Source organism: Metopolophium dirhodum, chromosome 8, assembly GCF_019925205.1.
Source record: "Metopolophium dirhodum isolate CAU chromosome 8, ASM1992520v1, whole genome shotgun sequence".
NCBI lineage: Eukaryota > Metazoa > Arthropoda > Insecta > Hemiptera > Aphididae > Metopolophium > Metopolophium dirhodum.
The window spans coordinates 6,325,948-6,592,584 of NC_083567.1; the positions used below are offsets into that span (position 1 = coordinate 6,325,948).

General features: G+C 30.0%; 12 protein-coding genes across 23 annotated transcripts; 6 read left to right on the plus strand and 6 right to left on the minus strand.

Moving 5' to 3' along the window:
- The first annotated feature begins 5,767 nt into the window (after positions 1-5,767).
- On the plus strand, positions 5,768-29,862 carry LOC132950317 (dual specificity protein phosphatase Mpk3). Its single transcript, XM_061021721.1, has 4 exons — positions 5,768-6,745; positions 19,219-19,601; positions 21,010-21,145; positions 28,239-29,862. The coding sequence occupies exons 1-4, from the start codon at positions 6,349-6,351 to the stop codon at positions 28,586-28,588; spliced, it is 1,266 nt and encodes a 421-aa protein (XP_060877704.1). The 5' UTR covers positions 5,768-6,348; the 3' UTR covers positions 28,589-29,862.
- Positions 29,863-33,457: 3,595 nt separating this feature from the next.
- LOC132950916 (mediator of RNA polymerase II transcription subunit 28) lies at positions 33,458-34,748 on the minus strand. The gene has a single exon (XM_061022536.1). It carries the CDS (start codon positions 34,461-34,463, stop codon positions 33,837-33,839), a length of 627 nt encoding a protein of 208 aa, XP_060878519.1. The 5' UTR covers positions 34,464-34,748; the 3' UTR covers positions 33,458-33,836.
- Positions 34,719-168,438, plus strand: LOC132950915 (uncharacterized). Of its 2 annotated transcripts, XM_061022533.1 has the most exons (3): positions 34,719-35,098; positions 60,234-60,415; positions 167,473-168,438. In XM_061022533.1, exon 3 carries the CDS (start codon positions 167,498-167,500, stop codon positions 168,167-168,169), a length of 672 nt encoding a protein of 223 aa, XP_060878516.1. In that variant the 5' UTR covers positions 34,719-35,098; positions 60,234-60,415; positions 167,473-167,497; the 3' UTR covers positions 168,170-168,438. The 2 variants fall into 2 exon arrangements, with proteins under 2 accessions (XP_060878516.1, XP_060878518.1); XM_061022535.1 differs by lacking the exons at positions 34,719-35,098; positions 60,234-60,415 and adding an exon at positions 101,476-101,803.
- LOC132950918 (TP53-regulated inhibitor of apoptosis 1-B-like) lies at positions 36,897-40,493 on the plus strand. Of its 2 annotated transcripts, none has more exons than XM_061022540.1 (3): positions 36,897-37,055; positions 37,525-37,675; positions 40,277-40,493. In XM_061022540.1, the coding sequence occupies exons 2-3, from the start codon at positions 37,541-37,543 to the stop codon at positions 40,367-40,369; spliced, it is 228 nt and encodes a 75-aa protein (XP_060878523.1). In that variant the 5' UTR covers positions 36,897-37,055; positions 37,525-37,540; the 3' UTR covers positions 40,370-40,493. The 2 variants fall into 2 exon arrangements, with proteins under 2 accessions (XP_060878523.1, XP_060878522.1); XM_061022539.1 differs by lacking the exon at positions 36,897-37,055 and adding an exon at positions 37,246-37,457.
- Positions 39,989-45,726, minus strand: LOC132950914 (protein-lysine N-methyltransferase EEF2KMT). 2 transcript variants are annotated; one of them, XM_061022532.1, is made up of 6 exons: positions 45,496-45,726; positions 45,313-45,426; positions 41,236-41,439; positions 40,863-41,166; positions 40,663-40,800; positions 39,989-40,593 (listed from the first exon to the last, which is right to left on the minus strand). In XM_061022532.1, the coding sequence occupies exons 1-6, from the start codon at positions 45,580-45,582 to the stop codon at positions 40,463-40,465; spliced, it is 978 nt and encodes a 325-aa protein (XP_060878515.1). In that variant the 5' UTR covers positions 45,583-45,726; the 3' UTR covers positions 39,989-40,462. The 2 variants fall into 2 exon arrangements, with proteins under 2 accessions (XP_060878515.1, XP_060878514.1); XM_061022531.1 differs by having other exon boundaries at positions 45,490-45,724.
- Positions 41,047-43,714, plus strand: LOC132950917 (uncharacterized). Of its 2 annotated transcripts, none has more exons than XM_061022538.1 (4): positions 41,047-41,177; positions 42,684-42,845; positions 42,960-43,094; positions 43,180-43,714. In XM_061022538.1, the coding sequence occupies exons 2-4, from the start codon at positions 42,702-42,704 to the stop codon at positions 43,249-43,251; spliced, it is 351 nt and encodes a 116-aa protein (XP_060878521.1). In that variant the 5' UTR covers positions 41,047-41,177; positions 42,684-42,701; the 3' UTR covers positions 43,252-43,714. The 2 variants fall into 2 exon arrangements, with proteins under 2 accessions (XP_060878521.1, XP_060878520.1); XM_061022537.1 differs by lacking the exon at positions 41,047-41,177 and adding an exon at positions 41,464-42,552 and having other exon boundaries at positions 43,180-43,709.
- LOC132950912 (regulator of G-protein signaling 11) lies at positions 49,454-101,051 on the minus strand. Of its 2 annotated transcripts, XM_061022529.1 has the most exons (16): positions 100,391-101,051; positions 81,694-81,850; positions 80,814-80,910; positions 67,266-67,316; positions 62,296-62,402; positions 62,078-62,194; positions 61,754-61,825; positions 61,489-61,671; positions 60,820-60,995; positions 60,621-60,694; positions 60,208-60,337; positions 59,210-59,431; positions 58,559-58,816; positions 56,906-56,947; positions 53,305-54,090; positions 49,454-52,296 (listed from the first exon to the last, which is right to left on the minus strand). In XM_061022529.1, the coding sequence occupies exons 2-16, from the start codon at positions 81,736-81,738 to the stop codon at positions 52,236-52,238; spliced, it is 2,421 nt and encodes an 806-aa protein (XP_060878512.1). In that variant the 5' UTR covers positions 81,739-81,850; positions 100,391-101,051; the 3' UTR covers positions 49,454-52,235. The 2 variants fall into 2 exon arrangements, with proteins under 2 accessions (XP_060878512.1, XP_060878513.1); XM_061022530.1 differs by lacking the exon at positions 56,906-56,947.
- Positions 168,439-177,275: 8,837 nt separating the features above from the next.
- Positions 177,276-180,511, plus strand: LOC132950766 (protein rogdi). Of its 2 annotated transcripts, none has more exons than XM_061022321.1 (7): positions 177,276-177,715; positions 177,823-177,894; positions 177,957-178,085; positions 178,709-178,869; positions 178,951-179,071; positions 179,149-179,355; positions 179,420-180,511. In XM_061022321.1, exons 1-7 carry the CDS (start codon positions 177,680-177,682, stop codon positions 179,492-179,494), a joined length of 801 nt encoding a protein of 266 aa, XP_060878304.1. In that variant the 5' UTR covers positions 177,276-177,679; the 3' UTR covers positions 179,495-180,511. The 2 variants fall into 2 exon arrangements, with proteins under 2 accessions (XP_060878304.1, XP_060878303.1); XM_061022320.1 differs by having other exon boundaries at positions 177,277-177,715; positions 179,146-179,355.
- Positions 180,512-181,186: 675 nt separating this feature from the next.
- LOC132950765 (probable tRNA (uracil-O(2)-)-methyltransferase) lies at positions 181,187-183,360 on the minus strand. Its single transcript, XM_061022319.1, has 4 exons — positions 182,852-183,360; positions 182,473-182,786; positions 182,176-182,400; positions 181,187-182,068 (listed from the first exon to the last, which is right to left on the minus strand). Exons 1-4 carry the CDS (start codon positions 183,201-183,203, stop codon positions 181,289-181,291), a joined length of 1,671 nt encoding a protein of 556 aa, XP_060878302.1. The 5' UTR covers positions 183,204-183,360; the 3' UTR covers positions 181,187-181,288.
- Positions 183,361-187,032: 3,672 nt separating this feature from the next.
- On the minus strand, positions 187,033-199,093 carry LOC132950794 (uncharacterized). The gene is made up of 3 exons (XM_061022359.1): positions 198,400-199,093; positions 190,775-190,940; positions 187,033-188,486 (listed from the first exon to the last, which is right to left on the minus strand). The coding sequence occupies exons 1-3, from the start codon at positions 198,782-198,784 to the stop codon at positions 187,940-187,942; spliced, it is 1,098 nt and encodes a 365-aa protein (XP_060878342.1). The 5' UTR covers positions 198,785-199,093; the 3' UTR covers positions 187,033-187,939.
- Positions 199,094-218,638: 19,545 nt separating this feature from the next.
- Positions 218,639-265,511, plus strand: LOC132950462 (uncharacterized). 5 transcript variants are annotated; one of them, XM_061021942.1, is made up of 7 exons: positions 218,639-218,766; positions 245,192-245,246; positions 249,075-249,160; positions 250,453-250,553; positions 250,637-250,854; positions 260,321-261,484; positions 265,244-265,511. In XM_061021942.1, exons 4-7 carry the CDS (start codon positions 250,507-250,509, stop codon positions 265,249-265,251), a joined length of 1,437 nt encoding a protein of 478 aa, XP_060877925.1. In that variant the 5' UTR covers positions 218,639-218,766; positions 245,192-245,246; positions 249,075-249,160; positions 250,453-250,506; the 3' UTR covers positions 265,252-265,511. The 5 variants fall into 5 exon arrangements, with proteins under 5 accessions (XP_060877925.1, XP_060877927.1, XP_060877926.1 ...); XM_061021943.1 differs by lacking the exon at positions 218,639-218,766 and adding an exon at positions 234,299-234,323; XM_061021941.1 differs by lacking the exon at positions 218,639-218,766 and adding an exon at positions 238,662-239,218.
- LOC132950464 (uncharacterized) lies at positions 254,523-260,647 on the minus strand. Of its 2 annotated transcripts, XM_061021947.1 has the most exons (6): positions 260,522-260,647; positions 259,313-259,643; positions 256,889-257,379; positions 256,639-256,822; positions 255,913-256,095; positions 254,523-254,644 (listed from the first exon to the last, which is right to left on the minus strand). In XM_061021947.1, the coding sequence occupies exons 3-5, from the start codon at positions 257,174-257,176 to the stop codon at positions 256,031-256,033; spliced, it is 537 nt and encodes a 178-aa protein (XP_060877930.1). In that variant the 5' UTR covers positions 257,177-257,379; positions 259,313-259,643; positions 260,522-260,647; the 3' UTR covers positions 254,523-254,644; positions 255,913-256,030. The 2 variants fall into 2 exon arrangements, with proteins under 2 accessions (XP_060877930.1, XP_060877929.1); XM_061021946.1 differs by lacking the exons at positions 259,313-259,643; positions 260,522-260,647 and having other exon boundaries at positions 256,889-258,370.
- Positions 265,512-266,637: the final 1,126 nt, after the last annotated feature.

Below are 266,637 nucleotides of genomic sequence, written 5' to 3' on the forward strand. Positions count from 1 at the left end.
ATGCTAGAATATTAAATTAAAATTTACAATTATTATTATAGTTGATTGTAAAAATGTATAACAAATACAACAACGAACATTGTTTTAAAAATATAAAGATATTTTCAACTAAAATATTGTTTTACAAAATACAAGTGATGAAAAGTCTATTCTCAATTGACCAAATTTTTCTGAGTTTTTATAAATGTTTTGAAATAGTTGGTATATTTAATTAATTAGGTAGGTACATTAATATACATAAACAATTTGATAGTTTTAATTAGTTCTGAAAATCAAACATTTACATTCATACTTTTCGCTCTATCTTTTCTATTGTTGAGATTTTATTTTCCTTAATTTCTTCTGTTTTTCAATCATTGTTAATATTGACTGAGGTCCTAGACCCTAGTTCCTAGGCATTATGATATTCAAGAAAGGTCATAGATATGGCTAGGTTAAATAAAAATATCCAATTTCTTACTTTAAAAATAAATATTATGTAAGAATTCATTATATAGTAACTCTGAGTTATCACTTACCTACAATATGTCCATTTCATTGTAACGAATTATGATTATCATGGACGATGGACATCATAAGAGTATAAGCTGGGTTTCACTGTTACATCACTTTCTCAAAAATTATTGGATAAACCTAAGCTATATTCATTAGTCACCATATCATGTATAGCTGAAACTGAATAAAAAATTATGAATAAGGAATAATATTATACTTTAAACCATTGATATGGATTGAAAAATAAATTAGGTAGACTTAACTTCGGAAGTTCTCGTTAACGTTTATTTAAATTATTTATTTTAACAAGATCAAGTTATTCCTCAATCCACTACATTTAGAAAACTAATTGTTTAGGTTGAACACTTCAACTGAATCATAATTGATTTTTTTTTTTAATTATAAGTATATACAGTTAGTATACATATTGTCCAACTTTCCAAGCCTAATTTTGAAATTCGCAGGACAATCATTTCACTTAAAAATCAAAAATACATAAAGTATATTATGGAAATGCCCAGAAACAAGTTTAACCAGCCTCCCCTTCCCACAGTAAAAAATTGAACATTTTTTAAATAGTTTTTTGCAAGCCAAGTTTCAAAATTCACACGACAATTCTTCCCCGCAAAATCAAAAATACATCAAATACCTACATTGAAATGACCAGCAAACCTAGGTCTCGCAAGCTTGTAGTAAAAATTATTGTTTTTTTTTATATAAATTAAATAAATTTTGAAATGAAAATATTTAACTTTATACTACGTAGGTATTACGTAACATATAATTCGTTCCTGCAGTTTATTCATGATTCCTGCTACCAAACACCTATCTTAAATGTTTATATACAGGTATATAATATATAGGTACATTATATAAATGTACTCACCTTTTTTTAAAAAAATTATTTGAACATGAAATTATTTTTATTTTTTGTCTGATTCCTAGTTTTGTGATCAATATAAGTGATTCATATTCAAATTTGAAATTATTATAGATATATATTTTAATTTAGATTGATAATTGTCTATTTGAAACAATAATAAGTAAATACGTATTAATGTAATATTTTTTTGTGTTATTATAAATGTAATATAAAAGAAAAGGAGGGCAAGTGGGCGTCGCTCTGATATACAGTAGGTTACAAGTGGGTCACTGTAATGGATGATGTTAAATTTGAATTCAATGATATAATATCATTATATAAGAAAAACGATTCTGACGGTCAGTCGGCCTATGATATTACTAAGTATATATTTGATGATATTATTGTGAATAAAGTAATTTATATATAACCTATTTACGCGGAGCCTTGTTTTCAATTTTCAATCCTCAGCTATAAAAGTTGAACATTTTATACATTTTTAACTACAAAATAATAATTAAATTATAAATTTGATAAATTTTGTAAAAATTGGAACTTTAAATGCTTATAAAAAAAAAAATTGTGCCTATGTATTTTTAATATTTTTCAACTGCTATTAGAACGATATATCAGGAACCTTATATTAAATTTTCACGCTTTTTTACCCAACTAACTAACTACCTCTAATAATAAGTAATGCTTCCCAACAAGTTTTGTACCCCTATCAAAAAGATAAAGTTCACCGGAAAGTCACGCTATTTATAGCCATGAGATATTTGTTAATTTTTTTTAACTAGGTATTAAATTTGATTATTTATACAATAGTATGCAGTATGCTAGGCTTACACAACGTCTCCGCTCAGAATCGTTTTTCATATACAACTATACAAGATTTATCATTGAATTCAAATATAACACATCCATTACAAGCTACAACCATACATATGATTGACAACTACTGTACCTATACAGCAGAGCGGTACCCACTTGTTCACGTGTTTTTAATTGAACATTTAAACCTATGTATTACAATTTACAATACAGCATATGAACTAATTTACCAATAATCTTATTCATAATTATTCGCGAAAACCGTATTTTTGGTGGAATAAGCAATCATCCAAACAGAAGTGGGGGTTTCAGTGGATTATATAAATTGAATAGTACCAAATAGAATAATAACATAAGGGAGTTATAAGTATATATCGTATATATGCATACAGTATTACGAATTAAGAGTATTACAACATATCATATATAGACCATAACAATGTTGAAGAATCGTGGTAAAATAACAAATATCAATTTTGTTACATAATTTCAGCATACGATTTTTTTTTGACTGACTAGAACAACCTTAACTGTCGAATTTCCACTTATAAATAATAATGTGCTCACCGGAACTATCGAATCCTTGTCTTGGAGCTGCCACCGCCACGCTTCATTATACCATTCGGTTTCACCGTCACCTCCAAAGTTCCTTCTATCACCTTATCCGACGAGCACCTCGATCTGCAGCCAAGCTTTTTATAGTCCGAACCAGCAGTCCGAGTGCCTACCTCCAGAACGAACACGTGCCGGTTTCACGGATGTGGGCTGTGTTTCCGTGATGGTGGTCCTTCGGCAACGGCCGATTTTCAGACTCGTCCTCTCGCTGATCCTGATCCTGTGGATGCTGCTGCTGCATGTCATAATTATCGCCGTCGAGGACCACATCCTCTTGCTCCGCCTACAGTACTGTCGCCTGAACCGCAGTCAGCCGTACAATGCGTACATGTAGTGCAACTGCGCCGTAATCACTGCCCAATGAGGAGAATCTGCAGGCCCGGAATGGACGTTTCCAGCTGATTTTGCACCAACGTTTCTGCTCATAGATGTGTCCGAATTGTCCAGTTTCCTACAGTGATTGTGGGCCAAAAGCTGTTGCAAACAAGTCTGTCAATCGTCTGCTTGAGAGCAGCTGTCGTTCCACAACTCACCGTTTTCCCTATCCACTTGGAATTATTCAATTGTTTATTATTTTCGTATTATAAAACCTAAAAAATGTATATGTTTTAGATTGATTAAGACAAATATATGGATTAATATAGATTATACATATACATTTTTTTTTGTTCATCACTTATAATATAATAATATGTACATATAACTAATATAACATATTAGTACATATTTGTACAAAATACAAATCCAATAAACGAAGCGAGTAGGTATGTGAAATTTTTTTTTTGTTTTTATAATATTGTTCAATATATACACTTATAACTGCACAGATTTATTTTATAGGACCACGATTTTTGTAACAAAATGAATGTGTCACTGGGAATAACTCGCTGATTTTTTAACTATATAGATTATAGATCTATAGTTTCGTTACAAAGATCATGCCACCAATTCACCACGGGTCTATACAATTGACTTGTTCATAGCAGTTCGTGGTGGATATATTGTCATATTGAATAATATTAAATTAAGAAATTTGTGAGAATCGCGAGTAAACTTAAATGTTTTTTTGATTTCTTTCCCATTTGGATAGGGTCCTCAATATATAAAAATATCCAAGTGCCCCGGTTAGGTCTAAGACCACTATAATGCAGGCAATCAATAGTGAATATGTATAAAATAAATTATAATTTAAATAGGTAATAGGTATACGTCATGTTTATACTTTATTATAATAATATGTATATACTATACAGACATACAGACCATACAGTTACAGTATAGGTACTGTATACAAGATCATTATTGTTAGAATACTCGTTTGGAACCATAAGTATGTTTTTATATGAACGATAATAATCAGTACAACAGAAGGTAGAGGTACACCTATGGAAAAAATTACCATTTTTTACGTTCGTCAGTTATACGTTTTTGTTTATTTAAATAGCGATAACGAAGAAAATTCTATATGCAAAAAAAAGTAAACTCCAGAGTTCTGAGAAGTAACAATAATTGATGTAGAGTGTAGACATTATAATATTCTGAGAAATCTACTGGCCCCACTTCTGAAGTACTGTCTAGTGTCTACAGAGTACCTAGAGAGTCGACCAAAGCGTCGACTTGTTTTAAACATAATTTTTTATCAATAACAGAAATTATTAATAACATATTCATCTCCATTTGGAATACATTATATGTAGGTACATTGTACATAAATTAATAAGTTTTAAAATGAATTAATAAAAAAAACACCATTAATAACAAATAAACGTCAACTATTAGACTAATTCTCAAATAGATACACATTTATTACTTTCGATTTTTAATCAAGGAACTGTGGTAGTTGTAATTAAAAAAAATCTGAAAACATCGAGAGTTTTTGGTAAATAATAAAACAATAAAAATGTAACTCGGTTAGTTTAATGAGATAAATGCAATATCATATTCAAGCAGTATAATGATTTGAATCCAGAAAAACATCAAGTGTATTGACGTGTTGAACCCTGAAATAGTATATTGTGTGGCAAGGGCGGGAAGTTTAAAAAAAATTGTAGGTTTATTATTATTATAATAAGCAATACCAACATTAATATTAAATATTGGTCAGTGCCCAGTGGTCTGTACGACTGTACCGTCTGTACCTAATTACTATTCCATACGACCGTACGCGTAAATAAAAAAAATGATCCACGGGACGGATTAGAGAGCCTATAGATCCGGAGTCACCAATTAATATTTTTGGAGTGCCACATTGGGAATTTTGAAAATTTTTGGGGGCCATGAAAATGCAAAGCAAATATTTTTAACATATTACTTATTATATTGCAACAGTAACATAGTGATAGTGGCTTAGTGGAAATAAAATAATAATTACCCGATTAAATTAATTTAAATTAAATTAAATACAAATATATAATAATTATAATATAAATAGAAAATTGGGTTAAAATTATTGAAAAAAATAACGAGTCTTGCACTTAATATTTTATATGCAGGTTCTGAATTTTTGATTTACGAAGTTCACAAACTACTGGACATTTTTCGGCAAATGATTTATGTATAGTCTCATAATAACGTTTAATATTGAAAACTTTAAAAACAGCTACTGTCGGGTGACAAATCAAACAAATACATAATATGTACTATATATAATATTATGTACTTATTATTGTCAATTTTGCTTTTTTCATTATCTGCGGGCCGGATAAAATTTGTCCGAGGGCCGTATCCGGCCCGCGGGCCGCCATTTGGTGACCGCTGCTATAGATGATTATTATGGAGGCTCTCTAGGACGGATGGTTTTGTTTGAATTCAGACGCGACACCGCTATCTGTGGGCAGATGACCAATGCGCTGCCGAGCCGACAGGTAGCGCTGGCGTCGAGATCGGTTACGTGCGGTTGCCCGATAGGTGGCGACGGACGCGTCGGTGTTTTGGTCGAGGAGCGCCGCGGGTTTCTCGGTAATTGGTATTTGTCGTGCGCTCCGCGTTCATATTCCGTTCTCACCGTGTCCATGTTTTTGTCATCGCATTGACGCATTCACTACATTTCAGCGATCAACAGTTCCACTACGACTGTGTGCGCAGGGCGAACGCATCGGCCGCCGTGCTCCTTGTGATCATCTCTCCGCCGCCGATTTATCAGCGTTCTTTTACCATAAAATGTTGTTGTTGTAGTGTGTCGTGTGTGAATACTAAACAGTGTGATTTTGTCGTTATCATTATCACGTCGTTTTTTCTATTTAAATTTTATTCATAAAATTAATTTCAGTCTTTGTAATTTATCATAGTGTAACCTTATCCGTTTAAAAAAGTACATTTCTTTTTATTGATAACTTCTCTAAAACGATGATCCACGAGTTTACTTAACTGCGGTCGTTGAGAACTACTGCAGTGACACTTGTCTAGTACGCGTTAATGCGGCATAATATTTAAAAATATTAACAAATAAAAACGTTCGTCGATTCGCCGCGTGTCTTGTGTGTCCGGGGCATCCATGTGCGTCTAGAAATTTTGTTTTTCGCAGTGGGCACCCATCAGCTTTTGAAATGCCTGCTGAAGATGATTCGTCAGTGTTGTCCAACATCTGCGTGGGCCGTGAATGGCTGGCCACCGAACTGTCGTCCAGTAACAAGTGTCAGTTGCTCATACTGGACTGTCGTAGTTCGATGGACTTCTCAGAGTGTCACATCCGCGATGCGGTCAACTTCAGCATACCTACTATCATGCTGAGGCGGTTGGCCGCCGGTAAGATCGACTTGGCGTCCACAGTCAAGTGCACTGATCTCAGAGAGCAAATTGTCAATGCATACAAGGAAAGAGCGTTTGTACTGTACGGTGACGAGCGTTTGGATGATCGCAAGACTACTTCGCCCGTATCGGACACGATGATTGTGTTGGCCAAGCGGTTGCTGAAGGATGGATGCAAGGTTCATTGTTTGAACGGTAAGAGTTTCTTAAGATTATATTCAAGCTATATAGGTACTATGCATTTTTTTATTGTTATATAACTTGGTAATAATATAGAGAGGTACCTTGATTATTATGAAATGTTTCTGTACTTCAACCTAATAATGAATATTATGATTTTAAATATTTTATAATTTTCATAATGATAACATTTGAGTTAGGTAGGTATTTCGAGTGATAGTAATTAAGTAGGTAGTTTATGCATTAGCAATTGTATATTTATGATAATTCTTATCTGACTTGCCCTGTCAGTTGGGCAACCGATTAATAGACTTCTAAATTTAAAAAAAAAATTCTATGAGTATAATGAATTTAAAAAATATCATTCAAACTTGTTGAATATTAATCGGTACCTAGTCGTTAATGGTAAAAATGTTGTTTTTTTTGTAAACTGCAATTTAATTCCATTTTGTACTACAATAAGTGTTTTATTACTTGCTTAATAGGTACATAATTTTTCAATCCCAAGCTATTCAAATACATACATTTATATTTATTTTATTGGTCAAAACTAGTTAATGTATTTAAATTTTTAATGTATATCTTGTTACTTACTAGGTACCCATTTTATCACATTTAACCTTTTGTTGTATTAGTAATGAGTATTAATTGTCTCAACTAATTTGAATTTAATGAATCTACCAATAATAATTATTGGTATTTGGTATTGCGGTATTGGTATGAAATCAAACTATAAACTACCTAGGTACCTATATAGTATTTAAATTAATTATCTATAATATTGTATTGTTATTAATATATTAGATTGCAATTAGTTATGTTAATGATATGTGTAATTTAGTAGGTTTGTAGGTCTCTAGAATAATTTAATTAATTATTTACCTTTTATTTATTAATGAATAGTAGGTATGTTCAATAACTTATGATATTAATGTTAGTTCATGAACAATAGATCATACATTTATTATTCCTTTCGAGTTCTTTAATAAAATAATAAAATTATCATGACTTTGTGTAGTTTTTGGATTAATATTTTCTTATTAAAGTAATTTAAACATTTTGAATAGGTACCTATCATTAATCTTAACAAAATTTTGACATTTTGAGTTGTACCTACCTGTAGTTAAATAATATTAAGAAACCATGTGGTTTTTTTTACAAAAGATAATAAAGTTTTTTGGTTAAATTACTTTTATAATTTGATCTCATTATCATTCCTATGTATATTTACTCTTATTCATTATTATTTACTTACTAGTTACTACCTAAATTAAAATGTAGTTAGTTATTTTAATACCTCCTTGTTGTGTTTGATACACGCTGGTACTATTCATTAGAGTATTCATTATTCACAAGATACAATTATTAACCAGTAGCAGAAATGAAGTTCTAAAAAACTTTTTAATATTATCTTTGTATTTAAAACCAGCTCATTTTTAAATTTTATTTAATTAATAAATTAATTGATTAGGTATTGAAACTGAAAATCATTAAATTATTTTTATTTTTAAAATCAATACTTTATATTGTTAAGTTATAACAGATTAAACATAGTTGATAAAATATTTTTTTTTTGGTTTAATAATCACTATAATGTGGTTGTATAATCTCCATTATTTGTCTATTATACACGTAATATTTTATGTAGGTACCTATATATTGTATATAATCATTAATCAGGGTCTTCCAAACAGAATATTATAAAAATGGAAGGGATGGCATAAAAACATAATTAATAAAATTGAAATAGTAAAACTTGTTATTTAATTTACATGATAATTAGTAACTATTTGGTATTGATAAATATATTAAATTATAATACTTGTTGCATTTACTAGTTTCTAGATTAACGGTTTCAATAAAAAATTAATAAATTTAATAAAACATTATTTTGTTCTTATCCTTACTTAATGTGTTAAAGTTAATATCATCTTAATTTTGGTTTCCAATATGCTTGTTCTACCTATGTATCCAATAATAATTTATTTGATGTCTGATTTCATTAAACTCTTTACTTTTTAGTTTTAAATTTATTTAACAATTTGTGAAAAGTTATGATATTGTTGTTTATGTACTTTTAAATCTTGTACACTATTATTTGTACTACCAACCCATTACTGCTAGTATGTAAATAATCACTAATTACTAATTGGATATATTAATTCAACTTTAACTTGTATGCATAATTTATTTCTATTTATATCCAAACCAATTAATAACAATAAAATGTAGGTATTGAGCTTTCACTTTTCACTGGGAGTTTTCTTACTACTGCAATAATTGTAATTGAAAAATACTATTTATAGAAAGGGTAAATATTATTTCACAATGTTTACCTTACAATAGTGCGAGTGCTTATAGTCAAGTCAATATTTTTATGGTAACTTTTAATGCAATTTTGGTAACACATTTCTAGCACACTCATTTCCCGTGCTTGTACGAATTAGGTGTAATATTTTATATTATGTGTATCCCAATAGTATGTATAAATGCATTATGAATAAAATCGGTATCTAAGCCAAGGCGCACAACATAATATTCGTGGACGGTGTACGTAGGTTTAATCTGCGTTTAGTAACTAGTAAGTAATGATCGCAATGCGATGGTCAGTCTTTTTTCGGAGAATCTGTATTATCCTCCCCTGTCGCCGTCATACTAGCGATCAGAGTTAAGGAAGTCGGCTAATAACGTAGGAATGTCCATTTCGTCGTTTGTGCGTTACAACCGAATCCGATTTATTACAAACCGGTATTGACCGAAAACTGTGTTTGTTAACAATATTCAGCGGAGCTCTCCTCCGACTGTAGGTGTGAACGCTTCTTACGTGCGTACATGGTCGGGTCGGCCATAAAGCTACGGTTACACACACGCAACGCACGCATAGGCGTCGGACCGTGAAAAAAGACACACATTTTGTGTGTGTGGCTGTATAATAGTGTATACTAGAAGATCATAATGAAAACAATTTTTTTTCGGTACACTCCTCATACACACACGCACACTTATTATATTATATTATAATAATGCGACCGGTGTTCATTCATATTTTAATGAACGTCTTATTATTATTATTATTATTATTATTATTCATTCAATGGTTGCATCAGTTTTGTCGATCTCGCCTGTTGCTGGAAACCTTCACGGTCAACTACCACTCGGTCGGTACCCATCCTCGTTGTAGGTGTTGTGACCTAATCAAGGTCGTTTGCGCGACCGGTTAGATGGTGTGCAGTGAGTTCCGCAGGGTGCCGCCGGGAGGTATACCTACCTCCGGGAAATCATTTTCTTTTCTAATCCGATCGATTTGTTGACTCGTCTCCGGTTTATAATCTCCAAAGATAACGAAAATTTCGAATATCCGTCAGTGTCTATGTTGTTAACTGATGTCATCATCAAAAATGCCAAGTATAAATGTCCTACGACGGATCTTCTAGAGGCGAAGCAAATAAATAATGTACGTACCTTAACTCCTGAGATGTTTTGACATATTGTGTCCACGTTAAAACAGAATTTAATCGGCTGATAACTTGTTACTCTTTTTTTCATTAGAAAGTTTATGAATTCTGAGCGTTATGCATTTTAAAAAGTGCCAGTAACTTTCGACTTTTTGTCTGCCCGTCAAAACATTAATGGAAAGTACTTCTATTATATATTATATTTCGTTCGACTTTTTCATAAAACTCGTTCTGTTACTTGTATCCCCCTTCTCAAACGTGAATTGTATCATTCTGTTGTGTCATTTATTATTTTATCTTGAACTTGTACTTGTCTATATTATTATATCACACTTTGGTCTTTCTTTATCGTAGCGTTTTCGGTAATTATTGTGTTAGTATGTATATCTTGTTAGTCCTATATTGCACGCGTTGATTTTGTTAATTTAAATTTTACGATAACTGATTGCTAATTACTAATTAGCGTTTATGACTATACGTTGTAGAAATATTCACCAATTCGAGTTTTGATATAATCAACATAATAATTGTTATTCATTTTCAATTTAAAAGTACCACTTTTTGTTCTTATCTGTTGCAAAAACTACCGTGATTTATTTTTCGTATAATAAATTATATAAGTTTTGGTATAATCTAATATACCTAATAAAATAATTATGTGTTTTTTTTAAATAATGACAGTCGTTTTTTAATTATCTCGGTTTATTCTCATAAAACACTGTAGGTACATATATATGTGGTTATAGTTGTTATTAGTGTAAAGTGTTAACTTTAGCTTAGAAGAGTAAATTCATTATTAAATGTTGTATGCTGCTTCTATGACAACTGCTGAAAATGTAACATTAATTTTTAGTTAAAATTCAATGAAATAAACCTTAATTTTTTGGTTTAAACATTAACAAATAAATGCAATATCTACGTGCAAAATTTAAAAAAAATTATTTAACAAAACAAATTACTTTGTTAACAATAAAATAATATTGATATTCATTAAACATTATGTACTGCACACCATTGCTTTTGTAAATTGACAACTGCAGGTTATTAATATTTGAAATAAGATAATATTATCTATGAGGAAAAAAATTACTTGTATTACTTAAACTTGCTTAACTTGTCTATGAAATATGCTTAAAAATATATGTGAAATAACTTGTTTTATGTATTATTTGTGTCTAATCGAATTGCGTTTCTCAATCGTCCACATTTCTCACTCCCGTCGCACTCACTCAAATATATAAATGCATACAAATCCTTAGTTAAAATAAATATTAAGTTTATCTCTTTTGACGAGATTGAACAATAGTTCAACATATAAATGCCGTTATATGATATGCCGCAAAATTTCGTGGGTGGAAATGAAGGTAGGATCTTGTTTAATGCGATATGCAAAACCAGACAGCATACGCCCGTCTGGTTGGTGTATTTGTATAATACACCTATAGTGACAATTCTGAAATAGCAAACGTATTCCAAACAATATTTACTTTTGTGGAAAAATAATTTTGTATATTATGCATAATATAGAACTATCACCACTGATTGTCGATAACTATCAGCTGCACTTGAATGTTTTTCTTTTCAAATAGGAATTAATGTCAATCCGTATTAATACTAAGCCGTATTCTCTAAGATTCTTCTTTATTCCTCAAAGTAGGATGTTGAAGTCCGATTCTCTAATAAGTGGGGATATAGAGGTAACTTTTAAAATATTTACTATTTTAAAACCTATAGGTACTGTATCCATAATATTAATTTATAGCGTGGCGGTATAAATTGAAAGAATATTATATTATGATTCTTTTTTCTCCACCTGCCTATAAATATTCGTATTTCGATAAAAGGCATAACTTTATAAGTGAACTGCACTGTTGTGATTTTCTATGCTAGTTAGTATAAGGGTTGCCATAAAAACGTTTTATACTGTTACCGAAAATCGTTCGTGGCGTGTATACATTTCGTTGTCCTATCGAAACGACTGCGGCGACAGATGATCATTACACCGAGAGTCGGATAAAACGCGATCAACAGGAAGTCTTATTATTATTATTTTAAGTATTTTCTCATCGTGCACAATTGGCATAGTCACGATGATGTCGGACCGAGAGTACCGGAAACGGCGCGGCGGCGGCTGAGTTGCCTCATCGGGGGCTTGTCCCGCTCCCGTCTCGTTGGCGTGTTTTTATCATTCATCCGTCCTGTTTGCGTGCGTGTGCGTGTGCGTGTGCGTGTGCGTGTGCGTGTGGTGCCGCCGCCGCTCTCAATGGAAACGTCTTGCCCGCCGCCCCCTCATATGGCCGTGTAAGGTTTCCGGCGCGCGCTTAATGAAAACATTATTTTATACATATATATATATCATATACCGGGTAAAACGATTCGCGTGGGACTACGGCGGGCCGGTATACAGTTTATTTTTTCTTATGATTTTTTTCCGTTCCGTTTCTGTATATAACATTCTACTATACCTACTTACAGTCGTCGTAAAACAACATATTATGGAAAAAACGTACCTACGCGCGCACGTGTTTCGATTTTGCAAAACGATAATATCGTAAAATAAAAAAATCATTGCCGCCAATATTACCTGTATATTATTTACGTAATTCGCGATTGTGGCGCCGTGTGTGGGGGCCACGTAGACCTTATATAATATATATATATATATTGGCGAGCTAATCGTCTAGGTGTATTTCTGAGTTTAGATGGTTGGCTAAGCGGATCGGAATCGTTTATAGTAGAAGGTGGATGCAGTTTTGATTATGGGGTCTATCTGTAGATATTGGAGTGTAATATAATATTTATAAACTTAAAATAGGTAATGTTAGTCAATTGATCGTTTTAGAGTTTATTCGATTTTTGATAGCTGCTATAATCATTTATTATTATTATTATTATTTACTCCACCCGGTCTCAGCGCTAAGATATTGTATCGATTATCCTATCGAATTTATTAACCGGTCGGGCCTATATTATAATTATATAGTCCGGATTCCCGGACCCAGATCAGAGGCGGCGCTTCGCCAAATCGGGCTTGTTAAGCAACACGAAAAAGAGTACGCCAAATATAGATCATATTATATTTTATATTATAATATACGTCTTAATGTCTATTTATATGTACGCGGTGACATTAAGTAGGCGGTAGTGATGGCGGCGGCGGCGACAGTGACTGGTTTCTCGGGAGGCTGTGTGACAAGCGTTTATTAATTACTGTTAATCAACTATTTTTTGTCGTTCGCGTTCTGTGGTGTATATTTCGCCGTTCAATTCCAAATTGTGTTCAAATGCTTATTTTAACATATACGTTTATTTTTTGATATATAGTATGTTTCAAAAGTCCCGGTTACCCAAAATAGCTCTGTGACAAACAAAAATATTTTAATGAGGTTTTCTCATAAGTCAACCATAAAAATAAAATTCAATTCAATTTAATTTTACTTCTCTTGTTACAATTTCAAGTAAGTAAGTAACCTAACCTCATTTGGCTATTTTATAGTATAATATACATTCTACGATATGAATGTGTCATGTGTGTGTATGTAGTAAAAATAACATGGCAGTTTTCGTTAGAAATTCGGTATTGCTGACATTGTAATACAAATATTATCATTAATTTTATTGTCCAAAGTACATATTCACCCGACTATTCGTCTGGATTTTAATGTACATTGTTTTGGTTTGCTTGTGATTAAAAAACTTATATCCAAATATAATAATTTACTTTATCAACAAAAAATAAAACCTGGCAACATTGCAGCCGGTTGTAATACTACCTAAATCTTGCTGACGATTTTCGTTAATAAACCTGCAGTTTTCTATGCAATGAATAAATAAGTTCTCCTGGTGGGTCATTTACAATGTGTAAAAATGTTATACAACGAGTCTACCTATAGAGTATAGACCATAATATACATTAAATACCCATTATCGGAACGAACGTGTATAACGTATACGTTTTTGTATCGGAGAATGTATACACATTTGACATTGCCGCCGGACATAACTCAAACGATTTGGACTATGTTTTTTTTCATGAATTGCATTTACGTCATTCACAAGACGTGCGCGCCAGACTTTGGTTAATCAATGATAAACCGGAATCGTCAATCGATCGTAGCAGTTATGTAGCTGTATAATTTTAGTCGTTTCCCACGCAAACGAGTCAGAGAAACGGAAACTGCTCAGGATAGACACGATGTTTTTATTTTATACCCCCACGCACATAAGGGTACAAGTTACGGTTTACCCGTTTTTCACGTTTTAAATTTAATATCGTTATTTTGAATGATATATACAACCATACAGGGTTCATTTAAGTGAGTTATTTTTTCCAACGGGCGAAAAGATCCAATTGAATAGCCGGAAAGAGCGCATGTTTTGTTTCACAACCAAACTGCCGGTATCCGGCCCGTGCGCATGCGTATGTGTATATCCTGCCGTGTGTTTTTAAACTAAACCGGATGTACGTTTCCGGCATTTAGGATCCGTTGCGCGCTTCCTTTTCAGCGGGAGGCCTTGGCGTGCAAAAACCAGTACCCCGGACACGCCTAGTCCGAAAATAAGTCGCCGGTTTCCGTTTCTACTACTGCTGGGAATTTGAAAAACATACAACCTATTTTAAAAACATACGACTCTGGTGCGGATTTCTCGCACTCTGTGTTCTATGAAGGATTTCCGGTGGCGCGTCTATAAACACCCATTTTATATTTAGACACTTTGAATTATTTACCATTTGCAGCGTTCAAAATATGTATATGACAATATGTTAGGAATGTTTTCTTTTAATTTGTGTTGCTGTCATGTGGCCTACTAGGTACTAAGCAATTGGCACTATGCAAATCATTTACTTGTTTATGTTATTGTTGAGACACCCCACTATACCAGCGAACATCGCTTTACTTGTTTGTTTAATATATAATATATCAGATTTAAATGTATGTCTTTGATTAGAATTTTCTAATGTACAACAAAACATTTATTTAGAATGCAATTAACTTTGATTATTCTGTTTAATTACTTAGATGTATTATTGTGTAATAATCATAACTGTTCTACTTAAAGCAGTAATATTACATTTAATACGTCAAAAAATGACCTATGGTTTATCTTATTATATAGTTTAAACTTTAAACTCCGCGTCACGAACCACCAGGCTAGATAATATGCCTTTTATTTTATAAAAATGTTTAAATTATTGAGTATTTATACGAATCCAATCAGTATGTTTGTGGTTGATGACTACATTTTTAGTGTTGTAATAATATTGTTAGAGTATTATTAGCATTTTTTTTAAGTAAAATACATTTTTGTGTAATATTAAACGAATAATATAACTAATAAAATAACCACCTAATAATACCGTCCAAGTATTTATATAATTCTGGAAGTAGATATTATTTTATTTTATATAAATCTATAAGAATAATGTTTTTGGATTAGATGCTGTTGGTTTCGTATTAATTTTACATTTTATTCAAGATAATATTATTCTTAATTATATTTGACCACTTGTGTTGGGCAACTGGCATTCAATAATAGTAGTTAAATATTTTAAATGAGATTATTTCGAACAACAACAAGAGTAATGAACCTGCAGGTTTTTGAGGTGAACGAATATTGAAACATTTTCATAAATAATAATTAATGGTATCACATTATAGCCGGCGAATAGAAATCAGTGCTATAGCGGCGTCAATCGGCGTTGACCGCAGTCAATATAGAATCTGTTAATAATATCATCAATTAAAGTGTATAGTAAAGAACACTTCGTTTTGATCATTTGTGGGCTAACAACAAACCCTGCCAGGACGTGATGTATTTCCCGAGCAGTGTGCAGTGCGTCTGTGTTCATAGTAAGTTAATAATACGTTCGGAGTTGACCTATATATTTGTATGGGCCTCGGCCGGGGGATCGATATAATCGGGCCTGTGAAAACGCGTGGGTCGTTGCTGGTACGGTGGCGGTGGGGTTATTTTATAAAAAAAAGGTCTTTATGTAATGTAGAACGTGTTACGTGATCACGCGCCTTGCCACAGTCAGGTTTTCATATTCATTGAAGCGCACCTCGTGCTAACCCGTGCCCCGTGGTAACCCGACGGCTGAAAATACCACGTGCGGTGCGTCGACCAGCACTGCCCGATTCCTTCCCTGTCCCGTGTGCGTTATTGTTTACTGTTATTTTTTTTTTTTTATAAAGAAAATATTTTTCTATTGAGATTATTTTTATCAACCACAACGATGGTGCCACTGTGGGCGATTTTGAAGTTTGAAAAAATACAATTAAAACCGGTTGACGCCAGCCGTTTATCGAACATTTTGTCCGAGTAGGCGTTCCCGGGGGTTGTTAGTTGTGTTACTGTACGTGGGTCGCCATTGCGTTTCATCTTGACCCATTTTTATGTATGATTACGCGTGCAAAACCTCGACGAGCACCGGACACGTTTGTTTGTTTTACGCGAGAATTATTTTATTTTTGTTCGTGGTTTTTCGTATTATTACTATAACCCGCTCAAGGGGAGAAGAGTGTTCTTGAGTATATCAAGTTGAATAACGCGTACACGACGATAATAATAACTATATAAAAAAAAAATAGATGGGTTTGTTATTTTTTTCCCGTCTGGGGATTAACGCGACCGGACTCGACAAACACTCGGTATATAATATAATATTATATGTCCTGAGAATAAGAGTGTAGGGCGTTGGTGGTGACAGGGTACGCCGTCGTGCGTTCGTTAATAAATCATCCGGTTTTATTGGCAGCCGGTTTCCGGTGGGCCAATTTTGATTTCCGGTCGGGTATCCGCCTGAGCTGTGCGTACTATACGTCTATATTATATATTGTATACTTGAGCCGGTCGGTGCTGGCCGATCGATGCGTCGTTGTTGCAGCCGCCGCCCGGTCCAGATGACGACGACGGGGACCCTTTGTGAGAAGCGCCAATGTTATTTACCACGAGGCGATCAGGCGCGGTGAAGGCGGCGCCCACTCATCGCGAACCCACACACACACACACTGTTACAGGGAATGTTTTCTTTACTTTGACAAAATGAAAAAAAACGAGCGCACGCGTGGGTGGTGGAAAATTTGATATGAAACTTACACACGATTAAAATAATTTTCGTAAACCCTATTGGACATTTTTTTAATTTTCTTTGAGATAAAATATATTATATAATATATTTGCGAGTTTGTATACTACATAATATAATATCATTGGTCGTGGTTTTTTTTCGTTCGAAAATTGTTGACGAATCCCTTTCATTTTATTTTCATCAATAATATAGATAAAACCGTTTTCGTCGTAGGTACTCCCCCGTTCATCTACGATTATTAATGAAATTGCTAAATATTTAGGTAGAACGCGTAATTATAACGGTTATAGCTGGTACATAGTTATTTTGATGTATATACTCTTTTTTTTGTTGTAATTACTAGGTATTTTAAACTTCACATGTCTTGTAATATCAATAATAATCGAAATTTAACTCTATATACATTTAAATAGCATATCGTCACTTTCATTATGTTTTTGAATTTAAAGTTAGAATATTGTCGGCCTGATTTGTGTTACGAACGGATTTCTATGAATAGGCCTGAAGCGTCAGGATGTTGTTACCATATGTTAGTGTATGTTGAAAGACACACCTCGGCCCTCAGGGTTAGGGTATATTATAAATTACCACTTATATACTTATTAACAATGAACTAAACATCTAAATAAATATCATCCATATGTTACGACTTACATGTTGTATAGTATGTATTATAATGCAAGCAAAATAGTTGACGACGTTAAGAATTCAACCATTATGTATTTATGTACAATATACATATATATTAGTCACGTATATAAATAATGATGATTTGTATCAAACACTTCAATGAATCCATAAACAACGAGTTTTGGACACAGCTTGTTACCAGAGGATTTTATGTGAAGTAATAAATTAAAACATTGAAGCCTTGCCATGTGAATAATGCACTGATGCACTGAAATCATTGAAAAGGCATGACGAAATTCTAAAATAGGTTTTTCATGAAAACTAACCATTTTATAGCAAAGGTATGTTAAATGTTCGATTATGGTGTATTCGGATATAACAAACCAGCAGAAAAATAATAACTACATATTTATTATTAAGATTATAGGTATGTCAATTTGTATAAATTTAATTTTAACATGGAAACTATTTTTGGCATTATATTACGAAAATCCTTAAATCATTATAAAAACTATTCCTACACTCGTTTAATTAGTATATCTATTAATTAGTTTTTTTTAATTGTATATAAGTAATGCACTTTGGGTCAGTTGACGAACTGTACCAAATTAAACGTCGATATCTACCCCCTTCCCTTAAACAAACACTTTCCAATTAATTCATCAGTCAAGGCTCATCACCTATTATACTTAATAAATGATTATCTTTTAATGGTCATTATTCATTAACCCATAACTTTATTTCCACACGACCACCACACTCCTTAGCACCACAATATAGAATTTCAATCGATGCTCAAAAACCCTCCGCTCAAAAAGACGAAAATGTATCGCGTTAAAATATCATGAACCGTGGTGATAGACATTAGTAATGAATACAATGTTAAGGGTTTGACTTTCGGAACCTACTCATAAAAAATTTATTTATAGCAGTAGTCAGTAAGTATTAAGTAATAACTACTGTTAGTTATTACTTAGTAGACGTGGTAATAGAAAACTCGTTAGCTCCGGAAACGGAACGGTAGTTTCGGACTTGGGTTAATCGTATATAGACGTACACGTGTGAAAATAATTTCTTAAGATATATACGTATGCACTCACTAAGCAGGGTAAGCAAACTCGAAAAAATAATTCTTATATTTATTTATAATATATTTAGCCGTAGACGTTGATTATATTTCAAATAGTTGCGCGCTTTCCGCTCCTCTAATCCTATGTGCAGATACTTGATTTGTCACCAGATCTGCTGTTTCCTTATAAAATTATTGTAATCAATCATGCAATAACGATGGTGTTAATATTTTTTTTCAGAGAGTTTCCACGCGTTCCAACAATCGTGTCCAGAATGGTGTGAATCGTTTTTGGAACGTTGCGCCCGTGCCAACGACGACATGACCGGTTACATTGGTGACACGGACACCCTGATGGGATTGCGGTCGCTGCACATCACCCCATCACTTGTGCCTCACACCCGGAACTCACGCCGCCAGCACCAGTTACTGTCCGTCCTCAGCACATCACCCGAGAGCTCCGGTGGTTCGGACATCGACAGCCTGTCTGATGTGGACAGCTCCAGTTCGATACTTGGCTACGACGAGGACCGTGATTTTCCCGTGGAGATCCTACCCGACCTGTTCCTCGGTAACGCGACCAATTCGGAAGACTTGGAATGGCTCAAGAAACACCGGATAGAGGTAATTTCATAATATGTCCCATAGACCTAAACAATTTTTTGCAAGCTTGTTCAGTAAGGCAGCATTTTAGCCCGTTAATCTTTTTAAAGTGTGGTTACTTGCAGCGTTTGGACGGGCCTGTAGTCGACGTCTATATGTCGAGCTCTTCCACTGTTTAACTCTGTAGGGAGGCCGTAAAAAATTATGATTAAATATAGGTAACCTAACCTAAATATAACTACCTATATAATATTATATTTTATTACCTATTTTATATCATATTATAGAATATATACCTATATATTATTAAAAAATTCGTATTTATACTTTAATAATACATATTTTAATATTGCTACAAGTCAAATCAAATTAAATAACAGGTATAAAAGCAACTATATGGTTGACATTTAGAATTTGGTTGGAATTTTATGGAAAAAAACATTAATTAGTACGAAAATACTTGTTTTAATATAATATTTGCCCATAAATAATAATATTAATTATATAGGTAGGAGTTATCATAAACCATATACATAATATAATTAATATTATATTCTAGGAAATGTAATAAATTATAATAGAATAATAACAATAATAATATGTGTATTTTATAACATATTATGTTTTTGCATACCTAGGTATTGTTGTCTAGTGTACATGTAGTACTTCATATGATTTCATACTTATGTAATTAGCTGTATGTTTGGTGAAATAATAAATGGTTTCTAAACGGCTCTAAAAATAATTTTTAACTGATAGTAAACTCATACAAAAAGCTAGAAAATAAACCAGCAAATTAGATAAAAATGTAAAAAATTCTAAACGGGCTGTCTAATTGCAAAGGGCCGAAGTGCCGAATTATAAAATAGTATAACAAACTATATAACTAATTATAACTAACTAGCGCTTAAGGCGACGTTACAGTGACATTTGTCGTCTCCGTCTTAAAGCGCGTAACATAGCAACTTTTACGCTCAGCAGAACACATTTATCTCCGTTACTTTAAAAAGCGAATTGAGTTCTTATAAAATTTAACTGCAAGATTATTATCTAGACATTAACTTAGACTTTTTATTATATTTTAATTTTAAAGCGAGTTATGTGTATTTTATAATTGTAAACTGTTTGTACATCTTAAAATACTCATAACTCGCTTTAAAATTAAAATATAATAAAAATCCTATGTCTTTCTCTAGATAATAATCTTACCTTTAAATTGTGTAAGAGGTAAATTTGCTTTACTTTTTAAATTAACGGAGATAAAAGTGTTCTGCTGAGCGTAAAATTCGCTATGTTACGCACTTGTAAGACGAAGACAACAAATGTCACTGTAATGTCCCCACGTCCCCTTAACCTTAAATCTTAATATAATATTAATATTGTATATTCCACAATTAATAATTGGTTTGCTCGTTTGATTTTTTTTTAGTATATTTTGAACGTTACATCGGACTTGCCTAACACTTTCGAGGAACAAGGACATATCAAGTACATGCAGATACCCATTTCCGATCATATGGGACAAAACCTTGCCAGCTTTTTCCCTCAAGCAATAGAATTTATCGGTGAGTTTATACGGTAAATTTTTCTATCACTTCAATTTACGATTGGGTCCCAACTCCCAAGTTTATTCCCTACCTTGGGCGTGTCATCTGTGGTGACGGGTTACATATTACAGGTTACGTATTACGTATTTTTATGATAGATGTATTATCGTGCCGCAGGTGTTTGTCAGTGTTTCGCCGAAATATTAAACGCAATAAACGTCGCTACTGTGGGCGAGGAAGTAGTGGGTTTTCGCACATGTCCATGATTTTATCCCGTCGCACTATTCTGCCGGTCAGTTTCGAAATTGAATTGCAAAAAAAATGTACAATATGTATGTTGGCGGCGGTAGTAATGAGTGTTGAGAAAACTCAACTTTGCGTAGCGTTTTCTTGTTGTTTACTTGTTTCCTACTAATCGTACGTGTTAATGGTTCTCAAGACAGGTTCTAATTTTATCTGGCGTACGACTCTATTCATTTTATATCAGCTATTCACTGTTTATTGTAAATTGAACATTTCCTTTTTAAATTTAGATCTCTAAGTGGTGTGACATATTTATATTGCAATTTCCATGTCACTGTATACCTTAAATGACGATGAAGTGATGCATGATGTATTGTTTATTCTTTTCTACCGTGTGAGTTTGAAATATCACCGATTGCGCATGCACGTTAAATATCAAAACTTTGGATGTTGACATTTCCAAGGCACACATCGTATAGAAATATTTTTTTATGTAATTCAATAAACATAATAAAAGATTCAGTGAGATCGGTATGTGATTATAGTTTTAATACTTTATTTCCTATAGGTACGGTGATTAATTATATATATTATACTATACTCAAATCGTATACAACAAATCCGTAATATGTCTATGAACATAGAATTTTTTCTCAAATGCTTAATATTCTCGAGTGACGTGTTTGTATTTATTAGTTATTGTCATTTTTTGAAATATCATTTTTGGTCATATAGGTTATACGGTCTTAAGTCATAACAGTTTATGACATGATTAGTAGCCGCGAGTACATAATATTATATTTGAAATATTTTCTTAAATAGATTATGGTGGATCGATATTGGCGAACGGACTGTGGACAAGAAACACGTGTTCCAGGAGTTCTTGGCGACCGTGCATTTTTTTAACGCCTTAAATAACCCCGAAAAGAATTTTAATTAAATGTCCGTCCGCCGCTGTACGATGCGTTAAAATTACGTTTATTTTTTCCCCGTCGTACACCTATAATTAAACGCGTATTTGAAGTATATATTAAAAAAAAAACGTCTAGCGTGTGATTTCTTGGCAGTGTGATATTATTTTCATGAAATTTCTAACTCTGTACACATATTTAGTGGTGGTGTCGTATTGTAGAAAACATATATACTCTATATTACTCGTGGTGCGTGAGTATATTCTTGTGCGCACGCGCTGGTTGATTCCGTGAATGAAGACGCCCACGCAGTCTGCCGACGTATATTATGTCGGAATGAAAATGCTCCCACGCGCGCCGGATCCACGTTATAACACGCGCACGGAATCGAAACACGGAGTGAAACTGTTTGGTGGTGGAGTGGGGGTGAGGAGGTTGGCGTCCCCATCAACAAGTTACGGAATATCGGGAGCCGGGAGGGGTAGCCGTGTAGGAGTAGGAGTAGTAGGAGAGTAATGTTTTTAAATGGTGAGGGGGTAGAGAGACATTTTATCAATGAACTGAACCTTTGAATGAGAGTGGGCCGTCGCATTGGTCGTTGCGCGCGTGCGCTCTCGCACCATGTCACGATCAATATCCGGGTCAAAGCAGTGTATATGATGGTATTGTCTGTAAGGGAGGGCCGCCGACAGTGCACTGCCACTACACCCCCGGCAATGATGATAACACACAGTACGCACCACCCTCTCGGTCCAGAGACGAAATATCTCGCCGTACCCTCGACCCTTGCGCGAGAATATCGGTCACTATTCGTTGACCCGGCTAAGTTTCGCAACTTATCAGATCGTTCGTTGCCGGGAATGACGAAGGTTAGCTAAAGAATATTGGTTATTTAAGATTCGATTTTGTGTACACCATTTCAACTACAGTATTACATTAATGTAAGAATGTTAGATCGATACAGTTTGGGGTAATGGGGCTAAACGAATGTAATAAAAATACAAAAAGTAGAGCCTCCGCTCCTATACAGGAACATCATAATATGACGTGATCAAGTTTCGCAGAGGGCTTTTCCATCAACCCACACCTTCATAATCGATCCGACACAGATCTATACTTGCTGTTTGATACGAAATAATTTACTATATCGTTGCGATGTTATCGAATTTATTAATTCCGAATTAAATTAGAAATGGTTTATAATAAATTGCAAAAATAGTAAATTTAACTCTGCAGTCGAATTTTTGGCGTCGTTTGCAACGATTTTAATCCACGCCGTACGTGTACACAACGCGACTACCGACTAGTTTCTGTCGTTTCTGACTCACTGGATTAGTTCCGGCCGCGGCGTGACATATCCGATGACTATAATACGCACCGGTCACCGGGGAAGGAATGCGATTATTTCCGTAGTTGACTACACTATTAATTTGGGAAAGATGCAATTTTTAAAGTTTTTGATGTTTACGTATTTTTGTTGTTCTCAAAAAATAACTAACGGGTTATTATTTTTATGATTTAATATATTGTGTGGGTGTGGTTGTTGACGAATCATAACACGATAATATCCAATATATTATTATATAATCGTATGTGGTGGGTCGTGGGTAGGCAATTAACGGCGCGAGCAGTGGCTGTTTATTTGCGTCACTGGATGCGAGTAAGTAAAAACTTCCAATTTAAATCAAATTTCGAAATATATAATATGACGACGAAGACGATGGTGATGAATTGATGAGACAAAATCATACATAAATAGAATATAAATACAATGGGAAGCAGTCTGTTTCAGCAACGTTGAGTTGGACGGATTTTAAATGAAAAAAAAACAGTAGCGTAACAGTATATTTTGTCCACAACTTTCTCAGTGTTGTGGCGCTTTGATCGAGCTAATTCTCACCGTTTCTCTAACCGTTGGCCTTCTCATCGAATAAATATTTTCGACAAACTAAACAGACACCACTTACACTGCTCTCTCCTGTCGTCGTCGGACGTCGGCGCGCTCAGAACTTTAAATGGTTCCTCGGATTTATCTTAAAAAATATAACTGTATTATTATTAAACTTTTAACGATGTGAGTCCCCTACTTAATCTATAATTTGAGCGCAATGGTGAATGAAATATGCATGTGTGTTGCCGAGCCTCGAGGCGGTTGGGATTAATTTTTAAGGGCCATTGAGGCAGTATACATTGTATACATTTTCCGGTATAAATCGTCGTTGTGTGTTTTTTATTCATATTATTATTTATACGATATACACCTAATAATATTGTATACATTATACAATATACTATATGTCTATAAACATACATCTTACATACGATACGGGTTTGATTTTTTAATGATATTACTTATTTCGTAATATTTTTCCTCGGTTACAAACAATAATATTAATAATAATAATGATATACGACGGAAATGGATTTAAAAATTTACACAATAGCACTGCAGTCGGTCGTGTCCATACACAATGGCCGCAACGTACGTAATATATAATATTATTATTATTATTATTATTATTATTATACCTCGTAGCGGATTCCCGCCTTCCTGTGCGCGTAACGTCCTGTTGATATTTCCGTTTTAATTTTCCCGTGAGCCGTCCGCATACGCTTAAATGCCTAAGCACTAAATAGTTAATACCGTGTGCAACTTGTTCTAATAGTGTTTGTACGCTCTCAAGATTGAGTACGTTGATGACGGAAGTGGTGGTTGTTGTTTTCGATTTCGTTTAGGCACGGTTGTTAATTTTTTACCTAGCTTATTTACTCATAAGTTATAACTAGGATAATTTTTAAATATTAATCCCAATTCACGTGTCTTATGCTGTTATTCATATAATAGGTTCTAACTTGTAGTAACTCACGTAGAACAACTTGAAAAATACAATAACGAAATAACGAATATAAATTTGAATGCATAACATAATAATATATTATATTAGTTATAATTAATTATGTTTAATGAAAAATCGGGCAAATCCTCATCTGAAAAGTTATAAACAGTGTAACACCTTTTACAATTCCGTTCAAACCCAATTATATGTTAATACAGTTTATAGAAGTATACTTAAAATTTGAATAAATACATAATATTGGTATAAGCGTTGTCGGTGAGTTCGCCGGATGTGTATTTATATATATATTTTATTATGTCCATTGTCCGTAAATGTGGGCAATTCTTCGAATAAAGATAACAAAGATTGCGCAATGCTTCTAAGATTTAGATTTGCCTATTGTTTTTTTAACCGAAGCTAAAACGCGCCGCCGCCGCATATGTGTTGATTTTCTCACGGTGCTTTTTAGTCGTGCCATTTAATAACATTTCCTCCACTGTGCACAAGGCTACTTAAGTACTTAGTGATTCTTAAACATTTAACGTATAATGATAACATTCCTAGCTAAATTATTTGAAACCTCAACGTGTGAACACTGGATACGTACTGGGTACCTAAGCACCAGTGTTGGGTAGTAACGTAACGCAAATTACAAATTACTGTAACAAAGCTACTTTTGCAGTAACGCTGTAGTAAATCCATTATATTTTATTTAAATCAACGCAATTTCAAAAGTAATTTCTATGAAGTAACGTGTTATTTTCCACGTTATTATAATAAGTAGAGTTATGAATGTAGAATGTCTGAATGTATGATAAAAACTTGGGGCTAGGATATTTGAGAAAAATTAATACAATTTATTTAGGATTCCGAAAGTTGTTATAATAAATAATAATTAACAATATTATTAAAGTTCCCATGAACATTATACATTTTGTTCATGTATAACATTAAGTCATTAAGAGGAGATTTAGGTTCCGTAAGAATCCCGATTTTTGAAATTTTAATTTCTAAGTCCAAAAAATAACTGTGTGCCTACTACTTATTATTTGTTATAGACTGATTTTGTAATTAATTTTTTTTAAAAGTAACGTTCTTTGTAACGCTCGACCTTTTGAATGTAAAAGTAAAGTAACGCGAATTTAATTTAAATAAAAATATTTAATGTAACGAGTAACATAGTTTTAATTACTTATTAAAAATAATTTACCCAACACTTCTAGGTACGTTTTTAATGGCTGAATTACAAATATTTTTTTTACAAAAAGAGAAGACAAGAAATTAAATTGAACGGTTTTTATTATTATTTCGATGACAATATTTTAGTTTTAGGAATTTACAAACATTTTAAGTTTAAAATTATGATTAATTATTATTTTATTATAAAAGAAATGTATTAAAATATGAATTTGTGTTTGTACATTGTAATAAATTTGAACACCTGTATCATAATACACAAATCGGCATTTAGTGCCAACTGCCAAGCCAGCCACGAGCCACCAATTAAATACATTTTTATCACGAATCAAAATATTGTAAAAATCGTTGTACTTGTACAGGTTAATCTTTATCAACTATTAAGTATAAGTTGTATAGCACTCACATGTAACAGTTCGTTTTGTAATCGGGTCATTGAAGTTTCGAATAATATTCATGTGAAGCCATTTGGGTTTAATATGTTATTATTTAACTAAATAATGTCTAATAACATTGCCATCAATTATTAGACGAAAGTTTTGCTCTATATTCTATTGGATTCAACATCCCATGGCACTGCACTTGACCTGTAGGCTGTAGGGCTCTTGGTATTTGTAATTACAGGTGTATCAAAAATATCGCCAGGAGTAATGTTCGCTTATTCCCCGGCTTTTACCTATTGATCATTAGTATTAATAGGTTACACTATAGTACTATTATACACAATGAATTGTATAATCGTATATTGTGCACACGACCCGCGTAATTGGCTCGTAGTTTGTTATCGTCGTCGAAAACAAACAGGTGCCACATCCGTTGATGTGGGTTTTCATTAATAGCGACAGAATCAATTTTAATATTAATAACTAATAAGTATAAATAAATAATAATAATTAATAATAATATAAACACACACCATTACAACAGTCGTTGATGTATTTGGTGCATGTTTGTACTAAACCGGGTCGACCGAAATACCGATATCCACGAATTCAACTGCAAAGTATAATATTATTATACTATGCACACATGCCATATGGGTTGATATTATGATATAATAATAATTACTACCATTTCCATGACGCGGGGGCGCTATTATACTTGCGTGGGTGAAAGGGCTTATGTACGAAAATAACCACGTGCAATAAAGCCGACGAAATCCATGGTAACAACTAACAGGTACGCTTACGTATGCCTTTAAATAAACCTTTTACCGGCGTCTGCGTGCTCGCGTGTATTTATTTCAGGAGTCACGTGGTTAGTTGTGTTTTAGTGTTGAATGTTGATCGTGACTGACCGTTGTCGCGTTCTTAGGTGAGCCGTGGGCGGTTGTTTGCATTTACAAATTGCAAAACAGCGGCGGCCCAGAATATGACCTCTATTATTATTATTATTATTATCATTATCATTATCATACTTAAAAATTGTGTTGTATTAAATTCATTTTTGAACAAATATCCGTATAGTTCATGCAACTTACAATATTGATTAGAATGTATGTGTATAGTAACTTGTCTAAGGTATGTGATTTTTTGTCAACTTTTACGTCAATATAAAAATCTAGTTTTATATCTCAAAATAAATAATTTTCGAAAACGCGATTTTCGCACAATTATTGCACATTCAGAATTTTAACTTAAACATCAAAAAATATTTCGATGTTTTCCCTTTTAAGTTGTTGTTACTTGTGAGTCTACGAACAGAGATTTTAAGTTTTCTTAGAAAATTAAGGTGATGAGCTTTCGATTTTGTTTTTATATTGTTCTCCCTTGTCTCCCCCCCCCCCCCCCCCTTGGAGTTCAGACCTCACTCGATCGCGATTTCAGTCGTATCTCTGGAATAAATAATAATAACCGATAATTTGTTTGTACTATAATATATGTAAACATTATACATAATAATATGTTGGGTTGTTCGTTGCAGATAAGAGTCGGGCGCAGAAAAAAGGCGTCCTGGTGCACTGTCTGGCGGGCATATCGCGTTCGGTGACGGTGATGCTGGCGTACCTGATGGCCCATCGGCAATTGACGCTGAACGAGGCGTACAACATGGTGCTGAAACGCAAGGCAAACATCGACCCGAACTTCCACTTCATGCAGCAGCTACACTCGTTCGAGAAGCAGCTGCTGGACGCCCGGACTCAGTCCAAGCAGCAGTCGGCCAACTCGACGGGCTCGTCGACGTCCAGCTACCTGAGCCCGCTGTCAACGGCCGTCCAGAGTCCGGACAGCGGCATCGAATTCGACCGATGGACGCCCGGTACCGGCGGATGAGAAACGTTTGAGGGCGACGACCAACACCGACGATCGCCCCAGACCAAGTATCGCTTCTGACCGAACGCCGCCGCCACTTCATGTATTATTCTACAATTACTACTATACTACTACTACTACTACTACTACTACCACTACTACTACTACTATTACTACTATTACTAAGCAGTCGTCACAGCCTTCGTTTCCTAAACATTTTTTTTTTCTTTTACAATGCCCAATTAGACGTACATTAATTTTTTTTAAATGAAAACTTCAAAAGAATGTTATTAAATTCAATTCTGTGTCAAGTGTCAACGTATTTTAGCTTAACGCGCGCAACATACTTCGATTATATACGACTGCTCCCTCCCCCATTTTTGTCAATAGTGCTCATCATACTTATTATTATTTTTTTTTTTTTTAAATTTAAATTGCACAATTCTTTAATTTATTATTTTATCCGTATTGTTAAAGACTAATATTATAATATAATTTTTATAAGTTATTATACCTTCGATTATTTTCTCGATATTTATTGCGTACAATGTTCCAAGCCAGTGTAACTACGCGTTAAAAAAAAAAAATAGTAATAATAAGGATTTTTATCATTGCGTTTCATTGATGAGGTGCTGAAACATTATTTTTTGTATAATATTCATTCAAGTATTACATTTACCACCTGAAATGTGGAACATGTTGTCTATTTTAAAATAATTGTCATTGTTATATATTTTATACTTAATTTATTTATGTTGTACTGTAAATGTTTATATTTCTAGACTGATTTATGGTCCGATGCCATTTAATTTATTCGTTCGGCGATTTTAAATTAGCTGTATTATTGATGACGTTCATGTTAATATTATATGATTGATTGTGTGAAAGTCAATTTTTTCTCATTATCTTCGTTAGCCTTAGATCATAAATTTAAAACATGTGTTTGTATGTCATTAAGTGTTGTAACTATTAATTTATTTTTAAATTCAAATTACAGCGTTTATACATTACTTTATTATATTATATTATATTATTATAATACATTAAAAAGATTTTTAATGTCTATTCCATATTTTAATAAATTATAATATTAACATGGGTTACCACTTAATGAAATGATGGCCAATTGTATAAAATTTTAAAATGTAAGCAAATGATTGTATTTTGTATTAGGCCCTATATTTTGTAATTATAGTGCCATAACCAACCTCAGACGATTGAGGTAAACAATATAAATGTGTGTTAATGTAAACGATTATGATATATGATAATAATAAATATATTTAAAAGTATAATTATTGGTAAAATTATAAAGAATAGATAATATGCTCTCAGTATATAAATAAGCTTTAAACAAACATATCTCCTACTATTTACTGAGGAAATTATTCAGTCGACCAACAATACAGTCAATTTAGGAGGACGTCGTACTTGCATGTGCTGTCTCCGTCTGACACTCATACGGCATATCAAATTTTCGTTCACTAGTTTCAACAGTGTGCTGTTAGTTTTGATATTAGTGTGCATTTTTACCTATTATCAAACTTTTAGGTAAGAATATTATCTGTGTTTTCTTGTTGGTTTCTACGATATTTTAATTTTTAAGTGAGTTTTGAGTATGTAACATATTAATATATTCAAATACTCATAATTCACTTAAAAATTAATATATTGTAAAAGAGCCAATGGGAGCTCACCAATAATGAATGTTCTTATTTCAACATTTGATAATAGGTCAATTCAGTCAATATAAAAACTTAGAGCACACTATTGGAACGGGTAAACGAAAAATATTTTTTTTTTTTTGGTAATTAAATTATTTCTAAGAAACTTTATTGCTTAGTCAAGTCACATTACTTTTGAGTTAAAAAAGTAACTTTGTTAAAATTAAATTTTTATAAAAATATCAAAGGAGTTTAATAATTAAGCTGTCGATACAAAGTTATGACAATCAACAGACAACAATATGGAATTATATAAAATGTTTATTTAATAAGCAAAAAAAGAATTAACTCACTATTATGTATTTTTTAAATTTATTTAAAATAATGCATTTTCCAAATTATTACTTATTAAAAATAAAATCTTGTTGTCAGAAAATCGCACTAACATAATACATTTGCATGTATTATCAATTGTTTCTTAAAATATATTTAAAAAAATAAACTAACATTTAATTAAGTATTTTTATTACAAAAAAGTAACTTTTTACTAACTAATTAGAATAACAAGTAATTAAATTATCATTAAATTACTTCTATAAAGTAATTGTGTCACAGTACCTTATATCTAACTTCCCAACAATCCCAACAGTGGACCAGGTGACAACATCAATCCGAAGCAACAATGTCCTTGACAATTTACTGGTTGCTTAATGATCATCATCATAAGTCATAACAAAATGTTGCTTCCTATTATAAATGGATACAATAGTATACAAATATAATACTTAGAAATAAAAAATAATGTTATACTGACTATAGAGGTGTTTTTATGTTAAAGAGGAGCTTGGCTGCTTTAGAGGCTTAACCCCCCAGAATTTTGATTTATCTAAAATATTCTAAATTAAAAAAAATATAATAATAAAAAATAATATGCTCCAATATCTGTTGTTATTTGATAAAACAGCAAAAAGACATGTTTCAGTGATCAATGCAGAATGCTTATACAAATTATTTGTGCTATTATCTTTATTTAAAAACAAATATTTCACTAGATTCTCTTTTCTAGCCCAGATAACAAGAAATATTATTATCTATATAAATTAGATAAAGATTTTTGTGAATAGATACAAATTAATATAAACATTTAAATTTTTGTAAAGAATACAGGTAAATAGGTAATACGATAGATACTTTTAAGTACAATTAAAATAGTAAAAAAACATTAAACAACTACTTATAGATTTTAGTACAAGTGTGTTAATTATTTTTGTATTTATATGAAAATAACTTGGCTAGTAAGCTTTTCATTTTCGAAGAGGTCAATGAGCTTGAAAATATAATGGGATTCGATACTGTTATTTTCTGTCTTTGTGAACACACGCCGCGACATAGGATTTTAGACGTTTCTTTGCCAAACTACCAATTGTTGATCTAACGAAGCGATAAGAATTCTAAAAACAGATTTGAATTTTTCGTCAAGTGCACTATACTTGAAATTGACTTTCCCACATATTTGATATTTTGATTTTAATTTCTCCAAAAATAGAAATACCACAATTTTTTGAAATAACGTTCTTAGAAATTTGGGAGATAATATCAAGAATGTAGTAAAGTCGATTTCAAGTAGACTTGATGACAAATTCAAATCTGTTTTCAAAATTCTTTTCGCATCATTAGATCAATTGGTATGTTTGGCAAAGAACTACACGTCTAAAATCCTATGTCGCGCGTGTGTTGGACAAAGAGAGAAAATCACCAGCCCCCCCCCCCCCCCCCCCTTAATACAATTAGTTTCTTTATGTTTTTTTTTAAGGAAAAAAAAGTTAAGAATTGTGTCCACAGACCTATAAACTAAAGTTAGAGTTAAAGGTCTATGGTTATGTATTTATGTCTCTAACGAGTCTAACGACTAACATTCATATATTTTTATGAAGGCTGAACGTTCAATTTTTGACAACATCGCAAAATTCAATTTTAAAGGACATCTGCACAATTCTAAAAACAAGTTTGGTTAAAGTATGTCATTATCTAAGAAATATGGTGTGGGTCTTACACTTTAACACTAATTATTCTATGAGATACAGACGTTTGAAAATAATAAAATAAATATGAGTGTGACGTACTGACATCATAGAGTCGTAAAATTGTAGACAAGATTGTACAACGATTTCAATCATTAAAGATAATATTTTTTTTTTATGTAACTAGTGTTTTTTTTGTGTTTATGACATTGGTGTGATTATAATATTTTGATATACTTTTTAGTTTTTTTCATAGTAGGTAAAACAATTATAGTAAATTTCGTAAAATTTGGTTTATACGACAATACGACGTGAGTCGCAAACTCAATAATTTAACTTAATTATAATTTATAATATTTATAGAATAACTAATTAGTAATTTCTGAGGTTCTGTAAATGAATGATCTACTCTTCGCGTGATTCATGTTTGTACCTATATACTTTATTATGTTATCCTATTATTACTTATTGTTTTTATTGTAAACAGATTGAATATATTTAAATTTAAAAAAAGAATAACAAGATGTATTAAATTTTAAATTACACCATCACCTTAAGAGGATGTCAGCGCACTATTTGTTTTCTCTCTCTGGCCCATGCGCAACATGTACAAAACGCATTAACGCAGAATCATTTTTCTGTTTTTAAGTAATCTTTGAGTAAAATCACCTAGGTATTACAAAAAAGATAGAGAATAATATTTTTGATGGAATGACATACCGATTTTATATTTTATTGTTATTTGACTTTGTATTCGACTTTAAAAATAAACAAAAAATGTTGAAAATTTAAAAAAAAATTTCATGGCTATAAATAGCTCAAAAAGAGCCAAAATAGTTTGAAAATGATAATCATTTATGAAATTTAATCAATAGATTCATTAAAATAGAAGACATACTATAGAATTTCGAGAAAAAAAAACTATTATCAATATAAAATATTAATATAGGCCGACTGCTTAGTCTGGCTCATAACCATTATTCACAATAAACCTCTTTGTATTTTTGATGTTTTAGTATAACAATTGAATTAAAATTGAACAGTTCTATTACATTGATTTACTTCTCCGGTTTCTTTCAATTGAATTGCATAAACCTTTCGTTTAGGTTATTGGTTTAAGTGATGAGTTATATACTTATATTACTGAATTGCCTAACCATACTATGAACTATAATCAATGGCCTAAAAAAAAACAATACATTACATTATTTTATTATTTTTTTATTAGCTTCCAAAATTTAAATTATTATAGCTTAACAATTACAACTACATTACATAATATTATATAATTTCTTACATTTACAGATTATTGTGAAGCAAATATATACAGCTTTAAGAATGAAAAATAAAACAAAATTTACAAGTTATATCAAACATATTATCAAAACATAAATACACAGTTTATAAACAACTTGTAGAGTTACAACATATTTACAGTAGTGTACAAGTGACTTTCACAAAATAATTGGTAGGATTATTTGTAGCAATTCGTTTGGCTTAAAAGCAGCAATTTTGTGCCTTTGCCTGTGGTCAAGGGGGACTAAGATGGGCCCTACCGCGTCCTCTTCCTCGTCCCCGACCTCGTCACCTCCTCCCATCGCCCATTCCTATATTGCTGGTGGTCTTTTCCAAATATGCTAATGGTCCTTGTAGCAATGCACCAGGCATCGGTCCACCTGCCACTGGACCGGGTCTTTGCTGTTGTTGCTGCTGCTGTAAGAACATGGCCTGTTGTGGCGAAACCATACCTCCAGGTACTTGAGGCGATAGTTGTTGTTGGGGCGGTCCGATTGGTAGGGGCGATGGCATTGGTGCTGGCATAGGACTCTGGCCCATAGTGCTCTGGGCGGGCGATTTGGCAACCTGTTGTAAATCGGCCAACAGATTTTGCCAGATAGAGATTTTATCATAATGCCGCCGGATGAGGTCATCCTTGCGCGCCAACTCCAAACGCAACTCGGATATATCTTCTTTAACGATTAGTTCAGGCTTCAGGGCCGATAAGAGAAACCGTTTCTGCAGGAAAAACGCCTCCAGTTGTCTAGCGATGTCGATGAATCTCATGGTACACTGGTCTATGTCTACACGCACTTCTTCTTTGTCAACCGGCGAGAACGTCTCTTCTTCTTTTGATATTATTTCGATAAGTGACATGAACGCTTCGTCGAATTCGTCCACCAAATTTCCATTGCCGCTGGTCGGAGTGGCCATGGTGTTAATTGATGGCTGTTCGCCCTACAAACCGTAAACGATTGTTCGATGCTTCAACAAGAGATGCGGTACTTGCTTCGAATAAATTTGAGACGAGTACTCTTGGAGATATAAAACCAACCTAAGTAATTATTCAGTTGACGAATACAATTAAAATGTTGGCTCGTTGTTTGTTGACATTTATTTTGTTATATTTTAATATATAAATGATAGTTGATTGTTGATAATAAAAAAATAATAAATAATTTATTGTATAAAATATTTAAATATGTACGATTTGTCAATTTGATATTTTTTAGGTTAACTTTATCAGTTGTAACAACCATGGAAATGAGAAATTTATTAACCGATGGGCGGTGATGATTATTTAATTTTAGCATAGAGTATTACTCTATGAATTTTAGTCACGATTAAAGATAATGGTATCTATAGCCGTGGTTACTGGTTATCAATTAAATGAATATCAGCCAATCTGTTTAAAATTTAAAATTCAATAATTAAATAATTTTTACTTTATTAAATATTTTAATAATTAATATGAGTTTCTTAATCAAACCTAAATTATCCTAGAGACTGAAGAAATCTCTCATTGAGTTTCAAAAAAGAAAGTTTGTCGATACATTCAACCCAATCGGGTGAGTTAGTTAGTTGTTTACTTATTTTTACTTCACTTACCTACACAAACAAGTTAGGTAACTTATGCTCTGTTTAATACTATTATATAACAAATAACAACGATTATCAACTTATAACTTAAGACTTGCATAAATTGTAGATAGGCATTGACATATTATTCTAAAATATATGAACCTCACATAATATTTTAAATAGTAAATAAACAATTATTATAGGTGTTGTACATTTTCCACTGATACATTTTTTTAATGCAAATATTTTCCAATTTGAAAACTGAAAATGAAAATTTATGTTTTTTTATGTTTGATTTTTTGCTAAAGTTAACACAATGTTTTGGAATATCTATCAATTTTTATTATATTTTATTTAGAAAATCTTTAAGTTTGAGTATTTTTACTTAATTTATTTTAAACATTATTAAGTGCTACTTATTTATTAATATAATACCTAGTACATTTTATTTTCTCAATTAGATATTATTATGTACTTATTTTGTTAAATTGTACCTAATACAGTGCTATATTTGGTATGGGTTTTTGTAAGATATTGTGATTATTGTAATGCTTGTTATAAACATTACTTAATATTATTTATCATTTTTATAGTATTTTTTGTTTCAAATTGACAATGATCAAAAATATACATCTATAATTTATTATATTTATGGAAATATTTGAAAATATAATGTAAAACAAAAAAAATAATTTCATATACTATTACATTTTTAAAAAATAATAAGGTGGAAAAGTGACTACAAAAAAAACTACACTAAAAATAGTGGGAGGGGGGGGCAGGATATTGTTTGTGAGGTTATAATATACATAGGTATACAGTATAAACTTGATGATTAATCAATTCAAAATCAACTAGACTTTGAATACTACTTTTATATAAAATTATGTCCATGGTAAAATAAATACTGACAAAGTAATACTTTCCTATTTATATATATTTCTTATATATTCCTTTACATAGGTATTCTTAACTCATTCTAAAATCCAAAGGCTTGTTGAAAAATTACAAATTTGGTTTGGATTGTTAATTTTAATGTATCATAATTGCTTACTCCTCATTAAGTAGGTAACGGCCCAATATGAGGTCTACAAACATGGGCGCCCCGCAGGGGGGGTGTCAAGGGAGCCATTTCCTCCCCCCCCTGGGAAGTTTTAATTGCATGTACTTTAATATCAATGTCGCTATAACTAATATTAGATTATAAATAATTTTTATCTTGCCCCAAGTGGGATTTTATCCTGCGGGCGCACTTCTCTACAAATTTTAGTTGACTTGCCGATAAGATTGTATTGATCTACGGGTTTCTTTTATCACGTTTGTCATGATGGACATTTTAATAAATTGTATACTATTTTTGTTCACTAGATACTACTTACAATCATTAATACTTGCCTTCACTGATCTCAGTAAACTTTTGTTTTTATTCGAAGTTGTGTGCACTCGTTTTGTGAATTTTTGTGTTTTATTAAATTTTAAAATTACATTGACTATTGATCATCTATATAGGCATATTATTAGAGACAAAGAGATATGTGTTCAATATTTAAAAAAACGATGGTTAATACTTGCCAATAATTCCATGACGTGCATAAAGGTGAAGGACGGTATTTTATGTAATGGTCAACTTGTGAAATGTTTAAGAAGTAGTAAAAAACAAAACTCTGATAGCCCTATGAGAAATATATCAATATTTGACTATTGACAACACTAAAATGTGGAATAAAAAATGTATGAAATTAATTTTCAGGTTAGTTAAATTAATTTGTATTTTACAACTATGGTGTAGGTCGTGTATTGGTTAGATCAAAAATCAGTGTGTAGGTTGTGTATTGGACCAACAATGAGAGTGAAGATCGCGTATTAGACCATTACCATTAAGTATTTATTAATAAATAATACAACACAATACAATAAATTGGTATTAAAAATTATATTTTGATGGTAAGTTAGGTTAACCTACTAATATGTTATATTAATTGCATATAAAAAACAGGTGTTTTCTTTGATTATAATAAAATATCCAATATACAATTCCTAATAGCTAATGTATTTTTAACGTTTTATATAATAATATGATGATTGATGATAAACTGTTGTACCCAGTCATATATTTACGTTTTCCTTAATGACAATTAAAGACAATTATTGGTCAATTTTAAGTGTAGTGTACAATTGTTATGTTATAAAATATAAATTATTTTAGCGTGTGTGTGGCATTTATTTAAAACGTTTTAATTTAAAGTGATTGTTTTTCTAACAGTGGATTATATTTTTATTTTAAAGCATGTTACCTTTTAATGAATTCTTTATGTTTCAATCCGGACACTCACCAAGATAATTTATGTGATAAAACATTTTATCAGCACATAGTTAGCTAAAGGTAATTTATTTTATTTCACTTATATTATAGGAATGACTCAAATTCTATGGATGAATGCAAATCTTTTAAAAAACAATATGACACGTGTTTTAATGCTTGGTTCAGGGATAAATTTCTTAAAGGAAGTAACGATGACTCTGTGTGTTCAGAGCTTTTGAAGAACTACACAGGCTGTGTCAAGGTAAATTACAATTAATTGTGTTCTATATTATTTATTTTTTGTTTTTTTATTTAATGTTCAAAATAATATATTAAACATTTTTGGCATTAACGACCTGGTTATCAACTGCACAATTTTCAACCTAATTACATTTATATTTAAATAACACATATCATATATTCTTAAAGTTTCAATTTACATACTTAAAAAATCTATGAAATATGTCCTCATAAGTATACTGATGTGCAGCAAAAATGTAATTATTTGCTCAAAAATAAATTATTAAAAATATTGTATAATACATTTGTTCAAGAAAAAAATTGAAATATGCATTTGTAAAACAAAATATGCTTTGGAAAATGGTAATTATAATTTAATGGTTATCATTTTCTTAGTTATGTGGAACAAAACAAAATCAATTATTAATTATTCTTGTATATAACAGGCCATGAAAAATACGATCGATATATGTACCTAATTGACGATAATAGCATTAAAGGCGTTGGATGCGGCGATATGCTTTCTTTGTCTAACACACATGGAACATAGGAATAACGACCTAAGTGACTGACAAAATTTAAGGTACTACTAGTTGTTCAATTTAAAAAATGGAAAGATGTTTGAATTAATATACAAGTTAACTTAGCATTGTTCAAAGCATATTTTTTTAATATATTTAATATTAAAAATTGACAAATTTATAAAATTTATTTTCATCAAAATATTGCTACAATTGTAAAAGTACTTTGACCGATGCAAAGTAAACTAGTATACTAATTCAAACATCTTTTCATTTTTTTAAATTGAACAACTAGAAGTACCTTCATTTTTGTCAGTCGCTTAGGTTGTTATTCCTATGTTCAAGGTGTATTAGACAAAGACAGAAAATCACCGCATCCAACGATCTTAAACAAAATCAATTTTTTTGTCAACTATGTAAACATTTTTTTTTTTTATTAATTGATTATTTGGAAATGTTGAAAATAAATTCAATGATATGACCTAAAAATATACAGTTTATCAATCATCAAAATACGCAGGGTTAAAATAATACATTTTTAATCTCCAGTAAGTGAAACAGATTTATATCAAAAATAATATCATAAATCACTATCTTTCGGGGTTACCAAAAAAATATGAAAAACCCTACGGCATACAACATCCTAACCTTAGTTAAGGATCTATTATCTCTTGATTTTTCATCGATCAAAATTTTTTTTCTACGGATGTCAATAAAACTTTATTTGTTGGGTAAAAAAACTTGAAAATGTAATACAAGGCTCCTAATAACAATATACAATTATATTTGAAAAATATTAAAAATCCTTAGTCACAGTTTTTATTTTTATCATTTAAAGTTCAAATCTTGACAAAAAATCACAAAAATTAGCAAATTATTTTGAGTTGAGAATTCATAAAAAATGTTCTTTTTAAATCTAAGATTATAATTAAAAAACTAATGACTCTAGATACTTGAAAATGTTGTATTTTTTATAAGCATTTAAAGTTCAAATTTTGACAAAATTTATCAAATTTAAAATGTAATAATTATTTTGTAGCTAAACATTTATAAAATGTTCTACTTTTATAGTTAAGGATTTAAAATTTAAAATAAGGTTCCATGTAAATATAAAAATTACTTTATTCACAAAAATATCATAAAATATACTTAGTAATATCATAGGCTGACTGACCGTTTTCGCTCAGAATCGTTTTTCTTATACAATGTTATTATATCATTGAATTCAAATTTAACACCATCCATTACAGTGACCCACTTATAACCTACTGTACAGCAGAGTGACATCCACTTACCGACCTTTTTTAAAATAAAATTGTTGTTTTTAAAAAAATATATTTAAAGATTTTATTGCTTGGTCAAAAAGTTTGAAAATGTTACACAAAGTTCTCAATGGTTGTTATTTTAGCTATTTAGAAAAAATAAAGAATATAACACAATATGCTCAGTTTTTTTTATAAGCATTTGAAGTTCAACTTTTCAAGAAACTAAATACTTAAACAAACAATAACGGTTTTAGTTTTTTTTTTTTGTAATTCAAAACTTATTCGTAGAGACTTGAAACCTTTTTCTTATACTATTATATTTTGTATACACAATGAGATTTTCAAAACATTTATATTATTTAAGTTTTTACTATTTGCCTAATTATACCACAAATCTATTCACACCGTTCAACTTTATTACTTCACTACATGGAATATTGATTTATTATTTCAGAAAGTGATGAAAGACAAAGACATTGATATTGGAGAATTCAGACCATTTAGTCCAAATATTAGTTCTAATTATGAACCATCTAAAAACAAATGAAATGTTGTATTATGCATTTATTCTATAAACATACTTAAAATACACATTTATAAAAAATATATCCCAAAACCAAATCAATTTGTAAGTGAAACAGATTTTTAACACGTTTAGCTATATTTTGGGGGCTTCAAACAAATATGCAAAATGCTACCACATCCTAACCCTAGTTGTATACTGTAGAACACTATAGTCTACAGTTATATTCTTTCTCAATATTTCATCGAAATGATTTCTTGAGTAGAGTATTTGTATATATTTCTTTAACACACAATATTTTTTTATAATTTCAGAATGCAATGAAAGAAAAGGACATTGTTATTGGAGAATTCAGACGATATCATCCAAAAGTTAGTCCTAACTATGAACCATTTAAAAATAAATAAAATGTTTTTTTTGAGTTCAGTATGTGTGGTGAAGAAGAGTTCAAAGAAATATTTATTTATAATATAATCATTGTACCAATGGTTTATAATTAACTATAATATATTATATTTAGACATGACTGCATTTTGTTTTACACGTATTATATATATTGGGCAATTTTGTTGTAACACAATTGAGTAATTGTCAGGTAAGACACTTTGTGCAAAATGTAGGTCGTACTTTTCTGAAAAAATAAAATGTTAAATTATTTTAACTTATTTAAAAAACAAGTAAATATCAATATAATTCTTACTTAGAGTTGCAAGGAATTTTGTATAAGTCTCAGAATTTCTCAATGTACAAAACAGTATTATTTCGGTTGTAATATTGATTGTAAAATATTTCAATGTACTACATAATGGTTCAAACATGGTATCATCAAATATCACATCTGAAAAATAATTGATCATAAATCATCACATATACCTACATGATTGAGTATAATCAAATTACCAGCTGCTAGAACTAAATCAGGTTTTTTCTTTTCAAACATTTTCAAATCCTCTATATCATTCCAGGATAGTTGAATAATATCATATTTACAATTGAATTTATGATGTGTTTCATTAATTTGTATATTGTGTTTTAAGGTGTTTAAAACGGCTGAGTGACAGTCTGTAAACCAATATTCGCTGGGACTACAATTTAAACATGCGCTTATTCCACTCAATCCAGTTCCACAACCCAACTCGATGATGAATTTATCTTTGAGTATATCTTGATTTTTCAAACACCAACAGCTTAGTGCTATACCTGCCTGAAAGAAATGTAATGGCTGTTTAAGTAATACAACAATACATTAGTTAAATAATGTTTAAAATTTGACCTGCCACGTGCAGAGTCCTGTAGTTCCTTGCGAAACAATACTGGTACTCTCTTGGATGGTTATGACAGACTCTGTTAACTCGTTACTAATATTATTATCTAGTATATAGTGTTTGTAAAAAGGTCCTTCATTAGATTCGTTTTGGATGAGTTCAACATACTTTAAATATAAGTCATCACACAATTCATTTCCATTATTTTCCATCTGAAAAGTAATTTATTTTAATTAAGTACCTATTAAAATTGTTATTTAATCAATAATTCACCATTTAAAAAAGAACCTAAAAAAATGTATGAAATCATAATTTATCAATACATTAGTGATCAAAATAAGCAGTATCATGAATATTCAAAAGATTTGTTTTCATAGAAGGATTTGAAGATTTAGGAAGAACAAGTAAAACTGCTAATATTGCATTAGAATTTATGACAGGGGTCTTTATACTTCATGATAGATTTTAATTGCTTATATTTTAGCTCATTCTGCTGTCAAAAAAAATATTTTAAAAAACGCTTATCATTGATGTTTAACGACAATTAATTGACGTTGGTTCGTATGTGATCAAAGAACTAGGTAATAACCAAAGTGCTCTAAATTCATTGATTATTTTAGAAGATAAATCATTTATACATGTGCATGAACAAAAAATGTTTGCCTTATTTAACAAACCCCAAAAAACAAGAAATAATTTCATTGAAAGTAATTTTCAAAAAAGATAAAATAATATCTTTTAATAATATTGTACAAAGATAATATGATATAGACAAAAAACATTAAAAGCAAGGCATAATTGAAAATTAAAAATGCACACATAATATGACCAAATTCTTTTTAAAAATGCGTATTAAGTTAGTTGCTCTAATATTTAGCCATGTCGCCTACCGCAACGAAAAAGGTCGTATCTCGATTTTTGTCATTTTTCAGTTACGACTATATTCGTATAGGAAATAATTTTCTTCATCTCCCACGAAAACTGTCGTATCTCTAGCTATCCAAGGAGTTTAGATAATGTCTTAATTTAATTTTTATTGATATTTGTATTTCCCGCGAAAACAAACGTATGTTTAGATACGACTCTTTGATTACAACTATTTCCCGCGAAAACAGACGTACGTTCAGATACGACGCTTTGATAACAAGTTCAGTAATCAATAATCAATTTAATATTATAATGTGAATAATGAATTATTTTTATAACTCCTTTCTATTATACATTGTATTATAATGGAAGGAGTTATTTTAATTTCGTCATTATAATTTTATTCTCTATTTCTTAATAATAATATGGAAAACAAATTGTCTACGGAAATGAATGGTGTAAGTAAAAATTTTAATTCTACAATACCAGTGTAAACTGTATAATTTAATACAATTAAAACAATCCAAATTATGATTCGAAAGTAGACTACAATTTTATTGTATTATTTACTAAGTATTTTTTTGAACAGGAAAATAATAATAATATTATGGATTCAATTGATTTTTCCTCCGATTCTGATAGTTTATTAGACACATATTATTATGGCTGTTTAAGTAGTGACGAGAGTAGTGATGATGTCAGTCAACTAATTCCTACTAATAACAATGTACCAGTAACAATCATCAATCAGGTAATATATTTTAATCACTATTAATGCTAAATTAATGTTTTATTTAATAAAGTATAGGTAATAATAGGAGTACCTACTTATGTTTAAAATTGAATTTATATTTTTTAACTACAGGATTTGTGGTGTATTGATGACAGTGGTAGTGAACACTACGATAGTGATAAAGACCCAGAGTACATACCACAGTTGGACAATTTTAATTTAGTTGATGAAGCTCTTGTTTATAATGGGCCTGTTACTGATAATTATGTAAATTACTTAAAGTCACATTAGTATATTATTATGAAATTATACATACATTTTATTTTCTAAGTTTTGTTTTGTTTTATGGTAGGACCTTGATGTGAATAATGTTGTGAATAATAATAATATAATAACTAAAAAAAAAACGTGTAATGATACCTAAAGAAAAAGTTCAGAGAAAACGTCAAAGAAAAGTATCTGATTGGAAGGATGTTAGAGCAAAGTGTGAATTAAATATAGGTATTGAACATATCAATCGATCTGGTAAAAAGAAAAACGCAGTAGAAATGGGTCCTCCATGTAAATGCAAGCTAAGATGTTTTGATAAAGTAAGTGAAGATTTACGTAAGAAAATATTCATAGAATACTGGAGCTTAGGGGATCATACTCGTCAGTGGGACTTTATAGCCAGGTATGTAACAACAGATGAAAAAAAAGTAACAACACAATCAACTAGGTCGCGTAGAACATATTATAATTATAATCAATTTAAAGTTGTTTTATTTTATTTAATATTGTAATTTTCTTTATTATAATATTTAAAAATTATAATATTGTTATTGGTTTTATAATGAGTAATTATAACTACTACTAGTATTTTAACAGTTTTAACAAGTTTGTTATGTTTTTTTTATTTAAATATTTCTATAATTATAATAATATTTATTATTTTTTTAAAAGTTTAATAAAAAATGTTTGTTCAAAGTTATAACTTTTGATGGTTAAAATTATTTATCATCTATTTTAAATTGTATTATTATTATTAAAATGTATTAATAAGTTGGTTTATTTTATTTTAAGATAGTATTATTATTTCAATTTAGTCATTTTGTACTGTTTTTAATTTTATAATGAATAATATTGAATATAATAATATTTTGGTGCTAATCCAATAATCACTATTACCAAATGTCTTAGGTTTTTACTTTATTATTTTGCAAAATGCATAAAAGTTGTTTTATTTTATTTAATATTGTAATTTTCTTTATTATAATATTTAAAAATTATAATATTGTTATTGGTTTTATAATGAGTAATTATAACTACTACTAGTATTTTAACAGTTTTAACAAGTTTGTTATGTTTTTTTTATTTAAATATTTCTATAATTATAATAATATTTATTATTTTTTCAAAAGTTTAATAAAAAATGTTTGTTCAAAGTTATAACTTTTGATTGCTAAATTTATTTATTATCTATTTTAAATTGTATTATGCATTTATAATGCACTTATTATCATTATGCATTTCCACAATATGAGAGTTACTCAGGTATTCCTCTTGTGGGGGGGGGGGGGTTGTAAAATAGGTGTATGGTTAAACTTTAACATCAAAAGCATTTTTAATTTTCATTGGTTGGCAATGACCTTTCAGATTTTTTTTTTGGGGGGGTGCCCCCCCCCACCAACCCACACCACACCCACCTCTGCCCATCTTTGCACTACGACCACTAATTGACGACTTTGCAAGTCCACACAAAACAATTTTGTAGGTACTTAGTGATATAATGATATTATTATTGGCAATGAACTTCCCACGAAAAAAGTCGTAAGTATAGATACGACCTAAAAACATATTTTTTTAAGGTCGTATCTCAAAAAAAAAGCTGAAGGTTTAATTTTTTTTCAAATTCAAGAACATAATAATTTAGAGTATCTTAAATGATGAAAATAGTGATCTTCAGATCTAAATAAAAATAAAAAACAGAATAACAAATTAAAATCCCAATTAATTTTGCTCCCCCTGAAAAGTTGATAAAATCGAGATACGACCTTTTTCGTTGCGGTAGGCGATGTATAGATCTTACGTCTTTGACTATTCAAAATATAATTTTTCGAAAGAATTGAGAGAAACTGCTTCTAATTCAGCTGATTTTGCCAAATTTATAGACATACTTTGTGATTGTCAGTAGAACATTATATAGCAAAAATTCATATGATAATTGAGCATTAACAAAATAAGCCAAAGATTATATAATAAAAGCTTCAATTATTTAAAAAATGGGAAAGTAACTTGACCACCAAATTGTAATGAATTTATTCAAACTATAAATTGAGCAGTTTTTTTCTTTTAAGAGAACAATAATATAATTTTAATTATTTAAACCAAGATGTTATTGAAAATTTATTTTCAACATTTTATCAGAAATGACTGATGAGGTAAGAGGTTATGAAAATAAGAATTATGGTAGTTATAATTACTCATATTATTTACTATTCCATACTTGAACAATAATTGCTTTCAAAAATCTAGTGATGTACAGAGTTTTCAGTGGATATTTCTGCAACATTGGATGTGACAGGATCATTAATATAAAATCAACTTCTTTTGATAAATTCTGTAACAAAAAAAATTAAATCAGAAAATCTAACAATGAGTTAATTGAATTAAACATTTTTACTTTTACTTTGAAGTTGATTGCTGCGAGTTGAGTTGCACACATAAATTGTCTAACCATGACATTATTCAAACAGTCAACCATCGTAATCTCCATTGTGGATAACCGGCTGATGGGTGTTTAAATTGTTTATTTGGTTGAAAGAAAGTCAACTAGTTAAACACTAAGATTTTTTTTATCTCAAAAACGTCTATAAAGCTTAGTTTGAATCACGATATAGTATAATCACTAATGGACATAATGAACTGGAAACGACATGCCCGACATGGTGCCACTTAGCTGATAAGATACTGTTCTTGAAGTTTTTAGCGCTACAGGTGGTTTTATTTGGCTTCACAATATTTGTATCTATAGTCCGTGTTTTATACAGAGGGCGCTGTAAACTCTAGGAACTCATTGCGACCCCCCCGCACTTTGCCTCTTGAACATATATTCGTGACCGTGATAAGCTGCTCGTTTCCATAATATTATATACCTATTAAATTAAATAATATTTAGTATATATTATATCTATGAGTTTAGTATAGGTATATCTGTAGATCAAATACTTTTTTTTTTCATCAGAAAACAAGAATATATACAATCTGTAATACATTTAGGTATAGTTTATACAATAGATTTACAGGCTTACAGCCTTACAGCCTTCAGGTGAATATTCAATGTCTAACTTCAGACTCTCATAAAAAAATATTCTGGATTTACGCTCAACTTTTAATAAATATTGTCAACAAATTCTTCATTTCTGGTAGGCTGTGGTAAACTAAACTGTTTTAAACGGCTTGCTCCTAACACCATCACAGCATCATCGATATATTTTAAGTATCTTTTGTACATTTTATCCATAACCCTTGAACTCTGCCTTGAAATGTCCTTTCTACTTCAGTGGTAATAGTGGTTCCTAATAGGTCCACGGAGGTTATGCTTGATAGAATGCCGCACAGTGTTCAAGAAAGAATTGTTGGCAGGACAACATTTTTTATTTATAAAATTAGTTTACTTTTCGGATATTTAGTTCAATTTAAAATTCAGTTTTTACCTAGTGCATTCATAAAGTCCTGAAATCAAATTTTTGAATTCCGATAATACGTAATATTATTTTTTTTATATTAAAAAATTTTTTTTTTTGAGATCATAAAAAACTGCTTATTATTTATTTTAATGATGTAATTAAAATATTATTTTTTTTACATATTATATAAATCAAAATCACTAGAACTGACAGGTTCTCCATCAGATGTAGCTGCTTCGTCTTCCTCTTTCTCTGTATCTGTGTCACATAAAATCATTAAAATCAGCGATTTGACGTCATCTGACAGCTCACTTATTTGTTTTTTTGATAGCGTGTTCTTATTGAGGACAAGTATGGGTCAGAAGCTACCAAAAGCATATGGATTATATCTTCATTTATACTAGTACGTGAATTTTTTCGTGTATGGTGTTCTCTGAACTTTTTATATTCTTTATTATTTGCTAAAATATTCGCAGAATTTTTTTTTGCCACTAATCGAATATTTTTTATATTGTTCTACACTCATTTTATTATGTTGTCCATTAAAATAGCTAAACTTTCTTCGGCAGTATATTTTTCTACTTTTTTTTCAGTTTCATATACGCTCATTTAACTTTGCGTATAGTTTTTGGTATTGATGTAATAGTTTTTAAAATTATTTTTGATGCAGTTCTTTTTCCGGACTTTTATATTGTCTTATGAGTAGCAAATACCATTTCTGGAGTTGTGCTCCCGATTGCTAAATATTTAATTTTTCGTTTTTTAGAACGTTCGGAACATTCAGAAAATAGTTTTTTGGACGACCCCTCCAGAACTAATTGATGGTTGTAGTATATTTTCAATTTTTCCAAATATATTAAAACTTAACTCTAGCCAGTCATTGTTTTTTATTTGAAATCTCGGAAGACTCCTACCTGCACCAGTCCACTTTTTATGAAGAGTGGTAACAAAACCTTTTATCCTATTTTTTAATGATATTTCAAACTTGTCAGTCATTGTAGCTTGTTTATTACCAATTATTTCACAGACATACGAAAAATTGCTTCACAACACTCGATCGAATTTGAAATATTCATTGATTTGCTTCTCAACATTTCAAAAATGTTTCGATTTTTGAGTAATATAGTATTATCTAAAACATTTTAAAATATATAATAATACAATAAATATATTATTATGCTTGAATTAAAGTTAATTTTTTTATTATTTGGTTTTATTGTGAAATATAATTTTTGACGAATTTGAAAAATGTAATTTTTTTTAAAATTTAATAGGTGCTATGTATTGTGCAGCAACTTTCTGCAACCAAATTATATAATATCATTTAGAAAACAAGTTAAGCTAATAGAAAACACTGAGTTCAAACCTCTACTATCCACTACTTATTTTTCCACATCCTTAAAAATTTAAAAAAAAATGTTTTTTACATATTTAATTATTTCTATATATAATACTTTAATTGTACATGCAAAACTTAATAAAAAAATTAATAAAAATATATTCATACCTTCCACTAGTGTATCCATGATATTGAAGATAAATAAACAAACTATAACTTCATTCAACGAACGACGCTAACCATATAATAACAATAAACGCTCAAACAATTTGATTTGTTATTGAAAATGTTATCTCAGACTATTAGTACAATCAGTACACTATTATAACTGTACGCAATAGCGTATCGATTTAAAAACCTATATCATATAATCAGTCACTGATAGTTAACAAATTAAATTCAGTTTTATGCTCAATTATTGACTATGAAAATTCTAATTTTGTTTCCCTAAATCAACTTTCTGGAACACTGTGAGCCGCCGGCATATTGTACTATGACGCCGACTAGGGTTATGAGTTTATGACTATACTAACTTATGAGTATGAAATATTTCACATGACATTTTCACTTTGAAATATTTCAAACTTGAAACTTTCACTCTTCTTGAAATATTTCAATAAAATATTAAAATATATATTTTTAAAATTTTTTTTTAAACTGGATTTTTTGATATGTTTAACAAAATCATCACTAGATAGTCATACTGATTTCATACCCGATTAGTGACTATCAATATTTAATTCCAGATCATGATATAAAGAAGATGTTATTATATATATATAATAGATAATTATTACGTAATTTGTATAAAATACTGTGCAAGATATATTTCTATAGTATTTTTCATTAACACTTAACTAAGTAGAGGTGTTTATTGTACTTTCTACTACAGTTTTAAATTAAAATTTATTTATTATTTCATTAAAAAATAAATTTTATACAATTTCAGAGCCTACTAACGCTTATTAGTGCAGATAATACTGCACACGGGTAAAGAATTATTTCTTCGTTTTCATGAAAAACAAAATTGAACCGTATTCATTTATACCTATACATTCACAGACAGCGTGGAACTTACATAAACATATACAAAAATGGGGTCTCTGGTCCAATTTAAGTTTTAGTATAAGGGTTCGTACAGTGATGGTGTAAGTGTAATGTTTACTGAGGCCCCTGGGCCAAATTAAGTTTTTGGCCTAACTTAAGGTCTCTAACTTTAAAGGCGAGGCCCCTTATTACTACCCTGGATCCTCCAGCACCGCCACTGGGTCCATGACCATACTGGCTTAATGCTAATTGGGAACCAGTAACCACTGTTAACTGTTAAAGTGTATATGATGTGTACATGCACTATGGTCTATAATTTCTTATACAAATCAATTGGATTTTTTTTTATCAATTTATGGTTGGTTTACATATTTATGGTAAGACACTTTTGCAGTTTTCTTTTTATCGCGTTCACATTTAACACCATTTTATATTTTTGCAAAAGCATCTTTTATTGAATTAATGAACATTAGGTAGGTACGTATTGAATAAAATGACAATTATAGTAATATTAAGATTTAAATATAGAAAAAATGATGAAGAATATTTATGAAATAATAATAAAACAAAAGTTTCACAATAAGTATTTTTTTAATTTATTTAATAAGTTGATAGGTACAATATTTTATTATACCTACAAACTATGATCACTATCGTAACTAAATCTAAGACATTAATAAATATGTAAACTAAAATAAAATATATTTCCTCCTAAATAGTAAATAGGCTAGGTATTTAAAACTTCGTACAGAATGACGTTGTATACTTGACGATTATATCAAGATATGCAACCTAAGTAACATATCTAGGTATGTAGTTTGTGCATATTACGATTTGTTTAAGTTTTAAATTTACATTTATTGAACAACCACAATTTTGTGTCTACAAATCCATTTAAAATGGTATGCGCATTACAAAAATTTTGTATTTTATAATATAATATCTTTTATTTGGTATAAATACGTTATTTATATCTATGAACTATTACATGAATCTTAAAAATTCCATAAACAATTTATCACAATTTTAACTTAAATTATAGTTTATAATAAAATATTTGCACTTACATTTACTAAATAAAAACCGTTTAACTAGAAAACAAAATATCAAATAAATAAATAAATAATTTTTTTTTACAGATAATTATATTCACAAATTCATAACATTTTAACACTGGTACTTATTAAATGTATAATTCATTTTTTTTAAATAAATAAACTAAAAATACATGTCATAGTGTGAATCCGTAGTAGAATAAGTTCGTATAAGAAATGTTGTATTTTATATGACGAAAAAAGGCTTAAGTCTGAAAAACTTGATTTGGAAATAATTTGTGTTTTGACAAACTCAAACTCAAATGCTATGCTTAAATACTTACTATAGTATATCGTTTATTCTAATAACTTAACTATAAATACATATTGTATCTATATCCAAAATATTCGTATAATTAACACATTAATATATAGGATATACTAATATATATTATTAATATATTAAATAAGTAAATAATTATGATATTAAAATAACATACGCTTAAGTATTAAAGTATTAATTATATCAATCTAAAAACCTAATTATTAAGTATATTTGATATATAATACATATATCGATATTAGATAGATTATAATAAAATGTGTTTAATTAATCACTTTGGATAATATAAGCCAAAACGTAGTGTAAGAGTATGTTATAATATAATATTGTGTGAGTTTTGCGATCAGTGTAAATAATCTAGTATACCTATAATAATATAATAATTCCCCATGATTTTTTTTCACGTAAAACGTGGCAAAACATTAAATAACACGAAGATTATAATATAATAATATAATATGAAAAGCATTGCTATAATATCAAATTTAAATTGTATTTGTGTTTGAGTTTGTCAAATAACTGATTATATAAAACTAAATAGAGTTGAAATGAGTATGGGCTCAATTTACTCAACCTCAACTGTACTCAGTTTTTGATTTTATTATAGCTAGACTACTTTTAAGAACCTAAGGTTTAAGTTCGTAGGCTATTTTATTTAAATAAGTGTTTGTTCTAATACAAACTACAAATCATTGATGAATAGGTTTTTTTTTGGTCCACAATATTGTATTATATTATGGTTCTTATAATTGGTTCCGTACAATAGCATGTAGAATGTAAAATGTAAATATTATCTAAAACGGCTGTAATCGTAATAGGAACTAAACATAATTTGCTACTTTTTCATTATTTCTATTGGCAACCGCATGGATTATATAAATATCATCATTATTTTCGTTAAGAATTAACAGTTTTGGCTCTCGTTTTTATACTGTTTAATTTTAGTTATTTATGAATTAAAAATGTATTTCTTACAAACAAGTACCAGATAAAAATGTTTGAAAATAATATAATGGAATTTGATGACATTATTATATTACGTTAATTGAATACACTAATAAAGTAAACTGTCGTTGTGTCAAATCTCAAGGGGAACAGAACAAAGTTCGAAATATCTAGTTTTATTGTAATGGTAATTTCAAGTGGATTTCAATTTAGTTCGAAATAACGGAAATTCAAGATATCGATGATCGACATAATAAGAATCTATTTTAGTATAAAATCGAATTAAATTGATTAGAATAAAATATAAATTGTGATATTGCTGTACACGTAATCGTTTATAGTAGTAAATCAATAAAATTGTTTATTCGAAAAAAGTATACTAAAAAAAATTATTAGATATTACAATACGATGTACAATTCGTAACTAATTTTTAATTATTATTGGCTTAATTATAAAATACATAGGTACGTTTTAGCTGTTAGATATACATTATACATATATAAGGTACCTACACTTGTATGTATATTTATTATTTATATATAAACACCGAATAAATTACTATATTGGTTGTGTGTTGTACTCGCGTCGTGTCGTGTGTTGTACCTACAGCATTTTAACGAAATGCTTATTGCATTATTTATAGGTACTTTTACGATCGCGTAATATGTATTAAATATTATAATAATTATTACATTTAAAAATTACGATTATCGTTGGAATATAATATATATATATATGTATATATTATAAACTAAACAAACATTGAACGTACAGACCGAGTCTGAAAAATTCGACTGGGTATTTTTTTTATTGAGTTTTACATAATACTTTATCACGCGTAAGTAAATATAAAAAAAAATAACATTCGTTTGGCGATGAATAAATATTATTATTTATATATTAAGATAGAACGCTATATTATATATATTTTATACTATATATATATAATATATACGAGAAGTAGTAAAATGTAGGCGTATATTTACACAACGTATAATAGAATTTGGAATGTGTGGTTTGGCGAAAAACGTTCACAGAAAACCGTAGGTCTCGTATACCTTTAAAAATCGGCCGCCTTTATCTTGGTTGTGTCTGAAAAAAAACGAAACAATCGTAGTGTGTAAAAAACTGTATTAAACAATATATATCATTTTGTGTACATTATAGATTATAAATAATGTGTAGTATTGTGTACTAGTATAATAGTATCGCATGTAAATTGGGAACGGGCTAATATTTATGTAGAGCGAAAAATCGCATGGCTCCCCCGGCGCGTTTGGGACACCGGACAGTATAATATACTATAACCTAATCTATGTATTATAAATTATAATATATTATTATTTTAATCGTTTTTGTAGACAAAAGTAATGAAAATTGTCTAAGTACCTACCCTAATCAGTAGCATATACAGGGTGTAAAAGGAAGACCTGATATAAAAAAAAAATATGTATGGTATGTGACAAAAATTGTGAAAATTATGTAGTTAATAAATAATTATCATGAAATATGTAGTCATGTCAGGAAATTCCCAAAAATAATATTTCGATCTAAATTAATTTACTCAAAAAAATATTAATATTTGAAAAAATTCTAAAAAATAAACTACGCTTGACTTAGATAAATGTTTTTTCCATCAAAATTGTTCTTATAATCAGATCTAAAAATTGGCTATATTGAATTTTTCCTGAAAAATATAAATTCAATTTCAAATTTTTTTTTTTCTGTATCAAAAAATAAAAATAATATTTTTATATTATACGCGTAGCGCAAGTGACTATAAATTATATACATACAATTTTTTTTAAATATTAAATAGGACAAAAGCTATTTCATCTGTCAGGTATTTTTGTTATAATACACTTATACCCTGTATTTTATAAATATTTAAAAAGTATTCGGAGATTTTTATTTGAAAAAACAATTTTGATCACCGTACTAAACTTCATAACACATGGTATTTTCGAAAAAATTATTTAAAGTGTGAATGCATTAAATGGTTTCGAGTGATCCAACGAGGACTTGGAAGTTATTGCAGGCGCCACCTGCAAGGGACAACACCAAGAAAAACTAAGGAGATGCTCGCCGCGGCCAACTCACTCGTCTTCCCACGGACACACGTCGTTTCCGTCACTGATGGACGCAGCCGCAGTCGCTGTCGCCGTGGCCGCCTCCGCTCCACTGCAGCAAGCTACAGTTTCCGGTGGGTGACCGCCTCCGCAACCAGGTCCGGTAACGGCGGTGGAGGTGACGCCCTCGGCTACCGTGGACGTGGCGGCCGCCGTTTCGTCTACAGCGTCCGCGGCGGTCCGGTCGCACCCGTTGTCCCTGTCCACCGAGCTGACGTTAATGACGGGCGTCACGCTTTGTTTCCTCGCCAACGACAGTGATTTCAGCAGCTTTTTTCTATTCGACTTGTCGTCCAGTGAAGACGCGGCCCCGGCCGGTTCGTGTGGTGACGTTGACGGCTGCTTTTCGGGCGACCTGCTCTCGGGTGACGGTCCGAGGTCAAAGTCCTCGGCCGACGACACCGACGGCCGGTCGATCGTCTGTTGCGGCGTGCACGCGGCCGACGACCCGCGGCGCCTGTCCATGCTGCTGCCGCCGCCCAGACCGCAGCTCCGCCGCAGACGGCTGGCCACCGAATCGGATTGGCTCTCGTCCGCGCTCGCCGCCGAATCGTACGCCGCACCGCCCGAGTTTTTGCGCGACGACGACGTGGACAGCCGGCGCTCGCGTTCTTCGGCTATGGACGCCGGCAGCGGCCGCTTGTTCTTGTCGCCGCCGCTGCCACCGTCGGCCACGTCCCACGGACACACGTCGTCCGCCATCGTCGCGGGTAGCTGCGGTTCGCCGCATTCCTCCACGCAACCGCTAAGGTTATCTCTGCGGAAAACAAAAACGATATACCGATCACAAACATATTCGCGTAAACAACTCATCATCGTTGTTGTCCTCCACCCCTTCGTCCTCCTTTCCACTGACTTATACTCGTTTTATCTCTGTTTACACTTTCACGGTTTATATACTTACTATTCATAGTAGCATATCATACGAATATACGATTTAATGCTCTTTTGACGAATTTACACATATTATAATATGTCACGCACAGTGCCCGAGTAAGACGAAATGATGTTGTTCGACACTTAGGTATATTTTTAAGCACACCAACAACATTTATTTTCAAACACATCGAAGATATGTTTGCTTCTTATCATACGGAAGAATTTAGTAATATGCAACTACTACTTAATGCCTGTACGGTGTACCTACGTTAATCCACGCATGCGCACGCACACACAAATTGTTTATAATATTATGTTATAGTTACATACACATATTATGTATATTATTATTGTATTTATATGTATGTATATATAATTCTGAAGTCGTCACTGCGATTCGATCGGTGAGTTCGGAATCAGCATAATATAAAAATAAACAACTAAAAAAAAACAAGTAATAAACTAACGGGCATATAATGTATTTATAGGCATATCGTATAATGACGGTTTAATAATGTATCGTTGGCATATTATATTATTTCATGATGAAATAATTGAAATTTCATACGGGCTATATAGTATAATATAATAATAATATAGTTTTGTATAGGTAGTTTATTATTACACAGGGTGTCTCGCCACGTTTGTCCCAGTCGGAAACCTTTTTTTAAATATAATATACCTACAGTTATGGATGATATATCTATATATGTTACTGTATTATAGGTAGTATATATTATTATATGTGCGTTCACAGTAATTTTTGATGTGTCTGCTAAGTGCTAACTCGAAATAAAAAAAAAATTAAATATTTATATTTTAAACATCAGAGGTAATACTATACAGTAGCTGATTTATGTAAATATTTTAAAAATCTAATTACTAATTAAACGTTCAAATAGTTGGGTGTAGTATGTTCTAAGTCGGAGTCGGGAGGTGAGCAGATTATAGTATTTAGCGTACATAATATTATAATATAGTTGGTAAGCGGGTGTGTAAGAGGACAAACACGGTGAGACAACCATTAGGTTATTACACAGAGGTCACTATTATAGAGGTGCATGTGCGCAAACAATCAGATAAAATATACAATTATCCGCAATATCAATATTCAATACAATATAATACAAACCGCTACGGGTAATACATACTCTAATCTACTGTTTCATCATAATTAATATCGTAATAAGGACTATCTTATATACGTAAACGACGTGGTCATACAATACGTATATACCGACATTAAGGTATAGAATACCACTACTCGTGCATAAGTCAAGAAGAGGAATGAGGACATTTGTTCATTATAATAATAATATATTATAATACAGTGATGTAGGTGAACGTATATAGGAGTATACAGTATACATCAGTACAGTGGCGTGTATATGGGGATAATCGAGAGGCGGCCACATCTGCAGAGTTTTTTGGGGTGGTGTGTGGATGGCTAATATATAGGTGGTAACTTTTTGTTGTCAATATTTAACTATGAATGCAGGAAAAATGCTCGATAAGATATTTTTATTTTGATATTGATAAGTGGTAACACCGTAAGTCAACAAGTATACGTAAGTACTATGGCGAGGTAATCGCGCATAAATTTTTATTTTAATATTTCATAATAGTACCTATACATTTACATGATGACTATTTAACAAAATATTAAATAGGTATCGGTATAAATTTGGTGTTGGTACCCAATGCATATTTTTGATTTGAAAGTGAATATATGTATATCATGACATAATATTATACTTGTGTACCTATAGTTGTGTATTTAATCAGTTTTTAGAGCTACATGTATTTCACCCTTGATATTATGTCCCTATTAATAAATAAAGACCATTAAAATCAAATTATATTTTTAACCCTAAAATTAAAATGTTGTATATTTTCAATTACAAAAGAATTTTAAATGTTCGTAATTTTGACGAATGTATTTAAAATCTGAACTTCAAACAAAAATTGTTGCTGTACGGCCGTTTGATATTTTTGACTGCTGTAAGAGCTGATATGAATCCACATATGAAGAACCTTTTATTAAATTTTCAAGATTTTTTACCATTTTGTTTTTGTCTGTTAATAGCTTAAAAGAGCCAAAATATTTTGAAAATGTTATCATGTGTATGAAATAATGGTAGTATAAATATTTGGTGACAATTTCATTTATCTATTAGATTATTATATTCGCTGTATTGCAACAAAAAGAAAAATCATTTTAATATCTTATTTATACGGTTTAAAAATTCTTCCCCCCCCCCCCCCCCCCCCAATCATTGAAACCGCATACTCAACCCAAATTTTTAAGCGAAAGATAAAGAAAAATATTGGAAAAAAATGCTCTGACAATATTTGAGTTCACCACGCCACTGATCAATATATGTATAATATATACACGCTTGATATAATATATATATATATATATTAATTATATAAGCAAAGAATAGAATAGTCAATAAAACTGCAAACATAACGTATTGCACGCCATAATATAAAACAAATAGGTAGATAATAATTAATAATATATGTATTTATTGTACATATATATATATATATATATATAGTATATAAGGATATATTTCACACGAACTAAACGTTTAAAAAAAAAAATAATATTAATAATAATAACAATAAAAAAAAAAAAAAAACGGTCGACAAAGAAACTTTGTACAGACGTAGTTGTTTTAACTTACTGGTTGGAACTTGGAGAGGAAGGTGTGCAAGGTAAATCTCCCCTGTAAAACATTATTGTCTGAACTATTCAAGTGTATCATTACATATAAATATATAATATATACATAAGATATTATGCATAAATTGGTATTGTGAAATTTTTCACTTGTATAATATAAGTAGATGTAATGATGTATATGCTTAAGAATATGACGTGTGTATGTATATATACGCTATACCTATAGAAAGTGTTTATAATTGTGTTCTTTGTGCCCGTGTGACTGTGCAAAGTATAATACATAATATACGTAAAGTATAATAATATATGTGCTATTTTACAAGAAAAAATTGCTCGGTTGCAACGTAGGTACTCGGGGAAAAGCTAAATAAATATTTGTACATTTTTATGTATACAAGTGAACTTTGTGTTGTCTTATCTTTTACAATGCATATTACTACATGTATATTTAACAGAGGTACATAGTATAATACGACTAGAATATGTTTTTATACACTCATTATTATTTCTACGTTTTAAATAGTAAATAAATAAATATAATTAATACAATATTTATAATTAATTCGACCGATACCTACAATTTCTCAAAAAGCAAATTTTGTGCAAAACTTTTTTTAGTAACCGATGTTTTATTTTTTTTAATGTTTTAATCTATGTGTCTCCACTGGTATGGGCGTTATTTAATATACGTTATGTTCGCATTAGTAAAATGTGTTTGAAATAGTTTTGATTATTTTTTAAAAAGTTATTCATCGTAGTAAGTACTTAGTATAATTTAATTTAAATTAATTGCTCGGTAAATACTAAATTGTATGCTAAAATAATTGATTTGTAAAGAGTACACGAGCCACTCCAATGTTTGTTATCTAACACGCCAAATTCAAGTTATACAAGCTACTGTTACAGAGTACAGAGCTGTCATCAATTATATATAGTTGTTCACTTGTGAAGTGTTTTTATACCTAACATTTTTAATGTAGATAATTATAATGTTATAGACGGTTATTTTTGTATCGATTGGATGTCCAAATATAGGTACTTATATAATTGAAAAAACTATCAGATTTCAGTGAATACTGAATATTAGAATATTTACAGACATCTAACAATAATTTGCTTGACCTAAGTAAACGTGGTATATAGTAAACATACTATTATATAGTTTCCTAAGCTACGATCATATTATTTGTCCAATCATAAGTATAAGAGCTACGTAACGCTATAGCAGCTAGTAAATAATATGTGTATAATATAATATTATAACGTACACAGGTTGAATAATTGGATTCAACCCCTCCCCCACCTTTCTCGAATTGTTTTAATATGTTTAATAATATTAATATTTAAAAATATGTACAGCCCAGACTTAGGCATAGTCCACCCCAAAATATTTTTTATGAGTATGTGCCTGATAGTAGTTATTATTTTCGAATTCTCGTGCGTGCGAGATCCTTATTGACTACCTAGGAATATCGAATGAGTAACATTCATAAACTGGGTTTTGGTAACTGTGGTTTTTTTCGTGTATGCTTATAGACGTCAAAACGCATGTACATAGTATATAATATATATTATATACATTATAGGTATAGTATATACGTTCATGTTGTATATGTATGTAGGTTTATTGTATGTGTTGTTTTTGTTGGCTTACCTATAGGGTATGTCACTGAGATTAGATTGACTATGGGATTGCGAGACTTTAACAGAATTTATTGGAAGCTCGTGTGGTGAGCTGGTCAGGCTCCTGTCGCTGCCCCTTCGCTTTGCGCTGCTACACGACGACGACTGATTCGCTTGCAAGACCGACGACGATGACGTACCCTGTGTGCTTGAACATCCTGCGGTGCTTCTTATGCGATCTTTGCAATCTGCCTTTTTGTTGGCAGCGCCGCCGACCAGCCCGAAAAATCTAAACCAAACAACACCAATGCGTATAGTTCGACAACCTTTTCAAACTCATAGAATTCGTATTCGTCCGATCGTCGTTTTCTATAGATTTATGACTTATATGTTATTAAAAATTTCGTTCGCGGGAAAATAACAAAACGTTTTGTTTAATCAACGCAAATCGCCCGTTGAAATATACGTATACCTATACGTATATGTGTATCGACTGTCGACGCGTACGCATATACACGCAACACAAATAATAATAATATTATAATACGCTGCCGATTTCCGGCCGTGGTAGTATTGAAAACCATGCCTACAGATTCTGCAGTACAGCCCAACGACAGAGAGTGCCAGAGTGAATCGGATCATATTATATTTAATACATCGTTGTAAATTATATTATAGGTACCTTCGTCTGGCCGAGGGCTGGACGCCATTAGCTAGCAGGTTTTTGTAATGCTCCGACCTTATGAACCTAGGATAACAGTCTTTTTTCAAGAGTAATGTATACACGTGTTCCGCAGCACCGTCGAACGTAAATCTCGACGGGACTTTCATTTCTTTATGCGTTCTTTCCATCGTCTTGCCGTCGATATTGATTTCACATGGAGCACCGGGCGCAAGAAACTCACTGAAAACATGCGATACTGATATAGACATGGATAGGGGGTGACGTGCGTATTATATTTTACTCAGTCATGGCTGTAAAATATTTGACTGTAATACTATTCAAATACGTTTAATGGCTTCGAATACTTTTATTCCTGTATAACTATATAAGCACGTTACGTACATTTAAATTGTATTTTTAGTACATTTATAGTCTTTGTATATGTACCTACTTGGCTACTTTAAATTGTACTTTCGGGCGGTTCATTTCATTTTATACAATATTACCTAGTAATAATTTCGTAATTTCAAATTGACTATTGAACATGTTGAAATGTGTGTATGTGTTACATTTTACAACGATGATGATAATATGATTATCTTCAAATACGCGCAAAGACATTATTAGGTGGACATTTCAAACAAATAATAGGTATTACTGAAGTGTAACACATTGTCTCATTAAAAAATAATAATATAATATAATTAAACCTACATAACAATATTATATAGATTTTAATTAATTAATTAAATTTTTTTATACCATTGAAAAGTATTACTTAAGTACCTACATAACAACTGCATGTATAGATACAAGGCATATGTCACGAAGATCTGTCGAATTTAAAAATCAAATTGATGGATCTTCATCATATTATCAATTGATAACTGTATGTATAAATGAGTTTTAAATCGGAGTTTTACTACGTTGGAAATAGTTCAACAGCGTAAATAATAATCATTGTAATTATAATATAACTGTAGCACCAACAATAAATCTTCCCTTTGAACACTTACTCATATATTTCTCTGACTCTTTGCAGGATTTGTGACTGACAGCTCCGTTTCAAATCATTGACCGCCAACCAAAACCTAATATTTTCGTGACTGTATTCCTTCCGGAGATAATTTGTGAACTCGTAGAGACCTGTTCAACACGAATAATAATGTAATTGACTAGAGCAACGCACTCTGCGGCAGAGAGATATTTTCCGATTTCTACAAGGTACGTAATATGCATGTTATTTATGTTATGAATGTTATTGTATATTGTATTATATAATCTTTAATACGATTAACACGATAGACAGTATAAAACATTGAGTTAAATTAACGCGTAAAACGATTATACTAGCTCATACCTCGTCGTTTGACCAAAAGCGCATACCTTTGTAAACTCTCACATAACAATAATAATGATAGCCATTTACCTGTTGCATCGGACACTAAATCTTCCATTGATAGAGCCCAACGTTTTATGCGCTTTTCGGTTATGGCTTCCACCCTGAAACATGTACACGTCTCGACATATTAAAATTGCTCACGCACGTGTGAATTTCGATAATTTATTTTTTGTTTTTTTGCAACAACATTATAAATATTATAATATATCATAGTATATAAACTCACATTGGGCAATTGAACGTCCAAAATGTTGGATCGTCCGTCACCCAAGGGTTCGATGGCTGAGCACCTGTGATTAATGGGTCGTACTCGTTATATGTCTCTCCAAATGAAACTAGGCCGTCCAAAGCTACTGACGTTTTAACTCTTGTTCTCCCTATACAATTTCTTAGCAGTTCAACCTACGAAAAAAAAATTGATATTCCTTATAGAATTGAATCGTTAAACGTTTGCAGTTTGTTTCACATTTGTCGGTCATGGCTTACGTATTTTGCTGCAGTCTATCAGGATTAGATCAGTCATACTTAACCGAACATAGCTTCAGTTTAAAGGAAATGGGGCACAGACACACGGGGCTTTGTTGAAAATATCTTCAATATAACAAAAGTTTTAAATCGTTTGTACTGGAAGTTAAGTGTGCAGATCTTAATAGTAGAATATTTTACTATTTTTAGTTATAAATTATAATAATATATCATGATGTATTAGTTAAAGTAGATATATGGTTGTTAGCTATCGGTTTGTTCCTATATATAATATATTACGCCACACAATATTTATTTTTAATATTTAAATTTTTATTTTTAATGAACAGGTGTGGAATGGTTTATAATAAATTATAAAAATGTAATTACTTCGCACTATTCGATTAAGATATATTTATATTTTATTTACTTCTCTCCGGAGATCTTCAGAACTTCTTTTCTTTTTGGTTGAAAAACTGCCACCTATCTTGATCGGTATTTGTTCCATAACGCTGACACATCCTGGAGGAGGACGATGTACTCTCCAAAACGCCCTTTCTTGACTATCAGTCACTATTTTTTCGCCTTTTTTCCTATCTTTGCTCAATCGCACCTAAAATAATCGATCCATGTACAGTTGACGTCTTGTCATCAAGATTAATTACTTTAAATAGATAAAAACACTTCATTTTTACTTGTTCTTCAGCCTGCATCGTAATGAATTCCCATTTGTTTTGTAGATTTTTTTTCAAACTGTTCAACGAGTCCTGGATTCATAAAAGAAAAAATAGCTATTGAATTTAACGTTGTTTAAATGTTCAATATTTTTGATTTCGTGCGAATAAATTACTGTTTTTGTATACAATAAGATAAAATAAAAAGGTTTTATTTTTATTTTAGTTAAATTTTCCATAACTGTCAATTACACAGTGCACTGTGTTTAAAAATTCACACCTTGATACATTTTTAGAGTTAATTCATGGTTGTTTTAATTAACTAAGTTAGGTGATGATGCTTACCATTTCATAGTCTTCCAAGGCATGCCGTTGTTTGTTTCTCAGCAGTCTTTTTGATAGGTATATCGCATATTCTACGTTATCAGGATTCTTTTGTGAACATGGCCAATAATACGGAATCTGGAAAACAATAACGTTGTCACAACTATTTTTTGAACGCCATTATTAACGTTGAACTGTGTGTCGATGGTATAATATGCAATAGATATTATTTATCTTACTTGGAACCTGTACAGAGAACTGTCATCTTTTAGAGTAAGAGTTTTTGAGTCGTTTACGGGAAAGAAGTATCCGTATTGACATAACATATTGGCTATATGGACCGCTTCTGTAATAAAAAACACGAATTTCCTTTTATTACGTCTCTCTGTAATATTTTACTAACATGTCAAGAAGTCATCTTCAGAATTTCAAAACATTTTAAGTATAATTTATGATGTAGATAACTTGTTTAAAGTTGTGCTTCGATGAAACTCTAACTTACTAAAATGTTGAATAATATATTACTGCTATAATAGGACAATATTTGAAAAGGGGTCATATTTTATATTATGAAGTGGTATTATTAAAAACGTTATTCAAACTTAATTTCCACAAAAAAATATTAACTACCTACTTGTTTTCTTTTTTCCTATACACAAAAACTGTTTTAGGTACGTTATTATATTGATGGGAATCACAATAAACTGCAGCGAAATTTTAATATATCAATAAAAAGAAAATGTGTATAGGCTTGTTCAGAGGTCACTATAATCACTATAAAGACGTATTATATTACGCGGTCGATTATGTAAATAAATTATAATAATGTAAATGAATGTTAGTAAATATTATATATAATAATATTATACTTGGTTTGTGCATACTTTACATTACACCGGTGTACCGTGTACGTTTTAAAATTAAAACAAATATATACGTATTTACATAAGCTCTTATCTCAGCAGAAATGGTGAATTCATTTTTCACTTTTGATTACTTAGTCATAATTAAAATAATATTTATATTTTATTTATTATTATAGTGGCATAAAATGGAAAAAACTTTATTAAAATTGTTGGTAAAATGGATCAGTTATTATTTGTTAGTTTATTACTCACAATATGTATACCTCGTCTTATACATTTTGCAGTACACTCCGAGTGGAGAGCTAATTATATATTAGGTATATTATTTTTACTAGAGATTTTATTTACTATTGTTTTTTTCTTCTTAAAATACTTTTTTCTAGTTATATAAAACTGTTTTATGCCAGCCTCGTCCATGTACATGGTATAATGAATTAAATTTGTCGCGAATTTGCACTGCAGATTGCACTTTAGAACGTAATTATTTTATCGTCCAACGACTGTAAATAATATTATATGCTCTAAGCTCCGTTAAAAATCTATTTTCCAATGCGATAATGAATATATTATAACCTAAACCTGCGCTGAGTGCCTGTTTCCATCCATATTAAGGAATATATTAAAGGAATCACTGACTGAACGGTTTTTCTTTTTAAATCAGAAAAATAAGTTCAAAAAGGTGGGCAAGTGGGTTCCAGTCTGCTATAAATTAGGTACTGTGTGGGTCTCTGTAATGGATGTGTTAAATTTAAACTTTAAATGCTTATAAAAATATATATATTTATTTAAATAACTAAATTTTTGGAGTTTTTTGACCTAGTGAATATTTTTTTTTTATTGTTATTTAGGTACAAAAAATAAAATGTCTATAAAGTTATTATAGGACAAAACGAGTCAAAATGATCAATATTTTGAAAATTATACCGTGTATAGAAAATCCAAATACAAACATTTAGTGAAAATTTCAAGTATCTACGGTTACTTATTTGTTTTTGAGTTACACCAAAAAACAAAATCGATTTTGTTGAACTGATATTTTGCGTAAAAATTTCAGTTTTTCCATAATTTTATTTTCCCTGTTGCCTTTGAAAACTATTGGGAATTTTCAATTTTACCCTCCTGAATGTACCAACTATATTCACTTTTCCACCAGGAACTAAAAACGTCCCAATAATGGCGATTCAAAAATAATAAAACCAACTAATAATGCTATTTCTTTGTATGATAATAATTATATCATGATTATAATTTTTAGTATGAAAATGTACAGTAAAAGTAATTATACAAATAAAATTTATTGTTAACGATTAAACATTTATTACAAGGTGTCTCATAAGTAGTTCATACTTTAACCCAAAAAAATATATTAACATAGTTTTTTTTTAACACATTATAAGTTCAATATTCAAAATTGGACGAAATTAGATATTTAAACAATGAATAACGGTTTTAGTTATTTTGTTATAATTTCAAAATATTATTTATTGGTACTTGAAACTTTTAATGTTTATTAATATATTATTATAATATTTTATACGCACAATTACATTTGCAAATGAAATGTTTTCAGAAAAAATTAATTCGACAACTATATTACTAATAGTAAAATAAATTACATTAGATACCTAATATCAATATATAAATATATCATAAAATATACTTAGTAATGTAAGACAAACTATCTTTGTTTAGAATCGTTTTTCGTATGCAATAATTTATCATTGATTTCAAATTTAACACGTACATTACATGCGGTTTCTTAATTTTTAAATTTAGTTTTCAACAGACTAGATAATAAATAACACTGAATCCAACAAGTTTTCCGATTTTAAATAATAGTATTTCAATACCCAGATAAATAGGTACTATATATAGGTACTTATATGATGTATTTTCGAAACTATTTAATTATGTAGACGTATAAATCCTTTTATGGCGTTTAAGTTTAATTATTCATCAATTGTGTTATATTATGTATATTTTTTATTTATTTACAATTAAGTTTGGGTTCCCTGTCGAGAATTTATAATATACCTAATACTTGTGTAAGTTCACTATTTAGGCATCAGTATAATATAGCAACCTATATAATTCTGTTTGGATAGGTATTGGTATATCATACGCATTACTGCATTAGTCGATGTCGCTGTATAGAAATGAATCCTGCAGCCATAAAAGTAATCCTCTTCAATATAACATTCCTGAAAACGACGAACGGGAAGAATAGTGTTGGGGTTGTTTATTGCTCGGCGCTTTGTGTCAGTATTATATAGGTAGGTATAGGTAATATTGATACGATATTGTATTTGAGCACCGCTACGTTACATAATTCAACTTCTACAGAACCTATATAGCCATACACATGGGTGATAAAATGTACTAAATCGTGAGACCATAACCCATTAAATAGATTTACGGAAAATAAAAACCTATCACATATTTTTCTTACGTTTGCAGGATACGCCCGGAAGAAAAAAAACAGTTCTACAAAGGTCTGCTTATCGCGTTTAATTACATATTATGTTCGATAAAGTCAAACATTACGATGTGAACTTAGTGGCCTGTTAAATCGTTATGAAATAGGTACGGTAGAATAAGTGTGTAGAGAATAATATGCTCTGCAATCTCGTTTTATTGATATCGCATACTTTACGTATGGGGTAGTACAATCTATAGATACACCCATGTTGTGAAGAGAAAATATGCGTAAATAGTGCAGCGTATAATAATACATAATATTATAATAGACATTTGTAGAAACGTTTATTAAATCTGAGTGGTGGAAATAATAATAATGATAACAATAATGTAAGAGCTGTTTGTTGTACGACGAGCGACCAATTTTGTTTTACATATTTTTGGACTCTGAACATAACATTTGAATATACATAATACACAAACGTATAATGTATAATAACGATGCATATTATTACTATCTGTAGGTACCATATATACTGTTTTACTATACCTATTTACATTTTTTTTCTCGACTCATAAAAATCGTACGATAAAGTACATTATTTTCAGATTTCCATTTAAAAGCAACGTTGATGCATAATATATTTCAATGAAAATGTTTTGTTTACGTTTTCGGACTTATTGTACGTTTGAACGTTCATTTTTATTTTCATAAATAATGTATAGATCTATATAATAGTAAGTAGTAAAATATAAAAACGTATACCGAAAGTCCAAAAGTAAATAATATAAGAGGATTGCATTTCTTTGAAATTGTACCGTGAAGTGGTTGCGATTTTAAAATGTTATCAAAGTTATACTTTGTTTACACTGTGTTCTATGTTTACAGTGAAGTATTGAAGAACAAGTCATTATATTAAACTATCTCTGAGTTTTTATATAGTAAGAAGGAATCAATAGTTTAATTATTCACCGAAATACTATTAATGGGTACTACGTACCTTCTACTTTGGAAATAGTTCTGTTTTATCTATATATCAAAATGTATTTTATAATCAAAACTTAACTTTGGAAAAATATATTTGAAACACTGATATGAGAAAAAAAGCAAATCTAGGATTTTAAGATTTTTTTTTAACTAACTAGACAATATTTGGTTGATTTTGATATGAAAGCCGCAGTCACATAATTCATTCCCATAAATACTAAAAGCAAATATAAGTGTTGATAATAAATTGACTGAATTAAACGTTTTTTTAGCTCTACTATAAGAATGTAAAAACTATATTTTAACCTTTTTCTTATCGGTATTTATTTTCAATATTAAATCGTCTATAACTAAGCAGTTGTTCACAAATTCCAATCAACATTATTAAATTATGTATTTAATCAACTATATTTCGATTGCAAAATGTAAACAATTTTTGTACGTACTTAAAATTTTTTTATTAATACATAATTAGAAATAAATTGTTGTTTAAACATTTCGGTCATTTAATAGTAAAACCAATAAAATATAACGGTGAACCAAATTTAACTTGGCAAATTCATTTGTATAGCTTATTTATGGAATTATTATTTTCATAATATTACGTACAATGGAAAAACTATATTTATAATGAACAAAACATTTTTGTTATTTTTTTCTTTCTAAATATTCATGTATACATAAATTATTTGGTTCAAATTCTTAAACATCAATTAAACGTTATGAAAAAATAATTAAACAATTGATTCTATTTACTTGTGGTTTTCAATTTTTGGTTTTTTTGCTCATTATTTTTTGTTATAACCAAAGACGAATATTCTGTACACTTTTTATAAATACATATAATTTATACAATTATACTAGGTATGTACATCTTTATGCTTTTTATTTTTGTAGAAATTATTTTATTGAAACCATTTTAATAATTCAAACTTACCAGTTTCGTCGACAGTTAAACGGTCCATTAGCCATTCAATTATGTTATAACCTGAAACAGTGTAATAAAGGTTTATGGTTATAGGTATCATGTTAAATAAATTATTTACATAAAATATTCATTTAAATGAATTTATTATAAAATTGTATATTTGTATTATATTAAATCTGAGCATATAATGTAGTTTTCTAACTCATAAAGGCATGTTAGAGCCTGTTAAAAAATATTCTGATTGATGATGGAACATTTGTGTATGCCAAAAACATAATTCTTAATCAATGAATAAAAAAAAATGCATCCTTTCAGTTTTCATACGGTCTTATAAGTTTACGCTTTCACTATAACAAAGATTTTTTTTTACAAATGTTTACACAAATTTATCACAAATCACAATCCATATTATTATAGTTACAAAAAAAAAATAACTTATAGTATAAGTTTAAGTTATGAATAGGTAAGTGTTATCCGTTTTGATATAGTTTTATCTATTATATACTTTAACTTTTTTTGTAGATTTTAGAATAAAGATACATATTTAAAATGTATCGTTCCGAGTTTAGATTTTAAACACGAAAACTGAAACTTAATGGGCATTGCTCACGTTATATACACTAAAATATGTAAAATTAATTTTAATAATAGGATATTATGTTTTATCACGTGAAAAATTCTTTTTTATTAGGTAACTAATTACAAATTTATTTTTTATGTTCATTAAACATTAACATGATATTAACATAATACTTATCAATATACCATAAATACGTCTGTTTCTAATCATTTTCAGCTTACTTGTTTTGTTAAATTATTATTAAACTTGTTTTTACAAATTTCTCATTATTTCTTTTTTTTATATAATTTTAATGTCTGTACATAATAATTAAATCGATATAGGTACATTCGTAAGGATTAATAATTTCCGTATTTCGAATTTATTACATTTCATTGTGATCAAGAAGACTGAAACAATTTAATATTAAATCATCTTGTTTGTTATAAACTATAATAATATACCTAATATTTTATATTCATATTTTTTTTAGATTCTGATCGATAAATGTATTGGTTTTACAACGATGTGTGTGTTTTGTTGAGTCTGTCATTACGTTTTGGAGCAGTAAAATTGTTATCTTTAATATTGAGGTTGGTTTCTTGTTGAAAAATGGATCTAATTTAGAATTGCAGGGTAAAAATATTCTTAGTATCTACATACCTACCAACTTCTTAAAATAATCGGGAAACAAAAAATTACGGAAAAACGGGAATATTTATGAAAAACCAATTGAATAACCGTAAAGACTTGAAATGCTCATAGTATATTTTATATGTTATTATTAATATTAAAAAAAAAAAAAAATTAATATTAAATTCTGAGCGGGGCAATGAATGTATTGATTTTACAAAGTGTGTTTTTTTTGTGTACACGATAAGTAGTCGAAATCATGCTTCGATTTTCAACTTCAGTATCTTGTTCGATGGGAAAGTGAATCTTGTTGGTGCATTATTGGAGGTAAAAATCCCATATTTCCATTAGTGTTATAATACGCGGAGAAACAAACAAAAAAATTAAGGAAAATCGGGAATTTTTACGCTGAAATTTTCTCTGGTTGTTTATATTCGCATTTTCTATACACGATAACATTTTAAAAATATTTTGTTTTGTTTTGAACTGTTTACGGACATTTCAGTTTCCAATTTTTTTAGTTTTTTTTTCCATGGATGTCAGTAAAATTTTATTTGTTGGGTTAAAAATTTGGCTTGAAAATTTAATACAAGGCTCTTAATATATTGTTATAACATTTAAAAAATATTAAAAATCCATAATCGCAATTTTTTTTTAAGCATTTAAAGTTCAAATGTTGATAAAATACGTAAAAATCATGAAAACGTGCAAATTATTTTGAATCAGAAACTCATAAAAATTTTCTTTTGAAATATAAGATTTGAAAATGTAATACACGATTCCTCATAAGTTTGTCTACTTCTATCAAAAAAAAAAAAAATGTCTACATGAAAGTCAAATTACATTTTTATGTACGTTTGAAGTTCATATTTTTAGAACATTGGATATTTACTCGGTTTTTAATGTAATGATTTTTTTATTTTATTGTAATTAAATAACGAATAACTGTAGAGACATAAAAATTTCACTGAATGTTCATATTCCCACATTCTATACACCATAACATTTTGAAAATATTTTGACTCTTTTTGAGTTGTTTACGGACATTGTCAGTTTTTAATAAAATGTTCAACTTTTATAGTTAAGAATTGAAAATTTAAAACTAGGAATAACATGGAATGTATATAGATTATAATATAAATTACTTTATTCACAATAATATCAATAAATATACCTAGTAATATCAAAGGCTGTCTGATAATCTTCGCTCAGAATCGTTTTTCTTATACAATGGTATATTATATCATTGAATTCAAGGCGCCTGATATATTGTTACAATAGCAGATGAATAAAATATTAAAAATATGACATATATGCACGTTTTTTTTTTTTATAATCATTTCAAGTTCAAATGTTGACGAAATCTATCAAATTTAAAATGTAATGATTATTTTGTATTAATAAAATGTTCAAGGATTGAAAATTTAAAACAAGGTTCCACGTAAATAGGTTATATATAAATTACTTAATTTACAATAATATCATCAAATATACTTAGTAATATCATAGGCTGACTGACCGTCTTCGCTCAGATTCGTTTTTCTTATACAATGATATTTGATATTATATCATTGAATTCAAATTTAATACCATCCATTACAGCACTTGTGCCTACTGTACAGCAGAGCGACACCCACTTGCCCACCTTTTTTTATTTACATTTTTCAAACAAGATACAAATTTAAAATATTTTAGTTCTTTCTATGGTTATTTATATATAGTACGCATTGTTCTAATTTTGAAAAATGTTGATAATTTAAACATAAAATATCAATTTTCTGTCGATATATTTTAGTTATTATTATTATTGTATCTTGAAATGAATAAAATGTTATTCGTAGGGCTTTGAAACTTTTTGACAGTTATAGTGTATAATATTATTTTCTACACTCAATGACGAATGGCATTTACAGAAATATTTAGACTAATTAAGTTATTTATACTACGAACATGTTCATACGCTTACGCGACATTGACTTGTGTGTTACCTAGGTAATATCACTAATACATATAGATGTACAAGTTAATAAGTAATAACAATGATATATTATGTACTATTGTAATAGTTATAATAATATGATATATTATTCAACGTTTTTGGCAAAAATTAGTGTAACCATTTAGAAAAATAAATTAGTAATTAGTAATTGTAATAAAATATCCTTAGAAATAGTGAATGACACGCATATCCCCGTTTAGAATCGTTTTTTGTATGCAATGATTTATCATTGAATTCAAATTTAAGTATTAACGCGTTTATTACAGTGACCTAATCAATGACTACTGACTAGCTACACTCGAAACCTGCTAAAACTGCTACAATACAGCAGAGAAACATTCCCGGTTTTCAAAGTTTTCCTGGTACATTTAACAGCTATCATATGCATACCTAAACATATATTAAGTAAGTATATTTTGTATAGGTACAAATTTATTTACATGACATTTGTGTGTTTCTGTAATTCGTGTTGATATATAATATGAATAGGTACAAATCTGAGCCTCAAACACGATATTATTATAATACTGCATAAATATTGCGTGCGGACCTACTGGTTACCTACTTTAGATTTTAAATTTTAAATTAACCTCATAATAATATATCGATAGTATTACTGTATAAGGGTTATTTGCTCTTAATCTCGACACGTATTCGACTAGAGATTGAAAAGTCTCTTGTAGTACCCATCATATTATAGATACGACATTCGTAAACTGAGCTTTTGTTGTTAAGTAGGTACGTGTTTTGGATTGAATTATATATTCGGTTAACACGTCCTAAAAGCTATTCCATGCAACTAAACATACATGGTTATTATTTTAATTAAATTGTATCGTCTTATATTCAACTTTATCGATTTAAAGTTAAAATATCTAACAATTTTATATTTTTTACATGTCGTAGTTTTACCATATATCTATTCTCCTTTAATACACACCCGCCTGATTAGGATTATAATATTTATATTCATATAATATCTACCCACCTGCTGTGTAAAATTTCATCACTCTTTGTACAAACTTGATTAATTAATAATATTATATTATTTATTAATTTGAAATATTTACGTAAACAAGTTTGCTAAGTTGGCCATTCTAAGAACATGTCAAGAAACATTCTGAACGAAATTTTTATTTTATATCTAGTTTAGCTGAATTGAAAGTTGAAATATAATTCTATATTATATAAATTATAATAATTCTCTTGTGCAGCAATAATCATCTACAAGCATAATGGCATTTAAAATAAATTCCATATATCCATGTTTGATATCATTGAAAAATAGTACAAAGAAATTAGGTTTAATCTAAACGTTGGAATTCAATACACCTACCGCCATATACCTACCGGATTTTACTATTTTAGTTCATCGATATGATTGAATTAAATTAACTTTATATTATATTGCACCTACTATTGTATAATGTAATAACGACATTCACATCGAAAACATGTAATGGTTTCGACTCGGTGAAACTATGCTCGAGAAATGCTTAGTTTAGATTGGTAAGCATTATATTGTATTTTTGTAGACGTATATATAAAGTTTTTACTTTTTTCAAGAAGTCTTTCTTTTATAAAAGCCCGTTAGGTACTCGTAGACATATAAAGTCAATATACGTTCAATTAAGGTGTTCCCGCTTCTTTCCTCTCACGCTACTTCCAATCCCAAAGTAAAAGTTTTAGCGTGTTAAAGTGGTTCTTCCGGCCGGTGAAATTTGTGCTTAGGGAATTTGTTTCGAAACGAAGGGTTGCCAACCGATATTGATTTTCCTAGAGTGGCTTAACACAAAGGAAAAGTGAAATAACAATAAATTACAACACATTTCTTGTCGTCTACTCAAAGATTAATTTCATCTGACTCGTTAAAATATAGTTTAGTTTTCTGTAGGTATATGAAGGTTAGGTTAGCTACTTAGTAGTTATGAGCTGCAGACGTTACAAAATCATCAATTGCATTTTTTACAGTTACAAATTCTTTTGATTTTGAACATTCATGTATCAATATTATTATTTATTCGTATAATATCGTTTCAAACCATCGATCTGTGTTAGTAAAATTAATTTTAAAAAACCTTTCTTTAGAAAAACAATAAATAGCATTGTTGAAAATCGGGGAAATTGCTATGTATTTGTCGATATTATCAAATTTAAAGCTATGAATAGTATCTGTTTTAATTTTGAAGCAAATTATGAGCGTTTATATAGGTACCTATATATAAGTGCTCAAACTTGCTTCATATTTAAAAAATAAAAACTTAAGTGGGGCTTGGGCTAATATTCTTGCTTTTCTATTTCATAATAGGCCGATTCACTCTAATATTAAAAATAACAGAATAACTTAGTAAAATTGATTTTTCTTGGGATGTCAGCACACTATATTTTGTTTTCTTTCTCCAACCCACGCGCAACATACTAAATTTGAGATCAGAAGAACTTGAAATTAAAAATGTTGCTAATTCATGACAACGAACTAATTTGCACATATTCTTGGTTTTGAAATCAAGGGCTTTGTCAAAAAAAAAAAAACCGGATTAGCATAAAGTTTCACTTTTTATCTATTTTTTTTTGATTTTTCGATTATTTTGAAAAGCGTTAATTTTTTTTCCAAAATTACCAACTAGATCCTATTTTCTACTAAAAACCATTCTCAAAGTTGAATATTGAAGCATATTTTTATGGTACGAACCGTATACTTATTAAAAAAACAATCAAATCTTTGTAAAACCAATATTCATTCTGATCTTACTTTTTATTGAATTTGTATATAGATTCAACTGATTTAATTTTGTTTAATTTAGTTATAAGTTATAACTAATAAATGATTTATTGACTTTTAATATTTAAAAAATGTGTAGGTACATTTTTAACTCATGCATTCAATTTGTTGTTGTATAAAGTTTTTGGGTAGAATTTAAGTTTGATTTTAATGACTTAAAATTACATTGAACCAAGTTTTTATTACATTTCATATAGAATTATAGTATACTATACCTACATTAGATCACTTTGTCAGTAAATAAATAAATCCAATTTCACAACAAGTCAAGTCTTACATAGCTAGTTATGTATGTATCATTTTTACATACACCAACAACTTTTCAATTCCACATAATTATTTCAAAAACTTTAAAAACTTAATTATTCAAGCATTCATTTCCGGTGTCAATAGTCCAATGAAAACATATTATATTATTATATAAATTAAGTTTGGAATAACAGGATACCATCCCTTTCATGTCTGCTTACATTTTAACACTTACTTATATACGTAGTTTATTTCATGTAGGTACAATTATTTCAATATAATATGGTCGTATGGGTATGTAGTATATACTATGTAGTAATGACTTATGATGTATACTTAGTATATGGACATGAGTATACTGTACAGATAAGACTCGTTATAAGGTATTTTTATTTAACATGTATTATTATTTATTATAATTTATGTTAAACAACAATATTAATCTATAGTAAAATTAAAATGACAACACTCATTATTAACAGTGTACCCACCGGCCAACGTATACCTATTTACATTTTAAACACAACGCATTTGGTATCTAAAGCCTCTTGAGTCTTATTTATAATTGTTTGTTATTATTATAATATTAATGTAGGTATACATTACTTTTATTTAATCTTTATTGCTTTTGACATTATTAACGAATTATTATCATTATTATTAACGAAATCGCAAAGTCGGCATTAACAATTAACACTTTTTAATGATTTATATTATTATGGAGTATTATTTTTTTAAATGAATTCACACATACGAATATGATATACACATTTAAATAATAATTGAAGGAATAATGTATTCGCATCAGCATAGATATATTATAAAATATAATGAGTGATGTTAAAATCAGCCAAAAATTTGCAGTTTAGTCAATATAACGAGTAAATGTTTTTATTTTGCACTAATAAGTAACAACTGCAAACACTGTAGTTTTATGAAGATCATTAAGAGAAGAAAATGATAAATTTCGTTTATAAGTTTATAACAGTTCATTGATTTTATATCCGTTTAAGTCATGATATAACAACATGATTTGTGTCACTTGTCAATGGTTTGTCACCAATGTCATTGTGTATTTGTGATACTTGCAAAGAGTTACTGAAAGCAGTTCTCTAGATATGCATGATTTCAGTGATAAATACATACCTTTTTTACCATGCCAATAAATACGACTCCATGATTTTTATGTACTTACCTACTCCAAGTTTTAATAATTATTATTTATTATCATAAATCATATAGGCTGTTATATTATCAAGACATTTTGTTTGAAATTCGATTTAAAATTATAAAGTCTATAATTATTATTCTGAGCAGGTGTTGAACATTTCCATTATCACTAATTGAAATGGCCAACAAAACCATAAAAATTCTTATATGACATATTTTAAAGCATATTATGTATTACTATAATATTTAATATGTATAATACGTGTTTGATGATTCACTATAATTAAATGATTTAGTTAATTAATAACACGTATTTATTGTACAATATTTAGGTGGACACATAAAGCTCATACATTTATTAATAAATTATTATTTTAATTACATAATAATAATTGAATTTTAGTTAGATATATTCAGAGGATGATCCCATAACATTCTAAACTTTCTAATTAGTCAAACTGTACAGAAATTGTTTACCTGAAAAACTTAGATAATATTATATTAGACTATCGTCGTGGAACGTATAATTAAAAAAAAACAACTAAAAATTAAGTTTATGAACTTTCTTACCTATTTAACTTTAGCATATATTATCATTTCTTTGCATCAAAATAGTATTATTATTTTTTTTAGAACTTTATCATGGCCATTATTTTATTGCTATAATTTTTCGTATTTGATAACTTTTATAGTTAACTCTACATAATATTTCAATTTAGAAAATTGAAAGTTTAAAAATCCTAAATTTCTTTTAATAAATAACAAGACGATAGGAAAATTATCAAATATGAATGTTTTGAGTTCGTTTTAATGCTATGTGATAAATGGAATTGAATAAGTTTAAACTGAGAATCAAATATAATGTAAACTTAAACAATAAACGTTCTGAAAACTAAAAAGAAAATTTAAACTTTTAATACGAATCCACTATCAGATCGAACAATAAATAAATTATCTTTCATGATATAACAATAAAAATAGTTTATATTATTACGTACGCGCATCTCGCATGCATATGTATAATTAATATAATCGTAAATCCTTGTAAATTAATTAATATTCATAATTTAAGGAATGCTTGGTAGGTACCTAGATATTTAATAAGTGAAGACATCGCAGAATTAATATTTTCGACGAATAATCTATTGAAGAGCATTTCACGAATACAACAGTCACGATGTAATCATAAATACACAGCAAAAAAATTAATTCATGGGGAAACTCTACTACCACTTACCAGGGTATTTATAGTGTAAGGCGCTGCTGTTGAGCATTGTATGTGATGTCGAGAAAATTGTTATGCTGTTGGAAATACATTTTTGTGTTGTTGATAATGTATTTGAAAACGAAAAAAGAATGTAATTTTTAAAATAAAAACCATTCACTTAAATTCCTACGAAAAATTTTCTTATTCTTTTAAATTAATATATTACTAAATATATTACTTTTCCAAGCTTGTAATACTGTTGTATAGTTCGGACAAAAAAACAATTTTAAATATCGCAGTTATGCAGTTAGTGCGCAGATACGCCACTGTCGCGTGTAAATAATATATGTGATAGATCCGATGAGGTGCATGGTATTATGTATACAAAATCATTTGAAAAAGTCGAGTGTTCTGTACGTTGAGTATAGGTAGGTACATGTAAACATTTAAAGTAAATTGTATAACATAACATTAAATTGTGACCCATAGAACAAGTTTAAAGTTATTAATTGGAAAATAAATTAAAATTTAATTTTGGACTTTTAAAGATTTGTGTAAATTTACATATTAGGAACTTCTTATAATTCTTAAAAACCGTTGCCTAATAATTCTATTTAATTAATTAATTTTTACAATATACCAAATGTTTATGCGAAATTGCCTAATACCTAATCATGCATGTTGATAAAAGTATAATATTGTCAATTTTAGGTCAAAATAATTATTATTATTTACATTTTTCCTACCTTATATATATTTTCTGTATGTCGTCAAAAAATTTAAAATTTAGATAATTATAGAAGAGATTACAATAAGTAGCCTAAGATGGATGGGTAGGGAGATGGATAGCTGGAAGTGTTGTTGACGAGTATCCTTAGAATAGCACCACTAGGCTTAAACATGACATAATGTATAAGTATTAAAATCCTTTTTATTTTCATATAAATACATAATATTATAGGTTTATATATATATATATTATATTATATTTTGACATCAGTTGTTAAAAAATGTATTATATGTCCCCAGTGACAAATTTAAGTCAAATATGCGGCGATGGACTAAAAAAATAACGAGTTTATGAGTTCAAGTGGATTTATTAGAACGATTTATTGACCGTAAGAAATACCAAGAATAACAAAATTGTATTGTTTGTTGCAAAGTTACCATTAGTACTAAATAACATTATTAAACGTAGTAATCGTTTGAAGTAAATTCCATTAGGAAATGAAAATAAATAGAACGAATACATATATCAAACTTTCAAACGTATAAATGGAATATATTTATTTTACGAATTTTACACTATACGATTTCTTTGTCACGAATTAATTATTATTTATAAGAATTATTTACACAGTAAAAAAACCATTTTGCTTTTATGAAATTACTTTTCCAACCGTAAACTATAAAAATTCCTAAGTCATATTTCAACCTAATATTATAATTAAAAACTTTTTCTAATTTCCTTTTACTGATGTTCTGAAACCATGTCAAAAATCTCAAGTTGTTTTTTTCTGTAAACTTAGACCTACAGAAGTTTTTGATCTCCAGACAAACATTTGTTTATGAGTTTTAGATTCAGTGGGATTGTGCAAAGCGAAAAATGGCTTGTTCTGACAACGGTGTCCTTATCTATATCAGAACTGTGGAAGAACTCCAAAAGTTTCGTGTACTATCGATTAGCAGTTCGTTTAGTCAGCATTTTGAATAAAAGGGAATTTTTTCCCCAGTAGTTTCTTCAAACACAGTTAAATAAGTAATAACTACACCGAAAACAATCGAAAAAATATTGAAGAAATCACAACAAGCGTCGTCAAACGAAATACATTGTTTTCAAACGAGAATAGTAGAAAACTGAAGTAAAATTGGAGTAATACATTAGTGAACCTCTTAAACAATTTAGGTATGGCTTATAAACGTCAAAAATAGTATACAACGAAATATTATAGTGTATTTGAATGGCATTTCATCTCTTAATTTATCATTGCAAGTTTACTTTTTCGTATCAATATCAATATTTTATTGTTGACATTTTTAACTTGAATATTATATTTTCATAACTATATAAACACTCTTTTTAATGAAATTTTAAAGTCGTATGTTCCTTTGTTGTCGGTGTTTTTAATGTTAACTTGTGCCTACCTATATTTTATAATAATATTTATTACCCAGCCGTTTTAAACACTTGCCATTTTGTTTTTTTTTTTTAGCTATTGTGTGCTTAGCTGTTTTGGTTTCCCAGTTATGTTGATGAATCCTCTCCGTGTCCGATCAGTCGTTTTATAATTATATGTATATAGAAAAAGTTATGAACCCGCATAAAGTTCAAAATCAGTAATAATATTCCCTTTTAAAGCTCAAAATAAATGTAATTTATTTTAAAAAAAGTTAGAAATACAGTAAAGCTAAAAAGTAAATATTTTTTTTTATGTACAAATTACTTTATAAAAATAATCCAAAAAGTTTATACAAATATTATTATGAATAATTATTTACAATATTTTAATTAGATGTAATTTTGTCAGTCTTAAGATTTCCAAAAGAAAACTTTTTAAAACTAAAAATATTAACATTTACATTTTTAATAACTTATTATAGCAATGAATAAAACGCAGTAAATGTAATATTTAATAGAAATCATTTTGGAACTGAAATTATATCAAAAACAGGCTGTTTACTAATTAAAAATATTTAACAAAAAATTTACTTTATGATATTACAGCTATTATAGAATATTATAGTGTCTTAAACGTCGCTTTTCACAATTTATTAATCACAATTAATTGTAAATAAAACGTGTCTTACATTTTTTAGATTCCGGGAAATAATATGTAGTATGGTGGTGGTATTATTGGATTGAAAATGTAAGGCATACTTATTTGTTTTCAACGATGTATAAATATTTTATTTTAATTCTAGAAACGTCTTCGCTAATTACTTGATTAATTATTACGGAGACATAATTTGTTTTTAAAACTAGATAGGACAGTGTTAGAGTTGAATATAAAAGTTTGAAAATGTTATGTTTTTCTTTTTATAAAAGTTACAAACTGTATTACTCATAAGTCTACGACCCGAACATTTAAAACTGTCAGGCGTGTGTATATAAAATATGTATATAATTTTATAGTAACTCAATAACAACCGTCCGTTGTTAGTTAAATCTGGTTTATAAGGTGGTTGTGTTTTAATTTTTGTTTAAAAAGATTTTTCTACGATAATTTATTGTTTAACATTCTTATGCCCGTTGCATAGTCAATTTATGTGTCACATAAGACATGTTAAACTATTTCCACATAAATTGACTATGCATATGGACAATGGACATTAGATCTTTACATATATGTATTATGTATACCTATAACAATATGTATCGAAAATATATATAGAAATCCTCAAATATGTATATTGTTGGTTAGAACTTAGAACACTTCAAAGGAATTAAAAAGTAAATCTTTAAAATATAAAATTTGAAAAAAAAAACAAACACTGGGTTCAAAATTCAAAAACGTCTGTTCTAACAAAAAGTTGTGAAGATTTTAGTAGAAACCAGCAACGCTGTTTGTTTTTCTATTTTTCGCCGTTTTATATCGAACGCGTCCAAATGACTATATCGTCCGTGTTTCATTTTAAATCAGCTATTATTTAGAGACAAAACATTTTGAGTTTTATTTTTTATAAGTCTAAAAGCAAACATAATGCACACGTCATCATAAACCAATAGCTCTTATCTGTCATTCAAACGAATGGCGGTTTTGTTACGCACACTAGGTATCTACCTGATCCATTGGTCTTGGATGTTTATAAATAAGCAATCATTAACTTCGAGCTGTACCTGGAGTTTTTTCAGGAGTCAATTGAAAATATAGATCATTCAATAATATTTCTTTCAAGTAAAAATGTAGAATAAAAGGAGGGTTTGAAATTAATTGACACACCGATATTCTTTATAATATTATTATGGAACAGATAAGCAGATAAATCATAATATCTATATAGTACCGAATAGTTTAAACATGCTCGTTATAAAAAATATTACACATATAATATAGTTTAATATGATACTTCTAATCAAAAAGATTATTAAAAGAGGCGATTTATCCTCTCGAACGATATAGAATAGTATATTATTATGTAAGCTGCGGATTACGCGCGTGCATGTGCTTAATGCGTATATTAGTTTATATTTGTTTAAAAGTTTATTACGATCCATTAAATTGTAAGTGATTTTTGTACAGAATTATTATTTAATAATTAGTTATGTCTAGTATACACTTTACACCACGCATTGTAGCCTGTAGATACTAAAGACCTGCAAGGACCGGGCCGGCCCGACCAGGTCCTCGAAAAGCCCGGTCCATAGTGACATTGAACCGGGCCGGGCCTTTAAAATAAAATAAAGCGTTGGACTGGGCTTTTTTAAGTCTTGGAATTTTATTCCGGACCGGGCCTGGGCTTTTTTGTACAATTTTTCGGGCCGGGCTGGACTTTGAATAATAAATCAAGGGTTGGGCCGGGCTCTTTTCTTCGACAATAAATAATTATAATTTAAAATAATAAATAATAATGATCGAACCGACGTTGGTGCAAACGTTGGACCGGGCCGAAAATGTACGGCTCTTGCAGGTCTATAGTAGATATCTACTTCTATCATTTATTTTTTTTTTTTAGAAAAATCCATGGCAACTAGTATTGTCATTAAATCTAAAGGATTACATTAATTTTGCATTAACTATATTGATAAATATTCAAATTATATTTGAAATTTGGTTAAATAAGTTTATTAATGTGTGTGTGCGTATGTTTGTCTGATGAACGTCAGTAGGTTGTTTGTGCACATAGCTACTCCGGACCAAATAACTGTAATAAATTAGATGTACGCGTATATAGTAGTTATAACTTATAATATACCTACTATTATCACCTTATCACTTCAGATATTGTAATATACGTACCGGCAAAAGCAGAAGGGATCGAAGTGAGAAATAACTTTTGACTTTTTACACGCACCCCAGTCTCTTCGTCTTTCATTTCTCTGACCAGCCCCTCCATCTGAAAATGTAAATTCACACCAATTAATCCAAATAATTTCGCTCGTGCGCTTTAATTGACTATTCAAAACATCAGGCGCGTTGCAGCGTCGAAATGGCCGTCTGGTTGAAGTATATTATAGATGGCTGCAGTAGTGTAGTATAATATAGGTAGTATTCTAAGCTTATGTATATTGAGTGACCTATGTTACAATTAACATGAAAGCTGGGGGCCAGGAAATCAGTAATTTGTATGATTTATACAAAGCTGTCTAGGGTCGAGTAGTCATTAAATTCCCGTCCTGCTGTATAGGCTGCAATTGTATCGGTTTAATATTTCAAATTAGAGTTAGACCATTCATAAATCGAAGTCTATGATATAATCATAAATAAAAATTATATTTATTTCAATGCAACCCATTTTTTTAGTGTTATACTATAATTCCTAGGTACGTATAATTTTAGTTAAGTTTCTTAAGAGGTAGGCACTGTGTATAAATAACAATACTCTATAAGCCTAATATGTGTAAAAAATAATTTATTTAACTAAATTGATTATGTAATTAGATTTTAATACCGATTTAAACATGGTTTATAAATTTATAATACAAATTGTAGATATGAGAATGAGAATATATACTATACGTACTATAATACTACTATGTATCTAATATCTATAGGAAATACTTTTTGAAATTAATTGTCGTTTCAAAATATTGTCATTATAAACAAATTGGTTTGTATATTTTAATAATCATTTTATTGCAGTGATTTGAAATTTAACGCTGATGAAATATGTATCTACCTTGTCAAAGGCAAAAGGCCTGCGTCTGCGATCCGATTTATCCATGTTGTTGGGGGCGGGGGGGCTGGGTCGCGTAAATCCGTCGCTTACCCTGGCTCCATCGGTCTCTGGCCCCGCCCCCTCATTGTTTTGGACACTCGTTACCCGTTCATTTGATCTAAAACATAACATTAATGCTGTGATTAGTATCCTAAAAAATCGTAATGTAAGCTGTAGATCAAAAACTTCATTTATAGAAGACAAAAACAGACAACTTAGTATTATTTTTCTCTTTGACATTCCCCATTTTTGTCATGCCTCACAGATAATGAATTCAGAAAATTATTGCTGTACTTGAACACAAATTATTTTTTTTTATTTATTTATTATAAATATTAAATAATGTTGTTTTGTGTAGGTATGTACCTACTAACTATTGTGAATTGTTATTAACAGTTATGAAATATTATCACAAGTATTAAAAAATACGACACAATAATATTCTAACGATTCGTTTTTTTAATAGATAACTACCTATAATCTATAATCTATATAACCAGCGAACTACGTAGGTATAGCAACATTTATTTTTCCAATGGGAAATATTAATATATAAGACATGTATTGCTAACCAAATGTTTATTAGGTAACTGTTATATAACCGATACCTTGTGAAGAAATCGAGTTAATTAATAATACACATACACGAATATATAACATGAGTTTTAATCAAATGCAAACACTGAATAAAATATTGATTGAGGAACACGTGCCAAACTATACACGTGTGTTCCTATTTCGGCTATAGGACTCATGGTACCTTTTTGTACATGAAATATTAAGAAAAACAATGAAAATCTATTTCTTCAACTATAAAAATGTATTATTTAGAGTTAAGATCATTTAAAATTGTTAAATGTACATTTGTTTAAAAGTACGTATATAATAGTATATATTATTATATAAAGAGCCACCGAATTTATTTTTTGAAATAACTGAAATAAGTAAGAACATCAATGCACTGGTAGATGTTTTTTGAATAGGTTTGCTAGGTACATTCTTTTACTGTATAATTTCGACGATTTATGGTAATTTTTTTGCACGCTTAATCGATACCATCTAAACGAATGGATGCAAAAAAAAAGCCAACACAATTTTTCAAGCCCTTCTTTTACCATTATGGGTTCACAGAAAAATACAATACATGATAGAAGGGGGGAAGTAGGTAACCGATTGAGTGTCGAACGTGCCAAATGTACCTATATCGTCATTGATTAAGTTACTGTAATGAAACTATGTAAGTAGTAAGTGTTTAAATTTGAATTCAATCATAAATCGTTGCACATAAAAAACAATTCTGAGTGATTATGTCAGCCCATATTACTAAGTATAAATTAAGATAAATTATATTGCTATCATAGTCATTTATTGTACTACCTATTAGAAATATAGTGTGTTGAGTTATTTTTTGCCGGAAACATTGCATTTATTCAGGTTGTATTTATTATTATACCTTCTGCCTTACAGTATAACACAGTTATGTTATAGAACATGTTCGACGTATCTATACATATAGACCATAACATCACATTAATCTAAATGTTTTGAAAATGTCATCATCGTGTGCATACAATATAATATTATGTATAAAAGTTGTAAAAACTCCCAAAAAATATTTTTGAGTCAAGTAAAACAAAAAAATTTAAATTGTTATTCTTTCCTTAAATATCTAATTTCGTCCATATTAGAATTTCAAATTACTATAAAACAATATTGTGGTAGTATATGTTTTGATTGTTAGTTTCAGGAAGAATTATTTATAAAAGGTTCTTGCCTTAGCTGTACAAATTGAACATTTTATAAGATTTTTAATTTCAAAATCATTAGCAAATTTTCATGATTTTGACTAATTTTGTCAACATTTGAATTTCAAATGCTTACCGGAAAAATTATGTCTATATATCTTTAATATTTGAAATAGCTTAAATAAAAACTTTTGAGGAACCTTAAATTGAATTTACTAACTTTTTGGTCGAGTGAAATTTGTTTTATCGACATTTATAAAAATAAACTAAAAAAAAAATAATTTCAAATATCTATAAGTAGGTCACGAGTTGAAATATTTTCGATATTTTACCACTTATAAACAATGGTAAAAATGTCATGTGTCGATACGACTTATTATTTTTGAATAACAACAAAATAAGAAAATCGTTTGATGATAAATTATTATGTTACGTATAAATATCCAACTGTATCAATGTTTAAACTTCATACGCTCATAAAAAGTTATGATTTGTGGAATTATCACGGTCAACTTTTTATTTAATTCCAGAAATGACAACTTATGAAGGAACTTTGTGTTACATTTTTAAGCTTTTTGACCCAGCAAACCTTATTTTTTTACATTTTTTTTTATGGGATAAAAAAACTAAAAATCGAAATGTCTATAAACAACTCTAAAAGAGTCTAAATATTATTAAAATTATACCATATAAATAAAATACTAATATCAATATTTTTTTAAACATTTTAAGTAGGTATCTACGGTTGTTTGTTTTTTAATTAAAACAAAATTTGGAAATCGATTTATTCAAAAAATGTTTTCAAAATGTTTTCTTTTGTTATTCCCAAATATTAAAAAAAAGTAAATGTACTACAACTAAATTCATTTTACGACCAGCATAAATATTGAAGTTTAAAATCCAAGCAATTTCAGTGTTTCAAAATACGATGTCAGGCACAAAAAAAACAATCCATCATTGTAAAATCAATATATTATAGGTTAGGATCTAAGACATTGTTGTAAGACTAAAATATTCCACTTTTCGGTCAGAATCTGAAATGTAATTCATTAGAAATTTCTCAGAAAGTTATAAATTATGTAATCACTATTTTTCGAAATATATACGACTGCATGTAACAAAAGTGTAAGTAGGTGTTCCATTATTCTTGCCAATTTCTCAGAACAAATTATTCTTAGTTGCTATATTACATTCGATCGATGTGGTGTTGATGAAAAGGCGAATAATTAATTATACTTGAATAGTAACATTATTTTATATCGTTATTAATTGTTAATTAATTTACATCACAACAGCAAACACTATATTCTCGTAAATGGTGTTATATAACGGTTCTTATTAGTTTTCATACACGCGTTGCACGGTACACGCGATCTCTTAATCAATCCAGAATTGAGAGGAAACGAGATTAATTTTCTTTTCAGTAACGCACAAAGGATTTAAAAATTCTACAGTACCATGAAGCCCATTTTTATTACATACTATTATGCGGAAAGCACGAATTCATAGTCTGTCATACAATATAATATAGTAGGTACATACTACATGTCTATAATGCTTTTAAGACAAGACTCTTTTCAGACTTAATATGTTTAATTATTTCTGATGCTTATAATCTTTTTCCCATATTTTTTTTTTTAATTTTTTATGTCGGAATCGGTATCTTAGTACGATATATGCGTTTAGATTTATTCATATATACATTTAACCAGGTAAGTAGTAAATTTTGTAATTTTACGCGTGGTTTTTTAGTGAATAATGAGAATGAAATTGAATTTTAAAAAAAAATGGGCAAGTGGGTGTCGTTCTGTTGTACAGTGGGTACTGTATATTGTATGGTTTTATATTTGAATTCAATGATATAACATCATTGTATGAGAAAAACGATTCTGAGCGAAGACAGCCTATGATATTACTAAGTATATTTGATGATATTATTGTAAATTAAGTAATTTATATATAACCTATTTACGTGGAACCTTTTTTTAAATTTTCAATCCTTGGATATAAAAATTGAACATATTATTAATTTTTAACTACAAAAATTGAAAATAATCATTCAATTTTAAATTTGATAAATTTCGTTAACATTTGAACTTTAAATGATTATAAAAAAAAAACGTGCATATGTATTTTTAATATTTTATTCATCTGCTATTGTAACAATATATCAGGAATCTTGTATTACATTTTCAAATCTTAGATTTAGAAAGAAAAATTATTATGAATTCTTAATTTAAAACAATTTCAATAATTTTCGTGATTTTTCCGTATTTTGTCAAGATTTGAACTTTAAATGCTTATACAAACTAAGGATTTTAATATTTTTCAAATGTCATTGTAACAATAATATAGTAGGAGCCTTGTATTAAATTCAAGCTTTTTTACCCAACAAATAAAATTTTATTGATATTTATAGAATACGTATTGTTTTGAATTCACAAATACAGTTATCTCAATTTACCTACGATTTATTTAAAAATGTAGCCTCGGGGTTTTACATGTGGTCGACACCTACGAATTATCCTTCTTTCTCGTATTAATATATTATTCAGTTATTTTTTATTTTATAAAAAGCGTTTCACATTTATTAGGAACACCAAACTACATAAAATTATGTTATTTATTTTATTTTACACACGGTTATACCTACACTTATATTGGGTGGCCACTTCAAGTAAAACACAAATATATGAATTCCTACAAAAAGGGAATAAGAAAAATAATCCAAAAATTAAAGCGTTATATAATATGGATTATTCGTGCATTAAAATATCAAATATATTGATTTATCAAATAAAAATAATGAATAATTAAATATATCAATCTTATTTCATTATCAAATTCAAATTATCATACTTTCGAGCTCAGTTTTAGATGATGAATAAAGTTTGTACAAAATGTAACCAATAATAATATTCACTACTACTTTACTCTCGCAGTATAACGATTCCATATTTTATGAATTAAAATAAATTCTAAAAGTAAAACCAATATTTTCTTTACCGCATTAAATAGTATAGAAGTTTAACTATAGTTTGTATTTTTATACTTGTAGGTCACGGCTGTTGATATCACAATCCAGATAACGCGTTATTTTGTAATAGATATATTTAAATTTCAAACATTCGAAGATAAATACCATTATGCAGGAATTATTGTATAACTATATTATTACTTTAATATTACTATCATTATTATTGGGGGAGGCATAATAATAATTATAGACAGCCATGATACATATTTGTTTTATAAATCAATTTCTTATATTTCCGAGGAAAATCATGTTAGAAGGTAATATTATATACAATAGTATAAGAAAAAATATACTTATAAAGTTATAAATTAATCTAAGCCAACTGTGCATTTTTGTTATGTAATATATTATGTTGGTACCTAAGTATAATTTTTTTCTCATTCCGCTTAATTCATTAAAACTGAATTTATTTTTGAAAACTTAATATCTTAAATAGCTCTCAAATTAAACTCAGTTTGGATAATTTATGAATTAATCAAAACACCAATTTATATAGGTATTTATAAAATTAAATAATTGATGTTATGCAATTGTATATTAAATATAATTTTAAATTGTATTTTAACTTCACAAACCACAATAGGTACATTTAATTATTTCTTAAAAGTTGAGTCCATACGGCTTAATGTAAAATAGTTTTCTTATTTTTAACTCATATAGTTTATTCATTTATTTTATCGGAAAATTTTTTTGTTTAATGATTAATTATAATAAATATAAAGGAAAATTAATTATAATTAATATGTAGGTACATTTGAAAAAAATATAATGTTGTGTTTTAGTTGAACTTTTTTGATGATTGACGAATCTAATAAGAATAAAATTACTTTGATTAGAATTATTATAACCACCAAAAATTAGATTTCTATTATTAATTATAAAAAGGAGGAAACCGCACATACCAACCACATTTTATCCGATAGGAATATTGTACTATTTTATTTTTAAGGTCATGATATTCTGAATTTTTTTATATCTTCAATATTTTGACCATATAAATTAAAAAATAAAATCGTATAATACTCTATATGATATAGCTTGTTTGGGATTAAAATCACATTAGGTACAAATGTACAATGCAAAGTATAAGCAATTGATAAATTGTAGGCATATACTCATAATAAATTGTGTTAATGGGTTTTAATAAGTTGTTGAGATAATGAAATTAATTAATTTTAGATGTACGCTCATATATATTATTTTATTACACTATAATTATTTTAATTAATTAATAGGAATATATTTGATTAGAACATAATATATACATTTAATGGCATTTGTTTTTAATGATTAATTGAAGCGAATGTATTAAAATTAATAACACTTCCTTCATACATGAATTTTTTAATAACCTTGATATACATTTTAATGCCACAAATTAATGACACCCAACCTTTAAAATTAAAATTCATTTTTATCTGAGTGATGTAATCTTAAACTCCCAACATGATAATATTTACCCTCATGCATTGGGTCAACGTTAACTTTTATGGTTATGCAGGGTTGTGTTCATACTTGAAATTTTAGAACTTTAAATTTTCGTTCGTAATCATATCATAAGTCATTAAAGGGTGAAATGAAATTTCTAAACTTCACCGAAGTTATTAAGTAAGTAACTTTCTTTGGTGTAAAATAATTTAAGTGCCACTTTCTCGTTTTGTACTAGTTTCTTGAAATTAGTTATTTATACAATTTATATTTTGATTTTATAAATTAATTAATTATACAGCAGTATTACTACCTATATTATTTTAATTGTTGTTTATAATGTCAGAATACGTGTTGAGTAAAATTAGTGCACTCATTTTAATTTTGATAGGTAGGTTCTCAAAAATAAAATTGTATTCCGTCTAGGGAATACAATTTTTTTAAATAATACTTTTTGTATCAACATTTTTAAAACTATATTTTACATACATAAAAATAAAGAAATCCGAATGTTAAGCAAATTTGTATCAAATTATGTTATTTCAGATTTATTTATATATAATCAGGCAATAAAATGAAACTTTTAAACATTTAAAAAACAAAAAAAAAAATTAAATAGCCTATTCAATCTTATTTTTGTAAAAAGAATTATTGATTTATTATAACTTAAGAAATTATAAAATCTAAGATTTATATACATGCAATCTAAAATAGTATCATATAATATAGTGTTATATTAAGTAAAATATACTCATTTATATTTACATTTTATCGACTGACATTTGTTTTCAGTGAATGATACAAATGGCAAATAAAGAAATAATTTTATATTGTAAATAGTATATTTGTTTATCTTGTAAAAATAATATTAGATATTCTGTTCGTCAAATAAATTACGACACAATAGGTACCTATTGTTAAGAATTTCTTCGTCTTAGCTGTATCTAACCCTCGGCGAAAACTCTAAATAATATAAAACTGCAATAGTATAAAATATACGCGCAGACTAATAATATATTTAATATTATACATTAATATATAATATATTATGTGTGTGGGTGTGTTAGAATAATTTTTGCCTGAATAAAAACCTCCGATAACTCCGCCGTTGGATTTTAAATGGAATTGTTTTGAAATCCTACCAGTGCACTTCCGTAACTCCCTACTCAATCATTCCATTATGCCGGTATAATGCCGTGGTAGCCATAGCAACGGCAGTCCTAAAACATCATTACAACTAAAATCTATTAAACCTTTAACCCCGATAAAAATGTATCATGCAAATTAATATGTCTTTAAAGTGCCATCAACGACCTGATTATTTTCGTTAAATCAAATTACGCACCAGAAATAGCTATAGTATAAAAGGGGCTCGATCATTAATCATCGTGTGAAATGTATACACTTATATATTATGCGTATACGCCGCAGCCAATATTTAAAACAAATAAAACGGCAACCGTTAAACGACGAACATATTACATTCAAATGTTAAAATATCGACGATAATATTCAAGTTATCGTCATGCTTTTGTCGTGTTTAAAAATCTGAAATACAGCCCAAGCGAACTAATAGTTTCAAATCAATTTTTTTAAATTATCTAATCATGTAAGACGTAATAAGTATACATATTATATGCTTATCCAAATCCAATTCACTCTCTGATTTCATATTTAATTATAACAACGTGTTCATTCGTGGTTTACATAGGTACCTACGTCATAGTTTCCCGATTTGTATGGTTATTAGTTATTACACTTTTTAAATTATTATGTAGTATTTTTCCCGATATAAAAATACAATGTATTCTCTTTGCACGCATTTGTTTATTTATATTTTATACGTGGGTGCTATTCCAGCGGGGGTAAAAACAAATATTGACTTTGTCGAGAAGTATAATAATCATTTTTCTTTCAGTTTTTGTACGTTTCAATAAAACAGACGATTGTTACAATAAGCATAACATTATATGAAATAAGGACGCATAAAATGCATAACCTATAAAATGTATATTTTTATTTTTATTCTGTTTCACGAATAAATGTAAATTTGAAAACATATTTTAACTTGTCGGCTGTCGTTTACCTGCACGCGAATATATATCGTTCGAAAACCGCTTTCGCATTGTAATTTTAGTGTCTGTCATTATACTGTCGCGTACCTATTCTTTCTATAGTTTCGATAAAAAAAAATAAATAAATAACGATGCACGAATGATGACGTATCGGCCGCACGACGTTTTCGATACATCATATTATTATGATACGACCGTAAGTCCTGTGCGAGACGTTAAGACATTTGTTCGGTTCACAAAAACGAAAAAAATATGTAAGTATGGATAATACAAAATATACGATGTAAGAACGGCGTTTTTTAGGAACCCGTGCGTAACCGCGGATTTCTGGTATTACAATATTGGTTAGGGTCGATATCAAAAGGGTCGTCGGATGTCTCACGACTAAATGAGAGGGGAAACGAAGGAGGTCAGAATTCAGAAGAAGAAAATCTCGACCGACGAACCACGCCACACCGAACAATTTGTACAGAATTCTATACGAATATTGCTGGTGGGAAAAATCTGATTGCCGTTCTATAACGTCCGCAGGTGTTCATAATTTAGGCCAATAATATACCCAACCTTGGGGGAGGGGGGTTGTGGGGAGATACTTAAGCGCTAACGGGTTGAGAATTAGCACGCTTCTCTCCACCCTCGAAAGTACAAACCCTGCGGCAGCGATCACGTTCGAAAACGGTTGTCCGGGTGGTGCAGGGCCACTATTTCTACCCAACCGGCAATGGTAATTTATAATGTAACCTATACCTTACCTATATATACTGCAAGGCTACAAATCAATATAATTACAATATAAAAATAAAATAAAAACGAATTCAAAAAGAGTGTGCAGACTTGAGTGCATTCGAATCGCCCAAAATGTAGTCGCCCCTAACCTCCCACCAACACCTTGTGAGTTTTACCAATGTACAAAAAAAAAGTGTAGATCACGATACATTTTCTCGTTCAGTTTGTCACAGTATTATTTTTTCACCATCGCGCAAATATCGTTCTTTTTACATTTAAAAAAATTATTGATTTAAGATGGCGTCGGACCCGTCCGAATTAGTCTCCGTCGTCTTTGTTCTCTCGTATAGCACTCGGTAATTACCTTACATTGTGCATCCCATTTTTAAGCTCTGGGACTGCTGTTATTTAAGGTTTCCCGGACATATACCGCAAGGGAATATACCACGGGCATTCGTGACGCTAGGTTGCAACCCGCGATTGTGACTTTTACCAATACCGGAAATTTGACTTTTCACCTTTTTCAAATCTCAATGTCAGTTAAATTATTCCGAGCACGTGGTTCGTTGGCTCTTCATCTGCAAGTTTGCGAGATACTCGAAATCTCTGCTTCATTATTACGACGAACGTATATAGGTAGTTGGAGTATAATAATATTATGACACTTCGGAGATATTATACAATTTTTGTATTCTCGTGACTATTGTGGTATCTATCGCCGATATCTGATTAAGAACAAATATTTTGTGATCTCGTTGCTTACCAGACGAAAAGACGAGTCATATTGTTCGATCCCAAGTATACAACAATTCGAAAAAATAGTGTATCGTCCACAAAGATCTAACAACTCGTAAACCTAGCTTAATTTGCTGATGTTATAACATAAAAATATAAAACAATAGCATTGAATGTATATATATATACAATATACAATATAATATACCTACTGAATGATAATAGTTATATCTTGTACCCATACCTATGACCTAGCTATTATGGGTGCCCACAACAACGGAACAACGGTGTTGATTGAGCATAATTGTTTCGTTATAAACGAGCAGCCACGATTTTTCTACAAAACGTAATTGATTACACGCTGGTTACTAATTGACAATATAACAGCACAATGTATGCGATCCATTTAACATTAAACACAAAACCCGTTGTCGTCATTCATCATCATCGACGTCGTTCTGTATAGAAACTATAATAATATAATATAGTATTTGACTAACTGTTATAAATGTATTTGATTTCAAGATTGTATTTATAATGCAAATAAACACATTCAAACGAAATATAATGTTAGAGATGTCATGTATATACTCTTCCCGATTGTTGGTAGTCTTACGCGCACAATATAACGTCAAAATAATAATATTGGAAGCGTGCAATAATTTAATAAATACATTTATATGAGCTATTGATTGTAAAAAGACGATGTATACCTGTATTATAATAGGAACATGAATAGCAGCACATAAACAAGATGTTTAACCATATTTTGTCTCGTACAATTTATTTTGATTTTGAACATAGTTTAAAAATTCAAAACTGTCAATAAAAAGGTCTTAGTTTTTCAAAAAATTTAAAGTTTAATCTTCTATTTTCATAGACATGCCAGTATACCACTGTGCTCTAGAATTTTAAAAGTTTTAAATTTAAAAAAATGTAGTACCCGAGTAAAACAGTTATATAATATCAAAGACACATCCGGCCAACGGGTGCGATATGTATACACGTATTGGACATTGGTACATATTATATAATAATATATTATAGATAGGTACATGATATTATTTCGGTCAGAGTGAACCGAGCAAACAGAGGGCCATATTTTTTATCGTGAGAACATTTTTTTTTTTTAGATTATCTACTTATACATATTTTGCAGGTATATGCAGGATTATTATTCATCGCTTTGCTTTCTTTCGTCCAATTCATGGTTAAACACCCTAGAAAAACATTTTCTCATTCTATTATAAATTTTAAACGGAATTAAAAGAATACGAAACAATTATTGATACAAAATATTAATAATGTGATTCCTATTTCACGAAATCTTTTGCTCGTCACTGATAGACAAATTTTTATCGACTTCTAGAATACGATCAATGTTTTGGATTGTAATTTTTAATTTTTATCTCGACAAATGTAATAATGTTGTGCATTTTTATGAAAAAACCTTCTCTGTAAGTTGGGATTGTGCTGAAACTCCATATTTTATAAGTATACATTTCGGAAAAATCAAACATTAATAAATCGTTGCGCTATGTGCTATGCAGTGTAATAAAGCAGGATGTATATATGGCTTTGTTTAAAATACCAACCCAACACATACCTAATTAATATGGTTACATTATAATAGTGGTATGTGTATTATGTGGTAACGTATGACAACTGCTGTGATGTAATTTCCTGGCAAAATGCTTTTCGTTCCGTCACCATCGTCACTGCACTGATGTAAACGAAATCGATACTGATGTAATCGAAATCGATTCAATAAACTTGTATATTTTGGTGTTATGTAAAATTAATATAAAGTTTGTGTAAGTAGTTTAGTATACGTTTACATAACAATATTTATTCCTATTTTTTTTTCACTTTTTTTTGATTTTTAGTAAAAAAGGATTTTAAAAAATGCCTCATTTGTCATTATGATAGTAACCTGATACTAACCTGACCTTATAGTACTAAACAATAAATTAGGTTATAAAAATATTGGCAGTTTCTGGTTGCATAAATAATCAATAAATATTTAACGAATCAATATAGTGAGCTAATTATCTTTTTGAGATAATTTAGTGACCCATGATTGGTTCATTAAGTTAATCAATTTTTTTATGCAACTCAGGATATATATACCTAGGTATGTTAAATTTAACAAAAATAAATATTGCTTTTAAAATTGATCGATTTAAATTATAAGTAACCCATAAACTAATAAACATTTTTACTAAAATAACAATTATCAATACATAAAACCTTTCATACCTATTGTAAAGTATTATAGTTGATTAGTGATAAGAAAATCTAAAACCTGGGCTTTGGGCTCGTAAATGATAAGGGATTAAATAATATTTATAACATGTACCTGTAGGTATAAATATTATTTCAATTATTAAGTGCGAGTTTTTATTTTTAATCTCAATAAGTATCATAGTGAGTTTCGTAGAATTTATATTTAACATTTTTTTTTTCTGCTTCTTTTAAACATTATGAAATGTGTAATATAAAACAGAATCTGAAATAATCAATCTTTTGTCAAGTATTATAAAGGTTCGACGTCTGGAAAAGTTCTAACACGCGATGCTTGTTGAGGAGTAAGATTAAAAGCCTATCATTCTAAAATAAAGGTAATCGTTTCCTTTATCCGAAACTTAAAAAAATTAATTTTCTCATTGTTTTAAATATAAAAATGAACATATTTCTTGCTTTACACAGAATATAAAATATTAAAAATTATGTATTATTGAATATAAACAAACGATAAACATTAATTTTTCAAATGAAAATCTCCTTTTTACAGTAAATGGTTAAGGAGATATTTTTTGAAAATATTAATGCGTCTATATATCGAATTTCAAATGAGTATAATATTTGAATTGTTGAACTTTGTGTATTAAGGACTATTGTTATAGTCTTTAATAAGGGTTTGACATAAAACGGAAAATGTATGTTAATTTTAGTCCAGCAATCAAACAATTAATAGTTTATACTAATTACAAAATATTAATAGATTAATATCAATTATTTTGAAATCATCATAATCCATATTATCCGTAGTTAATATAATTTAATACCTCAGAAAACCTACCCGTTCGAATTTCGATTAACATGCATCAACATTTTCAAAAAAAATATCGGCTACAAAACATCTGAAAATCTAACAATTTCCAGTAAAAGGAACAAAAAGATGGTTCTTATTGAGGAAAAAAAATTTTTGTCACCACAGGAAACTCCTTAAATGACAAAAAATCTAATTATTTGAAAATATGGACATTGAGTGGTCATACTTCGAATTTGTAAGATTAGTTTTTGAATAAGTGCTTATAGGTACTTAATTAAAAGAAAAAAAATATGAGGTGAGCATGCTTGGAGTACGAGTATAAGCTGCACGTGTATCTATTTTATATCCTTGAGGAATTATTTATAATAATATGCAGAAAGGTACCTACACTACTATGCTCACCTAATAATACACTTGATTTATCAACAAGAAAATTAATATGGAATAAAACTATGATGGAAAATCGGATCATTTTGTTTAATTTTATATTCATCGATTATAGTTGTTTACAAACTAATCTTTTTTCGCTTCACGTTCGCATCACGATTTACAATAATGTGTGCCGCGAAAATCGCTTGAATATAGTTAGGTAGGTTCGGAAGGTATACTGAGCCGCAGTGAAGGGTTACAGTTTTTATCTGTTTTTACATTCAGTTACGCACTACAACGAAAAATACGATAGGTATTATATTATTATCATCCGACTTAACATCGGTGTCCCCCATAAAAATCCGGATTAAATTGTAGAGTTTCTATAATATAAAAACAAACGACGAATTGATAATAATACATTTGTTGGTTCTTCGTTTGGTTTTTCGTGTTCTGTCATGCTATGAGAATTGTTTTAAAAAAAAATGTATGTAGAATATTATAAAAAATTCAGTCAACTTTTTTGAGAGTTTAATTTAATATGATTTTTTTCGATTTAAAAACAATAAAAACTTTTTACGATGTAGGTATGTATAGTGATTATATGGGAATGTTTTTCATCAAACATTTAATTAAACATTTTATCTGTTTTTTGAAATATGTATCTCATGTCTAAACCTCTAAATTATTTCGTTTTTATCGTGGTTTTTTTTTATTGAACATTATATTACAACCATTTTGTTTACCTTTATTATATATATAAACCTAACTCTAACAATTTATTATTTATACGTTTATTTTACGTTAAGTATGTACTCAAACAGTAGTTAACATTTCAATTTAATGTTATTTTTATACAAAATATTTAATGCCGTTAAAAATAATGATTGATAACTTTGTGAACGAAAATTATAATATTATGTTGGTATATATTATAGGCCATAGGGGTATTATATTATGATTTTGAATGCGATACAATTAATATTCTAATAAAGGCCATTATATTTTAAAAGTATTATTCCTAGGTCTTACTTGTATGTGGAGGTGTATATTAAAAATTCAAATACTTCCACCGTTTTTGTTTTAAAAACAAATATAGGTTTACCCGATAGATGAACAATACACAAATACGACATTATATATGTGATGACGTATATAGTAAGTACACTACGATTTTGTCATAAACTTTTAGTATAGTTTTGCTAAGTTTACTATTTATACAATCTCGCGTTCGTTACCACATATATTTCATCGTATACACGGTATATAATATATATTTTATATTATTGTTATAACTGTTTTCTTTGCGTTGTTGTCTAAACTCGATATTTATCATTTATGTGTTTAGTGGTGTATATATAGATCTAATTTTTATAGAGCTTATACACATCAACGGTTTTAATTGATATCCACGTGTTTGACTTTGACATAGTGACATATTATAATACCCAGTATTAAAATGATGTGAGATAAAATCGTTGTATCGATTAATATTGAAGTATTCAATTGATTTTTTAAATGATTATATAGGTACACGCGCAAATGCAATATTTAGAATCGTATCACTAAGAAGTAAAAATTCTTAAAATATAAATTTTTATAATATATTATTAATATGAACTTTTTGAGTTAATGTTCTATGTAATAATTTAGTTGTACCTTGCTGTCTGCAGTGATCAAACTTAACATTTATCGTCTACGTTGTGTTGAATAATGCGTACTATCAGACATCAGTGGCGTATTTAGGATTTTGCTGCCCTAAGTACACATTTTTTTTTAATGCCCTTTCCCCCCATCGGTTTTTCATAGTTTCATAATTTTTCTGACCCATAAAAATACTTAAAACACATGTATACCATGTGATATAATGGTAATTGTATCATGCCGGTATCGTAAGTACTATCAGTAGCAAAAAATAACGAAATAATCAAAGCAAATCGTCAAATGTATTCATTTATTTTTTATCTATTTTTAAAGCAATAAACATACTAAAAATTAAAATGTCTTGAATAAGACATTCATAAGGGCCGATCGATGAAATGTGACCTATTGCATTCAGATAATTGTTAAAATCAATATAAATTTTTGTATAAATCAACCGTTCAATGATAATTATTAATAATTTAAAAAAATATCATTTACCTATCTACGATTATTTTTTTTTTTAGTTACACCAAACAACTAAAATCAATTTTGTCAAAAACTTGTCTTGTGAAAAAATTTCAGTTTTTCCTTAATTTTTTTTTGTTCTCCTCGTCGTTTTTAAATATTACTGGGATACTCTTTAAATTACCAACTAGATTCACTTTACCACTAGAAAAGATACTGAAAGTGAAAATTAAAGCATTATTTCAACTATTTATCGTGTATATGGAAACACAAATCAAAAATCATCACACATTACTGCAAAATCATTGTCTTCTGCATCGATCCGCCAAGAGTCTAATAATATTATGTAAGAAATACAATAATAATAATATTATTGTCATCACTCATCAGTAATTATTTATTATTAGAAAAATATGTTAATATAAAAAAAGTTAAAATTGGTAAAATTACCAATGCAATAAGGCCATATCTCAAAAAATTTATTGTTTTTATAAATAAATACTATTTCTAGCAAGTTTAAGTTTTTAAAAAGTACATCATCAAACTTGCAAGAAATTTTCGAATAAAATTAGTTATATTTATATATGGCTAAAGATAACTCGCAAAATTACTGTAGTCTGTTAGCTATTAAATATTAAAAACGCTTTCCTGCACAATCTACCATGTTTGATATACGGCCCTCTTGTATTGACAGTACGATGTTACTAACATAATATCCCTCAACTCACAAGAAATGTTTAGTTTAGGCCACGGATAGTATCTATCAGTGGGGTAGACATGGATTCTGAAAGGGGGAGATTAAAAAAAAAAACGACATAACTAAATGGGAGGGGAAAATTGGAAAATCCCCCCACCCTCTCAAAACTTTTTACTAAGGTAATAAAAATCCAATGGTGGGATCTGACCCTTACGTCCCCCCCTTGTCTACGCCACTGATATCTATATCCGTAGTTTAGACACAGAACCATAGGTTGAGGTATTCGACGAATAACACAAGCTCATATTATCGGATGTAGAGATTGTTTGCACAGATTAGCTTTGTTTATATTAAGATATTAATAGAAAATTTTGTTGACATTGATTTGATAACTGCCTAAATCATTGTAAATCTGTTTTCAAAAAAAAGCTCCCCCAAAAAAGTGCTGCCCGAGGCTACTGTCCCACTGCCCCTCTAAATACGCCACTGCGTACTATTATAATATGTAGTACGTCTCGAATCTCAATTATCGTATTTGGTTGTTTTGTATCGTAATAAACTAGTTTAGTATTATAAATATTGTAATAGGTATATTAAGACACCTAAGTACCTCACCTTACACCAACACCACAATTTCTATGTCGAGACAATATAATATTGTCTACACGTCGCTTACATCTGTCGGATGTGTTTGTTTGGATGTTTGAATTTCGGTTCAAATATAATATATAATAATATGTCAGGGCGTTCATAAAACACACATAATTACATTTTACTTATGAAGTCTCGTGTATGGAATATTTCATTATTAATTATTGTTACACCCCGAATTCTGAACCCGGAACCTTTCGCGTTAATACACGCTAAATAATTTATTGCTTAATTACACGAAAATCATTGATTATTAATAATATTTGGCATTTGCGTAAACGCACTTTGTATCATATGTATAATAATATGCTGACAACAATTTAACAATAAGGCTGAGAAAATGTATTTTTCATTTTTCAACCATACATTACGATTATATTATTATATTCAATTCCTAAAAATAAATGAACGATATTCCTCAATTTTACATTAACGTTCAATCACTTTGCTATTGTTTATATCAATTTATAACAGTTTTTGAGTACTTTGGAATTTTCGATAAACTACAATAAAAACAGAAGTGGTTTACAAACACTAAAACGAATGCAGAAGATAGTATAATGAAATAATGGTTTAAAATGATGGAAAACTTTTCTATTAGCAAAACAGTGTTTATGAACGTTTAAATTGATTTCAGTTGACCGTTCCGCGGCATAATAATTAAAATAAACCACTACATTAAATAAACAAAATAATATTATCTATGGATAATTACAATTTGAACAATATACAAGGCGTTATTGTTAGCAATATTTATTAATTAATAAAACCACGATTGATGGACTACTTTTCTAAACGCATATTAGTCACCGTTACTCACAATTATATGCGTATGTCACCAATGTGTAAACACATAATATAAAGTCATAAACCATTAGCCTAACGTCAATACTAAAAAAAAAAACGTATTGGCAAATCACCGCGTGGACTATATTGAACACAGTAACAGAGAACACAGAGGAAATAATAACTACTGTATGAAATTACCTAATACTATTGGAAAAAATAACGCGTAAATCAACACTGCAAGATGATAACATAATAACCTACTTAGAGTATTGTTCAAACCCGTATTCCCGCACTTGCTGGTGTGTATACGTCCACCTCGTTAATTGCCCCAAATAAACTGAGTGGCACGAACAGAATACATTTTCGGGGAGTCTGAAATAATAAATCACCGCGGTTCGTGATCCCGGGCTTTTGAAATAATTTGAACATTGAACCGTTTATATTTCAATCATTGCGCTGGTGTAATGATAATATATTTGAACGCGTTTTTACCCTGCAAGTGGCTTAGTCTATCAAAATATTATAAAGAGAAGATATCGGGAGGGTGCAAAGTTGTAACCCTCAAACCTCCCCCGCTGTCGTGTGCACGATAATATATAGGTGTACCCTATTATATTATAAGGAAGACAAACGCCGTCCATAGCGACGGTATAATAATAATTTCAACTCAGCACCACACATCGTGGCTAAACGAATATTTACAAGATTGGTGTCATGGTGATGTTGTGTAGGTAATATAATATGTATAATACCTAAATATTATCACACATGCATTCGACGGTGTCTTTATAGGCGACATTATAGTGCAGACCTGATATACATGAAGCATTGTCTATATACCTATACGACGGTGGTTTTCGTGAAATAATATACAATACACGTACGCGCAACGTGCGTTGTTTCACTCACTCTCTCTCACTATTATATATATATATATACTATACATAAAACCTGCCTGGGTTTGCGTGTTTTTTCGAAATTACGGTCGTGCCAACCAGCACCTCAACCCCCAAACTACCTCCCCAATCACCACATGGAACACACACACACACACACACACCACACACACACACAAACTCGACCTGGCTGTCTCCGACGCCTTGTACAGGGTGCACTTGTGAGGATGAACGATCGACCGTACCCCCTGCACTCGCTTGCAGCACATGCACCACGATGCACATTCAGCACTCGCACACGTGCATCAGACAATATCATCGTTTGGAGTGCGACGCGCATACTTACCGAAAAAACAATTCCTCAACATTTTCCGAGGCCACTTAAAACTTAGGCCATGCAAATTGGAATCCAGGGCTGTGTCTCGCTGCAAACGGCTGTATAGCTATGTCGCGCTCGCCGTTCGGTCACGCGGTGGCTGTGGCGCCTAACGTTTCGCGTTACGATCGAGCGCGTCCGCCGCGATACCGTTCATCCGGCGGCGGTGATGGTCATCTCCCGCACGCGTTCTCCGGCAACGGTGACGGTCGGCAACGCGTGCGTGTACCGTTACCGCGGACGTCGTATATTTGATGACGACTATGATACGCGTCAACGATATACCGACGGGATCGCGTGGCCCGTGGTTCGAAGGTCTTTGTCGGCGGTGTACGCGCCGAAAACAGCGAATAAGGAAAAAGAAAAAAAAAATCAATTAACGAATGCGACCTGAGTGTGACGACGGCGGCGGCGGCGGCGACATAACACCATGGGCGGAGGCGGTTCACACACTCGCGCGCGTGGGCAGGGGGAGTGCGCGACAAGGCAGCCGGCCAGCCGGACGGACGGACGGAATAGACGGACAGACGCGCGCGCTGGTACGGTTTCTACGAATGTTTTGGGGGCCGCGTTAGGCGCGCTCACTCGGCCATCGTTCGCTCGGCGACTGAGCTGCTTCTGGGCGCCCACCAGCTAAGCGGCGTTCGGCGACGCCGCCGGGATAATGCGCTCTCACCGCCCGCCCGCCCGCCCGCCCATAAACGTGCCCGCCCGCCTGCCCTAGCCCCTTCCAACCGCGCGCGAGCGTTGGTGGCGCCGCCCGTGGTGGTCGCGCGCGCGCGCCGCCGAGGGGAAGACGGCCGCGCTCATATACCCGCCGAGCGCGTGTGGGTGTACGTATGTGTGTGAGTGAGCGCGCAGTGTAACACTGGTGTGGGTGTGCGGCGTGCGCGTCGGGGGTCTCTCATGCGCTTATCTCTGCTCCGGCTGCGGCGCTTACATATATATATATATATAAATGTATAAATACCCCGTACGCGCCTGACCTTAACCCACCCCTATCCACCGCCGCCGTTCGCATTCGCTTTTCCCTCCCTACGGCGTGCTGTCTCGCCGCCGTCATCGCGCCTTTCTCGCTCGCTCCATATCGCTCGCTAGCCACCACCGTCGAACACCCTTCTCTTCCGAAACGTCGTTTCAACCCCCTCTAATATATATATATATAATATACATTATGTACTATAATATATTATATATATCGCAGTCCACCAGCCAGCCAGCCAGCCACACGTCATAAAGGACATTGGATAGTAATCTTCGTCCCACGCTAAAAATACCCACCCCATCCTGAGGTTTCCTCACCTGCGAAAAACCATGTCCACCGCACCAGATACGCGGATATAATTTATTATATTATAATATATACAATTCCGCTGCCGTCGAGTAAGTATAATGTAGACTATATTATAATATAGGTATAGTATATATATATATATAATATTTATGCGTTTTATATACGTATTGGGGGTAATTAATTTAGTTTTTTTTCCACGCCTTTTCCGCTGTTCGCTTTACGTCACGCGGTCTCTAATCTCTCCTCAGTCCGTGGTACGTCCCTATAGTGAGTGCACCGCTATATATATATGTATTATATGCATACGACTTTTGTTTAATATACATCCCCCCCCCCACCCTCGTATTACAGTTATGGGGGTAGTTCCGGGTATAGTACAATATTCTGTAGAGGGTTTTATGCGAGTACGCGACCTTTGACGCATATACTTAGACGCTACGCACGCCTATCTACACCCGCGGCGAGCGACACACAATATGAAAACAACGCGCCGTACAATGCAATCGACCCTCATGGGGTTTTTGTGTTTTTTCCTTCCTACTATATAATCACTCAGAACTTGCTAGTTTCGACCCATTGTCGATAATCATAATTGATAATATTATATATTAAGTATTCTATATTCGCGCGTTTTATGGAAACAATTATTATTATTTTACACTCAAAGTATAGGTATCAATATGTACCATACATACTATACATATACTGCAATATGTTACATTGTGTTGTCTATAATTTTATGAATGGTACTTCAAAAAAAGAATCAACTCAAAAACCGCAACGATGCCTTCCCATTTTGAATTTTTTTATGATCAATACAACGCGTGTATAAATTATTAAGATAAGATAATATGTATAATTAAATAAATACGGACGTGTACGTTTACTATGCACGGTTAGAAAACTGGAAAATAGAATAAAATGACACTGTAAGTCGTAATTACGTAGTAAACTTATAAAACATTTTCATTTACAGATCATGTGTTTTTGATTATCGATACCGAACTTTCACCAAAATAAATTAACTTATAAACAATATTTTTCTATCTTCGAGAAATAATCAAAATTCGGCTTTGACCGAGGATTCACAAATTATTACGTATAGTGATATATTTCGACCACTCTGATCGAAGTTAATGAACTTTGTTTGTCAACCCTATTCAAAAATTAAGAGGGCTGATGGTGAAATAAAAATCATTTAATTCAACGTCAAAGTTGTGTACGATTTTCCAAAGATCCGCTAATATACACTCTTCCGCAAATTATATTACTATATATTATATTTATTGGGTAAAAAATCTGTGAGATAATTACTGAAAATCATAAAGTAAAAATAAAATAATAGCATAATAGGTATAGGTACTATTAATATATTTAAAAGTTTGAACTGAGTATATTGTTATTTTAATTTTTAATAATAAGTAGGTACCAACATTAATAATTATGATATAAATGTCAATTGGTACATAGATTTAATAATATGCTATTATATACATATGCATTATACATACTGTGTATACTATATCTATTATACATGATAAATTATTACTATGATTTGTAAGTGTTAAATGTGTTAAATTAATTCATTTACCTATGCTTAATTAGAAATTACACAAATATTTCAAAAATCGTACGTAGCCACGTAGGTATACCTATGTGGATATATAATCTGTTATTATATATTTTCTTAATAATTTTTTTTCATTTATGAGGAATTAAAATGTCACTATTTTTCTATTATTTATTTTGGCATCTACAGAGCGGGCTATGCGTATTATTTCTGAATAATTCAATTCCATACTCTACAAAAGAAATCATTTATTGCTGCTAGAATTATCCATGTATACAAATCTATAAATATTTTTATTAAATATTACCTAACTCTATGAATCAAAATCCTGTACCTTATACCTATCATATAAAACTTCTTACGAAATCGACTAACTTTTAGAATTTTTTTTTAACGGGTAGCCTTCAAGTCTAGATTTGGGAAATCGTTCTAGACATGTATCTAATAGATCAAAATATGTGTAAACAATTTTTAAGGGTCCGTGTAGTTGGCCGCACAATGTCAAAATGTTGGCTCTAAATTTTGTCAATAATTTGTAAGTCATTTGTAAGTATTTGTAAGCATAATTTGGTAATTTGTAAGTACAGCAGTTTTCAATTATCCTCAAAAGCTTAAATTATGGCTAACTTCCGCGAAACTGGTCGTGATTTAAACTTTTGAGGATAATTGAAAACGGCTGTACTTACAAATTACCAAATTGTGCTTACAAATACTTACAAATGACTTACAAATTATTGACAAAATTTTGAAATTGTGCAGCCAACTTCACGGACCTAATTTTTAATGCTACAATTAAAAATAATAATATCTGAAACAATAAATTCTTGTTATATATTTTTTCCAATAAATTAAATATTAAAATAAGTATAATACATGTTGTATAGTAAATATATTATATTCGATAAACAATATATTAATGAATCAATATAGAATTTCATAACTATTTAATTAATCTACTATACTACTAAACTATAAGTTCGACTTGGGTTCTAACGACTCTTGTTTGTATTAATTAATAATTTATAGTCTGTGTTATAACTATATTATTATTCATATGTTTTCCTCAAAATCAATATTTTAATTTGGAAAATTAATGCTGCCTGTTAATATTATTATTCGTAGTATAAATAAACAATAGAAACAAAAAAATAACAATATTAAAAATATATAGATTTTTCACTGACATGATACCTATTATTATTTTTTATTAAAACATGAAATTGTAAATTCCTAATGCAGTAAAAATTTTTTTTTTTGGAGGACGTAGTGGCCGAGTGGACTAAAGTCACCGGTTCGAATCTCGGTCACGGGCGGCACTTCTCTCCGAGCAGACATCCGGGCATGGCAGAAACCCACGGATGCCCAATTGAAATTCTGGCAAACCCAAAAAACACGTGTTTACCAAAATCTACAGTACCTTCCCCACAGTTTAAACAACCACCCAAAATCGCCACGGGCTGATCAAAAAAAAAGAAAATGTTCAGAATACAACAACATTTACAATTAAATGAAATTGAATTATTCAAAAGCAAAAAGTATAATTGATGATTACGAATAATATGATACATTCGATGATCATGAAGACATTAAATATTAAGTATAGGTACTATTTCAATTCATTGCGCCGTAATTAGGTGTCCGAATTTCTCTTCTCAAAACTGTTATACACTTATATACTTGAACACGCGCGAGTTCCTACCTAATCAAGACATGTCGTTATACATAATATATATATATATATATTAAATACGATCGTCTTTGGAATCGCTTTAGGTCTTTTTTTTACCATTATTTTAAAAATGATAATAGTTTTAACATATAGGTACTTGCAAAATAAGCACAATAATTCTTACATCCGAAATCGGCTGAAAATCAAGTGCAACATTACATTATAATAATATTTTTGACACGTTTTTACTATTCTAACGAATACCTAATCTAGCATGATACATGAATTAAAAACCGGATTAAAGTTTTCATTCCGAAAAACGTTCCGCATTCAATCGATACAAGTGCGGCGATGGCGGCGAATTAAATCTTTAAATTTCGTTTCCTGCGAGCATTCGTCGTATATAGTCGTGTTTTGTTTTTTATTAGGAGTGGTTCCATATTATATACAGTCTTTCACGTATAGTAATAAGGCAACGGGCAATGTCAAGCGACGTTCTACTGCAGTGATGGATCTGGACGTCGTTTAAGTACTACCCGAGCTAACCCCCTTCTTGACCTATCGATTTATTATATAGGATTTTCCTCACAGAATAGACGCCTGCGGTGAACATTATTTCTCGTTGTTGCCTTCAATTGTGATTTCGTTAGTTTACCGGTTTTTTTTTTTTAAATCTGGCCGTGCCATTTTCTCGACATATACGCCGCGTGCTATATAATATGTACCACCGCTTTATTTATTAGATAAAAACAAAATACCATCATCAACGTACTTTCCCAATCGCGGTTATGTGCCGCACACAGGTACTCGCGGGTTTTCATTCGTCAGAGGTTTTTTTCGTGACTGTCAGTATATCTTTTTTCACCTCGTCTTTTATATTATGTATATTTATTTTATAATGTACAACGTCGACGCTCAGTACACAATGGAAACTTCCATTATATTGTATTGTAAACACGACGCTGCATTCAACAACGTTAACCGAACATATTATTATGTATTTGTTGAAATATCGTAGTATAATTATTATTGAGCTGTAAAAATAAAACCGCAATGAAAACATTTCTAAACGCGTGTTTATTCCAAAATCCCAATATACCCCGTAAGCCGCAGCCAATCGTTATTTTTCGATTTTGTCATATTATTACATATTATAATCTACTTGCATTTACCATACAGACGAGCCGGTCTAAATAAAACGCACAAATTAAGTAAATTCATGAAACGTTTTACATCGAATCTTGGCTACATCTGCGATATGAAGTGAATCATTATTCATTAGTTTATATTCATATTCAAATTATGTTTTTAATTTTGTCAACCGTTTTAATAAACGTTTCTAAATTTAATAGATTAGTATTAAAACCACAAACAGAAGTACAAAAAAAAATAGGCCCCTATATATTATGATAAGTGATAACATATATAATACTTCTCTCTACTATGTTATTATTGGAGCGGTGCCAAATAAAACAATGAAATAGTTGATCCTTATTTATTGGCTTTTTGGAATGTATTTATTTTATAATTCAGAACACTTATCGTCTTTCGGCGGTATGACGATTAGATTAAAAAAACCACGAATTAAGTATATATAATATATATATATCGTACTGTCAGTACAAGAGGGCCGTATATCTAAAAAGGTAAATTGTTCAGGAGAGCGTTTTTAAGATTCAATAGCTTATAAAAATGAGTGAGTTATCTTCAGCCAGATATAAGTATAACAAATTTTATTCAAAAGGCCGTATTTCATTATGCGGCGGTATTGTTCTAAATAGTTATATTTAGGAGGCCACATTTCGTTTTACGGCTTTATTATTATCAACTACCTATAAAACTGGTTCAGTGCAATAAGTTTATTTCATTAATAGTAAATTTAATAATATAGTAACATAGATCGCGCCACTCTATAAAAATAGAGAAAAAAAATACGAATTCAGAGATACCAAAACCTTAAAATTTAAAAATTTCGATATACGGCCCTCTTGTACTGACAGTGCGATATATATATATATATATGAGTAACGCAAGACGTCGTCTTCAATTTACAATGTATGGGTAAATATTATGTATGACATAATAATAACAGTTGTATATACACCAAGTCTAGGTAAAAATCACCATTTTCAAATTAATCCATAGTAAAAATAACCACTAGGAGGACGAATTGAAAATAAGTAGGTACTACCAGATAAAATGTAAATACGAGTATCCCCCGACTGGTTAAACTCACCTGGGTTGTGCAAATTACCAATTAATGGCTGTGGTTTTATATTATATTAACAATTCTGGTGTTAAAATAATAAGTACCTACTTCTAAATCCTTGACGATAAATCGACGTTCAAATTTGTATAACATTTTTGTTACATCTTCAAATTTTATAAGTGGGGATGTATTCCTTTAGGAATGTGCCTACATTAAGTTACGTTAAATTATGACCAAAGCACCAGCAACCCATGTTCGAAGTGAATTAAAATTAGTGGTGAGGTGAAGCCGTGGAGGGTAGCCAGTGTACTACTAATCCAGTTAATTCCTACCTACATTAACTATGTGTTTTCATAAGCTTCGATACAGCTGTTATCAGTGTTGTTCTGTAATGTTATCGATCTCAGTTATTAGTGATTATAGTGATTACCCACTGGCTACTTGAACCTATAACTATTATATTTTTATAAATGGCATGAAATTATATTTTCATAGATGTTGGGATATTATATTTTTATAGATGGCATAAAGTTATATATTTTTAGATGAAGTAAAATTATATATTTGGTGACTTAAGGGGATTCGATACCGTGGTTTTCTGTTTTTGTCTAACACACGCGTGACATAGTATTTTAGACGTGTTCTTTTGCCAAATATACCAATTGATATAACGAAGCGATAAGAATTCTGAAAACAGATTTGAAGTTTTCGTCAAGTCTACTTGAAATTGACTTTCCCACATTTTTGATATTATCCCTCAAATTCTTAAAAATGTCATATTAAAAAAGAGTATTTAAAAATTGTTCTATTTTAATTTTTGAAGAAATTAAAATCAAAAAATCGAAAATGTGGGAAAGTTGATTTCAAGTAGATTTGATGAAAAATTCAAATCTGTTTTCAGAATTCTTATCGCTTCGTTATATCAATTGGTATTTTTGGCAAAAAAACACGTCTAAATACTATGTTGTGTTAGACAAAAACAGTAAAACACGGTATCGAATCCCCTTAATGTTGTTTCAGTCTACTGAATTATGGTGTCAACATTTAGATAAGAAAATATTTTTTATAAAACATCGTTTATAATCTGTATTATAATATCTACAAATTATGAAAATAATTAATTTTTCAAGATCTATAAGAGGTTTGGATAATTTTAAACAAAATAAGTAATGGGATGAATTATGAAATTATTGCTATACGAAGCGGAAAGATTGCATCCCATCAAAATGTTTGTCTAATATGTTTATGGTTTTAATTTTTCAAAATTAAATTGTTTTTGTTGGCATTTATTTAAATGTAAAATAATAATATGTTATATATTTGCTTTTCTATTAATTCATATAAAATCCATTAGATTCGACTTTAGAAACATAAAATAATAGTAATTATTAAAATGTATAATAATATAATAAACTTATAATCCAACTTATATCAAAAATAAAAATATACTTCATTCTTATTAGGTATTACGGAGGCATAAAACGAGGAAAAAATGTCATCTCGTTCACACAACATAACTTCTCGATTGAATGACGAAAATTGTTTTGTTTGTACGACAAAACATAATAGATATAACGATATAATTTTCTTGTTGTCTCTAGATAATTTCTTGTTATCAAGACAAAACGTTATTATTTATTAGCCCCCCTCCCCTCTATTTTTATTGGGCACATTTTATGTAGAATCAAATTTAGAGTGAAGACGATCATCTTGTACAAAAGTCTACAAAGCTTATCAGTAATTAGCTGGTATTTACGAACGAGAAATCATCTAGTGCGAAGTGCTAACAAGAAAATGTTGTCAATCAATTGAGAAGTTAAGTTGTCAGAATGAGATGTAATTTTTTTCCTCGTGATAATCACCAGTTGGCCCTTTACGTTTCAGCATATTATAGATAATATAGATTTTAATTATTTTGCTTTTAATAAATTAAACGATGCGCATAATCAGCAATAACAACCGTGTATAATATAGTTCTATAGTTTGAAATGTTGTAGTATATTATAGGTATATGGTTCAATATTGTAATGCTGTAATCCGTCTATTTTGCACATTTCAATTTCTACCTCCGTGAACGACCGATGAATACGCTCATACAATAACTTCTGGTTAAAATATCAATAAAAAAAAAAAATAAAGTTTAATTTCTTCATTTTTCTTATATAGGTAGGTATATTTTACCAATTGAAATCGGGCACGTTGCCCGCACGTGATTAAATTTTCCGCTGAAAATTCAATGGCAACGATGACCTTTTACTACACCACAGGCATCGAGAGGCCCGGGGTCGCGTCTACAATACTGTCTATATATATAGTGGTCCGAACTTGTGAGTCCGGGGACGAGGGATGCTGCGTGCGTAATGAAGTGTGTATCGCGGGGGCGGCGTATACAACACACCGGCTGCAGCACCGTGGCGGCGAGATGGACCGCTGTCATTATATATACGGCGTGAAATAATGAAATGAGGTTTTAGAACGATTGCCGCGATTACGGTCTCGGTTGCTGTATACCATATTCGCCACCACCGCCACCAAGCGTATTGTAAACGCGTGAACGGATACGAGCCAATTACTCGAAATTAAATTTCACGCGGGCAAAACTGCGCGCAGAGAGAAGAAAAATCGATTTTCGCCGTATATTATCGTTTTTAACGCCGCGTCGATTCGGAAAAACTCGTCATCGGGGTGTATATGTCTGCGATACACGCCACGGTTTTGTAATTATTTAACAGTAATTACCTATGCTATATAAAAATAAAATAAAACAACTAACGTATAATACATAGGTAGGTAAAACACAATACATATATAATATTAAATATACCTACAATATACAAATACAAAATACAAATACATTAAATACATTATAAGTATACTGCATTTTTACTATGGATAAATTATTTTTTTTAAACCATATAATATTAATTTTTATGGTACATAATTTATTTCAATCGGCTATAGAAATCTCTAGAGACTTACCATTAAAATATATTGTCTTACTAATAAAAAAAGGTACGTTCTCATTATTTATTTGGGGGCTCCATAAAATGTTCTACTCATGGACTATCTGCTACCATAAATTTATTAATTTAAAAATAACAGCTATGATGTGTTGGAAAATCATATTGAAAAACTACAACCAATAAATTATTAGGTACCATAGTTAATTTTTAATTTATTAATTAGAATTTTAATTGTATTTGGTATCTATTTCTTTTATATATAATACTTGTTATTAAATTGTATTTTTACGCAGCAAGACAGACACAAACGCTGAAATATATTTATTTTTGTTACTACTAATATTGAAAAAGTGCTTGTTGAGTACGCGTGGTTGAAGCAAAACTTCTTAACCGAGTGTACAAAATAATAGCTCGTAACGTTCGGTATCACAGTCGAATATTAGGTTTGTATTGAAATAAAATAAAATAATAACATTTTTAATTGAAATTACTTTATTGTTATTATCATTTATCATACAAATATAAGACAAAGATTATTATTTATTACCATAGTAATCATAGTTTCGTGACGACCGACCGTGACGGGCGATAATTTATTTTATTTTTTTTTCGTATACCCTCAGTAAAGGAGTTTCACTTTTAAAGGTCATGTGACATGTTCATACTTCAATCGGTGCCACTCTATTAAAGTATATCATATTAGGTGTTATATACTCAGGGATCACCACCATCTAAAAATATTTGAAAAGATTGCAAATGGATAATTATTTCAACCAAAATATACCAATATTTTGTCAATCATACCGTTGGACCTGATAACGCGATAAGACTTCTGAAATTCAAACTGATTTGAATTCGTAAATATATATATTTGAGATCGAGGTCAATTTTTTAAAATCATTTTCCTAAACTCCTATACATTTTTTGTTTGAATATTTAAAATTTACAACATTTTAAATGTTGATTGTTCGAAAATTAAATATCTTAAAATGTGTTCTGATCGATATCAAATAAACATATTAACGAATTAAAATCAGTTTTCAGAAGTCTTATCGCGTTATCAGGTCCATCGGTAGGATTGACAAGAAGTACATATACAAATGAGCACAGTGGCGTCATTTTGGAGGGTGGCAGGGTGGACATTTACGCTCCTTGTCATTAGTGGGCCGCTGTCGGGCGTGTAGGGTATGAGCTAGTTTTGGGCCTTGATATAGTAGCTAATATATTTTATTATATTTTATTCTACATATTATGTATTAATTATTTAGTCTATGTTTTCCCTCAAAAAAATGGATTATTTATGTCTATGATAGTAACCAGTAACAACTAACTACGGTTATCTTAGATAACCGTGATAGTAACTATAGTAAGTATAAAATTATGTAAAAAGGCTATTTATGTATTGAGATAAAAATGCAATTGTAAACTAATGTAATTGTTAGCGAGCGGTTTTTTTTCAGTTTTATTATGGGCCGATCAAAAATGTTGTCCCCTTGTTCAAAAACTGAAATGACGCCACTAATTAAGCATTAATTGTTTACCGTTCACGCGCCAAACGCCGTGGCCGTGACTTATACGTCCGCGTGTGGGAGCGCTGCGCTATTTTTTTTACATACAGTCACACATACTAATGATCACTTACTACGCACACATTTACAAAACCCGCATGCATACAATTTGAAAATTTTGAACTCCCTAAAAACTGTCTGTTTGCAAACCTTTTAAGAGGACACACACACATGTGTCGTCTCCGTCTTACACACGTACGACATAGACAATAGACAAAACGCGTTTACGCAGTCTGATTAGAATTCACTCAATTTTGGCGTTAGAATAAAAACACTTATTAAAAAATTAAAACATGACAATATTTTGGAGGGAAAAACGTTGAGTTAAAAATTTAAATTTTGAAAAGTTGAAAACGCAACGACTTTCCTTCAGAAATATGTCACATTCAATTTTATTATACGTATTTTTACTCTATAGAACCAAAATTGAGTGATTTATACTCAGACTACGTTTTGTCTATATCTTACATGTGTAAGACGGAGACAACACATGTGAGTGTGACCTCCTCTTAAGTCTAAAACGTCTTATATTAGTGGAATTTTTGTATTTTACCCCATCACATTTTTACCCTACTGTCCCTGCCCAATTATACAGTTAATGGCTGTATAATATGATCTAGAATTCTAGACATCTAGTATAAGTGACCCTACCTATATATTAACACATAATAATATGATATACCTATATGAACAGTTATACGGAGCGAGGATAATGCACAATAATACTTTATATTTCATATGGTTTTACTTGGATTTTCTAAGCGAACTATATAGGAGCAGACTAGGACTTTAAATCAGAGACACTGGCATAATAATCAGCATATTTAAGTATTTAACTAGTTACAACTTATGAGTACTCTAACTATTTTAACAAAATATAAAACGTAAGGCTAAATTAACAAAAATAAAGCTTTAATGTGACTTATAAGTCTTTATTTGAATTTTGAATACGCTCATATAATTAAATCCCACAAAATATCGGCTCTAATATAGGTACGAAATTGGCAGCAATTTGCATCGGCCAAGTCTTCGATTGTGACAACGCTATATTCTGTCCAGGCCACTACGGCACCACTGTATATTATAATGTATATTGTACACACATCATACGTAAATCATTAAATAACAATTCTGAATAAACGTTGTATATATAGTTAACCTACAAGGAACCTGCTAATATTATAGGTAACTGATCCCCGATGTGGTATGTCCATCTTAACGCTTAACAAATCATCCAATACATAACCCTCGGCAGACGAGTCTTGATGAGTTTCTACCAACAAAACAGGCCTCTCCCGTTTCCCGAAGATCATCCACCGAGCGTAACGGTATAGGATGCACAAAGTCCCCGATGTTATTCACAGGTTTATCGTAGGATTGTAGGAATAGACTTTCAGTTTCATATAATAATAATATTTATTGTCATCAAATTATAACAATTACAAACAATTTATGAGTAACAAAACAAAACAAAAAATAAGTACATTGGTTCTCTTTTCAAAAGCTGAGCTTGTGCTGAAAAGAGGGAGTTGTGATACAGATTTAGATATTATTGATTATGATCGTTATTGACAATTAATAAAGCAAAAAATAGAACAAAATAAATAGGTAGAGTATGCACAAGAAAGACAATAAAAGAAAGGATAAAGAACAATATTAGTAGTTGCATTATAAAGGCTATAGCCTATAATATATCATATATATATATAATCGTAAGTAAATAAAATGTTAATATACATGTATATTATGATCGTTATTATTAGAGTGTATTGTATTTACTTATGATAGGGTATAGTCGTATAGGCATTGAAAATCCGAGAAAACCCTTGGTAAAATAATCGCGTAACGCGCTATGCCTGATTATGATTTTTAGTACAGCACTACGGAAAATTATCAAGTATTGCATAGCCGGTTAGTTTATTTGATTAATACTAAGAATTACTATAATATACTTACCGGCTACGAATACTATATACATTATACGATGTACATAAAATAAAAAAATGAGTGCTGTCATGGGGCACCCGGTAGAAACGAAATTTCTTTTCCGACAAATATTATAGATTACAAATACATTTTAGTGAAACCATTCAAAATAAAAGTAAATATCAATAAGTAAATGTGAAAAACAAATGATAATGGAAATGATTATCATTGCTATTATTTTATTTTAATTATTGTTATATTAATCATATTCAATAATCGAAATTACAGGCCTGTGATAACTGAAATATGATACGTATGTTTGTGATGTAATTTTTTCCAAATACCTTGAAAATTCAAAATACTGCATCGATAGTGGTGTCATCTCTCGTTGTAGATTCTGCTGGGTTGTTTATCATATGTAAATTGAATGTGTCCATAAGGAAAGTTTTAAAAGTTTTGATGTTAAAGTCACCAAATTTTTATAATTTATAAATTATAATAATTATAAATGCATATAATATGCAGATCTTATTACGCTGTTTCAAATCCTCACGTTATACCCGTTTTCTATTACCTAGTCTATACCAAACGCGATGCACAGAAAAAAGTAATCACGGCAAAGGAAAAGCACTATGTATAGACGCAACAATCAGATTATTCTACGAAAACAATTTCATGAAATAAAAATGTTTACGCGTCATGCAAGGAGATTATAATATAAGATGTAACCAAAAGTTTATGTTTAGTAAGGACCGTGGTATGGATTTCAGTGTCTGGCTGTGCATGGAATACGCGTGATGGAAAAAGATCGCTTTCCAACGCATCAACCGCGGTCGAAAACCATACTATCAGGCGTGACAAAAAATATATTATACCTACGTAAAATTCAATACTTATATATACTTATTACTTATATATTTTATTAATTATAATGATTATAAATGCATAATATACGTAGTGTAGGGATATATTATCAATAATTATCGTATTATCAATGTACGCAAGATATATTATATGATCAATCTACAACCGTCACTACCTACAACTTACCCCCTCCCGATTTTTTTTTTTGTTCCATCCTACCGATTGATCTAATAATACGATAATATTTCAGAAAACTGATCTATATCGTTAGAACGTCTATTTAAGATCGGTCGGTTCAAATTATCAACGTTTGAAAGTTCCGAAATTTCAAAATATTCAAGCTAAATTTATAGATGTTGGAGGGGTGGAATTGGGAAAAGTGGACTGACCAATCCCAAGTAGACATAATAACGAACTTAAATCAGTTTTAAAAAGTATTATCGCATTACTAGATGAATCATGAATTATGATGGAATAAAAATTGGATGTTTTGGCTAAAATAACTGTTTAATATATTATAAATTATAGTATTCCGCCAGGAACGTTTTTTTCCCGGCCAGCCCGCATCGTGCCATAAAAAACTTCGTTTCAATAATTAATAAGGTATTATTGATTAACTGTATGTTAATTATAAAATATGAAATATAATTCAGGATCCAAATACAGCAGATAATGTCTAGTTAAAAATGCCCAAATTAATATATATTCCAAAGCAATAAGATATTATTAAAGATCTTATCCATTGATGGGTTCAAAATGTTATAATTTATGTTTTTGTGGTTGTTCCATTCATGAGTTGGATTATAACAAGATAAAGTTCAATCAATATTTTTTTTTTTTTTAATAGTCCTGTTTTTTTTATATATTTAACTGTATATTTAAATTTTAAATAATGTTTTGATTTACAAAGTTAATTAAATTTTTTTCCATAATATCAGAAAAGATTAAATATTTTGATTTTTTTCTATTTCATTAAATTGCAATATTACATTATAATATAATATTATAAACTCTCAAAAATATAAACTAGATCTAATTTTTTTATCAGAAACCATCCACAAAGTTGAAAATTAAATCATTATTTCGACTACTTATCGTGTATGGAATACCCATGCAGCAAAAAAACATCATTGTAATGTAAATAAATTCAGCGATCCACTCAGTATCTAAAATAAAATGAAAGCTTTTTTCTGTAAGTATACTATACGAGTATATGAATATTTTTGTCGACTTCTTTAAATTTCATTGTACAGGATGGTAGTAGTTATCTGTTATCTCCGATTATATAGTGACAAATATTATTTTCAATTCGTTACATTGAATATCGATATATTTCAATTCGATATACCTAATCCGATTTACATGGGAAAAAACGGTCTGGTTTCTTTTATGTTGAATTCCCGAGCCTCGCCCGCATCGGTGCTCGACAAGATTGTCGCCCTTCGTATATTTCATTATCGCAGTGTCTACGTGACTATATAATATTATACTGACTACGTCTATCGATTATCGATATCTACGTGCTCCGGCGAATTTCGACGATAATATGAATATTATATGTCATTATCCAATATCCATCTCCCCCCAGAAGCGAATGACAACCCACCACCACCGATACAACGTTATTTTTATAATACTATATGCACTCAAAAAGAAAGATTGTACATTTGTAACAGAATTCTATCGCTGGTTTATTTTCGAGAAACCGCATACAGTACTCGTTGTTATATTATAAACCTCTAATAGTCGGAAAGCTCTTTTCACGTACGAAACGGCCAAATGCAAAAATATTGGCCAAATTATTTAAAAAATGGCGTCGATTTCGGTTAAAAAAAATGGTTAAATTAAATTTAAAACCCGTGCCATGGAAAGCCATGGAACGTGCTAGAACATTAACATTAGGTTTTCTTCTCGATACTGTATACATACCAAATACTTTCCAAATGTATACAAGTGCCCTGTAATAAAACAATTTTTTAAACGAGAACTAGTCATTTTACTGTAAATTGTTAAGCAGATGGTTTTTTTTTTTAAATATTAGTCTAGGTAGGTACCCAAATTAAAATTTGAACAAAATATATTTTCAGAGTAATTATAAAAGTTATATGCGAAAGATAATAATTCTCAATAATGGTTTTATATCAAATGTAAAATAGATATGATATTTAGTCTAGTATAGGTACTCTAACAATTTTTACAAATTATTAAATGCTAGTATATTTAAATATTAATCATTATCAAATTCAAAACATATTTTATTTAATCTATTATCATAAATTGACAGTTGTTACCCTTGGTAGTTAGTATCTAAATAAAGTTAAATAATTCAAAACTACTCGTTCAAATTTTAATTTATGTATACACCAACATTAATTAATAAAATAAATCATCTAATTAACAATTTACACCAAAAAATATGATTCTTACTTGAAAAAAAAAGAGTTTGAATCATTATAGGACAAGTTTTAAATGCTATAACAAATATCATTATTTAAAAATATTATGATCCTTAAGTAGATCTTAAAAATTTGGAAAATTCAGAATTTTTATATAATTATATTATTAATGGTAAAAATAGTAGTGTTCACCCTGCATTATAATGTATAATAAACTGCTATGACTTATAATATTGATATTGTTTTATCTTGTGATGCGCTGTACACGAGGGTCGGTGCAAACATAGCTGATTCAATATTCGACGATTGTCAACTTTTACGCGGGTTAGATCCCGGTGGGCTGGTCTGGGCGTATAGTATGCGTGAAACACGAACTTCCGTTTTGTGTTTTAGGACTTGAAAAGAGTGCCTTACACGCTCTTTCATTCATCCTCGTTCTCTGTCGTTATTTTGTGTATTTCTTCCTCCCTCTGTATTACATATATACGTAATATACTCTCCTCTACCTCTCTGTATATAATATGTTCTACCGCCGCGCAAACACTTTTCGCGACCAGCACTAACCTAACCGGAACCGATGACGACCATTTTCAGCGCAGTATTCTCCGATTTCAATCTTCGCCACTAATTACGCGTGTTTTCTAATTCGTTTTCTCGCATGTCGTCGATTACGTTGTGCACCGACACTTCGACACCACGTGTACGGCAGTCGGCACAATTTATCTTCGACTCACATTATACACCCCATCAACTTTCTTACACATAGGTACCTACTCTCTATCTCTTCCTTTCTTTTTCTGTCTCTCTCTGTCTCTGTCTCTGTCTCTCTCTCTCTCTCTCCCCCCCCCCCCACATTACACATAAATAAATATGTAAATATATCTATGAATACTGCAAAGTTTCTTGCCGTGTCTGTCCCGATAAATATTATTATTTGATGTTAAATATTTATTTTCGCATTTCTTGAAAATCTGAGAGAGCCAATATTCATGTAAATATTTTAAAAGTTAAATTACTAAGTAAATTTAAGTATGCAGTTTTAAAATTTAGAATAAATATGAGTACCTATGACTTGTAAATCATAGGCGATCGAACTCCTCGATTGTAAGACGTAGATATACAGTATATAGAATGTCCTATTTAGTTTAATATAGACTTGTTTTTTGGGGTGACTAATAATTAATTTGCACCTTGTTCGTTATTCCACAACCAACAGTGTGTCCCAAATTGAGCTACAAAAAACATCAAAAATATTTTTACGATTTAGTGAATACAAGTATAGTTAAAAACCTAACATCTAATATATAAAATTCTCGTGTCACAATGTTAGTTACCATACTCCTCTGAAACGGTTAGACCGATTTCTATGAAATTTTATATACATATTCAGTAGGTCTGAGAATCGGCTACTGTTTATTTTTCATACCCCTAAGTGATAAGGGTTGTCCAGAAAAAATAAAAAATAAAAATAATAATAGTATATTATATATGTATATTGGTTGCTAATTGGTTAATCGGGCATGTTTGTTGATTTGTATTATTATTTTTTGTCAATATATAAATATAAATTAATGTTTGTGTGTAGATTAGACCTCTGGGAAGAAGATAGGCTAATTTAAAAAGGGTTAAATTTGGTTTTTTTTATTCGTCGGATTTTAGTTCGGTTAGGTTAGGTTAGAATTTTGTATTAATTGATTATATTAATCCACCGTAGGTGGAATTAATTAAAAACAACAAACTTGGTATAACTTTGATACTTTAGAGTTAAATCATACACTTACGTACAAAGAGAACGGAGTCCGCGATCTACCACAGGTAGATTGCAGCCTACCTGATAATATACTGCTCCGAATCAGAATTTTTATTCCGGGCAACGGAAAGGTTAAGATAAGTCTAGAACATCATACACGAAATATTAAATGACGCATTGAACAAAGTTTGAGTCAAATACAGTCTGTACATTTAACAGGCAACGGAGTGCACGGGATCAGCTAGTAATAATATATTATACACTCTCAAATACAATTTTTAATTAACTACAAAATAGTGAAGATAATGTGTATAGGCGAACAAGTGGCGTATTAATAATTTTACCTCCCTAAGGGAGCTTTTCAATTTCGACCCTGACTAGCTGTACGCCCCTGACTAGCTGTAGGTATGCCCCTGTGCGCCATCTGTATATGTAATTGTAAAATATAAAATATCGAAACGGTTAGGATTTACTGACCTTAAAAATTATTGAACCGTATTACAACAGTAGGTAATCGTATGGAGGTACTATACGTCTATACCAACCGCGGCTCCGAAGGATAACCATTATGTGTAATATATATTTATATGTAAGCGTAATTATTCATGTGTATACTCTTTGGGAAGATGTGACAGGGACAAATCTTTATACGTCGCCCGCGGACTTGTGTGGTGTTAAGCTATTGACTAAATTGACCTATTGTGTATGCGTGTATGTATATATATTACACATATTATAATATATATATATAGTATCTCGTGGTCGACTCTTGTCGTAAATCGAGTTGCCTTGCCCACAGATACCATCCTAATGCACGCAAATAGTAATATAAATTATATATATTGCACACGTATAATTGAATTTCGAACGAGACGACGAGTGTCGTTTGCGGCGGCAACGGCGGCGACGGCGCTTTGTTCTATTAATTAAAGTTCATCGAATCGCAGGCCACCGCCACCACCGCGGTCGTATAGTCGGAGTCGACATCGCGAAAATTGTTTTACACAGCGGCCTCATCGACGAAATATTATATTATATAATATATATTATATATATATATATATATATATATAGGTATGTGTATTATGTATATAGTATTGTAAATTAATGAGCACGTGCATGTACGTGCCAAAAGCGTATACGCGTCTTCGGAACGTGAGTCTTCGCACAATATAGCGCCTCCGCCAGCTGTCGCGCAGAAACGACGGCTGAAAATTAGCGTGCGGTACCTACTGCAGCAGCTCATTCAAAGTCCATCCGCCAATAATAAACAAAGAATTCGCACTTCTGAAATTTCACGTGGCCTATTCGTATATTTTACTAAATATGTATGCATATATATGTGCATATGTACGTTTATTATATTTATATATTCGTGGTTAAGAAATAGGCTATATAATATTCTGGATCTTTTTTTTTTTGTTTATATGTATTAATTATTTTCATTGACCTGTTCGATTTTTCAAATGAATATTGTTTGCTAGCTATAAATAATTATACAATTACAAGTAAAACTAAATTCGTACTAAGTATATACAATTATAAATTAATTAAAAAAAATAAAGACGTTAATATTTTACTTTGAATAATATAGATTATCTAATAATTGATTGACATAGGTTCTTATAATATTGAAGGTATCATTATAAAAAACTGTTTCCGACTAGATTTTTTTTTATTATTGAACTTTTCGTGCGTTGATTACAACTTATTAAAAATATAAATATTCTGAAATCAACAGTTGCCTTATTGTCAATTTAAATGTTGTTGTAATGGATGTGTTATATTTGAATTCAATGATAAATCATTGTGTACGAAAAACGATTCTGAGCGGAGACGTTGTCTGTCTACAATTATATAAATAATTAAATTTAATAGTTAAAAAATTTATATGAATCGAAAATCTATCATGGCTATAAATAGCATAAATTTCCTGTGAACTTTTTTCTTTTTGTTATAGGTAGAAAAACTTATGTGAATTCTTCTATTAAAATTTTAATCTTTGCTATAAAAAGAAAAACTTTTATACATTTTTAACTGAAAAATAATTTACAAAATTTTAAAAATTTCTCATACTAGAGTCAAAAAGAGTCAAAATATTTCAAAAATGTTACCATTCATTGAAAACGCTAATAAAAGTATTTGATGAAAACTTCAAAGGTAAAAAAATAGAATTGTTTTTTTTTCAAAAATTGGTTTTGCGTAAAAATTACCACTTTTTGTTTGTTTTTTTGTCGCTTTCTAAAACCATTTTAGTTTTTTAATTTTAACCTTGAAAAAGTACCAACTAGATTCTGATCTCAAAATTGTAATTTATTTATTATTTGTTACCCAAATTGTTGATGACAGACAGAAAAAAACATCCATCATTGTAAAATTAATACATTCTTTCGATCCACTCAGAATCTAAAATATATAATATATGATTGTCTAAATGATTATACTATTGCCTATGATATTGGCTAAAATGTATGCATTTGTTTGTGAAAGCTCAGGGTCTGTTATTCCGAAGCTGTATATTTATAAATTATTTTTGCATATAAATATGTACAAATAACGAAATTTAATAAAAATTTTATCATTTATAAAATAACGATTTGTAAAAGATATGAAATACCAACTTCTGTACTTCTAAAAACAATTTTAAAATTATTGTTTTCCTATAATATTTGTCTTTCTTATACGCACTTAGCTGTGAATTGTGAAATGGGATCAAAAGCTACGAAGTATACAAAATTTGATTAAACTGAATCTCTAAATAACACACTGCGTTTCGAGAGGCCAATTGAGAAAATGCCCTTCTAGGCCTTCTAGAATTCAGCCAGACTCTAGTTTCCATTAAAAAATTCAGTATTTTTTTTATTCTCCAATAATTTATTAATTAATCAACCATGATGTCGGCCTGCAGTTTTGGCTTTTATAAAATAGTACGTAAAATATAGAAAATAAGTATGTATAATATTTTTATATAAAAATAAAACTCTAATGGAGATCGTAACATCATAGTTTCAACACTACCTACTTACTATATAGGAATATATATACTAATGTGTAACTTTAAAAAATTTTAAATAATGCAAACATAATTTCTATTATATTTCTAAAAATAACAAAAAAGAATTCTAATGAAAAAATAAACAATTGTAATACAATATTATTGTACGGTACAATGATTTTTATAGCGTAGCCCAAAACCTAACCAAACATAAGTTCTCACCAATAAAATAAACAAATAATATTTCTAGTATTTCGTATTATTTTAGCTTTAAAAACTAAGTATAAACATTTTTTATAGTATTTTTTTTTAAGTTAACTTATTAATTAGATAGGTACCAAGGCACTTGTTCAAAATTCAATTTTTATATAGCACAATTCTTAGAAAAATATTTTTCTCCAGAATATGAAATTAAAAAGCATGTTTTTATTCAAAGGAGTAATAACAACTGTAAAAATATAATTTTTTATTATGTACCTAATGTTGTATTCTAAAGACTTCAAATTATATAAAAAATATATATTAAAAAATGTTATTTTTTCGAGATAACAAAGATTATAAGTGTTTGCTGTTCAAATAACCACCATATAACCTGTACCTATATAGTATATATTATATTATTATCTTTTCTTCAAAAAATGTTCTTGCAAAAACTACGTTTAAAACATTAAAACGGATATAATCTACATATATAGAGCCCTCACAAGTAGCAAATTTTATTGCAAGAAACTATGTTTTTTTTTTTAGAAATAATAAACAAACAAAGTTGTGTGTTTTAATTTTTTATATAGCGTGTTATTATCACGCTTTTTAAATACTATTTGGGCTCAGCGAGTGCAGTGCGACGTACGAGAAAAACTCGCTCATAAGCCTCTTAAAGTTTTGATAAATAGCTAAACTCTGCGGTGGACCAAGATATAATCAATAAGTATATAACGGCTTGTACACTGCACGTGTGCGCATGTATAACGTTGCCTATAAGTTGTATATGTAAAATTTAATTCAAATGTAAAGCTTCTCAGATAATTTTTGTACTTTCGAATAAAAAATTACATCTATATTTTGAAGTTGTTATACGGAACCATTAAACGAAAAAAAACTCAAGTTTCTGATCTGTAGAGTGTAGGTAATTGTGCGTGTAACTAATGCACCCAACACTAGTAAGAACTACCACATAGCTATTATTTTGTGCTTATCTATCATTATAATATATGGATAGTCGAGTGAAACAGCAGGGCGAATCAAATCGAATGGTATATACGCGCGTTTTCGTTATCATATCATACACTTATATCGTGTAGTGCTGTATTATAAAAAACTGAGTTGTCAGCCATATAATAGTAATAATAATAATAATAATAATAATAATAATAATACCCGTGTATATATGAGAATTCGCCGGCAAAAGAATCAACAAATAAAATATTTCTATAGGACGGTGGGAGAGGGTTACAACAACTCCAAAACTCCGGTTGTGCCACTATAGCACTCCGTGTACATATACCTACCACCATATATGGATGATAACAATATGGAAGAAACATATTATGCGTAAGTTTCACGAACGTGTATACTCGAAATCACTCGATTTGCGTGTGTGTGTGTGTGTACAGCAACGTGACAGAAGCCTAATAAATTAGAACCTCGTGCGTGGAATATAATATATATATATATATATATACATAAACAGCAGGAGGAGTCGAGACAACGCGCGCGCCGCTCAAGTTTTGGAATTTATATATTATATTATAATATTTGGTCCGTCCGCTTGGTGTGTTGTATATGTATATAGGTGTGTGTGTGTGTAAGTGTGTGTGCATTGAGTTAGTGTGTACGACGTGCGTGTGGTGTGCGCGTATACATACAATAAGGGTGAGACGACGATGTCCCGAAAGTTTATCAGACTCGGGCGCGCTACTTTCGGCGGCGAAGTCCCTCGTGAAAAATCGGCGAACCGTGCCGCAGTGTAATAAATTAAACCGTATACGGCGCGTTGTACGATATTGCATTATTATAAGTGTATTATTTGTAAATATCGATTGGACGACGGATGAAATTGATTATAATATTTTAGTGACGACATTTTAAATATTACATAAAAACGACCATACTTGAATTACAACAACAATAATAATAATAATATGATAATCTTGTTGGTTTCAGTTCGTGTATACGTGCGAATTTCCTGTACGTTTCTTCATAATTGCAGTGAAACGTTAAAAAAAATTACGAAATAACGGGAATATTTACTCAATTTAGTTACTTTGTTTAAAATCAAAAACGAACCATGTTGACACTTGAAATTTTAATCAAATATTTGTACTAGCATATTAATTATTATATTAGCATTTTCCACACAAAGTATAGTTTTCAAAGTGTTTTTAATCCTTTTTACTCTTTTAAAAATATATGATATTTTTTACTTTTTATTTTGTAAATGTTGATGAAAATATTTAAGCTCTGTCGAAAAGCTTGAAAATGAAATTCAAGATTCCTCACGAGTCATAAACGTTCTTACTGGAATTAAAAAATAAGTTGAACTCGAATCCACATTATTTTTTTTATCAGCGTTAGAAGTTTAAATGTTAATGAAATCGGATAGAAAAAATAATAACTTTTAGATATTTTGGTGTAGTTCAAAAAAATATTATTCATAGGAACTTATGAAACTATGGCCATTACGTATAATATTATCATATTTACACAAATATATTATTAAAATGTTAGTGCAATCACCTACCATTTATCACTAATAGTAAATTATGGAATAAAAAATATTTTTAGAAATATAGGCTGACAGTCAGTTCTTTTTTCAGCATCGTTTTTAATCACGTACGTTTTTTAATCTTATACAACGGTTTATCATTGAATTCATATTGAACATATCAGTGACCTACTCAATGACGAAGTGCACTCGACACCTACAATACAGCAACAGTAGAGTGGGTTACACGGGTTTTTTTCACGATTTCTCGTCAGTTTAAAACCTTTTTTTCTCCACTTAACCCTCTTTTTAAGCCGTCTTAATAAAATACAATGTGTATATGCGTGCATTTCTTCAAAACGGCTGGAATAGACATTTTTGTGAGAGTAGCATAATATACTCTCGTAACCACTCCCGACAGTCTCAACTGTGGAATGAAGCGTAATCGAATCGTTGAATTATGGTCAATATAAATTCGGATTTGAATGTATCAAAACAAAAATATATATTCCACTCTCCACCAGTTGATCAAATATTAAAATGTTAAGTTTTTTTCTTCATTTTCGTGTATTTTATAACAAAACCGACATAAGTTGTATCCTATATTTATTTATTCCTCGATATTATTTAATTTTGCTAACTAATCAAAATTATTTTTATTCATTTATATTTACTATTATTTAAAATATCCATTATGGATTATTTATTATTATTAAATTGATATGTATGTAAAATAAATTATCATTATTTAATTATTAAATTACTCGATAGTAAACTATCAAATTATTAGTGATAAAATAGAACATTGAGAGTAGTAAAATCAAAATTTTTATACAAATATAAACACACTAATAGCCAATAGGTATCGCATTAGTGTTACCTGTAAACAGCTTGTAGTTTGTACCTATTCATATTTAAGTACTGTGAAAACGGTTCCCCTATCGTCGTCGATTCCAAACGATAAAAAATAGTATTCATATAATAGGTTATTATAACATAAAGTACTAATCTATATAGTATGTCACTATTACTTTATCAGCAGTGATTTGTCAAATTAAAATGACTAAACAAAATAATAGTTTCAAGTTACAGTGACCCACTTGTAACCTACTGTACAGCAGAGCGACGTCCACTTACTCACCTTTTTTATGTTGTTGTTTTACATTTCTATGGCAATAAGTAAAGAGTTACGAAAATCGGCTAGGAAATAAAAAGTTGTACCCAGCCCAATAACATATTTATGTTAAAAATATAAATAATCACAAACATAAATTATAATAATAAAATTCGATAACTATTTTATAAAATGTTGTTCAAATTGGATAGTAATGGGAAACTATTTTAGGGAAATCTTAAATATTGGCTTATAAGCATGAACTTTACTATTGACATTCGACTTAATTGTATTTGCTTTCTTTTGGTTGAACGATAGGTATTAATTGATGAAAAATTCAACAAGCCTAATCCTCTCTCCTAAGATTGTCAGGTCTATAGTAACTAGTAAGTATTATCCCTCACTCCTTTTATCATAAATTCTTTCTTTCATACTTCAAGAACTTAAACTTTAGTTTAAACACTTTGTACTTCAATATTTTTCACACTAGACTTTTCCATGAGAAGACCATCAAGTATCAATCCCTCCTCCACGCCATCATCATTCCGCAGTTTGTCGAAAAAACCTATCGAGTTGTTTATTGTATTTCATTTAAGTTACTCAGTTCTACATTATTTTATATTAAATATTTTATAAATACCTATATTGTGCCTATAATACCTATAGTATAGATTTCGAGTATACCTCGTCAGTCGTCAGTGATAAGTCAGTGATAAACATTGAATACGATTCTGAGGAAAGGAAACCATAATATTATATTTCTAAAGTTTAACTACAAAATAATTTTAAAATGTTCGTGATTTTGACAAATGTTGTCAACATTTAAACTTTAAAGAGTTCAAACGTTTATAAAAGAAAAAATATCGTTCACCTATTATATATATTATAATAGTATAGCATGCTAGTAGATATTTTTTCTCAGCTAGGAAAATTGAGGAATCATAGATATGTTTTTAGGTATAGTGCAGTGGAAAAATATCTAGTAGGATTTAGTACATTTACCAACCAAATACATTTTGTTAGAAATTTAATTTAATTGTTTATGTTTTGTTTTTATTGTTGATTTGCGTTTCCTTAGCAATAAACAAAGCGTTAAGAATATCGGCCTCGCAAAAATCAGTTAGAAAAAAAAAATATTACCAGCCTAATTGCCCAAAGACATATCTATGTTAAAAAAATTGTGCCTATTTATTTTTGATAATTTTAAAATTCAAAATTACAACCAAGTAAAATGAATGTAAAAATGGATTTATGAGGAATTTTGTTTTAAATTTACAAGATTTTGACCAACATTTTTTCATTATTTTTAAAAAAAAACTTAAACCAATTGAAAAAAATAAATAGGTTTAATTTAGTCTAAATACTTTTAAAATGTAATTGTTGATAGAAAATTACAATTTAAGTTCAAATGGATATATTACAAGTTTCTACGATTAGTATTATTTGAAAACTATGGGCTCTAAAATAACCTAAGAATAGAAATCGTTATTTTACGTGTGAACATATTGTATGATAATATTATAATCGATCATTTCCATACCAATGTCGTCAAAATTTAAATTTCAATCACACATAAAAAATGTATGTTGCTTCACGCTAAATTTTTTTAAATAACAAAAAAATAAATATAAAATCTATTTTTTCAAAACTCAAAAACAAGTTATTTTAAAAAGTACTGTAAGTTTTTAATTACATTGACCCCCTGGCCCCTAAAAAACCAAATATATCCAGATTTGTTTTTGTAAATATTCGTTCAACTAGCTACCGTATACATATTACTATAGTAGAAAAATAAATAAATTATAACAATATATAGATATATAATAAAATATCATTGTAGAAATATAGACTGACAGACCATCTTCGCTCAGAATCATATTTTGTTTATAATGATTTATCATTGAATTCAAATTTAACACATCCATTATAGTGCGAATATAGTGCCTACTCAATGACGAGGAACACTTGATACCAGCTTCTTTATACAGCAGAGCAACTTCCTTGGTTTTTCTATTAATATCGTATTAATGTAATTCTTTCCACATAAACTCATACTCGTTTAATCTTAAATCAGTGAATATACATATAATAAGTTTTTATTGGTCACAAAGTTTATATTTCAAATAGCACATTTAAAATTAATTTTACGATCGCACTACATGTATTTGGTAATTACTAAATCTGTCATGATAATTTTAAGTCTATTCATATAATACTAGAGCTAACATTGCCTATTTATAGTTTTATAGTTTTATACAGATTGTTATATAATTTTAAACGTAATAAAATTAATATTTCTACAAAAACTACTACGAAGGCTTTTGTTTTGAATAAACTTGTTACAACTTTAATATAACCTGTGGTATAGGTTTATACCACCTGGTTAGGTACGTTGCTCGCATAATACGTCATATGAAGTTTACATTAAAAACGTTTCAAATTTATAATGCCGTAGATATACTAAAAGTAAAACACTATGAAGTTTTCGTAAAAATAAGTCAACATGCCAACGGGTAGAACTTTGTGGTGTTAAAGTTGAACAACACCAAACGTTTCAAAATCAAGGATGTGCTTGATCTCCTGCAGGGGTGTATGCTTATACAATAATAACTTTCCCAACATTAATTACCGACACAAATTTGGCTCCTTACAATTGTATCACATCGCCACATCGGCCGTATCGATATCGTATACGGGTTGATCGTTATTACTTATTAGTTTGCAGCTGCCAGATTGTATATAAGACGTAAGTATAAAATATATAATACACACGTCAAGCACTGCGTAATAGTCTCCGTTTAGTGCACCAAATTTCATTAAAACAATATTGGATTTTTTTTTAAATTTAATTTACGGAGAAGATTATGCAATTTAAGTTTAAATTGTTTAAATTTCATACTTATTCGTAACTTATACTTCCGTCATCGTCGTAATACCAAGGATGTTAACTAGCGTTTGAAAATTAATTTAAAACGTAATTAACTGTAAAATATGTAATTATGATAAGTTTACAGGTACCCTTAATTCGCTTGCTAATCCTCGGGAGATAAGATGTATAAGATTAATAATTATATATTCCATTCGTATACTTCTTTCTCAGTTCCGTGGGGTGTGCTCTGTTGAACAGATATTATAATGCGTTCAAATAACAGTTTGGTAAAAAATCCATCATCAAGTTTTTGATTAATTATCAGTGATAATTCAAGGCATAAGACACACTATATTATTATGTATATAGTATTGGCAGTCACGTAGGAAGGTAAACATAATTCACACGTATGAAGCGTGCACGGAATGTAATTAAATAGTATTTGGCATATTTGTCAACCGTTTTGGTTGTATTTATATACGATTTCGGCTACCACATCCAAGTCTTTGATACGAATGGTACCTAATATTTGTTTTTCTAGTATTGTCACACCATACTACTATATGTGTAGGCGTGTGTAGCTACCTACTTGTTGTATCAGTAGTATATGTAATTAAAAACAATTATGAAAACCAAAGTAACGTACCCAACAAAAACCGTCGTTATTTGTTGGTTATATATTTTATTCACGATCGTTTTTATCTTCAACATGAATATACTGTACACGTATTTCATTGTAAATAATGATTTCCTATACATTAGGTACATCCGGGCTCCGGTGAGCTAGGCTCATAATTATTGTCAAATACCGTAACAAGCCGCCCTGTATACATCGAGATAAACTGATAATAAGGATAATAAAACACATACGTATTATTTAGGCAGGTGTGTGCATAATACATTTATAACATATTATGTCTATGGACTATGTTTAGGTATATTTATTTAAAGCCGTAGACGCATATAATAGGTGAGTACTTTATTATATTACATTATGTATAATGCGTGTAGAAGGTGCAACGTGTAATATTCGCGAATAAATGGAATCGAATCATTGTTCTAGGTAAATATTATGACGTTATAATAATATATTAGTTTTGTGTATTCGCATTTCGGCATTTCACACATACCGATATTATGTATAGTGATACTATATTATAACAATATAAAAACACTGAAGTCTATATTGACACTTGACAATAATTGTAACTATTATTTGTATTGTTACAATCCTCGAGTATAATAGAACATAATATAATATCCGCCTTGACGAAAGTCTTAAATCAAAAAACGAATTATTATTTACTATTTATTTAGTAATTCACTTATACAGAAAAAACACACACCGGGATTTTAAAATTTAAAGTGATAATAATTTATTATTACATGAAATTAATAATTGTCAGATAAAATTGCATTCCTGGTACCATTACTGTTTGTTTCAAAACATTATGTCTGTGTATAATTTACTACATAACTGTGTGGAGTGTAATAGTGTAATGTTACATTGCATTACTAATGTTTATACTATATAGTATGTACCTAATATAGTAATATCCATACTCACAGGGGTGTCAATTGGGGGGGGGGGGGAGTGTGCATTGGCCTAACGCTGGATTTAAAAAAAAGCTTTGGGCTGACTTCCGGGTCCAAATGGGCCGGTTGTCAATTCAACATTAACCGGCCCTAGAGCCATTACGGCTCTATGATACAAAATACAAATCATTACGAATCGAAAATGACTTATCAGATAAGACGAGTACGATTGTACAAAGTACGTCGAGATAAATAATATATACTATATATTAATTCTTAGTGTCACGATTTAAGATAATTATATACAGGTTACTCAACACCGTATAGAAATATTGGTCCCTATAGAGGGAAGCGCACAGTATATCGCCAAAGATCAGCTGGTTCAGCATAGGGAGAATTACAACTATAGCTCTTTGAGTGAATATAATTACCTATAATATATGTATGAATATATAACGGTAGTCGGGGGACTCATCGAATGGCTTTTTTTTCATATGTATACTTAAAATGCTTATACTTATAGGGCTCTATGTCATTATTATGCCCTATACCCTAGCAAATATTGAAAGAACGCCCCTGAATAGTGGTATGAGTTAAGAGTTACGACGGTTACCTACGTGGTAATGTGATGTATTCAAATCACAACAATACATCACTCGAAATAAATTACAATAATTTATTATCATCGCCGGCGGTCTATATACAACGCAAACGATGAGGATTTTATTATTTTCGTTTGGCATTTTGTTTTGAAGATTTTTTAACTTAAATTAATAACTTCTTAAGACATATCAATTAAGAAACTATAATCATAATAATATGTAACACGCGTTCATAGTTTAAACTTTTCCACTACTATGTACTCATAGTATATCGAATCAACTAGCCTCGATTTCTCCAAAACGTCTCCCCAATTTGTTTTTGCTGTAGTTTAAAATTGTTTGATATTTTGTCTCAAAAACTTATATTAAACATAAATATTTTCAATTAAATTTAAAACCTGACCTATTTGATTTCAAATTGTTTAACCAAACGCTGTTTGGATATAGTTACCGTTATTCTTAGAATATTTTGTTTAAGAACCAACTTTTTTAATAACGCAGTACTATATTTATTACTATAGAATTTATTACTGCTACCAGCACATTCATTTTATATTGTTAATATATAGTAGATACTTTATTTTTAAACTATCATAATATTGATACCAACAAACTAAATTGACAATAGCTCAAAATCTAAAATAAATATTACGAATACGATTTTAATAGTACCTAATAATATACTTACCTAAAATATCGTATGTAACGTATAATTATTAGTTTCGTAATTATAATTTCAAACACTATAAGTTTATGTGTTACACAATTTGTCAAGTCCTTTAAACGTGCATTATTACTGCATTATAATATTTACTATTTAGTAAAATAATATTTTTAAAAATCGCATTAAAAATAAAAATACATTTTTTTTAGTTATATACTTATATTATATTTTCTATTTTGTAAATACAATTTTAAAATGACCTAAATTACTTAAGAACTCTACGAAAATCCTCTTATTATTATTCAGTCTTTTGACTTTACTCTTTAAGGGTATTATGTTACATTGCGTATTGTTTACGCCAATTATGGTTCTCCGTTTAAAACCCACTTGTCCTATATACTCGGTTTTCCGCAGCTTTATATTTTATATAATCTGAAATATTTATCATATTATTATATTATACAAATGCAACGATTAATTATGTTTTTTATTCAACACTTCTGCAGTTTAGCGTACCCTTTAATCTTTTTTTGTCATGAAATCGCAGAAAACATTGAAATGTTTCACTTATTAGTTGTCATTAAGTTGTTAGTAGTAAATGCACTAATTAAATACCTACCACTGGTTGGTATATATAATAAAATTTAAATAAATAACTCACGGCAAATACTATATATTAATTATTTGCTTACTGTTTTTTTGCCTAAATATTCGATGACAAAATAATGTTTGGCGTGACCCACCAATTCTCTTGTTAAAAACTATTTTTATGTATGTAAAATGCAAAATATATTATGTACAATATCTATAAGTTAAGAATTTACGAGTTAAATTGCATAGCCAAAATTGACCGTATTAATGTAATAGTTTAACCGATAACTAATTTTTTGATTATAAATTACGTGTAGCTGTTGTTAGTCATGAATGTATTTAGTACGTAATATTGTGTAATAATTCGTGCAGGCATAGTGTCAACGACAATAATTTTCCATTGTATATTATTATTTTAATTTATATTCTTTTATACCATAATATTAATATATAACACAAAGTATAATATAACTCGTATAATTTGGTATATTATGTTATTTAAATTTCTGTCCCTTCCGGCGGTGTTAACAAATCAATAACATCGTCATGAAACTTTTTGTTAAAATGGCATAACAAAAATATTACCTTATTGTATAATTTTTAATATATTTATATGTATTATGTGTAGTATATTCTATCGCGTTGACGTAGTTTCTCATCGTTATTCAATATGCGTTTAGTAATTACTAATTGTTATCGGTTTTATACGCTAATACGCAGCTCGTTAAGAGACATTAACCGATTATGTTCGAAACGACCATGCTTTTAATTTTTATTACTGCTATTGATGTTGCTCATATTATTAAAACACATATACCAATACTTGTTAGACACAACCCACTCAACGCAATTTACAATTATCAATAAAATAAACTATTTGCATTTATTAAAGCAATGTGGCACGTGGTAGTAAATTTGTAAATAAAATTGTGTCAAAAGACAAAATGTATATAATACCTATCGTAAATAAATTATTAATACACAAAAAAACGAATGCAATATTCATTAATTACACAAGCATAATATTACATACGTACATTTGAAAAATTGTTCAACATGAAATGATTTATTGTGAAAATGTATTATTTAAGGAATTTTTCTCTCTGATTTTTAATTTCAAAATTAATTTTTGAAAAAAATCTGGAGGAATCGCTATTCTGTATTATGCTATCCCAAATACCGGTTTTGAATATACATCATCATAAGTTAAATAGTTACAAATGGATGAATTATAAACTTGAATTCAATCATAAATCATTGCGTACCTATACGAAAATAGAGCGTGGTTTTGTGTAGAAAGGTGTCGGTCTCTATTTATAATATTATAGTTAATTAATTTTGCTACAAGTAATTAATTTTTCTATGAGGAATACGGTAGCTATATGTATATTTATTCAACCTATTTTTTTTTTAAAAAAAACAGAATATTATATCATATAGACTATTGTTTTTGTTAAATTATAAGTCAATACCGACTTACAAAGAACGATGTTAATATACGATGTTAATAAACGATGTATAAATATTCAGATCTTAGCTATTGCATATTAGAATTGAGAAAGGTATGCATTATTAACTATAAATTAATTTACTTATTATTCTTCCGATTTTGACAAGTATTGTAAAAATTTTAACTTAAACAGTTAAAACACTTATAAAAATAAAACAGTGACCGATGTTTTTTTATTTCTGTAAGAACAACATTTAAGGAATCCTGTATAAAATTGTAGACACTTTTTTTCTCACAAACAAATGTTTTATCATACATAAATCTAAAAAAACTAAAAAAGTTGAACATAATATAAAATGTCCATAAATATTTCAAAAAAAGCCTAATAATTTTGAAAATTGTTTCATATTATGTCAAGGAAATTCTACTAAACATATTTGGTGAATAATTATTAAAGTCCTTTTTTTGAATTACAACAAAATAATTGTTATTTTTCGTTTACACATCAAATTTTGTAAAAATGTAAATTTTAAACAATTAGGTATAACCGCGTATAGGTATTTACTTTTGGCTGACCAAACTAACCTATTTAGATTTAATGTGCCACCAGAAACCACCCTCAAAGTTGAAGATTGTAGCATTTTTACTGCTGCTTAAGGTGACGTCAGAGAACTCAGACACAAAAAATACACATCATTGTAAATCCAATACATTCAAACCTTCGCTCAGAATCAAAAAGTTATTTAAAATCGATACCCAAATATAATAATTAATAAATACAAAACTAACAAAACTAACAATACTAACAATTTTTATTTTATTTTTTGATTAATAAATACATGTATAGATTTTGATCCCTTACTTCAGGCTTTCATGCGTATAGTTATATTTATGTACTGTATTGTGCAGTGTAATAGGTAATTGGACTTTATAAGCTTTTCCATTATACATAATATTATACATTTTCGATTCCTCAGGATGTTCGTTTGGCTTTAATATAATGCTATATATACGTTCTATTATTATCTACCGATTTCCAACCCATTACTCTTCAATGATATTCTCTATTCATTTCTAATTTAATCCCAGTAAATGTATCTATCAATCATCTTCTCGCATTCCCCCGCTGCTATACTCGTTATATATCCCAAAGAAAACATGTTTCTGTTAATATTTAAGTGCCCATAAATTTCTCAGTATATTCGCAAACCATTAGCCATTTATCATGCAAAATCCCATACGTAATCTATAGAGGTATCGGGTAGGCACTACTGAAATCAAATAAATTATTATTATTATTATTATTATTATTATTATTATATGCAGCCGTTTTATATGAAACGAGTAGACGAATATCTATGGGTATAGGTAACGTAAATATAAAATGTTTAATTAAACTAGAATATTATCAATTTAATTTGATCAAATTTGAGAATATTAAAAATAACAAATAATCAAAATATGTTATTCATTAAAGCAGTAAAATATTGAAAAATATATGCTATTATAAAATATATACCTATTTAAAAAAATATAAATAATAAAAAACTTGAAATCGATCATAGGCTTTTGGATTTGGTCTATGCATTTTTATTATTTTACTAGAATAATTATACGTCGTACACTCTTTCCGCCGTACACTCTTTTCGCGTACTCAGGTATATACAGAGGCAATTCCAGGGGGGCCTAGCCCCCCCCCCCAAGGCCCAAAACCCGTATTTCTAAAAAATTTTATATTGCTAACAAAAAATTACAAACAAAAAAACATATTATAGTATCGACTATTATAGACACGTAAAAGTATGTAATTGTTGGAGTCACGTCGGTGTATGACTTGTAGCATGTATTTGCTATCTGTATGGACTACGAGAATACTAACTAAGTAAAAAAGACTTGAATTTGTGTTGTAAAAATATTGTTGTTTTGTATTTGTTATTATAAGTCTTGTGAAAATTATAACTATTAGTTAACTTAATTGTTCTTTTGTTTTCGATATTATAATCTATAATTTTAAGTACTACAAGTTCTTTCAAGTCCTTAGTATTGCCCCATCTCAGGCTCTGGTGAGTGCTAAATAATATCATTTTCAGTATAATCGTAATTTTCCGAAGGTATATTATTATAGTATCAAAGTCGTAATCTAAAAGGGCGTTAGATGAGGTAACTTTGTGAGTTGTTTTTGACATCAAATCTTGATCTGGGGATGGTATGGGTCGAAAAAGGAAATGTCCAGTACTTTACATAAACACAGCGAAAAACTAACATATAACAATAGCGTGAAAACAGGAATATTAGTTTTATGGAATATATCATATAAATATATCATCATTATAGATCTTAATCAAAAAAAGATTGGCCTCCCCTGCTATGCAGTAGGTAAATACACTATTAAGTCCTGCACAACAACAATTGTTCGGCATTACGCGCAACACAACACACGCCAGAAGAATTTTTAGTACGGGACCAAAATGACCGGCGGCTGGGTTTGACCGTGTTCGCGGTTACCACTGAATCTATTATTGAAGGAACCGTATCCTGTGTGACCACACAAACGACCGGCGCCGCCACATAGAGTTCGGTCAGGATTCTCGACTCTGTTTGTACTGTCATGGCGGAGGGCGCTTGGATTTCCGTTTCGGGTGTCATCACCTTAATATTTGGCATGGAAAAGTAGAGTTTCGTGAGTCGACTTGCACCGTAATAGCTCACACGTCTCGTGGCCTCGTCCAAATGCATGTGATTTAAAGTAATTCAAGACATGATACGACAGTTATAATATTAAACTATAATTGGTTCGTTGAATGGACAGTAATTCGTTGTAACAACCTTTGATTGTGATAATGATTGTGAGACCTATGATTGTTAGACAAAAGACAAATGAGTAATGAGTAATTCCCATGGAAACTACATTTTTATATGGTTATACTACTTATGTCTGGAATACATTTTAATATAAATGTTACAATTAAATAAAACCGTGCCAAATAATTAAATACGGAAAAATACAGGGTGAAGCATGCTCGCCCCCATTTTTCCTTTAATAATGAAATTATTAAAATTATGATTTTAACTTTTTAGTATATTGTCTTATAAAGAACATATTTACAATTATTTAGATTTTTATACCATTTAAGGAGTGTCCGCGGTGATGATACAAACTGTTTATTTTTCAAATGAGACCAACCTTTTTTTACTGTAAATAATATTGTTGAGCACATGATTTTTTAAAAAGTTTTTACGTGTTTAAGTAAAAAATGGATGCGATTATGCTAGGTGGAACACCGTGAATATATTATATTATACTTTAACAATTCAATATCACAACTCGCAAGGGCATATTTTCGAATTCAAAATCTGGCATCTGCCCGCACGCTGTGTTACATTCGCGGTTCTCTCTGCATCACAAATATAATATTATTGCCTTTAAGATATAAATTCGAATTCACAATAATATTTCGAATGCACCCGTAGTATTGTAATAATGATGTTAGAACGCACCCCTGCATAATTGTGTTAGAATCTCCTCGTATATAGACTACAACTATACACTGCACCGATATTATATACATATCCCCTTTGGGTGATCTAAATTTTTAATCTTTCTTTAGGTATTATTATTATATATCTACTGTCGTTATATTATATAAAAATATACTAGCTGTCCCGCCCGGTGTTGCCCATGTCAAAATTCGTTTTATACACTAAATTTATTCGAATTATCTGGTTATCTGGTTGATCTATCAATGTCTCAATTTTTGGGTATCATTTCTATTATTTTCCAGTACTTAATGTTTGTTGACAGATTACTATATGAGGCGTCCATAGATTCCTAGTTTAGTTGTGCACAATGTGTTATGTGTGATATTCAAAAATCATATGAGTGAATGAAAAAAACTGTAATAGTCAGTTACTAATAATAAATACTTTGTTATCTGTATAACGAATAGAAATGCTGCGTGACATAAAACCAATGAAATTATAATATTATCTCAGGCACGTGAAATCTATTTACATATAAGTTTATTAATAAAATATTTATAAAACTTGCATTTTTAAATCAAAAATAGTAAAATATGCACTTATAAATGTAAAAATGTCAAATATGCAAAATATACAACGAAAATATTTAAATATAATAAACTACTCATCTATATTCTCAAATGTCAACAGTTACACAAACATATGCAAACTGCTAGAAGTCAATCCCAAGCCCTAGTTCTAACCATGAATAGTAAAGATAGTTTCAATCTTCATTGTTCTAACATAATGCTTTTTTATGATTTTTAGTGATTTAATTTAACGTTTTATAGAATCTCTGAAATCTCAAAATTCGACACAATATTTAATTAAAAACCATTAGGTACAGAAGTTTTAAAAAATATATAAACACTAACGAACACAGAAAACAATTCTAGAAAATGTGTTATGAAATATCAATATTTATTAAAACATTATATTAGGGGGTTAAACGTTTAAAACATTTTTATATTACGCAATAGTAACTTGTTTTTAAAGCAAGTAAAGCGAAATGAGTTGCTTGAAAAATATGAGATGTCAATTCAGATTTTTCACCTTCTATTGTTTGTTTGAAATAAAAATATTGAAAAATTACTTAGAGGCTTTCACAATTGAATAAAGTGTAAACAAATGTTATATAAAACAACAACTTTTAGGTAATAAAAAACGCTAATTCCTCGAAATACGGTGTAGGTAATTAATGATTCGTTACGCTGTAAATATAGAATTATAATTTCTACCCTTTATTATACAGTCTAAAACGTAAACATCGTTTTATTTGGATACTAAAGGATTTTTCCCCGTTTATAAATAAATAAATAACACATTTTTTTCAGTTTTAACGAGTGTTTTTTTTCGAATTGCTCAAGACATTGATCATGGTCTGTTTGTAAGATAGCGTCTAACGGTTCAACTATAACGTCTGTCGTCTACTAAAAAAAAGCTTGAAAACTTTTATTTTAAGGTCGTAAAAATTGACGTACGCAAAAAAATATATATATTAATATATATTTTTCATTTTTCTCGTTAGGTGTTTTTAGCCGTAATAATAAAAACTTAAATATTTACCCGTGTCTAATCCTAATTGTATATTATATTCTAAATATTCATCAAAATAAAAATATTAAGTACCTACATAGATATCACTATATTATAAGATTTAAATATAATATTTGTAATATCTTAAATTATACACTTACTTGGTAATACTTATATATAAGTTTAACTAGTTAGTAAATCGTAGAGAATAATTTTGATTATGAATATTAGACAAAATAAAATTAATTTTTACAGAAATATTTCTAACATTTTAGATTCTTAGCGAAGCAATGAATGTATTGGTTTTACAATATGGTGTGAAAAAATGTCTCATTTCATATTACAAACTTATTTATTTTAATAACATAACATCTTTGTGTCTTTTTCAATATTGTTTTTAAATTACAATAATTACATTTATTACATTATTTGTATTGTAATATCCAAGGTAATTAATAAGAAAAATCTATTAATCGATAATAAAATGTTGTTAGTTGTTACTTCATCACACAAGCCATAACTTGCACTTATTGTTTGTTAAGCTAATATCTGAAAATAAAGTTCACTCTAACCTGTAGAATGTTGACAATGTTGTCTCCGAGTTATCTAATATTAGAATAATCAAATTATGTTGATTCCACTAAGCAGGATAATTATTCCAGTGAAATTTGTGATGGAAAAAATATTACATTTCGGCATCTGATGTCTTTAAACATATTGTATAGGTAATCGTCGTTGGTTCTATTTTTTTTTAATTCAAATTTTGACATCAAAAGTATGTTTAATTTTACATAAAATATGTTGTTTAGAAATATTAGTAATTTATTTACAATTTAATACAAATCACAAATGTCTTAAAACGTTTAAACTAGACTTACCTGTATAGTAGGAATAACTAAAAATCGCTGATTTGTATTCATCATAAACTCTACGGACTACAGTAATTATAAATCCAGCGATGAAAATGATACAGTGTATTCACAATTTATTGGAGTCGTGCTCCTATAAAAAGTAAAAAGCATATAGCACAAATGGTTTTAACGATTTTAGCAAAATAATAATACCAAAATGACATAAATGACACATTAATATACTCCTGCAAATGCTATTTTCTTGCCCTTCGTATGTATATATTTTAATCAAATATTAAAAAGTAAAACCAAATATAAACTATATACGATAAACCACTCACGTTTTTTCATATCCCCATCGCATCGTTGATTAAATGTACCTATCATATTTAATAATAATAAAAAACAAAGTCTGCAAAAAATAAAAATATCGGAAGTAATTTTAAATTGAATAATTTTACTGTAAGACCCGGCAATACCGTTAGTTCACCATTTTTTCAATTATTAAGTATTTAATTTTTATAACGGTCCTGACCAAAAAAAAATTAAATAAAATAACGATGGATTAATTTTAAGAGCATATTTCTGTCATTTAGTGTTCGTACTTGCAGGTTACTATTATTGTATAGATATTAATTATTATAGCTTTTATATATACGATATACCTATACTGCAGCCATCATAATAAATATACTTTCAAATTTAAATATATGTATAGGTATACGGTTTATGCCAGCGGTTCCCAGCCGGGGGGGGGGGGGGGGGGGGGTTGCTTTCTGGTGGAATTTAGAGTCTGCTCGGTGGGGTAATATAGTGATGACAAAATTACGAAAATAATTATGTTGTATTACAATGTGTAAAACTGCAGAAATCACTATATTAATTTCCAGATTATTGCAATAATGGGCATTGATAACAATTATATTTTATAACGATAGACCTTTTTGCATTTAATCTAATATTGCTAGATACAAAGTTTGATTCGCACGGGCCACGACTATCTGTCAGCCTCCGATAACGGATACTAGAATCCAGATACGAGCATGCGTTGAAATGTTATTTCTAGACGCGTCTTTACGTTAAGGGTGGGGGGGGATGATGAGATTTTTTTAAATTTACAAGGGGGACGTAGGATGAAAAAGGTCGACAACCACTGGTTTATGCGGTGTTTGGAAAAGCGTTGAATCAGATTTGTGCACGTTTTCGAAGGAGAGCGAACGTTTTTGACAAAAGTCCGTCCACGTGCAGACTACCTACAAATTACAATAAGTATTATTATTAATTTATGTAATATATAATACTATTACAGTGATTCAATCAATTGCCGTGATTATATGTATTCATTAATAATAATAATAATAATAATAATAATACTAATACTTAGTTATAGGTGCCTACGGGCCACAACCTACGTCTATTTACGATTAAACTCGTCAAACCTGTATGGGCTATAAATTATACTTAAGTACATTTACATATTATGATATATAAACGATTTGGAAATAATTTATGACACTATTCTTTGTAAAAAAATATTATTTATATTTACATTATACACGTACATTGAAATATATACTCCGTTACGTGAAACGAATATATATATATATATACCGATGTACGGGGTGCGTCGAAGGAATTTAATATATACAGAACGTATAAGTATAGATATGGCATACGTATAGTCTCATGAGTGTTTGGATGGTTTTACGAAAGCGTCAAGATTTCGACAACCCCCGTGCAGGTAGTTGGTTCATCAGCTATAAAGAGGCCAAAGCCCGTCCCTATATACCTACCCCATATTATATACATAATAATAATAATAATAATATTATGCTCCTATCGTATTATATTTTATTTTTCGACGTGTCGTATGTAACAACGTTCACTATAATATGTTTTTTTTTTATTATTATTATTACAAAAAAAGCGTATAAATACGAACGGTGGGTGTGTGTGTGTGAGTGTGTGTTCTGCCGCCGCGCCGTTGCCTCGCGCGCGGTAAATAATAATGACGACCTGTGTTAGTACGAAGCACAGAATCAATAATGGCCGCGCAATCGCATTTTACACGCCGCCGTGGTCTGCTGTGTCTCCGCCGCCGCCACCTCCACCTCGGCTTCTGTATACCACCACCGCCTCCACCACAACACCGCCACCGCCTCCACCGCCACCACCACCATCGAGTTCCACCCGTACACCGATAAACGCGAAACGAAACGTAAACAATAAACGGTTTAAATATCGTGGTCGGTGCCGAATTTTTTTTTTCAATTTTCCCGCGGACCACGGTGATAAGAGTATAACACGACAGGACGAGAAGAATATAATAGTGTGTCTGCTCTACACCGATGTCTTCCGTCGGAGGACAACCCCCCCCCCCCCCCCCCATCACACGGGCCTCCACTCGCACCTCCCGAAGAATATCCCTCCGTTCGAGGACTCGCCGACACGACGACGATAGGGACCGTCGTCACCATGCGTGTCGTTGCGTCTCGACGTATGGAGGACAATGTTGGGGCAGGTTAGGTATATTCGCGACAGTGCGTGTACCTACGCACGCTAATAATACAATAGGTGCATAAAAAAACTGGTGCGATAATATATGTGCAGGTACAACTGTGCAAGAGTTGATTTTTCTTTAAGCTGCACGTTCGCCGCCCATTTTCGCGCTTAAACTGCATGTGGGTTTTTCGCAAACAGATTTCGGAAATCAAATTCAAGTTTAGGTAAGTAGGTAGACTCGAGGATTATACAATGTCTTGTGGCCCTTTTTACCTAGCAGTAAATCACATTAAACAGACGTTTTGGATTCTCAGTCGAGCGATAACTGTATATTGGTTTTACTGTGTTATAGTTGTACAAGGTGCATTTTTTTTTTGTATCTGCCAACACCTTTAGGAGCAATAAAAATGCTTCAATTTTCAACTTTAAGGGTGGATTTAGGTTAGGTATCAAAATTCACTATATTTGATAATTAGGGGTCCGAGTACAAAAATTGTTAAGACTCGAAAATGTAATACAAGATTCCTCATGAGTTTTTTTACCGAAATATAAAAAAAGTTTAGCCTAAAGCCGCATACATTTTTTATGAGCGTTTGAAGTTAAATTATTGATGACATTGGAAATTCGAACGTATAATAACGATTTATTCTCAAACGAATTTTGCCGTTATATTATCCTATATAATAAAACTAATGAAATAAAAGCATTTCACTACCTATTACTTAAATTATAATTTTCTATACACAAAGAAATTCAAAAAATCATTATTCAAATTTTAAGCTGTTTATATAGACATTTGAAATTTTAAAATTTTTCCTATAAATGTTGATAAAAATTATCTTTGGTCACAAAATTGAAAATTAATTAATATTTCATTCTATACTGATAATTCATTGAAAATTGAATATACATATATTTTAGAATAAATTATTATAAATATTAAAATATGTTTATCAATGTATGTGTACAACCCATAAAAAATATAATCTTAATTCTTGACTAAAATACTGAACACATATTAGGTAACTGATATAGTGATCGTAGTTTGTCAAAATTTACCAAATCAACATCTAAATATTAATAGACGATGAATTGTGCTATAGATATTGTGTGGGGTCATATACATTTGTTGTTAATCAATAATGTATAAACAAGTTGGACAAGTTAATTTTTTTCAAATAATTTCTTGGCAATTAGGCATTCATAAAATTATATTTGGTATATATTCAATATGCATACTATCACCAGTATTCAGTATTAGCTATATAGTACATTAAACAGAATAACTCAAACCACTCGTTCAAATTAATTTGATTTCAATGGTACATCAAATGATCAAAAAAATAAGAAAGAAGAATATAAGGAAAATAATCATTTGTAAAAATAAATTTACACCCCCATAGGGAAAGTCCTTTTAAACACCGTGAAAATTTAAATATTTATAAATGTGATGGTTTTGTTCATTATACTTCCGAAAGTCGGAATTCGAATAAATGCACATTTCTAGCATAAAAAGAGATGATCGTGCTTAGAACATCATCATATAATTATCACGTATACAGAATATGAATTATTTTTTTTACCCTTTTCATGTTTTTTCGTGATCGGTATATTCTTTTGTTTGAAAACGACATGTTTTTACATGAGTTGAAAAACCTATACACTTCGATCTTGTATAGGTACGCTCTGAATTAATTTTCCTACTTATAATTAACACAACTCTTAACTACAACACAAAATAAGTTTTACTTTTTTTCATTTATCCATGATGCGCGATTGTTTAGAACTTTATGTCATGAATATATTATTTGTCTTCAGATGGTCACATATTTTTAATTACATATATGTACCTATTATATTATGCGTATTCTGCTGCTTGAAAAAAAAAAATAGTCGATAGACAATATCTACGATTTGTATTATTATTTATTAATCGCTATAAATCATAGTCATTAACCCATAACTCATAACCACCATTATTGTTAGTATTGTTCTATTGTCGTTATAATATATTACTACATAGGAACAGATTACAGAATATATTATACATTTAAGACGTATGTAACTGTAAGTCTATCGCACACTCCCCCTTTTCCTAATTTTAAATTCACACACGTTTAATACACTCGTTAATGCGCATAAAAATACGCTGGCGAGTTTGTATACAAAAACGATAGAACATGGAAATCACGTTCGCTAACATTGTAATAATTTAGATACGAGAGAAAATGACGGAGACGTTAAAACATGGGGTGGAGAAAATCGTGCTCAGACATCCTTTGAAAATGTGAAAAGCAAAAGTTTTATTGTTTCGACGAAATAATAACAGCAATCTTCTCGCTGCGAAGGGTTAATCGGCGTGAAATTTTTTTTTATCCTATTGCCAAACATAAGATTTTACCGCACCGCAACGAAAACAATAATCACCAATTTATTTGAGTAGGCATCGTAAAATGTTTTATTTGTATTATCATAAAGTGTGTGTTTTGAGTTATTTCCTTTTATGGTTTTACGGATAATACATAGGATTTTATCAAATAAGCTAGTTTGTATTTATCTATTCGTCAATCTTTTAATTTATACCTAGCTATTTTTAATTTACTCAATGACAAATAATTTTTATTATTGGACAATTTATTGCTACGCTATTTTCTTATATGCTTATTACATTATTCTATACTTGTCTCTATTTACCTATATGTATGACTAATGACTATAATAGATATCCAATAATATTTTATAGTCATTACTCAAAATTTTAGTATATTATATTAATACATATAATTTGATACAGTTATTAATTTGTATTTATCATTATAATAATTTATACTTATAGGTACTATACCTATATATAGTATCAAAATAAGTCTGATGATTTTGACATTTAACACGATGTCAATATTATTCTAATAATCGTATAAGCCTTATTTTTCAGAACGGTTGAGACTTTAAAAATGTGCTAATTAATTATTAGATACTACAATACGATATTTGGGGGGAGGGGCCCCCTCTAAATTACGTGCCTGTAATGCATTTCAATACATTTAATATGTCGTTAGCTATTTTTCTTTTATTAAATCAAACAAACCTTTATGAACAATAATTACGTAAGATATATTAGAGAGTCGAAAAACCTTTAAAAACTTTGGTAATAACAACGCGACTATTGAAAAGTTATAGCAACAGTTTCATGTTTAATGACCACACGTCTCAACTCGTCGGTAATCGTTACATTCGCAGTTCACGCCCCTTCTAGATCTCACGTATACTATAGCATGATTTTATTTGTAACATATTTTGTGAAGTATTAGTAAAAATGTTTATATACCCAAAGTTGGTATATTATTCAGATTTCGGTAGAGTGGTTTTTGACGGGCATATGACAGGTGATTAGAACACTTTTTACTACCAAAACGTTATTAATATTAATGTAACTAGAACCTGCAGTTATGATAACCCCGATTTTGACATTTTATGTACATTAGATGAAATATAATGTTACAGAATATCGACAACATCGTACATTTTTTTTCTTCGTCATAATCCAACGTTTATTAAATTATTTTTACAGCTGGATGTCACCTGCAAAACGTTTGAATTCGCTCAAACGAACTTTTAAAATAAAATATAAAATTCACTTATAATTTATTAGGTATATATTTTACAATTGTCGTAGATGTAGACATTTAAGTATCAGGTGTTGAGTGTTCACTTATGCATTTCTTCAACGTTATGATCACGATCTTATTGAAAACTATAATAGGAAGTGTGTAAAATGAATAATATTTTAGGTACTACTTGTGTTAAAACCTGTCATCAATCCTACATTTCTACATGCTTTCGATTTCTCATCTACATTGAAGTCGTTACACTTTCAGAGTATTGACAGTACTGTACCAAAACATTTTTAACCAAAAACCAATTTGTAAACCATAAAATAACAGAATAATACATTTATTCAGTGGTTAAACCCATAAAAATATTTTATTTTATTTTTGGATCCCGGCTTTTATGGCCACTCGTAAAACAAACTATTCACTGCACCCTCTATCTGTCTTCAGCTGCTCCCCTCCATTTGGGTCTGCAACTTTTACATCTCTTTTCACACAATTCCTTCTGGTGGTCTTTATCCTATCAGGTCTTCTTCAATTACCGTTCTTATCATGATATAAATTTTCCACCAGACATGTCCAGCCCACGTCAAACTTCTTTTCATGATTTCCGTCGTAATGCACGGCCATTGATACAATTTTTGGAATTCTTCATTGTGTAGTCATCTCCACTTCCCACTTAGTGGGTCACGACACGGGTCATAATATATTTACGTTAGTATTTTCCTTTTAAAGGTTTCCAGCCTCAATTCCTTATATTGTACATATCTTCGTGTAATAGTTACGTATTTTCAACATATTTTCATCAGTCCACGACGAATAATTTTATTTGATCACTCCAAAATAAATTCAGTCACCTTTGGCTTACAATTATTACGAACAATTTGTCGCTGAATATCCCGATTATCTACAGTATTATCAATATAAAATATTTTCGTTTTCCGTCAACATGTTGGATAAACTGTAATTGGTTGAAATAGTTGAAGTACACTGTTTTACTGTACATCGCCAAAATATATCTATATAATATTATAATCATTAAATCATTTGCCAATACTCGCGGTTGACAGTACCTAAAATCATTATATACAATGCAGTGCACGCCTTTATATTTGTACAATTTAGTGTAAATTGCATTTTTTATAAATGCTCGTAATTTTAATTTTAGCGAAAGCCGCACGCAAACACACACGATCGTCGATCGTATAGGTACGTACAGCCGTCGCGCAAACCCTAACTGATATTTTAGGTATATATCTGGTATATTATGATTCAAAACATTTTACTCGAATTTCAAACATGCCTCGATTTGAAAATGAATCGACTAATGATAAAGTCAAATAATAAGCTATATTATATCGCTATAGTTATCATATATCCCATTTGATGTATAGTTTTATATTATTTATACATTGTATATTATATGGTATATAGTTATATTAAATGATTATCAACCGTCGTTGAAATTTGTTTTGATAAAATACGATGCTATAAAACTAAATTGCAACTGAGCTCGATCACTGCAGTTGTTGTTCAAATAAAATATAAGTAAACTGTAGGTATTCAAGAACTCAATAAAATGACTAACGAGCGTTAAATTATTTTAAACTGGAACTTATATAGTGCAACGTCGAGTACAATATTGCATACCAGGTAATACAATTTATTTTTACGCTCTCAACAATTTTCATAGAAAATAGACTTATAATTTACATTCATCGTTCCTATGTCGTTGCATCTAAATATATACAGTATACACGTTATACAATAGGACCAATAGGTACAATATAATATAGTTCCCTTCACTTCACTTCGTTCAGGGCTTAAAATACATTGAACAATGAGTTTAAAAAAAAGTTGGATAAAACGTATTTGGCTGCCAGGTAGTACTTTTAAAGTATAATTATTTAATAGGTATCATACATTTTTAATTAGTAGATATTTACGTTTTGCTTCTTACATGGTATAAAAGTTTAAAAAATAGTTTATTATGATGTAATTATATATTATATGTATAGCCAAAATTTCCATTTGGTTCTTATTTTATCACTGTATTTTAATTATTCGAATAAAAGAAGAGTCAATCTTTTTTGTTGAATTTGTGAAATTGTTCTACAAATACGTATTTTTCAATCGCTGCCAGAAATCTGCAATTTTAAACGATTGACAATATTTTACTATAGGTACCTATATATTAATATACGCTCTGTTGCGGAGAACATTGCAACGCGCGTATGATCGAAACGGTCTTATAATAGGTATAACATTATAGGCTCGACACAAAGGCGTACAGCGTACCTCCTAATCGAAACTGTCCGGGAATGGAAAAAAAAAACGTAAACTGATTAATTACATAAAACCGCCTCCTAATCGCTTTATACCGTAATTATTTAAGTTAAACTAACCCGACCGTTAAAATGTTATAATGATATAAGCTCTTACCTCGTCTCCGCGGAACGAGAGCATATAATATAGACATATACATACTACAGCAGGACGCCTGGACACAGAATCACCAGGAAAACTGAGGATTATTAGGGAGAAAAATGCGGTGGGGTCGCATTTATGTATATATATATGGTTTTGCACGAAACTCTTCTCGTTTATTATATTTCCCTCTGAGAACTAATTACTCTCTTGCTCGACGGTGGCTGATTATTATTTCTTTATATTAGGTATTATCGTATTAACGCTGTTCGTTCTGTACACTTTAATATGCAGAGTCGCTCGTATACCCGTGGCAAGGCCTCAGACTTATATTATACGATTATTATGAAAATAAAAATTCACTGAAATGATAATTCCGCAGTATATTTTATTATAACGTATTCACGTGTTACACGTAAATATAATATATATATGTAAGTATATTATATTAGTTTAAGTGAACAATTTTTTTCCTAACCAAACGTTTTTTAAAGCGACTTCACACCCCACTGTGATAACGCGAACAGTGCCACAAAAACCGCAGGGGCCACTTGCTGTTGGTTCCGGGGCCCCTCCACCATCTAGGTCATTGCATCATGATGTCCACGTCAAATTATATAAAAGTTATTGATGAGTACATTCATTTTCATAATTTTACTATACTGTTATAGTTACGCTATTTTATTAGAACGGGGCCCCCTGGATTGCATATAGGTATATATTATAATTTACAAGCTTAAAGCTACAATATTGTAATAATAACATTACTATAGTGTTCAATGAGATATTTTTATGTATACGATTGGGATCTTCGAATTTGTAATACGGCCATTGCGCTTCTGAGTGTTTGACGATATACTGCAGACAATAAGTGAGTGTAAGTCTTCTTGACAGGGGAGGATAGAAGATACTAAGAATAATATTCTGTGTATCTCAACAAGTAAACTATTTTATTTGTTCTCCACATTTATTGTTGTTATTTGTTCAATACATTTGTAGGATTTTAGGATCGATTGCGGTTAGCTACTGGCTACGGCTATCGCATACATAAAAGATTAACGGGCTGCTGTATGAAAAGAGTAGTTATTGTAACAGAACAAACCAGTATAGGCAGTAACCACGCAGTCGAAGCCGTCTTATCAGCTATAATTAAAAACATATACTAACAACTTATAATATAATACTATACGATATAATAGTACTATATTTACTATTTTGAGATTGCATACTAGAAATATTTTTAAAAAACCGTATTTTATAAGTACTTTGACGGAACATTTTGCAGGGGAGCTGCCTCCTCCGTCGCACGCTTATTAACCGTCGTTTTACGACTTACAACTTACAACTTAAAAGGATGTCAGCGCACTGTTTGTTTACACTCTTTGGTCCACGCGCAATATAGACAAAATGCATTTACGCAGAATTTTTTTTTTTATGTTTTTGAGTAATCTTAGAATAAAATCACCTATTAATAAAATAATATAATAATAAATAAAATAAAATAATAAGGAATTGATATTTTGTGGATACCTATGACATATCGATTTGTCTAAATATTGTCTCAAAACAATTTAAACATCATTTAAATTTACAAAATTTGAAAGTCAAATAATAATAAAATATAAAACCTTCAAAAATAACCCTAATGACAATACCCTAAAAAATATTATAGGTACCTGGTACTCTATAATTTTTGTAATATAGGTGATTTTACTATAAGATAACTCAAAAATCATAAACAACGACCATTATTACCTTTAATTATATATAACTGATGATTTATGGGCCTATGAAAAAATATATCACGACCTTAGGGCTTTTTGCTCAGGGCCCATAAATTGATTGTGCCGGGGCCTCAATAATCCTAGTTGTAGCATTGAACGTGAACCATGATTTTAGACAAACAATATTTTTTTTAATATATATAGTGCGCTTAATGTTTATGGTATTTGTTTTAATCTGATGAAGTGATTTAGGTTTACTAGTAATGATGAACTGAATGATAAGTGATAACTGATTGAATAGTTTGGTTTAATATACGACTTGAGTAGGGTTTTATTATACTTACTGGTATAAGAAATATACTTAAGTTATTATTTATTAACATTATTACCGTATATATATATATATATATATATATATAACAACCTACATTTTTTTTTGGGAAATCATGGTTCACGTTATTATGGTGGAATGTAAAGTCGCACTGTTGAGCACTGCTTTTCGGTTTACCAAAGACTATCGAAAATAATATAAATGTACAATACAAAGGTACCTATTGGATATATGTATTGAACAATTTGTAGCTAAACAATAACTTAAGTTATAAATTTTCTTGTAAATACGATCAAAATAAATTAAATTAAATCAATTTCCAAATTGACAAATCGTTATTAATGTCGCGTTTATAAAACATTGGACATAATTTATTAAATTTATTTTTATCAAGATTTCTACTGAATTATTAAATTTAAATTTACTAGGATAATTTTTTTCGCTTTTAATTTGATTATTTCGGTTCTAAAAGTATGAAAATGTAAAGATTTTAAACAATACTCTAATTAATATACAATTTCTTAGGTCATGGAATAAATTTGTAAATGTTGTGCATATTCAGAAATGTTTGAAAGCTCAGCACATTTGCTGATAATTAGGTCGTATTGTGACCTAATTCGTGAGGTTCGAGTGTTTTCAAAAACTTTCATAGTGCTCACATTTATCGTGTGAAGTAAATACGCGCTTTATGCATATTATGTATTCATTGCTTAACTATATAGGTACATATGCTTGGATTTAAAACGTATACATTTATACAAATCGATTTAATGTACATGACATTAATATACCTACCTTCATCCTAAATACTAAAAAAACCGTTTAGCCTTATATAAAAAAATATTTGGTTAGTATACATTTCTAATTATTTGAAATTAGTAAGAGTCATTTAAAAACCATTTAAAAAGTCTAAAAATGTCTGAAAATAAAAATATAATAATCGGATTTGTGGACTAATGGATTATTAATTAAAGTTTCAAGTTCTTTCCTTACAATATAAACGCGTTAACTACTACAAATACGAGAGCAGGAATAGGAAAATACGGATTTCCAACAGTTATATACAATTCTTACTCAGCTGATGAATTGTCATTACCGTGACTTAAATCTCTTACAAATCCATTTACCTCTAATCTCTTAACGTTATTGCCTGTTCTGATGATCCTCCCAGTTAACTAAAAAAAAATTAGGTTCACGCGCGGTATCTCCATGGACAATTGACCAAAAATAAAATAAATAAATCTGTCCTATACAGCGCTTCTACATAGAAACACAGAAATTCTAGAAATATATTACGAAGGAAATGAGAAATTTTTCCAAAGTCAATATTGGACCAATTATTTTCGTATGGATCCAAGACTGAAGACATTACTAATATGGCTATAATCACGAATTATATGGTTTATAATTCGTTACGGTTAATACTGCAGATTGTACAATATACATGATTTTCATAATATTTTAATTTTATATTAATAACAGTATATAACGCACTATGTCTTTAGCTATTTTTATTCTGAATTAGGTTATATTTAAAAGTTGTTAATTGTTGTTAATTGATAGAATATATTTAAATATAGTATGCTTATTATTACTTATTAACAAAAGTTAATACATCGTTGTAGTTGGATGTTACGGTTGATTTAAAACAAAAATTATTGAGATCCCGTATTTCGGGGATTTGCTGCAGGATTTTAAGAAGTTTAATATTCTGATAGACGATAGTGATAGGGAAGAAACACTATATATTGATTTTACAATAATGAGTTCTTATTTTGGAAACGCTTTTTAAGGCACTAAACGTACTCAAAAAATTGCATATTACCTTCCCTCTTCTTTATCGACGGAAAAGTGAAAACAGATGCGGTACTTCGGGTAAATCAAAATAATAAAAGTAACACATAAAATATGTATGTTAAATCTATAAGTCATAATTGTTCTGGTAAAAAAATATGTATATCAATACATCATAATTTATACAAATGAAAATATTACATTTTCTAAAAATATTTCTATGTGAAATAAATTTATATTGACATTTAAAATGTTTAAATATTTTACCAACAATAGTCTATTTTTTATTATGTTTAAAGGAAAAAAAACATATCGAAAATATCGCAAATAAATTTAACTTTGCTGTAAATTAAAACAAACATGTGAATCCATAAACTCAACTCAGAATCGTTTTAGAATAATGAGTTAATCGCTTTCAATGTTTCAAATATAATAATATGTATACACCTTGATCCCGAACGTGCTTCTTCTGCGGTTATCGTCCGACCAAAACCCAATGACAAAACGAATAATGACCTCTTGTTTCGTATAAATATTATTATTAGCTATTGCGGTCCAGTTTTCAAACAGTGAATAATTAAATAGGTAGGTACTTATACTTTTATACCGGTCGACTGAATTTTTTTTTAAATTTGATAACTAACGGATTATAATAATTGCTCATCGTATTGTTATCATATACGATGTTGTTATCGTACAATGGTTTGTCACAATAACGTATTTATTTGAGCTCATACATATAATTTTATCCGCTCAGGGCCCGAAATAAGCTCTTAATCCAGGCTTGGTCCTCTGCAACTCCCAAGCCCCGGGATAAAGGGTATTCTCTTTAAGGGCAAAACTAAACCATATATTATATTTATTAAGTATTTAAAAAATATACGCATTTAGTATAAACAATTTCCAAACGCTTTTCCTCGGCTCTAATATTAAATTTTTTAAAATGATGATTTTCATTTCAACCAAAATATTTTGTATATTACTTATCATATTAGCTAATGTATCCGTTATTTTTAGTGTGTTAGTATTAGAGTAAAATTTACCGAAATAGTAAAAAAAATTATTTTAGAACAATATAGAAAAAACGATAACATAAATTATTTTAAAAATAATATATAGTTGTTTTCAGAACGTTATAGGTACGCCAATACAATTTCTCCATTAATATGTGCTTATGTTAAATCGTAGCATAATATTATTAACTTAAACTAATTGTCAGGTGGCATCGCTGGGAGCTTTCCTATTCTTACCTAAACGCCATTGTCGAATTTGTCGTCAGGCTTACTTATTATACCATGTTTTGTATAGATTGTAAATATATTGTTTTATAAATAAAAAAAATTATAAATCCTAGTGACGTTTTCAGATCCATCAATCGTATTAATTTTGTAATTTGTATACTATCGGTTTGTGAGATTACTGGATAAAAATCAAAAGCAATTATACATAAAATGGTATGTTTGTACTTTGTAGACAACTGGGCTGCTGATACTCCACAAATAGTTGTTCTGATAACGTGAAATAATCTCAAACGTTTTATCGTCAAGTCGAGTGTTCATAATATTTTAATGGGCCACAAAATGTAATCGATCCACTGCAGAACACTCTCATCGAACTTTATTATAATTTATAGTACATCCTTAAACAATCACTCGAAGGATCGTATTCGGTTTGGTGATTAATGAACATTTTATATTTTTTCCGTGATAATAATATGATAAAATAAAAAACTACCGTTTGGAATGCTTTTTTTGGATTTTAGTTAACAATATTTCATCGTTTGAAAATGTAATTATAACGCAACCACGGTCGCATAACACACCCGATCCATCTGTGTGTGGCCAAATTGAATTTATAAAGTGACCGGCTTTGTTTTTAATATTGACATTTTGTTTTTATTTAGTTTTGAAATAACGAATACCACTAACCTTCTTGTGGAGCATAGAGTGTGCACACTGCTATATATAGAAATGAGTGACTATCGTGATTATAATATGACATTCAAACACTTTTTATAGATATCTACCTAGAGTTTCGTATTTGCACACGCCGACGCAAACCATCACACAATATACATACAATATAATATTGATGTTGATCGACATGTGTTAGAAAAGTGTATAATTAAAGTAAAGCTGCTGTGCTGTACCTCGTCAAAAGTCTTGTCATTTAGGAGCTCTTGCATACTGGTAGTGTTATACCTAAAATATTCCAAGAATGCTTGTTTCGTTGTTGGTTCCTTGGACACAAATTTCTTAAATCCCGATCGGAAATTGCAGCTGTGAAAATAACCTATTATATTATATTTTAGTAGATAGGTAAGAGTAAGTTTACATCCGTGGTCTCGTGTGTATGAAGTTAGCACTCCACCACATTCAGAACATTAATTGTTAGTTGTAACCTCATATATTTATTTTAATTTGTAGCTATTTATACTATTTGTCTGATTTGAATATCATAAAGTATACATTGTTCATTTATTTAAGTTTGTTTGGCCGCTCATTGTTAAATTAATTAGTTCACGGATGGAGTGAGATTACAAATTCTAAAAAGTTTGTTGCAATCTATACAGATAGTTACGAATTGAGTATATAATATTATGATGACTGATGAGTTAAATATAATTTTGGACGATTTTTGAGCCTTGCGGAAATTGGTTAAAAATTGGATATAATAGAATTATAATACTAAAAATTTGGCTACAAATTAAAACAAATATAATTAATTTTGCTTAAAATTATTTGAAGGAAAGGGGCTGCATGACTGTATCCATCCCTTTTAAGATAAACTAGCTTTTACTTGAAAAAGACTAGGTTACAACTTACAAATAGCAACCAATTGAAAAAAGCGAGATTACAATATTACAGTTTGTTTGAAATGGTCGTATGAGTTGGTATAGGGGTCTAACTCTTATCGGTATAAAAGAAGAACACATAAATTACTATCAAATACGTAAATAATGTTATACTCGTTCTAATAATTTTTTTTTTATTGTTATTAAAAATTAAAATTTAATAATTTATTTTATTGTTAACGCCTACTTACTATTCACAAAAGACAAATCGTAAGACAAATCGTTAACAAAAATTTTACCAAAAATACATTCTTTGACAATCATGATATATTATTTATCATCATAAATTATAGTATTACATGACATCCTATATACTATGGGCAATGGCCAATGGTGGAAAAATCCTTTGAACATAATGCTGGATATAAAAACAACATTATATATAGATCAACATTTTTGTACGTGAAATATTTGTTTGAAATCGGAATAGGTGTGTACTGTTCTAGTGTACCTATCTGCATCATAATATATTATTATAAAATACATAGAACACGCGTATTGTAAGTTCTGAATACCAAATTATAGACTCGTATAATATGTGACGGTTTTTCTTCTCGTAACTAATCCCAAGGGTGTTTGTGCAGATGGATCGCGGATGAACACAATAGGAATTTTATATATAATATTAGCTTTTGACTCCAGCGAAAATATATAGACTATATGAAATCTAAACAAAATAGTGTGGTATATATTATGTCGGGTCGTATATTATAGTCTTTTGACAATATAAATAGTTTTTGTATGTTACATATATTAACATTTTTATTTTTTCTCTCCCAGAACGGGCTGCAGTGAACGGGAGTATCCTATTATATTGACCATGTTTCGTCATCAATTTCACTGCGATGATTTCGACGTTCTTTTATACTCATATAAGTCACAATAATACTGCGTATGTGTGCTGTCGTGGTAGTCATACGTATGGTTTCGTCAAATATTTATTTATGTTCTCGTTGTTCTCAGTGCACAGTCGTATAGACACTATAGAAAGTCCTATAGGTCTTATAGCCTATATGTATTATATTTGTACATTATTATAAAATTGTTGAAATTGTTCGTGGATTTATTATACTATGAACTTTTTCCCCCGTATACTTATACTATATTTTCAATGTCCGTCTTCGGGGTCTGGCGGAAAGCGAAAATCTGCAGAGGTCAACTGATGATATTATTTGAAACTGCTGCAGAGGGAAATTCTGAAGATAGGGTTCTCACTTAGGTTTTGATTTTTTAGTAACACAAATTAATAGGGGATTATGGTTTTGGTTTATATACTACCGGAGTTACAACTGATACTTATTATTATATCGGTTCCCAAAGGAACATTTGTAATGGTTTTAATTTTTTTACAGTTTGTACTACTTACTTGTTTTTTTCTATATGGGACTTGGGTATATCTTGATGTTTTTCAACAAAAAGCATATTTTGTTAATTACTTAAAATTTTTTAAGAAATTTAAAGATGAAATAACCAAAACTAAACTTCCCTTATGCTGTACGGATTTTTGGATTTCTATGCACTATAAAAACTAGTTAAATATGCAATAACAAATATCTAAATATTATGCAAAATTGTATGCATTAAAAATATAAATTAAGCATAGAAAAAAAAAAATAATATGCACTGACAAAATTAAACTAAATTGAAGACACCAATGCCAAAAAATGTATTAATATATTAAACATTTAAGAAATTGAATTCCTCTTAACTACAATAATTTGTGAGATATTTTCAAATTTCTGTATAGTTCAGCGTTAATCACTAGTTGGATCAACAACTGAAATAATATTTAATAGTTAGGATTTAAGTGCACAGTTTATATACATACCTATTTATTAACTTTTTATTAGTTTGACACTATAAAATATATTAAATGTATATCTGAAAAATAATAGGTAAATATAATAGAGTACAGTCTATACAATATAGGTTCTAGTGCCGTACTGCTAGTAATAACTTAAAATTGTATGACATACAAAAGTTTGTTGTTTGGATAAAAACATTTGTTGTATGTTTTAATATGTTATTATGTATATTATCTACGGTAGAAGAATATTGTACATGTAAAAAAATAAAATTTAATATTTAATATGGTTATATTAATTTTAAACAATTTTAACTTTTAAGTTTGAAGGTTTAAACAAATTATTTATGCAAATAGAAACATTACATCACAGCCGACTCTACTCTAAAACTTTACAATGTGCAATTCATCGTATAAATAAAACTAAAGTATACACCTGCAACATTATTTTATGCAAAACCTAATGTTCAAATCATACTAACGAGCTTTGATTTTTACAATTTTTTCCATGTAACTATTACACAATAATACAAGTATAACGGATACACATGTTTCAAAAGTATCAAAACGATAAACTTATACCTATTACAAAAAATGCTCAGCAAAAAGTACAAATATTTAAGTTTTATATCAATAATAACATAATATTATATTATCATAATCATAAGTTAGAGAATTTATAAAAACGATCTAAAAAAAATCTGTGGCCGATGTTTAAACTTTTAAAATAATAAAATAATTTTAGTTTGCGGTTGGATTTCCAATAACAAAGTTATAGTGCCTAGGTATTTTAATTTTTAATAACAGAAAATGAGGAATTTAGATATAAATTAGATACCTAAGTAATAACATCATATTATAAAATATATAGTTGACTACATTTTGTCATATTTTAAGCTTTTCTAAAAACAAAATTATAACAAATTATATTTTTCATTTAGTTCTACTACGCAGAGATGCAATTATTTCCAACCGGTGTATCCCCCTAAAAAATATTTTTTTTAGTACACACAACATTTGTTATTAAACCGTAATAATTTAACAGTTAAATTTGTTTTTAAGAACAGCCTTTGTTTTTAGGTGAAAAAATGAATAAAGGTATATAATATGTATAGGTAATAAACATTATAATTATACTAAAAACAGCGTTTAATTTGCATGTTTTATTTTTAGTCTATGACGAGCGTTTTGCCATGAACTTCAATATAAATTAGGTGTGTTGTGTTGAAAAAACAATTGAGACCCTCAAGTCTGGATTAAGAGGGGGAACTGTGACCCATGAGCTTGCAAGGTTGAGGGGCCCACTTGATATTCAGCGCCTGAATATTTATTTTTATTTTATTAGGTAAGGTAGTCGTTGTATAACAAAACAATTTATTTTGCCAACTTATTATTATCGACTACAATATATTAACATAATATACAATAAATACTAGACCACAATAACCTTAATGTTTAAAAGTTTTATTTAGTTTATTTCTTTAACTTTAAAAACCGAAGTAAATAAGAAGTTACAAACTACGTTTTTATTCATTGCAGCCTGCAGGGTAGGTATACTATACTGAATCTAATTTTTAACTATATAAATATTTATAAATACTAATTCAAATCATTTGAAAGGGATATATTATGTATAATGCATTTTCCATCCAAAGCCCTATAACCCCCCCCCCCCCCCCCCCCCCCGTCTTTTGAGCATCAATAGAATTTAGAAGTCACCGATCCTAGGGAGTACTGTAAAATCAAAGTTTAAAATTAACCATAGAGTAAAAGTGGCCCTATCCTGTCATTAAAAATAAAATAAGTGGTATGATAAATATTGTATAACTGTATACGCCTATATGTTTAGATGCAGATGTTTATAAAAAATTATTTTCCTAATAATCTTATTCAGTAATTATCTTTCTATTATTAGTATAGTGAATCTGTTTTGGGTCATAGTCGCCTGATCGCCTGATCAATGTTTTGATTCTCCTTATACGTAAATATGTAAAAGGTATATCGTACTTTTACAGATTGAACTCATGATAGTTTTTGTTTATGGAAAGATTTGGTTTTTAAGCAAGAAGGGCTAAAAAGTAAAAACGTCTAGAGGCCAAGTCACAAATACTATTGCGATTTAATCTGTTTAAATTCCCGATAACGACAATAATTATAATAACGCTTTACCAACGTACCATAAAACGGTGTGAATATTTTCGTGGCATAAATTCCTTAAAATGAATCTAAACATTTTCAAAATTGTATCATGTCTAGAAAATACTAATAAAATATTTGGTGAAAAATTATAATCCCAGGGATATACGTATAATATATTTTTTAAATTACAATAAAATAACTGAAATCGATATTTTTTTATTTAAATATCCAATTTTATAAAAATGTTAAAATTACATATGTATTATTTTACTTTTGACCCCCTCAAGTACCAACTATCTTCTACAAGGAACCATCCTTAAAATGGAAAATCATTACATTTTTACTGCTCCTATAAAGATTACGCCAGACACGTTAATAATAATAAATGGTAAAATTAAACACCAAATCCGCTAAGAATTTAAAATCTTTAATTTTTCCTTTAGAACATTTTTGATAGACTACTTCCGATCGATACACGTTGAATGTGGTTATTGTTATAATACCAACGTCCAATACGAATGAAAACAATATTTAATTAAATATTCTATAAGACCATTGCGCAGTGTTCTCACTTATACAATGCGTGTTAATAATTGTATGCATCCACGTGCCGAATGTGCTTGGGTAATGGATATAATAATATAGTAATTTCTGATAACATGGAATCAAAGACAATTAAAAATTTGAAAAATAAGCAAACTAGGCAATCACTTTGCTTACGACAACAATCATAATCGCACTTCTGTAGTTCCGTACCAAGATATAAAAAAATATATTAATATACTATACACACTGATAAAATGTGGCAAGCATGTTGGAATCAAATACCCACCACCAATATTCTCAAAGAAATAAAAAATAATATAAATAAATTGAGTACCTACCCATACTAATATTCGTTGTCGTTTAGACATTGTAACTACAAGATCAAGAATCGCACACACCAACCTCACACATGTAGATGCATATAATGGGAGATTCATCCCAACTTTTTCCTTTAATAATGAATTTATTCAAATTCTGATTTTTGGAATTTTCAAGTATACTCAAAGAAAATTTTTTAAATTCATGAATTATTTTTACTACTTAAGGAGTGTCCCGTGGCGAAACAAACTTCTGCTTTTCAAATAAGAGCCCCTCTTTTTTCTGTAATTATTTAGTGGATAATTTTTTTGAAAATTTAAAGTACCTTATTCAAAATTTGAATGAGTAGTTTCTTAGTTATTAAAATGTGTGTACTAAGCATATTTAGTCCTTCAATATAGTTTTACAAAAATATAAAATATAAATAATATAATAATGTATAATATTAGAACTAGTATTTATTACACTTGGCCCATTTCTACAAATTATTTATGTTCATGATTAATATTAATGACTAACATTTTCAAACCACCATAACTCCCATATCTTATGAGCCCATTACTAATCCTTAGAACACACAGTTAATCAACTCAAAAACTACTCGTATGAACTTATTGATTCTGATACTCCAAATTTTTCAGAAAAATTATTCCACTGAATAAATTTCAGTTGAAATGGAGGGTTCTCATTTGAAAAACTGAAGTTTGTATCTCCACTGGACACTTCTAAAGTATTACAAAAATTCTCAAGAATTTTAAAATATAGTCCAACTTATAAGTTATTTTAAAATTCCAAAAATCAGATTTTGAATAACTGAATTATTGAAGAAGAAAACGAGGGAGAGCATGGTTGGTCAATCCCCAAGTACACCCCTCACAATAAAACACTAGGTAGTTCATCGTTACCCGTTATCCACCACTGCAAGAAGCATCCTTAAACATTCTACTACAATGGAAGAAGCACTCGGAAAACAAAACACTCATCATATATAGTTCATAGATTTTTCAAAACCATCGGCATTAATACCAAAATCTGAAAATAAGTCAGAATGACATAATGTACCTAAATAAGTTTTAAAAAAAAATTGTATTTATGTAAGCAAACTCTATATAAATAATAATAATAATAATAATATGTAGTTAAACCAATAATCATAACTAATACTATATTATATTGTTAATTTAAATGTAAATACAGGCTATAATGACCTAGTTAAAGGCTTTATTCTCGATAAAAACTGTTTAAATAAAAAAATTCTGATAACGCGAATTAAATGTAAAATAATTATGACATTGTAACAAAATCTAAATTGAAAAGTAAAATAACACTAATATTAATCTTATTAATATATTTAAGTGGCGCGAAGCAACTATTGTTATAATTAACAGTTTTGTATTTATTTAAGACTATGTGATACATATAATATAGGTATTATTATATTATTATTGTAATAAAGTTTTTGGATCGTTCGTTTTCGAAAATCCTCCGTGGAAGGCGTAAAACGGATCCTATAAATAGGCTCGCAATTCACATGAATGTACAAAATTAAAACAGTGAGTTATTAGTTCTCGTAATAATCACGGGCATCGCGTTAAAAATACTAATTAGGGTTCATTCATTATTTCTCGTGCTGATAAGCAGTTAATGATTGGAGCCCACTCTTTGGAACTTTTTATTTTTAATTATAAATTTAAAACATCACAACTCTCGTCACTCGGCGCTCGTAGTTCACGTAAAACTACTCAAAGTGTTTTTTTCTTCGTGTATATACAACGCGATGGTATGGCACGATAAAAAACGAAAGAAAATATAAACGATTTTAATAATACTCTGCAACTCTGTATAACAATACTCGTCAGTTCGATAAGGGCCAAACGAAAAACGTTGACGATAATAATTATTACCTGTCTGTACCTATATGTTTTTTCTCTTTCTCCCTCGTCGTATCAGTCATATCACTCATATATTATACTATACATTATAATATTATAATATATATTAATATATATTATCACTCACACACAAATATGAAATATATTATCACGGTATAATAACATTATATTATATAAAGGTAGGTACTATATACTCATATTATAAAGCCCCATACCACAGAACGTACGGTAAAATTATCGATCTCGTCTCGTCCTCGTGGTGGCATATATTATGGCCGTTGTCAGCTCGAGGTCTTTTGCACAATCCCTTTTTTTTCTCTATTTAAAGGAACTATAGATATACGGCAATATGTATAGATATATGGTGAACGCATAACCTATAACGGTGTGCAAAATATATAAAAAATAAACTAAATTTATTTTATATTATTATGTAAAAACATAGACAACTATTTTAAACGGCGTGTGAAATTTTAAAACGATATTCGTCCAAAAACGGATTCAAAAATTATATAGGATCGCTGCAGGCAGTACCAAATTCGTTCGATCATTAACCACACGGCATCACGTTTGGCTAAAATTTTATAATTTATTATACTACCCTTGATTCAAATCTGCGTTATTTATGTACAGCCGTTTCCTTTTAGGGACGGAGAGGAAGAAAAAAACCCGTCAACCGGACTAGTATAACTGCAGCATAGAATTCAAACGAGTATTTTCCCACTACATTATTATACAATATACATATAAAATTCTAATGCCGCGCGTTATCCGATCCTATTTGTGTGTCCGCTTGAAACTTTTCGGCAAAATCCGCTTAAATAGTTTTTCCAAAAGCCAACTCTAATTGAACCATTCCGGTCAACATTCCGTTTAAGCCAAAAATTAACCTCGCCCCGCTGTATCTACCTATAATCTCTAGAAGTAGGTGGTAACACGCCTTAATCTAAGTGGTGGTGGCATCGACGTAACTAGGGGCTTGGGGGGCTTAGCCCCTCCGTACTTCTATTTAGCCTCCCTATGAGGTTTTACTTTTTAGCCCCTCCCTTATAGGCTTGCAGTTAAAACCCTAATCGTTACGAAAAAAAAATAATATGTAAAATAATAAATCAATAATAAATGATACAATATAAAATATGATATAATATAATTGAAATTGTGTACAGTGTAGTGTACGTACCAAGTACGAATTTATCGTAATCGGTCATTTGCCCTCCGGCCCCCCCACGTGTTATTTTACACTTTGGTTTTGTAAGACTCTACTACTCTAGCCACTGTAACTATTCAATGCTAGTTACGCCCGCATGGGTGGTGGTAGAACCCTTCAAGGTGCAGGGCAGTACAATAATATTATATTATGTAGGAATATCAAAAGCGCGCAGTATGTTGACTATGTGCTGGCAGTTTTATAGAATAAAACAATCGTTTGCTATAATATATATTATTATTATATTCTTTTCAACACTGGCGACTTTCTTCTACTCGCATCATGCATAAGACCGTCGTCTATACGAAATAATAAATATTTGTTGACCACGAAAATCAATTCTACTCGCCCTCTCCTCGCCCTGCGCGCACCGTTACACGCATAAGGCAGTGTCAGACGTCGACGTTCTATATTATGCTTTGCTGCAGGGCTGCAACGGGGAAAAATCTTTAGGAAAAGGACCGGGTGGTAGATATTTATTGTTTGCGTTCGGGTAACATAATATTATAATGATCGTATATAATACAATATGTCATGTATACCGAGAGTATTATTATTATTGTGTACGATATACCTACCACAAGTATATACACTTTCGAAATACCCACGGTCGATATTTATAAAATTACTGTCATCCACATGTGTAAGTAACAACATGTACCTACCTGTATCCATCATTAAGACTTCACACGCGTACATAACAATATAATACCTATACGCTTGCAGCGACGCACACATCTATATAATATAACTATAGATGTAATTAATATGTAATATTATATTTTATTCCGCATTATATTATATGGGATCATTATTATTTGTTTTTCTAATGCGCTCCGACGGTCGTCGTCGCTGTTATAATATTACAATTTATAACTTACTCGATCGAAACGTTACAATAACACTTGTCATAATAATAATTGCGCACGTTTTGCATTAAACTCTTTGTTCTCTAATAATTCCCGGTGTGTTTATAATATAGGTATGTACAATATGTACTCCACTTGACGTTCTACGTGTACTTTCAACCATATTATAATATTAATAAAAAATAAAAAATAATATAGCATTACAGCCACCGAGCTAACCTAACCTGTACACATCGATTGAAAAATTCGTGCCATAATATATTCTATACGACCGCAACGAGTGGATTTCTCGAGTGCATATCGTTAAACGCGAGTATGATTGGAAACCGTTATTGAAACCATTCATCGATATGATATTATTATTATCAAAAGTCTTAAAAATCGTCGCAGGTCGGTGTGATAGTCAGCTGGTAAGTTATAAGCGTCTACGACCATCCATTATTTAGGTTCGTCCTAATAACGATCGAATTATGAATCAGACTATATTATGCTCTCGGTGTATACACTGTGAATAATATGTAGACTGTACCTAATATGTATAATATTTTGTACCTGCGTCGTAACTTGCTCCACTCGAACGTGTTTGGGCGCCGACTGACGTAAATTTCGTCAAAAAACTCGTGTACAAATAATTATTAGAAACCATGATATTACACACAGTACTTACTTGTCCGTCCTACCCATACAAGCGATTGTTATAAGTATATTATTCCGTGCATAAGCGCATTCGGGGAAAATAGGTGGTTGTTGTTTCGTGAATATTTCCCGGCCCGTGAGACGCCGTAAACTTTCATTATAAATTACCGACTCGTTTCATTGGGTTTATTAATGAGATAACCCAGACGTCTAGTTTTACCTATTATGCGTGGCTTATGGTGATTCGATATTAATGACTCGGCGAGCTTAACTGCGATATCTGCATAATGAATTTATCGTGTTATATAATATAATATACCTATGTTAATTTTAAATTTTAATACATAATGTATTATATATTATAGTCTACGCGTTTTAACACTCATTTCTCCAAGGACAACTTAATCATTTATACCTATATGATAATGATATCATCGTAACGCCTAAAAACCATACTATATGGTATTGGTTGGGTAGCCTTGGTAATCGATTAATAAAGCGATCTGCCCTGGTAACGCGATGGTTGCAGGAATGATATCGATTCGCCGAGTACGTTGTATACGTCCTAAGAATTTGGAAACCTATATTATAATATAACCATATAGACCGCGAATACCGAGCAAAAATTTCGAGGCCATACTTATTCGTTGGGCGCGGTCTCGCACGGTATCGTGTAAATTTTTACACCCCGAGAATACCGTCCATTATTATTGTACGCTCATATATATATAATATATATATTACGGTTTACAATAGAACGCAAACTCCTTATTATATTCGGCATTCCGACCGACGAAATTAATCCGGCAATGGTATAAAATTTGGAGAAAAAAGAAGATAATTATCCAGGAATTAAAGAAATCAAATGACTATAATAATATATCCTTCACTTATGGATCGCATATAGCGCTGAAAATATTTTTAATTAAATGTAGGTGCGATGAGGTGAAAATACGAATAAATTATTATCCTATATACAATACATCGCCATTAAATTGTTTTCGTAGGTATACTAGCAAATTATTAAAAATCAACTCGACTAAAGCCCGTAAAGCTTACCGGGACTGTTCTCGCTTCTCACACTGCGGTATACGACCTATATATATATATATATATAATATAATATATAGCGTTCGTTTAAAACCATAGATAACAAGTATTGGAAGGTACACGGCTTTGCATTCTATACGTATACGTGTAATCCTCGGTACCGGATTTAGGGTGTGTTTTTCCAGGGATAAGACAAAAAAATGCAAAGCAATATATATATATAATATACCAACCTGATATACATAGGTAGGTATATTGGTTTGTATACACGAGTGTGGAGATATAGTGTGAATGACATTATGTTATATTATACACACTGCACGTATATAGCATACAATAGCTAAACTGCTATAGAACACATTTTGAGATGTATTTAATTATTATGTTACGTTTTTCTAAACCAGCAAAATAGCATTATATTCACTCCGCCTTGGGTTTATTATAATATAATACTATCCTACGACGGTCGTATGGAATTGTTTATACTTACGTTTTTCCGTATAGTCTTACGCGATGATGTGAAAATATAGGTAAGGTTAAAAAGTGAAAATATATGTCAACATATAACTATTGCACCCAACGACGAATGGGGATAAAATTATAAATTCCGCCCACTATATATTTTCGGTCGAAATATTTATCATTTACAGTGTCAGCGTGGCCATGGCCGCTGGGCCACGAAAGCGCCCGTAGCCCCTCCTTTTTTTTTTAGGGTCTCGTGAATTTTTTATTTGCTCGGCATATATCTGTGTTATATATAGGACTCCGTAAAGTATTTATTGAAATATTTAACCTTACGTAATTTTGCTTTACAGGGCCCTGCAGATGCTTACCTATATATAGTATAGTGTGTGAGGAGGGCATAATAGTACAAGTGTCAAGTGACAAGTAGGAGGAGGTTTTTTTGGATTAATTGATCTACTGAAGCTAAAACCTAACCTATCTCTCGTCTTAAAAACAATAGGCTCGAACGAGGGCCCCGCTGTTGGATTCAACATATAATTTGCGATATGCAAATATCGCATAGTTCTGAAAGCTTACTTAAATATGATATTATGCTTATTACTTATGAATTTGTCTTCAAAGCTAAAATTTTATAACAGAAATATAATTTTGTTTTTCGTAATTTCGTTTCTGTATTCTGTGTAATTAATAATAATAATTATTTATTATTATTTTGTGGTTTCAGATTTATCAATAGTTTCATAGTTTATTATTACAGACGAATGATTCCCCGCGTCAGACTAATCGTTAATATTATACAGGGTGATTTTTTAAGTATGCTCTATTTGTATGTTCAAATTATACATAATATGTAATATATTACATTCAAATTCTGATTTTTGGAATTTTTAAATACACTTGAAGATTTTTGAATACTTGAGATTTTCTGTACCATTTAAAGATGATGCTCTGACAATACAAACTTCTGTTTTTCAAATAGGAATCACCCTTTTCTATTTTTTATTATCCAGCAGATATTTTTTTTTAATATTTTGATGAATCTAAACCAAAATTCGAACTAGTAGTTTTCGAGTTCTATAACTTTGTGTACTAAGGATAATATTTCTATGCGGAAATGGGTTAGGTAAGTAGATCGGGGGCTTAGGTTATTTGCAAATTTTATTAATCACTATTGATCTATCAATACAAATAATTTTCAAAAATGAATAAATGATCTAAGTATACTGAGTATTACATCTTATATTACATAAAGTTTATATTGTTGTATACAACCATATTTAATGATTATTATCCTTAACATAAACATTTTAATAATTCAGCAACTACTTTACTACTTATTAGAATTTTGATTAAGATACATCAACATTTTCAATAAAATCACTTGCTAAATAATTTTCAGTAAAAAGTACCCTACTTATCATTTGAAAAATAGAAGTTTGTATCGCAACAGAACAGTCGTTAATTAGTAGAAAAAATATTTTAGGAATTTGAAAATATGGTTTTTAGGTATATACTTAAAAAATCTAAATATTAGAATTTGAATAAATGCATTTTTAAAGGCAAAAATGGTGGTGATAATTTTCATTAAAATGTTAAGTACATTTTTTCGGGGCCTTTGTATTTCATTATGGGGCCCCTTAAAAATACGGATCCGTGGGCCCTTGGTGTGCCAGGCCGGAATTTATGTATATTAAATGGCGCCCACCGTCACGATACACGCGTAACACTTAAATAATAAATATATAGTAAATATATAAGGTATTTATAGCATTGACTAAGAGGAAGTGACTTTCGCTGCACACTTTAAATCGAGTTTGGTTTGGCTACACCGTCTAGTATATATTATTGATCTTACCTATAATATAGTACAAATTATTTTAATAAATCTGAAATTGCGTTATACGATACATTAAACCATGATAAAATGACATGGTATATGATGGCAACCAACTGAATACCGTCGGAGTTGGCGCGGTTCATTGTATCCACTTAGCCCCCTAATGCACTATAGAAATATATCAATCGTGACAACCAATGAAAAGCGGTTAACTAGATATAGCTTTGTCTGATGGTCGGCGGGGTAAGGGGTATGCGTATCATATAAAGTTACTATCATACCACGTTTTTGAATCATGCATTAAACAACTATACCTATCTTGTGGATTGTGATAATTTTTTTGATTTAATTCAAACACGACCATACCAAAAAATAAATGATTAAAATAATTGTTTGTTTTTTGCAGAATCACGTTGGCGGCGATTGGCACGATGCAGCGACCCGCGGCGGATAGTCTGGACAGCGGAGATGACGTCGACTGCGATTGGCCGGTGTGCGAAAATTTGTTGCTATCGTTGTCCGAAGACGTGCGGCCAACGGCGGTGGAGGTGTCGGTGGACGGTGACGCGGTGGCCTCCAACGTCCGACTGTGTCTGGCCGAACAGGTTGCGCCGGCTGCCGAGACGACGCGGCAGCTGCGGTTGCGGCGCAGGCTACTTCGGCGGTGGTCGGCAAACGGTGGCGGAGCGGTCACGGCGGCGGTGGCCGAGTCCAGGCGGATGCAAGTTCGCCTGATGACCGTGCCGTCAGCGTACGCGGCGGACGGCGAGTACTACGCGTCCGAAACGGCGTACGTGTCGCGTACGGTGGAAGAATTGTCGTCGGGACCGTGGGCGGCGGAACCACCGGTCAACGGCTACACGTACACCGCAGGCACGGTGCACTACGACAGCGATACGGGCGCGTGTCATCTTCACGGGTTCACTGACCGGCGGGCCCGGGTAACCGTCGATTGCGCCCTTTTGACGACTGTCCTGCCCCGGCAACGGACCACCGTCAAGATGTACTCCACGCTCCGATCGCCGGCTACCGACGACGCGGGCCCTCCCGTTCTGGTGCCGCACCACTTCCAAGTGTTCTCGCGCGACTTACTGTTCCGCTGACGCACGTATCACATATTATAATCATCACAGTATCAACGTGCAAACCCACAGTTATGTGCTTCGATCCAGAAATGTCCGTCTACTAATATTATATTATAAGTACCTTATACCTATTATATTTGTTAATATTATTTTTTTGCTATTATACTTACCTAGGTACTACGAAATATGTTATACATTTTATAAGTGCATTAGGTATGAACATAATAATTTATAACTAATAATTCGCTCATCACTGTATACAATTCGATTAATACACATATAATATTATAAACCTATTTTATATTTATAAATGAAATCTAAATCTTTATATCTTATCTATGTACAGTAGCTGGTGCCTACTCACGCTATACAGTATACAAATCGGAACTATACTACGACATATTGGTGAATATTACACGATTGCCAGTATACAGCCGTTGGTGGATTTAACTGGGTTCTGGGGATGGAGGTATGTATACCACCGAGGTCCACTAGATTTGCTGGCACTCTAGGATTTTGTACTCGCGGTTTAAATGACTATTATTCCATTTAACTACTGTTAAACTGGTATCTGCTGTACTTGCAGACTGTTTCTTTCAGTCTATATGTATATATTTAGTCTAGTATTCTGTGTGTGTGTGTGTGTGTGTGTGTGTGTGTGTGTGTGTGTGTGTGTGTGTGTGCACGGGTCAAACAAACTATCTGTGTGGTGGTCAGCGGCGTGGGTTGTCGTCAAGTGTAAGAAGATCTTTACCGTGGACAAAATATGAGGATAATCATCCCCCGCTCAGAAAGCCTGCAACGGTGGGAGTGAGTGTGATTGAGAGGGTGCAGATGAGGGAGAGAGAGACGACACCGTCTTTTGTTTTCTCGGAGAATTCAAAAAATGTGTTTAGGTCGACTGTTTTCTGTGTATAGCCGTATAGGTATATACAATATACGTGTATACTCTGCAGTGAGCGCGCATATATACGGGAAATACTGTAATATAATATGTATACAATATACATGTATTCGTGACGTGAATTTATTATTATACCGCAGCGAGTACATATAGTGTGGTTTGCGCACACGAACCGCGTAAATGCGATTATAATACAAAGGCACGGCAAGGACGAACGGTGGATGAAAGGGGGTGGAAAATTCTCGGTTTGACGATTTTTTTTTTTTTTCGAACCCTGCCGCCGCCGTCCGTTACCCAAGAAACTTTGTTGTTAAGTGTACGGAAGTATCGTTGTTATTGTGTGGGGACAAACGAATTTATTGTGAATACATATTACAATAATATGATTAATATGTCCATACGTATACACATCGGAACAAACGCAATAGCTAATATATTGTATAATGCTCGTATAGGTAGGCAATACGCCAATACTGCAATATCATAGCATCGTAATATATACTTAATATTTAATACTTATATGGGTACACTTATATTGTATAGGTATATAATACTATACGGTGTTTCACTGTATTTGAGAGTTTTCCGTACAAAGTTTGACAATGCCCTTGTGTACGCTATTGAATGGAATGGAAAACCTATTTTGCGTTTCACGAATTTCCTCGTTTAATTTTAAACATATCTCAATACTAAGAATAGAGCCAGAGTTTTCGTCCCCCGAAACCCCTATTTTGATGTGTCACATGCTGACACACGCGATGGTTTAGATTTTCAAATGCCGGTGTCACGTGACATAACGCTCGTCGTCTGAAAATATATAAAACATCGCATGTGACAGTGTGACACGTCAAAATAGAGATTTTAGGGGATGAGAAGTCTTCTATAGGGGAATCCATTTTTCATTAAAATATCAATTTAAGGACTCATCAATAAAATTATAATTCTATTATAAGGTATATACCGTAAGACGCTGTGGCGCGGGCGTAACCACTAACCAGGGTGTGTTTTGAATGTTAAGACACCCCAGTTGTATTTATACAAAAAATATGTTCCTACCTACTATATGATTCAAATTTCTACAAAATACGTTGTCGTATGGTTCTATAATCTATTTCATATTTTATATTATTATTAGTATGAAGATTGATGACTACAATGGAGAGTGTGTAAATCTCCCAAACCCGCCACATGTTATACTACAAATATATAGATAAACCCGGCAATACTATACTACATGATGGCAAAGACTATATTGCACACATATAAACACTAAAGCAACCACATTATACTGCAATTGCCTCGGAGCAGTATACACGTAGGTATAATGTACGTATTACATCCCATATAAATTGTCTCAATTTTTTCCTCCCGTAAATTCATTATTACGCATAAAAAAGTTACATTCGAAATGCGCGTGTATGAACCCTGAGAGTCAAACTAATAAATTCACTTACTGTACAGCACAAATTTATACGAGTATAATATAATATATTATACACATTATACTTATACCCAGGACACTTGTGTATATCTAATAATTATTAACTAATAATTAATATAGGTATACAGGTTTTATAATATCATATTGTATAGTTTAGGTATACATATATTATAATATGTTATTATTATTATTGTTGTTATTTTATTTTTATTATTACAGACCCCTGACCTTTGTTATCCCAAAATACAACCATAGTTCAAAACGGACGTTTACCATCTTTCATCAATAAACGAATAGTTTATAAATATTCCGTGCAACTCGTTTGCACACTTTTATAATATTTTTACCTGCAACTCATTTGAACACGTTAAAAATTAAAGTTTTTAAATAATATTTCCTATAAATGTATATTTAAATATAGACGATTTCAATTTTATAGAATTCTTACTTTATAATAACTACTACGCATTTTGGGTGTACAAATGAAAAAAGTTCAGTGGGTGTTTTGGTTATGATATACAATTTAAAAAAACTGCAAATCATTTGAAAAATTAAGAAAAATTAAGAAAATGTTGATATTATTTTTTTTTTTTTTATTATTAAACCAAACATAAAACATTATTATACTACTACCTTTAAGCAGAGCTTGTGTTGGTAGTTGAGAGTTACATGTTAAAAACTTAAATTATATACAATTTAATTACCGCAGCAAATTGATTAATCGAAATTTAATTTAACATTATAAAAAGAGGAAGTACAAAGAGAATGAATTTATTAACTTACTCTATACATAGTACATACATAATATTTAGAAATTCCTTAAAAACTAGGGAAAAAATAAAAAAATAAAATTTAAATTATATTTCTTGTAGAAGCCAATTGTAGATAATTATTTTATGATTAGATTTGGGATTTGACTTGCGTTGAAAAAAGTTGGTCCTAATTAGTCAACGAATCTTTGTCTAATATTTTGTTTAGTGTAATTATTTGAGATGTCATATGTTCTATTACGTTTTGAATATACATTATTATTTATAGGAGTCTTTTTAACAATAAACATGATCGCAAATTTTTTGTAAAGTAAATTGATAGGTAGAACGCCCAAGCACTTATAATTTAATTTAGTTGATCCTTCTAACGTGTTTTTATCAAGACACCTACGTCCTACGAACTATTTTGTTTTGCTGTATAGTTAAAGGCTTAATAGCATTTTCATATGTACTACCCGAGGCAATTATACCATACTGAAAAATAGTTCGGTAGAGAGACAAGTATCTGGTGGGATTATTTTCCTCGAACAATATATTTTGTACATAATTGTCCTTAGGCGCATAGTCGTACTGTTTATGTGGAGTTGCCATTTCATATTTTGGTCGAAGATTAGGCACCCTAAACCAAAAATAACCAGTCCGCTCGAGTATACGACTACTCTCAACCATGCATACGATAATGTCTGAGCACGCTTATGAATATATATTAACCATTTTTATTTAAGCTCGTATACGCAATAAAATAGTGTCTTTAGTTATTACAGTATAACATTTCACAGACTAAAGTTTCTCTATTGAGCGATTTTTTTCTCAAGACTCGAGCTGTTTACATGGCCAAAATTGACAATACAACCAAAATTAAAAGTATAAAAAAAATGGATACGTATAATCATATTATATTACAATGGAAAACAAAGTTCATAAGCGTATATTTTATCGATGCTTACTCTTATTATACCTACCTAAAATAAACGGTTTTTCTAAGTTGAAAGCGGTGGTGACTATATTTACAATGCGATTATTTTCCATACGAAAGGCCTTCAATATGTCAAAGCGTGATTGAAACAAGATCCACTGAATCGAGACGACACTGGATTACCATATAACTATATCTTAGAAATATTCGAGATATCTTGGAAGTTGGAGTACCACTACTTGTGTTTTAGGTGGAACGCATATAGAACGGTATAGGAAACAGCAAGATTCTTATAAACATTTCAAAACTACCATTTTTGTTTATTATTTTATGGAATTATTGAATAAAGAAATTTAATTTTTGAGTTGTGTTAAAATTTCAAAACTTGATGATACAAAAAGAGATTTTTACAGAGTTAAAAATTCCAATTTTTGATAATTCTGAGTAAGAAACTTAAAAAGTAAGAACTGTATTTATTTTTTCTATTACCGACGATTTTACGATTAGTTGGCTGATTTGTGATAGCAAACTTTTGAAACGACTTTAACGGTTATATAAAGTACTAGGCGTACCTATAATAGGTACTATAATGTGCGCTGTATAACGCAAATATTGTACTTACTTCTATTTTTTTTCGAAGCACATGAAAATTGTTGGCACCCTATGATTTTAGTACCTATATAGCTTTAGTCTATAACTGTGTTTTTAGGGACCCGAGAACAAAAATCGGATACACGTAATTATTGCAAACACCAGACATCGATTCCGCTCTTCGCCGTGTAGATATAATATTATATCGTATAAATGTATAATGTATAATTCCGTGTGTCCGCGAAAATAGGTTACTCTTTGTAGTTAAATCGCCCATATTACGCAGTACCCTATACATATTTTTGAATCCTGTTTGCGGGATATGAAACTAGACTGTCGGATAGTCAAACTACCGTTGACAGAATTTTTAAATATGTATAGGGTACTGAGTAATGAAAATAACTGAGTTATGGAGCATTGGAGTGTATCCAGTTTTCGCGGACACGTGGTATATATTATGCGTAGTGCAGAACGATTTAAAAAACATAATACAAGCAAATTATGCGTAGACACTATATATAGAACCCTGTATGTGGTATATATATAGCTATTGTGTCGTTCGAATTTCGAAAAGTGTAATGTTCGTTTGAATACGTTCTTGTTGTTCCGCTGAAGTAAATGTATGGTATCGTTATGTAAATGCAATAAAGTACAAATATATATTATACAGTAATCATGTACATACCATATTAATATATTATAGTAATATAATAAGATTATTGGATACAAAAACAAAACAGCGAAAAACAAATCAGAGTGAATATAATATGATTGACGAAATTTCAGATCAAACACACGCGCTCGCATAATATGATATATTTCTAAATAGGTACCTAGAGCGACCCGCTGCAGCATAACGGTTATAGGTTAGGTGCACGTAATATATTACAATACATCATCATCATAATGATGTACCTACCTACGCCATACGAGCGTACACCACGGTGTATATCGGCGTAAACCTCTGCGAGACCGATTCATCAAAATCATTTCATAAGCCTTTTGTTTTCGCCAATCAATTGTATTATATTTCCCCTCCCGTCGGACCGCCGCGGGTCTTACACTCATGCTCAGGTCTCACAAGTATAATACACAGAAACTGAACAGTTATTATATAATATTATAATATTATGAATTATGATATAGTTTGTACTAAAATGCATTGATTATTGGGTCATGTTTATAACTTGCCTAACCCAGTTTTTTTTTTTGACAATATTCAAATATTTTACACCCCGTTGTTTGCCTACCATTTAGTTAAAGAAAAATACACGACACGTCTTGAACATGATAAAAATTCATATATTATCCTAATTCCTAATTGATGATTGCATACCTAATTATTAGATAAATATTAATTATTTTGAAAAGAAAGATATTCGAATTTGACAAAATATTGTAATAGTACTTTATCTACTATTATATCAAGTTGTACACACAAATATTTTAAACTGTATATTTGTCTGTCACAATATTTTTTATTTGTTGGTCCCTCTAAAAAGTCTAAACTATCTTGAGTGCTCGGACAACAAATAAAACTGAACAAATATATTTTTATTTTTTTTTTAATGGGTGACCTAGCTAAATAATATGATTTTAAATAAAACCCTAACATGAAATTCAAATAAACTATTTTTATGTAAGTATAATGAATTAATGAAAACAATATAAATTGGGCATTTTAAATTGTTTAATTCTATTTCCATCTATACTCTAGGGATGCTGAATTTTTGTAAGCCTATGGAAGGTGTAACCAATATGTGGCAAAGTCGATATATACCTACATTTTAAATACATGAAGTTTCGGCAGAATTGATAAATTCTTCCTATTGCGGCTTTGGGTGAATCCGGATCGCTGTAAATTGCGTCCCATTTTAAAGTTGTTTTTTGTAAATTGTGACTCGAGTCCCGGGTATGTTTTGTTTACATGTGAATTGCTTCCTAAGTATATGACGTTTTTATTCATACGTAAATTACGTCTAGGGATAGTTTTAAAATCTCAATATATATATATATCTGCTATTTCTCAAACATTGAACCGGCAATATACATTGTATAAGAAAAACAGATTCAGAGCGAAGACGGTCAGATAGCATATGATATTACTAAGTATATTTGATGATATTATTGTGACTAAAGTAATTTATATATAATCAATTTACGTGAAACCTTGTTTTAAATGTTCAAACCTTAGCTATAAAAGTTGAACATTTTATACATTTTAACAATAAAATAATTATTACATTTTGTCAAAATTTGAACTTTAAATGCTAATAAACAAAAATTGTGCATGTTTTTTTAATTTTTTTTTTTTTTATTGAACTTAAGCCCGGCGACTATGGCCATTAGCTGTTGTTGGGGTTATGAACTGTGGTAGGGGTAAGGTTGATACGGTAGGTTGATTTTACTATTGTTTTAACGGTTGTTACGGTAGGTAGCATGGTTAGACCATCCAAAGCACCAACAAGATTCACTTTCCTATTAGAAAAGATGTACTGTTGAAGAAAATAAAATCTAAACAATTTTACTGTCCTAAAAGGCGATGACAGACACAAAAATTGTTTAAAAAAAAAACACACATCATTGTTAAATCAATACATTCATCGCTCCGCTCAGAATCTAAAATACATTTTCAGAGAACGTGGTACCCGCATGGGTTGTCTCCGTCTTACAAGTGCGTAACATACCAAATTTTACGCTCAGCAGATCACGTTTAGCTCTGTTTTTTTTTAAAAAAAATTAGAGTGAATTGACCTCTTATAAAATGTAAAGGTAATTTATTATCTAGGCAATCACTTAGGCTTTTTATTATATTTTAATTTTAAAGCGAGTTACCAGTATTTTAAGATATACAAGCAATTTGCAATTTTAAAATACTCACTTAAACTCGCTTAAAATTAAAATATAATACAAAGCCTATGAGGTTCCCTAAATAATAACCATACCTTTAAAATATTATAAGAGGTGAATTAACTCTAATTTTTAAACCAACGGAGCTAAACGTGATCTGCTAAGCGTAAGATCTGCTATGTTACGCACTCGTAAGACGGTCACGCTTGCACACGTCATGTGGGTATCACGCACGATTTAAGATATTATCTTAAATCGTGGTACCACATCATCCTTAATAAAAATCTAATTAAAACCGTAAATTGCAGCGCCATCTACCGATGAAAACGAGCGACATTCGGTAATGTAAATGCGTGGTAATACCATAATATTAAATGTAATTTTATTATTGAATTATATTATTCAATAATTAATATTAAATTATTAATACATTTGTATTAGGTGTATTTGACCTATTTTCGTGAAGTAACAATATTTTATATTAGTGTCTAACACTTAAAATATAATGTTGTTAGATAATATTATGGAAGTTTAGGCGACTACCTATAGTGGGTTACTTTACTAATTTCACTAATCACTATAGTCATATTATTATTATTTTTTTTTTAATGGTACAAAATAAATAATAATAAAATTACACGGTACATAATTAAATACATATTTTATTATATCAGTGACGGATCCAGTGCTTAGTTTTGGGGGCCAAAAGTACAAAATTGGCCAAACACCACGGTGTAAAACATAGGGCAACTAAGTTGAATGTCGGGGGGCAAATCCCCCCTTCTGAATCCGCCACTGTAATACTGTATTATATACATAATATATACATATATTAGAGTAAATACATTAACCAATTAGGTACTGTGAGAACATTATTTGTGTTCTCTCATTAGTTTTTCGATATTTTAATTTTTAAGCAAGTTTTCATAACAAGTTGTGTAAGTATATTGTATAATACACTAAAATTTAAAAATTCTCATAAATCCTTTGAAAATTAAAACATTGTAAAAACCAACGAGAGAACACAGATTATTTTATTATTTTTAAGTTTGATAATAGTCATTTCACTCTAATATTAAATCTAACAACACAAAATTGGAACTGCTGAACGCAAATTTGTTATGTTGCCCTTGTGTAAAACAGAAACAATAATAATATACGCGGTTGTGACGTCCTTCTAATACTTTCCCATTTAATTCGTGCCACTCAGGCATGGATAGAAGGAGGGAATATGGGGGCTGAAGCCTCCCCCAGGCCTTTGGTACTTAAAATATTTCATATATTACCTTAATATTCAGTTTATTAACTTAAGTAAAGAGGTTAGAGCCTTTAGAGGAGCAGAGTATACATAAAACATATTAGGTATATTATATTGCTTATTGACACTCAATTTAGAAGTGATTGATAATCGAAAATGTTTTCATCCAACCCTCTCCCCTCCTTTTTAATCTCTACATCCATGCCCGGTGCCACTGACTGACTGACTCAACATGACTGACTACGCACAGTCCACGGGGCACGGAGTTCGTGATTCGTGCGAAATGCGAAATGCGAAATGTAGGTAAGTATACGGGCGCGGTTATCCTTATCACTTATCACGGGTGGTCTGCAGCAGCTGTTTCGCGCGGCGCTAATCTCGTCCCTTATCACTCGCTCCGCATTAATTGACAGTCGACCGTAATCCATATTATCGACTGTCGACCGAGACCGATCAATCATCAGGATTTTCGCGTTTCGCGAGTCACGGCGTCGTAAAAAAGTGTTTTCTCTTCCGTCCGCCACAATATTATCACATTCACAATTGTTTCGACGTCGCGATTCCTCGCCAAAAGTCGACGACCCCCGACAGGGGTGGTATGAACCTACGTCGGTAATCTATACTCGCGCGTTACCGGATATCGGCAACCGAGTACTGAACCGACCTCGATCGATATTATTGTAATGGACTGCATGCGTCGACAACTGACGTCCGCGGACAACAGTGGCAGCTGATCGGTGTCGGCAGGAACCATCGGGTTTAGACTGGCACACAGAACACCGCTCGACGTAAACGATAATGGCAGAAGGTGACAAACTGGAACACCAGTGTCTGGTAAGTGTTTGTCTACTACTCGACTTGACGCAACGAGATTAATCTTAAAAGAAACAAATTTTATACTTGGGAGAAATTTTGTTTTAACATCGTTTTCTTTATTCTAGCAAAAAGAATTTGAGTGGGTGCTGAATGAAGAGGTGCACTCGATATTGCACCAGCTGAACATCATACTCAACGTAAGTAATGGGTCGACCTCCACATTCACCATGTAATTGTTCATAAACTCGGTTCGTTATAGGAATGCGTGCGACGTTTTCCGTCCTGGGACAGTGACGTCCAGGTCAAACAAGAAAAATTTGTCCTGTCCACATCACCAGACCAGTTAAAGAGCATCGTATCCATATCTGGTGACACCATACTGCAGGCGGTAAATGTTCTTCTACCAGTCTGAGCCATTCTCCTAGCTATGATTGTCTGTCATTATTATCTACTGTATCTTAACTGCCACTGTGTGCTGATCATAGGTTTAGTGTCTATAGTTTTGCTAATAATATAGCTTGTCAAGGTCATGTTATTCGACAAATCATAATGCAGTATTGTGTATTATTGCAATGATAGCAAAATCATAAATTTATTTTTTCCAACATAGCACTACTTTAGATTTAGTACTATATACCTAATTCTTAAAATTGCATTAGAACTCTGAACTACCTTTTTATTATAGTAGGTACCTAAAACTTTTATATGATAATTATTTCAAAATTTTTATAGTATGTATGTTACACATGAACACGTCTGACTGATAGTTTATAAACCTTAAGTATATTATATCAAAGTTCAAAATATATTTATGTTTTCTCTATACCCACATCAAAATTTTTTCTTATTTGAGCATTATTGTTTGAATCTCATCTAATAACAATAAATAAGTCGGTAATAATGTGGCCAACTGTTGTACTGCAGTAGTTATAATATGATTGAAAATAAAAGTTTCTGCATTTTTTCACATAAGTGCATAAGTCTATTTTAATTATATACAACTTATTACAGGACATACAATTTAAAGTACAGAGACATCAGCAGCAAGTAATGTACCGGACCAACATTCGTCACGACTGCCCATGGAAATTGCATCAAGTTCAAGATGCAGGCAATCATCTAAGACAAGCTATTTTACAAATTGAGAAAATAGACAAGGAAACTATTTTCAAGTACTTAAATTTTATCTTTTATATTTTATTTTTTTTTAAATATTTGGCTTTATCTATTTACAATTTTATTAATTTGTATAGTTCCTCAGAAGAAGTATTGCACATTTTGAGAAATTTATTAGGATGTTTGCAAAGAGGTCGTACGAGTCTGATAGTTCCACGTAAACGAACAATTGATGATTTGATTAAAAGTAGAAACATGGTAAGTAGCCCCAACTGGTATAAAAAATCCACCGTGCATTGAAATTGCTAAGCCAATGGTTACGTTTGTTTCAGAAGTGTTTGACGCCTAACTTACCAGAAGATTTAGCAATTAGTTTTTACATACAGAGTCATAAGCTAATATTTGCTGTTTACCAATTATCCAATTCTCACGGTGCAATGAAGTACGACACGTATCAAGCTGAATGTACAGTACCGTGGTTGAATGAAGTCCTCGTCCTTTTCACAGTTGCTTTACAACTAGCCCAGCAACTCAAAGACAAGGTTATTATTCAACTTGTAAACATGCCAATTTATTGTAATAATTTATATTTTATTTTTATGTTAGATCTGCGTGTTTACCCAGTACAGAGATATTACTCAGTTGTCACGACCAGTTTCTAGCATTGCGATACAGTCATAAGTATTCGTTAATTTATTTCTTTATGTTAGGTACTATTATTAAACACAATCAAGTGATCAAATATGAAGAATGTATATAATAAAATATACAATTGTATATTTTGGTTTGTTACCGATTTTCTTCAACAATCTATTTCCAGCAATAATTTATAGCTTTAAGCTTTTCAAAAAATTGTATGTTTCACATTATATTATATTATTTACTTGTAATTACGCCAAACATTTTCGATGAAATTTAATTTGGAATGTCATTTTTTGTGTCCATTATACGACAACAGTATTGTTTTTAATATTAAAAATTTTAATAATTTTAATGTTTAAAACTAATAGATATCAGTTTTTTTCATTTTATTTAATTAATTTATGTGATTTAGTTACTCTTTTTTGACAACACTCATACATTTTGTGTAGTGACGGTGATATGATAACTATACAAGTATTCTTTTTATTTGTAAGTTATTTTGTATATAGTATAATTATATACTTGGCACCCTAAGTTACTTTTAAAAATTTTAGGACAATAATTTGATCTGATTACTATAGTAAATTAGTTTAATGGAATATGCTCATGTTCTAGTTTTATATATTGTATTCACACACCATTGTGTGTTAAGAACATTTGTCTATTTATTTTTCTTTAATATTTTATATTATATTTAATTCAATACCAGTTGATAGGTTAATTATTATTAATTGACTTTTATTTTGAATCACGTACACAGGCTGTACATTATTTATGTAATCATAAAACTAGTAATTGTTTGTTTTAAGTTGTTGAACTTTTTTTTGAAAAAATTATACTATTCGTGTTATACTAATTAGTAATTACTAATAAACTCAAAAAAAATATATATATATATGACAATTTAAAATTATTTCAAATAATGTGCTAAAATTGGTTGAACAATTTAGCCGTACCAGGTTGGTTAGGTCGGGATAATGGCTTGTTGCATATTATATCATACATTTGGTTAAATCACAAATAATTTTTATTTTTGAATAAATAACCATAATTTATTTTCCACGTTTTTTTTAAATTATTACTTACTGATTACTGTGTAAAGTTATTGACAATACATTAACCATTTTATCATTATAAGCTTGAACACCATATTTAATCAACATAAATTTTATAATCGGCAATCAGTAATTAATTAATTATCGGAATCATTTTCCATCCAATATTTTGCTTTCTATGATTATTTTAATGAAATATCAGTAATTTTGTTTTGAGTAAATACAGACAATATAATTTGACAGTTGAGTATTATTACACAGATGTTAACAAAACCAATATTAAAACATTTATTTCATAAAATACATATAAAAATAATTTATTTCATTTCAGTATCCATTTAGTTGTTTTACTAAACTTAAAATGTATATTTGAAAAATAATGTATATACCGTAAAAATTTAACAATAATCATTCCCTCAGATTTCCTACATATTTTGAATTTATAAATGAGATTTATTTTTTCGAATTATGTCGGGTATACACTGCATCAACACATATCTAAAATAAGTGTATTGGTAATTGCTAAATTAATTTTGTTGTGTGTTATACTTATATTTATGTTTTTAAATTATGAGATTTGGGAGTTGAATGTTTCCATTATCAATGTTATTCCTTTTAAGTCAATAAGACAATGTGAGAGGATCACATAGTCAGGTTTAAACGAGGTTAGAGTTCCTACATTCATGAAAAAAAATATATTAATTTTGTGTACAAACATATGACTTACAAAACTTGTAATAATAAAATATGAATATTACATAACAATTAATTGCTGTTATTAATGTATATTACAGCACTCGTCTTCATTTAACGGACACTTGTCGGGATAGTTATGATAAAACCAACACTTATGTTTCTTCCAAACTTTGCCACAGTCTTTTACTGGTTTCCTGAATCCAACAGTGCCTTTCTCAACCACAAAAATATACCTGTGATTCCTTAACAATGTTTGTAAACCACCACATTCTTTCTTCAATTTTTTCAGTCTCTCTTCACCGATTTGTTTTGCTAATTCACCTAAAGTGATGCGACACTTCCATCCACCCGAACTTTTTATCAATACATCAGCTACTGTATCGACGACACTGCGTAACAAGTCTTTATCTAGTTTGGTGCAATTCCTGACCCTTTCTTCAGACGGCCTAGGCACAAATTGAACATTTTCATTGAATTTAGAATTCGCAAACTTTTCGATGTCTTGCACAACTTGATCCACTTCCTGTGGCAAATAATTTTTTGACCAGCCTATGATGCATGTTCGTTTTGTTGAAGGTATTCGTAGACGGTCAGTTTTAACGTTGAACTTGAACACATTAATACTTGTTTTTTCTAAGTATTTTAGATAATCATGGTATTGACTAAGAGATGAATCCATGCGTTGGTAGCGGGAACCATTGAATTCAAAAGGGCAACATGGGAGGAGAAAAAATTTGCAGTTGTAATTGCTACGCGAGGCAATTACTGGTACCCAGGGCGACAGTTCATCTGAATGATTGCCTATGATCCAATCAGCTTGTGGGAATTTACAATCAGATGACGAAGGATCAACACTAGTTATCTGCAAATGACAATAAAAAAATAATAATTTATATTTAAGTAAATTCCAAATTTATTAGTTATTGGTAAAGTTTAAAACTATATAACACCACGCAGTACCCACAATACCTTCAAAACTGTAGATTGTGGATATTGAGCCCACATTTTCCGAGACCTAACGTCCAATCCGACACCGCTATATCCTTCACTATTTAACACATGCACAAGTAAACCGTTACCACATCCCATATCAATAAAACTTGGTTTGGTGTCGCCCCATAACAGCATAAGGTATGTGGCTGTTGCAATATCTTTATGAATATACTTCTTAGGGTCTGTTACTTCTGTCCAAACCTAAACACACAAAATGTAATTAGGTTTTAATATTTTGAAATGAAAAACACAAACAAAAATAGTTGAACCTACATTCATTAGCGATTTGGCATATTTTTCTTTCAACCGACTATACAAATTACAATACATTTGGACACAAACGTGTGACAAAGATGAAATTGTGGGTTTAGACCCTTTATCATTGATGGCCCAGTTGAAAAATTTCGGAAAAAATATGTCGGTCATCCAGTGCAGCGTCTTCTTGTCGTCCAGAGATTGGTTTGAAGGCATGCCGACACGTAACTCCAACCAGTCGTCCACAAAATGAATACCATAGGCATATTTGATGTTGTCGCCGTTCTTCTTTGGCGTACAGTCGTAGAACACGGCCGTATTATTTAGCCTGTCTATAAAACCGTGATACAATATTATATCTTATGCTTAAACTTTTCAAGTATTGGTGAAATCTTACCAAAGACACTTAGTCGAAAATAGTCATTCCAGTCAACGGGCTTCTTGGTGAATAGCTTCCAGACTTCTGCTTGGATATCCTCACCGCTACTCAAGCCCAGACACCGAAAGGTTTCCGTAGGGTCTCCTACCCAGGCTGCGGGTGGTAGATCCTTAGTTGCCACCGAGGACAACACGTCACCATATTCACCAGCCAGCGATTCGGACACGAGCCGTTCAGCGCCCATCAAGTGCTTGATCAACAGGTGCGGTTTGGCATTCCACACGGTCGCTGCACTCCAAAATTTTTCGGCTGTCAAGTCAGTGGACTGCAGTCGTTTCAGAGTAGTCCATGCCCACGTTGTAGTCGACATGATGGCACTAGGGGACGGAATCCGTCAAAGCTCCGAAAATTGGTGGTAAACGAGCGAACGCTTTCTCCTGGCATCAATTCAGTGGACGCACGTGTTCCGATTAAATTATATAACCGTCGGGAATCAGGATTTACCGTCCTCACTTTGAATTTTGAAAAAAATAAACTCTCTTCGTTGGTCCGTTTGAAAGAAATTATTTTTGAATTTGAATCTTGAATACGAGTATAATGCGACCACGTTTTGATAACAATTAACAACTATAAATGATAATCACTGATATCTTTTAGACGTGGTGATAATGTTTATCACCTGGAAAGACGTGTGGAGGCCACGATTTAAGATAGTACTACTATTTTAAACCGTGGTGGAGGCGAATACTAAAATAAAAAGAATTTTAAATAATTTTTATCGTCCAAGTATTGCTATTAAACATTGAAGAACGTTTTAATATTTATTTTTTTCTAATTGAATTATAGGTATTAAAATATGTAAGAATGTTTTATGTTTAAAAAACATTTTGTATTTAACTTTTGTGACGGGAGCCAATAATTATTGTACTCGTAGTAGGTACGTAGTTTTTTTGCGGGGACCAATACAATTATTCTTAAATATTTCGGATTTAGGTCGATTCCTAAATCTGAAGTAGCTTCCTAATTACAGCGGTAGTGGGTACATTCGAAACCTATTATATACAACAGTGAGCTGCAGAGGTAAATTACTTGTAAATTGTAATAGGTAATAGGTAATTGTAATAGGTTTCCGAACAAAAAAATTAGCGTGGGTGCCAAGCTAGATTTGTTCCCAATAAATTATTATAATTATATGTAAGTGCACAATACCCATTTATATTCAAAAGTGTCCATTGGGAGTGGGCGGCTCGGTGGCCACCGTGCGTCCTGGTCCGACAGTCCGCCTCAAAAATGTCCATCGTGCATGATGTGTGTTTTTTTTTTATTTTTGTGCCTTTCATCACGTTTTAGGGCAGTAAAAGTGATTGGATTTTATTCAACAGTAACTTTTCTGATAGGAAAGTGAATCTAGTTGGTACTTTGGGGGGTCAAAAGTAAAAATTTCCTAGTAGTTTTCAAAAGCGACGTGAAAAACAAAAGAAAAATTAAGGAAAAACTGGAATTTTTACGCAAAATCTGTTTTTGAGAAAATCGATTTTGGTTTTTGGTGTAACTCAAAAACAAATGACCGCAGGGACATGAAATTTTGACTAAATGTTTATATTAGCATTTTCTATAGACAATAAAATTTTTAAAATATTATGACTTATTTTGAGCTGTTTACGGACATTGTCAGTTTTCAATTTTTTTAGTTTTTTTTTCTATAAATATCAATAAAATTTTATTTGTTGCGTAAAAAGCGTGAACATTTAATATAAGGCTCCTGATATATCGTTCTAATAGCAGTTGAAAAATATTAAAAATACATAGGCACAATTTTTTATTATAAGCATTTAAAGTTCAAACTTTGACAAAATTTATCAAATTTATAATTTAATAATTATTTTGTAGTTAAAAATTTATAAAATGTTCAACTTTTATGGCTAAGGATTGAAAATTTAAAACAAGGCTCCACGTAAATAGGTTATATATAAATTACTTAATTCACAATAATATCATCAAATATACTTGGTAATATCATAGGCTGACTGACCGTTTTCGCTCAGAATCGTTTTTTTTATACAATGATATTATATCATTGAATTCAAATTTAACACCATCCATTACAGTGACCCACTTGTAACCTACTGTACAGCAGAGCGACATCCACTTATCCACCTTTTTAGATATTCATTTACTGATATCACACCCAATCGGTATAACAATATGAATCCAGAAAAATGTCGGTGTGAACAGCCCCACAAAAGATCAAATTCATTTTCATTTAGTGAGATTATAGATCTCCAAAACCAGAGAGCGGATTTCGTTGTTTAGGGTCTTGTTACAACAATATCCGTTCTCCAGTTTCGGAAATCTACCTCGCTAAATGAATATCTATCAAAAATCACTCTTTTTTTTTATCTGTGAAAAATTTCAATTCCACATTTGGCAACTACTTGGTAATCCCTTTTTAATGAGTTTTCAACCAACTTTGTAGCTATCATAGTTTAGGAGAAAAGTTTAAAAATATAAATTTTGGGACTGTTCACGCCGACGTTTTTATGGATTCAAGTGGTTACCTATACCGCGTGGGTATGATATCAAATCTCTCTCATTAATATTATTTTATATTAAAGCTAGATAAATTACCCACCTACTCATCATTACTGAGTTACATATTTATTATTTTCCTATTTAACACAAATACTTGAAGTTTTCAAAATTCAGACTTTTTCCATTTCAATTACCATGAATACTAAAAATCAAGAAAGTAAAAAAATAAATTGTAAATTTTTTAAGTATTTTCAATGAATTGATGGTTGTTTTACAAATAAAGCCTAATTGTTTTGATTTTTTCCGAAAACGTTGACCTATATAGTCTGAGTTATAAGACATTAAATTTATTCAACCGGTCCTAAGTCCTTGTATTGAAACGAATTAAATGTGTATTAATCAGTGGTAATAGGTTGAGTGCGAAAAACGGAAAGGTACTTCATTTACTACAAACAAATATTGATATATTATATAAAAAATAAACTATTTGACTTAAATAAACTTTTTTACCATCTTACATTTGATTTACAAGTTGGCTATTTTTAAATTTCCCCCCCAAAAAATTGTATACAGTTAAAAATTGTTTTTTTCTGTATTAAAAAAATTAAGTTACACAGTAATTGTAGCGCAAGTCTGTAAATTATCTATATAAAATAATATTGAATACTGGTCAGAACAAAAATGTTATTTCATTTGTCATGTCATTCTATTTTACACCTTGGTACCATAGAGTAATATTGCTCTAAAATTTGTATGCCTGCAGCTACCTGTCATGAATTTATACACCAACATGCAACAAGCGATATCTACGTAATGTACACACCGCAGAGTACCTAGTAGTATAAGATATTAAGATGGTTCCTTGAACAAATATTTAAACTTTAAATCTATATGTATACAATATACATATTATGTTAAGTGGTTAATGCCCTCCATAAGTAATCTTATTATGTTAGGTGGTTAATGCCCATTGCCCTCCATAAGTAATCTATATGTATATAAAAATGAATTGCTGTCCGTTATAGTCTCGCTAAGACTCGAGAACGGCCGGACCGATTCATTCAATGAATTTTTTTTGTATGCGTTTGGGCGACGCCTCGGATGGTTTAGATTCTCAAATCATCCCCCCTACGTCCAACCAGGGGATGTGCTGAAACGGGGATTTACGGTGGAAATTTTTGTTTATAAATGCTTGCCACGGGTTTTAAAGCTATTATAATAATAATTATTACGGTTCCCGTGAAATCAGTGTGTTCGTTCAATGCATTTAATTTTTTTGTACGCTGTGTTTTGATATTATTACATGTATCGGTGGTTAGTCCACCTACTTAAGTAAAAACGACAAACTCGGTATAACTTTGATACTTTTGAGTTAAATCATATACCAACGGCACGGGGTCCGCGATCTACCGCAGGTAGATTGCCTACCTGATAAATGATAATATACTGCTGCGAATATGAATTTTTATTCCGGGCAACAGAAAAGTTAAGATGAATCCTGAACAACATACGCCGACTATTAAATAAGGCATTGAACAAAGTTTGAGTCATACACAGTTCGTACGTTTAACGGATAACGAAGTGCACTGGGTCAGCTAGTTCTTTATAAATACTTGAAATCACTACGAACACACGAGAGTGAGAAAGGAAATAAATAGATAGTCTCGTATTAATAGTTTTTTTTTATTTTTATTTACAATGATTGCAATTGCTGTGACACATTTATACATAAAAAAATAAAACAATAATAATAATAAGACTGTCATGGTATAAAATGTATACACAATTTAATAATGTTCGTAAGTTTACATTACATGTAAATTAATTGATTTTGTACACAAAAAATTGGTACACACGTTCTCTGCACATGCACGTGCAGAGAATGTTTGAGCAAATATATAATTATCTTTACATGTGCTTAATAGGTATGAAGTATTCAGACTTACACTAACAATATTTAATTACACTGTATATAAGTACACTACAATGGAATGCATAATTCTTATAATATAGTCATATAGGTACTAGATATTTAACACATTATTGTTATCACAAAGCCAGTTTGGTGGCAAAATTCGGAATGTTTATATTACAAAAACGTTCTTTTAGAATGCTTTTCTGCATTCACGTTATTTAGTATAAAAAATATAATATATACCCGTCGTTTATCTCCACGAGTCAAAAAATAATAATATAAATAATTATGCCTTATTTCTAAGTGATGTGTAATAATAATAATTGGCGTTGGACGTTTCAAAAAATCGTATCATGACCAATCGATAACTGCAACACTTAATTCATTGGAATCCACCGAACAAAATAATAATCATAAAATAATAATAATAATAAATTAAGCAATTTGATTGTAAAATAAATATGAGAACGATAAACGATCAACATCTCGACCAAAAAATTCCGAGTTAGTGACATCAAAAATGCTAAAAGGTATAAAATGTATATAAAAAAAAAAAGAAATGGTACAAAAACGAAAAAGGCTTATCCGTAGAGAGAGAGAGAGAGAGAGAGAGAGGAGAGAGCAAGAGAGGGATATATCGACCGTCGATTGTACGACACTCATTCGTAGTTTTTATTTTTGTTCATCTCTTCTTCGGCCTTGATCACGATCTCGAGCACGCGGCGCTTGATCTCCGCCTGGTACGCTTGGGGCAGGCCCTTGGTCGTCTCGGCCATGCTGTAGAAGAACAGGTCAACGGGGTGCACCTTGGCGTGACTGTGCTGTTGCTGTTGTATGTGGTAATAGTGGTTCATGTGGTGTTGGTTGAGCTTGAGCTGGGCGGACGAGTCGGCCTCCTTGGCGGCCGCCGCCGCGGCTTCTGCCGACCGCTTCACACGCTTCGCGACCCGGTGCAGGGGCTCGTGCTTGCCGTTGCTCAGGATCTCCACGTCCGGGTACAGCAGCTCGTCGTCCACGCCCCCCTCGTCGTTCGAGTAGCTGCCCGCCATCTCTTTCATCTCCACCCGGGGCTCGGGCATCTCGTCGTAGTCGTACGACATGTTGTTGTACGGGCTGGACGACCCGTCCGTCTCTCTGTCGTCGTACACGCCCGCGTAGTCCTGGGTAGGAGAGTGTTCCAAGTTCAGCATTTTCTTCAGAGAATACCTGCGCAAACGGAACAAATAAGTAATCGGCGACAGACGACAAAAACATATTATATATTTTGGTTTATTAAATTTAAGGAGAAACAAAACTCGAAAGTTGCGTTCAACGCGTATACGCGCCGCAGTTGGGTACCTACACAGTTATTTATATTACAGAAACGTACCCCTAGCTGTATTTTTTTTACGACCACTATAGTAAAACTTTATTGTTGATTAAGTCATGTTGTGTAGCCCTAATTTTAAAGCGAATCGGTTCGATTATATTATGCCTATACGCAATAACTATTTAAATAATTATTTGGGGGTGGCTATGGTGAGAGAGGAGCTGTAGTCCTCCCGGGTGGCACTTCCAAGTAATGAAAGACTTAACAGCATTGATATATATTATGGGTATTGATCATATATGGGAAAATATCTCGCCAGAGAATTTAAATACGATGACATTATAATTTAATTTAGCTAAGCCCATAAAAAATGCAAACATCAATCCATACTATCAATAAAATTATGTAGGCAATAGTGTAATACCTACATATTATGGACGAAAGAATAATCAATAACTTGTTTAATATGTTTCAAATAGTTCAAAAAGTTTTTCCTATTTTGTCATAATACAGCAATTACAAATTGTTTTTTCTGTCAAAAATATGATGTATATTCACGAGGTAGTAAAAAAAATTAGCGAAATTCTTATTACGACATCTTTACGACAAATTATAATTTAACTATAAGTAATTTAATGCGATATATACATCCCGATACCAACAACAACAAACACTAATCTATGTATTTTCGTAAACGAAGAGTTCATTATAGTAATATTAAAACGAATTTTTAACCGGTTTTATACATTAATGCGATACGACCAGAACGAATCGTAATAGATCCGTACGTAATATCATTGATTATAAATAATATAGTATTTATAACCAATGGTAATATTATTATCTTCTCGAAGTGCGAATTTGTTGCTTTGCGTGCAGTGTCAAAGCTGATCCTCGGTCGGGTGCAGCAACAGGTTACTAAGTACGTGCTCGTGCTGCATTTGTGTCAGCAAGATCGTGTGGCGCTCAGTGGTTCTTAGTGTCCCACCCACCCATCTACCAACCAGAACAAAAAAAAAAAACCCGACTTAGCCGTCTCCAACGTCCGAGTAATCCGTACACATTTCCTACAAAGGTGTCATTATTATCTGAATATATAAACTATCGGGGGACGGAGTGGCCGAGCGGACTAAGGCGTCGGCTGCGACGCAGTCGACCCGAGTTCGATTCCTCGGCCACGGGCGGCATTTTTCTTCGGACAATTCACGGTGTCCGGAGAACAAGACGTGCCGCCATCCCCCACCCGGGCATGGCAGATACCTACGGGCGCCCACTTGAAAATATGCCAAAAACTACACACACGTGTTTACCAACCAACTGTATCCTCCCCTACAAATAAACTAACAGTTAATGGCCATAGTTGCCGGGCTGAACGACCAATTAAAAAAAATATATATATAAACTATCTGCTCTTTTATTAAACTTTAAAACGATTATTGTCGAATAATTTCAGTGAACGAACGCAATTCATGAAGGTACGAACACGTTCGATATGGATGCAATAAATGTATAAAATGTCCACCACAACAGTCCGGTACCTAAACATTCAAATATTGTGCCAAACAACACGATCATACATTGCGGGTGTTGCGCGGACGAAGAAAAAACAAACCCGTGAAACAAAATATAGCTTTTTAACAGTATAATGTATGTATGGCTAATATTAGCATCGAATGCAATTTTTTATTATTCGATTGTCTTTTTCAGATGTTTTGATATTTGATCATAAAGTATTGCCTTCTATGTAGTACGGCATTACAAATTACAATTTATAATTTGCCTGTAAACGTATAAACGTACAGTTGTGTAATAGCTACCTATATATAATATTATTCTTACTGTACGGTAACACGTTTATTATTATGTACGTTTATGGCTTATTCGGGAGGGGGGGGGGGGGGCAGGACGCGCCCCAAAGTCACAGACCGAGACGTTATATTGTTCGTAAGATTATTAGTCGGCGCCTGCTATTTTGTTTTCTCACGTATTCAATGCCCTACAAACAACAGACTTCCGTTGTAGTTTTGGTAGTTATCGTTCTTCTTTCTGTCTTAAACTATACCACCACGGGTGTCACTTGGTCGCAAAACTAGAAATGGAGGAACACTTTGCAGTCGGGTTGCTACGGTACGTATTTAGCTACTACCTACGCGTTATATATAATATATAAATAGTAATAACTTACCCTCCGATTTGCATAAAAGGTAAGAGAAATTCCATTTCTTTTTGATACTTCCAGGGCTTTCCCTCGACGAACGGTAGGCCGGGTTTGAGATTCAATCCTTTGGTGCGTTTGATGGACACTCGGAAATTGTCGCGTAAACGTTTCCAGCGCAATTTCACATCGTTAACTGTGGACAATACATAATATTTAGTAACAATATTGTGCGCACACAGCATTGGTTATTTAGGTTGATAAAATGGTGTTAAGCGCACCGCGATGCGACAAATGACAATCGTGCCGGCTGACATCATGATAGTTGGTCAAAATCAAACACCAACCAAACATTAAAATATATATAATTTTACGCTATAAACTACTGTCAGAAATTAAGAACCTAAAAATGCGTGACTCACGACGGACACGGTTTGCCTCGTCGCGCGTCTTCCTCGCGTATTTAATTTCTTTTGTAGGCAGTAACCTGCGAGTAGGTATATAAATAAGCCTACAATATTTCGACCCATAACGTTTCAGCAGACGGTATTTTATACAAAAAATATTATATTAGGTTTATTTATGCACTCCCTTACAAGGGTTAAATATTTATATGTATACATGTTAACTTATGTTTTTTAAATAGTTATACAACTAATGTAATATGCAAGATAAAGGTAATTAGAATGATTATTATGTCCTGAACTAAATGTGTATACCACTTATTAGGAATTCAAAATTAAATTCATTGATATGGAAAATAATTAAATTCACAGCCCTAATCATTACCGTTGTAATAAAATTATATAGAAAATGGTAACATGGTATTATAAGTCTTTCTTTATATAAACTTCAATAATACAATTATTATTAATCTTTCACACAACAAAAATAATATAAGTTCCCCTACTGAGCTCTGACCCTCTCCATAATAATTAATAAATTAATGTTAACTAAATATATGTTTATCTAAAAATAATCTATAAAAGATTATTGGAAATGTTAGTTTTGATTTTAGTATACAAAATAATTAAATAAAACAAACAAAATCGATATACATTACAGATAAAGTTCTCGTCTGTATCTATATATCCATTTGTTTTCTCTGCTTTGCTATGTGCAAGTTTTATTTAAATATTTTATTGTTAGTTGAGTTTGAAGATCATCATAGATCTAATAAATTATTGAATTTTAAGGAATTAATAGCGTTTATCCACTTGTATTGTACATTTAGTAACGTTTATTTGAATTGTATATTTAAAATTGTCTTATGTTTTTGAATATTTATTAAGTATGCTGTATCTTTTGGCAATTCGTATGGTGAGCAGCTCACTTTAAATAAAAGTTATTTCTCTCTCTAATACAAATTCGGATTTTCTATGGACGATATGATATCATGTATATTATATAATTAATTAATTAGTGAAAAAAAAAGTTTCACATGCCATGTTGAATTTTATTGAGGCAATTCCTAAGCAAAATGCAGATAAATCGAATAGTAAGTAACAACTAACAACCATTATAGGTACTCTATAGCTATACCGGCACGTGGAATTACCATTTTATTTCGATGTTTTCGACAATAAAATAGCATTTATAACTACATGTAGGTACTATTATATTGATATAAACATAATTGATCGTCATAATTCGTTTGCAACCATATTCACGAGTTTAATTTGTTACGTTTTTTTTTCACATACCGTCTGTATGTTTTCCATGGCTTGCCATTATTATTTATGAATTATGAGAACGGATTCTCATTTACGGAAACTCTCTTTAAAAAGGAGGATGGGACAAACTCATATCTTTACTAATATAGAAAAATGATATTATAATATAATATTATCATCATATTATCTGAAATAATGTCGCCTAAAATACTGTCGGCCGAAATATTTGTCAATCAAAATACGGTTCAATTAAAACACTTCGCGGGCCGTTCTTATACAATGTCCGGTAAAGTCCGACTGATAACAGATTTTATTACCGGCAGAATCCGGACGGTTATGTTTTAAGTGTCGGTTAACTTTGACCGAACATTGTATAAGAACGGCCCTTATCGAATTAATTATTTTTCGGCCTGCAAAATACGGATCGGACACAATAATAGGATGGGATTTTTTATGCGGTCTTGTATGCATATGCGATCTTTAGGGTAAAACCTCAGAACGAGCTGCAGAGGGGTTCCTTCATTCAAATCGTATACTATAAGTATTTAAGTGTATAACATATAATATATAGTACACTGTATATATACTATACATGAAGATAATATTTTATTTTCGCGTGCGACCGATCGTATTTATTTTTCGGTTCGTTAGTGAACATTATCTGCGCTAGTCAATACTCAATACAACGAATTATATAAAGTAGTGTTATACTGTTTAATAATAATAATAATTTATTTCAATATCTTCATAATAATATTTGCATTTAAATTAACATTTAAAGTTGATACATACTCTCTATAAGCAATAGCTTGTGGTAAGAATATGGAATCTAGCTGTTACAATATTAATTAATTAATTAATTATACACAATTGTATGCAGTACATAATATTGAAAAAAATGAAAACAAAATAATATACTAAAACTAGTTCTAAATTATAAATGCAACAACATAGGTATTATTGTAACAATAAAGACGGATATCAAACAAGATTTTGTAAGGATTACATATAAAATTGTTTTATCATTGTTTTAAATTTGATATCGTCATAAATCAATTTGATATTTATTGGTAGTCGATTAAATAATTTTATCCCTCTGTTTATATAATAGTTGCACATCAAAGATGTATTAGGTTTCTAAATTCCCATTAATCGTCCCTCTTGTTTTATACATATTATAGGATTCTAAAACTGTTTTATTCATATATATTTGTTTGTCTGTTTATAACTTAATAAACAAATACAAGACAGTATTACAATGTGATAGATATTGTAATACTACCTTCAACCTTGACTATATGCTTTAGATTTCTGCAAAAAAGGTGGTTATTTGGTTTTATTTGATATTACTCATATGGAGTTTTATGAATAAAATAGAGAGCGTATAAAGCCCCGACAAGCCAATATAAAATTAAAACACCCCCCCTAAGAAAAATTGTGGCAACGGTCTGACGGTCTGCAATAATACCTTATTGCGTATTGTTTTCTCTGCGTGCCACAATATCACATGTAAACATGTTAATAATATAATATAATATTTTATACTTGACAAAATATATTGAACGGTATCGTATAGTAATGAACATTCTCCGCGCTCCATCTGCAGTACGCCAGTACTATTATTATAGACTAGAGTATAGACAAACAATGTACGGTCTTAGGTTAGGTTAGGTTAGTCATAACCATCTATACAGTAATCCATAAATAAGAAAATAACGTATACACTGACAGACAGCGTATACATTATAATACTGCAAGGTCGTCCAAAATGTACAATACCAATAAAATGTATGGGTATTGCGTCTCCAAGTTCTCGCGGAAACTTCATCAAATCTATAACGTGAAATTTTTATGACTGCGCAATCTGCTATTAGGTGCCCATATTCATATATAAGATATAACACGACCGATTATGTTTCGTGTTTATGTATTGCAACAAGAAAAAAATCACCTTAAATTCCGTTCCGTAGAACGCATTTTCGAAAATAGAAACCTCTCCAATACCTGCATTACGCGACAGTACCTATATTATATGTACATTTCTACTGCAATGGTGGGCAAGTTGATGAAAATAATTAACTCAAGTTGAATTAAATTAAGAGGACACAAGATCGACAGGTTAAAAGTTAACAGTTAACGAATTATAAATTTAACTCGTTAAAAGTCAATATGGAAAGTTTAAAAAAAGTTAATCTACTTTTTTTAATTAGTATGTGGATCACATAAAGAGTGACTGCGTTCTTTCTAATTTCTTAAATATTATAATAAACAATTTTATTGAACTTTCGTAGTAATTTACAGTGTGTACAGTATATAATATGCAAATATATGTACCTATTTTACTTTACATGATTACTAAATATTTTAAATTTTAAATGTCGGAGTGGACATGTTAATTTATGGTACCTACAACCCTCGCAGGAATTTCTTTACGCCTTCCAATCATTTATTTTTATTTATTTAAAAGATGAAAATTATAAACAGGTCGCATTGGGCTCCACGATTTTGAATTCCATTTTCAGAAGTTGCAATAACCGCCCAAACAATCACGAGTTGTTGAGTACTTTGAAATTAATTTTTCTGGCATTATTCAAAATTAAAATATTATCATAAAAATCTGAATATTCTACGAAGCCTGATTCATTTAAAGAAGTTTTTGATCGTTGAAACGGTTTGATTTAATTTTGTCCATAGTCCATGCGACCCCACGCAACCGAACTAGACATTTTTCTAATGTCTGCCACCAAATAGGCAGATCCGATATAAATTTTCTCATTTACAAATAATTAATCGCTGATTGTGAAAATCGTGAATAAAGAATAAAAAATATCAATACGAACAGTATACGATAGTCATAAAATCTGTGACCCAACCTTTACAGATTTTATTGAACCTTCCACCCTATCTAGAACGCGAGAAATTATATGAATATTTTAGAAATTAAGTATATAAGTACATGTAAATATTATAATACCCATAACGCGTTCTCGACTCATCGTATTTATAAAAAACCGGATCAACATTTTTTTTCTTTTGGTAAATACCGACGGGCAACAATATATATTATTATAGGCACGACACATTTTTTGTGCACGCGTATGCAACGAAAGAGTGGGTGACGTAAGGTAAATATTTGTTTATTACCTATTTCAAAATTTCCGCATAAGCATCATAGGTACTGCTGGCTGTCTGCATGTGTGCACAATAGATACATATTGTTATATCTTAACGCAAATCGGTGTACGATCGCAAATATTTGAAAATACGAAAAATTTTTAATGTATTCACACAGTGTCTACACCCGTTCGAAAATTAAAAATTCGAAATCGTTTAAATTAAACTTAATATTTTCTATTGTCTATTTGCTAATGAATAAGGCGCAAGAGCACGAAACAGCACTCTCGCCAACACCGTATTTTTTGATCCACTGTAACAAAATATTCCATAATATTACATAGTTATCGGCGCCTCCGACCTCATAAACTTAGGTTAGGCAAATTCAGGCTGTAATAGCAATATGGCATTATGGGGACCCGAACATGATATATTGCGGAAATCACGCATTAAAAGAATTATACTATATTTTGCGGTAGTTGTATATTTTTGTTTGTTTGTGTTACACTAAAATTTAGTAGATACGATATCGCCGATTAATCTGTTCTGTGTGTACACGTGACACGTCATGTCATTAGGTAATTTGTACATGCTATACACATTATATTATACCTACTGATATAGCGATACACTTGTGTGGAATTCATATTATTGTGTTAGGTATGTAAATATTATTTACGAAATTCATCACATTTCCTTTTTTGTAACGTATTACATTTTTGCATTTATGTTTATTATATATTATAATATCAAACTTGACGAAAACACGGTATTATCAGACGTAGTAGATGATGTAACACAATATCGAAATAATATTAAATTATTTGTTACGATTTTCGTTTAGTATTATCTTTCGATGCCATTATCCCACGTTCACGCGAATACTCGCTCGTAAATCTCATTGGCATATTAATATAACTTAACGGTGTACGGTAATATATTATATTCGTATACAATTTATATTTTATAATACGCAGACAACCACGAAAATCAGAATGATAATTAATTACGGATATAATTTATGCATTAAAAATGTAAATATTATTATCTATAAACGGTCGTAAATTCGTAATCAATTTGAGATTCGAAGTTCATTCTAACGTTTTACACGTTTTGCACGTGTTCGTCACACTCCCACTCCTATATTATATTATGCACCTATAGTAATTACTCCTTTGATATCTGTGCAGTCGACAGTGATTAGTTTAATTTTTTGTTTTAGTATAATAGTAAGTCCAGTTAAATACATTAAGTATATACATAATTGATATATTATTTGTTCTATATATATATATTGATACCTGTTCAGACATTGAATTATTTAGTAATTAGTTTAATTAATGTTTTTTTTTAAAATGTTCTAAGTTATAACATAGTAATCTGTTTCGTTATCGTTATTTTTTACACGCACATTGATACAAACGAAACGATTTATATTTTCTCACATACGTATCTTAACATTTATTATAATAATAATATATAATAATAATATAATATATTATAATAGATATCACGACCTTCCTCAACTCCGTTTCGATAAATGCGATAAGACGAATCTAAAGAAAAAACCGTGTCGTTATTAACAATGAAATAGCTACACAGACATAAGACATGATATTAAATCTTTTGTTTTTGTCATATCACGACGATTTTCGTTCGTCGGCATTGAAACCACCAGCGGACAAAAATAATGAGCGTGTCACGCTGTAGTAATAGTAATGTTATGTCGTTCTAGGCCGTTGTCCGGTTATCGGTGAAAATAAAAACAACAAATATCGACAACTTCTGTCGTAGTGGTGAACTCTGTTAAGAAGCCAATCCGCCGCCGTCTTTATTGCGAGTCCGTACGAGTTGGGCGGCCAGAGGTGTCGGTCGGAGGGACGTGAAGGGGTTTTCGAACAACAATTCGGCGGGGGGGTACGGCGCGACCAGAACCAGAACTAAGGCGGCGGCATGGGAAATGTAATACGTATAGGCGGCGGGCGGTCCGAAGCGAGAACCACGATTGAGGCGGCGGCGGCGGCAGTGGCGTTCCGGCACAACGACGTTGCCGGCGCGCATCGCCGCTGCCGAGCAGTCGATGCGGCAACCGGTGGAGTTTTCACCCTTCGCCGGCGGCGGACGCCACTGCCAGCGACGCCACCGCTGCCCGCACACCGTATACGCTGAACACGGCGTGTCAAGAGATTGGCGACACTGCTGGCGAGCGAGCGCGCCGGTCCGCCACCGCAGCCGTCGTGCGGGCGTAATAATAAATACGTGCGCGGCGGTCATCAAACCGCTCGACCCATCCGGTTTCGTTGTGGTATTTCTCCTTCCCCCTACACGACGACGAGTACTGCAGGCTCAACACCGCATGTTCGCTCGCTCGCACGTACCGCTCGACCGACGACGGACGGACGCGCCGTCGCCGACGTTTGCACACGCACATACGCCGAACAAAGGAGACGCGCGACGGCTACGGCGCGCATCGAAAATCCCGTCCGTGTTACCCGCGCCGTTCTTATTTTGTTGTTGCACGGGTGGGCGAGGGCGGCGCGTCTTGGTGGGGGTACATTGCTATTACTGTTATTATTATTATTATTATTATTTCTCTTACAAAACAACCCCTGCAACATGTGTTTCTCCCACCACCACAGCCGACGGATCGCAAACGCGCATTTTCTCCGGCCAAACGGCGAACGGCGAAAACACAAATCCTCGCGCAAATAATTTTATAACCTTGGCAGGGTTGAAACAACCGTGCGTTATCACAAAAATTCGCACAAGGCTCCTTAATTAAAACTAATATTAATATTTTCAATCGAAATTATAATTTAATGTCTATAGGTGTCATATAATACGCTGCGTAATAATATTATTATTTACCCGGCATGCCGAGTTCGTCCGCCACTTCTTTCCAGGCTTTGTCCCTCTTGTCGATGTACTTGTACTGGTCCTCGTCCGTGTCGTACAGCACTTGGTGCTCCTTGATCTTGTTGATCATTATCAGATCGATGTTGGTCTCGTTGGCGATCGCCATTGCGGCGGCCACGACGGATGCCGTGGTCGATGCCGTGGTGGCGGCGTTCGAAGCTAAGGCGGCTGCGGTGGCTAGAGCCACAGGTGACAGCGACGTGGTAGTGGTGTCCGCCGGTAAAGATACGACGGCGCCGGGGTAAGGATTGTGATACGGTTGTTGATGCAGTGGATGATGGTCACGGCGGCGGCGTTTTCGTCGTTGCGCGCTCGGCGTGCTCGCTGGTGACGGCATGGATGACAACTGGTGGCCGTGGCGGCGCGGCGACCGCGACGAAGGGCTGCCGCCGCCGCGCCGTCACGGCGTCACGGAGCGCGTTTGGTTCTCGGCGGCGGCGGCACAGGCAGGCAGCTGCACGCGAACGCCGCACGGGTGGGTGGGTGGATGGCTGGTTTCGGGGGGGAGCGGCGGCGTTTCGGTCGGTCGGCCGCCATGTTGCTGCGGTGCGTGCGTGCCGCCGGCGGGTCGTCGTGGCGTGCGTGTGCGAGTGCGTGCGCGCGCTCCGCGACCGAGCGAACCAGCCACAGCAGCAGACGAGACGCTTGCCCTTGGACACGGCCGCCGCCGTCGCCCGACTGTAAATAATGATAATAATAATAATAATATTACTCTGCACGTTGCGTACGTGTAATATTATGTACGCCAGCGTTATTATATATATGTGTGCGTGTGTAACGTCGAAACACGCCGGCCGCCCGCTTGCCCCCTGCCGCTGTAGTGCCAACCAGTTCGCCCGACCCTCCTCGCCCGTTGTTGTTGGCACCCGAACGGACGACGGCGACCCACACGCGGCGCGTTAAACCGTGAACGACGACGACGACGACGACGACGACGACGACGACAACGACACCGCCGCCGCTCGGGGTTTTTTTCATTCCACGTACGGTTTGGTTCGAATCGTCGTTCGTTTCGCCATTGTCGTCCTCGGTACTGCCGACCGACGCGAAACCACCATGGTTATTGAGTCGCGGGAGAGACCGTTCAGAAATTCATCGGCAACGAACAGTGGTGCCTAATTTGTGGGGGGTGGTCGACGAAGGGTGCCGATCACCATCGTTTTAAGGGTGCCAAAGCATTGGTCAAAAATAGTAAAAAATGTGTATGGAAAGGTACATTGGAAAATGTTAGTCATGTCCAAGTCCAAAAGACTTAAACTACTTTACAGTCACTAGAAACACGAACCAAATGGATTTACGAACAAATTAATGATTATTTTTACTTTTACTTTTACTTATGAAGGGGTGTGGGTGATGTATAGATATCATTAATGGACACAAAGTGTCTAAATTCGCAATTGGTGATGAACATGCCGAATTATCGATATATATGTACTTAAATGTGCGTATATCCGCATGTATAATGTGTTCAAAGATAGTATAATGTGTTCACTAATCACTATGTTCAGAGTTTCAGACATCCTTTTCCTAACCCACCAGTTTTTCAGCCAAGCGTTGTCCAGAACACGATGAAAATACTTCGTGTCTTACTACAGATCCTTTACGAGTTACACATAAATAATAATAAACGCATTGCTTGTATGTTATTATTATAATATATACTTACAACGTACAGTTCAAAGTAATAACAAATATAATATGTATTACTAGCTTAAGTGTTTGCACCTCATTTCGATATTCAAGACAAGTGTAAAAAAAAAATGTTTATTTTTATTTCCCATAATTTATTCCTGCAATAAGTTATAAGAATAAGAATCAACAATTAGAACGCTATATTATGTCCGTATAATTCTGAATCTGTTAAAATATTCCTGAAACTATCCGTAAATAATGATATATTTTGTACAGATCGGAAACAATACGAATTCAATCTCATCAAAATTACAGTAGACAACAACAATTAATTCATTCGCATCTAAGTCGGTAATGATGAGCAACCGATCGGAGTATTACAAGACGTATAATTTATAACAAACACGTGTACCGGTGTACGCGTATACGGTCTCAGCACACACAAAGACGGTTCCACGTGCGATGCCTACCCAGTTTTATGCGATTTATCGCCGCGATGAAATTCACGGAAATTCACCCTCTGCAGCCCCTCCACAAAATAAATTCGGTTTCAACCAATAATTTTATTCGACGGTATAGCCGTATAGGTGCTACGTTCGTCCGATACATGGCCACCTACACAGTTGAATACAATAATAAATATTAATGTAGTTCCGTCTAGTTCCGATGATAACTGTATAGGTACCTGCGATCGACGCACACACGTTTGTAACGCATTACATTCATTAGTCATTGCTCATTTCTCAACGCCATGGCTAATTATATTACGTATTTAATGTACTCCGGTAGTCCGACGTTCCGGGACATTATAAACTATAAAATTATGTTGGGCGTCCGCGATTTAAAAAATGTTTTTCGGCGAATCCGGCAGTTTTTTTCCGGCACTCTCTTTGTCGAAAACGGCGTACCATTTGTCCATAACATTCAATTTCGTTTACTGGTCATATCGCATGAATCGCATTCTATATATTATATTTATAATCTACACGATTCGATTTTATCAATGAGAAGCATTCGTGTATACATATATGTACAGGTTATCGCGTTTTTTTTTCAAATCACTCGAATATGATAAAACAAAAAAAAAATATGATACCTGCAGACGCTCTGGCGGATCAGAAAATATCGTATACTACGCTGTTGAATGAATTGTTATTTCATTATGGTTTTTATATAATATGTACAAGCTGTGTTATCAGGGAAAAAAAGAAGAACTATAAAATACGCATGGCGTTTGGTGTAGGTATAAGAGTATTTCGATTCAAACGTACCTCGTGCTCTGTGTATACCTCATAAAAAGTAACGTTTTTTTATTATTATACATTTTATTATTATCGATATAAAATGATTGTGATTTGTATGTATAATTAATATTGATCATTGATAATGAGTCATAATTTTCGGAAAATGTCGATTTTTTTGGATACATGGAGCCGTCCCTGGTTGACACTGGACGCACGATTGCACGAACACTGAAGGTCTGAAGCCTTTTATTTTACCCACAAATGCTAGCCTCAAAGTTGTATCGATAAATCAAAAAAAGCAATTATAATCTTTATACTGCAGATCTCAGTCTGTAAGAATTCCATTCCTTAACCACCCATATTATTCATATTAATACCTAGTTAATAATAACTTTATCTATATAGGTATGCATTTTATTTATAATTTATATTCATAACATGTATACTGTATAGACGTATAGTGTATAGTCATATAGAGATAATAGATAATCGTGTTACATAAATTGTAATGGAAATTGTTTGTTAATTTGATTTTTTTTTTTATAAAATTTAAAATGTAGGTACACAATAATACAATACCTATAATACATTATTACACAAATTATAGTATTTAAATTGTACATTTATACCTACACAATATATTATATTCACGATCTTGCAATTTTTATAACCTACAGTATAATATAAATTATAATAGTGAACCGTGGTACTGTGATAGTACTGGTAGTATTAATAGTATTTTATTAATATATTATAATATGTTATAACAAAGTGTACACACTACCGGGCAATATGGTAGGTACTGCTTGAATTTGACGGGCATTGTAGTCGAAATTAGTAGGAATTTATTAGTTGAAACATTTTAATCGTGATAAATGTTTTAAAGTTTCGTCAATTAGTTATTAGTAAATTAGATTTATCTGGCAATTTAAATTTTAAGGACAAAGATGATTGATGAATTTTATTAGTTATTACTATGTCTTTAACCCATGTTGTAGAACGATCAAAATTCAAATTAATTCATTAACTCGTTAGTTGGAATACATACTCTTGATTTTAAATCACCACGAATATTTGCTTATAATTAAATAGCCTATTTTAGATTAGACCATTTACACTACCTATGTAAACTGAAGCAACTGAGCAGATAAAATTAATCAGCGTCCGCGATCGACCGCGCATGCGATTAATTATTGTAGGCAAACATTCGATTGAACTCACGTACACGTTGTTTTAACATCGTGACATTCACACTGAACGGAATAGCGGATGTTCGCGATTATTTCTATTTAGTGGTGGTGTACTGGTATATGAAGTCCTTGTCGTTCTTGGTGACCTTTTTATCATCCTTTGGAAATTGTTCACATTTCTAAATTTGATGTGACATTTTTAAATTACAAACGATTTTTACTTGATATAATCATGATTAAATGATTTAAATATTGATTTGGAACATTTTTTTATTGAAATATCGTAAGAAAATAGATGTTGCCCATCCACTTGGGCGATTTTACTCAAAATGTTCATAAGTACATATTTTCATATTTTCGTACATATTCGAAAATCTGCTTTTATTATTTGTGAGATACAGTTGAAATACGGATGGGCTACGTAATTTTACGTAGCCTACCAAAATTATCCTTAATTTTTGAAAACGGTATCAAACAATAGCTGAATATAGCGTGTTACTTTCAAAAATGCTCAATGTGCTTATTTATTTTCAACATTTTCTGGCACCCTTTTTAGTTTTTTCCACCCATTTATAAAATTTGTCCTAAGTAATTGGTATATTTGCAATTTTTTTTCTATTGTCTTTGATTTTGCTGACAGATTGTTTTTACGAAAATAAGAATAAAAGAATTATACAGCTGGTGGATTTGGTCAAAATGGAACAGGTTTACATAATAAAAGTTGCAACAAATATACATCATCATCGCAGATTCCAGAGTCAAAAACAGTAGGTCGTATAGGTGTGCTGCAGTGTGCTGGTAGTATAAGTAAAAAACTATGGTCAATAAAAACGGTTTTGTGTTACGAATTTATCTTAATGGACTTTATGTTATTATTGTACTACTTGTAGTAAACTAGTGGGTACCAGAGGGCAGTTACAAATTTACTAAGTATAGAATGCGTCATACTTAAATCATTTATTTTCGATTTTTATCCTCAAATTTAATCTAAAACTATAGTATTGTTTCACTTTCTTCTATTTCAAAAGAATATCATAAGTTATGTCGTTAATATATAGCCGGCAATATTCTACATAATATTGTGTTGCGTACTTTTGTATATGGAAAGTCGAAAGTGGAAGCAGCAATATATAGTTCAATATCTAATGGATGACAAAATTCAATGTATATATATAATAATATATACCTACTCCATAACCTATATGGCAGGGTAATAATATATACCTAGACACTTAGTGTTTAGTAGTATAGTCTATGCTACATAATATATTCTATATTTACTCATATCGATATCTTAATGACTTAATACGAATCTAGGAAAAAAAATCCCCGGATAAAAATCCCCAAAGCTATACCTAACCGTACTGTTGGGTACAGCTGTCAAAAATAATATTTAATTGGTAATAATAAAAATATATAAAATGTGAAAGATAATTATTATATTATTATAATATTGGTAAATAGGTACATATTATATTATATGATATTGCTATATAAATATTTATTGATTTATTTACAAACGGATAGGTATACCCTTTGCACTTTGGTAATAAAAATTAAAAGTACGTTGAAAACAGTAATTTGACAAATATTATACGGAAATTAAATTATATTGTATTATAAATGAGTTAATATTTTTAAAATTAATCGAATTCCTGTTTATGAATCCTAACATCTTAAATGATTTTTTAACTAATGTATAAATTTGTAATATACTACAATTATCAATTTTATACAAAAGTCATGACTCATAACTAGGGCAGTGAAGTTGTTGTATTTGCATGTTTTATGTAAATGCTAATATATTTATTGCTGAGTGAGATTAAAATATGTTTCGTTAAACTCTTTATTTAAACAAAAAAAAAAGGTGGGTAAGTGGATGTCGCTCTGCTGTATAGTAGGTTGTACTGTAATGAATGGTGTTAAATTTGAATTCAATGATATAATATCATTGTATAAGAAAAACGATTCTGAGCGAAAACGGTCAGTCAGCCTATGATTTTACCAAGTATATTTGATTATATTATTGTGAATAAAGTAATTTATATATAACCTATTTACGTGGAGCCTTGTTTTAAATTTTCAATCTTTAGCCATAAAAGTTAAACATTTTATACATTTTTAACCACAAAATAATTAATAAATTACAAATTTGATAAATGTTGTCAAAATTTGAACTTTAAATGCTTATAAAAAAAAATTGTGCCTATGTATTTTTAATATTTTTCAACTGCTATTAGAACGATATATCAGGAGCCTTATATTAAATTTTCACGCTTTTTTACCCAACAAATGAAAATTTATTGATATTTATAGAAAAAAAAACTAAAAAAATTGAAAACTGACAATGTCCGTAAACACCTCAAAAAGAGTCAAAATATTTTGTACATTTGATGGTGTATAGAAAATGCTAATATAAACATTCAGTGAAATTTTCAAGTATCTACAGTCATTCGTTTTTTAATTACAATAAAATAAGGAAATTGTTACATGAGAAATCGAGTAAATATCAAATGTTGTAAAAATATAAATTTCAGACGCTCATAAAAACTTAATTTAAGTTTCTTGTAGACATTTTTTTTTTTGATAAAGGTAGACAAACGTATGAGAAATCTTATATTACATTTTCAAATCTTAGATTACAGCTCAAAATAAGTCAAAATATTTGGAAAATGTTATGTTGTATAGGAAATGCAATTATAAACATTCAGTCAAAATGTCATGTCCCTACGGTCATTTGTTTTAGAGTTACACCAAAAACCAAAATCGATTTTCTCGAAAACAGATTTTGCGTAAAAATTCCCGTTTTTCCTAAAAACACATCATTGTGAAATCAATACATTCATCGCTTCGCTCAGAATCTAAAAATTATATTGCAATAAATGCAATTTTGGCAACATTTTTTAATTTTACTGCAATTTTAACTATTTTTCATAATTTTCGTTTACATTTAAGATTATCTAACTTTATGTATAAAATAGAAGCAAGTTAAGGTAGCAGTGAACAAATTTCTATACTTGTTGTAATACTTTTTATTTTATTAATATTTTTATAGAGCGATTATCGCATTAAGGTCACTAAGAAAACTTGAAAAATCATTTGTTGTGTAATGCAATTATGTAAGCAATATTCATATTGAATTTTAGATTCTGAGCGAAGCGATGAATGTATTGATTCTACAATGATGTGTGTATTTTTTTTTATTATTTTTTTTATTTTTTTTTATTTTTGTGTCTGTCATCACCTTTTAGGACAGTAAAAGTGCTTGGATTTTCTTCAATAGTAACTTTTCTGATAGGAAAGTGAATCTAGTTGGTACTTTGGGTGGGTCAAAAGTAAAAATTTCCCAGTAGTTTTCACAAGCGACGTGAAAAACAAAAGAAAAATTAAGGAAAAACGGGAATTTTTACGCAAAAATCTGTTTTCGAGAAAATCGATTTTGGTTTTTGGTGTAACTCTAAAACAAATGACCGTAAGGACATGAAATTTTGACTGAATGTTTATATTAGCATTTTCTATACACCATAAAATTTACAAAATATTTTAACTCTTTTTGAGCTGTTTACGGCCATTGTCAGTTTTCAATTTTTTTAGTTTTTTTTTCTATAAATATCAATAAAATTTTATCTGTTGATTAAAAAAGCTTGAAAATTTAATAGAATGCTCCTAGGTTATTGTTTCAAAGGCAGATGAAAAAAATTAAAAATCCTTAGTCACAGTTTTTAATTATAAGCATTTAAACTTTAAATTTTGACAAAATACGGAAAAATCACGAAAAATAGCAAATTATTTTGAGTTGAGAATTCATAAAAATTTTTCTTTTTAAATCTAAGATTTGAAAATGTAATATAAGATTACTCATAAGTTTGTCTACCTTTATCAAAAAAAAAATGTCTAGAAGAAACTTAAATTAAATTTTTATGAGCGTCTGAAATTTATATTTTTACAACATTTGATATTCACTCGATTTCTCACGTAACAATTTTCTTATTTTATTGTAATTAAAAAACGAATGACTGTAGATACTTGAAAATTTCACTGAATGTTTATATTAGCATTTTCCATACACCATAAAATGTTGAAAATATTTTGACTCTTTTTGAGCTGTTTACGGACATTGTCAGTTTTCAATTTTTTTAGTTTTTTTTTTCTATAAATATCAATAAATTTTTATTTGTTGGGTAAAAAAGCGTGAAAATTTAATATAAGGCTCCTGATATATTGTTCTAATAGCAGTTGAAAAATATTAAAAATACATAGGCACAATTTTTTTTTATAAGCATTTAAAGTTCAAATTTTGACAACATTTATCAAATTTATAATTTATTAATTATTTTGTGGTTAAAAATGTATAAAATGTTTAACTTTTATGGCTAAAGATTGAAAATTTAAAACAAGGCTCCGAGTAAATAGATTACTTTATTCACAATAATATCATCAAATATACTTGGTAAAATCATAGGCTGACTGACCGTTTTCGCTCAGAATCGTTTTTCTTATACAATGATATTATATCATTGAATTCAAATTTAACACCATCCATTACAGTGACCCACTTGTAACCTACTGTACAGCAGTGCGACATCCACTTATCCACCTTTTTATTATTATTATTTATTAATATGTTTGATTTTATTGATTATAATTAAATTTTTTCGATGCAATTTTTAATATATTTTAATGCAATAATGTAATCAATTTAGTGAGTTTTTTAATGCAATAACTTCACTGCCCTACTCATAACTAATAACATTATCTAGACAAAAAAAGTAACAGCACCGCAATTATTTAAATTTAGTGGCCAGTGGGAGGTAATTTCGACGACTATATTATAAGTAACAAATGTGTTTAGATTTTACTGTAAAATTAAAGTATCATTTGATAGTCAATCATATTATATAGCCCACCCCAAAAATTATTTCTTTATATGCCACTGGACTACTGGAGTGAATTGACTTCTTATAAAATTAAAAGTTAAGATTATTATCTAGGCAATATCATTGGCTTTATATTATATTTTAATTTTAAAGCGAGTTATGAGTATTTTATGATGTACAATATTATATATAAGTATTTGTTTTGGGGATTTTGGATTTAATTTCCGGGGATTTTTTTTTCCGATTACTCATACGATGTATAAGCGTAGAAAAGAAGTATATAATATACATAAATTATACTTAAATAAGTTCTAAAAGTTTCCTATTCTGGCCAGTATATTTTTACTGAATTATTATTATTTTTTTAATTTGTGACAAATTACCATTTAATACCTACCTAAAAATAATATAATTTATTCAATTTTTGATAATATAGTGAATTACATATATTGTTGCTGCAAAATTATAAAACTAAATTGCAAAAATAACTTTTTTGTTTTTTGTTTTTCAGTATATTATGAAAAATAATAAAATGTAGGTATAATATACTACAACAACGATCGAATGTAATCGGCGAGATAAAATCGCATACGTGCTAATTTGTTATGTCCAAGTTTTAAGTAGGTATCGGCCTAATGGTCGAAAAGAAACATCAAGAATAAGTGAACTAGTGGTAAATCAACAAAAATGACTAGAAATGTGGAAAAATAACCTAAAATGTACGAAAAATGACTTAAGAAGTAAAAAAAAGCCAAGAATGCAAAATACATCATCAACTTCCGAGCCCTATAATTCTCAGGTTTAAATCGACTAAAATAATATTTTCAAAGACTAATTAAAATAAACTATACACATACACTGTAACATAAACAATCGTATAATCTATTAATATATTATGATTATTCGGTTATATTTTTACAAACTATATTCGATTGAGTCTGTCATCTGAGACTATATAGGTACGCGTACTACAGACTACAGAGCGTCGGAGTTATTCAGCTATAATCTACTCCCTAAAACAGTGAAGCCTGAAATAGTCAATAGAACAATGTAAATTTTCTGATAGAATTTATTGAACATTTAACAATAAATTATAAAAAATTGTTAGTATTATTATTGTATCATTTTTTTCTGTTAGATTTTACTATTTTATTTTTATTCATACAATTTGGCATTTGCAAACTTTGGGTTTATCTGTTTAAGAATATAAATATAATCTATGCTGCTGATAAAATTCTTGCACCCTCAAAAAATTTAACCTATAATAGTTGCGCTTATGGTTGGGTAGCTGGATAAATAAAAAAGATGATTAGGATAATACTGAACAAAAAAAGACGATGTACTGTTAACTAATTTATTGATTCAAAGTGGTGAAAAAAAGGAAAATTTAAAAAATATTGAAATTGAAAGTATAATTGATGAATTTTACAACTTAATTGAAGATAGTACACAAAATAATGATTATAATGAACCTATAACTAGCCCAGAAAATAATTAACTTTACATTAATTTTAATGATCCTGGTTGTGGGCCGACTATGACATCTAGATTTCATGTTTATGTGGTAGCTACTGTCTTTTAGAATGTGTCTTTTAAGTCATACCAAAGTAGGTAATAAAAATCAATTAATTTCGTTATTTTTATCTTTATTTTGAATTTTTAGTCTTAAATATTCTTAAATTTTTGTTATTTTAATTATTAAAATAATAAACTTAAGCTTTAAAGTAAATATTGATTATGCTTATAGGTAAATAAGTTAACATTTAATTTTTTTTGTGGAGGCGCAAATTTTTATTTTGCCAGTAGCACTGCTATTGATTGGCCCGGGCTTGATTATACTTTAGTCTTTGATAAACACAATTCCATTAATATATCAAGATATACGACGACTGCAAAACTCTTAAATACATGAGTAGTAATTTAAGAACATGAAAAACCAATAAAATATACCATCTGCATCACAAAAAAATAGCAGTGCGACCCTCTTAACATTAATTCGAGAGAGGGCTGGTTGTTTATTTTATGACTTTTTGTCATCTAATGGAGGTCAAAAATCAAAAAAACTCTTCTCGTTGTAGGTTTTAGGCGTGAATACAATACGGCGTCATGTATAATGTATTATATTTTTTATTAATTGCGGACCGCGTACACTACATTTGTGTAATTAAAATAGCTATAAATACAATATCATAGCGATGATTAGGAGTCCACTATGGACTTCAAACATTTCAAACACTTAACATCAGAGTATCACACACTTAATACCTGCAGTTGATCATTTTTTCTAGTCAAAAATTATTATTTATAATATAAATACTAAAAAATTATTTTATCTTATATATTTTATCTTTTAGTTTTAATTTCATGTTCCAAAGCAGACAATTTTTACGAATTCACGGCGAGTATAGTTTATGAGTTACCTATAACTATAAAGTATAAGTACCTATTTAAAGTTTTGATGAGTGGAGTAGTAGATGACCAACATTTTGCGAGGTAACCACGTATATATCAGTTACAACTTATAACTCATAAAGGACTAGTCCTAAAATTGAATTTTATATATCGAGATACTCAGAAAAATATTCTGCTATATGATTGACTCAGTCACGTTAGCTCTGTTACTTACTTAATTATGTTAGTTAGGTAACAGTTGTCAGTTGTTAATAATCATCATATAGTTATTACTCTCCTTAGACAATAACATGCGATTCAGTTTATAAAAAAATGGTACATCACAATTGAGTCATATTTTTTAAATAAATTATTAACAAACAACATCCCAGACCCCAGTGGAATTTATGGAAAAGTACCCAGTAATCATCCAAAACAAACATAGGCTTATTAAATTTAATTACCTAGTAATGAATTAGCAAATATATGTTCCTACGCTGTTTTTAGTTTCTCTCGATGATTACTGGCCTTCCTGCACCGCATGCATATACACACGTAATTTTTCAGTTATCGTTAAGTTATTTAAAAAAAAAAAACTAATAAAACTGTAGTCTACAACCTTTAAGGTTTGACATTAATATCGAATTCATATCATTTCTCAGTGGTCTGTTACAACAGCGATCATAACATACAAGGAGATTATTTTAAGTGTCTACACTTGTTGTTTCAAAAACTTGATATAATTTATTTATTTATCTATTGCAAAACAACATTTTCAAAAAAAGTATTCCGAAGTAGAACATTTTTCAGAGTACCTACCTATTTATATTTATATACGTTACACGTAAACATCGAATTTCGAACGAATAGTTAATTAGTTATAACGATGATCGAAAATAGTGAACCAATATTTTTCGGTGACCTCTGCGGCCCTGCTACTCCTGTTCATCTAAATTAAATGTGTATATACTTTAATTATTGTATGTCCAATCTCTTAAAATCGTTTTATAAGTCAATCTGGGTTATCTTTACTATTTAGGCAAACCTAAGTACCTAACTGATAAGTTAATACCATAATAAAAATGATTGTTTTGGCACTCTAGATTTTGTGTTTTTAGCGCAAGACAGGTTTTTTAGAGCACTCTTATAAGTTATAACAAGTCTTAAACTAATGGGATACACGATTAATATACAATAAATATTTTATCATGATCTAAACATTAAACGGATATATTGAAAACGATAAGTTCAAACTTGTTTAACTAGTACCGTGGTGTGCCAAACCGTGTATCGACGATGGCGTAAGAACAATAATATTATTCCTGGAGAGGACTTCACACATTTATGTGTTATCTCCGTCTTACAAATGTACAACATAGTAAAAACTGTTTTGTGTAGGACAACTTTACTCCCTCTATATATTTATAGAGGAATTACCAAAAATACACAACACCATATGCACAAATAGCATTTGGAATTGGGGGGGAGGGGCTAAAGCAGTGATTCCCAACGTGGGCGCTACCACCCCCTTGTGGGCATTTTTTATTTTGAAGGGGGCGTTTTTCTGAGGGGGCGCTAAGGGAGGCGCTCATCTATCATTTACGTTTTTATTGTTTATAACTGATTGCAAATAAAAACTAATTTAAAATACCAAATGTAATATACAGAATTACGTAGGTATAATATTTACAGACACTTAAATAACATCTAAGATCTAACAACTATCTTATCGAACCATAGATTTTAGGTACTAGCAGGTCAATTTTTAATTTAAAAACCATTTTTTTATACTATTTTCACCAAACTAACTTATATCTAACTAAGTTAGAAATTTGGTAAATTTCAGAAACTAACTTATATTCTAACTTAGTTAATTTTTATATTAATGTAACTTTAACTAGGTAGTTGAAAAAAGTGACTAACTTGCCTAGATTTGAAATTGGATAAAATAAATATATAATTAATTGTATAATATTTGAATGTATAATTAATTTATATATCATTTTTAGAATATTGGTAACACAGCATATAGATTGTATATTATATTTTGTGATAATGCTAATTCTCTGATTATATTATCACTTTGGTTTTTTTTCGTGGATTTTTCCGTAGTTCAAAACAACATATTAAAACCAAGAATAACGATTTTAGCTATTTTTTTGTAATTTAAAAATATTTTTTTACTGGATTTATGAAACTTTTAGAGTATATTATTATATTTTATACACAATGCCATTTTAAAATGTAATTATTTGGGAAAAATTGATTTAACCTACTGTAGTAGATATACTATAGTAATGATTAATATCTACTACAATTAATAGCTTTAATTACAATAATATCATAAAATATACCTAACCTAACCTATACTTAGTAATATTATAGGCTGACGGACTTCGCTCAGAATCGTTTTTCGTATACAATGATTTTATATCATTGAATTCAAATTTAACACCATCCATTACAGTGGCCCAATTGTAACCTACTGTACAACAGAGCAACACCCACATATTCGCTTTTTGTATTTTAAATGGTAACAAATTTTACATTTGTGTAATGGTGTGTGTTTTTTTGTTAAAAGAATCGGAAAAAAATAAGGAAATCCAGATTTTTACACATGTATTTTGTTTTTATTTGCTGTAATTCAAAAATTAATAAATGTGGAGACTTAACCAAATATTTATATTGGCTTGTTTTAAATATATCATAGTTTTAAAAATATTTTGGCTCTTTTTGAGCCATTTATAGATATTTAAAATGTTAGATTTATTTTAGTTATTTTTCGACTTATGTTTATATATATGATAAAATGTTTGTTTGTTAGTAAAAATCATCAACATTTATAAACATTTCCTCTATAAATTGAATTCAAAGTAAGTTAAAAATAACAAAAAAAATATTTGGATAATTTTTTTTTTATAGAATTTTCAAACTTTTCAACATTACGTATATAACCAATTTATTGAACAAGCTAACTCGACACCTAGTACCTAATATACAGCAGAAATATAAAATAATCCTGGTTTTTAAAAAATGATTAATATATATTGATAATAAAAATGCAGACTACAATAATTCGAACTAAGAGTCACAACACGAGGCAGAGAAGATATCTTCTCTACATCGTGAGTGACAATGAATAAATTCGATCAAGGTTCAATGAACATTAATTACGTTTATAATAGTTATAATTTGCGCCGTATAATAATAAGTCAATAAATTGCATACCTAAGACTCCTTAATTTTTTCAAGAATAACAATTATTGACAAATTATTTGTTTATATTATTTTTTGATTTGATTATTATTCAATGATGACTACTTCTTGTATTCTTTACAATACGTGTACAATAATAAACTATTCAATTATAACATTTATTAGAATATAAGTCGGAGCTTATTAAATTGAACTTGTGGCGAATAACGATAGTCCAATATTATAATTTTAGATTCTGAACGGAGCGATGAATGTATTGAATTTGCAATGATGTGTGTTTTTCTTTTTTTTTTTGGTCTGTCATCACAGTTTGGGGCAGTAAAACTGCTTCGATTTTCGTCAACAGTATCTTGTTCGGTGGGAATGTGAATTTTGTTGGTAATAAAAAAAAAAATGTCTACAAGAAAGCCAAATTCAAATTTTATGAGCGTTTGAAGTTCATATTTTTACAATATTGGATAATATTCACTTGAGTTTTCATGTAGCGATTTTGTTATTTTGTTGTTATTCAAAAACGAACAACTATAGATACATGCAAATTTCACTGGATGTTTATATTTTCATTTCCTATACACCATAAAATTTTGAAAATACTTTGACTCTTTTTGAGCTGTTTACGGACATTGTCAGTTTTCAGTTTTTTTCGTTTTTTTTTCTATTAATATCAATAAAATTGTATTAGCTGGGTAAAAAAGCGTGAAAATTTAATGAAAGGCTCCTGATATCATATATTGTTATAATAGAAGTTGAAAAATATTAAAAAAATATAGGCACAATTTTTTTTTTTCAAATTTTAAATATCCATAACAGTAGCGTGTTCAGCTTTTATTTTAAAGAAGTGTGGGATATTACATATCTCATTCCCCTTGAACATGACCATAGTCCATAACAAATAACGTAATATAATCATAACTGAAGAATATCGTGTAAAACGCTAATATGTTATTTATTATTAATTTTCATTTAACAAAACAATACGACATGAAATTATATACCAAAATAAGAAGAGAATAGGAATAAAGCCTTTAGGTCCGTAATATCATTCACAAAACTGGCTTTCATACTTTTTAAGTTTTTGAACTTTGTAAGTATTTCTTGATGTATTTAAGCTAAATTCACCATTTGCTTTACTTTTTTTTTAGACTATACTGTAACTTTTTTTCTTATACCTATAATATTTTGAAAAAAAAGGATTACAGGTTGTCTCCGAAATATTGTTCATTATAAATGCTGACTATTGGTTAGTGTTTTTATTCCAAAATCACTTTAAAACGAGTCTTCGGTCTTCACTATATTTCGTATGGTTGTTTTAATTTTTTTACTACAATATCGAAGGTACGACATCTTCAAGCAAAGAACGCCTGTATAACGCGCGTGTAGGAAACACAAACTACATGATAATGCACTATAATATCGTATATCCATTGTGTATAGTTTTAGTATTTATTAGTAAATTGATTATATTATTATTTAGTATCTACGTTCTATAGTTCATTAATATTGTTAGTTATTAAATAAAATATGTATTAACTATTAATTTGCATTTAAAATTTCAAAATATTTATATAAGTTTCTATAAAATAGGTTAGGTTAGGTAAGACTAGGTATACGACTTATGTAGTACTTAAGGACATTTGGACTAAAACAATTTTAATCAGTTCCGTAATTTATTAATCTAAATAATTTTAACTGTGAAATTGGTATCCTGATAGAATATAATTATTACATGACAACAATTTATTTCCAAATACCAATTAAAATTAATCTAATATCTAATATATAATCTATTTATATAAAAATGGACCCTTATCCTTTGTCATGGCATCACTTGAGATCACATTTACCGATTTGGCTGATTTTTTTTCTGTTGTGTTCGTAATTATTGCCAGGACAAGGTTTATATGAAAGAAAATGTTGGGAAAATCCACCGGAAAAGTAGGAAATCTGGATGTATAAAATATATGAGTGGTAATAATATATTTTTATTTATTGTAGGGTTATGATTGGTTATGATTGAATATAGATAATTTTAGACCTATATATATTATATTTGGTGAAAACCATACAACTTAGTAAAAATGGTATTCCTAACGCTAATTTTTCGACCGTTGTTCAATTGTCCTGGGAAGACAATTCACTAAAAGTAAAATTTGTATTAAAAAAAGCCATCGACAGGTATGTCGCCAATACGTAAGTTCGAAAAAACTTACATTTTCCAATTTTTTTTCCTATCAACGTATAGATCACCATTTAAATAAATAGTACAGCGTAGTTTTACGCGTTAAAACAAGCTCCTTCCAGCTGTTTAATATCTACCTAAGTAACATGAACGTTGTTTTACTGTTTTCCATTCCTTAATAATTGTCTATTATGTATATTTTTCTTTTAATGCATACAACGAGTTTAGGTACGTACAATGCACTGCCAAACTACACAACCGATTTTGATAAGATTAGGCTCAATGTTATGATTTGATCCAACTTAAAATATAGGATAGTTGTTATCTCGATAAAAAGCCCTTACATTTTTTTACTGAACATATTTACAAAGGGTTATGGATTTTCAAAAGTAAAAATTTCCCAGTAGTTTTCAAATGTGACGTGAAAAACAAAACAAAAATTAAGCAAAAACGGGTATTTTTACGCAAAATCTGTTTTCGAGAAAATCGATTTTGGTTTTTGGTGTAAGTAATTTATGTATAACCTATTTATGTGGAGCCTTGTTTTCAATTTCCAATCCTAAAAGTTGAACATTTTATAAATTTTTAACTACAAAATAATTATTAAATTATAAATTTTGTCAAAATTTGAACTTTAAATGCTTATATAAAAAAATTGTGCCTATGTATTTTTAATATTTTTTAACTGCTATTAGAACGATATATCAGGAGCCTTATATTAAATTTTCACGCTTTTTTTACCCAACAAATAAAATTTTATTGATATTTATAGAAAAAAAAACTAAAAAAATTGAAAACTGACAATGTCCGTAAACAGCTCAAAAAGAGTCAAATTATTTTAAAAATTTTATCGTGTATAAAAAAATCCTAATACAAACATTCAGTAAAATTTTCAAGTATCTACAGTCATACGTTTTTTAATTTAACAAAATAAGAAAATCGTTAAAAATTTAATTTGAATTTTTTGTAGACATTTTTTTTTTGATAAAGGTAGACAAACTTATTGATAATATTGTATAACATTTTCAAATCTTAGATTGAAAATGTATCAAATTTAAAGTTTAATAATTTTTTTGTAGTTAAAAATTTATAAAATGTTCAACTTTTATGGCTAAGGATTGAAAATTTAAAACAAGGCTCCACCTAAATAGGTTATTTATAAATTACCTTATTCACAATAATATCGTCAAATATACTTGGTAATAATATCATAGGCTGACTGACCTATCAGAATCGTTTTTCTTATACAATGATATTATATTATATCATTGAATTGAAATTTAACATAATCCATTACACAATGACCCACTTGTTATCTACTGTACAGCAGAACGTTACCCACTAACCAGTTTTTCTTAAGTACTTAATATAGTCATTACTCATTTTTTGTTGTTTTTTTTTTAAAAAGTTTTATTAAAATACGGTAACTCAAAAACAAAATAAAGCATTCGTCTGCCATACTTGATATGTCATCATTCACTGAACAATTTATTGCTCAAGTAAAATATCGTGTAATAATGTGTTATTCGATGTTTTTTGTTTTTTTTTTGGTTTTTATGCACGATTTTTTTCTATGCTGTAAAATAACGCTTTTGTAGACCTTGGATTTGGGTATAGATAATAGCCCGATTTTATGATTATGATAATATTTAATATAACTATAAACTATAAACGTAAGTCGTAAACTATTGTAATACATATACAAGACAAACAATTGGACAGCCAACCGTATCAATAAGGCCAAGCTGAATAATATACATATATTATATATACCTATACAATAGTATGACGTTGTAATGTCAATGTAAACTGTAACGGCGTAAAGCCCTATCATATTGACATAATATACTCTACAGTAATATATATCCGTGTAACAATTGAAATTTTAAAGTAATGTCCTAATATAGTAATGCAGTTAGTTGTTACACGTGCAACTGTGACTGTAAAATAAAGTTTGTGAAATTCGATATTGATAAATGCTAATTAATGCATACGACACATATACTTACAATGTTTGCATACTAATAAGTAATATGTAAATGATAAGTGGGTATATTAATAGTCTATTTCAACAAATAATAATATAGTATATATGGGGGACGGAGTGGCCGAGCGGACTAAGGCGTCGGTTGTGACGCACACCGGCGCTGGTTCAATCCTCGGTTCACGGGCGGCATTTTTCTTCGGGCAAGTCACAGTGTCCGGAGAGAAGTTCCGCCATCCACCACCCGGGCATGGCAGATACCCACGGGTGCCCACAAAAAAAATCTGCCAAACTACACACACGTGTTACACCTACAGTTCCATCCCCTTCAAACAAAAACAAACAGCTAATGGCCATAGTTGCCGGCCCTCATGATCAATAAAAAATAAATATATTATATATCATAGTGGTATGTATATATTGTATAATATAAAAATGTGGCATTCTTTACTAGCCTATTCGGTGTTCAGTTTTTGCATAAATATAATAGGTAATTTCAAATTTGTAACAGCTTCTACGAGAATAAAAGAAAAATGAAGTACTATATCACAATGTTAAGAATATTTAAATAAATTTGTCAGTCGATATTCGAAATTTTTATTTGGTACCTACCTTTATAAAATATTAAGGAACATGGTACAGAAAACTCTTCGAGCGGTCCGCTGTTCAAATCCTACGAGCTATGGTGCTAACTGCTAATAAGCAATAAATAAGTATTAACGTACGACACCCATTATATAAATTACACGATTTACGGAGAATATCTACTCTACATCGCGATGTATTATTGTTGATGACTGATGGTGCTAAATAGCATGTTATATTATATTTTAAACATTTTACTTTGTATATTGTAATTATTTTACTATCCAGAATTGTTTTAAACGTTTTGTAATATTTGTCTAAAACGATTAAAATTCATAATTAAAACAGCATACAATCCAGGTAAGTATTGTGTTAAAAACATTTTTTTGTTCTCTCATTAGTCATTAGGGTCAAATAATATCATATCAATGCGATTTTCAAATTAATCACGTTGCTTGTATGGGCAAAATTAAAATGCTACATTTTGATTTACAACCTATTCGCTTCACGATTATAAAACGCGTTTGTCTATAGTTGGTATAACTTAGGTAATGTTTTAAGCTGTGCAGTGTGCAGTGTGCCTATTAATATTATATTGTAATGATATGCTCACACATCATTATAATAAATAAACTAAAATTTTACAGAATAATAAATAACGGCCAGACTGTCGTTCGTAGAAATCGGTCATCCCCAATGAAACTATTGTCACCGGCAAAAAGGTCTTTGCCGCCGAAGAGAAATCTAGTTCGGGGAAATACAAAAAACTGATAAAACCACCTACCGCTCTCTGGTGGTCGGCATATCCGTGTCGTCCCTTGAACCAGTTCATGAGCACCAACCACCAGAGTAACAACCTCCCAAGTCTCAAACAAACCGGTTTCAACGAGCGACAACTGGACTCCTTATGCGAGCAATAGTCAGTGCGTTCTTTAATTCGATTTTTGTATTTGAAGTATTACTTTGTTTCATCTAAATCCTAAAACTACTACAGTATTATGTACAAACAACTGCGGATCAGGTAAGACATATAATATAATATTTTATATTTATTGCAGTTAATACATTATATGTGCTTTTTACATAAAATTACATCGTACGGTGTATTTGATCTTATTCTCGAATACACGATCTCGAGAGCCCTCCGAACACCTGGAGGAAGGTAATAGCTTAATTTTACCATTTTAACATCTGATTTTAATAACTATCGACAGGAGTCGTTTTTATATTTATCTTATTTCTAAGTTATTACAATATAATACAATATTTTAATTTAAAACACAAATCTGTTGAATATAATAATATATTTATAAACTATAAGTTACAACAATATAATCACAATTTTCATGATGTCATGATATACCAACAATTCATAAAATAATATATTATACTGAAGGTCTCTTTAAGTTTATTTTATTTTATACAGAAATTTCAGAGGAAACTAACTGCGTTTAGTAAGGAATGCCGCAGTATAATATGGGTAGGTTCTGGCGGTACTACGTATAGTGCGACAGTGACTCTACCTTTATAGTTATTGTTTCGTATTTCTCGGAAAAAAAGGACCACCTGCTTACTACAATATTGAACCTTCTAGTACCTGCTACCCAGCAGTATTTATTTTATATTTTTATGGCTTTTAACGATTTTCTGAAACGTGTCCTGTACTCTCTTTGGATGAGACCGGGCCAACAACAATGCCAGTGGATAAACATTAAAATATACATAGGTATCGGATACTTCGTAGTACACGAAACCGGCCTCAGACATTTTTCACGTCTTTTATTTAGACAGTTATAATAATATACGATAAGAAATATACATATAATACAATATATTATATACTATACATTATATATGGACCACGGAATGTCTCGCCGTATTTGTCCCCTACATGCTCGCCTGTTACCAGACATTTACGATCCTCTATAGTGTATACACCTGCAGGGGCGTGTATTGGAACACCGAATGTTTAATGCAGGGGTTCCCAACATATTTTAATCAAAAGCGCAGTTTATCTTATAACACATTTTCACAGCGCAACAAAGAAATAAATTCATGTTATTTCGACGATAAAAACAAGTAAATGACAGTCAATACCTTGTCATTCACTCATTCCGCATAAATCCAAAATATAAATAATTGATCTGCCTATTTACGTATAAGTGTATAACTTATAAATTTAAACTTTTATCACTTAATTCTTACACAGGCTATACAAGATATACAAACAACACATAATAAAACAAAAATTATAGGCACATCGGTTGGGATCTCTGATTTAATGGGGCAGGATATGACAATATGAAATAATCAATCAATGACAAAAACGTAAGGGGTTTCACCGGCTGAGACACGATTGAGCCAAATTGTCGGTGTATCATAGGAAATCGAAAAAAAAAAGAAAACCTACACGATTGAGCATAAAAAACTCTTCAATGTTGCCATTTTCCATTTTAAACTATATTATACAAACATTTTTATTTAAATTATTATAATAATTCAAAATATGACATATCAAAAAAATAACATGATTTCATAGTCAATAATATAGTCACATTTCATAAATCTGTTTGATAATAATAATAATATAATAATAATAATGATAATAAAAATAATAATAATAGTTATGAAAACAATAAAATCAAAATATGGTACGAATTAAAAATAATACTGCATGGTTTATAAGTCAAGAGTACTATAGACTATAGGTGATCGAATACTGATATTATTTCTATAATAATTTTGGAATTGTATCTTAATTTATTATCTTATATTTCCCCCAATTTTAAAATGTCGGAACTTAATTGCTCCGGAGCTAATTTATTAATCGATAGCATTGTCGATAAAGCTGGGCTCAGCTCGCAAAATTTTACGAAATTTCGGCCACGTGAATGTGGCAACATTGCATAAAATATTCTATGCTCAATCGTGCTTTACGGGTTTCACCACAAAAAAAAAAAATCCAAAATAATTTCATAGACTTAAACGAATAGTAAATACGGCTAAACAATATTTTAATATAATATTATAAGTTTAAAATATTTTTATTATAAAAATAAAATAAAAATCATATCCCAGATTTTTTTTCTTGGACTTAGAGCTAATTATTATTAAATAACAATAAAATGCACTAATACGTATTTTATATTCTGAGCAGATCAATGAATGTATTGATGTTAGAATGATGTGTCTTTGTTTTTGAAACGAAGTTTTTTATGGCGCAATGTGGGCTGGCCTGTAAAAAACGTTCCTGACGAAATACTATAATTTAAAATATATTAAACAGTTATTTAAGCCAAAACATCCAATTTTTATTCCATCATACTGATTGATCTAGTAATGCGATAATACTTTTTAAAACTGATATAAGTTCGTTATTATGTCTACTTGATAGCATTTTGTCTACATTTAGCTTGAATATTTTGAAATTTCGGAATTTTCAAACGTTGATTATTCGGGATTTATTCAGAATTTAAATCAGAAATCTTAAAATGAGGACTGACCGATCTCAAAAAGACATTCTAAAGAATTCAGATCAGTTTTCTGAAATATTATCGCATTATTAGATCGATCGGTAGGACAAAACAAAATAAAAAAAGCGGGAGCGGTAAGTTGTAGTGACGGTTGTAGATTAATTATAAATTATAAATTATAATATTATATATGTTGCGTGTATTGATAATATAATAATTATTGATAATATATCACTAAACTACGTATATTATGCATTTATAATTATTATAATTAATAAAATATATAAGTATTAAATTGTACGTAGGTAATATATTTTTTGTCACGCTTGCACCGAAAGTTTAGTTTTCGATGACGGTTGAAGCGTTGGAAAGTGACCTTTTTCCGTCCAGCGGGCGGTAAAGTGAGAATCTCCAAAAGTACCGGGTGGTAAAATGGAAATCCCCAAAAGTACTGAGCTCAGATATCACGTGTATCCTCTGCACAAACAGACACTAAAATCTATACTACGGTAGTACGGTCCTTATAAGACATACACTTTTGGTTACATCTTATATTCATATTATAACCTCCATGCATGACGCTTAAAATAAATAAAACCTAGTAGTTTCTTTCTTGAAATACCTACTGTTTTCGTAGAATAGTCTGGTTGTGTGGCTAGTGTGGGAAGGCAATTTCAGTCTTGGGCGAAATGCGGACCTCGCCTGCGGCCTTCACCTTTGGCTACACGATAAGTTGTCGAAATAATGCTTCGATTTTCAACTACAGTATCTTGTTTGATAGGAAAGTGAATATTGTTGGTTGCATTGAAAAGGTCAAAATTTAAAATTCCCAGTAATTTTCAAAAACGCCGGGAAAAACAAAAAAAAAAATTAAGAAAAACCAGGAATTTTTACAAAAATTTGATTTTTACTCAAATTTGATTTTTGACAAAATCAATTTTGGTTTTTGGTGTGGTTCTAAAACAAATGACCGTAGATATATGACATTTTCACTGGTTGTTTATATTAGCATTTTCTATAAACGATAAAATTTTTAAAAATGTTGATTAAAAAATTAAATATTTTAAATGTAACTTAAATATAAAACATCGTTTTGGCGTTTTAACATCCTCTAAGTTGTAGATCGAATCTATTTTTCAATTTTCTATTTTAAAACATGAACAGATAGAAAAAAACAATTGCATGTCTGCATCAATGGTAAAGCAGCATATTGTTATACATTTATTATATATTGTGGTAACTGCGTGACGCAATAATGCAATATATTGCGATGTAGTCTGACACATAATCACTATAATACTTATACATCTATACATCATTGAAATAAACTACCTACGAAATAAAAGTTATCAGTACCTAAATTATTGTTCAGAACTAGTGTAGTGGATCGTGGATGTCAGTTTTGTAAAAGTCTGATCGATTATTGAGTATTGGTATTGACGTCAATACGTTATCATTCATTGTCATGTAGTCGATGGTCATTAATTCGTTTTAAATATCAGCATGTAACTATTTGCCATTTGGTTAGTCTATTTAAGAAGTAAAACGTGCTATTATATATATTATTTTATTATGTTATATCTCAAAACCAATAGACTTTACAAAACCATTTGACTTTATCTTAAAAATTATGAAGGTGTTATATTTATTGTAGACTCTATCTGGAAACTAGTCTTGGTATCTGAGTAGGACGTATGTATCTAGTATTTACAACATTGTATTATTACAAATGTGGTTTTTTCGTTTATATAGTTATAAAATGTAGATTGCAGCTATACTTATATACTTTATAATAATTAATAAGTAATACATAATATATAATATGTTATTTAACTATTTATATTATTAATTATTGTTTAATGTCATATACTAGATGTAATTTTGTTTATAGTTACCTTTTAATAAAATAAATGTATTGTCTAGTATAATAAATATTAAATTAGATACATACCTAATAATATAATAATTAATTTAATAATTAATGAAAAACAATTGTTACTAAACTAGTATTTTAGAATATTATATATTTTATGGTTATAGATATTATATTAAAGAAGTGTTAGGTACATACTACATTGATAAATGTAATGATTATATTTAATTATATAAATCATAATAAAAAAGAATAATGTATTTAGTTGGTACGGGGCTTTATTTCCTAGATTCCATATGTCACATATGTCAATATGTATTCTTCACTTCTCCTAATTGAACTCATTACAGATAAGATTGCCGGTTGTATATATTCTACTATGTAAATAACTAACGGTAAAGGCCAAAGGGTCGACAGCCAATTTTTTTATGATATGCAGTAGTTGTAGTTGTAGTTTGCATACTCTAAAGGTATATGTGCATTACAAATATTGAAATATCCAATCTCGATGACTAATTTAAGTAGGTACTGATTGTAAGTTATTCAGACACACAAATAGACGAGAGATCATTATCGGTCACCTATATTGTTCACTTATAATACATAATATTCTTCTTTAATACTGTGTAGTCTGAACGAGTGTATACGACTGTACCTCACGGCTCACGGCATACAGTACATAGTGATTATTGTGGCAGCCAGCAAGCGTACAATATAATATATTATACAAAAACATAATATATATTTTTATTTATATTTTATTTTATTTTTAGGATTTATTTTATTTGTTGGAATTTTTATGTAAAAACCATCTGAGAGATAAATCAAAACGATGGATTTTGTACATAACCAAACAGGGGGGTTAGATGAAAGGAAAAATCCAAACAGTTAACAGAAAACCGATTTACTCCATTGTATGTATATACTATATATAGTACTGTGGGGGGGGGGGGGGCTATCTTGGATAAAATGTCAGCCTAAATCTGATAAAAAACAGTGTAAATACTATGTAAGCTATAGCTATTATAATAGGTAAATATTATTATTCAAATTTCTTTGTCAGTTCGGTTAGATAAATAAAATAAAAGGTGAATAATACGTATAGGTTAAATTAAAATTGTACATGACATATATTAATGAAAATTAATACATTTGAAAAAAAATAAAAACATTACAAAATCATTTCGTCTTTTTGATTCATATTTGTCAGTACAGTTAGGTTAGTAAAATAAATGGTTAAATGATACATGATATAATAAATAATAACTAATGATAAATTATGTTATATTATAAAAAAATATAAAAAAATGATCACAGAAAACAATTGTTTCGTCTTTTTGATTTTAAAAATTCGTCTATAACATCGTTACAGTTAATACTAACATTCATATAACAATGAAGTAATGGAAGTCTACCGATATTCTTGATCACATCCAAGTTTTTAATTGGTTAAAAGAATAATTTCGTTGCTGAAGTGGCTGGTAATGTTAGGAGTATATGAAAAAAATTATGAATAATTGCAGGGAACGTTTCCGGGATCATATTTTTCAAAACTTCTTAAGATGTATTTGGAATTTTTTTTCATTTGTCCCATAAGTATACCATAATAGAAGCTCTCCTTCAAAATATTTTTTTACAAGTTCTTCTGATAAATTCAAATTTATACCTAACCTATTTTTAATTCACAAAATTGTGCCATTATATTGTTAATTTTATTTTGTAATTCTGTTTTGTTACAAAACATTTTTTATTATGAATAAAAGATGACAAAATTATATCTAAATCAAACACTGATAATGATTTTTCATCAAATCTACCTACACCTAATTCAGTGCTCGCATTAGAAAAAATTAAGTGTACAGGAGCTCAAGCCAACGATTTAAAACTGCGTTCCAAAAACAATAATTATTAATATGAAACACATTTATTTTTGTAATACAGACTTGTGTTGAGATTTCCTTACCCTTCACCGCTTTGTCAAAATGTTGAATACTATACATTTTAGCTATATATATATTAATTCCAAATTATAATATATGTATTATGTAACTATGTAAGTGAAATGTTCTCAATGAAATTTCATACATTCACAGTTACTGAAAAAAGCAATTTTTTTTTATTACAAAAATTCCCATTTTTATAGAAACATCTAAATATTGTAGGTGGATCACTGTAATGGATGGTGTTAAATTTGAATTCAATGATATAATATCATATATGAAAAATGATTCCGAGTAGAGACTTCCTAGGATAGGTATTTTATATTTATATTGTTGTTATTATTACGGTAGCCGGTAAGTTGAATTAATATATTAAAAAATTACAAAAAACAACTAAATTCGTATGTGTAATTTCGTCCAAATTTTTACTTAAAATAACTATAAAAAAACTATGTTTATGTATATCTGTAGATATTTTGGTTACATAATTAATTACTTACGTGGAACCTTGTTTTAAATTGTCAATCGTTAGCTATAAAAGTTGGACATTTTATACATTTTTAACTATAAAATCATTTTTAATTTTTAAAATTGATAAATTTAGTCAAAATTCGAACTTTAAAATAAAGTTATAAAAAAATTTGTATTTTTAAAATTTTTAAACTTGTAACAATATATCAGGAGACTTGTATTCAGTTTTCGCGCTTTTCGGCCCAATGAATACAATTCAATTGTATTGAAATTTATGGAATAAAAACTAAAAAAAAGGGTGGGTAAGTGGATGTCACTCTGCTGTACAGTAGGTTACAAGTGGGTCACTGTAATGGATGGTGTTAAATTTGAATTCAATGATATAATATCATTGTATAAGAAAAACGATTCTGAGTGAAAACGGTCAGTCAGCCTATGATATTACCAAGTATATTTGATGATATTATTGTGAATAATGTAATTTATATATAACATATTTACGTTATATTAAAAGTATATATTAAAAAGTTATAAAAATTATAAATTTTTAACTACAAAATAATTATTAAATTATAAATTTGATACATTTTGCCAAAATTTGAACTTTAAATGCTTATAAAAAAAAATTGTGACTGTATTTTTAATTTTTTTCATCTGCCTTTGAAACAATAATCTAGGAGCCTTCTATTAAATTTTCAAGTTTTTTTATTTTTGATTTTGGTTTTTGTTGCAATTCTAATACAAATGATCGTAGGTACATGCAATCTTGACTTAATGTTTATACGAGTGTTTATATTAGCATTTTCTATACACTATGACATTTTCCAAATATTTTAACTTATTTTAAGCTGTTTACGGACATTTTAAGTTTCCATTTTTTTAGTTTTTTTCTATAAATATCAATAAAATTTTATTTGTTGGTTAAAAAAGCGTGAAAATTATTCAATTTTGAAACAATGACTTAGGAGCTTTCTATTAAATTTTCGAGTTTTTTTAACCAACAAATAAAATTTTATTGATATTTATAGAAAAAAAAACTAAAAAAATGAAAACTGAAAATGTCCGTAAACAGCTCAAAAAAAGTCAAAATATTTGAAAAATGTCATGGTGTATAGAAAATGCTAATATAAACATTAAGTCAACATTTCATGTACCCATATGTTCGTAACTTTTACGTATTTTGTAAAAAATTGAACTTTAATTGCTTATAAAAAAAATTGTGACTGTGTATTTTTAAACGGACATTGTAACAATATAAAAGCTTATTAACTCAACAAATAAAATTTAATCGACATTTAAAGAAAGAAAACCTAAAAAAAAATTAAAAACGAAAATATCCATAAACAGCTCAAAAAAATAAGTCAAAATATTTGGAAAATGTTATGGTGTATAGGAAATGCTAATATAAACATTCAGTGTAAATTTAATGTACTACGTACATTTGTTTCAGAGTTACACTAAAAACCAAAATCAATTTTGTCGAAAACCATATTTGCGTTTAAATTCTCGTTTTTTATTAATTTTTTTGTTTTTTTTGCTTTTAAAAACTACTTAGAATTTAAAGAATTTGATCTCCTGATTGTAAACTAGATTCACTTTCCCATCCAAAAAGATATTGACGTGGAAAATCGAAGCATTATTTTGACTACCTACTTATCGTTCACTCAGACACAAAATATATTAATGTCACCTCACTATTACGATTTAAAAGCATTTAAAAAATACGTTTATTGTAGAATCCTATTTCTAGAATGTATAATTATAAATACAATTACTCCGAATTCAAATATAATTCATTCAATTAAATTTTAATAAAATATAATATTATAAATTGTTCTAAAACTAGGGTTATCTGCACTATGACTCATTGTGACTCATATTGAATATTTTCAATTTATTATTTTAAGATTTTTATTTTTTTGTCACTATACACGGCTACACGTATTAGTTTCAATAGGATAAATTCCTACATTAGCACTAATTGTGCATTTAGGAATGTAGAATTGTAGACATATTAATATTATATTAATTATCAAGAAAGCTGTAGTCTCTGGACAAAATTATTATCTTTACTGAATAAGCACATTTGTTATAATACCAATATATTCGATGATAATATTATATTTATATCATAATATATATAATATTATACTATACTAACACTATTATCCCAAAGGTTAAGCAATTATCATATTTGATATTAAGTTATATTATTGAAAATACTATCATTAAGTAAATACCAACTAATACACGTACAAAATACAAAGTACTACGACAAAATGGATTCACGTGAATGTACTATTTATATTAAAATAATATGAATTGCCATTATGCCAATATATTATATATATTTACATTGTTATATTTGAAATGTTAAGCAAATAATTTTATTAGACATTACATTATAATATTAGAATAGGGCACAGAAATTATTTTATTAGAATCAGGCGCAGAGTGTTCTGGTTTTTTACCTACGAATGTAAGAAAAAAAGCCACGAGAAAAATAAGCCACGGAAAAGTCAAATAAAAATTAATAAATGTATAAAAAAATATACCCAATAGAATTATTAAAATATGATTTATAATTTTAAACATGGTTGGTCATAAAATAAAAGTTAAGGAAAAAAAAATACAATTTATTTATTTAAAAATGACAGTTGTTGTCAATTATTTAATTAATTTTATAATAATAGCAATAGTATTCTATAGTAATAATGTGTTTTTTATTTTTTTTTGTGTGTCTATCATCATCTTTGGGGGCACTAAAAATAGTTCGATTTTCATCTTCAGTTTCTTGTTTGATGGGAAAGTGAATTTAGTAAGTGAATTAAGAATGTCAAAATTTAAAATTCCTATAGTAGTTTTCAAAAGAAAGGGGAAAAACCAAAAAAATAACCAAGGAAAAATGGAAATTTTTAAACAAAATCGGTTTTCAACAAAACCATTAGTTATCATAAAGTTTAAAATTAAAAAAAAAAATTAATTATTTTCCAAATATGATAATAAACAAACCTAACCTAACTAGATTCACTTTCCCATCGAACAAGATATTGAAGTGGAAAATCGAAGCAATATTTCGACTACTTATCGTTCACTTAGACACAAAATATATTAATGTCACCTCACTATTACGATTTAAAAGCATTTAAAAAATACGTTTATCGTAGAATCCTATTTCTAGAATGTATAATTATAAATACAATTACTCGGAATTCAAATATAATCCATTCAATAAAATTTTAATAAAATATAATATTATATATTGTTCTAAAACTAGGGTTATCTGCACTATGACTCATTGTGACTCATATTGAATATTTTCAATTTATTATTTTAAGATATTTATTATTTTGTCACTATACACGGCTACACGTATTAGTTTCAATAAGATAAATTCCTACATTAGCACTAATTGTGCATTTAGGAATGTAGAATTGTAGACATATTAATATTATATTAATTATCAAGAAAGCTGTAGTCTCTGGACAAAATTAATATCTTTACTGAATAAGCACATTTGTTATAATACCAATATATTCGATGATAATATTATATTTATATCATAATATATATAATATTATACTATACTAACACTATTATCCCAAAGGTTAAGCAATTATCATATTTGATATTAAGTTATATTATTGAAAATACCATCATTAAGTAAATACCAACTAATACACGTACAAAATACAAAGTACTACGACAAAATGAATTCACGTGAATGTACTATTTATATTAAAATAATATGAATTGCCATTATGCCAATATATTATATATATATACATTGTTATATTTGAAATGTTAAGCAAATAATTTTAATTTCATTTTATTAATTTTATTATCTGGTCTTTTACCTACGAATGTAAGAAAAAAAGCCACGGAAAAGTCAAATAAAAATTAATAAATGTATAAAAAAATATACCTAATCAAATTATTAAAATATGATTTATAATTTTGAACATGGTTGGTCATAAAATAAAAGTTAAGGAAAAAAAATCCAATTTATTTATTTAAAAATGACAGTTGTTGTCAATTATTTAATTAATTTTATAATAATAGCAATAGTATTCTATAGTAATAATGTGTTTTTTATTTTTTTTTGTGTGTCTATCATCATATTTGGGGGCAGTAAAAATGGTTCGATTTTCATCTTCAGTTTCTTGTTTGATGGGAAAGTGAATTTAGTAGGTGAATTAAGGATGTCAAAATTTAAAATTCCTATAGTAGTTTTCAAAAGAAAGGGGAAAAACCAAAACCATTAGTTATTATAAAGTTTAAAATTAAAAAAAAAAAATTTATTATTTCCAAAGATGATAATAAACAAATAATTCAACTTAACCGGCTACTATAATAATAGCAATATAAATATACTAGAAAATATTTTTGGCTGACAAACAGTCTTTCTGGTTAATTAATAAGTCAGTAGGTAAGTATAATATAACTTAATATATATATGCTGAGGGCCATGATACCATACACGGTGCATAGTGGGACCGAGGCACCACGGATCCCGTGGGATCAGAGCGCCGCTACAATCCGAAAGCTGCATCTAAATTGGTTCCCATGCCTGAAAATTGTCATCCGAATTGGTTCCCGACAATCCAGGCAACACACATCCGAATACCAGTCGGGAGTAGGATAAACATTATCAGCTTGTATGTAATTTCACGATATTCCGTATACGTTTTGCTACAAGCACGATTTAAGATACTATCTTAAATCGTGGCTTCAAGTAAAGTGTATTTGATAATATTAGTAGAAATTGTACTTATCAACGTATACAGTTAGTATCAACTATCAGAGTATAAAGTTTTGAGAATAATATTAATTTACTAGAAAAAGTAAAATAACCGATATAAAATTATATCTAAAAATATCCCGAATCGGAAGGTACAATTTACTTCCACCATAGAGCGTTTTGTTATTTTATTTCCCCAATAGTTGCTTATAATTGGTTTTCTAGTTATTCATATCAGATTTAAATCTATATACCATAGACATATTAATATGTACAAAGTAATTACTTAAACTAATATTTTAATAAATTCATTAGCATAATTATATATCAACCAATTGTATGAATTGTCTATGTTAAATACTTTTTTATGTTAATTGACTGCTTAAACAGACAATAGTAGTTTATTTGAGAATTAATTTGTTTTAGTAAATATTGTATACAACACCATAGATCCATGACAACACCTTACGATTTACATTCTAAAATTTTCTTATTTTACTTCAATCAATTTGATCTGATATAATAACTATAAAGGCCTATGTTGATAAATGATAATGGTATTATACAAGGGTCACCAACTGGCGGACCGCCAACACGATTTTACGGACCCTTATCCAGAGTAGTTTTAAATTTTTATAATATAAATATAAAAACTATAAGTGTCATATATGATTTATACTACAAAAAAAAAATATTTAAATAATTGAAAATAATCTGTATTTCTATAATCGTAAATGTGATGACATCAATTATAAATCCGATAATACCTAAATTATTTTTATTACAAAACTACAAGGTAAAGGAAAATTAGTGTGCTAATTTACAGTAGGTTACAAGTGGGTCATTGTATAATGGATTGTATTAAACTTGAATTCAATGATATTATATATCATAGTATAAGAAAAACGATTCTAAGCGGAGACGGTTTGTCAGTCTGGATATTTTATAATTTATATTGTTATCATTTATTATATTATGGAAGTTTAATTAATATTTTCATTTTTATTCGTTCCTATGGTAATAAACAAAGCGTTAGAAATTAAAATCCCATTTTTAACGGTTTTTCGTAATTTGTTGATGGTTTTTCCCGTGGCATTCAATAACCATTGATAAAATCGAAAAATGACCTGTTTAAAGTACCATTTTGATCCAACTTGCTAAAAGATAAGGTACTATATATTGAAATCGAAGTTTTCCTTCTGGTAAAAATGTTGTATACAAGATATAAAAAAAAATAAACACCATTGTAAAACCACTAGTTTCCTCGCTCCGATTAGAATCTAAAAATTGTATTATTTATGATTATATAAAATACGTAGGTTTATGAAATATTTCTAATTTCGTGTCCATCGATACGAGTGTAAAAAATGAATAAAAAGTTATATTATAATAACAAATTGTTGTTAATTTTTAGTCATTACTTGTTGTTACATACGTAATGTTTGGTGGCATTTGCTAGAACATTTAACATTTTTTTTAAAACAAAAACACCGACCGGTTTGACATTGCCGCTTTCCCGTTTGACAGTGACATTTAACAAAACCATGTCCGTTAAAAATTGATAAGTTTGCTACAACTTCACGTAAGGACACAAATTTGTCTTTTTATACTTTGCCGTCTTCTAAACCATTATTCGGAACAAGTTTTTAAGTTTTTTCCCTGGAATACCATTTTTTTATTATACCAAATGCTGTGCAACTTGGTATTATGACTATTTCACGTTAATAATATAACTGACCGCTACTATTAGAAACACATTTTTAAATACTCCTTTATATTAATTTTTTACATTTGAGGAGCTTACATTCAAAATATTGTTATAATAAATTCACGTGAAGCCTACCTAAGTCCTAAAGTGACATTGCGACAAAGACTATGATATTAATACACCTATAATATATTAAGTTATTATAATATGTTTATATGTATAATATTATAGACGAAAGCAGAGGTGTATTTACGAATTTGGCGCCCCTTTTTTTCTTAGTTTCCTATTACTCATTGCCACAAAAAACTTTTAAGAACCCTCTAATTTAAAATTTACGTTTTCTTCGTAAAAAATACAGTGCTTGAAACCGGTATAGACCGTTATAAAACCGAAAACAAAATCAAAACTGAAACCGAAAAAAATTGGACACCGGTATTATAATTAAAAACCAAAACCGAAAATATAATTTAAAAATCTTTGTATTTTGACATTATGGAAAGTTTACTTTACACAATAGGCAATTCGAACGCTCGATCCGGTGATTCAAAAAAAATAATAAACTAAGAATGAACGAAAATAGTCCAGGCCTTGAAACCGATTTTAGTAACCGATATAAACCGTTTAAAAACTGAAACCGAAAACAAAATCAAAAACAAAATCGGAAAAAATTTGAAACCGGTAAACAAAACCAAAATTTCCTAATGCCAGTATTGAAAAATGTAAATCTAAATCGAAAAAAATAAAGCCCTGTTTAAGAAATAACCCAAAATGTATATTTCCCCCTTATTGAATTTATACTTCCACTAATAAGAGAACACTTTAATTTTACCATTACCACTTCATTTATTCCCAATAAAAAAATCAACCTTTATAATCAAATAAAACAAATTATAATTTTAGATTTTAGCCTTTTTTTATAACAATATAATAAAATACATTATACATATATATATAGAAATATTATTATATAGAAATATGTATAGAAATGTAAAAGATATTATAGGAAAGATACAGGTTATCACTAATATAATTTTTCAACAAATCCAATAAAATAAAAAAAAAAAATTTTTTTTATAACCCCTGGGGTCGGCGCCCCTTTGAGGACACAGAATTGGGCGCCCTGGGGCAATTGCCCCCCATCGCCCCCCTAAATACGCCACTGGACGAAAGGCACATTCAAACAAAATTCGGGCTGAAAGCGCAATCTATGTAAAATATTACAACCGCACCGCTGGCTGCAGCGTTTCGCGTAGGTACCGGACCTAACCATGGCAGCCCACTTTATATTTTACTAGAGGTACGACACTCTCCCAAATCCTAATGTTATTTGAAAAAAGTAGGGACATGACCTTGAGTTCGTGGGTTTTGCCATTTTTATATTTATCAGAATCAGCTGGCGGCCCATATCATGATTTTCAATAATTGATACCATTACAATATTATTTTCAATATTGGTTTTTTTTTCATGTTTGTGTTTTTATGTAATGTTTTAAAGTAGTCGAAATCATTTTTGTATGTAATAGTCTTTAATACATAATCGTACAAACAGGTTAACCGCTACGTCATTTTTCGGTATATTGCCAAAATAGCTACGTGTGCCATTATTGGTACACTGGAGTCTTTGCCAAAAAGTGTTGTGTACCTACTGTGGTACACGTAAATACGATTTTAACACAGGAAAATATTTCGTAGCCCACCAGGCAAATCAATTTTCGATCAGTCCATTGATATCTTATAAATTCAATTTTTTAGGTAAAAAAAAAAAAACAATAATAATTTTAAATAATGTATTTAATATTTATTTCTAATAATATTATAAATTGAAAGTAATTATAATATAAATTATTATAATCATATATACATATATATATAATCATTATTATTAGTTTACCGGTCTAAAATATACTTTTTCCAATATGCAGTGGCGTAGCAAGGGTATGGCGAACTGTGCCTACGCCAGGGGCGCAAATTATGAAGGGGCGCAAATTTGTGCTTCAAAATTGGTACTTATTTTTATTTTACCTTCAAAGCTACATTTCTTTATTATACATTTTGAAATCTGTATGATTTTGTTTATCTTGTTTATCGTTAAATTCGTGTTTCACTACAAAGAATGGTGCGTGTGTGTGTGTGTTTGTGTTTGTGTGTGAACACGTATGAATATCGAGCTTATCGTAATCGGATCGCCCGTGGCTCGTCTACACAATTATTATGATATTATTTGTCGTCTGTAAGACTGTAAATCAACAATCTTATTTTTAAAAGTGACGATAGTGCGTATTACAAATTACAATGCATAGTATGATGCGGATTATCGTATTGCCATTTCTTAGCCGTCTATGCTATTGACACGTCGCACGCTGTACGCACACGTAAGTTAATAAAACTATATAAACATTTTATAATTTATTCGTTAATAATTTAGTTGTACGTTATAATTAACTCCCTTACTATCATACCCGATTCTTAGAACTCATACTTTTTTAGGTAATCTTAGTTAAAATAATGGCTTCAAAAAAACCTTCAGGTGCCTGGTTTGAGAAGCAAAGAAAACTGAAAGAATCTAGTAATCAAAGTTTATCCGCATCGTTAGGAAAATGGCTTCAGAAACCTAGTTCAAAAGAAAATCTAGTAGTTCCTTCAGAAACTGATACTAACGATGAAATAAAAATAACAGAAAATGCTACCACCATTGAGTCTGATACTAACAATGCAATAAAAATAACAGAAAATGCCATTGAGTCTGATACTAACGATGAGATAAAAATAGAAAAACAGGATAATACCAAAAATGTTGACTTTAATGATCCTGCGAAATGGCCCAAAATAACACCAAGGTTAAAAGCTATTTTAATTGAACATGGTCCTCCAATCTTGTCTACTCAAAATTACTATCCACATGACGAAAATAATCGTCATTTTAGTAATAAATGGTTCTTCAGAAAACTTACTAATGATGAACAGGTTCGTAGGCAATGGTTAATGTATAGTGTTTCAAAAAATAAACTTTTTTGTTTTCCATGCATTTTATTTTGTATCACAAATTGTGCTTTTGTTTCTGGTTTTGACGATTGGCAACATTTGAACCCTTGTTTGCCCGATCATGAAATTAACTTACTGCATAAACAAAACTGTATCAAATGGAAAGAACTAGAAAAAAGATTACTTGATGATAAAACTATTGACTGTGAGTACAACAAATGTTGAAAAATGAAAAAGAAAAATGGCGCAGTATTTTAAAAATAATCGTTGATATTATTATGTTTTGCAGTAGAAATAATCTTGCTCTTAGAGGTCATTCAGAAAAGATTTTTTAATCGCTAAAAAGGCGCATTTTCCTACGTTTGCCAGGGGCGCTAACGAGTCTTCCTACGCCACTGCCAATATGGTTGATTTTACAATTAATAATATAGGTACAAAATCATTATCAGTAATGAAATTACACTCAACAAGAGGTCAAAAATAGTATATTAATTACAGTTACTATTAAACGATATTATCTAACTAACGAAATTATAATTTATAATTAATTATCGAATTGTATTTAGGTTTGACATTCCCAGGGGGGTTACGTGTACTATATTTGGTAGACGATTGAAAATCATTAATTTCGATACAATTTATCATTTTATAATCACAGACATAATAAACTAAAAAATATCAAACTTTTTCATAAATTTTTAGGTTTGTAGCAAATAAGGCAGGTTCGATACTTTTTGGGTTAGCTTGAATGGCAAATCAACCATGTACTAAAAATGGTACACAAAGCGGTCAACCTGTTAATAGGCATTAGTTTAATTAACAATTAAAAATCGTTAATTGTATAATGACTCCCAAACCTCCAGGTACACGAATATAACATCAACGCCAAACCTATAGATAGATGGCATCAAGCAGAGTACAGGGTCACTGGCCAGTTTTCGTGTCACAGACTGTAGGAAATGTCATAGGATTTTTATTATATATTTTATTATAATTTTAAAGCGATTTATGAGTATTTTAAAACTGCAAGTTGTTTATACATCTTAAAACTACTCAACAACTATCTTTAAAATAAAAATATAATCCTATGACATTGCCCAGATAATCATCTTACCTTTAAATTTTATAAGAAGTAAATTCCTTCTAATTTTATCAACTAACGGAGCTAGACATGTTCTGCTGGTCGTAAAATTTGGTATGTTACGCACTAATGTAATACGGAGACAACAAATGTCGATGAACCTCCTCTTAAGAAGATGCTACCCATGCGCATAGGCGCAACTAGATCTCTAAGACGTGGGGTACTATAATATTTTATATTTTAAAACATAACATTTATGGTATTCCACTATAATAATGATAGTAAGACCTAAAAAAATAATGGGTGCTAAATTAGAATTTGGGGATACAAAAGACCCTTTGCACCCCCCTAGATGCGCCAATGCTCATGCGCTTGTTGTCTCCGTCTTACAAACGTACAACTGGTACGATATAGAAAATGTTCGTTCACTAGTTTCAATAATGTGCTGTTAGTTTTTTACAATGGAGTTAAAATAGTGAATACTATTAAACACCTACCATGGGCGCAACTAGGGGGGCTTGGGAGTGCTTAATTGTCTGTGTCGGTTTAAAACTTATGATACTAAAACTTTATTTTATAAATAATAATGTTTGATCATTATCATAATATATTGTTTTTCTGAGTTATTTTAATTTATAATTGGTCAATGGAAACATCAAATGCGTTTATTAAATTTGGTTTATCATTCTATTAATTGTACTGTGTACATAAATAAGAAGAATCAGTAGGTTTAATATTTCCTAGATTCTCGACCAACGCTGAATAATAATTAAGTCTTACTTATACTCATGGCCGCATGAGCTGTCTCCGTTTACCAAACGTACATCATGGCAAATTTTTCGTTCACAATAACTCTTTAATTCTAAAATTAGAGTGAATTGACCTGTAATAAAATTAAAGGTAAGATTATTATTTAAGGCATCACCGCATCGGGAGGCTTTTGTTGATATTTTTATTAAGAAGCAAGTTATGGCCTTTTTGAAACTGTAACATTTTTATACATTTTAAAATGATCATAACTTGCTTAAAAATAATAATATTGACTAAATCCTCCAAGATCCCATAGAAACTAAATAATAATCTTAGACTTAAATTTTTTTCGAAAATTCACTTTTACCTTAGTAGCTTAGTGTTAAAAAAAATAATATAGTTAGCTTGTAGGAGGGGCAGCTGCCCACGACTTATTAATCGCAAGATTCGGCGAATAGTTTTTTGGAAAATACGGTTCTTGTTATATTACGGAATAAAGGGTAGAGTTGACGGAAAATGTCGTGAGGATCCCACTATCATGTTTACCTACACATATTATTTTAATTTTTATTGCAATAAATACGGGTGGCAGTCGCACTTTCAAGTTCATAATATCGTTCGGTTTAGATTTTCACTGAATATCGTTGACGCCAAATCCCGCGATTTAAAAGCAGAAATATATATATATTGTTCAACTGTCGAGAACTATGTTTAGATCTTGGCCGCAATCGGCAATTAGAAATTATTATTATAATATCAGTAGTACATATTGCTTTCTTCGGTGGTGTTTTGACCTACACCATAAATGGATAAATTGATTACGATCGAGTTGGACCTCCCACTCCGATTTAAAATTGTCCGAACGGCTAAAGTATAAAAGGCAAAAGTTGTCGAAGAGAAATAAAACAGGAATTTGTTTTATCTACGAAACTCCTACATCCGTCTCTTTATCGATATCGGTGGATTCGTCTGATTTGAGTGCGATTGTGCGAAAACAAACTAGGAAGACAGATTAACACTGGGAGTGCTGTTGACGCCTATCGTACTGATGGTTCGAGTTCCCCCCTACGTGGAGTCGGGAAATTGTATGTATTTTCCCGACATTTTGCATATATTTTGCTTTAAGTGAAGTGTATTTGAATGTATTTTATAATATTAGTAGAATTGTAGAAATTGTACTTATCAACGTATTGAGTTAGCTATAAAAGCGTATAAAGTTTCGATACCAAAATTCATTTATTATAAAAAGTAAAATAACCAATATAAAACTATATCTATACATCCCGAATCGGAAGGTACAAATTGTTTCCACCAGAGCGCGTTTTGTTAATCTGCTTCCCCAATACAAATATATACAATACCTTTATAGTTTATACCACGGACTAAGATATAATTATATATTATATCTTAGTTTATACTTACCGTTATATTTCGTTACCACCTCACCAGAATGGCGGAACTTCATCTGCTGCCACGGACTATTAATACTAATAAATATACTAATAATATCTGTATATACAGCTTAATGCAGCTGTATCACTATCAGTATAGTGATTACTGATTAGTGTTTATTGTTTAGTACTATTTATTTTTATAATCGTCGCGCTTCGTGTAATTGTGTTGGAAATTGATTATTTACTTTAAAATCTGTTGTCGATGGTAGAACGGTCGGTCCTGAACACGATGTAATGAACTGGAAACGAGCAGCTTATCACGGAGTACAAGAGGCAAAGTGCAAGGGGTCGCTATGTGTTCCTGGAGTTCACAGCACCCTCTGCATTTAACACGGGTTAAGATACAAATTGTGTAGCCAAATAAAACCACCGGTAGCGCTGAAAACTTCAAGAATAGTGTTCTTATCAGCTAAGTGACACCTATTCGTGGCCGTCCCCCGACCTCCGCCGACCATGTCGTTTCCAGTCCATAATATCTTAGTTTGTGGTCCTGAATCTCGATTGCAGTTATCCAAAATCTGTTATTACTTATTGCAATTTTCATTTAGTAATGACTCGGGCAAACGATTTAAGATATATCATAAATCGTGCTCGGGCATGATAAAATAAATCTACTTATTTTATCATGGACTCGGCACAGATTTTGATTTCGTGAGTAGTGAACAAAGATAACCGCGGAAGTGAGTAATAGCTGCCAAAATACCAGTTGGCAATTTGGTACTCTCAAGTCTCGACAAAATTTCCGAAGTTTAACGTTTTCGTCACCTCGACACTGTAGCAGACATAGACGTGCAACGCTCTCGCTACTTCGACGCAGTGATGGCGGTGGTATTTGTTGTCGTTGCCGCCATATAAATCCTTCGTTTGTATGAAACCGACTCGTTTGAGATTTTAGATCGTGACACGTGTGTTCAACAGCATGTCTTCGTCGTCGTTGTCCAGTGCCGATCTACCTTTGAACAGTAGAAACACAGACAGTACCAGTTATAAATGTCAAATAGTGAGTGTACACAATAAACATGGTATGGTTTTCTCGACAATTATGGCCTATATTATTCTATGTAACCAGGGGCTTGTCTGGTATTCTTTTTGGTATGGTGACTTATATAATATCAGATCCTCACAAAAAAAAATACACATCACGATAAAGCAATTTAAGAAAATTAAAAAATAATTATAATCTATTAATAACATTAATAGTCAGTAACTTAAAGCTTGAAAAATTGAAATGATCTAATTTTAGTCTATGAGTATAGCCTATAGCTATTATATAATTAAGCTATACCTACAACCTGTACAACAGTAGTTGTGAACAGATTATATAGTTCGATACCTTGGTCGCAGGCGGCATTTTTCTTCGGGCAAGTCACGGTGTCCGGAGAACAAGTGCCGCCATCCCCCACCCGGGCATGGCAGATACCTATGAGTGCCCAAATTAAAAATTCAGCCAAATCAAACACACACGTGTAAACAAATCTACAGTACCCTCCCCTACAGTACCACAGGCTAATAACCTATTAGTTGAAACCTTAACCCTAATAAAAAAAAAAAAATATTATATAGGTAATACTGTAATATATCATACCTACATATTAATAGATTATAATAATTAATATCATACAATATAATATTATGATTATTATTTAGTAATATTATACACAGTGGCACAAGAAGTATTTTCAGGAGGGGAGGAGGAAAAAACATAAAAACCTAAGCACAGTTATGGTTACAAAATATAAATATACGATTAAATATATATAATATCATAGGCGTGTCTACAGGAGGTGCAGTGTATGCTGCACACCCTGGGATTTCAGGTGGCACCATGAGCCTAAGATCCCTAAGATTCCTTAGTATATCTTGGCATAAATGTAGTTTAGCTCCTAAGCGATTTTTTGGAATTTTTTTTCAAAATGTGTGTTTTGCATGTTTAATTTGATGGTACTTTTTAATAAAAATAGCTCAAATTTAATTTGGAAGTTCAAAAAAACTTCAAAATGCTCAATTTTTCTAAAAATTGTGTTATGGGGTTTAAAATACCAAACATTTAAATATTTGGATTTTTTTTTTTTGGAAATGTTAGTATATTTATTCCTACTCAACTTTTTGGTGGAATCAGAATTTACCTATCGTACTAACTTTTTATGTTATTGTTAATAAACCACATAAAACTGAATTATAAAGTTATTTCAAACATTTGCATATTAAACAAGTAACTTAAAGTTCATTTTTTTGACTTTTTTTTTTAGTTCAGTGTGTAAAAAGTAAAACCATAAAGAAATTTTTGGTTGAATCAGAAGTAAATTATATTTTTTGGTTTGGATGAAATAGGTTAAAATAATAAGCAATAAAAAACCAAAATGTACAAATATAGGTAATGTATATTATGTTATGTCAATATCTTCATCATCAGATATGCCGAGCCTATCATTGTCGTATTTTTGTGATTCATATAATTAACTGGCTAAATGAAAAAAAAAAAAATCGCTTGAGAGCTAAACTGCATTCGTTCCCAAGTAACAAGATGTAAATAACGATTTATTATCTAAATGTTTGGCATATGATTTTATTTTAATTGTTTACCTACCGACATCACTACATCAATTATATGCAATCTGAAAAAGGGGACTACATTTTTTTAAAATTCATATTTGATATTATAATAATGACATATTTGAGAATAACAAAATTTATTCAAAAAGTGGGGCTAAAGCATCTTAACCCCTTGGTCACGTACCAGGAGGGTGCACCTTCTACGTCAAAGGTCTGGACACGCGTATGTAATATATGTATGACGTAAAGCCATGTAGGTTACCTATTTGTGATTGATAATAGAAAACCCTTCTAAATGTTGATAGTAAAGCTTGCTAGGTACTTATAATTTTGAAGTAAAAAACCAATTTAACATATTTTTGATAGTACCTACCTAGATTACAATTAATATGCTTAGTTCTACATGGTACCTGAAATCTAAGTAATTTATAATAAAAAAAAGTTCAAAATGCAAAACGGTGGGTGCTTCAGCTCCCAAGCGCCCCCCCTAATAGTAGGTAGAATTACTATATTCAAAAGTAATAATCTTAAAGTACCTATAATTAGCAATTTTTTTCTAAATAATTCCAAATGTTGATTTTCTTTGTGAAGTTCTTGAAACTAATTATTTGGCAATTAACTTTAATTCAACTTTTGGTGTCATAGTCTTATGAATGTGTAAAATAAGGTGTAAAATCAACATGATATCATATGAGTTAATCTCTTTTGGGTCATGTTGGACCGCAGATATGATTTTTGTCTTCTCATTGCACTAAACGCTCAGCTGTCGCTGGTATTATTAAAATTAATTTAAAAAGTTTGGTGATTTCAGAAAACAAAGAATCTTTTTTTGGCCATTTTTTAGCCATTGCCTATTTTTACTATAAAAAATTATTATTGTTATTATAGTATCACTTTTATTTTATTATTACTAATCAAAGTGTTCACAACTTGTTTCAAGTCTTACTTAACAAATCTAAAGGCAGATGTAAATGTATTATAATTTACCAAGTTTTTAAAAAGGTAATATTTATAGGTACCTACCTCCTTACATAGTATACTTTTAACTATGACTAGATATATTATATAGAGATAAGCGAGGACATAAGTATCTGCAATGAAAAAAATGTATATTAGACCCATATTAATTTTGTTTTATAACTTATAGCAGCATTTCTCAACCTATGGTGCGTGCACTACTATTGATACATAGTAAACTCATCGGTGATATGTGCAAAAATCTCCATTCCATCACTATTTACATTAAATATTATTTGGTTTATACTTTATTTTAAATTAATAATAACATAAAATAAATAATAATTGTACATATTAGCGAAATATTTGAGAAACTTAGTAAAAAACAACTGCAGTATTTTTAACTTCAAAAATTTTTATAAATTGTAACCAATTTGGGTTTAGAGAAAACATGGGTACTAATGATGCATATACTTCACTTGCAAATTCTATTTATAGTGCACTTGATCAGGGCGATAAATGTCTAACAATTTTTATTGACATTGCAAAAGTTTTTGACTCGGTTTTACATGACATATTATTAATCAAATTGCAAAAGTTACTAAGAAATAACAATTTTTAAAATGGTTTAAATCATATCTATTTGAAAGGACTCAGGTAGTGCAAATTAATGGTCAAATTAGTAATGTGAAATCTGTTAAATTTGGTGTACCCCAAGGCACTATTTTAGGGCCAATATTATTTTCAATTTATATAAGCGACCTATTTGAGCTTAATCTAGGTGGTAAAGCTCTAGCTTATGCAGATAACACTGCTCTGTTTTTAAAAGCAAAAAATAGTTTTCATCTTGAATTAGCAGCAAAAAGTGATTTTATTAAAATAAGGACTTGGTTTGCAGCCAATTCATTGTCATGTAGTATAAACAAAACCGTATTTATGACATTTGCATTATCCAAGGTCTCAATGCCACCAATAAATATCTTAGAAAACCATTCTCCAGCTTATTTAGAAAATAGGAGTTGTGGTTTTAATTGTTTTAAATTAACTCGTTTTAATAATGTTAAATATTTAGGCATTTACTTTGATGAGGATATAAAATGGAAAACACAAATAAATTTAAATACAAAAAGATTAAGAAAGCTATACTTTCTATCCATGTTCATTAATATTATTATTTAATTACTATTCTGTATTCTGTTTTTGTTTATTTATTTTTAGTATATCTTTGTTTATCTTGTAATCGATTTTTACTCTCATACATTTTAAAAAACTTGCTAATGTTATAATATTATTCGTATAGCTAATGTCTGAAGTCGTCTCCCCCTCTCATCAAGAGTATGAGAAAGAGAGGAGTAATCAGCTTAGTTCATATAATTACTTGATAATCATAGAAAAAAAAACTAAAAAAGTTGAAAACTGACAATGTCCGTAAACAGCTCAAAAAGAGTCAAAATATTTTCAAAATTGTATATTATTATCAAATCTTGGATTTATAAAGAAAATTTTTTATGAATTCTGAACTCAAAATAATTTCCTAATTTTCGTGATTTTTCAGTATTTTGTCAAGATTTAAACTTTAAATGCTTATAAATAAAAACTATGACGAAGGATTTTTAATTTTTTTCATCTGCCTTTGAAACAATAATCCAGGAGCATTCTATTAAATTTTCAAGTTTTTTTATTTTCGATTTTGGTTTTTGGTTCAACTCTAATACAAATTATCGTAGGTACATGCAATTTAGACTTAATGTTTATATTAGCATTTTCTATACACAATGACATTTTCCAAATATTTTGACTTTTTTTGAGCTGTTTACGGACATTTTCAGTTTTCATTTTTTTTAGTTTTTTTTTCTATAAATATCAATAAAATTTTATTTGTTGGTTAAAAAAACTCGAAAATTAAATAGAAAGCTCCTAAGTCATTGTTTCAAAATTGAATAATTTTCACGCTTTTTTTCATCTGCCTTTGAAACAATAACCTAGGAGTCTTCTATTAAATTTTCGAGTTTTTTTAACCAACAAATAAAATTTTATTGATATTTATAGAAAAAAAAAACTAAAAAAAATGAAAATGTCCGTAAACAGCTTAAAAAAAGTCAAAATATTTGAAAAATGTCATGGTGTATAGAAAATGCTAATATAAACATTAAGTCAACATTTCATGTACCTACGGTAATTTGTATTAGAGTTGCACCAAAAACCAAAATAAATTTTCTCAAAAACAGATTTTGCGTAAAAATTCCCGTTTTTCCTGAATTTTTCTTTTGTTTTTCACGTCGCTTTTGAAAATTACTGGGAAATGTTTACTTTTGACACCCCAAAGTACCAATTATATTCACTTTCCTATCAGAAAAGTTACTGTTGAAGAAAATCCAAGCATTTTTACTGTACTAAAAGGTGATGTCAGACACAAAAATAAAAAGATAATAAAAACAAACACACATCATTATAAAATCAATACATTCATCGCTTCGCTCAGAATCTAAAACCAAAAATCATTATTTTGATCAGTTTAAATTCATCAGTGATTTTATTGTTCTAAATGTGGGTATATTACAATGTCGTAGAACTAGTGACCATAATTTCCTCCATGGATTAATTCTTTACCAATTAAAAAGGCAGAAATAAGCATAAGACCAAGGTACAACTCTTTCCCTATTGTATATACTTATAATCCAAAAAATGTTTACATATTTTTGTAATTTATGAAATATTCAAGATAAAATTATATATTTCAAAATAATTATTTAATAAATACTGATATATTATTATAATAATAATTATATTATAAAATGCAGCTTGTTGACCCGTTTTAAAATTCTGACTGATTTTTTGATATTAACAGCACATACATACTCGTACTTGCTCGTACTCGTACTAAATCGAAATGATTTCATAACTCTCTCCAACGGGAATAATTACTATTTATTTTATCGTTATCTGTGTATACAAAGCTATTACAGAGTATTCAGTATCCAAAAGAATACCGTTCACTTTATCTCAACGTTAAACTATAAAATTTAATCTCTTTTTTCGATAATGTATACTTGTCGATATATTGACCTGTCGACATTTTGTACTTGTCGATATTTCGTAGGTTACTCGTTTACATACGACATGCCCACCACTGCTGGGAGCCTTGCAGGATTTTATTCGATTATAATTTTAAAAAAAAAATGTTAAAAGTGTATATTTTAAGTGCATATAGGATATTTAAGTGTATTAGTGCTTGCATATTTAGTGCTTTTTTAGAGCAACAACCCTCTGTCCTATTGCAATTAAAATAATTAATATGAAAAATAATAATAACCAATATTTTTACAATAATGAATTCAACCTACATAATTACAAAAAATGTAAGGACAGAAGATGCTTTTATTGTGTGTTGATATGTAATTCAATTTAAAGTTCTCAGTTAGTAAATAATAACAATTATTAAAAAATGTTTTTATATTTTTAGATTTTGCAAGAACCGTTAAGTCCTGAAGAATCAAGTTTTCAACAGTTTAAATCAGGTATAATTTATTTAACTTGTTTTAAATACTAAAAAGGTTGTTCAATTCTTAATGAACAAAAAAATATTTGATATTGAGTCGAGAGAAATGCAAGGGTTGAAGGCTGTATCGGGTATCAAAATATAAAATGAATATACAAAAAAGTCTATACAAAAATGTCTATTAGTTAACTCTTATATGTATAGTAAGTTGTATCATGTATGTATAGTTGCTTTTATTGGGATTGGAAATTTAATTAAATTAATAAATATAGATTACCGCTCTGTTGTATAGTAGGAATCAAGTTGTCCAGAAAAATAAAAAATAAAAAGGTGGATAAGTGGATGTCGCTCTCCTATACAATAGATTACAAGTTGGTCACTGTAATGGATGGTGTTAAATTTGAATTCAATGATATAATATCATTGTATTAGAAAAACGATTCTGAGCGAAAACGGTCAGTCAGCCCTATAGTAATATTACCAAGTATATAAGATGATATTATTGTGAATAAAGTAATTTATATATTTAACTATTTACGTGGACCCTTGTTTTAAATTTTCAATCCTTAGCTATAAAAGTTGAACATTTTATAAATTTTTAACTGCAAAATAATTATTAAATTGTAAATTTTAAATTTGATAAATGTTGTCAAAATTCGAACTTTAAATGTTTATAAAAAAAAATTGTGCCTATGTATTTTTAATATTTTTTAACTGCTATTGTAACAATATATCAAGAGCCTCGTATTGAATTTTTACACGCTTTTTTACCCAACAAAAACAATTTTATTGATATTTATAGAAAAAATAACTAAGAAAATTTAAAACTGACAATGTCCGTAAACAGCTCAAAAAGAGTCAAATTATTTTCAAAATTGTATGGTGTATAGAAAATGCTAAAATAAACATTCAGTAAAATTTTCAAGTATTTACAGTCATTCGTTTTTTAATTACAATAAAATAACAAAATCGTTACATGAGAAATCGAATGAATATCAAATGTTGTTAAAATATGAATTTCAAGCGCTCATAAAAATTTAATTTGATTTACTTGTAGACATTTTTTTTATTTACATTCATAGAAAAAAAGGTGGGCAAGTGGATGTCGCTCTGCTGTACTGTAGGTTACAAGTGGGTCACTGTATAATGGATGGTATTAAATTTGAATTCAATGATATATCATTGTATAAGAAAAACGATTCTGAGTGGAGACGATATGTCAGTCTAGGTATAAGACATATTATACACTTATCTATGGTATTAAAAAAAAAATTGACCTATAATAAATTCCAAATTAATCATATCACAATATCCATTAGGTACATATAACGCGTTATACATCAACAACAAACCGTGATACTATCATCATAATATATCGATGAAAATATTACAAATTAGAAGTTTCAAGTGCCCACGAATAATATTATACAATCACAACAAAATAACTAAAATAGTTATTCTAGGTTTTTATGTAATTTCGTCCAAATTTGAACATAAATGACTATACAAATAAACTGTGCTTGTGTATTTTTTAGATTTTTTGGTAACCGAATTATCTATTTACATGGAATCTTGTTTTAAATTTTCAATCCTTAGCTATAAAAACTGAACATTTTATAATTTATTAATTACAATGGTTGATAATTTTCGAGATTTTGAAAAATTCTGTCCAAATTTGATCTTTAAATGCTTATAAAAAAAAACTGTGCCTATGTATTTTCAATATTTTTCAACTGCTATTGTAAAAATATATCAGGAGTCTTGTATTAAATTTTTACACTTTTTGGCCCAACAGATAAAACTTTATTGATATTTATAGAAAAAAAAACTAAAAAAATTGAAAACTGAAAATGCCCGTAAACAGCTCAAAAAGTGTCAAAATATTTTCAAAATTGTATGGTGTATAGGAAATGCTAATATAAACATTCAGTGAAATTTTCATGTATCTACAGTTATTCGTTTTTGAATTACAAGAAAATAAGGAAATCGGTACATGAGAAATCGAGTGAATATCTAATGTTGTAAAAATATGAATTTAAAACGCTCATAAAAATTTAATTTGACTTTCTTGTAGAAATTTTTTTTTTGATAAAGTTAGACAAACTTATGAGGAATCTTGTATTAGATTTTAAAATCTTAGATTTAAAAAGAAAATTTTTTATGAATTTCTAACTCAAAATAATTTGCAAATTTTCGTGATTTTTCCGTATTTTTTCAAGATTTGAACTTTAAACGTGTATAAAAAAAAACTGTGACTAAGGATTTTTAATTTTTTTCATCTGCCTTTGAAACAATAACCTAGGAGCCTTCTATTAAATTTTCAAGCTTTTTTACCCAACAAATAAAATTTTATTGATATTTATAGAAAAAAAATTTAAAAAAACTGAAAACTGACAATGTCCGTAAACAGTTCAAAAAAAGTCAAATTATTTTCAAAATTGTATTGTGTATAGAAAATGCAAATATAAACAACCAGTGAAAATTTCATGCATCTACGGTCATTTGTTTTAGAGTTACACCAATAACCAAAATCGATTTTGTTAAAAATCGATTTTGCGTAAAAATTCCCGTTTTTCCTTAATTTTTCTTTTGTTTTTCACATCGCTTTTGAAAACTACTGGGAAATTAAAATTTTGACCTCCCCAATGCACCAACGATATTCACTTTCCCATCGAACAAGATACTGAAGTCGAAAATCGAAGCATTATTTCGACTACTTATCGTGTACAGACACAAAAATAAAAAAAAAAATAAAAAAAATAAAAAAAAAAAATAAAAAAAAAAATAAAAAAAAAACACACATCATTGTAAAATCAATACATTCATCGTTTCACTCAGAATCTAAAAGACTAATTAAATTGGAAACAGAAAATATTCTTAAACAGTTTAAAACAACAAAATATTTTAAAAATTTTATCGTGTATAGAAAATGCAAATATAAACAACCAGTGAAAATTTTAAGGTTATACGTTCATTGGTTTTAGAGTTGAACCAAAAACCAAAATCGATTTTTTCAAAAACAGATTTTGCGTAAAAATTCCCGTTTTTTCCTTAATTTTTATGTTGTTTTTCCCGGCGCTTATGAAAACTACCGGGAAATGTTTACATTTGACCCCTTAAAGTACAAACTAGATTCACTTTCCTATCAGAAAAGATACTATTGAAAAAATTCTAAGTATTTTTACTATCCTAAAAGGTCTTAAGGTATTAGTGTATAAATTTTGAAAATTTTGTTGTTTGCTCTAACATAAATTTACAGATTTAAAATGTTTTTCAATTTTAATATGTTGTGTAATCGAATACCGTTTATCACAGGAAACTCTTCTTAATTAACTATAGTTCTAAAATCCATGTTGTTCCGGCCCTTTGGATTTCGGCTCGTGGTTCTACAACCCAAATCGATGCCCAAACCTTGCCTAAAGTGACAGGTGCCCTGATCATCTGTCCTGAATTGCCTCTTTTGGCAAATTATCTAATAAGCACATAATCAAATTAAATTACATGCAAAAAATATTTATTTCCAAGTCAAAAATTAAATGCATATATTATTGTAATGGACATATTTTTCGATTTGAATTTATCGTCGCACTACGTGTATAAACTTAACTTCATTAGGTTAGGTTAGGTTAGGTTAGGTAACTTGTGTATTTCATTAAAAACTTTTTTTTTTTATACCGTATTGACTAGTAATGTAACCGGAAAAAGTCCAGGGACACAGTTCCATGTTTGTAGTAGCCGTCCTGATAATGTACTCATCACCTTCATCCTTCTCGTTGGAGTACCGCTGCAATACATGATATACAATGTACATTGTACTTATATTTAAATGAATGATTTTAATTTTTAGGTTTAAATCTTGAGATACTGAATCAGTCATTAAGAGCATATTTCAAACCATTTGACACGGATGAACAAATATTTTTGGTTAAAAACGTAAGTTATATATTTAGTGATATTTATACAAACCGAAAAACATTTAATAAATTATATAAAAATTATAACAAGAATATTTAGTGTGTATAATTATAACTTATATTTGTCACGATAAAAGCGCAACGATAAATTCTTGAAGGGAAACCCTTTTGCTCCTCCCCCCCCCCCCCATCCCACTACGTCCATACTTTGTTTGATGTGCTGAGCATTACATAACATCTTTCATAGTTGTGCTAACGCTAATCATGCTAAAATCGTTATTTGTGGATAATTTATCCATATATATTATAGATTAAAAAATAAACTTCATGAAAAATTGTATATGATCCAAGTTACGTAGCCGTAGCGCGTATCTACTACCTATTATGGAAATATTTTATTCTATTAAAAGTTATCTCTTTGTTGTTCAGAAAAATAAAGTTTGAACAAATATAATTCTTAAAAATATTCAATCCTATCCTACAAATAATATGAAAACACGTGTTTTAAATTAAGAATATTTATTTAAAATTCAACATAATAAATCTATATTTCGAAGCTCATATATATGTTTTCACATCTTCCGATGGTCGCCTATGACACTTTCTATTTATTTTTCAGTCTGTCGTCGCCTTTTGGAGGATAAAAAATGTTTCGATTTTTAATTTTGAGGATCTTGGACAAGATTCTTTTTATAATCATTTTTAATTTTTTGCTTTTTCAAAAACTTTAAAAATTAAATAGGCGGTTAATAAATTGTTATAATAGAAAGTTAAAAAGATTAGATAGGCTTGGTTTTTTTATATGTATTTTAATTTTAAACTTCAATGAAATTTATCAAAACTACTATTAAATTTTTTTGTAGTTAACATTTAGAAAATGTTCAATTTTTAAAGCTACAAACTGAAAATTTAAAACACGATGTCTTATAAGTTTATACGGTAACCAAAATACATAAGTACAGTTTTGTTTTGTAAATAATTTTAGATATTTTAAGTTCAAATTTGGACGAAATTAGATATTCAACGAAGAATAACGATTTCAGTTACATTGTTGCTACTAAAAAATATTATTCGAGGGAATTAGAAACTTTTTTAATGTGCTTTTGAATTACATCAAAATAAGAAAATCGTTTATTAGATATTAAGTGATAATATAATATAATATAATATAACGATTTTATTGCATCATATTGAATATAATTTTAACACATCCATTACAGTGACCCACTTCACCATATTTTTATTTTTTTTAAATGATGAATTTTAATGAATTATTATATAAATATATTATCTAAAAATATATTTTTACAGATATATTTCAAATGTTTTGAGATTGTGAAAGGCGATAACACTAAAATTAAACATATGATGGATCAAATATTTCGGGAAGTACATATACAAGTTGAAAAAAGGTAAACATTTCATTGAGTATTTACTATTTTGAGATGTTTATGAAAAAAAAAATGACTACATATAGCATTTATTGTTTTGATAGTTCAAATAACAAGAGGAACCCAACAAACAATATACATTTGAATAATGACAAAAAGTGTGAAAAGAAATTGGCCAAGATTCATGGCCATAAATCTGATAAAAAATACAAAAAACTTCTAAGAAGCTGTGATCCAATACTAAACGACAATGAACTTGTAAAGGCATTATCTGATCCAGATGATAAAATGGGAAGAAATTACAAAATACCATTTGATTTAGGTATACTATGTATATTTTAATGTTACATTCTGTGCTAATAGGTATTTTTACCATGATTGCAATAAACATTTACAATCTTCCGCACTTTGATGATAGTAAATTGATTCTTTAGTTGATTCTTTAGGGGGTTGGGAGAGTAACAAGTAGAAAATTCCTAACAATTTTTGTAAAAATGGGATAGAATTGGGAATATTTAAGCAACACTAGTTTTAAACAAGATCAATTTTATTTTTTTGTTGTAACTCAGAAATAATAATCGTAAATATTAGAATTTTCAAAATATTTTGGTACTTTTTGAGATATTTATTATTTGTATATTATTTAAAAATGTAAACTTTTAGATTTTGAGTGGAGCTTATACCAATAATATTTTGTTCAATTTATTATACATTAAATTTTTTATAGTTAAAACATAAAAACAAGGAACATTGTTACAATTAATCAATTTTAGATTCTGAGCGGAGCAATGAATGTATTGGTTTTTATGTTTTTTTTTACTTTTAAATATTTAAATTTTTGTGTCTGTGTACACGGTTAGAAGTCGAAATAATACTTCGATTTTCCACTTCAGTATCTTCTTCAACGGGAAAGTGAATATTGTTGGTGCATTGGGAGGTCAAAATTTAAAATTCTCTATACTTTTTAAAAGCGACGGGAAAAACAACATAACCATTAAGGAAAAACGGGAAATTTTACGCAAAATCGATTTTGGTTTTTGGTGCAACTCTAAAACAAATGATTGTAGGTACATGAAACTTTGACTGAATGTTTATATTAGCATTTTCTATACAACATAACATTTTCCAAATATTTTGACTTATTTTGAGCTATTTACGGACATTTTCAGTTTTCATTTTTTTTAGTTTTTCTTTCTATAAATATCAATAAAATTTTATCTGTTGAGTAAAAAAGCTTAAAAAATTAATAGAAGGCTCCTAGGTTATTGTTTCAAAGGCAGATGAAAAAAATAGAATTTTTTATAAGCATTTAAAGTTCAAAAATTGACAAAATACGGAAAAATCACGAAAATTAGCAAATTATTTTGAGCTCAGAATTCATAAAAATTTTTCTTTTTAAATCTAAAATTTGAAAATGTAATACAAGATTATCCATAAGTTTGTCTACCTTTATAAAACAAAAAAATGTCTACAAGGAAGTCAAATTAAATTTTTATGAGCGTTTGAAATACATACAAATTTAAAATATAATTATTATTTTGTAGTTAAAAATTTATAACATTTTCAAATTTTGTAGCTAAGGATTAAAAATTTAAAACAAGGTTCCACATAAATAGGTTATATATAAATTACTTTATTCACAATAATATCATCAAATATACTTAGTAATATCATAAGTTGACTGACCGTTTTCGCTCAGAATCGTTTTTCTTATACAATGATATTATATCATTGAATTCAAATTTAACACTATCCATTACAGTAACCCACTTGTAACCTACTGTACAGCAGAGCGACATCCACTTATCCACCTTTTTTGAATTACAACACACAGTTTTAATATCCTTCGAATGTTTTTTGGGTTAACCAAGTACCACTCCATTCCACTCATCATAACTTTAAATACTTAGAACTCATAAACTACTAGTCCTTAATTCAGTTTTTATAGATAAAAGAATACTTAAAAAGGTTAAAACAAAACTAAAAAAAGATGGATAAGTGGATGTCGCCCTGCTGTACAGTAGGTTACAAGTGGGTTACTGTAATGGATAGTGTTAAATTTGAATTCAATGATATAATATCATTGTATAAGAAAAACGATTCTGAGCGAAAACGGTCAGTCAACTTATGATATTACTAAGTATATTTGATGATATTATTGTGAATAAAGTAATTTATATACAACCTATTTAAAATAGTGTTAATACCTATAAAATTTAAAGAATAATAACTAATTCGGGTATGTAATGGCCCGGATACGAAATATAATATTTATATCAATTCTTAAAGAGTCGCATGAAATAAATGTTTCTTCGAAACCAATAAACCTTTTAAATAAATAGTTTTTAAAATATTTCGTTTTGCGTCATTTTTTGTTTATTGATATATATAATTATAATATTATAATATATTTTGTTAATCGTTATGTTTTGTTTTGCGGTATTTAATTATTTTTGATTACCTATCGGCTATCGCTTTCCGTTATAATTACGTTATTATAACGTTTTCAAGCCCTGGAGACTACTAGCCTTTCAGTCTAAAATAATGTGGGGGAAAATGGAAACCGACCTTTTTTTTTACGGTGGAAAATGGATAGTGGAGAAAAACGGTATCTCGTTTTTGGAGGAAAATGGAACCGCCCAATAAAAGTCATAGGTTTTGGTGTCGGTTTTTAAAACCGATTTTCTACTAATAAGATTTTGGTCTTTGGTTAACCATTAAAAAAAGAAAATTAAGTATTTTTAATACAATACCTTTTCATTTGTGTTCATACTTAAATAACATACTTAAATAACATACTTAAATAACTATACACAACTTTTTCTCCTAGATACAAAGAATTTAAAATATCAAGAAAAAACTTAAGCCTTATAAGTTATAGCTAAAACTTAAATAGCCTTAAACTTATTATTTACTAATCAATAACGATTAGACTTGAAATTTCATTAAGACACTAGACAATTGTAGTTTGTTACTTAAGCCTTTCTAGTTTTATTACTTTTAACTTTAAAGTTTCATTAAAATACAATTATAAAACCATAAACTTTATAAACTTTAGTCAATATATTAAATGTTAAATATGTACTTAAATATTTAAGTATATCAAAATTGTATATTGATTATGACAACACAAGAAAATAACATTCTACTTTTTATTACTAATATTTTTATAATGTTATAGGTATTATACTATTATGCATAAGTACATTTCATTTTTTTTATTTTTAGTATTTTACTTAATTACTAAAATTGACCGTAAATCATTCAAAATAAACTTTAATGATGAAAACAATCTTTCTACAGACACCTATAACAAGTAACAAATTTATAAAGTTAATACAGTTTATACTATATAGTTTATACAAAATAACATCATATTACCTGGGTTGTTGGTACTACCATAAATATTTTTGGAAGCTGAAGTAGCTCTGGCATTTGATTTTTTTATTTTTCCAAAAAGTAATTATATCTTCATTATATGGCATTTTGGTTGAATTTTCAAAAGTATTAAGAATAATTCTAATGGGAGTACCTGTACTATAAGTTGAGGTCGTTGTGGAAGAACTTGATTCTGGGAATTCTTGTGAATTTGATAGAGAGTTCAAATATACCTGAAATTCATCGTCTGTGTCATCACCTATTCTTTCGTTATATGTATTAGAGTTAACACTGTCATCCTCCATTTCAACTGTAAAGGTTAGGGTTGGGAAACAATTTTTTACCGATTCAACAACTCCCATGTTTTAATTAAATGAGCTATTGCTCTTGATTTCGATTCTTCTGACATCAAATGTTGGTAGCGAAGATCAAGATAAAATTCTACAGAAAATTAATGGTGTAAAAATTAAGAACATATTGATTATTACACTATATAAAAGTAAAAATATAAACTATAAATCAAATTAAATATTACTATACCAGATTCAAACACCGGATTATGAAAAATACTGTCTTTACGATTGTTTATTTTTGTGAGCAATTTTTTTGACAATGGGTATTTAATTTTTTTTAATTTCATTTGTGTGTTAAGCCAAATACCAAAGCAGTCACCAGGATTTAAATCATTTTTTCATTTGAATTGTAGCTATTTTAGCTGGCTTCAAATCTTTAACCTATTTTTTATTTTAAATTAAAATATGTATTACCAAATAAAGTATAAACTATAAACTATTACCAATTAACTTTATTATTATTAGTGCAAAGTAACAACCAATTACAATTAAAACACCTTCATGATAAATTATTACAATTTTTGTTGTTTATCTATATATATAAAACTGAAATCAAGCAAAAGAGGAAATCTTTGTTACGGTTTGGCTTCGAAACTTCTTATCCAATTGTCATGCAGTTTTTTTTTAAATGAAAGAGGATATCACGGGGCAGGTTTTAGGCATAAATAAAGTCCAATAATGTTAGTCAATAATTAGTTATCTATACATATAAAATCCAAATACCACTGACTCACTGATCGCTGTATCTCAAAAACTACTCAACGTATGGACTTGAAATTTGGAATAGAGGTTCTTCTCATATTTTCACCATGCAATAAGAAAGGATTTTCAAAAATGTTGCGTTTTAGTGGAGTAATTAACGATTATAATTATTCACTGCCAATACGTGATAAAATTTCTATCGTAAATCTCAAAATTCCTGTTTGAGCACCTACCGGGGGTGATCACTTCCCTTATTAAATTAGCCTATGACACTCACAAAGAATGTGGCTTTGTATTGGTTAAAGAATTTTCGAAATCGGTTCAGTAGTTTCGGAGTTTATCCCGAACATACAAACAAACGCTATCATTTTATAGTATAGATAATTAAAAATGAATATTTGTGTGTAGATTAGACCTCTGGGAAGAAGATAGGCTAATTTAAAAAGTGTTAAATTTGTTTTTTTTTTATTCATCAGATTTTAGTACGGTTGCGTTAGGCTTTTGTATTAATTGATCATATTAATCCTCCGAAGGTGGAATTAAGTAAAAATGACAAACTTTGTACAATTTTGATACTTTAGAGTTAAATACACTTGCGTACAAACAGCAGAGGGTTCGCAATCTACCGCAGGTAGATTTCCTACCTGATAATATACTGCTGCGAATCAGAATTTTTATTCCGGGCAACAGAAAAGTTAAGATAAATTTTGAACACCATACACCATACACCGAATATTAAATAACGAATTGAACAAAGTTTGAGTCATATATAATTGGTACATTTAACGGGCAACGAAGTGCCAGCGGGATCAGCTAGTTTATTTATATTTTCAATTTATTAAATTGTAAAATGCTTTAGTTTAGATACTTAGAATTTAAGAAATAATTATACATAATATAGATCAACATTTATTGTGATTTGTGGTACCCATTCATATTATACTTACCAAATTATGTATTGAATCCCAATCATGATCATTTTATAACTTTTTGGCATTAACACTACAGAATGTTCTTAGTTCTTAAAGTCTATTTAGCATGTTATATGTACTGTTCCAGCGTGTTTCAATATTTAATATTGCCTGTTTTAACCATGCTGCATATGCCTAGGTTCTCAGAGACTTTGCTGCCTACAATGTACAGAAACAATTGTTGTTTAGTGATCATACTTTTAGAGTGAAATTATATTAGACCAAAAATTAAACTTATGTTTTATTCAAATTCTAGTAATATTATATATATCACTGGCAATATAGACAGTTCCGGTATTTTGCATTATGCATATTGCCGACCCATTTTAGACAATATAAATAAAACATATAATTTTTAATATTATTTTACATATAATCTAGGTATTTTATAAAATACCTAGGTTATATGTAAAATGCCAATTTCTTTTTAGGCAGAGTAACAAACAATTTCTCATAATCTGTTAAAACATTATATTAATTTTTATCTATTTAATTATATTTATTATTAATTATATATTATTTATTATAAATATTTTTAATTTTAATTTTAATTTTTATACATTATAATAGTAGTATTATTTATACATTTTACTAAAACTAATAACTACTTATTACAACATGTTGTAGAAAAATGACATTTTGAAGTGCACAAAACATTATTTTTAAGGCAAATGCACTTTTTGTTTTGACACTTGGTCTTACATTTTAAAAATCCTTGGCCAGTTCCTGTGGACTGTTCCTTTGCGACTGTTCGTAATGCCACTTCTGTGTCTATTGGAATCTTGTCAATTTGTAGTAGCTTTTTCTGACATACTGTAAACTGACTTCTGGCATATAACTGCTTCAGAACTCCATCCCGAGTTCCTAATCGATAAAAACTTGTCACCTAAAAAAAATAAATTATCTTATAGTTATTAATATTAAACGCATGATTTTTAAAACTATTTATTACCTCTAAAACAATTTCCAGTATTTTTTGTGCATCTAAACGTCCTTTATCTACCTCAGGAACAGGAACACGTACAGTTGAATGAATTGCCACCGGTAATAGCTTCTTATCCGACCACGCCATCATTTTTTTTGCTTGATTTTCCAGATTTTCATTGGCTCTAGTTCGCATGACATTGGCGTTTTGGTTATTTAATTTGATAGTTGTAGCTAATTGTTGTTCTGTGTCTGATGTTTCATTTTTGATGTTTTGTGGTTGTTCTGTGATGTTTTGTGTCAGCTGATACTTCATTTTCGATATTTTGTGACTGTTCTGTAATTGATTCAGCTAACTGTTCTTCATTTTCTATTGTACTTATTACATTGTGTGGTAAATTTGAAGTGTTTAGACCAATTTTAATTTTGCAGCCAAATAAAGCTTCATATGGATACATTTTAATACCAGAATGATGAGCTCGGTTTTTCATAAGCTGGATGAATCGAAGCTAGTTAAACCTTAAGAAATGTTTAGAATTTTTAGAGTTTTTTCAAATTATTCTCGATAAAAACTTTTACTTATAAAAAGCTTGAAAATGTCATCCTAGGTTCCTCCAAAATTTCATTAATGAAAGTTAAAAAATATTAAAGGCTCGATCATTTTTTTATATATATTTATTAGAATGTCGAAAATGTTTACTATATTGGATTTTCATCACAATTTTCATAAATTGTAAAAATTTTAAACAATTTTGACTCTTTTTAAGTTATTTATAGCCATGAGGAGTTTTTTAAATGTTGTAAATTCATAATATTTTTTTTTTTCAGAGCTAAAATTAGACATTTTAATAGAAGGTTCCCAATAAATGTTTTTACCTTCACCAAACAGAAAATGTTCATCAGAAAGTCACGTTATTTATAGCCATGAGATATTTTCGATTTTTATTAATATTTTTATTTTACTATTAAATTTGTCGGACCTCTTCCGTTTATTCACTTCCACCACTTTTTTTTTTGTTTTTCTGTTAATACACTATAGTTATACGTATACCACGTCAGTGATGCCCGCATTGCCACTCGCTTGCGGAGCTGTGCTCGGACAAAAATCGAAGATATCCCTTGACTTGCTATGTAACACCACCTCAAGTTGGTCACAGGGTAACTGCCGTAAATCCACTCTTAATAACGAATATTCAATTTAAATAGTGGTATACGTATAACACGTATAATACGTATTAAGAGTATATACGACGATTACAAAAAAAAAAAAAAAAACAGCGGTGGTGAATAAACGGAAAAGGTCCAATTTGATTATTTATACATTAATTATGCTAAGGTGATACAACGTCTCCGCTCAAAATTGTTTTTTGTATACAATGATTTATCATTGAATTCAAATAAAAAAATACGACTTCAAATAAATACAACGACTGTACAGCAGAGCGGTACTCACTTGTCCACCTTTTTTGAATATTGGCGATACAACATTTTTCGGTCGTTCAATAAACTTAAAAATGTAATACGTTCCTCGTAAATTGATGTAAGTGGAAATTAAATAAAAAAATTGAGCGTAATTCCACAATAAATTTGTATGTGTGTCGAAGTTAAAATGGTGACAAAATTCATCAAAATTACGAAAATTGGAAACTTATTGATAGTTAGATATATATATAATTTTATATTTATATCTAAGCTTTAAAAATTTAGGACAATATTCACCTTACATTTTCCTACATTTAACAAAAAAAAGAGTTTACCGAAAAGTCAAATTAATTTTTTACGAGCGTTTGAGTTAGGCATTGGATATTACCTGTAAATCAACAAATTTCTTATTTTGTAGTTATTCAAAAATATTATTCGTAGATACCGTAAGTTCTTTAAATGTTCATCAAATGTTTATTTTATTATTCCCTATAAATGATGCAATTTTTGAAATTTTTTGACTCATCTTAAGATATTTATAGACACTTGAATTTTTCATTGTTTTTAGTTTATTATTCTATAAATGTCAATAAAATTGTATTCGTCTGGTCAAAATTATTGAAAATTTAAAACAAGGATTGTCATAAATATTTCATACAATAACCAAAAAATCTAAAAATTATATAAACAGTTATTTTTTACTTAACGATTTTAGTTATTTTGTTGTAATTTAAAAATAGTATTCGTGGGTACATGAAACTTTTAGAGTAGGAATATTATTATATTTCATACACACAATGACATTTTCAAATGTAATTTTTTTTGGCAAAAATGTATTCAAATTTAACACCATATATTACAGTAACCCACTTGTAATCTACAGATATCCACTTACTTTTTTAATATTTTTATTTGGTAAGAAAAAAATTTAAAAATTGGTATTTAATACATTTTTTCTTCACACAATTTAAGTTTTACATTTGACACTATAAACTTGTGAAAGTATAATACATTTATAAAAATCTCATACCTCAGAGTGATAGTTATTTAATCTCCAAGTCTCATAGGTCAGCTCCATGGAGTTTTCTCTCAGTTAATTTTTCTCAAATTTTTTCAATTATTCCTTAAATGCATTTATACTATTGTGGTGACTAAGTAAACAACGTGAGCCGTCATATGTCTCCAGAATAACCTATGGATAGTAAACTCCTCCAATAGTTGTATTGGCCATTCAAGCAGCCTTGGGTAATTATCATGAGTCAGCCTCTGCAGAACTAAACGGATAAGTATTCCAACTTCCTGGCAAAGTCCTTGGGACAAGAGCGGACCCCACAATTTTAAATTTACAATATTTTTAGATGCTGCAAGAAAATTATATGAGGAATATTGTATTAAATTGTGTAATTATCTTACATAAATCATAAAAATTTAAATATCTTTAATTAGTAAAAAGAGTAAAAATATTTTGAAAATATATAGGTAGGAAAACTAATATCAGTAGGTACATGGTGTAAAAATCGATTTTGTCAAAAACTGGTTTTGCATAAAATTCCCTTAATTATTTTTATTTTTTTCAAAATTATTTTGAAGGGGATCAAGGGAATTTTCACTTATGTCCTCTTAAAAGTACCAACTATATCTGGTTTGCTAACAAAAATTACCCTAAACAATCTGAGATCGAGGCATTGGATCACTGTAAAAGTATTACATTTGTTACTATGCTCGGAATTTAAAAATATACAAATGCAAATTTCCAGCTCAAAATTACTAATTAAAAACAATGGTTTATTAATTTTTCAACAAACCTAATATATATCATAGAAATACAAATTTAGAATATTTTAGTAACATATAATTATGTTGTTATATTATATTAAAATAATATGCTTATTTTCACAAACTTAAGTCTTATTATATGTCATTATTTGTCATATTGATTAATTTTTCAGTTTGACTCTTAGCATGCCTATCGATTTTTTATTTAATTAAAAACTATATTATCAAATTGTTAAATAGTTGAAATATTCATATGTTTTAGGTACTAAAATGTCAGATAAAGCTAATAATCGTGGTATTAATGATAAATCTAAAGCTCCTTCTGCTTCTACTTCTACTCCTCCAAATGTGATACATGATTCAATTAAACAGGCTGCCAATAGTTCTGAAGGAATATCGCTGAAATTATCTTATCTTACAAAAAGCGGCAAAGATAATAATATATCAATTATTGAAATATTACCTGATGATAATAACCATAATAAACAACCAGCCATTTCTGCTAATTCTAGTGAAATCAGTAGAAGTGAATCAATTCAAGCATCATCCTCCAAAGTTGAATATGTGTCCATGTGCCCATCTCCAAAAGTCACTATTTACCAGTATCGGTGTAAAAATAGTACAGATTTTTTTAAACTGAAAAAAACTGTTTTCAAGCATGATCTATCTAGTTCTAAGACTTTTGAGAAGTTGGCTTACATACTAAAAACATCATTCAAATTTGAGTTACCAAGAGTCACTAAAATCATTTATAATTGGCACAGTCCAAAAATGCATGTTATTCAACAATTGCTACAAGAAATCTTACAAACAATAAATCAGACTAAAAACAAAATCATACATTTTATGACATTTTTGAACCTTTTATTTCATAAATCAGTTAATACATATTATTTGTCAATAGATGAACTGTATTATAGTTTCTTTAGTTTTGCAGATTTTATTAAAAAGTGTTTGTTGTCATGTGGTATTCCAATATTAATGGAATGGCTCCCTATGGCGTGGAATAATTGTTTTAATTATGGTCTTATTTTGGTTGAATATATTTTATATAATGATTTAAAAAGAATGATTGAATATAAGAGTATTCATACTCTTTTGGGATGGTCATATGTCCCAGATATTCAGAAGTTGTTTAAAATATTATCATATAACAACAAGAGTCGTTCAGAAAGCATAATAAAAATGTCTGAAAATATCAACAATTATATGAAACAACAAAACAGAATAAAGCCTAAACACCAAGATATACAAGACGAACCGCTTAAAAAAAAAATTAAATTAACTTCGGATCAACAGATGTTTCAACAAGCACAACAATTATCTGAACTTACAGTTACAATTAAAAACACTACCAGAGAAGCTCAAGCTATATTAAGTTCAATTGCTTCAGTAAAAATTGAACATGATTATAATTCAACTATAGGTAAAGTACATATATTATTATTATTATAATTAATCAAATATTCAATATTTTTCTATAGAAATTACAAACACGTTAAAGCACCTGCATGTAAAATGCGAGGAGGGGGAATGCCCTTTTTGTCAATATTTATAATAACAGAATTGATATAATAGAAAAAAAGTAGGTCAGCGCATTTCGGTGGTGGATGTTTGTCCATCGTCCCTTCGGGCCTCGGACAGGATAATGTAATTTTACTGTATTCGATTTGAATGCAATGATTGCATTCGATAAAAAACGATTCTAAGCGGACAAGGGAATCTTTTTTATTTAATTTTATTCGTTTCTATGGTGATAAACAAAGCGTTTTAAGAACAGCTTAAGAAAGATTTATATAATTATAATTTATAATTAGGAAATATCATAAAAATGAAAAAACATATAAAATAAAAGAAAAAGCTCATAAGCCGATCAAATGTTTTGAAAATTTTACCATGTCTAGGTATAGATAATATAAGTAAGCAACCCAAATTTAAAGTTTTTACTGTTTTTAACCGAATTACAACAAAAAACTCCCAAAATTAAATAGTCTATAAATAGCTCAAAAATGGCTAAATTTTTCCGAACTTTAAACAGTAAGGAACAAAATCCAAAATACAACAAAATATATCTCTTGTCATTTTTCATTTGATTTCGTCCGTAATTATTTAATATTATAAAATCGTGAAATCGTACGTTTTTTCTCTTTTAACCGCTTTTATTTCGAGTAGCGTTTTGAAAATCGAAAAATGACTCTCTAATGTACCAGCTCAAGAACATTACCTTTCAGAAAAGATGCTATACTTGATACTTTTGAGCAAGTTTAAAGGGAGAAAAAGTGTTTACAGAATAAAAAAGAAATAAGTGCAGAAAAAAACTTTTCTGTGATTGGTTGGTATACAAGATAAGCTTTTGGTATACCAGAGTGTTTCTACGTTCTTACCAGACATTAACCATGATACCGTGTTGTTGGATAGTATAGTTGCCCAACGACCCATTAGAAAAATGTTATCACATGGCATAAGATTTGAATCCAAAAGTCACGTGATCTGATATCTTTTTTACATACAGTACTACTGGTGATAAGGTAAAATTTGTTGCTCGTTGGGCAACCATACCATAGAATAATATATTATATTATATTAATATACGATAGTATGGATCACGATTTAAGATACACAGCAGGTTGCGTATCGAACTCCCATAATTTGGCCGAAGAACTAACTATCTGAAACAGCTGTTCCCAGTAGTACTAGCGCACCCTGAGGACAAATTTAAAGATTCAATAATACTATATACTATAGGTATTATTGGTATCAAAAGCAAATAACCGTGGTAAGTGGTTTATTTCGTTATGATATTATATATATATTTAACATTTATAACACAACGAGCGCTAGTGATTCTGGGCCCTCAGCTGTTTCAGATAGTTGGTTCACCAGTCACTAAAAAGCACTATCCGTTATAGGCCGATGTTTAACCTGTATATCTTAAATCGTGGTATGGATTAAATATTTAAATATTAAATACTTAAACCGTGGATGTAATTTATAGATAATAAAGATATGGATAGGAAATAACGGTCTTATCAGCGGTAATCAAGTGGTCCAATTGAGGCCAAATAAGTCAAATATACCTATAACGAGTATCGACTATTAATAGAAACTGGCCTCAATTGGACTTCCCCTCCAGGACCGTTGCCTCAAGTAGTCAAGTATATTTGACATACGCATATCCATATCTTTATTATCTATGATGTAATTAAAAAATGTCGTGTACACGCACGGCTATAGATAGTATGGTTGCCCATCGAGTGGCATCGACCAATTGTTCGACCTATGCTTGAAAAGTGTCTACCGAAATAAATCTCCATAATCAGTATTAAAGTTAAATTAAACAGCTGTTTATTTAAGCACTTTGGCTCATAGAGGTTGGTTTGGTGAAGTTTTCTGTTCAAAATGAATGTGCTATTTGTTTCTGAATGAAACAACAAAATTTAACCAATTTATTCATATACCTTATATGTCTAAGATTTTATAATTCACTGTTACTTTTAAATTTTCAGTTTTAAACTAAAAAATGTGTTAGTTTGTTAAAGAAAATTGAAAAGTGTTCTTAAATGTAGACACTTTTCTATTACTATTCATCACACAAATTGACATATTTTACATTAATATATAATATTATACACTATTTTTAAGATAAAATGTATCAATAATAGTCTTCAACCTTTCATTTGTATGTGGTCCCAGAAAAGACAGTTGCAACCTAGCTTCTGGTAACGAGTCGAACATAAATTAGTAGGTAACATTGAAATATAATGAATTTGAAGAAAAGATGTTAATTTAGGCTTAACAGAAATGGTATTTAGCATATAGGCACTTAACCTAATCTACTTGTTTGATGCAGAGGAATAGGTACAATGTACAAACTACATAAGTACAAAAATATAAATGCATTATGTAATAAACATTTTAGAAGTAAAGTAATAATTACAATATCGTTTATTTATTATACACAACTACTAAGTCTTTGAATTAATATTCATACTACAATAAAATTAGAAGCCTTTAATTATATGTATATTCTATTATAAAAATATAATATGTAATAATATTAAATATTTCACTTGACATACTGCATTATTACAGAAATAGGTTATTGCAGCAGTTCCCAAACTGTGAGGCGCGCCTCACTTGGGAATCGCACGGTAAATATTGATATTTTTAGATCAATGACAAATTTATTAGTCTATACGTTTATCTGATGAAAACCCGACGTTATCGCATCGCCCGAATATTCTCGAACCATAATGACTAATGAGTAATGACCAATATATCATATTATATAAATATATATATTTTGTCCAAAATTTTTCATTATAATGTGTTAACAGTCGTTTTTATTTCAATAAAAATAAAAATATTTTGTAATAGTTTAAACTAAAACTAAATAGGTACTATTAATTTTTGTCATAAAAATAAAAATAATATTTGAATATTTAAATAATACAAAATCGTAATTCATAGTAGGCGAGATTATTTATTTTTATTTTTAGAGATGCTTGAACTAAAAAAGTTTGGACACCCTGGGTTATTGTACAGGTTACTATGGTAGGCAGGTTATAGTCATTAAAGAGAAAGTACCATCTTTAAAATTTTTTATAGTATTTCGTAATTTTGTTCTTCGAATGACAATTTATTACTATAGTAAGCACATGTTAATAACTCTTATGATAACATATATTTATGTAGGTACCTTATAGTGAAAACTTAAAAAGTGAAAACTATAGCGATGTAAATAATTGTGTGGATTTGTATAATATACTCTTTCAAAAAAACATGTCTTATTACTAGTAGGACTAGGTACTGGTAATTAGTTTAATAACAACTGTATAATATACATAATATCATATTGTACACATACTTTGTGTGCCCCAGCATATTATAATATTATAATATAAGATGTTTAGATGAGAATAACTATTGTATTTTGTATATTAAATGTTAAATGTTAACACGTACATTTAATTACGAAATGATTCATTATTAAATAATACTCGTTGTAATTAAGTGACATTAATATTTAGTTGTTATTTATTCGTTATTGTATTATATGTTATAATAGTATAGCACTTAAGAACAATTCTTCCAGTGTATACATATAACGATTTCTGAATTTAATATTTTAATCTACGAGTAGGTATTCCCATATTTAAAATAAATGTTTACCTTTATGTTTCAGTTATTTGATTGTATTTGAAGAATGCCAACCTCTTGGATTTTATAATTAGTTTAATTTAATTATGTTTAATCTAATTATAAGTATTAATTTTAAGATAAGAAATCGCCTTATTATAAATGTATACAATTAAAATCATATTATTTTAACAATTATTTCGAAATGTTAATTGTTATCATGGAGAAAGAACGTTCATTTTGTTTGCATTTGTCATAAATTATTAATATATATCTTCAATTACAAAATGTAATGTAATAAAAATAAAATATATAAAAACAATACACATTTTTTTTACTTTAATATATTTTTATATATATAATTTTTATAATTATTTTATACTGTAATAATATACTAATTATAGAGCTTCATACATTATAAGCATGTTAAGTTTTTTCTTCAATCAATGTCCTTATTTTAAGTACCTATTTCCTAATATGACGTACCTAGGAAATATATAAACATACTCTTTCTGTGAACTATTTGCAAATAATTAAACTTAAAATCGATTGATAGACTTATTATTTAGTTCTCGAGTGAACAAAATGTCAAGAGTCATGACTAATATTATACATTCATATACAGGTCAATGAGTCTGATTATTTTATAATAATACTGGTTGTCGATTAATATACCTAGATATAATTTGGTATTTTAAGTTTTTTTGAACAATTTAATAGAAAATGGACTATATGGAAAAATAACATATGATTACGGGTAATAATAATATTAGTATAATTTATTAGTCCTACCGCGGACTTAGACACTAAGTGCCCGCATTACAATCATAGTTTAAACCTCGGTTACGCCTAACCCACTGGTTTTACCGGCCGAATTCGGTGGTTTAACCTTAGTTTAACGATTGTAATACGGGGGCCCTAAGGTATGTGCTACCCACGTTTCCATGGATGAATAGCAGGTTTTTAAAATCATGTTTTTGATTCTGAGATCTGGATGCACGTGTAGATATTTAAAAGGTATACTATGAGCAAATAAACGTGACTCCACGAGGTTCAAAGGTTGAAAAATAAAGAAAAAAACCATACGTCCATACAATAGATAACGTTCATTAGTTCGTAGAACCAGAAACTGACGGAAATAAGATATCTATCAACAAAATGTAGGTAGTAACAATTTTATCGAACCCAAGAATATAGTTTGTTTCAGATGTATAGTACTAAAAAGATATTAACATTTTTATAAAAGTTTCAAGGTTGATAATAACGCTTACCATTGATTTTAGAATAATATACTAAAATCAATGCGCTTACGCATGACACATTTATACCATACTGCGATTTACGATAACGAATTTTGCGTTTAACGTTCGATTCAAATTAAAACGAAAATGTGAAACTACGTAGCTCATATTATATATAATATAATATTACAAAACTTTA

What these genes read in the sequence shown, in the direction of transcription:
- LOC132950766 (XM_061022320.1), top strand. Translation starts at nt 177,680, where the DNA reads ATGGCAGAAGGTGACAAACTGGAACACCAGTGTCTG. An exon ending in AACTGGAACACCAGTGTCTG is followed by an intron (nt 177,716 to 177,822) that starts GTAAGTGTTTGT and finishes TCTTTATTCTAG; the next exon opens with CAAAAAGAATTTGAGTGGGT. An exon ending in CCCAGCAACTCAAAGACAAG is followed by an intron (nt 179,356 to 179,419) that starts GTTATTATTCAA and finishes TTTTTATGTTAG; the next exon opens with ATCTGCGTGTTTACCCAGTA.
- LOC132950915 (XM_061022533.1), top strand. Translation starts at nt 167,498, where the DNA reads ATGCAGCGACCCGCGGCGGATAGTCTGGACAGCGGAGATGACGTCGAC.
- LOC132950317 (XM_061021721.1), top strand. Translation starts at nt 6,349, where the DNA reads ATGCCTGCTGAAGATGATTCGTCAGTGTTGTCCAACATCTGCGTGGGC. An exon ending in CAAGGTTCATTGTTTGAACG is followed by an intron (nt 6,746 to 19,218) that starts GTAAGAGTTTCT and finishes ATTTTTTTTCAG; the next exon opens with AGAGTTTCCACGCGTTCCAA. An exon ending in TCAAGAAACACCGGATAGAG is followed by an intron (nt 19,602 to 21,009) that starts GTAATTTCATAA and finishes ATTTTTTTTTAG; the next exon opens with TATATTTTGAACGTTACATC.
- LOC132950916 (XM_061022536.1), bottom strand. Translation starts at nt 34,463, where the DNA reads ATGGCCACTCCGACCAGCGGCAATGGAAATTTGGTGGACGAATTCGAC.
- LOC132950918 (XM_061022539.1), top strand. An exon ending in ACTACACAGGCTGTGTCAAG is followed by an intron (nt 37,676 to 40,276) that starts GTAAATTACAAT and finishes TTATAATTTCAG; the next exon opens with AATGCAATGAAAGAAAAGGA.
- LOC132950462 (XM_061021941.1), top strand. Translation starts at nt 239,138, where the DNA reads ATGTCTTCGTCGTCGTTGTCCAGTGCCGATCTACCTTTGAACAGTAGA. An exon ending in AAATATTTTTGGTTAAAAAC is followed by an intron (nt 249,161 to 250,452) that starts GTAAGTTATATA and finishes ATATTTTTACAG; the next exon opens with ATATATTTCAAATGTTTTGA. An exon ending in CAAAATACCATTTGATTTAG is followed by an intron (nt 250,855 to 260,320) that starts GTATACTATGTA and finishes CATATGTTTTAG; the next exon opens with GTACTAAAATGTCAGATAAA.
- LOC132950765 (XM_061022319.1), bottom strand. Translation starts at nt 183,203, where the DNA reads ATGTCGACTACAACGTGGGCATGGACTACTCTGAAACGACTGCAGTCC. An exon ending in ATGCCAAATCGCTAATGAAT is followed by an intron (nt 182,401 to 182,472) that starts GTAGGTTCAACT and finishes TTGTGTGTTTAG; the next exon opens with GTTTGGACAGAAGTAACAGA. An exon ending in CACAATCTACAGTTTTGAAG is followed by an intron (nt 182,069 to 182,175) that starts GTATTGTGGGTA and finishes TGTCATTTGCAG; the next exon opens with ATAACTAGTGTTGATCCTTC.
- LOC132950914 (XM_061022531.1), bottom strand. Translation starts at nt 45,582, where the DNA reads ATGGAGATTACGATGGTTGACTGTTTGAATAATGTCATGGTTAGACAA. An exon ending in CAATCAACTTCAAAGTAAAA is followed by an intron (nt 45,427 to 45,489) that starts GTAAAAATGTTT and finishes TTTTTGTTACAG; the next exon opens with AATTTATCAAAAGAAGTTGA. An exon ending in TGAAAGCAATTATTGTTCAA is followed by an intron (nt 41,440 to 45,312) that starts GTATGGAATAGT and finishes ATTACTTTTCAG; the next exon opens with ATGGAAAATAATGGAAATGA.
- LOC132950794 (XM_061022359.1), bottom strand. Translation starts at nt 198,784, where the DNA reads ATGCCGTCACCAGCGAGCACGCCGAGCGCGCAACGACGAAAACGCCGC. An exon ending in GGACGAACTCGGCATGCCGG is followed by an intron (nt 190,941 to 198,399) that starts GTAAATAATAAT and finishes TATTGTCCACAG; the next exon opens with TTAACGATGTGAAATTGCGC. An exon ending in CCTTTTATGCAAATCGGAGG is followed by an intron (nt 188,487 to 190,774) that starts GTAAGTTATTAC and finishes CCGTTTGCGCAG; the next exon opens with GTATTCTCTGAAGAAAATGC.
- LOC132950912 (XM_061022529.1), bottom strand. Translation starts at nt 81,738, where the DNA reads ATGGATAAATCGGATCGCAGACGCAGGCCTTTTGCCTTTGACAAG. An exon ending in TTTAGTGTCCGATGCAACAG is followed by an intron (nt 60,338 to 60,620) that starts GTAAATGGCTAT and finishes CGTGTTGAACAG; the next exon opens with GTCTCTACGAGTTCACAAAT. An exon ending in CTCAGTGACATACCCTATAG is followed by an intron (nt 56,948 to 58,558) that starts GTAAGCCAACAA and finishes AATGTTTTACAG; the next exon opens with GGGAGATTTACCTTGCACAC.
- LOC132950917 (XM_061022537.1), top strand. Translation starts at nt 42,520, where the DNA reads ATGGAAAACAAATTGTCTACGGAAATGAATGGT. An exon ending in CAGTAACAATCATCAATCAG is followed by an intron (nt 42,846 to 42,959) that starts GTAATATATTTT and finishes TTTTAACTACAG; the next exon opens with GATTTGTGGTGTATTGATGA. An exon ending in GGCCTGTTACTGATAATTAT is followed by an intron (nt 43,095 to 43,179) that starts GTAAATTACTTA and finishes GTTTTATGGTAG; the next exon opens with GACCTTGATGTGAATAATGT.
- LOC132950464 (XM_061021947.1), bottom strand. Translation starts at nt 257,176, where the DNA reads ATGAAGTATCAGCTGACACAAAACATCACAGAACAACCACAAAACATC. An exon ending in TACTGGAAATTGTTTTAGAG is followed by an intron (nt 256,823 to 256,888) that starts GTAATAAATAGT and finishes TATTTTTTTTAG; the next exon opens with GTGACAAGTTTTTATCGATT. An exon ending in TGGCCAAGGATTTTTAAAAT is followed by an intron (nt 256,096 to 256,638) that starts GTAAGACCAAGT and finishes TGTACATTGTAG; the next exon opens with GCAGCAAAGTCTCTGAGAAC.